At 46.4% G+C, this 288,358-nt stretch overlaps 3 protein-coding genes across 5 annotated transcripts; 2 read left to right on the plus strand and 1 right to left on the minus strand.

Moving 5' to 3' along the window:
- Window positions 1–35,271: 35,271 nt before the first annotated feature.
- On the minus strand, window positions 35,272–51,876 carry CMPK2 (cytidine/uridine monophosphate kinase 2). Its single transcript, XM_065928542.1, has 5 exons — window positions 51,160–51,876; window positions 49,527–49,641; window positions 48,000–48,201; window positions 38,655–38,888; window positions 35,272–37,265 (listed from the first exon to the last, which is right to left on the minus strand). Exons 1-5 carry the CDS (start codon window positions 51,826–51,828, stop codon window positions 37,148–37,150), a joined length of 1,338 nt encoding a protein of 445 aa, XP_065784614.1. The 5' UTR covers window positions 51,829–51,876; the 3' UTR covers window positions 35,272–37,147.
- Window positions 51,877–63,675: 11,799 nt separating this feature from the next.
- On the plus strand, window positions 63,676–81,014 carry RSAD2 (radical S-adenosyl methionine domain containing 2). The gene is made up of 6 exons (XM_065928544.1): window positions 63,676–64,086; window positions 68,714–68,875; window positions 72,550–72,779; window positions 74,345–74,494; window positions 76,669–76,701; window positions 78,621–81,014. The coding sequence occupies exons 1-6, from the start codon at window positions 63,735–63,737 to the stop codon at window positions 78,783–78,785; spliced, it is 1,092 nt and encodes a 363-aa protein (XP_065784616.1). The 5' UTR covers window positions 63,676–63,734; the 3' UTR covers window positions 78,786–81,014.
- An 11,636-nt stretch (window positions 81,015–92,650) lies between these two features.
- On the plus strand, window positions 92,651–214,190 carry RNF144A (ring finger protein 144A). 3 transcript variants are annotated; one of them, XM_065928545.1, is made up of 9 exons: window positions 92,651–92,831; window positions 122,518–122,706; window positions 179,709–179,857; window positions 188,766–188,870; window positions 189,013–189,073; window positions 197,028–197,235; window positions 198,769–198,916; window positions 205,768–205,857; window positions 212,516–214,190. In XM_065928545.1, exons 3-9 carry the CDS (start codon window positions 179,720–179,722, stop codon window positions 212,645–212,647), a joined length of 882 nt encoding a protein of 293 aa, XP_065784617.1. In that variant the 5' UTR covers window positions 92,651–92,831; window positions 122,518–122,706; window positions 179,709–179,719; the 3' UTR covers window positions 212,648–214,190. The 3 variants fall into 3 exon arrangements, with proteins under 3 accessions (XP_065784617.1, XP_065784618.1, XP_065784619.1); XM_065928546.1 differs by lacking the exon at window positions 122,518–122,706; XM_065928547.1 differs by lacking the exons at window positions 92,651–92,831; window positions 122,518–122,706 and having other exon boundaries at window positions 179,709–179,838.
- The last annotated feature ends 74,168 nt before the right edge of the window (window positions 214,191–288,358 follow it).

Here is a 288,358-nt window from a genome sequence, read left to right on the forward strand (position 1 = left end):
TGGTGTGTGGCCCGTGTGTGTGTGTGCTGTACGCATGCTGTGTGGCATGTATGGTGTGTATGGTGCGTGTGTGGTGTGTGTGGTGTACGCATGCTGTGTGGCGTGTGTGGTACGTGGCCCGTGTGGTGTGTGTGGTATACTCATGCTGTGTGGCATGTGTGGTGTGTGGCCCGTGTGGTGTGTGTGGTGTACGCATGCTGTGTGGCGTGTGTGGTACGTGGCCCGTGTGTGTGTGTGCTGTACTCAGGCTGTGTGGTGTGGACAGACCGTGTGTGTGGTGCACGCCCTGTGTGCAGCGCGCGTGTGCTGAGCTCTCCCTTCTGCAGCACAGACATCGCAGGGCCCCAGCGGCGTTGCTCTGCTCCGCTGCAGCTCATGGACTAGGGGAACTTTCCAGAACTGAGGATCACGGGCTGTGACAGAAGGGAAATACAGAGACAAGAAGAAAAGTCAGAAACAGGAAGAAAAATCAGAACCAGGGAGCCGCTTGCCCAAACCAGGCCCTCGCTTTCCGCACCAGGGCAGAGACAAGAGCGGGGTCTGGAATGCTCTCAACCCGATCTGGGCGCCCCTCCGCCGCCTCCCAGCCGGGTGGGAGCAGCCTCAGCGGCCTCGCGGCCCACGACAAGGGACCGGCCGGAGGGCCCGATGGCAGCTCTGCGGGCTCTGGCTGCCCGGCAGCGGGCTGACCTGACCTGGCGCATGGGCGGGAGCGGCCGCCCTGAGCTCAGGGCCCCCCGGGATGGGGCAGGGGAGCAGGTGGGGGGTGGTCTGAGCCCCATCTCAGAGGTCGGGCTGCCCGGATCCCGAGCACCCGTGATGCCAGCCCCTTCCACCATAACCCCTGGACAGCCCATGTGCAGGGACGGCCACTCCCCAGGGCAGGCGCCCGAGGCTGGTCTCTACTTCTTCCTTGCTCCTGCCTCTTGCACGGTTGCAGCAGGTCCCACACCGTCAGCTATGCTTTCTTCTCTTTGCTTGTTCCTTGGTGGATAAACACGTGGACGCACTGATCTGATGGCAGGAACGTGCTGTGCGTCACTGGATGTTTACACGCCGGCACACTCCCCACTGGCCACAGGCCCCTGCAGGCCCCGCTCAGAAGCCACCTGAAATGAGTCTCCTTGGCCAATGGCCCAGCCAGGTCTTCCTTCTCCAGGAAACTGTGGGCAGAGAGGATTAGTGAGAGGGCAGAGAGTCTGCTGCGTTCTTTGGTCAAAATTTTTAATAAAATTGCATCTTCCTGTGTATTTATTTTTCACAACTCATGAGAATATAATTCATGTCTTTCCATTTAAAAAATAAGACAAAAGGATTTATGGTACTTTTTTCTGCATATCCAAAGGAATCCCCATAAGGTTAAGCATTTGACAAACATCACTCAGTAGCAGGCAGCTTTTTAGAATGAAAATCACACTGTAAGTCATCCTAGTGAGAAGTCTCCTTAGGAGGAGCTTAAAGCACTTCGCGTCCCCTCGTTTCCTGACCAAGGCCATCTCTGCCCTCTAACCAGCTTCATTCTGCCTCCTGAGCACCAGGGAGGACCACACAGAGAGCCAGAGACCCCAGTCATGACCCTGAGTAAGACCCTGGGTTCTGGCCTCCCCTCCTGCAGAGGAAATGTCCTCGGGGTGACACTTTAGAAGATGTCGCCAGATCAAATCAGAACAGGAGAGCCAGACATGAAATATCTGTTGGATGAACAGTGAGCTAGTAATAACCAACAGGAAAGTTATTTCCAAATGGTATGATATTTAACAAATGGAAGAAATCAGTAAGAACTGATTTTCTGTCTTTATATTTGGAAGTACAAACTGATTTTCTGTCTTTATGTTTGTATGAAACAGTAGCCCACCCTACCGTAAGAACTGATTTTTCTGTCTTTACGCGTGGATGAAATGGTAGCCCACACTACCATGATTCCTCAGATATGCAGAAGCAAGCTAATACAAACTGCAGGGAGAAAAGAGTGGGAAAGTCTGCTGAACTCATGTGAGAAATAGGAGGTTGGGAGGTTCATGGACGGAGGTGGTGCCTGAATGAGTGGATGTGTCTTCAGCCCTTCACTTGGGGTTTGTTGTTTAGCATCTCAGTTGAGATCGTGACTACAGATTAGGGCCACAGAACTGTCTTATTTTAATTTTATACAGTTCTACTGCCCTCGACTGTAACCACCATCTCGACCGAGATGCTAAACATCAAACCCCAAGAGAAGTTACAGGGGGCTTCCCAGGTGGCCCAGTGGTACAGAGCCCGCCTGCCAGTGCAGGAGACATAAGAGACGTGAGTTCAATCCCTGGGTCAGGAAGATCCCCTGGAGAAGGGCATGGCAACCCACTCCAATAGTCTTGCCTGGAGAATCCCTTAGACAGGGGAGCCTGGAGGGCTACAGTCCATAGGGTTGCAAAGAGTTGGACATGACTGAAACGACTTAGCATGCATGCAATTTGACACAGGAGGAAGGTGAAACCCAATCATGCCTGCAAATTCGCACAGATGGAGATGCAAACAGAGATCCCCGCCACAAGGCTCTCCCCACCCTCTTCACAAAGCCCCCACCCCAATTCTGTGTCCACCTCCATCCACCTCCACATCCCGCTGTCCAGGAAGAATTCTGACACGCACGGATGCTATGGGGTCCTACCTCCCAGGCTGCGGTGCCAGTAGGACCAGAGGAAGCCCGAAAGAGGGGCAAGGAATCACCTCCCCACGGAACCAAACTCTTAAGATGCCGACAAGGACTCACGGAAATGGCCTAAACCACAACAGGAATGGTCACCTTTTGAGAAGAGAATGAAGCCAGTGAGGTTGAGAATGTTTCTTCTGAAGAAATCTCCTGTAGCAGAAAAGCTTGTGAAACCACCTTGTGAGGCACTGAGGTGAAAAATGTGAAAGGCAGTTCAGAAGTCGTGGTCCTTGAACTTTGGCAAATGCAGAGACCCAGACAGACGCCTGGTGGTTACAAGGCCTCAAGATGGCTGAGCCCAGACAGAGCCTCAGAAAGGGTGATCCTGGAGGTGGGGCAAGGTGGAGAGGATAAGGCCGGGGCCCCAGGTCTTGGGATGCAGGGTGAAGGCGTCTGCTCTTCCACGGGCTCTGCCCGGGGTCCCCTCAGCCAGCACCGCCTGGACGGTGCCACCCCTCTGGGGTCTTGCTTCCCCAGGAACCAGCCCTGGGAGCACAGGCCGAGCCCAGAGGGGCTCTGAAGCCAGGATGTCCCCGCGCCCACCCCCTACACACCCTCACACACCCACACACCCCCTGCACATCCTCAAAGACCTTCCCTCAGGGAGGGCTGTGTTTTCAGGAGATGCTGAGGGTGAAGCAAAGCGGAAAAACAGGAGGAAGGAGAGGCCAACTCCACCCGCCACCACCTCTCAGGACCCCGATGCTCCCCCAACTGACCCCCAGGTGTCTGCGGGCCCCCGCCTGCCTCTGAGCTTTACCATGACCGCCCCCAGCAGGGCCCAGACCCCTCTCTGCACTCACCTCCCTGCTCGGCCAGATGCTAAGGGGGCTGCAAGGCCAGATTCAAACACTGCCTCTACCTCAAAGCTGCAGCCTTTCCCAAAAGAAAAGGTGGTGTGGGCGCTTCCCATCTGCTCCCCCAGCTCTCCAAGGTCAGCCCCTCCTCCATAGTGGTGCAGAGTCCAAGCTTGCCCTGTTCTCCACACGACCCGTCAATGAATCCTAAAGACAAGGGGTTGAGGCAACGAAGAGACTTTATTTGGGGAGCTGGCTGACCAAGAAGAAGGCAGGCTAGCACCTCAAAATAACCATCCTGTCGGAGTCTGGATGCCAGATTCTTTTAGAGATCCCAGACAGAGGGAGGTGAGGAAGCCAAAGGCCATTCGTCTTGCAAACATCTCCTAGAATGGCAAGCCTCAGGCAGGGGGCGTGCTCGTTTCTTCCTGCCATCCTCAAGTGGACAGGGTTCTGAACAAGGTACTTCAGTTTAACAGTCAAGCGGGGTTCTCTGAGGCCGGCCATTCTGCATGATTATAGTAACAAGAGCAAGTCAAAGAAACGGTTCCAACGTGGAGTCAGGATTGGCTTCTTCTGTGCAGCAGTAAGATTAAGGGGACGTGTGGAATCCCCCTCCAGTGTTGAGGGGGATGGAGACCTGTGCCCGGCAGGGGAAGCCCTCAAACATGCTGGACCCCCTCTTTGTCTTGAGAAGGACCACCAGTCTGTCTTCCCTCTCCGGGGGCAGATTGCGTGCAGCTCTCCCTTCCCACCCTGCCCCCACTTCCCTGGCACCCCCATATCTCCTGCTGCCTTCTAAGGTGGTAGGGGCAGCTTAGCTAACCATGTATATGTCCATCTCTTTCTCCAGATCAAGTACCATGTGGATTTTTTGAGGGGATAGGCATTTATACTGCCTTAAGAATCTGATGGGGACTTCCCTGGTGGTCCACGGGCTGAGACTCCATGCTCCCAATTCAGATGGCCTGGTCGAGAAACCAGATCCCACATTTGTTGTTCAGTTGCTCAATCATGTCCAACTCTTTGCGACCCCATGGACTGCAGCACACCAGGCTTCCCTGTCCTTTACCATTTCACGGAGATTGCTCAAACTCATATCCGTCTAACCATCTCATCCTCTGTCGTCCCCTTCTCCTGCCTTCAATCCTTCCCAGCATCAGGGTCTTTGCCAATGAGTTTCCTCTTCGCATCAGGTGGCCAAAGTATTGGAGCTTCAGTTTCAGCCTCAGTCCTTTCAGTGAATATTCAGGGTTGATTTCCTTTAGGATTGACTGTTTGGATCTCCTTGCAGTCCAAAGGACTCTCCCACATGCTGCATCTAAAGATCTCACCTGTCGCAATGAAGATGCAAGATCCTGTGTCCTCAACTAAGACCTAGAATGCCAAATAAATAAGTAAAAAGTATTTTTAAAAAAGAAAAAGAATCTGATGAAAGCAACAGACTGTCTCCAGAAAAATGGATCCAATGATAACCAACACATGTAGTAATTACTGGGTGTCATCTTATCAACTCATTCACAATGATCTCAGTAACACAATGAGGAAAGGACTGTTTAGACTCTGGTTTGAAGATGAGGATCCTGAGTCAGGAGGTTAAGTGACTTGTCCAGGATCATGTGGCCATGAAAAGACAGAGTCAGGAAGTACACATCTGTGCCACCTCACAGGTCAGGCTCTTAACACATACATTATGCTCCCCCAAAGTCCACTTGGAGTTCCAAGGGATTTTTGACCCCCTATTAAGAAATGTTGTTCTAGATTATGGGACCTAAGATTCTATTCCTTGAATGCACTGGGTTTCAAGAGCTGTATGAAATAGGTTGAAAATTGTTACTGTTCTCCATCATAGCTTTTTTCCTACTGCCAGGCCCTCATGCAGCACCTTCATACCAAGTGTTCCCCAGAGGCTCATTCACTATCTTCACTCTTGGCCTTGAACCACTTTCCCTGTCGGGTAAGGCATCTTGTGCTGTTTGCTAAGTCACTTCAGTCATGTCCTACTCTTTGCAATCCCCTGGACTAGAGCCTGCCAGGCTCCTCTATCCATGGGATTCTCCAAGTGAGAATACTGGAGTGGCAAGAATATTGGAGTGGATTGCCATGCCCTTCTCCAGGGGATCTTCCCAACCCAGGGCTTGAACCCACGTCTCTTATGTCTTGTGCAATGGCAGGCGGGTTCTTTACCACCAGCGCCATCTGGCAAAAAGGCGTCTCAGTGCCTCCTTTCTCCAACCCCCTCCTCCCCCATCCCCGCTCTGTGTTCTTTCAGCCCCACTCCTGACTTACTGCCAGCCTTCACAGGAGCTCTAGCTTGTACCTTGCCTCCTCCTGACAATGATCTTGGACCTGTTATAAAGCAACGTGGTCCTGGCCTGCTGCAGTCCATGGAGTTGTGACGAGTTGGACACGACTTAGCACCTGAACAACAATTGTGGCAAAATAAAAAAGGCAGGGTGGCTCTTAATAATGAATTAGATTAGATCTTGTGTTCTGCTGAAGTGTGATTGCCTGGCTCATGGTTGCTAATTATTAATATAAATCTCATCACTAATAAAAACCCAGTTTGAAAATAACACCATGGTATGATGACTGGGGGATGTCGACTTTCACTGAACACACTTCATCCCAGGAAGGTCCTTGGAGTGGAGGTCTTCACAGGCAGGATGGGAGTCTAGCAGTAGGCGGTGCTGTCAGGGAGCAGAGCATTCTAATACCATCTGAGAAGCTGGCAGACCCCACCGCCCCCTCTGTTTCTCCACTGGCTTCGATCTTTAGAAGGATCCCGTTGAGAGCACCCTGCAGGGAAGTCAACGCAGACAAACCCCTCAAACCATCCTGCACGTTAACTGGAGCCTGGAATTCCATGTTGCATTTCTCATGACATTAGCAGAGCACTCAGGCATCTCTCCATGGAATTACGACCCTATTATGTACAATTGAGTATACATTACTCCTTATTTTCATGTCATTAGCTCGGATAAAGCTATTTCTAAAGCACTGAAGTATGTAAGAATTACTTAGGGGCAGAAAAGGCTGAGCCAGGGAAGAAAGATGCAAAACACCAGGCCATAGCAGCTATAGTTTTAGCGACACATTCACATGTCAACTGGAGCAATTAAACATAAACCGAAACAGATCATTGTATTTATTACCACTTTCACTATTTTTCCAGTCAACTCTGGATCTGAACTCACTTGTACAAAACATGTGTCACAAGGGTCCCATATCTGAGAAGTGCTCTAAACATGACTTTGCCTCTTCTAATCCGTGTCTACACAGATTTCCTTACAAGAAAGATACAAGTCTTGGGGCCAGATTAGGGGAGGGGTGGAGTTTCTCCGAGTACCCAGAATCCCCCTTTTTAAAAATAATGACAACTACCAGTTATTAATGAACTGTTTCAGTAGAATGTCTAGGAAGATGGACGATCGAGGTGAGCAGCTGGTAGGTTGTCACGAAGGTTCAAATCCTGACTCCATTGCAGGGTAATCTGCTCTTCTCTTTTGGCCTCACTTTTCTCATCTGCAAAATGGGGCTAAAATTGTTCCTATTGCATGGATTTCCTCAAGAATTAACTGAGATGAAATGCATAAGAATTAGCTCAGTGTAGCATATATAGTGGGCTTCCTTGATGGCACTAATGATAGAGAACCTGCTTGCCTGCCAATACAGGAGACATAAGAGACTCGGGTTCTATCCCTGGGTCAGGAAGATCCACTGGAGAAGGGCATGGCAACCCACTCTAGTATTCTTGCCTGGAGAATCCCTTGGACAGAGGAGCCTGGCGGGCTATAGTTCATGGGGTCACAAAGAGTCAGCTGCGACTGAAGCAACTTAGGATACACACAGGATGGATAGTAGACATTTGATGAACGCTTGCTATTTTTTATTATTACCAGGTTATAAATGTAGGCAACTCCTAACCCTTTTGACTTCAATCTTCTTATCCATAGAGTAGAAGTAATAACAATGCCTGTGTCACAGCATTACTCTGAGGACGGAAAATGGTGATGGCTGTTGCTGTTGTTACCACTGTGGGTTAAGAGGTCAAGGCGAGCTTCTGGAGGATGGAAGAGTCCACTCTCATCTTGAAGAATGAGGAGGGTAATGAGGTTCATTCTACAGGAGAGCAAAGCTTCAGGGAGGACCTTGGATGCACCCATGTGATGCTGTCACCTGAGGGCAGAGAAAGTGCAGGGCCTGAGCGGTCAACAGGGTGGGGTGTATGATGACATCGTCAGAGCAGTTTGGCAGGAGCAAGGATATGTGACCAGATAGAAGAGGACTTGACCTACAGGTGGCGGTCTACATAGACCTCTGTGCCAGCCACATGCTCAGGTGTGAGCTGGTCAGAAGAAAGGCAGTTGGAGGAAGAAAAGCGAGGCAGTCAGCTCTCCTTGAGGTTCTGCAAAGAAAATGCAGAGTGAGATGAGAACAACTCTCCCAGTGACTGTCACAGAACTCCTCTTCTGCACCATCACTCTACTTGGTGACTTGGTGACAGGATCATCAATGACTACCTTTGCCCATGAAGTCATTAACTCTTGAATTATCCATAGACCTGTGTCCTCCTGGCAGATCAAAGGCTCCACCTGAAGAACAAAGTCGTGTAGCTGCTGAGGCAACCTCTCAACCAAGGTCAAGACCAAACCTAACATGGTCAAGAGGAACTGGCCTGCGGCCCCTGGTAGAGCCTGTGTGTGGGGTCCAGGGGTGCTGTGTGGGGTCAAGGGAGTGGTGTACATGGAACGAGGGGTTGCTGTGGTTTCCAGGGAGGAATGAAGTCTTATGCTTTTGTGTTTCAATGATCTGAAAGGCCAAAATAAAAGAGAATACAGTTACCTTAAGTTTCCATCATGGATCAAATCTTCTGGATGACCGACTAGCAAACTAAAAACTCGACTGGGGACATCTCGGCAAGCCCAGGACATGTTTCCCCTTTTGGCTTGAAAATCACTCCCCACACAGGGCAGGTCTGCGGGTTTGGGAAGCACAGACTCATCACCAGCCTGCTCAAAATGCTTCGGGCTGCAGAGGAGAAACTGCATCCTCAGGAAACACCTGATCAAAGAACAGTCATCTGTTCCTCTCACCGTCCTGCTAGCAGACCGACCACCTTGAAAGGATAGAAGGGAAAAAAAGAAAGCAAGAAAGATGAGAAAAGAGATCCTGTTACATTGACACAAGCTTCCATGAAAATGACCTGGTAATTTACCCTGGCAGTTAAAGAAAAGTGTCTGTTTTATGATCATCCTATCAAAATCGCCCCTGAGGTTTGTCAGCATGATTTCAGGAGATGAAAACAGGATACCCAGTTGAGGTTCCCATCAACTGTCAGTCAAGTGCTATGCATCGCCCACTTTGCATCCTGTAATTAAATCCGTGAGCCCTTCAGACCGCCTCTGCTCCTAAATTACATGAGATGAGGATTGCTGCTGTCACTATCTACCTTGAGGAATGGTGGGAAAAAAGTAGTCAAGTCCATCTGGGAACTGTCAACCTGGGATACCGTAGGTATGAGCCGTAAGCAGCTATGAGCAAGGTTTATAGAGTCTCCTCTTGTGTCAAGTCCTACAGAGATTACTGCTAGAAAGGCTTTGGCATGGCTCTTTAGAGCTCATATTTGTAATGAATGGGCTCCTAATTTACTTTTCATGTGGCAAATGTGTTAGGAGACCAAGAAGATTCGATACTGTTGATACTATGTATAAAACAGAGAACTAAAGGGAAGCTACTTTAGAGAACAGGAACTGTACTCAGTGCTCTGTGGTGACCTGAATGGGAAGAAATCTGGGAAAGCGGGGCCCTGGGTACAACTGCAGCCGATTCACTTCGCTGCACAGTGGAAACCGGCACAGCGTTGTAAGGCAAACTAGCAAAGTGAAGTCGCTCAGTCATGTCTGACTGTTTGTGGCCCCGTGGACTGTAGCCCACCAGGCTCCTCCATCCATGGAATTCTCCAGGAGAGAATACTGGAGTGGGTAGCCATTTCCTTCTCCAGGGGATCTTCCCAACCCAGGGATCAAACCTGGGTCTCCCGCACTGCAGACAGATGCTTAACCATCTGAGCCACCAGGGAAGCCCTATACTCCAAAGAAATTAATTTAAAAAGAAAAAAAAAATCAAAGAAAAATCAAGGATTCCATAGCAACACAGTTAAAAAGATGAACCCATTCCCTGTGTCAAATGCTGACTCCCCCACAGCTGAGCTGCTGTCTTAAGCAAGTTACTTAACTCAGGGATGGGCATCGTTCCATTATCAGTAAATACACATCGCATTAGCGGTTTAGAAACCCTCCCTGGTGAGATGATCGAGGGACTGAAGTGTACACAGAGAGTGTACAGGGTGAAAACTCAATAAATACTATCTATTATTAGCGCGCGCTTGCTCGTGAGCCAACCAGCAGAGCTTCACATTCTGTGGAAGGGCTTTGCTGGGTGATGAATGAAACACAGCATTTAAACGTCTCTCCACCTCCTGACCTGTGTCTCTGGACCAGTCACATTTCCCAGTCTTAGTTTTCTCCTCGTCAGGTGCTGTGAGTCATGATACCAGCCTCGAAGGAGCAGCCGTGGCAGCTGGCCAGACCGACACGTGTCTCCACAGGTGCCCACGGATGGCGCCACTCTGCTTCCTGCTCCATCGCAGAGGAAAGTGGGGGGAGTGAAAGCCCAGTGAGTGGAGGCTGTGTGGTGTGTCCTTCCTGAGAGGCTCTGAGAAGCTTGGACTTCAGTCTGGGTGCAGTGGCAATTAAGGGGAACACTAATGAAAACCCTCCAAACTCTCCTCCAGGGAAAACAATAGCATGGACACTCTTGCCAAATCTTCTATATAATTTCATGTGGTTTTCAGTCGCTCTGAGGCCCAGTCGTGGACCGCTCATCCATAAAAATATGCAGTAGATAACATAGGACCATAAAAGACTGTGAGCAGGAAGCAGAAACATCTAAAGAGGAACAGCATTTGTTCTTAACTGTGTGAACAGAATTCCATTATTGATATACATTTATTAACACGTTATGATTTTAAGTGGGCTTCCCAGGTGACTCAGGGGTAAAGAATCTGCCTCCCAATGCAGGTGATGCTGGAGACATGGGTTCGATCCCTGGGTTGGGAAGATCCCCTGGAGAAGGAAATGGCAACCTGCTCCAGTATTCTTGCCTGGGAAATCCCATGGACAGAGGAGCCTGGAGGCCTAGAGTTCATGAGGTCTCAGAGAGTCAGACACAATTTAGTGACTGAGCACACACACACACACACACACACACACACACACACACACACACATGATTTTAAATATTATTAGTTCCCACATAAAATTAAACTAAGGAAGGATTCTATTCCTAATCATCTGAAGGGAAAGTCAAAAAATTTTGATTTTTTTAATCTCACCCTCTTCTCTCCTCTCCCCATAAAAACTTGATTTTTACCTAATCTTCTATGTTCCATGATAACGACTGCACAAACATCATGAACCCTGAAAATTATATGATTTCTGTGACTATAAAGCAATGAAAATAGTTATTATAGGAAGATGATGATGTTATAGGAGATTTTAAAATTTTTATTCAGGATATGAATTATTATACCACCAACTCAATGGACACAAATTTGAGCAAACTCTAAGAGATAGTGAAAGACAGGAAGCCTGGAGTGTTGCAGTCTATGGGGTCACAAAGAGTCAGCCACCACTTAGCGACTGAACAACACACAGAATGAATTATTAGTTGTATACATAATATTTTAAATTGTGTTTCTCCCTAACTCAGAGTGGCTCCGTTTTCCTTGATAAATATTAATAAAAAATGAAATAAATCTCCTGACACCTTGCCCTTTGACTGCTTCTCTTCCACTGAATGCTTCTAGAAAATAGTCATGGGATCTCAGAGTTCAAAGTAACATCTGAGGTCATCTTATCCAAAGACAACCACCCACAATGTACTTGGGACGTGATAGTCCAGTGATGGGTAACTCACTTCAAAATAGAGTTCCCCAGTGTTGAATGAAACTTATAATGAGCTGAAGATTGTACTCTCCACTGTGCAAAAATAAGGTTTAGTTCTTCCCTTTAGAGCCACAGAGAACATGAGCATTCCCTGTATTTTTCTTAAAATAACAATCTTTCAGCTCAATACAAACTGCTCTCAAAATACCTCTACCACACCATCTCAGAGCGCCCAACCCAGCACATGCCAAGGTTGATTCAAAGCCCAGCCATAGCGTCCTTCTATCTTATCAGGCCATCCTTCGGTTTCCACCATATTGATTTTACTATACTAGTGACCACAATGGGTGTATGAAGGCAGGTACTCCATAGGTAAAGATGATTGTCTTACTTACCACTTGAAATTTCAAGAGGAGAACCTCCAGGCACATTTAACAAACAGCCCTGTATGAGTAGGAGCCAGACGTCGCCGGGGGAGCCCAGCCACTCGTGGAGGTGGATCAGACAGCACCGGATCAAAAAAGACAAACGTGTCTTCCAGGGAGAGATCTGATGGAGAGGATAAACATACATTCAAAGTTGGGAAAACCTGGAAACTCAAGATGAGATCCCAACTTAAAAAGGTGAGATCAGTCAGCAACCCTGCTGTGAGGAGGGCTGGTATATCTGGAACTGGTTCTCCTTGGATACAGACCACGTGGTCCTTAGAAGGGATGACCTGCACCAGGAATGGAGCCAGGATGACTGGACGTCTCCCAGTTCGGTAGTGGTGTGACAAGGGCCGGCTCCGTAACCCTCTCAACCAGGTCAGAGCGCTGCTTATCAGCTCCATCTGAAGATGATCGCCCTTGGGTGGTTTTATGAAGATCAGGTAACATACATGAGCCCCTCCATGTGCACGTGGCATCTGGTACAGAGTGAGATGCTTGCATCTTCTCCATGTCATTGGTATTGTCTGAGAACTTCCGGTGCCTAAACTTAGACTGTTTTCTGAGTGTGTGTTTTAACCCCTTCCCTCCTGAGGGCAGAGTTCTCAGCTGCATCAACCCAGATTTCAGGATTTTGCAGGAGACCCCTAATTACAAACAGCCTGTCCCTTTGTCCCATGGGTAAATTCATCTGCCCAGGTTTCCTGATAGTTTGTTCATCTTCAAAGAACCCAGAGAACTCTGGACCGCTGGGATCTTTAGAGCCTCCCAGATGCTGTAGTGTAGACAACACAGCGTCCTGGGGACTTGTCTGCGGGCACTGAGGCAGAGGGGAGACCCTGGGCAGTGATGCGGAGGACAGAGAGGAGTCTCAGTTGAGCTGAGGGCTGGTGTGAAGCCAGAGCAGAGAGAGATGGTCACAAGTCTGCTCTCCGTTGTGGTCAGGGGAAGAGCCAAGGAAAGATAGAGATCTGTGCTCGACACTCCGCGAGTCCGGACACAAACAAAAGCCAGCGCAGTACCAGTTAACCAAGGTTAGCGCTCAGCAGGGTCAGGGGTCATTCTTTAGCTTTGGGCTGGTTCCAGGACCTCGCTGGCACACCCTCCATCTGGTGGGCTGTGGGACCACTGCACATGAGCCCAGCCTCTGGACTCCCCTCCACGGGGACTTGATACTTAAGGCAGCAACAGGGCTCCTCCAGACTGCTCCACGGCAGCAGGTATTGCCCATGTGAGGCGAGGAGGCGAGAGGGACCAGGCACATGGTCCTCCAGCAGCCCAAGCGGTTGGCTGAGTGGTCCGGTGGCCAAGTGGGAAGAGGCGGCTGCAGTCACAGGCTGCTGGAGAGGAAGATGACACAGATGAGAAGGAGGCAGAGGGGGAGGACGCAGAGCACAGGGAGGCTGAGTGTCACAGACGGAGCATCCTGTCCACCCAGCAGTCATGGGCTCTGCAAGATTTTACTCTTCATTCCACACTGACTGTGTTTGAGCTCGTCTTCACGGCATCCTATTGCTCCAGGATCCAGGAGCAGGGGTTGTGGAAATGTGAGGCAGGGGCTGACGTGGAGGACTCACCGTTCCCACGAGGAGACAGAGATATGTCCTTCCAACAAGCCAAGCCCCATCCCGGAGGGAGCACTGGGGAACGGGCTGACCCAGGCCTCAGCCCAGCTCTGGACCATGTGGAGACTCAGCTGTGAGGGGCTGGAGCAGGGGAGAGAGGAGACCCCAACCAAGAGGGAGGAGCAGCGTTTTATGGAAGCTGGGGGGACATGGGGCCAGCTCACCCCCAGCATCCCATCACACTGCCCTCCTCGCACCCCCATTATATATTGAATATTTCATTACAGCCTAACCTGCTCGAGGCCCTGTGTTAAGATGACTCTAACCCAAAGAGTAAAGGCTAAAAATCACAGACGTAAAAACTCCTTGTGGATGTCAGCACATGTGCCAGGAGCAGGGAGACCAGAACGCACCCTGAGCCATGCTGCCGGGGCAGCTGGCGCACAGGTCAGAGGCAGCCAGTGTCTGGGAGCCTGGGAGCTGAAAACAGAAGGCAATGCAGAAGGGCCACCACGCACGGTGAAGAAGTCACGCTCCTCGATGATGAACACAAGCCATGTTTGAAGCAAAAAGAAAGATCGCCAAGTGGAAAGATACTATTGAATACTGGCTCTCTCTCTCAATCATTCGGCTGTGTCCAGCTCTTCTGTGACCCCAGAGACTGTAGCCCACCAGGCTCCTCTGTCCATGGAATTTCCCAGGCGAGAATACTGGAGTGGGTTGCCATTTCCTCTTCCAGGGGATCTTCCTGATCCAGAGATCAAACCTGCATCTCCTGCATTAGCAGGCGAATCCGTTATCGCTGAGCCATTGGGAAAGCCCATTGAATCTTTAGGAATTTAAAATAAAACATGGGATGTCTGGTTAGTCACTAGATCACTCAGGATTGACATGGAAAGGAAAAAAGTTATTAAAGAACAGAACTTGAGAGCTGTCAGGGTACAATAGGCAAGAATCTGATAAATTTTGTCCAGATGGCCAAGAATCAAATAATGTATTTCCCAAATCACCTATCATTTGCCCCAAAATATAGGAAATATCACTGCCATTTACCATTTGACTTAATACTGCATCAGGTGACATAATGAATGGGAATTTCTTAGCCAAAAAGATGTCCTGTATTTCTCAGCAATGCTTTTAGACACTGCAAACTAATTAATTCAAAATCTGTTTTGTCTGGTCCCTTGTGTTCTCAATTAATGAGAGTTTCAAGCAGTCCATTCAGGTTACAACTTCACATATCCTCTTCATTTCCTCCAGTGCTCAGAACCAAAGGGCTTCCAAGTAAAAAAAAAAAAAAGAAAATATTCATTTTTTAAAAAGTCTTAGATCTACACATTCAAATATCATCAGAAAGAATCTGAGAATGGGCCACCACAAACCATTTCCACTCCAAATATCTCTTCATTTCCCCTTCAGTTATCAGACCAGGTCTCTGAATTTTAGTATAGAAACCATGGTCTCAGAATGGAAGGAGAGAGTTGTAGAGCTTACCTGGGATGGAATGGATTTCAGAACCAGGAAGTCTAACAGACTGGCTTTGCAGGACAAGAAATGCCAGTCCAGACCAGAACTGGTGTCCAAAACCAGGGGAGACATGAATGATGGTTCTGGAGCTTACATTCTGGGGATGTCAAAGTCTGACTTCTGCCAGATTTGGAAAGGTTTTGTGGGAAGGCTGGAATTTGGGTGGGAAAGATAGTGACAAAAGATAAGAATTTGAAGGTAGATGACTGCCTTTTCAGACAAATACCTCTATTAACTTTTTCTCTGTATTTATTTTCTTTGACCTTTTCTAACCAGCCCAGGAAAATGACAAGCTGACATGACACCACATGTATGTGGTGAGTTCTGTCTGCCTAGAAGGAACAGAACACAATAAAGTCACGATCACAGAGCCACACAGGTGAAGACAACGTCAGAGTCTGTATTAACCTGTGCACCAATACAGCCACCATCTAGAAGCACATTTTGGAAAGGTTAGACTAAGCAGGTTCTTTTCTAACAATTCTCAAAATAAATCTGCAAAGTAGATACTACTATTAGCTTTAGGAATCTAAAATTAATCTAAATCCCTGTTTAACAGATGTGGAACATGACACTGAGACAGGCAAAGTCATTTGCTGATTTCCCACTAGCTCATAAAAGACAGAAATGAGATTCCCATGTATTTTTCTGAGTTCGTCAGTCCTCTCTCTCCCTCTCCCTGCCTCCCTTCCTCTGTCTCTCTTCCTCTCCCTGGTCTGCCTCTCCTGTAAAGACCAGCTCTTTCAACCTTGTGGATTTCAGCCTGGCCCCAAGGCAATGAAATCCACAGTGGTGATATCAAGACTTCTTATGCAATTTTACTATGACTGGTGTAGAAACCTTAAGATCCCTGGGGTGATGAAAATCACATCTCAGTAAAACAGGGATGAGAGAGAGAGAGAAAGCAGGGTGGGGGGAGACTGAGACGCAGAGCAGAGAGATGAATTCATTGACATTTTAAGAAAGCGAAGTCTCACAGTGCCAGTCTCTCTGAAAGTTTCATTTCACCTCCGTTTCTGGACTGTCTTGCCTTCCCTTCCCTCGAGGCTCCTGGCCCGCCCTACCAGGCATCAGATGTCCCCCAGCCCAGGACAGATGCCCCTGACTGCAGTTGGCATGGCCTGAAGCCGGCCAGCTGGGGTGGGCAGGCGGGCACTCCACATGTCCTCAGCCCATGCCAGCACTGGGAGCGCCTCATGGGGACACAGATGCCACCAGCCTCCCTCTGCTGCACCAGCTCTTCTCACAGGGGACTGGCTGGCAGTGACAGGCGTCTGTCCCCCTGCTACCCCGGGGGCTGAGACTGACCCTGGTTACTTCCACCAGCTTCTCTTTGTTGCCAGCCTCCCTGCCCTCTCTTTGGCCCTGCCTGGTGCGGGGATTCCTAGGAAACCATAAAGGCAGCTTTACTGGGCTCTGTGCCTGCCATGCCAGCCTGCATCAGAGCACGAATACGGGAGCAGAGCGGGGCTGCTGGAGGCAGGAGGGAAAAAATAAGATCTCAGATTTTCAGCGCCAGAGCCTTCCCAGGGCAGCCTCACTCCCCATGGTTTGAATGTTGCTCGCCTTGGAAACCTAAGAAGTAAAAAGGGTGAAGTAGAGAGGTGCCGGGTTGAGCAGAGCAGAGAATTCACCCATTCTAGCTCTGAGACCCCAGGCAACCTCTGCAGAGCACATTTTGAAATGGCAGGTGTAACCAGGCTTCTCTGTTTTACTTACAACCTCTGGAGACAGAAGACTAGCCCAGGAGACACACACTGACTTTGGCCCCAACCTTGCCTCTTCTGTTGTCCTCTGATTCCTGATGCCTGTTCTTCCAGCCATTCTTCCTCATCCGAAAAAGACTTCGTGGAAGGCGGGGGTCCACAGGTCACCTGCTGCCCACTCAGTCACATCCTTCATCCCACCTGCCTCTCACCACGCTGTTTCTATCATGAGTAAATGTGCATTTAGGTGGAGACCATGGTCCATTTGCTAAGGTACATTTCTGTAAGTGACAAATTCCAGAATGGTAGTGCATTAGTTACAACCAATTAGCAGGAAATTACCACTGTAAAGTGCATTCCCTGCACTGGGACAGAAGCCAATGCGTAGCATTTACCAAGTCTTACCTCATCTGGCTCAGTCGACAGTGAAGAGGTCTAAATCCAATTCAATAAAATATCTGATGCTGAGACGGAAGCTTTAGAACTATAAATTCCAGTTAGTGGACCAGAAAGAGGTTCCTCCATACTTCCAAGCATCGTTCGCCTCCCCTCTCCACTGTTACCGACAGCACTGGGAGCTGGAAGCTCTGGCATTTTGAAGATATGCTGACTTGTGTTCAGGTCATAGCTTTGCCACTTTTAAGCTGTGTGATCGCAAAGTCATCCATTCTCTTATGTATAAAATAGAGACAAGAGTACACACCTTGTAGGATTGTTGGATTTTAAATGTGGGGGCTTCCCTGGTGGCTCAGTGGTAAAGATCCACTCACCTAGCAGGAGATTTGGATTTGATCCCTGGGTAAGGAGAATCCAATGAAGTAGGAAATGGCAACCCATTCCAGTATTCTTGCCTGGAAAAATCTCAGGAACAGAAGAGCCTGGCAGGCTACTGTCCATGAGGTTGCAAAAGAGTTGGACAGGGCTGAGCAACTAAAAAACAAAAACAACAAAGTTTATAGATTGACCCAGCCCATAAATGGTAGCTATTATCACTGTTAGCACTCCCAACATGTTAGTGGTTGCTGCTGCTGCTAAGTCACTACAGTTGTGCCCGACTCTGCGTGACCCCATAGATGGCAGCCCACCAGGCTCCACCATCCCAGAGATTCTCCAGGCAAGAACACTGGAGTGGGTTGCCATTTCCTTCTCCAATGCATGAAAGTGAAAAGTGAATGTGACATCACTCAGTTGTGTCCAACTCTTAGCAACCCCATGGACCACAGCCTACCAGGCTCCTCCATCCATGGGATTTTCTAAGCAAGGGTACTAGAGTGGGGTGCCATTACCTTCTCCATGTTAGTGGTACTGCTTAATATTTTTTAAAGCAAATAGTATCATGACAGTAAGTACATAGTGTCATGTGCATGCCAAATATTTTTCTACATGTTAGGTAGAGTTCAAAGAAGGGCAAAATGTAACACTTGCCATTAAAAAATCACTCAATAGACAGGTAGAGAAAAACATCACTATATATTCTAACCCTAAAATAATTTCAAGTGGGTTATAAAATAGAAGCGAAAAGTAAAATCCCAAACTAGAAGAAAATTGCAATATTAAATTTTTGAAATTTATCTTGGAAATGAAGAAAACGTTCAAAGCAAAACAAGGAAGGCAGAAGCACACAGATGTTTATAGCAACTTTATTCATAATTGCAAAAACTTGGAAGCAACCAAGATGTCCTTCAGCAAGTAAGTAGATAAATAAACTGTGGTATATCCAGACAATGAAATTTTCTTCAGCACTAAAAAGATATAATCTGTCAAGCCATGAAAATACATGAAGGAAACTTAAGTGCATTTTATCAAGTGAAAGAAGCCAATATGAATAGACTACACACTGTTTGATTCCAACTAGATGATATTCTGGAAAAGGCAAAGCCATGGAGACAGAAAACAAATGAACAGTAGTTGTCAGGAGTTGAAGTAGAAGTTGGGCGGGGGTAATGAATAGGCAGAACACAGAGGATTTTCATAAAACTGAAACTATTCTGATCAATACTATGATGGTTTATACGTGTCATTATACATTCATCCAAACCCACAGAATATATCTCCAAGAATGGAGCTGAATGTGAACTATGGACTTTGGGTGATTAAGATGTGTTGATGTAGGTCCATGGATGACAATCCATGGACCACTCTCGTGAGGGATGTTGGTCAAGGAGAGGCTGTGCATGTCTAGGGACGAGAGGATTATATGAGAAATCTCTACTTATCTCTCAATTTTGCTGGGAACCAAAAACTTCCCTGAAAATATAACATCTTCAAACAAACAAACAAAAAACAGAAGCCAGTAGGGAACAGATTTCAGTACACTAAAATGTTAACACAGTTTCAGGAAAAAATAGCATAAGACAAAACATATGACATAAGACACTTACCTAAATATATAAAGAAATCTTACAAATCAATATTCTAAAAAGACATAGACCCAGTAAAGTACCTAGCATTGTATGTGAACAGGCAGGGAAAGATAGAAAAGACTTAGAAAAGTGAGCCTCAGACTCATTGGTATTTTAAAAATACAAAGTAAAACAATGTGATAGGATTGTTTAGCTATGCAACCTGAAAAAATTAAAATGAGGGAATATTAAACATTGTTGGTATGGCTAAATTGATGCAACATTTTTGGATGCCAAATTAACTGATTTTGAGCAAATTAAAAATGAATTAAATGAATGTATTCTTTGACTCAGTGACTACTTGTTATGCATTTATTCCACAGATATACTCACAGAGATGCACAAATACATGCAGGTATTCATATATATTCACACACACATGTACATGCATATACACACTCACATACACATGTACATATGAAAACACACCCATTTATACACACACTGGTGTTCATTTGAATCATTAGTTAGTATGGCTAATCTGGAAACATCTGTCCATAAATCAATAATTCATTAAATAAACTATGATGTCTGTGTATATATATATATATATGCATTGTGTGTATATACATATATGCATACATATATATAAAATACAACACAATACAGACACGAAAAAGAAGCAAGTATATACCTGTGTTTTTATGTGAGAAAATCACCAGATGTAATTTTAAGTCAAAAGCAAGGTTAAAAAATATGCATTGTAAACCACCTTGTGTTTTAGCAAAAACAAAATCACACAAGCAGAAAACAGAAAACAGAATATATATCTATGTTACTTAAGCACAGAAAAAGAAAAGGGATTCCATGAGCACTCTTAATTAGTGAGGTTTCTTCAGAGAGATTTACTCCGATAACTGAGATGAGGCTGCAGCAGCTTCGAGGACCAGCATCACTGACAGGACCGCAAAGGGGACAGACAGGGAGAGACACCGCCGGGGTCACTTCCAAGGAGGGACGTCGGGCACCAGGGTCACGGACAGAGCACCCCGCGTCCGAGGACGGCGGAGCCATTGACCACGTGGACCCGAGTCGATCTGAGAGGAGGCGGGGATGTGAATGTCTCATGTCAGAGCTGGGAATGAAAGAGGCTGGAAGCACACGGGAAACTCAAACCCACACCAGCTGCTCAGGAATAAGATTTATCTTTGTCAGAAAAAAAAAAAGAATCTTAGAACCCCAAGCACTGCCTCCAGAGGTGGCCCAGAGGAGGGTCAGAGTCTCCTGTGAACCCTTGAGAGTTGAACTAAAACAAGGAGTGAAGAGGAGCCCCAGCTAGCTCCTGCCTCCTGGTGGGGCATACTCAGTCATGTCCAATTCTTTGTAACCCCATGGACTGCAGCCTGCCCAGGCTCCTCTGTCCATGGATTCTCCAGGCAAGAATACTGGAGTAGGTTGCCATACCCTCCTCTAGGGGATCTTCCCAACCCAGGGATCAGATCCTTATCTCCTGCATTGCAGGTGGATTCTTCACCCACTAAGCCACTTAACCTTGGGGGGACTGGCTAGGGACAGTTTAGGGTCATCTCAGCAGAGGTCACTGGAACCCCGAAGGGAGCAAGTGACCTCAGGAGAAGGGAGAGGGCCCCCAGCCAGCCACCCCGCCTACATCAGCATTTAGTTTTCCAATTTAAGAAGAGAGATCATCGGTGATGTCAGTGGACACCGAGGCCCTGAGTTCTCGCCTCTATGGAAGCGGCATCCAGGCTGATTCCCGCGGTGGATGCTCCCCAGGGCAGTGTTCCCTGTGTGAAGGCAGAATAAGAGACCAGAGCGTGCACCACGATTTAACAGATTAGTGCAAGAGCTCCCCACATGGGCTGAAATCTCGCCTCATACAATTACACTCATCATATGTGCAGGTTGGGCGCGAACGTACAAACCCTGCTGAGAGGCAGGGGGCTGGAGAGCTGAAAGCCAGACGACAGAGCCTGCCTGCGTGGGTTTGAATCCCAGCTCTGCCAGCCACTCGCCGGTGGCCCTGAGCAGCCACTTCACCTTCCCGCGGCTTCCTTCCCCACTCAGTAGATCGGGGATGAGAGTAGGGCCGACCTCAGAAGACGGGCCTGCAGAATCAGAGTCAATGTCTCTAAAGTGCTCAGCAACAAGCCTGGCAGGAAATAAGAGCTTATATAGAGATGCTACTTGGATAAATGAAACGTTCACTCCTATCCTTTACTGATGTGAAAAGAACAGGCTGGAGAGATGAGCGATTTCCTCATGGTGTGTTCAGCTAGCCAGTGACCCTCCCAGTCCTGATCCAGGACTCCAGATTCTTCTCCCCCCATCCACACATCCTGGGAGCCAACAGGGCCCCTCAGAGGGTCCTGCAGATTCAGGAAGTCATCCCGCCCCACGCCATCACAGCCTGACCTGGCTCCCTGTCTCTTTCTGGTGGGGTCTGGGCAGACCACACAGAAGAATCTGCTGAGGTCTCTGGAGCTCCAGCACTTTCTATCACATCAAAAACTGTGTGACTTCCCATTTCATCAAGGGAGGGACAGAGAGAGAAAGAGACAGAGAAAGACATGATACTCTTCCACCCAGCTATGTCACAGTTTTGCTGTGACAATAAAAAATTATACTTTATGCAGAAAAGAGGGCTACAGAAATGTCAAGGAGGGAAAAAATGGGCTCGAGTGCTGCCTTTCCAGCAAGCACTTAGGCACCCTGTTAATTAAACAGGCTTGTGTTGTGTGACTTTGCCACATTTGACTGCATGCTAGATCATTCATATATGCGGACCCAGAAGCCTGAGTTCTTCTGGGAAATGTGATAGAAAAATGTGTGGTCTCTGCCAGGAAGGTTTCAGTCCATGGAGAGAGCTGGACGTGTCCTGCTGAGGGCTTTTCCTCCAAAGCTCAGCACAAATGCTCTTCTGACAGGTCTTCACCATCCTCTGGGGATGCTGCTCACGTTTACAAAACAGAATTGGCTCCTTCTGAGGCTGTAAATAAGCTGTGCCTGAATCACTTTTTTTTTTAATTTGCTTCATTTTTATTGACTGATTTAAATATATTCATTGTATCTTCCAGTTGCTAAGTCTTCTTTAAAGTTTTTTATTGGACTATAGTTGATTAACAATGTTGTATTTATTTCAGGTGTACCGCAAAGTGATCTGGGTATGTAAATACATGTATCTATTCTTTTTCAAATTCTTTTCCCATTTAGGTTATTACAGAATATTGAGCAGAGTTCCCTGTGCTATACAATAGGTCCTTGTTAATTATCTATTTTAAATATGCCAATGCCAAAGTCTTAATGTATCCCCTTCCCACCACCTTTTTTCCCTTTGGTAATGATAAGTGTGTTTCCTAAGTCTGTGAGCCCGCTTCTACTCTGTAAGTAAGTTCATTTGTATTATTTATTTTAGATTCCTCATATAAACGATGCCACGTGGTATTTGTCTTTCTCTGTGTGACTTGCTTCACTCAATGTGATAATCTCTAGGTCCAACTGTGTTGCTTCAGGAGGCATTATTTCATTCTTTTCCATGGCTGAGTAATATTCCATTATATACATTTACCACATCTCATCCATTCCTCTATCAATGGACATTTAGGATGTTTCCATCTCTTGGCTGGGGCTTCTTGGATGGCTTGGTGGCTAAAGAATCTGCCTGTAATGCATGAGATGCAGGAAGCCCATGTTCAATCCCTGGGTTGGGAAGATCCCCCTGGAGGAGGGCATAGCAACCCTCTCCAGTATCCTTGCCTGGAGAATACCATGGACAGAGGAGCCTGGCGGGCTCTAGTCCACACGGTCACAAAGAGTCAAACACAGCTGAAGTGACTGAGCATGCATGCATGTTTCAGCTATTGTGAATACTGCTGCAGTGAATCTTGGGGCACATGTATCCTTTTAAACAATGGTTTTCTTCTGATATGTGCCCAGGAGTGGGATTACTGGGTCATTGATGACTCTGTTTTTAGTTTTTGAAGAAACCTCCATACTGATCTCCATAGTTTTGCACCAATTTACATTCCCACCAACAGTGTAGGAGGGTTCCCTTTTCTCCACACTGTCTCCAGCATTTATTGTCTGTAGACTTTTTGATGACGGCCATTTGATTGTGTGAGGTGATATCTCATCATAGTTTTCACAAGCATTTCTGTAATAATTATTGACGTTGATGATCTTCTCATGTGCCTGTTGGCCACCTGTACATCCTCTTTGGAGAGCTGTCTATTTAGGTTTTCTACCCATTTTATGATTTGGTTCCTTCGTTTTTTGATATTGAGCTGCGTGAGCTGTTTGTGCATTTTGGAGGTTAATCCCTTTCTGGTTGCATCGTTTACAAATATTTCTTCCCATTCTGTGGGTTGTCTTTTCGTTTTGTTTATGATTTCCTTTGCTGTGCAGAAGCTTTTGAGCTTAATTAGGTCCCATTTGTTTATTTTTCTTTTTATTTCCATGACTGCAGGAGATGGATAGAAAATGATATTGTTGCGATTTATGTCAAAGAGTGTTCTGCCTCGGTTTTCCTCTGATTTCTCGCTACCTTAAGGCTCTTCTTTACCTGCAGTGGGTGGTTCCCTCCACAGGCCTGTTGGCACCAAACCCTCAGATGCTGAACCTACAGGTCCTTGCCCTCCATGGCAGAAGACACAACCCTCAGAATTGTAGACTCATTTGCTCCCTGGTTGATGCAGCCGCCGTGCCCTCCTCCCTGTTCCTTGTACACATCAAGAGTCCTCCCATCACCTCAGGACTTTGCACGCACAGTGGTGTCTGACTATCCCTCCAGATAACCACATGCTGGCTTTCTCACCTCTTTCAGGCACTCAAATATCTCTTTAGCAGAGTAGCCTCCCCACACAGCCCAAGTTAAAATCTCAACCCTTTCCTCAACCTGGTTCTCCCAAACCCCTTCACATATTTTAATTTTGTCTGTGGCGCAAACACCGCCTTGGACCTAACATCGTCTGCATTTATTTGTGTATTATCTGTCTCTCCCCCAAAGAGGAGGGATTGTGTCTGTGTTTATCTAAGCCCTGTGTGCACGTGACAGCTACTGACACTGGAAGATGCTCTGTCAGGGACTAAGTCTGTAACTGTAGAAGAGGAATCTTCTCCTGGAAAGTCAAGGAGAGCAGGGGAAAGAACCAGGATCTGCAATCAGAAGGTGGAGTCCAGGTTTTACCCCTTATTACCTGGGGGCATCAGCGAAGTTCTATAACTTCTCCTCCTTCATCTATAAAGTGAGATAAAATCTCACCCCATCCTACTTAGGATGGATTGTGATGACTTATAAAGGGTGCGTGCACGTTCAGTTGCTCAGTCCTGTCTGACTCTTTGCAACCCCAGGGACTGTTAGCCTGCCAGGCTCCTTTGACCATGCGATTTCCTGGCAAGAATACTGGAATAGGTTGCCATTTTCTTCTCCAGGGGATCTTCCTGACCCAGAGATCGAACCAGCATCTCCTGCATCTCCTACACTGGCCAGTGGATTCCTGACCACTGAGCCACCCAGGAAGCCCAGCTTGTAAACAGACCATTTGTAAACAACAAATAACAACTAGATGTATTTGTTTCTCAGTTTTCGTTTTTTGGTGCTGATATATTTTTAGTTAGATGAAACTGTCACTGGGACTGCTTTGCTGTCGTCTCCAAGTGTAATGGCCAGGGGCCCTCACTGGCTCCAGGGTCAGACAAACATAAGATGATTCCAGGCTCCATGGTTAACTAGCCCTGTGACCTTGGGCTGGTTAACTCGCTTCAAAACGGATCGAAGATAATAATAGTAGCTGATTCATAGGTTTAACGTGAACAATGTGTGCGATAATGCACGTGAAACTCTTAACAGATGTTTAGGGTTAATATTTTTATTGACTAAAGTGGTTTCTCTTTCTAAGGGAGGTAATTCTCTGTTGGAAACCTATTTCTTTTTTTAAATACAAATGGAAAGAGGCCTTCTTGAAAGTGTTTTTCCCTTTTGAAACACGATCTCTTGTGTTGGGTGATGGCGTAAATGCTTAAGTTCATGTTACAAGATACTAATAGCAAAAGTATAGCTCTTAACTCAATTTTTGTCTTTTAATAAAATTTAGAAATAAGCTACCATGGCTCTTGACTTTATATATGTACGTACATTTACCATCACCAGGCTTGAACTCGTGGGCACATCAGCTCAGTGATTTGTAATCTCTCCTGTGGAAAATAGTGTTATTATGTTTATGTTTATAATCTTCCTGAGCCAGGAGCTCTCATTTTGCCAACTCTAGACATGACTCAACAGTGAATACATGTTTCTCTTTGAGCCCAGAGACTGGTGAACGTCAGGATGTGCTCAACAAGACAGAAGGGGGAAGAAGGGAATTAAACTTAACTTGATGCCTTTTATGGGCCAGGCCTGGCAGCTTCTCTTCATTACAGCATCTACTCTCATTCTCACACCGGATCTTTGAGAGAAACAACACCATCCTTGATCGAGAAATGAGAAAATACAGTCACACTAAAGTCAAGTAAGTGGTCCACAGAACTAGTAAAAGCCAGAATCCAAATTCTGACAAGTGGGAGATTGGCTCATCCATTTGACAAACACTTATTTGGTATCCATCATACACCAGGCACTGTTCTAGACAGTGGGATGAAAGCAACAAGAAAACACAGCATTTGCCTTCATGGAAGGTGTATTCTAGCGCAGAAGTACAGATAAACACACCCACATACTGAGACAGAGGTATAGCTCTAGGTGTCGATGTGGACCTAGATAGATACCTGGTTATGGGTACAGGCATATAGCTGTGGGTATGGACATAAATAAGGCTTCCTTGGTGGCTCAGACAGTAAAAGTCCACCTGCAATGCAGGAGACCAGGGTTCGATCCCTGAGTCGGGAAAATTCCCTAGGAGAAGGGAATGGCTATCCACCCAGTATTCTTGCCTGGAGAATCCCAGGGACAGAAGAGCCTGGTGGGCTACAGTCCATGGGATCACAAAGAATCAGACATGAACAACTGAGTGATTAACACTTTCACTTGGGATATAAATATGACCTGGAGAGAGACAGGGGGTCGTGAGGGAGCGCTCAGGGGAAGAGCATGATGAAACGTGTTTCAGACTGCAGTGGGGAAGGCCTTTCAGGAGAAATGCCAAAAAGAACCCTGAGGGATGAACAAGGTGATTGCTAAGAATCAGGCTGGGTGCTGCACACAGAACGGACTGTAGGGGGCGGTCGCGCCAGCAGCGTGGAGGTTACTGCCTGGTTCTCGGGAGGAGGGCAGGTCCCACGGCGTGGGAGTCACTCCAGCACCAAGGAGCAGCCCCTCGTGAGTCACACTAGAAGTCACACCAGGGTCCCCTAAGGAGCTTAAAGGCAGCGCTTTTACAGAAGATTCATTTACCTAACGGGTGTGTGGACACCAACATGGAATGTAACCCAACACCTGGCTTTCCCAAGTTATCACAACAGTGATAAAATGGAATAAAAACAACAGATCCTGTGTTACAATCCACTCAAAAATTACAAGGGATCTGAGGGTCTCAGGTGAATGGCATTCATCATGCAATTATGAAAGCGCGGCCACTGGAAGTGCAGGCCCTGTGTCCTCCCCAGCCTGGTGGCCATCCTGTTTTGCAAACAGAGAGGATCTCACCCAGGATCTCTGAGCCATCCAGCTGGGAATGACACCTACACCTGCTTATAGCCAGAAGTGCTTCCATTCATTATTTCATATTTATGCACATAAAAGTGGAAGATGATTTATCTCTTCATTGAAAGAATGGCCACAACCAGATTTGTGGTTTCGGGGGTGGGGGGGGTAAGATAAAAGTGGTAAAAAGGTACAAATTCCTAGTTATAAGATAAATACAGAATAAGTATGTGATGTACAACATGATAATTAGAAGTATGTGATGTACAACATGATAAATATAATTAACACTGCTATATGTTATGGGTGAAACTTGTTAAAAGGGTAAATCCTAAGAGTTATCATCACAAGGAAAAAAATCTATTCCTTTAATTTTAGATCTATGTAAGATGATGGTGGCTTAGATGGTAAAAGCATCTGCCTGCAATGCTGGAGACCCAGGTTCGATCCCTGGGTCAGAAAGATCCCCTGGAGAAGGAAATGGCAACCCACTCCAGTACTCTTGCCTGGAAAATTCCATGGATGGAGGAGCCTGGTGGGCTACAGTCCATGGGGCCGCAGAGTCGGACACGACTGAGCAACTTCACTTTGTTTGCTTTCTAAGATAATGGATGGTCGCAAACTTCTTGTGATAATCATTTCCTGTTGTATGTAAGTCCAATTATTATGCTGTTCACCTTAAACATATAGTGCGGGGTGTCCACTGTCGTGTGTGTGCTCGGTTATGCTGACTCTTTGTGACCCCATGGACTGTAACCCGCCAGGCTCCTCTCTCCATGGGGCTCTCTAGGCAGAAATACTAGAGTGGATTGACATTTCCTATTCCAGGGGATCTTCCTGACTCAGGGATTGAATGTACATCTCCCTTGTCTCCTGTATCAGCAAGCTAATTCTTTACCACTGGGCCACCTGGGAAGTGTATACATTATATCTCAACAAAAATGGAAGGGAGAAAAATAGATGACCACAGTTCTTAAACATGTATCTCCACCTTTCCTAACACTAAGCCTAACTTTTTTTTTTCCCCCTACAAAACGTGAGACCTTAGTTTTCTGACCAGGAATCAAATCCCTGCCCCTTAGAGCAGGAGGGAGTCCTAACCACTGGACCATTAGGCAAGTCCCTTATCACTCACTTTTGATGAAGTTCCCCTCAGGTAGACACAGACTATAGCAGCTAGTCAGGGTATTCAGAGGCAGAGGGAAAGCTCTTTATCAGAGGTTCTGACTACAGAAAATGTAGAAAGAAATCTTTAATGACTTCCAAAAGCACACCCTGATAATTTACTTTGGTCTTGCTTTGTTCTTGCTTTTTTGTTGTTATTGTTTTTGTTTGTTTGTTTTTTTAACAACTTCAGACTAGAAGATTTGGGTATTTGGGGGTTTGTTTGCTTTTCAATTAGAACTCAGAAGATCATCTTTCTTACCTCGAAGGGGAGCACAGACTGCATTACAGACCGAGTTCAGCCAGAAGTGAAATTTGAGAACTTCCTCAAATGCTTTGTTATGTTCTGCAGAAATGAGACACCCTCAATTACAGCAAAATAAGCACAACCTCTAATGTCATGCATGTTAATAAAAATTTTGGAGAGATCACAGGCAAGTTTATGGTGTGTTCTTTAAACGAGGGTAACTTGCTGATTGGTCAGTAATTACAAGAGCTTGGACCTTGCTGAATTCATTAGCCATATCCTACATAAGCACTGCCTTTTGCATCTAGAGTAATATGGAGAGGGGAGTTGGGATGGGGGGAGGATTAAGAGCAAATAAACAAGGGTGCATAAAAGCCCCAGAATGTTTCTTAATGCCAGACCCCAAAAGTCAGAAGGCAGAAAATACATGCACTCATATATGTGTACAAAAGCATATACATAGGTGTGTGTCTAAAATAGTTACAGCATTAGATTAGACATGCTGACCCCATCGACTGTATTCTGAAGAACACTAGAAAAAGAACTGGGCAGCATTTCTATTTTTGCATCTGCTTCTAGAAAATTCTCCAATCCCAGGCAGGGCAACTCTCTCTGGGCCCCATTTTCCACAACCATTAAAGAAAGAGATGGCTTTCTCTGATCACTAAGGTCTTCCTTTGAAAACGTTTTTGACCCCAGGGCTGTGTTTAGAACTCATGAAGCAAGAAATCAGCCACTTTTAAAGAATTGCTCCTCTGACCTAGAAATGTTCCACGGTATGTCCTCGGTTCTCCCATTGGAGAAGAAATTTAAATAAAAATGAAAGGAACAGCCACTGTTTTTCCAAGCACGGTGTGTAATGAGGGGAGTGATTATCTGGGCAAAAAGAACAGCTCATTCCTCAATTTTTAAAATTAGCACTTCTCCTCCCTCTAGTGGAAATGTCATGCATTTGCTGTAAACTAAATGGACATCCTTGGAGTTGGTGATGGACAGGGAAGCCTGGCATGCTGCAGTCCATGGGGTCGCAGAGAGTCTGTACATGACTGAGAAACTGAACTGAACTGAAAAGGACTTAAGTGTTCATCAAACAAAATAGAGAAGAAGAGTTAGCATGAATGAGTCGTAATATGGGATCAAACTAAACTCAATTTGTTACAATGCTTTCTTATACAAATATCTTAAATATTCTACTTGTTTAAAAACTTCAAGATTAAAAATGAAAACCTGCAAAGTACATTTGAACACACTATCTGCAAATAACATAAGCAGGTCCAAATTAGAAGTTTTGTACTTAATTTATAATTTGTATTTAATTTTCCGGTAGTCACGTATGGATGTGAGAGTTGGACCATAAAGACTGAGCACCAAAGAATTGATGCTTTTGAATTCTAGTGCTGGAGAAGACTCTTGAGAGTCCTTTGGACAGTAAGGAGATCAAACCAGCCAATCAACCCTGAATATTCATTGGAAGGACTGATGCTAAATACTTTGGCCACCTGAGACAAAGAGCTAACTCATGGAAAAGACCCTGATGTTGGGAAAGATTGAAGGTAAGAGGAGAAGGGGGTGACAGAGAATGAGATGGCTGGATAGCATCACTGACTCAACGGACATGAGTTTGCACAAACTCAGGGAGATGGTGATGGACAGGGAAGCCTGGTGTGCTGCAGTCCGTCCATGGGGTCGCAAAGAGTCAGACACAGCTGAGTAACTGAACAATTTAATTTATACCTCAAAAATGCTAAAATCAGTTCACTTATGAAAATTACTGAGTCAAAGCAGTCACTGAATGGGACAAGCCCTAAGGAAGGAGAGTTACAAGACAGAGTGTTTGGGCAAGAATTGTCCATTTCAACTCAGTTTAATGCATAGGTACTTATTCTATGTATCTTGTATCTTTCTGGAAACTTTCTTGACTCCCCAGGCAAAGTAAACTGTCCCCTGACTTGTAAGCACCTCCTGCAGCCACAGGAAGTATGTCAACAGTGGTTCGTGGGCACGTTCAGATTTCCACCTGGACAAGGCACTCCTTATGTGCCTCCTTCTCATGGCTGGAGAGGAATCAAGTGACATCACTGGAGAGACTTCAACTTCAAACAGGGAAAGTGAAAGTCATTCAGTCATGTCTGACTCTTTGTGACTCCATGAACTATACAGTCCCTGGAATTCTCCAGGCCAGAATACTGCAGCGGGTAGCCTTTCCCTTCCCTTCTCCAGGGGATCTTCCCAACCCAGGGTTTGAACCAACTGAGCTATGAGGGAAGCCATACATACATCAGTTCAGGTCAGTCACTCAGTCATGTCCGACTCTTTGCAACCCCATGAACCGCAGTATACCAGGCCTTCCTGTCCACCACCAACTCCCAGAGTTTACTCAAACTCATGTCCATTGAGTCCGTGATGCCATCCATCCATCTCACAGTCTGTTGTCCCCTTCTCCTCCTGCCCTCAAATCTTTTCCAGCATCAGGGGCTTTTCAAATGAGTCAGCTCTTCGCATAAGATGGCCAAAGGATTGGAGTTTCAGCTTCAACATCAGTCCTTCCAATGAACACCCAGGACTGATCTCCTTTAGGATGGACTGGTTGGATCTCCTTGCAGTCCAAGGGACTCTCAAGAGTCTTATCCAACACCACAGTTCAAAAGCATCAATTCTTTGGTGCTCAACTTTCTTTATAGTCCACACGCACACATATAGTATATATGTATATATATATATATATATATATACACCTGAGAGATGGACAATTTCCTGCCCTATCAGTGTCAAAGGTGTCAGAGCCATCAGTGACTGCAGCCCTCCAGTGTGAGCTGGTGAGCCCTAAGGGCACTCAGGAAAGACCCTCAGACTTCAGCCTCTCCCACCGGGGAGCCCCAAGAGAGACAAGATGTGAAAATCGAGGAAGGAATACTGGCCCCTGACAGCTGAGATGCAAATAAAAGAAATCATTGCAGTGAACCCAGAATCCTGCATCTTCCCAGACATAGGATAGCACTGAATTCTTGGCTGCTCTCAGGCACTCCCATTCAATTGTGAATCTGAAGACACCCTGAGAGGATATGGGCCCTGGGGAGGGAGCTCCAAGGCCTTGAACCCAGAGCTGGAAGAGGACTGCAGGGCTGGATGGGAGACAAACGCTCCATAGACCTGAGCACCAAGGAGACCTACACTGAGGCCAGGTTCCTCAGAAACAGCCACAAAAAACAAATCTCATCACCCACGTGAACGGGGCATTCCTCTTCCAACTAGAGAGAGGATGCTGTGACTCTCACCCACCCTTCCCCTGCCCCAGCTTTGCTGAAATGACACTTCTGGCCCCAGGCACCCAAATGCCATCCTGGGGAGAGGCCAGCGTGGGTCTTTGAAGACAGAAATTGGAGCCGCTGAGCTTCTCTCTAAAAAAGAGCCCATGTTACCTAAGGGGGATGTTAAGAGATCAAATGCTAGGGAGGTTGAAACTTGATAGGACTAAAGACTTTTATGTCTAGTAACCAGTTATGCTGCTGGTGAAAAAGACCAGATTATTTTTAGGCATCATAAAAAAACAGTGTCTCCACCTAGTTGTAGATCTCAGTGGCAGGCTGAATGAATTTCATAAAGTTACTATGCTTTTAAAGTGAGAGGGAGAAAAAAAAAAGCTTTCCCGGGGCAGGGGAGTGGGGTGGTGGTGGTGGAAAGGCCAACCACCATTGCTCTTCTTCCTCTTCATTCTAAGAAAATAAGTATATGAACAAGGCTGCATTTACAGAGGGCTTCCCAGGTGGCTCAGTGGTAGAGAATCCACCTGCCAATGCAGGAAACCCAGGTTCGACCCCTGGGTTGGGAAGATCCCCTGGAGAAGGAAATGGCCATCCTACTCCAGTATTCTTGCCTGGAGAAATCCCAAGGACAGAAGAGCCTGGTGGGCTACAGTCCATAAGGTCACACAGAGTCAGACATGACTGGGTGATTGAGCATGCTTTACAGAGCCCTGAAGAGTAAATGAATTTGCTTGGGGATATATATGTCCATGTGAGGCACAGCTTGCTGTCTGACTCCTGGGTTCAAAATTTAAAGAAAAACAAGTTTGAATGGGAAGCAATCCAAAGACATAAAGACCCTTATCTCCTAGCACCCATGAAGCCATACTGCTGCTCAGCATGGAATTTCCATTCTGAATCAGCTAACCTTGCTTATAATCAAAAGGGTTTTAGCTATACCTTACTTTTTGCTGAAATTTCAATCATGGGCCATCTCGCGGGGGGTGGGGGTGGGGGGGAAGTACTTTTGATATTTACATCTTAAGTGCAAGAAAATTTTTTTAAGATTTTTTTTTTTTTTAATGTGGACCACTTTTAAAGTCTTTATTAAATTTGTTATAATGTTGCCTCCATTTTATATTTTGGGTTTTTTTGGCTGGAGGTACGTGGGATCTTAGCTTACCAAACAGGGATCAAACCCACACTTCCTGCATTGGAGGGCAAAGTCTTAACCACCAGACCACCAGAGAAGTCTCTTGGTGCATCCTGCTTAGCATTTCAGTAAAGGATTTACCCTAGTGTATTCACTCGATACCAGGACTTCCCAGGTGGCTCAGAGGTAAAGAATCTGCCTCCCAATGCAGGAGACCTGGGTTCAATCCCTGGCTTAGGAAGATTACCTGGAGAAGGAAATGGCAACCCCCTCCCAGTGTTCTTGCCTGAGAAATCCCATGGACAGAGAAGCCTGGTGGGCTACAGTCCACGGGGTCACAAAAGACTTGGACATGACTGAGCAACTAAGCAGTAATTTAATCAATGCCCATTATACCTAAGCACACATTATTCGTACAGGCACACAAATGTTTGATAGCATCACACCCACAGGAGAACTTCTCTCAAAATTGTAGTCGAGCCTCTCAAACCCTGCCACTGTTTTATCAGCTAAGTTTATGTAATATTCTAAATCCTTGGTTGTCATTTCAACAATCTTTACAGCATCTTCACCAGGAGTAGAGTCCATCTCAAAAAAGCACTTCCTTTGCTCACCCATTAGAAAAAACTCTTAATCCATTAAAGTTTTATCATAAGATTGCAGTAATTCAGCCACATCATCAAGCTTCACTTCTGATTATAATTCTTTTTCTGTTTCCACCACACTGCAGTTCCTTCCTCCTCATGAATGTTCTTTTCAAAAAACATTTTTTGGTGCACTGGGAAGACCCAGAGGGATCAGGTAGAGAGGGAGGTGGGAGGGGGGATCGGGATGGGAAATAAATGTAACTCCATGGCTGATTCATGTCAATGTATGACAAAACCCACTACAATATTGTAAAGTAATTAGCCTCCAACTAATAAAAATAAATGAAAAAAAAAATAAAATAAATTAAAAACATTTTTTTATTTATTTATATACTTGGGTGCATTTGGTCTTAGCTGTGGCATGCAGGATCTTCGTTGTGCCATGCAGGCTCTTTCATTGTGGCTCTCAGGAATGACAGAGGATGTGATGGTTGGATGGCATCACTGACTCGGTGGTGAGCAAGCTCCGGGAGATCGTGAAGGGCAGGGAAGCCTGGCGTGCTACAGCCCATGAGGTCGCAAAGAGTCAGATACAACTCAGCAACTGAACAGCTAGGACTCTCCAGTTGTGGTGCTAGGGCTCACTGCTAGCGACACTCGGGTCTAGCTATTCTGTGGCAGGTGGGGTCTTAGTTCCCTGACCAGGGATCGAACCTATGTCCCCAAAACTGCAAGGTTGACCCTCAACCACAAGACCACCAGGGAAGCTCCGTGAGTGTTCTTAACAGCATCTAGAATGTGAGCCCCTTCCAGAAGATTCTCAGTTGACTTTGTCCAGATCCATCGGAGGAATCACCGTCTATGGCAGCTAAAGCTTTATGAAATGCATTCCCTAAGTAATGACTTGAAAGTCTTCTTGATCCACGGGCTGCAGTATGGGTGCTGTGTTAGCAGGCGTGACAACAGAATTCCTCTCGTTGTACATCTCCATCAGGCTCTCAGGTAACCAGGTTTATGTGGGTTATCCCTGGAGAGGGAACTAAGATCCCGCGTGTCAGCTCATTTGTCAATGAGCAGCACTGATAGACTTGCTTGACATAGGGTTGCCTCCAACTTTCAACTTGTAAGTAACACAGTATCTGTGAAGCACAATTAAGGAGAGGGCAATACAACAAGTGTGCCCGTTAAGTAAATACATTCCACTTCCTTGAAGTACTTTATGCAGATATGATAAAATATTTTTATGTGCATTACTGATCATTTCCTTGCTATATACTCCAAAAAGATACCAGGGTCTAAACATTTTTAAGATGCTTCACAACTGCTGCTAGAGGAGGGAGACATTTCACAGAGAGAAGTGTCAGCAAAAAAAGAGGATTCTAGTATAGAAAACAGAACAAAACAAGCAAAAAACCCAGACACCTGCCCCTACGAAGGGAAGCAAATGGAGAAGGTGGGCGCTGAGGTTATGCGCAGAAGCCGTGTCCCCAAAAGGACGCACGCTCCAGGTTGGAGCCCCAGACAGACACCCACACCCAGAACTTACCTGTTTTTGTAAGTGACGGCCGCCCCACTCATCTGCTTCCCCAGCTGTGTAGGGTCATTGTCGTCACTGACCCCCAAATGCCTCACCACCATCCTGAACAGCAAGCGGGGCGCAGGGCTAAAAGGGGAGGGGGGCCGCCCTCCCCCTGACATTCCTAAACCCCTTCTGCTCATGGAAAGCACCTGTCATGGAGTGGTCACTTGGCCACTCCAGGGGTAAGAAAGACTTGGAAATTCCTGGCAGCTACGTGTCAGACTCAAAGTTCTATTACTGTGGCAGAGATGAAGAATAAATATATGGGACACTCAAGGTCTATTTCAGGAACAACAACGAAAGTGTTAATGAAACAAACCAAACAGATGATTCCTTGTCATCGTTTTCCAGGCAGGAGGTGCTATCTCATATTCAGTGATCTTACCCCTTTCAGCATATAAAGACAAGTGGATGAAGAATTATTAGATTAGAGGACTAAATCTCTTTAACATGTGCAATGAGGAAGGGATTGCACTTTCTTGAAATGACATTTAAAAAGAAACAAAAATGCCTTCCTCTTCCTCTGAAAGCATTCTGACCACAAATTCACATCTTTTCACTTCTTTAACCCCCAATCCCCTCCCTTACAAGAGGCATACTGGGGGATCCCCTTCAGGAAAACCCACACACTCTGTGACAACAGAATAGCTTAGAAAACCACAGCAAGTTTATTCATTGGCAAGGTACATACAGAAAGCATTAAATGTTTGCGTTTCTAGGTGCCAGCATATGCTTTTGAAAATGTCTGAATAATACCAACAGAATAATTAGATACCACATCTTCACCCAAGCATGATTTATCAGCTTTAAAAAATATTTACCTAAAATTAAATATTTATATATGTACATGTGTGCATGTTCAGTGACTTTAGCCCTGTCCAACTCTTCCTGACCCCATGGACTAGAGCCCGCCAGGCTCCTCTGTCCGCAGGCTTCTCCAGGCAAGCAGACGGGAGTGGGTTGTCATTTTCTCCTCCAGGGGATCTTTCTGACCCAGGGACCAAACTCACATCTGTGGCTCCTGCATGCCAGATGGAATCTTTAACGCCGAGCCACTGAGGAAGCCCATACATGTACATATACTGTGCATAAATTACCTACAGTTCTTTTGAAAAATAATAAAAGATAGCTAATATAAACTTTACTAAAATTTAAGAGTCCATACCTGATAATGCCTTAAATTTTTCTGAGGTGATGTCTTCTTGAGCCATTCCCCTAAAGTAATTCACAGATTCAATCTATCTTAGAACTGGAAGGAATTTTAAGTAATCACCTAGTTCACCCAAGGCCTTAAGAAAAATAAAGAATTACTGTCACATTTTAGATCAAGTTACATGATGTTAAATGACTCACCCAAGGCCACAAGACTATTAAGTTTCTGTTTTCTCAGCTATTTTTTTTTTCTTCTAGCCAAACAAATCTCAATACCAAATGCATGTACACTCATAAGACATTCAAGTGCAAGATAATTCATTGAGAAATCCCATTCCAGGATCCACTGTGCTTACTCAGTAGGATAAATGGCATCTGTCTAATAAAAATATATAGCAGTGTTACATTCAGCTTCTTGGCTTTGATTCTGATTAGTAAAACGCACCCCCTACACTGAGGACAAACAAGATGTAAACTTCAGTATAAATGCGTGACTGGATTGGCTCCGTTTAATGCATCAGTCACTTTAGTCGTGTCCAACTCCTGCAAACCCATGGGCTGTAGCCCGCCAGGCTCCTCTGTCCAAGGGATTCTCCAGGCAAGAATACAGGATTGGGTTGCCTCTCCTCCATGGGATCTTCCAGACCCAGGGAGTGAACCAGCGTCTTTAAAGTTTCCTGCATTGGTAGGTGGGCTCTTTACCACTAGCACCACCAGGGAAGCCCTTAAGGCACCTAGCTCCATGCAGACCACTCCTTCCATCCAAAGAAATGTTTTCGGAGGAAAGGAGAGGAATGTAAATCAGCAGAACAGAATCCAAGGACTCTCGGTGTGTTTGTAGTCAGAGCCTCTTGGGGTGGCCTTCTCTGCGTTTGACTTTGCAGAGCTAACCAAGAGGACCCGTTTAGGGGCCAGAAGCATCAGACACAAGCCAGACGTTTCTTGCTCAGAATCCCCCACTCCGAGATGGGTTCTGACAGCCGGGACATGCAGACACGTTCTTCGGGACACAAGCCTGCAGAGACACGGGGGGCGCCAGGGGGACTTCCGTGGATCTGGACAAACTTGTCAGTCGCTTCTGTCCACCTTGCACTTTCTAGAGGAGACACACTTTGGAAGGACTTGGTGGGGGTTTAGTTTAAGAACCCGTTCCAAGCAAATGCTCATTATACTTGGCAGATGGAAGCCACATGGGTTCTTTGGTCAGGAGAACAACAGTTTAGGTAAAACTGAAATGTCCACTCTTCTGATACACAACACACTTTACGCAACTGAAATCTGGGAAAACCACACAACCAGTTGTGGGCTTAGATGGATCAAACAGCAGCAGGTTTAGTAAAATGTGTCGCCTGGCCCGGAGTAACTACAATTAATTGCAATTATTTTGGATTACACTTAACACCATCTGGAGGACCTTTTCTCGTGACGGGCTGGCATCCAGCACGTGGCAGCCGGGGTTCTCCATCCGCTGGTAGCACACTTCTACCCTGGAGACAGGCAGAATGAGAGTCAGCCCATGTGTTAACACAGCCCTTCGTGCAAATGTTGTTTTCCTACCGTAACACAAACAGCTTGAAGTCAGGTCCCCATCTGGCTGAGCCCACTACCCCCACCCCAGGCAACTTGTTGTGCCCAGGAAACATTTGACACATCTAGTTTAATAAATGAAAAATTAATAATATTTTATAGCTAACCTTTATTGAACGCCTAGTACTGCCAAGCCTTAGCATCCTGCATGTTCTTCTCATTTTATACTCCAGAGTAACTTTAGGAGTAAAACTATTGTCATTTATCCCCATTTGGCAAAGAAAGGTGCAGACGCTCGAAGAGATTAAGTTTCCCAGTGGCAATTTTCTCAGGAGTCCGCACCCTGGAGGATTCTGCACAAGCCAGAGGTCCTTGGCATGTGCACTGTCTTCACTCAGGACTCTTCTGCAATTGCACAGAATTCCACCTCCCCTTCTGGTGTTAACCAGACTTTGTGTGTGCGGAATGCCCAGGGATGATCATGTGACCAAAACTCTAGAGCTCTGTGGTTAAAACGAGTACCCAGACTCATCCATGTGGATGGATGAACCTAGAGACTATCACACTGAGCAAAGCAAATCAGACAGGGAAAGACAAATATCATATATCGCTTAAATGCTGGATCTAAAAAAAAAAAAAGAAAATAACAGTTCAAAGGAACCTATTTACAAAACAGAAAGAATCAGAGATATATGGAAAACAAACTTATGGTTAAGTAAGGAAGTAACTGTTAGTCGCTCAGTTGTGTCCGACTCTTTGCGACCCCACAGACTGCAGCCTGCCAGGCTCCTCCATCCCTGGGGATTCTCCAGGCAAGAATACTAGAGTGGGTTGCCATGCCCTCCTCCAGAGGATCTTCGCAACCCAGGGACTGAACTCGGGTCACTTATGTCTCCTGTGCTAGACATATCACTTAACGTTTTGAGCATCAGTTTTGGAAGCTGTAAAACATGGCTAATACTGTCCTTGCGAGGGTTACAGAGCATCAGAAATAAACGCCTGACTTACAGGGATCCCCTAGCAGGTAAGACTCACGCTGTGATCATCAGACAGTGCTCATGCACATCCTGTTACAACAGCCCAGAAAGGCGTGTTGTCTCACTCAGGTTCACCCTGCCGCCAGCACAGCCAGGACAAGAGGAAGGTATCCCCTGGCTACAGAACAACCTCGCTGAAGCCCCAGGGAACCGTCCCAGGGGAAGGGGTGACTCTAACTAGGAGGATATTGCCTCACTGATTTGGAAAATGGGAGCCATGTCATCTCCTCCATTCTGCTGAAGTCAGTGCTGTTTCTGGGTCATCACCACAGCCAGAGACCCCTGGCCCTCACATCACATCAAGACACCTACTTTTGACGAAATATGCTGTCGGTCTCCAGCTCAGCCTCCTCTCTGGTCTTCTCCATGCCTCGGCCCTCAAGCCTCTGCATTCTCTCCTCGGGGCTCACAGTGAGCAGCAGGACCAGGTCGGGTTTGAGCAGGTCCCTGGGCCACTGGTATATAGGGTGATGGACAGGGGGCAGGTGCTGGAGGCCCCCACTCACCTTGGTGGCTATGGCATAGGTGGCCGTGCTGTGCCAGTACCTGAGAAGGAAAAAGGTAGTGAGTTCCCTGTCTGCAGAGGAAATCAAGGCAGCACCTAAAAATCAGCCACTGAGGATGTCAAAACCAGGGATGGCTCTGCTGAACTTGTCCTAGTACTATATACATTAAAGAGATAAAACAAGATCCTATTTTTTAACATATTTATAACATGTAAAAATTAGTTAGAATCAGTAACCAGAATAAGAATCTGGCGCACACTTCTCAGAGCTCCGTTTTCTCAGCTGAAATTGCATGTGTGGCAAGACTACTCTGTTGCTTTGGCCCTGCAGGATGCTTTCTTTTTTGAAGGCATGATGGCAGAGGATGTAGATCTATTTGGTTCAGTTCAGTTCAGTTCAGTCTTTCAGTCGTGTCTGACTCTTTGCAACCCCATGGACTGTAGCATGCCAGGCTTTCTTATCCATCACCAACTCCCAGAGCTTGCTCAAACTCAAGTCCATTGAGTCGGTGATGCCATCCAACCATCTCATCCTCTGTCATCCCCTTCTCCTCCCGCCTTCAATCTTTCCCAGCATCAGGGTCTTTTAAAGTGAGTCAGTTCTTCACATCAGGTGGCCAAAGTACTGGAGCTTCAGCTTCAGCATCAGTCCTTCCAATGAATATTCAGGATTGATTTTCTTTAGGATTGACTGGTTGGATATCCTTGCAGTCCAAGGGACTCTAAAGAGTCTTCTCCAACACCACAGTTCAAAAGCACCAATTCTTCAGGGCTCAGCTTTCTTTATAGTCCAACTCTTACATCCATATACGACTACTGGAAAAACCATAGCTTTGACTAGATGGACCTTTGTCAATAAGGTAATGTCTCTGCTTTTTAATATGCTGTCTAGGATGGTCATAACTTTTTTTTCAAGGAGCAAGCGTCTTTTAATTTCATGGCTGCAGTTATCATCTGCAGTGATTTTGGAGCCCCAAAAATAAAGTCTGTCACTGTTTCTATTGTTTCAGTAGATTTACTTGGTAGTCTGTTGGTATTTAATATTGTGTGCTGGTCAAATAAAAATCCACAGGCCCATTCGGTTCCTGTGGTGTTTTAAAAAAGAACTTGTTGAGATGACAGGGAAGCAACCTAAGTGTCCACCAACAGAGAAATGTATAAAGAAGGTGGGGTCCATATACATGATGGAATATTACTCAGCCATGAAAAATAATGAAATAATGTCATTTGCAGCAACATGGATAACCTACAGATTATTATACTAAGTGACATAAGTCAGAGATAGACAAATGCGTATGATGTCACTTATTATGCAGCATCTAAAATATAACACAAATGAATCTAAGATACTGAAACAAACACAGAGAACAGACTAGTGATAGCCAAGGGGGAGGGGAGCTGAGGGATGAATCAAGTGGGAGGTTGAGGTTAACAGATGTAACTTATTATATACAGAACGGATAAACAACAAGGCCCTGCTATATAGCACAGAGAACTATATTCAACACCCTGAGATAAACCATAACAGAAAAGGGAATCTCACTCAGAGGAGACCCCAAACAGAATTCACTGTTCCTCCCTCCGGGTTCTCAACCCTTTCCTACTCAACTCTGTTGAAGGATTCATTCTAAGTCAGACCTAGCCGTTTACAAGCTCTTTTTTGTCTCCTCCATTAGATAAATCATTTTTTAGTAATCTCTACATCCTAAAGCCTGAAACAAGTGTCTGGCACACAATAAGTATGTAATGAATAATGTTTTACTGGATATATGAAAGACTGCCATTAGGATTAAACCAATCAATGCTAAAGAAAACCAACCCTGAGTGTTCATTGGAAGGACTGATGCTGAAGCTGAAGCTCCAATACTTTGGCCACCTGATTTGAAGAGCTGACTCATTGGAAAAAGACCCTGATGCTGGGAAAGACTGAAGGCAGGAGGAGAAGGGGTCGGCAGAGGATGAGATTGGTTAGATAGCATCATCGGCTCAATGGACATGAATTTGAGCAAACTCTGGGAGAAGGTGAAAGTGTTAGTCACTCAGTCATGTCCAGCTCTTTGTGAACCCATGAACTGTAGCCCACCAGTCTCCTCTGTCCATGGAATTCTCTGGGCAAGAATACTGGAATAGGTAGCCATGCCCTCCTCCAGGGCATCTTCCCAACCCAGGGATTGAACCCAGGTCTCCTGCATTGCAGGCAGATTCTTTATGGTCTAAGACACCAAGGAAGCCACTGGTAGATAGTGAAGGACAGGGAAGTCTGGCATGCTGCAGTCCATGGGGTGGCAAAGAGTCGAACACAACTTAAAAGGCAGAAAAACTGCCTCTAAAAATAATTAGAATTATTTTATTAATTGGCATCCTTTACTACACTGTTGCCCTGTTTTTGTCATATTCCAATTTTAAGTGACAAATGCAAAACTCCAAATCCAGTATCAAAGGACTACAAAAACATTTAAACCTTCACAAATATTTATGAAACAGTTAATACACATCCCACTGTACAGAGGCCCCACGGCCCCATCCTTGTCTGGCCTTTCCACTCACTGCATGCGATGTTTTAAAATCCCAGACTGTTAGTCACTTTAGATGTGAACTACTTTTCACAGTGCAAAGGACAAGCTTGTCCTTTATCAAAGCTGTGTGTTGTTTTACTCTCTGCCACCTACTCGTTTTGTGGATATAGGTGAGTCTTCAGTTACTTGTCTGGAAAATGAAAGTCATGAAAGCTTTGTTTTTTTCCCTATAGTTTTTACAAAAATATTCAAGTGCTTATAAAAAATGTAACACACTGTCATTATAAGAAAATATTTAATTCTTACTGGGCACCAGTTAAAACAAAAGCTGCATCATTTTGCATTATGACAACAACACCGAGAGTACTAAAAAGAATAAATGTAAAAAAATTATTTGGGAGTTGATCAATTCTAATGTCATTCATCGTTCAGAGTCCCTTTCCACCTCCAAAAAGAATGGCCACTGTAGCTGCTGCATGTTTGAATTCTGCCCGGGCCATTCATGTGTATCATTTTTGTTGTTTAGTTGTCAAGTCGCGTCTGACTCTTTTTGACCCCATTGACTGTAGCTCCAGGTTCCTCTGTTCATGGGATTTCCCAGGCAAGAATACTGCAGTGAGTTGCCATTTCCTCCTCCAGGGGATCTCGACCCAGGGATAGGACCCGTGTATCTTATGTCTCCTCTATTGGCAGGAGGGTTCTTTACCTCTGAGATACCAGTGAAGCCCTGTGTATTGCTTACCAGACTCCTAATCACTTACAAACTTGTATTCTCACTTTTTCTACCAGATATATCTTGTCTCCCCAGCTGAAAAAATCCACGCAGGTCCAGGTTTTCTCCTTCTTGGCAACAGAACTACAATTTGCACTGCATTTTGCACATTCTCCCAGTTCACCAAATTAAATACTCGGCTATGAATATAGAGGCTGATACCATCTAAATGTAAAAAACCTTCTTTATTCTAGCAAAACCATCAGAAAGAATAGATTTTTAAAGGTAAAAAGGGTGATTAAGTTGCCAACCTTAACCACAGTCACCATCAAAAATTACTCCATCTCCCTTATTTTTTCAGCTAGATGATAGTGTTGTCTAAAATGGATTTCGTTAAAATCTTTAAACATGAACAAAACCCACTCAGACGACAAATAACTGCTCTTTTCTTCTCATCTGACAAGGTGATCTAGTATTATCTCTTTAAAGACCAAAATTGCAGACAATTCACAGACACAAAGAAGAAAAATCAGGGAAGAATGGGGGCCCTGTTTTGCAAAGCCAGAGTCCTCTCACTGACAACACTGCAGCTCATTTTAAATAATCACAGCCTCTGGTCATCAATTTCAGTCTCTTTATTATTTAGTTTTCTCCATTCCTGCCATCAGGGAAACCACATTAGTTCAAATCAGATGCAATTTGCTGATTATACATTGCTTACATAATAATGCTTTATATTTTAATAGCAATTTGTTGTTTTCAATGCATGTCTGCCTACATCAACTCATTGGATATTCATCACGAGTCTTCTTTTTTTTTTCTTTTAATATTGGAGTAAAGTTGAGGAGTTCAGTCCTGAGTGTTCATTGGAAGGACTGAAGCCGAAGCTGAAACTCCAGTACTTTGGCCACCTCATGTGAAGAGTTGATTCATTGGAAAAGACCCTGATGCTGGGAGGGATTAGGGGCAGGAGGAGAAGGGGACGACAGAGGATGAGATGGCTGGATGGCATCACCAACTTGATGGGCATGAGTTTGAGCCAACTCCGGGAGTTGGTGACGGACAGGGAGGCCTGGCGTGCTGCGATTCATGGGGTCGCAAAGAGTGAGTGAACTGAACTGAGAGTTAGTAACTATGCTATGTTAGTTTCAGGAGTACAGCAAGGTGATTCAGTTACATGTATCTATTCTTTTTCAAATTCTGGTCAGCAGAGAACGGATAAGGAATCAGGGTGCCAAGAATAAGCGTCTGCCTGCATGCAGGAGCCAGTGCCGCTCGTCTGGGGACATTTCAGGAAATAATACGCTTCGTGGAGTCACACTTCATTAGGAAAAGCCTAGTCTTTCTCCGCAAGATAAAGGGGACTGTATCACAAAAAAGATATCAGTGCAGTAAATCCGGACACTTTATCAACAGGCTGAAAACTTCCCACAGGTGACGAAGTCCCACAGTAGAAAGCAAAGCCTTTCCCTTCCTCTAGGACCCTTTGGGACTTGCCGACTCTGAAATAGCTATCTTGCCATCCCCACAGTCAAAAGTACCCACGGGTACTAGAGCTGAGACGACAGTGAAGGCCTGCTAACTAATTTCTACTGTTTTCATCTCTCCCCCTCAATCACCACCTCACACTTCATTCTCAATATACAGAGTGATCTCTTTATAAAACTTCAGATATGCAGGTATCTGTCTCTTTTGCACGGAGAAAGACATGTGAAGAGGTAGAAATTCTATTTCCGGGTGTGGCAATTGGCTTTTATTTAAAATTGCAGTATAGTTGCCGCAGAATACTATGCTAGCTTCTGCTGTACAAGGATGTGAATCAGCTATATATATACACATATATCCCCTCCCTTTTGGACCTCTCCCCCACCTCACCCCTCTAGGTCATCACAGGGCACCGAGCTGAGCTCCCTGAGCTATAACGCAGCTTCCCACTACGCATCCATTTTACACATGGTCGTGTTTACATGTACCTGTCAATCGCAATTTCCCAATTCCTCCCACCCCTCTTCCCCCACTTTTTGTCCACACGCCCATTCTCTACATCTGCAGGCCCTGCAAATTGGGCCATCTGTACCATTTTTCTAGATGCACTAATATACAATATTTGTTTTTCTCTTTCTGACTTACTTCACTCTTTAGGCCCATCCACGTCTCTACAAATGACCCAATTCCATTCCTTTTCATGGCTAAGTAATACTCTATTGTATATATGTGCTCATCTTCTTTATCTTTATGGCATCACCGACTCAATAGACATTGAGTTTGAGCAAGCTCCAGGAGCTGGTGATGGGACAGGGAAGCCTGGCGTGCTGCAGTCCATGGGGTCACAAAGAGTTGGACATGACTGAGCGACTGAACTGAACTGAACTTCTTTATCCATTCCTCTGTGGATGGACATTTGGGTCGCTTCCATATTCTGGCTATAGCTTTTAAATGACTAACGTTCCCACCAGGAGCAGTGGAAAAGTTGGACTAATTATAGTGGAAGACCAGCCATGCTAAATGTTGACCAAGATGTGGGTTGAAGGGAATTCTCGGACACCACTGTGGGGGGAGGGTGCTGTGAAGCTTCAACCACCTCAGCACTTTTTTGTGGCACCTCCTCCAGGTGAGTACACCTGAGCCCCTGCACCCTTGCAATCCCACTCCTGGGATTCTAGGCAACAGAGGCACACGGGAAACTGAGGGCCGGCATCAGCTAGGTCCATTCAACTGTAACTTGCTTAATAATAACAATCTGTAACCTGCCTTGACTGATCAAGCCTGATTTAACTGTTTTCACAAACCCCTGCATGTTCTATAAGCATCACGTAGCCTAAACAATAAGTAACAAGATCCTTCTCCACCCCTATCAATAGCATCTTGGTCCTAGGAGTCTTGAGATGTTTGCCCAAGCTGGAGTGGAGTCAGTGGTGTGTGATTCAAGCTCCAGGCTTAGGACTGGTTGGGACCACTGACCCTCCCGAGGTAGTGACTGGTCAGCTACCTTTTGATGTCAGAAGGCCAAAATTGTCAACTATGTGGCCATTCTCTGGACATGTTTGGTCATACCTGCACTGTATCATCACCTCACCTTTCCCCTACTTGCTATCACCTTTTCCCAGGCTCCCCACACCTCAAAAACTCAAAGGTTTCCCTTGTGCTGGTAAAGAATCTGCCTGAAATGCGGGAGACCTGGGTTCGATCCACGGGTTGGGAAGATCCCCTGGAGAAGGGAAAGGCTACCCACTCCAGTATTCTGGCCTGGCGGATTCCATGGACTATACAGTCCATGGGGTCGCAAAGAGTGGGACAGAACTGAGTGACCACTTCACTCACCACACCTCTGAGTACCATGCATCTTTATCCCATAAATATCTGAGCCCCTCGCTTTGGAGAAGGTGGACCTGAGATTCTCTCCCATCTCCTAGCTTGGTGACCTGGTGAATACAGTCTTTCTGTGCTGCAAACAGAGGCTCAGGGTTTGGCTTGGGGAGCTCTGGGCAAACCAACCAGGATTAGTAACACACATGGGCAAACAAGACTGTATGAAAGAATGGTTGTGGCAACAGCGACAAAGCTCACAGGTTGCATGAAGTCAGATGCAAATGGCACTCGAAGTCTATCTGCCTGTGTAGACTGTTCAAGAACAAGCAGAACAAATAAGATCCAGGGATGGATAATCAAGGCCATGGTTCCCACCAGGGGAAGGACTGAAAAGGAAGGACTTACAGGGTGGAGTAAGGTTCTAAGTCACGATGTGGGTACAGGTTGTCCTCGGCTGTGTTCACTTTTTAAAAATTCCTTGAGACTTCCATTTATAATTACTTCTCTTCCCTTAACACTTGTCAGACTTTAATGCAATCGCTCATCTTTCCAAAAATAAGAGAAATTGCAGCAGGAACAGTAAGACGTACATGGGAGAAAAGCTTAGGACAAATTCAGATGCTATCAAAGTCTTGTGGCCCTCCCTGTCAACTGTATCTCTCTCCTTCCCAGGGGATGGCACTCTCCTAAATTGAATGGTCAACACCTTTCCAGCCCTTTTGTCTTTAATTTTTAATGGGAGGATAATTGCCTTACCATGTTGTGTTGGTTTCTGCCCTACAACAGTGTGAATTAGCCATAAGTATTCACATTCCAGAACTTCCCAGGTGGCAGAAGTGGTAAAGAACCCTCTTGCCAATGTAGGAGATGTAAGAGATGTGGGTCCTATCCCTGGGTCAGGAAGATCACACTGGAGGAGGGCATGGCAACCCACTCCAGTGCTCTTGCCTGAAGAATCCCATGGACAGAGGAGCCTGGTGGGCTACAGCCCACAAAGTTGCCAAGAGTCAGACACGACTGAAGCAACTTAGCATGCATGCATGCATGCACACGTATGTCCCCTCCCTCTTGAACTTTCCTCCCACCCTCCAGCCCTTTTTATGGTATTTTTTTTCTATTATTTTGCATGTAGTCTACTGAACATCTTTCTGTAACTTGATTTCTTTCATTTGAAATGATGGTTTTGTAACTTAGACACATTGACATATCATACTCATGTACATAGCTATAGGACGCATATTCTATAAATACGCCAGTATTTATTTACTTTCTTCTGCTGATGCCTATTGGTTTTTCAAGGTTTTCAGTATTATGAACAAAGCTGAAATAGACTCTCTTGGTGTTTCTCCAGGAGATACAAGAATCTACTCAAATCTTCCACTTTGCTACATCTCAAATTACTCCCCAAGTCACCAGGCAGGTACCCACTCCCACCAGCACCACACGGGTTTCCACTGATCCATAACATCTCCAGCTCAGACCTTTTCAATCAGGGCTCACTAGCCCGATGAGAGGAAACTGGGACCTCATCATCATTTTAATTCTCATTTCACCGATTCCTGGTGACTTTAACCCTAGTACGACTTGCTTGTTGTACCTGTTGTCTATTTTTATGGCACTTTAAAGACATTTTTTTATTTATGGAAAGTTAAAATATAACTCACCTTATGTCACTCTATTATCTGAAACCTTCCCAAGGCTCCCCTCTGCACTCAGAATAAAATCCACACACTTTATCACAGCCACAGACACTGCTGATCTGTCTGTTTTTTTATCCATCCAGATAGCAGACACTTGTCCAGAAGTTCTCCTGGCCTGTTTCCAGCCCTGGAACATGCTCCCTTCTTCCTGTCTCTACACTTTGCTCTTGCATCCCCCTCCAGCAAAGTTTTCACTCCACAATTTTCCATGTCTGTCTTTCTAGGGTCATTCACAGCTCAGGCCAATGGCACCTCCTCACACAGGCCTTACTAAGCCACATTTAGCGGGGGTCAGCCCTCCTCCACCACACGACCTTGCACTCTCCTCTCGCTTTACTTACCATTCTCTGATTATTATCTTACATATCCGTGTGCTGGACTATCATCTTCTCCTTCAGCACAATGTTTGCTCCATGAAAGTAAGGCATTTTCTAGCTCATTCCCCATCGAATCCCCTAAATCAAGAAGTCTTTGGCAAACAGTAAACACCCAATATAACATTTGGTGAACAAACCAATAAACAAATGAGTCACTGAAAGCTCGACTTGTGAAGTAGGGACCTTTGTTAATATTCCCAACATGGTATTTCCAGCATTCTCACTTTGGCAAGCTACTTAACTTTTCTAAGACCTGTGTTTCTCATTAGTAGTTTCAGTATCCAAGCAGTAGTAATTGTTCCAGAGTTTAGGATAGTCTATGGAATGTTCTTGGCAAAATGCCAGCCAATGGTATAGGCTAATAAATCATAGACATTATTCCTACTATTATCATAATACAGTTTGGCTTAAACACAATTGTATAATTGCATATACATATGTACACTACACGGACACACACACACACACACACACACACACACACACACACACACACATTAGGAAAAAAATGCCAAATTCAAGGCAACATTACAAATACCTGTCAACAATCACAGGCGATTTGGTAGATTCTTTAGCTATTTCAGAAGCCACGATATAATTGCCCAAAGAGTAAAAAGCTCTTCTAATGATAGTTGGTTCATCATCAAAGATTTTCCTCCACTGGCTGATGCAAGAGGGTGGTGACTTCAAGAGAACAGCCTTGAGTGAATCTGAAACTGACTGGGTCACGGTGGTTTTACCTGCAGGTCACATACAAAATACAGCAGATCTTAACCAAGGCCACGGTATCTCTCCCCAAAGTTAACAGTAACTCAGAAAGAGCAAAGACAATTTTCCTACCTATAAAACTTAGGAGTTGATTAAATAATATGATTCTTTTTTTTTTTAAAAAAACTGCTGACCCTTAGGAACTTGGGATTCCTCTACTGGTGTTAACAGAATCCATCTGACCTCTGTCCTAAGTCACTTCAGTTGTGTCTGGCTCTAAAGACCCCACAGACTGTAGCCCGCCAGGCTCCTCTGACTATGGCATTCTCTAGGCAAGAACACTGGGGTGGGTTCGATTCAGGGGATCTTACTGACCCAAGGACTGAACCCATGTATCTCATGTCTCCTTCACTGCCAGGTGGGTCCTTCACCACTAGCGCCACCTGGGAAGCGCTATTAATAGAATGTATGTTGTGTTCAGTTGCTCAGCCGTGTCCAACTCTTTTCGACCCCATGGACTGTAGCCTGCCAGGCTCCTCTGACCACGGGGATTCTCCAGGCCAGAATACTGGATTGGGTAGCCTTTCCCTCCTCCAGGGCATCTTCCCGACCCAGGGATGGAACCCAGGTCTCCTGCATTGCAGGCAAATTCTTTACAGTCTTAGCCAAAACAAAACGGTCACTTCATTGGTTTACAAACTAATGAGAAACTCTGGCATCAGCTCCCAGGCCTTCATTCCCCTCCTTAGTCAGCTGACACAGAGAGAGAGAGCCTCCCACGGAGCCTCACGACACTGGCTGTCCCGGGTCTGCCCTGCCCTTGGGCCACCCTCCTCCCGCTACTGTGTTCTGGGCCAAGTGTGGGTATATCTCTTGCATTCTGATGCCTGTGTGGCAGCTTTGAAGTCTTCTCCCCTCCACTCCCTAGTTTTCCCAAACTTTGCTCCCGTGGTTCCTGGCTGCACTGGGCCACTTCAAATCTCCAACTGCCTGCACGCTGCCATTTCTCTGTCTGGAGGATCTCTCCCAGCTTCCTCACCGACCAGCGCCTGTCCCGCTGAGAACCCAATCCAGGGATCCACCCCTCCAAGCTCTGCCAGACCATGACCCACCCCTCCTCTCCCACACCAAGGGGGCTGCATTCCCCCATGTTCATGGGGGCACCCGAGGCTCAGCTCCCTTGGAAGTTATCCATATTTCATCCCAAGCCAGCTTCACTCCGTGCCTGGCACACAACAGAGGCTCACAGGAGGCTTATGAGTTGAACCCTCAATAAGCTTTGCTTGCCAAGACTGTCTATTTCTGCAACTGATCTGTAAATCTCACAGCCTAGTACCAGCAGGTGACATCCTCTTACCTGTGGCATCCAGGCCCTCAATGACAATAACGGGGAACCTTCCTTTCTGGACCTGCTCTGGGCACTGGTCCACCAGGTCGAGCACTGCTCGGGCTTCAGGAATGAAGGGCGTGCACTGGAAAGTAATATCCACACGTCAGCAGCGGGGCCACGGGGCCGGGGCAGCAGCTACGTCTAACTGCTGAGAAGGCTGCCTGGGGCAGATAAGGCAGAGTTGTGTTTGGCACCATGCCAAAGTGCAAAGCATTTTGAACCTCAGAAAGGGCAGGATTGGTTTATTTTATGATGCAGCGGAGGCTCAAACAGGCAGTAAGTGTCAGGACCACTCGGCCTGCAATTCTCACGGACCAGCCTCCGCCAGAGGAGGAAGGACGGGAGAGATGCCTGACTGCAGAGCAGCGTCTCGCGGCGGCAGTGGACCGTGGACCCTGGGTCACAAACGTGCGGAATCAGCCCCACTGGACTCCAAGGAAAGCAGTCAGCACCCTGTCCTTTCCTGAGCGCTCAAGGGCTCAGCAGAGTGCCAACTGCTGCGGGTCTCTGGGCTTCAAGGTTCTGACCTGTTCCTGACCTCACTGTGTACTCACAGCATCTCTAACAGAGAGGCCCAGGCGTGTTCTTTTCTTATGTGCTTTCTCTGAGCAAGGCAATATTCTAAGTGCGTTGGGAGTATCAACTTGGCCCCTCTTCAAGACAACTCTACGAGAGCGCTATTGTTATTAACCCCATCTACGGATTAGGGAAACCAAGGCAAAGAAACGCTTAAGAAATTTATTGAAAGTGACACAGGTCATAAATACCAGTGCCTGCCAAGTTGCTTCAGTTGTGTCCAACTCTGCGACCCTGTGGACTGTAGCCGGTCAGGCTCCTCTGTCCATGGGACTCTCCAGGCAAGAATACTGGAGTGGGTTGCCAAGCCCTCCTCCAGGGGATCTTCCGGATCCAGGGATCCAATCGGAGTATCTCAAGTCTCCTGCATTGGCAGGTGAGTTCTGTACCAGCAGCACCACCTGGGAAGCTCAATAAATACCAGCGTCTGGATCCAAACCCAGGTTTTGCACTTGTAAGCGCTCAGAAATAATCCCGAGTTCCTAAAATGTATCTAAGATACAAGAGTCCAGCCTCAGTACCTGCCTAGAGGCTGTGGCCAGAATGTCAGCCATCCCGCGCCAAGCACCTCTGATTCTTTGTCCTAACACCACGAGGCAGGTGTGTTACACACGAAATAAGTAGCTGCCAGCAAGCAGGCGGGCACCACTGAAGTCTAAGTTTCTCCAACCCCCAAACTCAAGCCCCCTTTACACTCCGACCTCCCAGAACCGGATAACTGCTTCTGAGATGGCACAGCCAGCCGCCTCTCCCCTCCCCTCCCGGGCACCCCACGGCTCCTGCTTGGATGTCAGCTTCCCATTGACATCCAGTTGGGTTGGGGGTCCTGGCGGGCAAGAATCCGGAAAGACCCCGGGGTCTAAACAGCGGCTGGCACAGCGGCTGCCTTCACCACCCTATCTGCTAACAGGAGTAAAGAGGCAGAAAGGTCGGGACAGGCAGCCTCCGCCCCGGGAGAGCCCACTGCCTCCACGTCCCTGCTGCGGGGGGTCCCTAAGCGCTGGGAAGGGACCTGACTTCTTACCGCCTCCAGGACGGCGCGGGCGGCCTCCCGGTGCGGGAAGACCCCGGCGCTGGGCAGGTCGGGCACCACCGGGTGTAGCTTGGGCTCCGGCGCGGGCCCCACGCGCTCGCCGCCCAGCTGCCGCCAGCCCCGGCCGTCCCGCCGCTCCCAGGGGCGCCGCCACAGCTGGCAGAGCGGGTCCCCGGAGAACTCGGTCAGGCGCGGGCGCGGGGCCTCGGGGCAGGCGTCCAGCAGCGCCAGCAGCGCTTGCCGGGTGTCGGGGCTGTCGCGGGGGTCGCGGAGCAGGAAGCCGTGCTGCAGGGCCCCGGCGCCGCCGTCCGGGCGGTAGCCCAGCAGCCGGCGCAGCTCGCACCGCTGAAAGGGGCCGCGCCGCAGCTGCTGCCGCAGATGCTGATGAAGCCGGGCCGCGCGCACCCGGGCCCCCGCGCCCCCAGCCCACGGCACGCTCAGCGAGTAGCTGCGGCCCGGGGGGCCCAGGAGCGCAGCCACGCGGGGGTCGGGGCGCGCGCCCGGGGCCTGCTCGCCCACCGCGAAGTGCGCCAGGGTGCAGCCCGGCAGCTCCAACGCGAAGCAGCGCGGCGGCTCCATGGCCAGAGCGCAGGCCCCGCGCCGCCGGCTCGAGAGGCGCGCGAGCAATCGCCGCGCGCGCGGGTGGCGGCCGAAGGCCATGGGCGCCTCCCGGTGCCGCCCCGCACGCTGGGGAAACGAAACCGGGAACCGGCGGCCGGCACCGCGGGGGAAGCGAAAGCGAAGCGGCGCCGGGAAGTGGGCGGGGCCCGCGATGGGGCGACTTCCCCGGTCTCGCCTCTGCCTCCGTCCGACCGCGAGGGCGCGCCGCAAGCAGGCCGCCTCCCGGAGGGGCCCGAGGGGCAACCGCAGAGGCCGGGGCGCCGGGCCGCCTCTGATCGGGACCCACGATGGGAGGCGGGCCGGTGGCCCTAGGCCCCCGATTGAATAATTCCTCCTGTGTTGCTTGTGCCCGGGTACGGAACGCGCGCGCGCGTGTGTGTTTCCATCGGGGTCCCCTCCCCCAACCCCGCGCCACCACACTCACCGGCTCTTTCCCGTCCGGCTGCAGCGCCGACGCCTCCCCCGGGCTCGCCCCGCAGACCCGGCGACGGCTCCGGACCCAGCGCGGCGCTCCGACCGCCTTCCCCAGCCGCGCCCGCGCCCAGACTCCGGTGCTGGGAGCCGCTGAGCGCTTTCCGTCCGCTTTACACATGCTTTTCCCTGTTTTAGGATCATCTCCCTCCTTTCGTTGCCTCTCAGACTGAGAAGTGTCCCCAGGTTGGCCCCTCCAAGTTGCCTTACAGACGCCCAAGTCTTGCACGCAGGTCCAATGAGATAGCAGTGAGGTGGCCTGACAGCGCCTTCATCAGCTAGCACTCTTTCCATAGAAAAGCAGCAATTACAAGATTATTTGGATGTTTTCGTTTGTTTGTACTCCTTCGCTGGTATCTTTGAAAATAATTGCTAAGTAGACCCCAGCATTAGAAACAAGGATGGAAAACGGTAGATAAAGGGAAAGCAAATAATTATGATTTAATCCATGTGCATTTAGAGTGGGACTAGGTTTAATTCTGAAAGCAAACCCCTTTTTAATAAGTATGAGCTAGTTCATGTGAAGTATGGGTTAATAGGCAAGGAATAATTCTGAGATTAAGATGTGTTTAGTTCTGTATGAACAATTTGACCTTTCCACATTGAGAGAGCAGGTTGTCAGAGTGTGGAGGTTAAGAACACAGGAAAAGTACAAAGTTCTCTCTGTTCTTCAGGACCCTAGTGCATCCTCCAGAGAACTTCTCTTTACCTCTTTTCCATGACCACCCCCATCATATCTGCTCTTCACCCAGGTTTTCCTGTCCACTTTCCTACCAGGAGAATGCAACCTCAGTGACACTGTAGGATCTGGGCTCAGTCAGTGGTAACCTTGTGTTGAAGACTGGAGACACTATGTCTTCACTGATAAAGGGGAAAAAAATCTGTCTTATGGTTTAGCTCAATTTCAAACGCCTAGGACAGAGAATGATGGATCCTGCTTGGGTGGATGTTTGATTGGATAAACTTTCCTGCAGTGACCTAGCCTGTGACTGTGGGGCAGAGAAGCTGGGAGCTGGGAAGACACTTCAGGGGGCTTTGAATGAACCCATGTGCTCAGTCACTTCAGCCCTGTTGGATTCTGCGGCCCTATGGACTGTAGCCCACCAGGCTCTGTCCATGGGATTCTCTCTCTCAATCTCTCTGTCCATGGGATTCTCTGGGCAGGAATACTGGAGTGGGTTGCCATTTCCTACTCCAGAATAAATAAATAGCGTGGCCTTATTCATTTAAAAAGTCAGATGATTTTATGGCTTCTTCTATGATTTTAATATCTTTAGACCCTGAAGTTTTTGCACCTTGTTTTATGTCCCTGGATAGGCTTTAGTGTCTCCTAGTTTATGGGAACCGGAATAGAATTTGTATCTTACTATTGTGTGGAAATTGTATAAATCTTAATTATGTTGAATTGGTTCATGGTGTTTTTCAGGTCTACTATATCCTACATTTCTGTATATCATTCTGTTGTCAATTTTGGACAGTTGGATATTGAAACTCCAACTAAAAATCTTAATATATCCACTTTATAATAATTGTAATATATAGTGAAACTAACTGCACCTTTGTTCTATATTTTCCAAGCCTCTTGTAAATGTGTTATACCTTCATAATTTAAAAAATAAAAAAAAGAAAGATAAATAAGAAATAAAATTTTATGAGATGTATAAATCAGAAAAAAAATAAAGCCAGAGTCTTCAACACAGCATCAATCAGGGAAACATTAAATATGAAATATTCTAGTCATTCTGTTACTAGGGGGGGAAAGCAGAGAGAATTAACTAACATAAATGCAGTAATTAATAATAATAATTAATAAAATGAAAAAATAGCACTTATTTTGAAAAACAGATTGGGTTTTGAAAACCTGTTTAAACAGATTTGCTTCTAGGTAGACCATTCAAGTGCATAAAAAGAAAATGAAATCAGCATAATAACACAAGAGAGGAACAAACCACAGACTATAAAGGACCCAAAAAAGACACATACAATTCTACATCAATAAATCCAAATGTCACAAAATAAATAATGAACTGGGAAAATAAAACATATCAAAATAAATCCAAGAAAGAGTGGTGATTCTATAATCCCAATCCCAGAAAAGTAGTTGAAAGTTCTGAGAAACACTGGGTCAGGTTTATAGGTAGTTGCTTTGTCAAGAAACAGGTAGTTGCTTTGTCAAGCCTCTACTACATAAGCCATCAGTTTCTGGTTCATAAAAGTTCTTTGGGGCACATTTGTGGGCTTCTGGCCTTGAAGAGCATGCTATTGTATTGTGGAGTTGATTTTCCCACTAAGAAGGACAGTTTATATAGCTCTCTGTGAGAAGAAAGTTAACACGGCAAAGGCAGATTCTTACTCCTGGCATCTTTCCAGGGAAGTCTAGAACCATGATTGATGCTGCCCAAATCCTAGAAATATGCCCTCAGCTCTTCTCAGTATTCTGTAATAATCTAAATGGGAAAAGAATTGGAAAAAGAATAGATATTAATGCACATATGCATATAACTGAATTACTTGGTTGTACACCTGAAACTAACACAACATTGTTAATCAACTATAGTCCAATATAGAATTAAAGATTTTTTGACATAGTGTTTTATGCTTCTTTGATGGATAAAATACAAATTAACTTAGAAACTTAAAAAAAAGAAAAGCCTCTCTTATCAATCATTGACAGTTCTGCACGTGTACCTGAAACAAAGGTCATGCCACATCAGCTTGTCTGAGTTTCTTTGCACAAACATCAAGACTGGTGCCTCATTCACAGGTGGGGTCCTGAAGTTAGGTGGCTAAGGATGGACACAGAACAATGTGTCTACACATCCAGCCCAGCACCATATAACTGTAACAAAATTTGACTGCATGTCAGATCCTTCCTGTTGCTTTTGTTCACTAAAACAACACTGTCCAATGGCCTCCCTCGGGCAACCTGCTCCTCTGCATGAATGTTAAACCAAAGTGCCTTTGTTCAGGGAAACACCCTGACCCTGTCCATCTGTGGATGGCTGTAAGAAAAGAGAAATATACACATTTTCTCTGAGGTTGGCATTCTAGGGATATTTGCAAGATTAATGGCCTTTTTACTTTCCTTCCTCCTCTCCTCCTGCTCTCGGTTCTATTTAAGGAAGTGGCATCCAGTCCCTTTATTTTGAAACATTAGTTTGCCATCTTCTCGATATGCTACCTCATCTCCCAACTTGCTGGCCTGTTGTGCGGTGAGCAGAGCGAGCTTGGACTGGCCTCAGCAACATAACGGCAGACCTGAGACTCCTCAGGCATCCCTCACCTGCTTTCTCACACCTGTCTTGGGGGGTGGAGGAAAAGGACGTCTATCTGTGCAGCCCAGAAGGGAAAGACTCAGAAGCTGCGCCCACCTCTCCAAAGTCCTCTGATGTCCCTCTCTTGCTTTGTTATCCTTGCTTCACACCTCTTCCCTGGAATAAACCTCAGCTGTGACTGTGACCTGCTCCAAAGACCTGCAAGTCCTTGTAGCCAATTAGCAAACATGTGGGTGATCCTAAGACTCCTAAAACACAATCCAACACACACACGGAGAAATTAAAAGTTCAAGAACTCTTATTCTGAAGCACTTTCATATTCCATTTTATTTATTGAAATACTCACGTGCACAAATATGTCTCTGCAAATTAGTGAAATGATACTCATCAGATGAACTAAATTACAACCAGTAAATCAGTGAACAGGAACGACAAAGAGTTAAATAAGTTTGCAATACATATATGTTTGCAATACATATAACCAAGAAAGCAGATGGTACACAATGACTTCCTACAAATCAATAATAAAAATGCAGAAAATCTAACACAAAAAAAGAGTAAGGCATTTGAACAGGCACCTCACAAAAGAGAACAACCAAATAGCTAACAAACATGTTGTTGTTGTTGTTATTTAGTTGCTAAGTCATATCCAACTCTTTGGTGACCCCATGGACTGTAGCCCGCCAGGCTCCTCTGACCATGGGATTTCCCAGGCAAGAATACTGGAGTGGGTTGCCATTTCCTTCTCCAAATAAACATATTAAAAAGGTGCTTAACATCATTAGTCATCAGGAAACTGGAGAGTAAAACCACAATGAGACACCACTCCACACCCACTGAGATGGCTAACATTAAACCGGACAAAACAAAACTTTTACAATGACAATACCAAGTGAGAAGGAAGATGAGGAACAATGGGAACTCTTCTATTATTCTGGTTGGAGTGTAAATAGGTCCAGCACTCTGGAAAACTCTATGGAAGTAGGTACTAAAGGGAAACGTGTGTATTGCATGAACCAATGATCCCACTCCTGGGTGTATACCCAACACACATGCATACTGATGTCAACCGAAAGACGAGTAGAAGAAAATTCATAGCATAATAAGAAAACAGTCCAAACGCTCCTCATAATGATGACGTGGTTTGAGATATATTAAATGGATCGTGGTATATCCAAGCAATGGAATATTCGAGACAGCAATGGAATGTCCGAGATTGTGGTATATCCGAGACAGCTATGAAAATGAACAGAGTACTCTAGACACAACAAAATGGATAAATCTACAAAGATAACCTCAAGTGAGAGAAACTCTACAGAAAAGAGTACATACGGTGTGATTCCATTCATAACAACTTCAAAAGCAGGCAAACCTACAGTGTGGTCTTAGAAAACAGGACACAGTTATCTTTGGGGCAGAGGTTTAGGGCCCTGGGGGGAGGTCCTGGACATCTGAAGGTCTGGGAAAAGTTCTATCTCTTGATCGGGATGGTTGTAACACACATGTGTTCATAGCATCCAAAATTTGTTCAGCTGCACATGTATGAATTGTGTACTTTTCTTTAACCAGAAGATGCTCAATACAAGATTTACCAGAGAAATAATAAGAAGACTGCAAGTAACTAAATGGATTCCGTAGTGTGGCAGCCGCTGTTTGATGTTGCTTCGAGGATGATCCATGTCCAGGAGCAGGGGGTACCTTAGGGATGTGCAGGTCTTCAAAGGAAAAAGTGCCTGGTAAAGAAAAATGGCGGTGACATTTGGCTGTTACTCAGTGGCATTTAGAATCTGCCTGCTGATGCAGGGGACACAGGTTTGATCTCTAGTCCGCGAAAATCACACATGCTGTGAAGCAACTAAGCCCGTGTGCTGAGAATCCATGCTACACAACAGAAGAAGCCACTGCAATGAAAAGCCGACACACCACAATTAGAGAGTAGCCACTGCCCCACTTGCCACAACTAGAAAAAGCCTGCATGCAGCAACAAAGACCCGGTACAGCCAAAAATAAAATAGATAAAACTAAAAAAAAAAAAGGAGGAAATAAAGAATCTCTGAATGATTCTTGAATGAATCATGAATCCCTGAATGAATGATTGAATGAGCAAATGAATGAATAAAAGAAATTGCCTTGAATAGGACAGACTAAAGAAGCAATCATAAAATAATTTGATAGTAATTATCAATTATTGAGCAGTATTATAAGTTTTTAAGTCCTGGTTCAAACCCTGACTCCCTATGTGACATAGGTTTTACCAGCTGTAAGATAAGTTGGCTCAATGGTAAAGAATCTGCCTTCCAATGTAGAAGTGTGTTCAATCCCTGGGCTGGGAAGATCCTTGGAGTGGGAAATATCTCCCCACTACAGTATTCTTGCCTGGAAAATCCCACAGACAATGGAGCCTGGTGGGCTGTAGTCCACGGGGTTGCAAGAGTCAAACATGATTTTACAATGAAACAACAAGGTAAGTTAGTGCCTTCAAAATATAACCCAGTGCCTGGTACACAATATTAAATGTGCTAGATATTTCTAATTGATTTTCTCTAGCTCTTTCTTCTGTGCTTAATAAGCATAATGTTATTTAATCCTTAAAATGCTCTCGGTGAGACAGACATTAACACCCATATTTCCCAGCTGTGTTAACAATATCAGGCAGGTAAAGAAAGTTACCCTGAACTAAACAATACTGACTGAACTATTCAAACCTTTAAACGTTAGGCTTCAAAATCCTGTATGGTTACCTTCTATTACATTACTCAATATTTGATTTGAAATAGAAACAGATTTGGTTTTTGTTTCTTCAGGCACACGTGACAGGCTTGGTAATTTACTTTCCATTTTTTTTTGTTTTGTTTTGTTTTTTAACTTTCCATTTTAGTCGTGCTGAATTTAGTTTCAGTTTCCTTCCCCATGGAATGAAGGTCATCTTTGTTTCCATTCAAAATACACCACAAGTTTAATAACAAAAGCTAACCTTAACTGAATGTTCTAATGTTCACATACATTAGAATTTTCAGTCTCCTCAAACATCCCTTGAGATATCTGGTCTTACAGATGAGGAATTAGAGATCCAGAGAGATAAAGTAACCCAGTCAGCTCAGCTAGTAAGAGATGAACTAGGCTTGTGGTTTCACAAACTTAACCACAAGGACTATCCCAACTTCCTACAAGTCTCTTGAAAGCCAGACCACACATGATCAATCAAACGCTATTCCGATCAAAGAGGGCTCAAGGAGAAAAAAATCCCAATACAAAGTTGAACAACATTTTCTAGGGAAAACATGAAAATGAAAAGCCACAGTAACTCTTGACAACTAAGAAGCATCTTAGTTATTAGAAAAATGCATTTCAAAACTATAGTCAGGTACCACCTCACACCGGTCACACTGGTCACTTTTTAATGGCCATCATTAAAAAGCCTACAAATAATAAATGCTGGAGAGAATGTGGAGACAAGGGAACCTTCCAACACTGCTGGTGGGAATGGAGGTTGGCGCAGCCACTACAGAGAACATGCATGTGGTTCCTTAGAAAACTAAAAATAGAACTACTATATGATCCAGCAATCCTACTCCTGAGCATATAGCCAAAGAAAATTAAAATTTGTAAAGAAATATGCACCCCAATGTTCATAGCAGCATGTTTCATAATAAACGAGACATAGGAGCAGCCTAAATATCCTTGACAGATGAATGGATAAAAAGATGTGGTGTCCAGTTCAGTTCAATCAGTTGTGTCCAACTCTTTGCAACCCCATGGACTGCAGCACACCAGACTTCCCTGTCCATCACCAACTCTCAGAGCTTGCTCAAACTCATGTCCATCAAGTCAGTGATGGCATCCAACCACCTCATCCTCGGTTGCCCTCTTCTCCTTCTGCCTTCAATACACACTACTATGTATAAAACAGATAATCAACAAGGGCCTACTGAATAGCACAAAGAACTATATTCAATATCTTGTAATTACCTATAATGGAAAAGAAATTTGAAAGAGAATAGATATATAGGCATAACTGAATCTATTTGTCACTTCTACTGTATAATCATAAAGGATTTGATTTAGGTCATACCTGAATGGTCTAGTGGTTTCCCCTACTTTCTTCAATTTAAGTCTGAATTTGGAATAAGGAGTTCATGATCTGAGCCACGGTCAGCTCCTGGTCTTGTTTTTGCTGACTGTATAGAGCTTCTTCATCTTTGACGGCAAAGAATACAATCAATCTGATTTCGGTATTGACCGTCTGGTGATGTCCATGTGTAGAGTCCTCTTGTGCTGTTCGAAGAGGGTGTTTGCCATGACCAGTGCGTTCTTTTGGCAAAACTCTGTTAGCTTTTGCCCTGCTTCATTCTGTACTCCAAGGCAAAACTTGCCCGTTACTCCAGGTATTTCTTGACTTCCTACTTTTTGCATTCCAGTCCCCTATAATGAAAACAACATCTTTTTGAGCTGTTAGTTCTAGAAGGTCTTGTAGGCCTTCATAGAACCGTTCAACTTCAGCTTCTTCAGCATTACTCTACGGGGTATAGACCTGGATTACTGTGATATTGAATGGTTTGCCTTGGAAACGAACAAAGATCATTTTATTGTTTTTGAGATTGCATCCAAGTAATGCATTTCAGACTCTTGTTGACTATGATGGCTACTCTATTTTTTCTAAGGGATTCTTGCCCACAGTAGTAGATATAATAGTCATCTGAGTTAAATTCACCCATTCCAGTCCATTTTAGTTCACTGATTCCTAAAATTTTTCATGTTCACTCTTGCCATCTCCTGTTTGACCACTTCCAGTTTGGGAGAAGGAAGTGGCAACCCACTCCAGTACACTTGCCTGGAAGATCTCATGGCTGGAGGAGCCTGGTAGGACATGACTGGTAGGACAGAGTCTGACATGAATGAGTGACTTCACTTTCACTTTTCACTTTCATGCAGTAGAGAAGGAAATGGCAACCCACTTCAGTGTCTTACCTGGAGAATCCCAGGGACAGAGGAGCCTGGTGGGCTGCCGTCCATAGGGTCACACAGAGTCGGACAAGACTGAAGCGACTTAGCAGCAGCAGCAGCAGTTTGCCTTGATTCATGGATCTAACATTCCAGGTTCCTATGCAATATTGCTCTTTACTGCATCAGAATTTACTTTCATCACCAGTCACATCCACAACTCAGTGTTGTTTTTCCTTTGGCTCCGTCTCTTCATTCTTTCTGGAGTTATTTCTCCACTGATTTCCAGTAGCATATAGGGCACCTACTGACCTAGGGTGTTCATCTTTCAGTGTCCTATCTTTTTGCCTTTTACTGTTCATGGGGTTCTCAAGGAAAGAATACTGAAGTGGTTTGCCATTCCCTTTTCCAGTGGACCACGTTTTGTCAGAACTCTCCACCATGACCCATCCTTCTTGAGTGCCTGAAGAACAATGGGTGGAAGTTCGTGACATTGTACAGGAGGTGGTGATCAAGGCCATCCCCAAGAAAAAGAAATGCAAAAAGGCAAAATGGTTGTCTGAGGAGGCCTTACAAATAGCTGTGAAAAGAAGAGAAGTGAAAGGCAAAGGAGAAAAGGAAGGGGATATTCATTTGAATGCAGAGTTCCAAAGAATAGCAAGGAGAGATAAGAAAGCCTTCATCAGTGATCAATGCAAAGAAATAGAGGAAAACAATAGAATGGGAAAGACTAGAGATCTCTTCAAGAAAATTAGAGATACCAAGGGAATATTTCATGTAAAGATAGATGCAATAAAGGCCAGAAATGGTATGGACCTAACAGAAGCAGAAGATATTAAGAAGAGGTGGCAAAACTACACAGAAAAAGTATACAAAAAAGATCTTCACAACCCAGATAATCACAATGGTATGATCACTCACCTAGAGCCAGACATCCTGGAATGTGAAATCACGTGGACCTTAGGAAACATCACTACAAACAAAACTAGCAGAGGTGATGGAATTTCAGTTGAGCTATTTCAAGTCCTAAAAGAAGATGCTGTGATAGTGCTGCACTCAATATGTCAGCAAATTCAGAAAACTCAGCAGTGGCCACAGGACTGGAAAAGGTCAGTTTTCATTCTAATCCCAGAGAAAGGCAATGCCAAAGAATGCTCAAACTACCGCACAATTGCACTCATCTCACATGCTAGTAAAGTAATGCTCAAAATTCTCCAAGCCAGGCTTCAGCAATACGTGAACCGAGAACTTCCAGATGTTCAAGCTGGTTTTAGAAAAGGCAGAGGAACCAGAGATCAAATTGCCCACAACCACTGTATCATCAAAAAAGCAAGAGAGTTCCAGAAAAAACATCTATTTCTGCTTTATTGACTATGTTAAAGCCTTTGACTGTGTGGATCACAAAAAACTGTGGAAAATTCTTCAAGAGATGGGAATACCAGACCACCTGACCTGCTTCTTAAGAAATCTGTATACAGGTCAGGAAGCAACAGTTGGAACGGAACATGGAACAACAGACTGGTTCCAAAGAGGAAAAGGAGTACATCAAGGCTGTATATTGTCACTCTGCTTATTTAACTTATATGCAGAGAACATCATGAGAAACGCTGGGCTGGAGGAAGCAAAAGCTGGAATTAAGATTGCCAGGAGAAATATCAACAACCTCAGATATGCAGATGACATGACCCTTATGGCAGAAAGTGAAGAAGAACTAAAGAGCCTCTTGATGAAAGTCAAAGAGGAGAGTGAAAAAGTTGGTTTAAAACTCAACATCCAGAAAGTTAAGATTATGGCATCTGGTCCCATCACTTCATGGTAAATAGATGGGGAAACAGTGAGAGACTTTATTTTTGGGGACTCCAAAACCACTCCAGATGGTGACTGCAGCCATGAAATTAAAAGACACTTGCTCCTTGGAAGAAAAGTTATGACCAAACTTGATAGTATATTAAAAAGTAGAGACATTACTTTGCCAACAAATATCCATGTAATCAAAGCTATGGTTTTTCTAGTAGTCATGTATAGATGTGAGAGTTGTACTATAAAGAAAGCTGAGCACCAAAGAATTGATGCTTTTGAACTGTGGTGTTGGAGAAGGCTCTTGAGAGTCCCTGGGACTGCAAGAAGATTGAACCAGTCAGCCTAAAGGAAACAAGGAAACTGGTCCTGAGTATTCATTGGAAGACTGATGCTGAAGCTGAAACTCCAAAACTTTGGCCATCTTATGCAAAGAACTGACTCATCAGAAAAGACCCTAATGCTGGGAAAGATTGAAGGCGGGAAGAGAAGGGGACGACAGAGGATGAGATGGTTGGATGGCATCACCAACTCAAAGGACATGAGTTTGAGTAAATTCCAGGAGTTGGTGATGGACGTGGAAACCTGGCATGCTGCAGTCCATGCAGTCACAAAGAGTCAGACATGACTGAGTGACTAAACTGAACTGATAAGTGAATCACTTTTGTACACCTGAAACTAACACAACTTTATAAATTAACCAGACTTCAATTTTTTTTTAAAAAAAGAAGGATCTTAGAAAAGCATCTGATTTTTCTCATCTTTTAAAAATGGTGTAGACAAGCATAAACCTGCAGGAAAAGATAAATGGCTGAATTTCAACATTTGAAACATTTTACCACGTGAAAATGCATGCTTTAAGATGAGTCACTAAAGGAAGATTCAGGCATTAATGTCTCTATGTGCCTATGCATTTCAACTGAGATCTGAAAGGGGTCCTGAGCTGATAGAATCTGCTCTCATCGTCCACCAGGCCATCACTCTCCACTGTTTGGCTGTCCTCTCCAGACAAACTCTTGCTGAGCCACTGCAAGCAAAGGGCACTGGGGCAGATGCTTCTATGTTTATGTCCTCCACTAGTAATGCAGCAGCTGCAGAGGTGGCTATGTCTCTGCCTAGTTCTATCACTACCTGCTGGACCGAAACAGAGACTCAAGAGCAGCATGTCCATCTACATCCAGTCTGAATTATTACTGATTCCAGGAGATGGAGCTGAGCCATGGGAAAGAGAAAAACAGATGTTGGTCCTACTCCTGAGACTTCAGTCTTGGCCCTGTTCCAACTTTCATTTTCACGAAGAAGGAAATCGAAACTTAGCCCTCAGCTGAGCGTTAGTCAAGAAAGGTGTGTCCCTCCTTCCATGTGACAGGTTGCCAGGCATGTATAAAAGCCAGCCTGCCACTGCGCAACGCAGCCTCAGGGTACCTGCCGACAGAGCTCAGCCTCAGGACGCCTGCCACCATGTGGATGCTGGTACCCATTGCGTTCGCTCTCAAGCTGCTGAGCGCCTTCCTGCAGCCCCTGGGCTCCGTGTGGAGCAGCCTGGGGCCCCTGTTCCTCCAGCTCCGGGCAGCATCTTGGCTGGCAGGGGCCGAGAGGAGCCGGCAGCTCCAGGGCAGGAGGGAAGCTGGGGAGCCTGACAGGACAGAGGGAGAGGGAGGCGGCGACCTGCCCACCACCCCCACCAGCGTCAATTACCACTTCACCCGCCAGTGCAACTACAAGTGCGGCTTCTGCTTCCACACAGCCAAAACGTCCTTCGTGCTGCCGCTGGAGGAGGCCAAGAGAGGTCTGCTGATGCTGAAAGAAGCAGGTGAGTTCCCAGACCTAGGAAAGCCCCCAGGTGCTCTGCCACTTTGAGAAGGGCGAAGAGGTGGGGGCGGGGGGCAGCCCCAGCCAGAGAGGTCCCCCAGGACCTCAGTCCTTCCCAGGACACAGCGGGGATGCACTCCGGCCAGAGGAGGTCGGGGCGAGCTGTGGATGGGTGCCGAGATCTTCCCAACCTGCAGAGTGGGCTGGCATGGGGGAGCAAAGTATTACAGCTTCTTCTAAGCGAGCAGCGTGGGGAAGGAGGCAGGTTGGGAAGTTGTGCTGCTCTCTGAGTTCATGACTGAGTTCCCCAGAGACAGCTGATGAGAGCTGTCGACAAAATGTTTGGGTTTGTTGTTTGGGACTATTCACGTGCTCTTATCATAAATATTGAGAGATGCTGTGTACGATTCAAGTAAGGCAATGCTTTTGCTCTGGAGACTTGCTCACTGAGTGTCACTGCATCAGTAACAGGCAGGCATCTCAGAGAGAGCCCAGCCAGTCCAGGTCTAAGGTGATCTGTCCTCCTCCTCCTCCTCTACCGTCCTCCTGTCTTCCCTAGAGCACCTCCTAAGCCAGCAACCTCAGCCACATCAGCAGCTTCTTTCTCAACTTGCTTAACTCTGCTGCAGACATATAACACGCATTTACCCCAGCTTGCACACATCCTGAACGTCACAGTGACCACATCCCGATAAACAGCAGGCAAATCTGCACAGAGATCAGCAGGGTGCCTATAGCTCCTGCAGCCTTCAGCCCCCACCCTTCCTGCCCGGGGTAACCACTAGCTCCTATTCTGACACCAGCCTTGCCTGATTTGGCACTTTATATGCTGAGAACGTGCACCTGACCTTTACTGGATCTGACGTATTTCACTCCCCATATGTCTGCCCGGTCATCCGAAGCTCATCCAGCGCCTGACCCACCTCGCTGCCATTCCCGGTGGCGTCTAGTTCAGCATCTTGGTATTTCTCAGCAGGACTGTTGCAGTTCATCTCATTGTCCCCGTGTCCCCACGGAAAGCACGTGATCGTACAGAAATATATGTCAGATGCATAACTCCCCCTACTGAACTTTCTTGCCTGGCTTCCAAGCCCAAACTTGCGAGCACAGGCTTCAAGCACCATGTTGCCATCCTCACCCCATTTTCTGAAGGACCGCATGCTATGAGCACATCACGTGACACAATTCCCCCCCAGCACCTTCCTTGTGGACCCTGATCACACTGTTTTCTCTTTCTGGAATGCCAGTCACCCCAGGCTCTGTTAGTGAACTTTCCAAGCTCCTTAGAATTATTCCTGGTCCTCTTCATGCAAGATACCTTCCCAGGTAGCACTAGTGGTAAAGAACCCACCTGCCAACTCAGGAAACCCAAGAGGCTGGGGTTCAATCCTGGGTCAGGAAGATCCCCTGGAGAAGGGAATGGCAACCCACTCCAGTATTCATGCCTGGAGAATCCCATGGACAGAGGAGCCTGGCGGGCCAAAATCCATGAGGTCGCAGAGTCATACATGACTGAGCAACTAAGCACATAGCACAATGCCCTCCAGATCCACCCATGAGGCTGCAAATGGCAGAGTTTTCATTCTTCTTTATTGCTGAGTAGTATTCCATTTGGTTTATATATACCACATCTTTATCCATTCAACCTCTGATAGACACTTTTAAAAAATGGAAAAGCTTTTGGCACAGCTAACAAAACCACTGACAGAATGAAAAGACAACATGGATGAGAAAAGATACTTGCAAGTGAGATGACAGATAAGGAATTAATAGCCAACATATATAAACAGCTCAGACAACTGAACATCAGAAAACAAACAACACAGTTAAGAAATGGGCAAGAGAACTAAATGGACATTTTCCAAAGAGGAATGCAGATAGCAAGTGTCTGTGTCCATGAAAGGATGCTCAGCACCACGGATTAACACGGAAATGCCAATCAGACCACAGTGAGGGACCATATCACATCACGCCAGTCAGAATGGCTACCATCGAAGAGACCACAGATAACAAATGCTGGAGAGGACGTGGAGACAAGGGAACCCTGTACACTGTGGGTAGGAATGTGAATTTGGGCAGACCCTGTTCAGAGCAGTATGGCGGTTCCTTAAAAAACTAAAACCAGAATTACTGTGAGAAAAAAAGTGAACATGTTAGTCGCTCAGTCATGTCCAACTTTTCTTGACCCTATGGACTGTAGCCTGCCAGGCTCCTCTTTCCAGGGGATTCTCCAGGCATGAATACTGGAGTGGATTGTCATCCCCTTCTCCAGGGGATCTTCCCAACCCAGGGACAGAACTCAGGTCTCCTGCATTGCAGGCGGATTCTTTACCATCTGAATCACCAGGGAAGCCCGGTGACACAACAATTTCACTTCCGTGCATATATTAGAAAGAAGTAAAAACGCTAATTGAAAAGAAACATGCCCCCAATGTTCACAGCACACTGCTTACATTGCCAAGGGATGGAAGCAACCTCACTGGCTGTTACAGCGTGTTTACAATCGAGCTCTTTTGTTTTATTGTTTTGTTTTTAATACTTGGGTCCCCAAAGAGTCTGGGATCTAAGACTAAAACTTGATATTCTGTTTATCTTTTTGTCTAGCAAAATATCTAGCAGGTAATAGGAATCTAATGAATTTTTTGAATAGATGAATTAATGCATGAATGAAAAAATGAGCAGAGGACTGAGGTTGTGGAAAGAACTTAGACTCTTGATTCATAGGGCCAGTATTTGAGTTCCTGCTCCAGCACTCATTAGATGTGCCAAGAAATTTGACTTTCTGTTGATAGCTCAAATATCAATCTTACAAAGTTTCTACAAGGCACAAATAAATGAATGTTCTTGTATTTTTAATAGAGCATAAACTATTATAGTTATAATTAGTACATATTGTGACCTCTCAGTTTCAATTAGTTAAAATGGTTAGGGTATTGCATGAATGGCATGTCCTGTAAGTTAAATTTCTGGTAAATGAAGGAAAATCTATTTTGGTGACTATTTAAATTTAAATTTACTTTTAAATTTAAATTCATAAAATAAATGTAAATATACATTGCATTTAAAATTAAAATTGCTACTCTGGATGAAGAAGCTTCCCTCGTAGCTCAGTTGGTAAAGAATTTACCTGCAACAAAGGAAACCCAGGTTTGATTCCTGGGTCAGGAAGATCCCCTGGAGAAGGAAACGGCAACCCACTCCAGTGTTCTTGCTTAGAGAATCCCATGGATGGAGGAGCCTGGCAGGCTACAGTCCATGAGGTTGCAAGAGTCAGACATGACTGAAGCAACTAAACCACCACCACTCTGGATGAAGATGCTTCCAAAATATACTATTCACTCCTCTGACTTTTACACAGCAGATTGAATAGAACGCAGCCATATGAGCATCATCACAGCCCTTGACCTGAGCTGTGACAGGATGGATGGTGTGTTGCCACCACTATGAAGAAATGGCTCCTTTTCTAAGCTCTTACCTGCATCTCTACATCCTGTTCCTTCAGTCTTCTTGTTCACTCATCCCTCTGACCTGCTCCTCAAACTCATCATGGTCTACACCTCTGGCCAACACACTGCTTCTCTTTTCCCAGTTATCTGTCCCTGTTTAATCACACTTTTAGGGAGCAATATTTTATTGGAATAATAATGCTTGTCACACAAGCTGCCTCCTAGCATGTTAGCTTAAAAAGAGTGAGATGATATAATTTATCACTCTCCCACTGCAGAAACATTTGAGAGCAAAACAGGGTGCTGGGAAGAACAACGGATGAGATGTGGTCTCCGTAAACCAGGACAGTCCTGGGAAAGCCAGGATGGAGGGCAACCTCACTTTAGAAAGATCAAAGGCTTTGGAGCTTGGACCTGTGTCCTAGCTTTATTTCTGTCTGTTGAGTTCAATTCATTCATTCAGTCATGTCCAACTCTTTGTGACCCCATGAATTGCAGCATGCCAGGCCTCCCTGTCCATCACCAACTCCAGGAGTTTACCCAAACTCATGCCCACTGAGTTGGTGATGACATCCAACCATCTCATTCTCTGTCATTCCCTTCTCCTCCCTCATTCTATCTTTCCCAGCATCAGGGTCTTTTCCAATGAGTCAGTTCTTCGCATAAGGTGTCCAAAGTTTTACAGTTTCAGCTTTAGCATCAGTCCTTCCAATGAATATACAGGACTGATTCCCTTTAGGATGAACTGGTTGGACCTCTTGCCATGCAACGGACTCTCAAGAGTCTTCTCCAACACCACAGTTCAAAAGCATCAATTCTTTGGCACTCAGCTTTCTTTATAGTCCAAATCTCACATCCATACATGACTATTGGAAAAACCATAGCCTTGACTAGACTGACCTTTGCTGGCAAAATAATGTCTCTGCTTTTTAATATGCTGTCTAGTTTGGTCATAACTTTTCTTCCAAGGAGCAAGTGTCTTTTAATTTCATGGCTGCAATCACAATCTGCAGTGATTTTGGAGCCCCCCAAAAATAAAGTGTCTTATTGTTTCCCTATCTATTTGTCATTTCTCTCCAGTCTCATTCTATTACCGTGAGAAAAACTAATTTTGCCATTAAAATGATAACATGTTGATGAAGTACTAAAAAAGAAGGAAAATCCATGTGCTGTCTATCCCAGGTATGGAGAAGATCAACTTCTCAGGTGGGGAGCCGTTCCTCCCGGACCGAGGCGAGTACCTGGGCAGCCTGGTGAAGTTCTGTAAGCAGGAGCTGCAGCTGCCCAGCGTCAGCATCGTCAGCAACGGGAGCCTGATCCGCGAGAGGTGGTTCCAGAAGTACGGTGAGCAGCCCCCACTGCATGTGACTCTAGCCTCTATCACTGTCTGTCACTGTATTTCCTTCCGTCCTGGGCCTCCGGCCTGGCCTGCTGCAGATCCAAAGGGAGAAAAAAGCAAGTATGCTTGTTCTAATCTCTCTTGAGGCTGCATTCTGAGTTTCGGTAGGGCTCTCATAAACAAGTATGGCAAAGCAGATAGCAGGACCCACCAGCAGATGCTCCTGTCCGTTATCAAAGTCCCTTTAGTTGAGTCATTAGTGGGGAAGATGAACACTGTGGACAGTTTTGCAAACTCCGACCTCATTGTTTCCTGTTTATGTTTAATTTTTAGAGTATTTATGGAAATGACTCTATTTTGGTAGTCTCCTGTATAAATTGAGGAATTGGACTAAAACAGTCATTCTCCCCTCTGACTATGTATTTGGTTACTGAGGAACTTTAAGACATCTCTGCTGGGGGGTTACAAACCCCTGGTCCTAAGACTGTTGATATTTTGTCACTAAGTTATGTCCTACTCTTTTGTGACCTCATGGATAGTAACCTGCCATGCTCCTCTGTCCATGGGATTCTGTAGGCAAAAATACTGGAGTGGGTTGCCATTTCCTTCTCCAGGGGCTCTTCCTGACTCAGGGATCAAACCTGTGTCTCCTGCATTGGCAGGGGGATTCTTTACCACTCAGCCACCAGAGAAGCCTAAGACTATGGAGGTCCCTTAATGCTAATTTTTACATAGATATTAATATTCTTGGAGAAGGAAATGGCAACTGACTCCAGTATCCTTGCCTGGAAAATCTTGTGGACACAGGAGCCTGGTGGGCTGCAGTCCATGGGGTTGCAAAGAGTCGGGCATGACTGAGTGACTAACACTTACACTTATTAATATTCTTAAAGCAGTACCTGGAATTTAGGAAGCATTTGAAAAATGTTAGCTATCATTACATTTTATTTATTTTGTTTCTTTATTTAGTGTGTTCTATTTATTGTGTTTTTTAACAATTTTTTAAAATTAATTCTTATTGGAGTATAGCTTCTTTACCATATTGCATTAGTTTCTGCTGCACAGCAGAGTGAATTAGCTGTTTGTCTACATACATCCCCTTTTCTTTTGGATTTCCGTCCCTTTAGGTCAGCACAGCCCTACTATCATTTTGGTAAACAGTTCTGATTGGGCTCTTCTGGTAAAATGCTCTGTGCTTGCTTTCTGTGAGATGTTTGAGTCTTGAAATCACTCAAAGGGTAGTTGCATGTATGATGTGTTGAGGATGTTCACGGGGATCTCTGATGAAACCCTCTTTCCTAGACGATGAAGAAATATGGACATGGGGGAGGGGAGGGCGGGGTGTGGGGGAGGGTTGTACTTCCCATCTGGGAAAGGTTAACCCCAGGAGCATAGGGCCAGGAGTCAGCAACAAAACACCATGATGGGAGTCACTCAGTCAAAGGTGAGCATCAGAAATTCAAAAGGAAGCTTTGGGGACTGGATTTAGAGAGATAGACAGGGTTAGGGAGCCATGTAAGCACAGGAGGCTGAGTGGGGTTTGCTGGCTGTGTCCTGGGCAGTGTGTTCCCTTCAAGACGTGTGGTGTGCGGAGTAAGGACCACCAGTAGTGTTGCACCTTAGGGCAAAAGCTCAGAGCCTGGTCTGGAGAGGCAGTGCAAGGCAGCAAATTTGGAAGTGCATAAGAAAAAGGGTGACGCTGAAGCTCCAATACTTTGACCACCTGATGCAAAGAGTCGACTCATTGGAAAAGACCCTGATGCTAGGAAAGACTGAAGGCAGGAGGAGAAGTGGGAGGCAGAAGATGAGATGGTTGGATAGCATCACCAACTCAATGGACATGAATTTGGCCAAACTCCTGGAGTTAGTGGAGAACAGGAGAACCTGGTATGCTGCATCCATGGGGTCACAAAGAGTCAGACATGACTTAGTGACTGAAAAACAGCAAAGAGAAAAGATCACTGGGCTAGGGAGACAACAAGAAAGTGCAAGGACTATTCATAGCAGACACTTTGACAGCCAATTGTGAACAGTCATTGATTTTTATCCTGTATCAGAGATCAGGGTCAGTGTTGCCATATGCTCAAATTATTAAAGATACGTCCTAGATCTACACTCTATTTTTTATACCTTTAATTTTGTATTAGAGTATATGCCACGTGCTCAGTCGCTCAGGCGTGTCAGACTCTTTGCAACCCCATGGACTATATAGCCGGTCAAGCTCCTCTGTCCATGGAATTTCCCAGGCAAGAATACTGGAGTGGGTTGCCATTTCCTCCTCCAATTTAGTTATACATAAATCTATTCTTTCTCAAATTCTTTTTCCCATCTAGGTTATTAAAGAGTATTGAGCAGAGGTCCCTGTGCTACCTAGTAGGTCCTTGTTGGTTGTCTGTTTTTTAAACATAGCAGGGTGCCTAGGTCAGTCCCAAGTGCTTTCACTTTGTCAGTCACAGACCTGAGGCTGTTACTGCCCTGCTCCCTCCTGGTGATCATGCATTCATTCTCTAAGTCTGTGAATCTGTTTCCATTTTGTAAAAAGTTCATGTGTATCATTTTTAAGATTCTGCGGCCTTATCATTCCATATTTCTCTTTTTCTGCCTGATTTCACTCACTATGACAATTTCTTGGTCCATCCATGTTGCTGTGGTGGCATTATTTCATTCTTTTTAATGACCATGTTAAATTTCCCAAACAGAAGTATTTAAAAACAGTGTGAAATATTTTTGTTACCAAGTCCAAGCTCGCTCGGCTCGCCACACGACGGGCCTTAAAATTGGGAGAGGAGGTGTTGAGACAAGGAATAAGGACTTGACTTCAAAAGCTGGCAGAAGGATCAGATGGTAGACTGTCTCAAAATAACCATCTCATTGGGGTCTGGAGGAGATGAGAAATAAAGTAAAAAGACCCCAGGTTTTGCAATTGTTCCTGTGAGGATCCTCAGGGAGGGGATGTGTATATTTCTTTTCTCTTGCAGGCGGACAGGGTCAGGGTGTTTCCCTGAACAAAGGCATTTTGGTTTAATATTCAGGCAGAGGTGCAGTGTTCTCTGGGGCAGGCCATTGTGTATGGACAGTATTCTTTCAGTGAACAATAGCAAAGGGAAGCAAAGGTTAAGGTAAAAGACACAGAGCTGACATGTAGTCAGATTTAGCTCTTGTAACATTTTTAAATGTCTGGAGGAACAAACAAAGTGTTTTTGCCAACTTTTGTGGTCCATAAGGCTCCAGTTCTCCACCTCAGGCTTGAAAGCCTATGCTGTTTTTTATATATGATTTTGTTTCTTTATTTTTGACTGTGCTGACTTCCCTGCTGTGTGGCCTTTTCTCTAGCTTTGGGCACCAGAGGCTACTCTCTCTTGTAATGCACAGGCTTCTCATCACAGTGGCTTTTCGTGTTGCAAAGCACAAGCTCAGGGGTGCGTGGGCTTCTGTTGCTGTGGCTCCCGGGCTTGGAGCCCAAGCTCAGTAGTGGTACTCGGGCTTGGTTGCTCTGAGGCGTGTGGGCATCTTCCTAGATCAGGGAGTGAGCTCGTGTCTCCTGCGTTGGCAGGCAGATTCTTTCCCAGTGAGTCACCAGGGAAGCCCCAAGTCCTATGCTTTCATCCTTGGATGGAAAAACTTAACATAAATTCTCATCCTTGGATGGAAAAGCCTAACAGTGATCGTTTTCCTTCAGGTGAATATTTGGACATTCTCGCCATCTCCTGTGACAGCTTTGATGAGCAGGTCAATGTCCTTATCGGCCGTGGTCAAGGAAAGAAGAACCACGTGGAAAATCTCCAGAAACTGAGGACATGGTGTAAGGAATACAGAGTGGCCTTCAAGATAAACTCAGTCATCAATCGATTCAATGTGGACGAGGATATGAAGGAACAGATAAACGCACTGAACCCCGTCCGCTGGAAGGTACAAACCGCATTGCTTTTGTGATTGTAAATGAAGTGAACGTTCAGAAGAGATTTGCTTCAGGGACACCAAAAATGATAAGGATACAGAGAACTCTGGACTCAGAGAGCCAGCTGGGTTTGGTCCTTCTTTCTGCTAGACTTAGAATCAGCTTCTGGGGACTCATCCCATACGCACTGTCCTGAAACAGATTAGCAGGAGGACTTGTGTGAATATGTCTTTTTTTTGGGGGGGAGGGTAAAGATTTATTTATTTTTGACTGTGCTGGGTCTTCACTGTCATATGCACGTTTTTGTAATTGCAGCGATGAGGGGCTACTCTCTAGGTGCAGTGCGTTAGCTTCTCATTATGGTGGCTTCTCTCGCTTCAGAGCACAGGCTTTAGACTTCAGCAGTCAGCAGCATGTGGACTCGCTCTGTAGTTGAGGTGAATGGACTTAGCAGCCCTGAGGCATGTGGGATCTTCCTGGTTCAGGGATCGAACTCATGTCCCTTGCATTGCAAGGCGGTTTCTTAACCACTGGACCACCAAGGGAGCCCTTGAATATGTGTTCTTAACAGTCTGCCCTGGTCATTGTCATGTGGGAATCCATGAAAGTCTGTGGCTGGACCCTAGACTAATGCAACTGAAGATAGGATGTAGAATTCAATTCTAGCAAGGAAAAGAGAGGAAGAAAACTCATGTAATATGAAGCTGTGCCTGCTGGGATAAAGTGGGAAGGTGAAATGGGAAAGGTTTAATTCTGCCAAAAAGCTAGGAAGACTTCATGTAGGAGGCAGTATTTGACTCCTTCTCTAGCAGATGAGTCTTCCTTGATCTGATGGTGAAAAACCACCTGCAGTGCAGGCGACCTGGGTTTAATCCCTAGGTCTGGAAGATCCTCTGGAGAAGGAATGACAACCCACTCCAGTATTCTTACCTGGAGAAACCCATGGACAGAGGAGCCTGGTGGGCTACAGTCCATAGGGTTGCAAAGCATTGGACACAACTGAGTGACTGAGCACACATATTATAAACCTGATTATTTTGTATCAAAGAACTACGACATAGATATATACATAAAAATCACTTCTATTCCTCAACCAAAACTGTTCATCTCAATAGGTGTAACTAGCTAATGTTCCAAACCCTAAGGCTAGAGATGCCCCCAAAATTAATAGTAAAGGAGTTCCTCTCCTCCACTTTTGAATTCCAATTCTGTTCATCTCATGAAGATTATTTTTCAGAACACTAGAGATTTCTAGATATATAAAATATTCCTATAAATTTACATTGATTTCAGCTGAAGTTTCTAATTTTGTAAAAGATGCCCAATTACCCAATGCTGATCCCCTGGAGAAGGAAGTGGCAACCCACTCCAGTATCCTTGCCTGGAAAATTCCACGGACGAAGGAGCCTGGCAGGCTACGGTCCACAGGGTCGCAAAGAGTTGGACACGACTGAGTGACTAATGCTTTCACTTTCTGTGCTCAGGAGGGATGAAGCTTGGTTCAGAGGGAAATGCAATTTGGGACAGAAAGAGGTGGAAAGCTCTTTAGGAGGCCAACACTGCCCTTGTGTTTCAGGTCTTCCAGTGTCTCATAATTGAGGGTGAGAATTCTGGAGAAGATGCTCTGAGAGAAGCGGAACGGTTCGTGATCAGCGATGAGGAGTTTGAAGCATTCTTAGATCGCCACAAGGACGTGTCCTGCCTGGTGCCTGAGTCTAACCAGAAGGTTAGAAAGTGAATTTTCTAAGTGTATTAAAGTGTATTAATAGAAAGTGAACGTCATTTTGTTTCCCATCACACAGGTAGCTCCAAAGAGAAAAGTATCTCCACCAAGGGCTGCCCATGTTGGGATGTGGGAGGGTTTTGTGGAGAGAAGGGAGGAGTCTAAGGGTAGATATAGAAGCTGTACTAAATCTTTAGGTTTCCAGTGAGAACAGTGGGTATGTCTTGTTAGCACAAATGCATATGTCCTGTAGATTAAACCGTGTCAACCAAAGCCTGTCTACACTGCAGAGCTTCCACAGAGTAAATAATCAGAGTGTTCTCTGAAGCCAAAGGAAAAAAGAACTTCTTGTTCAAAGCTATGTTCCTGCCGTGTTAAGAAGAGGAGTAAAATAAAAAAAAAAAATTGAAGGTAGTCTGATACTCAACATACAGAGAACAGGTAAACTCATGTCAGTATGGAATGTTATACTGACTAAATAGCATAGCTCAAAGAACATTAGGAAACCAGGATAAATTTGCATGATATGATATTGGGTGCAAATAAAGAACAACAGGCAAAATCCATTCGACCTTTAATCCTAGTGTGCACGGATGTGTATGTACGCATCCCACGGTCGTCTTGGGGTAATGGATTATCAGTCATTTTTGTTTACCTTGATAACTCTTTGGACTTTAAATTTTTCTAAAATAGGTAGTTTTGTTATTTTTCAACTATTTAAAAATCAAGTGCTTTCCCCATCTTCCCCCAAAGAATAAACATGCAGCACAATCTCTCGTCACATGCTTATATCATATTGGAAATTCCAGAACAAGGACTCATTCCTTATGCTTTAGACTCCTAAGTCATGTTGACCAGAGCATGAATAAGAAAATCCCCAGATGGGGTCAGAGCAGCTTTCAAAAAGAGGACAGAGAACAGAGGAGAATACTCGTATGTCCACACTGCTGTATTTAGCTTTTGAAATGCTGTCTTAATTATGCAGTTAATGTGTGATCAAAGAAAATATAAGTTATAATAAGCATTACTATTAATAGTTGGTGAGTACTTCACAGAGAGGCCATAAGCCAGAAATCACTCCCCCATTTCAGAAACACAGGGGCCTGAGTCATAGGATTAACTAACCTCACCATGTCAGAGGCAGGATTAACTGACCTCACCAACATCAGAGAAAGGTTAACTGACTTCACCCACATCAGAGGTAAAGTTAGCTGACCTCAGCTGTGTAAGAGGCAAGGTTAAGCTGACTTCACCTATGTCAGAGGTAAAGTGAGGTGAACTAAAGTTGCCATGGAGACCAAATGGCCTACAAGACTGAAAAATATTTACAATCTGGCCTTTATACAAACACATGTGCAGACCCCAACCTCTGTAGGTACATATGGAGGGTACAACTTCCTACAGAAGTACAGATACACCCTCCACCTACGTCTGAAAGGTGTCATTAGTTATGAGGAATATAAACCATGTTCAAGTCCTCAGTAAGCTCCCAGGTAATAGCATTAAAGGGCTTCCCAGGTGGCGCTAGTGGTAAAGAACCCGCCTGCCAATCCAGGAGACGTAAGAGACACAGGTTCGATCCCTGGGTTGGGAAGATCCCCTGGAGAAAGAACTGGCAACCCATTCCAGTATTCACGCCTTGAGAATCCCATAGACAGAGGAGCCTGGAGGACCACAGTCCATGGGGTGGCAAAGAGTTGGGCACGACTGAAGCAACTTAGTAGACAGACAGTAGCATTAAAGAGATTCTGCTTTATTCACTGAAAAGGGGGTCGATTCGGGGCAGGTCACACACACAAGGAACGTTGAATAGTGCAGGACGGGGCACCCCAAGATGTGGAGGGCACCGAGAGTTAGCCTGGGGGCTTCCTTGTCAGAGGCGCTTTCAGAGAGCCCTGTGACCCTTCCAGCAGGACGCAGAGGCCAGCTGGCTGGAATCTGTTGGAATCTGAATGGACACAGACAGATTGCTGGGTGGGGGGCATTCTGGGTGGGGCAGGGCCCTCGCAGGTGGCTTACCTTGTGGAGATGAATCCAAAGACGCTCAGGAGATTTGAGGAATGGTGACTCCAGAGATAAGGCGAAACAAACACACGGACGTTATAAGGCAGACAGCTGAGCGTACGTACTGAAAAATATGCCTGAAACTAAATTTGTCTATAATTTCTCCTTTGCAGATGAGAGATTCCTACCTTATTCTGGATGAATATGTGAGTATTTCTAGGGCATCATAAAATGATCCCTTAAAATTAGCTAAGCAGCAAGGCCAGTATTGAGTTACAGTCGGCATAACCGTTTAATCCATATTCGTTCTTTTTAGCCAGCATTTCCTAGTTTTACTGTCACTGATTGGCATCCATATTATGGAGCCCTGGCTTCATTCACTGTGTCCGTCTTGGAGCTAAGGCGTTGGGCAGGTATTGGCTTGAACCCAGTCCCGGTGTTTGCACGACCACCCTCACCCCGCCCCTGCCCCTTACACGGCGTCTTCCTGTGACTATGAATCCACGGAGGTTGTGTGGAGCTGACTTCACACAAGGCAGATCCCTCTGTTATGCCATCTTTGGCTGGCTTCTCTGGTCACGGGGCAGGGGTTCTTTGCAGGAGGGATGTGTCACAAGTCACATTATTGCCTTTAATTCCTCAGATGCCTGCCAGCTTATCTCTAACAGATAGCTGTCAGCTTTGGGGTGAAGAGGTTGCAGAATCCCCTAAAGCCACTGATACATTCCTATGTATGCCACTGCCTTCTGAAGAAAAAAGATAAACCGGCATTCTCAAAACTGAAAAATCACTTCTCCCTTTCCCTCTCTGTCTCTTCTGTGTTTGTCCCAATTCAGAAATGTTTGCAAGTATTTCTGACACAGGACAAATACTTCCATTCAAAGACCTGTTTTTAAGAAATGAGTTCCAAGAACAGTGGCTTTTCCATATTTAAGTTGGATTTGGTGTTTCAAGAAATGCTTACTGTGACTTTTGACACTTTATTATTTTCAAGTTAATCAGTGACGCTTCATAGTCATTCACTTTTTTGTCAATATGAGCTTTCTTTGCAGAGCAGAGGGGTAAGGTAACACAAGTGCCCAGTTTATGGGTTCAAGTTAGAGAGGAAAAGTCAAACGGAATTTATTTTTGGAATATCCTTATTACCTGGGGATTTTGACCAGTATTCCTTGAAAATTCTCTGGTATCTGCATAGTTGTAATAAACAGAGTGGGAACAAAATTTACTTTTGGCAATTTAAGAGCATTTTGATTTGGTAAGAATTACTACAAAATGCTCTGTGCCATGGTAGGTCATAGGGTATGAAGATCTGGTTCCTTGCTCCAAGATGCTTAATTTAGGATAAAAACCAAGACCCTCGGACTTCCCTGGTGGCTCAGTGGTAAAGAACCCGACTGCCAATGCAGGAGATGTGTGTTCAATCCCTGATCCAGGAAGACCTCCTGGAGGAGGAAATGGCAAGCCACTCCAGTGTTCCTGCCTGGGAAATCCCACGGACAGAGGAGCTTGGCGGGCTACAGCCCATGGGGGTAGCAGAGAGTCGGGTAGGCTGAGTGAGTGACCACCAGCACCAAGGCCCTTAACAGGGCACGTGACACTTCTTGATGTGGGACCTGCCTGGCTCTGTAATGCCTCTTCCTACAACTTTCTCTCCCTTTCTTAAAAGCACATTTTATTACTCTTTACACTTATTTGTGCACACACAGTTTTCACACCAGCAATATCATCTACTTGAAATTTCCCAAACTCACTGTATTGTTTCTGGGCTTTAACAATGCTACTCTCTCCGGCTTACAATTTCAAAACACAACTCAGATGTCAGCATCTTTTGGAAGCCTTTCCGGATTACCCCACTCTCCAATGGAGGGATACGTACATGTATACAATTCTGGTTATCCTGCACTTACCTGGCCTAACGTGTTCAGGTGGGTGATGGGAACTGGTTGAGAGCAGAGATGCTGTCCGATGGGCTTAATGTCCCCAGGGGAGCATCTCACTTATAGGTCTCCACAAACATTTGTTGCAATGATTGGAATAACCACAATCATTTTGAGTTGATCCTCCTAGTTGAGTTTTATAGGCAAATTATATGGAAATATTCTAACTTTGGTCCTAAATTTCCTAGATGCGCTTCCTGAACTGTAGAAATGGGCGGAAGGATCCTTCTAAGTCCATCTTGGATGTGGGTGTAGAAGAAGCTATAAAATTCAGTGGCTTTGATGAGAAAATGTTTCTAAAACGAGGAGGGAAATACGTATGGAGCAAGGCAGACCTGAAGTTAGACTGGTGAAGTTGGACTGGCGAAGCTGGAAGCTGGACCTCCCTCTGCCCACCTGTGGGGACCACCTTGGGACTCAGTACGTGGCTGCCCCCTTCTGATGGGCACTTCTCAGGGGCCCCAAATCCTATTTTCAGTTGCACGTGGAATCTGGTTGTCTGTGATAACTGAACACACACAAATAACTTAGATAATTGAAATCCATAGCTCATGCAAGACAACTAACCTTAGTTAATTAGCTTACTTTGCATTTAAAGTTTGAGTAGTGTTTACTGTGACTCCTGTGTTTCCGTTTTGGAGTTGTTTCCCTAGTCCTTTCAGTTGATAGTTATTTTCCCATCTGGAAAAATTAGGAAGTCTCTCCACCTGTGGGGAGGCTTTTTATTTCTCAGTCTCTATATCATTGCAACCTTGGACATTTAACTAGAAGTTGAGAAATAGTCCATACATATTTCAAAAAATAAGAAATGCTCATCTTATCAGGCTTTGGTGAGACCCAGAAAGAGACAATCTGTAGCCCACACTGACTATTCCAGGAATGTGAGCCATCTCCCCTTTGTTCTCCAAGATTCTTAACAAAACGGAGGTATGCTTTACGTTTCGTGATGGAGTTGACACGGGGTCAGAGCTTGGGTTGCCGTGTGGATCTTCTGAGCCTGCAGGCAACGACACTGCTGATTTGCTTGGTTGTCTGCACATCACTGGAATGTGACCGTTCCCTGGATTGGCATGATCCCGTTGGCAAAGGCACCAGGTGACCGTGGAGCAGGGGATTGAGACTGGACCTGGCTTTCCTGTGAATAAAGCTGCAGCACAAAGCTACTATTTCCCATTTAACTCTGAACCACTTGAAATAAGAATATAATCTAGGGCAACGTGAGAAAGTTCCAGAGCCTCCTCTTGGTGCTAAGAAAGAGCTCGAGGAAAAATGTCACTTGAATTGGGTCAAGGAACAAAACCTTCTTCTCGTGGAAATATCACGTGAACTTTATTCATGTAACCTAGACACTATCCCGTTGCCTGGGAAGTAATAATTTCCTATCATTGCTCTAAAAAAGCAAAATCACGGACAATTTTTTGCTCCAAGAACTCTTTAATTAATAATCCAGCTGCTGTTTTGGCCACTAGATGGCATCTAAATGTTGCCTGATTCTGTTAAGCCCCCATGTAGAAATTCTACTTCAGAATCTTTTTTTCAAGACTTGCTGATTTTGAAAGTTTGGTTTAAGTGATTGTTTTTTTCCTCAAAAAAGATATGACTACTTCGAATGTTAAGTCACTGTGATTCCAATGAAATATGAAGTGAATTTTTCTCAACCTGAGGGAAGCTACATTTCTCTTTCCCCGAAGAGAAAGAATATAAAGTAAAACATTGCACTTGAGAAAAATGAAAAAATATGTATATAAAGAGAAAAACAATAAAATTAAAAATACGAAAAAATAAAACAAAAAATAAAAAAACAGAAAAATGAAAAATAAGCTATTTTAAATACATTTTCCAGCTGTTTTTACACCACCACCCACTTCTTTATGCACTGACAGAATTTTCAAAGTCCTAATGTTTAAAATATTCAAGTGTTCATTTTTCTTTAGCTGGAGAAGTAGCATTAGAGTAAATTTCAAGCTTGGATTATATATAACATTTTGCTTTATATTTTCAGCTTTTAAGTATTTATGTCCATTTTGTGAGACATATTTCTTTTTATTAGGAAAATAAAATGTAATTTCAGTGAGGTATCTCCATTTAAGTCTTAAAGGCAAGTATTTTTGTGGTGCTTTCAATTACTGCTTCGTTAGGTTGTGACAATAGGGATGGAATTTTGTCTTAGGAAACCTGGAAAAGACTGGACATTAATAACAGCATGCTGGTGTACAAAGTATGAACCTGAAACATCTGATATGTCGGCTCCTCTTCTATGACAATCTGGAGTTTGGAGTCTAGTTCTTCGATCAAGAAAGAGAATCATGATATAAAACAGGTGGACAATTCTCCATGAGGTTCTATCAGAAAGTAATTCATTGCACAGGCAGCTCTCTTGTTGAAAGGACTATTTCATTCCTCATGATTAGATGAAGGCTACCCGCACTATAAGCTTTTAAGACTTTGTCCTGAGAGTGTTTCAGACATCTTAGTTTTAGGGAAATATATGTATATATGTTTATTTTTTCTCTGTGTGGGATGCTCTTGTCTGCTGGTCTCTTGTTTTGTAAGATGTTGTAAATAAAGTAATTTTCGTACACTACCTTCATTGTCAGTGGGTCAACGTAATGAAGTCTCTCCTTGCTGTGTGTTTAAAATAATTGCAGGCTTTTACAAACCACCATTGCTAAAGGCAAGTACACTGTAAAAATCAACAAAGTTACCAATAATTAATGAGCACATTTCAGACAGCCCCACTGGCAACAAGATGGAGCAGAGAAGAGCCACTGGGGAAAGTACTCCTCCTGTTTTAAATGAAAGCCAGCATCTCGGGGGCCTGGTGTCCTGAACTTGATCCCTTTGGAAGGAATGAATTCCTCAGACAGGCAGCAGGAATAGCAGCAGCCCAGGCTACACGTGGTCGCAGAGCCGCTGCTCTGAATATGACAGGGTGCACAGTCTGCAGAGCGGGCGCCTGGCACCCAGAGTCCCAGGTGGCGTGGAGCCGCTCGGAGGACCTGGTTCTGAGTTGCCCACTCGGTCCCCGCCCCTCAGATGCCTCAGGCCAGGCCTGCCTCTCTTCCTCCCCCAGCCTGACTTCCCCCTCCCATGTCTTCCCAACTCTTGAAGTCGAGAGTTCTACACCCCCAGCTCCAACGCCCACCTCACACCCTCCAGACTTGGACTGGCCCTTCTTGGACATGGGGCATTTTCTCAGACATGTCCTTGCATTTAATCTTCAGTTGTAAGTACTTACTTCTTGAGCTTCCCTGGTGGCTCAGATGGTAAAGGCGTCTTCTTGCAATGTGGGAGACCTGGGTTTGATCCCTGGGTGGGAAAGATCCCCTGGAGAAGGAAATGGCAACCCACTCCAGTACTTTTGCCTGGAAAATTCCTTGGACAGAGGAGCCTCGTAGGCTACAGTCCATGGGGTTGCAAAGAGTCCGACATGACTGAGCGACTTCACTTTCACTTTACTCACTTCTATAGGAAGGATATGGCCTCATTATCTTTGCCCACCCTGGACTTGTCAGACCAACCCTGGGCTCCAGCCCCCAGGACAGGGATCAGATCCAGGGGCTTGAGGACAGTGAAGGAGACTCAAGAGGCAGCCCAAGTCGTCCAGCCTTGTGGCCGGGACGTAGACAGCCATGTCTGGGGGTACAACCCAGCGTCAAGTCTGTGCTGGCGTCTGCTGTTCCAGTCAGTGGCAAAGATGGGAAATTCCACAGAAAGCCCACATAGCAAGTTCAACTCAGATGCCATTGAGTTGGGTTTGAAAGATGAGAAAGGCTTTTTAACCACATGTTCCCCCCATGATTCTAAGACGAATAAGCATTTGGAGAATATTTGAGAATACAGCAAAATGAAGAAAATAAAAATTACCCATAATTACAGTGGCCCAGAGGCAACTGCTAGTTCATTTCATGCATATTTCCAGTAATGCATATTTTTTAATAGAATTGAGTTCTTGCTCAATTTTATTTTCCACATAGCTTCTGAAGGATTTTAAAACCAACGAGCATTCTTACTTTAATGAGAACAGCCAGTTCTTAACAATTCACACGAAAAGATGAGAAGAGATTCAATGGTATCCTAAAAACCACAATTAATTTGAAGAAGAAAAAAAAAACAAAACACCAGATTTGGGTTTTGAATTGTTTACAAATTTGATTAGGAATGTGAGTGCAACTCTTGTTCTGGGAATTCACTTTATCTAGAAAATATACATATAATAATACAAACAAAACTTTTCTAGGCAAACTCATTCCTGGAGGATCTGGGGAAATGCCCGAAAGTGATTTATTATTTTAACTCGGGCCATCTCGGCTTGCCCTTGTCTGATTCTACCCTCAATTCCCATGTGTGAGTTTTTTCCACCCCAGCAAGCAATTTTCCCATATCAGCGTGATGTCCGACAATGCAGCTCAATTCTGACACTCTTTCCCTGGAGGTAGCATCAGACTCAAGTGGCACTAGTGGTAAAGAACTCGCCTGCCAGTACAAGAGACATAAGAGGCTCAGGTTCAGTCCCTGGGGCGGGAAGATCCCCTGGAGGAAGGCATGGCAACCCACTCCAGTATTTCTGCCTGGAGAATCCAACGGACAGAGGAGCCTGGCGGCTACAGTCCATGGGGTAGTGAAGAGTCAGATACAATTGCATAGCACACACGCAGCATCAGATCCTATGGGCTAGGGGCTCAGTCCCACCAGAGGGCACCTTACTCTCCCACCCCCAATACAGATGCCCATCACAACTGCAGATTATCACCTGTGCTTCTCACTGACTGACCAGCTATATTGAAAGATCCAGACCTCCCTCCTAGGGTTGGATTAATCTGCTAGACCAGCTCACAGAACTCAAGAGAAACACTGTACTTACTAGGTTACCAGTTTATTAGGAAAGGATGCAGTTTACGAATAGCCGCTGGAAGAAAGAATTGCACAGGATGGGGTGTTGGGGAAGAGCAAAGAGCATGCATGTCCTCTGGAGGGGCATCGGTCACTCTGAATCTGCACCTGGTCACCAACCTGGAGGCTCTTTGAACCCGGTCCCTTTGGGTTTTATGGAGGGCTCTCTCTGTAGCATGACATCACTGGTCACTGGTGATTGCACTCCCCCTTCTGGAGGTCTGAGGTTGGGACTGAAAGTTCTAACGCTCCAATCACATGACTGGGTGCCGTGGCAATCATCCTCCACCATCGGTGGCCTAGGGCCTGCCCAAAGTCTGCTTTGTATCACAGCAAAAGACCTCTGTATTCATCTCATTGAGACAGACTGGGACCTGAGACCAGGAACCCTTTGCCCCCCTCCCCGAGAGCTTGCACTTGGACCAAGGTCTCCTAGGGCAACAGGATGTGAAGCAACTATAAGGGGCTAAAAGCAACTGTGCACTTGCACAACTGGGGCAAACGATACACACAATACACAAAGGCCAAAATCCAGATGCTACTTCCGGAGCTGGGAGAAAACAAGGAGGGTCCTGTGCGTGACCCCTGCAGGCAGCAGCCCCAAGGGGTACACTGACCATCCAAGCCACCCCCTCCTTCCTGACCCACCCGTCTGCCCCCAACCTCACCCTATGTAAGGGACCAGCTCGCCCCCTTTGGGGAGTGAATGAGGGAACTTGTTACTTGTCTTCACTCCCCCTGCTGCAGCACGAGTCCCAGTAAAGCGCCACCTGAATTCCTCATCTGGCCTGTCAGCAATTTCTATTGACTAGAGTCTAGGAACCTAGGTCAGTACCATCATCACTTAGGAAATTCCATGGGTTTTAGGAGCTCTGCACTAGGAATGGGGGTGAAGACCAAACATTCATTTCTTATAAGAGTGCCAAAGAATTGATGCTTTTGAACTGTGGTGTTGGAGAAGACTCTTGAGAATCCTTTGGACTGCAAGGAGATCAAACCTGTCCATCCGAAAAGAAATCAGTCATGAATATTCATTGGAAGGACTGATGCTGAAGCTGAAGCTCCAATATTTTGGCCACCTGATGTGAAGAGCTGACTCATTAGAAAAGATCCTGATTCTGGGAAAGATTGAAGGCAGGAGGAGACAGAGATGGCAGATGATGAGATGGTTGGATGGCATCACTGACTCAATGGATATGAGTTTGAGCAACCTCTAGGAGTTGGTGATGGACAGCAAGGCCTGGTGTGCTATAGTCCATGGGGTCGCAGAGTCAGACACGACTGAAAGACTGAACTGAACTGATAAAGCATAATGTCTCACCTTGAATCTCCCTGAGCTCTGTGTCTGAGGAGACTGGCCTCTACTGGTCAGTTCTCTCTTGGGGTTTGCTTTGCAGTGAGCTTTGCTAGAACTCCTCCCCATAAGCTGTTACAAGATGTGTGTGTGTGTGCGTGAAGGGGGAGCTGTGTATTTTCACAAGGGACACGTTGTCACTCCTTCCAGCATAACTCAGATGTCACTTGACTGCAGTCTTGTCTGCATCGCCCTGACCTGCGGCATGTCAGCTCTGGTGGCCTTATTAATTCACCACTGACTGGGGGCCCCGTGAACAACAGACATTCATTTCTGAAGGCTGGAAGCCCAAGATCAAGGTGACAGCTGATCCGGCTGCAGATAACGAGTTCCTGCTGGCCTGCCCTCACGTGGCAGAGAGGCCACCGGTCAGTAAGGCTGGGGAGGGCGCCCAGGGCTCCAGGCTCTGACAGGGGCTGCTCCCCACGCCTCTCCACTCCCAGGAGGCCCCGACTCTGCATCTTTGGGTTTTGCTCGGTTGATGTGTGCTTGTTTGCTCGAGTCTGTGGTACCTTCTCTTGATGATAAGATGTTGTGACTGTGTGTCCTCTTTCGGGGAAATGAGATGAGGCCTTACCCCGAGATCCTGTGATCAGACGAGATTCTCAGAAATATAGCCTGATATTTAACATTCATACACAGATATGACATGGGAGAGGAAGGAAAAGGGGAGATAGAGAATTGATACAGATCTTCATACACATGCAGAAGGTAGAGGAGGGAAGAGGAAGCTGAGTTCTCCCATCCTAACTCGGCGATCAGTCCTGCCTTTTGCCAGGACCACAGACACAGAGAGAGTGCGGGGAGTCTGAGAGGTCAGGCACCCACCCTGATCCAGACAAAGTCACGGAGGAGACATCTAAGCAACAGCCGGGAACCGAGTTCCAAAATATTAGAAGAGGACCCCAGACTGTCCAGGGATAGAGTGCTTCAGGGGATTGAATAATCTCCTTAAAATAAAGTAGCTTTAAAATCATAGCAGAGTAAGAGTAAAATACAGGGAAGTCAGGGCTTTTCAGGATGCACAGTGGTAAAGAACCCACCTGCCAATGCAGGAAACGTGGGTTTGATCCTCGGTAGGGAAGATCCCCGGCAGAGGAGGGCAAGGCAACCCACTCGAGTATCCTTGCCTGGAGAATCCCATGGGCGGAGGAGCCTGGCGAGCTACAGTCCACAGGGTCACAAAGAGTCAGGCATGACTGAGTGATGAGCACGCACGCACAAAGAAATCAAATGGTTCTTAGAGGCAGACAGAAACAAAAGTCTCCAAAGGTCTCTCCCGCTCTGTTTAGGGGCCTTCACACCACCCCCCTCCAGTTTTATTCTTACTCCCAGGTTCCCTAGAACTATCCATCCACAGGTGGTACCCAAGGCCCCGTGGATCCGGGCTCCCGGGACCCACCCCCACCCTCATTTCCAGTCCTCACCAAACCAGATGAACCTCCTGATGACCCCTGGCTCCGTCTGTGTGGCTGTGCTGGGCTCCTCCAGCGCGGCCCTGTGCCTGGGGGTCAGCCCCCCAGGGAAGCTGGCAGGATGCTCTCTGAAGGGGTCCCAGGGAGAGTGGGGAGCAGAGAGCCTGGGATGAGGCTGAAGAGAGCTGCAGCCACTGGGACTCTTCGGGACTGTCTGGAGTTAAGGCAGCTGGGCAGGCCTTTAACTCCCAGTGGACCAGTTATTAGAAGCGCTGCCTTCAGAAATCTGGGTGAGGCAGCCTTCTCTGGCAAAAGATGATTCCCAGGAAGTGAGCTGTTGATACTTGGCATGCCAGCAGCCCAGGGTGAGCGCTCTGGTTCCGTAGGCAGGTCTGGTCAAGGCACCATAGCACCGACCTGCCGAACCTCACCCAAGCCCTGTGCAGTGGAAGGAGCAGCCATCCCGCGCACCCTCAGCTGATATTTTAATGACCTGTAAGACTTTACAGGCGGCTTCTCTGGTGGCTCAGCTGGCAAAGAATCTGCCTGCCATGCGGGAGACCTGGGTTCGATCCCTGGGTTGGGAAGATCCTCTGGAGAAGGGAAAGGCTATCCACTCCAGTATGCTGGCCTGGAGAACTCCATGGACTGTATAGTCCATGAGGTCGAAAATAGTCGGACACGACTGAGCGACTTTCACAACCAAAAAACGACGTTACAGCACATGGTCACGCCCCTGATAAAGGAGCTCCTCGTGCTGTTGCCTTCTGCCTCCCTGATCCTCAGTTCCTTTCAGGTTTTCATGTTCTCTGACAGCTGGCCGCCTGCTTCAAATGGGGGTTCCTCTAAGACTTGATGACCTACTCTCCTTCCCTGGCAACTGTGCTTTAACTTTCCCTAAGATCCAGGAGGGTGACTGGTGACTCGACAGCTCAGTGGGTCGAGAAGCTGCCTGCCAATGCAGGAGACGCAGGTTCGATCCCTAGGTCGGGAAGATCCCCTGGAGGAGGAAGCGGCAACCCACTCCAGTGTTCTTGCCTGGGAAATCCCATGGACAGAGGAGCCTGGTGGGCTACAGTCCATGGGGTCATAAAGAGTTGGATATGACTTAGGGCTTCCCTCATAGCTGAGTTGGTAAAGAACCTGCCTGCAATGCAGGAGACTTGGGTTTGATTCCTGGGTCGGGAAGATTCCCCTGGAGAAGGAAATGGCAACCCACTCAAGTATTCTTGCTTGGAGAATCCCCATGGACAGAGGAGCCTGGTGGGCTACAGTCCATGGGGTTGCAAGAGTCAGATACGACTGAGTGACTTTCACTACATGTCACTAGCGACTAAACAACCACAAAAGCAGTGTGGAACAAATGCACGAGTAAGTATAGATTAGACGCCCATAGCTTAACACAGGCGTGTGTGTCTCCCGGGAATTGTCCTGACAGGGGCCAATCCAGGGACTCAGGCTGACCTCGCTGTACAGTCCAACCATGGCGGTGGGCGGCTGTGTGGTTACTGTAATGGGGACCGGCCAGGCCAGTTAGAGGTCTTGAAATTCCTCTCTCCGTCTCAGCCCAGAAGTGACAGCCTTGCTGATTGTCTAGTGAACAAAACGAGTCACATGCCCCTTCCTAACTGCAAGGGGCCGGGACCTATGCAGTAGCACATGGGTGTTGAGTCAGCATCAACTTTCTGCCCATAGTTAAGTCCATCTAATGTTGAATATGACTTAATCACTCCTTGAGAGTTGGGAAAACCTTTTAAAATTCTGTCAGGCCACAAGGGTCATATCCTATTGATTATTCCAGAAAAGCAATATAGTAAAACATGAAAATAACTGAATTGGCCAAGAACCTTGAGTAACAGCAAGTAACAGCACCGTGTGTGTCACTAGTTGGCAGTAATCTTGGGAACTTCAAGGACCACTTTCAATCTCAGTGTCTCTATGTGTGACATGAAAAGATGAGATGAAACTTTCTCTCTGGTCTAAATGTTTATGTAGCATCTGTGGCTTTTGCATCTGAGCCACATAGAAGGACAAGTTAGCAGAGAAGCCTGGAAGACAAGATGCATCTATTTTATTCAACAAATATGTATTAAATGCCCAGAACCTGTTCTTACTGTGCTGGGCTGAGTGGCGAACAAGATGGAAAATGTCTCTATTTCCTGAGAGGTGCCAGAAAAATATTTTTTTTATTAGCATGGAAATCTTCTTATTAGCACATACTCTACAGCTTTTGTATGATATTTTTATTTTTGCTATGAAATATTCTCTAAATTGTGGTCACACATGGGCACTGTCTAGCTGTTTTGTTTAGTGAGCTGGGGAGTGCCGAAACAAAAAACTACTGGCCGAGTGACTTAAACGATGGAAATTTACTGTCTCACACTTACAGAGGCTAGAAGTCTGAGATTAAGGGACTAGCAAGGTTTGTTCCTCCTGAGAGCTGAGAGGAACCTGAAAGCTGTTCCAGGTCTTCTCCTAGCTTCCGGGGGTCAGGTGGAGTGTTCGTTGATACTTAATTTATCTCCATAAATTAATTTATCTCCATCCCTTCATGTTCCTAGAGTGCCCCCTTTATGTACCTGTTTTGAAATTTACCCTTTGTTTTTTAATATTTGTTTCTACTTATTTACTCAGCTATGCCAGGTCTTAGTTGCAGAACTCAAGATCTTTAGTTGTGGCATGAAAACTCTTAGTTGTGGCTTGTGGTACCTAGTTCCCTGACCAAAGGTGGAACCTAGGCTCCCTGCATTGGGAGCATGGAGTCTTAGCCACTAGACCCCCAGGGAAGTTCCTTGAAATTTACCCCTTGTATGAAGACACCAGTCATAGTGGATTAGGGCCCACTCTTCTCCAGTATGTCCTCAGTTCAGTTCAGTTCAGTCGCTCAGTCATGCCTGACTCTTTGCGACCCCATGGACTGCAGCACGCCAGGCCTCCCTGTCCATCGCCAACTCCCGGAGTTTACTCAGACTCATGTCCATTGAGTCTATGTCCTCATTGCGTCAGAATGTCCTCATCTGAACTAATTCCATCTGCAATGACCCTATTTCCATACGAGTTCATGTCAGGAAGTGGGGAAGGCTAACACTCCAACCTGTGAATCTGGAGAAATATTCACCCCTGAAAGTGAAAGTGAAAGTCGCTCAGTCATGTCCGACTCTTTGCGACCCGATGGATCTACATTCCATGGAATTCTCCAGGCCAGAATACTGGAGTGGGCATCCTTTCCCTTCTCCAGGGGATCTTCTCAACCCAGGGATCTAATCCAGGTCTCCTGCATTGCAGGCAGATTCTTTACCAGCTGAGCCACCAGGGAAGCCCAAGGATACTGGAGTGGGTAGCCTATCCCTTCTCCAGCCAATCTTCCCGACCTAGGAATCGAACCAGGGTCTCATGCATTGCAGGTGGATTCTTTACCGAATGAATTATGAGGGAAGCCCAATTCACCTCTAGCAGCGCTCTTTCTACGTGATTGCAAGGATGAATTTCCCCATTTCCATGTGTTTATCTTTCCTAAATTTTAGTTTTTCTTCCTTAAGAATTGTGGGCAGATTCTCTACCATCTGAGCCCACCAGGGAAGTCCTATGGAAGACTGAGGGCAGGAGGAGAAGGGGGCAGTAGAGGATAAGATTGTTGGATGGCATAATCAACTAAATGGATATATGTTAGAGCAGACTTCAGGAGATAGTGAAGGACAGGGAAACCTGGCATGCTACAGTCCATAGAATCGCAGAGTCAGACATGACTTAGTGACTGAAAAACAACAAGGCTGGGACAGAAAGAGGGGAAGTGTTTGTGGGAATGGAGGCAGGGGTTGGAAAAGAAAAGCTTTCCTAAGAATCCTTGAGAGCAGCAGAGACTTTGCATCGCCCTGGGAGGTGAGAAAACTTGCAGTGTTCTGGCCCACCTGGGAAGCTGGGTCCCTGGAAGAGAAACATGTAGCCTGCTTGGAAGGGATTGCAGGGCTCAGGAAAGAGCCTGCTAGATAGACAGGGAGATGGGCTGAGCATGAAGGGTTACACTCTGGATCCAAGCACCGTAAAATCCCCCAGGGACCCGTGGGCCTCCAGGAAGAGACAATCAGAGCAACAGCTGACACTTAATTGCTGCTACCCTCCAGAAATAAGGAACTGAATTTAAGGCAATTTTAAAAATTAAAAAAAAATGTGAATGTCCTGGACTTCAAAATGTGTGATTATGAACCCATGCAAACTCCACTGCCTGAAAAGGTTTAAATTTAAGCCACCGAATGAATCTTGATCTTCACTCAGTTTTGTAGCTAGAGAAGGAACTTCCTGATGGACTTCATTTCTCCAGCGTCTGGACCATTTGCTGGGGCACTGACTCCCTGGCAACAATCTAGCACAAAATCTTGCCCTCAGTAGGTAGTCAACAAGGGGCTTCTTTAGAACGATGAGTCATGTTGCCCACAGGCACAAGCGCTTAGCAACAGTGGGTATTTTTAAAAACGAGCTTGACACAACAAATGTCTGGGTGAGATGGTTGAAAGCCATGAGAGGAATGGACTGAAAATCAATCAGTGATGGGTGGATGTGACCTCGAGAGATACAGACAGTTCATTGGAGAGAACTCAGCTCAGGGCAGAGGACTCATCTACATTTACTGAGCACTTACTATGCCCAAGGCCCTCTGGGAAATTCAATAGAAACGTTACTTCATTTCTTGTCTGCAGACTCTTATGACCTAATAATCAGACAGTAAATATCCAAAACATGAAGTCTAACAGATGCCATGGAGACAAATGAACTATTACACAACTCCAGACATCTGGAGATAGGGAAAGCAGGGATGGGTTAGGAGGACATCATAGAGAAAAGTCTTGAGATTTTTAAGATTCAGGGCATGGCCTGCTGCAAACTGTGTTATCAGTGATGATGTTGTCTTTCCCTGTCTCCCCAACAACAAGCAGGTTAACAAAGACAAACATGGGAATGACCTCACACACACATGCAGACACATACACATCACTACTTAAGCACTTGCAAGAGACACAAGGGCTCAGTGACACAACTGGATAAGAGGTTGGTTTTGCACATCAACCCTCTCCCTGCCAACCACCCCCCTCCCCCCTCCCCCAGGCTTGATTCCCACGCCATTGCTAACTACAGAAGCACCTCCATCCGTGTGGACACATTCATCGCTTCCCCGGATACTTGCTCTCATCCATCCATCCCTTCATTCTTAAGCAGTATCGCACCACTGCTTTCCTGGCTCCACAGCTCGTGTACAGAAGGGCTGAATATATTTTCTGTGAAGCTCAGGCCTTTATGCAGAACCATTTTCAACTTCTGGTGAGAGGCTGGAGTAACCAAGTGTTGTTAGAATTCTTCCCATTGTGCCTTTTTCTTGAATGATGACATTTATACAAAGAATTTGACAGAGACATCAAAAGCACTCATTCATATTTGGGGAGGGATTCATATTTGAGAAGTTACCAGAATAACTTCTCAGTGTAGATGAGACAGATTTATTATTATTATTATTTTTAAAGATGTGTATATAGTAGAGGAAGATAAATCATGCAGTGTCAAGATAGCTAAGAATGTTGTAGTTTGGGGGGAAATGAGACCAAGTACAGCTAAGGATTATGGAATCCTTATAACTTTCCAGTTATGTTGAGATTGCTCTTTGCTTATTTGCCATATTTAATCCCTGCCAAGATCTCTATGACCATTGGTAGTTTTCAGATAAGAAAATCAAAACCCAAAGAAGTTAACCAACTTGCTCAGTTAAGGTCACTGGGTCCATCAGATGATGGTATGAGGCTGCAGAGTCAACACTGGAGGGTGTGGTATTAAGGACGAAAGCGGTGAGGGTGGGTTTTCCCATACTTTGGGAGAATAATCGATGTATGGAAGGAGGCATTCTTTCATACACATCAGTAGGTTTTGTTCAGGTACGCAGGCTGGAGACAGAATTTAATACCTGTGTAACTTCTAGTTACCAGAGGGAGTAGCAAGGAGAAATCTTACAGAAAAATTCTGCCTTCAAATACCTTTACCTCTAACAAGCTCGCAACCCTAAAGCAGAGTAAGTCAACAGCCCAGTCTGGAACTCGGGGATCCATAGAACCGAAGGACCGGACAAGCCCGGTGCTCCATCAGTCCAGCAGGTCAGGTACGCGGAGGCAAAGACCTTTGGCGCGATGAGATGCTGGCTTAGAAAGGCCCTCAGCCTTTACGCACGGTCCCCACGCTCTGGGGCATGGAGCCCAGATTCCGGGAGCCCGGATCTGGTCCGAGGCGGCCCGGCCCGGTTCTCTTTCTATCGCAGCGCTAAGAGTGTTTTGGCTCCCCCATTCCTCTCCCAGCTTGCGGATCTTTGTGCCCCCGAATGTCGGCATCGGGGTCCCCGTCTTCTGGCCGCCACCGAACCGAGGCCGCGGCGTTCCTCCTGGCGGCATGGGGTCCCGGCGGTCCTGGGGCAGCCAGGGGTCCCCGCGGGCCTCGCGCGGGCGGCAGGGGGCGCTGCGCGCCAGGCGGGGCGGGGGCCGAGCCCGTGCGCCCCGCGTCTTTGTGCCGCGCGGCGCCGCCGCCCAGTCTCCCCCCGCGGGCCGCGCGCCCCGGCTGGAGGGCGGGCGGGAATAAAGGGCGGCTCCGCGCGAGGCGGCGCGGACAGCCGGCCTCAGACCGCGGACCTCGGCGCTCGGAGCCTCGTTCGCGGCCGAACAGGAGCGGCGGCCCCCACCCCCGGGGCCCCGGACGCGCGGGACCAGGTGGGTGACGCGCGGCCCCTTTGTGTCGGCCTCGCCGGGGCGGGCGCGGCCGAGGGCCCCGGGGGAGGTGGCCGTGCTGAGCGGATCCGGCGGCAGCGACGGCCAATCCATCCCCGCCAGGGGCCCCTCCCCGGCCCTGCCCCTGGGTGGCCCGGGTGCCGCCGCGTCCCGGCGCTCCGGCGGGTCCCGGGGGCGGCGGGGGTGGCCGATGGGGTCTGGCCGGGCGATCCGGCGGGGCGCGGGCAGGCGGAGGGCAGGTCAGCCCGGCCGCGGTGGGCCGGCGCTGCGTCCTCCGCGGTGCACATCCCGGCGCCCATGACCGCGGCCGCCGGCGCCCCTCCAAGCCTTCCCCTCCCCAGGGGCGCGCAGAAAGTTCTCCGCCACCCCCACCCCCATCCTACCCTCCGTCAGGCTCCCCAGTTCCCCTGCACTGTCCTGGGCACCCAGCTCTGGGCCTCCTGCGAATCTGGACTATCAGGTCCCGAGGAGGAAGGGGTTACTCACTGCGCCCTCATGATCTCGTGGATGTCCAGCTCCAAAAGTTCTCTCTCCCTGCCCTCTTCCCAGCGAACAGGCACAATCATCATAAAAAGCCCAGTCAACAAATAGCCTCTGCTGCCCTCCTGCCAGGCCTCAAGGCTGGGTGAGGGAACCCCAGGGGACTATCCCCAGGGGGTCCTGCCACCCCCCCCCTCCCCGTGAGGTGAGGGGGATCTGGTCTCCGAACTGGAAACAGACTCACTTCTTGCTTTGATGGTGGGAAGGAAGCCCTTTCCCAGGAGTGGGGCCTGGGCATCTGATAAGGACGCATTCCAGGCAATCTGGCTGGGGGGCTGGGCAGATAAGTCCTGTGGATAAAGAAAGTGTGAGATCCAGAGAGCGAGGTGAGGACCGCCTGCCTGAGAGCCCTGGGAGTTCCCACGGCAGAGAGGCCGGGGAAGGAGGGTCTGGACTGCTGGTGAAGAGGAAATTGAGTCAGAGCTTGGAGGTGGGACAGGTTCTGGGTGGCCAGAGGGAACTGGCCAGCGGAGGAAAGAAGGGACCCAGGTGTGCGTCTTGACCTTTCCCTCGGACCTGCAGCTCCCGTGCTCCTTGGACGTGGTCCCCCTGGGATGGTGCCCAGAGCAGGTTCTCAGGAAAGGGAACCGAGATCCCCCTTTCCTGGTTTTCTAAAGGATCCTAGTGCCTTTTCAAATCTTACTTTTATTATTTTCTAGAGTACAAAGGAATTATGACTAGTGTGGTTAGATGAGGGTAGATTGTGAAATGTTGAATTCCAGGCCAACTTATGGCCTTGATCCTGTAGCAGTGGGAGTCATCGATGGTTCTGGATGGTTCAGAGAGTGGGCTAGGCCCCCACTGAGGGTGGGGAAGGCAGCTGTGAGGGGTGGGAAGTGTGGCTTTTAGTCCCCCTGGTACTTCTCATCAAAGGTCAGGCAGGGCTTGAGAACCTCAGGAAAAAGCAAGATGCAAATGGCCTAATTTTAATGGGAGGGGAGTTTTCAAGTTTTAGCACCATTGGAGTTTGGAAGTTTGTGTATAAAGAAGCTCTGGTTCAAATGTCAGGATCCTTGGAAGCGAAATGGATGAACCAGTCAGATGCTGAGGGTAGAGCTGTGGCCAGTGGGTAATGGTGTGGGCTCCCATGGGTCTGGAAAATGGGGGTGTTGAGACCTGCATGAACACTTTCAAATGCCTGTGTTTTATAAGCCTGTCCAGTGCCCAGGTTTTAATCAAGTGCGCCTATCGCACCCAGATCCTGCCCGAGTACAGGGCTTGGCCTGTGGACTCCATGTGGTTTGGGACTCGGAAGGGACCTCCCACACTTCAGTGGAAGCTGCTGGCGTCCAGCGGGGTGAACGTGCCACTCAGCCAGACGCCGGGAGCCACGTCGCCTGTGTTTTCCACTGTGGTTCATGGTTTGGCCCCACCGCCTTCTTTTGTGCAAATTTCACTTTCCTCTTAGGAGCCTCTGTCTCTCTGGTGTGGAGACAGGGAAAGTCTGTCCACACGGAGAGTGAGCATCACAGAGCTCACTGGTCATCCCAGCTCCCCAGCCCAGCCGCCCATTGTGACTGAGGACTCTGTGGACTGGAGGGAGACAGTCAGGGGCCCGGCCACAAAGAGGGCCGTGGCCAGCTTGGGCCCAGCACCAGCTCTCCCGATGGTCTGCTGTTCTTTCTCTGGCTCCATGATTAAACTGGGAGGATGGAGATGTGTCCACTGCCCTTAGGGTCTGCTGGTCTGGAGCCACTCTTCCAGAGGATCTGGCCCAGCGAGGACTTGCCCTGGGTCCCTGGGGTGTGGACAGTCAGGGGCAGCCAGGAGTGAGCAGAATGGAATGCTTCGACGGAAGATGGACCCTGTCCACACCTACCTGGGGGAGTTTCCTACCTTCGAGGACCAAGGACTGAGTTGAAGGTTCTTTCCTTTGAGATGAAAAAGTCATCCGAGGTCGTCATTTCTGGAAGCGGTCTCCTCTCTCCTTTGTTTCTGCATCACTGACACACATGGATACCTTTTCTTAATTAGATGAAGAAATTAAATGGAAGCAACTGTTCGTATACCTGCTGGGGAGTTCGGCTGAAGGACAGAGCTTGTCCAACTTTCTGACCCAGCTCTGTGACCTTGAGCAAGTGTCTTAACTACCTTGTGTGGCCCCAGTTTCCTCCCACTGTGAAACTAAGATGTTGGTTTAAATGATCGTCAAGATCTGGATATAAGAATGTGCTGCTTTAAAGGTCTCTTCCAGGAGCATCAGTCTTGACAATGCAACCATTTTTAAGAAATTTTGCAAGATAAAAAATTACATATATATAAATATTTATATACATGTATCAGTTTCAGAACAATGGTTTTCCTCAGAGATGATAAGTTGAGAGATGGGGCTTTGAAGAGGGTCATTCCTTGATGATGAGAGTCTGTATCTTCCTTCTTTCCTGGAGGCTAAAGCCTGGATCTGATGGAGTTTCCTGATTAGCAGGTGCAGAGAGAGCAGGGCTTTCTCTGAGGAGCAAACTGATGAGCTGGATGCAGTGTTAGGAGAAAAATAAGTTCCTGGGTGGCGTGATGAACCGTGCCAACTAGGTGATTTGCAGTCTCTTGGGCTCTGACTTTGGAAAGCCAGGAAGCAGTGGATGTTCATTTAGCCTTTCCATCACCAGGTGCTGATGGGAAGTGCTCTGAGTGCTGTGGACCTAGTTCTTAGGCGGCCCGTAGGAACGACAGGCATCACTACCTTCCCCGATCTACAGGGGAGGGAAGAGGCTTAAGGAGCCCTTATGGCATCGAAGGCCAGGTGCTCGGTACATGGCTAAAGCCGGTGTGGAACTCAGAGCCCCTTGGAAAAAAAGTATATTTCCTGTCCTTGAGGAGGCTACGGTCTGGGGGTTGGGAAGCAGCCAGTCACAGATTGTTCTAGCACTGGGCTTGGTACACACAGTTCCGGGGGTTATGGTGAGGAGTTTGCCTGCTGGAGCTGGTAAGGCAGGCTGGGTCTTGAGGACGAGTCCCTGTTGGCAGGCAGATGAGGTCAGGGTCACAGGCTGGGCCCGGGAGCAGCAAGAAGCTGACTGGGGGTGCAGGGAACCTTGGGCTGGTGTAGTGCGGCTGTGCTGGATTTGTCCTGCTGGAGGGTGACCCTGTCTCTGAATCCTGTTCAAAGCAAGACCCCCAGCTGCAGCAGCATTGCTGTCACTTCTGGAACCTTCTGGATGGTCCCACCAGGGCGAGTTCTGTGGTTTTAATGCCTCTGTCCTCTTTTGTCTCTCTCCCGCCCCAACCCCCCACCCCTGCCAGTTTGCTTGTAGAGGAGAGGGTGTCCCGGGAAGATGAGAGGAAGCCCAGCCGCAGCCCAGGGTCTGCTTGCTCTGTCTGCAGGGTCACCTGAGCGAGGCTGCCGTGATTCCCCAGGGGGTGGCAGCCTGACCTGGTGGGCAAGCACCGAGCTGGAAGTGCGGCCCCCTGAAGGATGCCAGCGTGGCTGGGGTCATCCCCTGTTCCTGCCAGCTCCGCCCTGCAGGCCAGGACACGGCAGAGCTGCTGGGCCAGAGGGTTCCAAACCAAAATACTGACTGTCTCTCAGGCTAGGTTATTGGTTAAACAGGGCTTCAAGTCTGTCCTTGGAACGCCTCCCGCACAGTGGTTGACCTGGGACATATTTTAGTTTCCAAAGGGTCAGTTTTCAAGCAGTCCTTTGAAACAGGGCATGTTTGATGTTGGGGTGCCAGCATCTAAAGTGATCTGGAGGGAGGTGGGGCTGTGCCAGCCGCACCCAAGGAGCAGCAGAGACTGCCTCTCGGATTCCCACTGACCTGTTAGCCTCACAGGCAGGCAGGGGGCCATTCCGTGATGCTCTGTCTCTGCGTCCGGGAAGTGGTACCAGATGGTGGCAGGTGATGTGTGTGTCCTGCTACCCACCCTCCATGGTTGGCTCCTCTGCAGTTGCTCCGTCATTCCAGAGTGGCCCCGCCAGCCAGCCCCTGTGGCCTCCCACCCTGGTGAGGCTTGTCCACACTGCCTGCAGGAGAGGTAGCCTGCAGGACAGAGAGGCTCTTTGCTCCCCCAGCTCATGGGTGGTAAGTGTGCAGACCTCTGTGTTAGGGGCCTCTTCCACCTGAAAGTAAATCATCTCTTCAGTGGGTGTCTTGAAGCCAGAATTATTCAGGCGTGTGTCATATCCCGGGACAATCATTGTTCCTTTCTGTGGTGTCTCTCCCCCACTCCCTGCCCCCCTTCAGGCTCACCACTGACCCAGAAAGTTGACAGCTTTCTGGCTGAGACTCCGCTGCTCATGAAGTCACAGCTGTGCCTCTGGATCGAGGCTCCGTTAGTTTCTTCTGGGTTCCAGCCCGTCTTTCCAGGCTGATCTCTTCACAGCCTCCACACTTAGACCCTGAAACATTCTCCCTCTGCCTCCAGGTGTCAAATTCCTAATGATCCTTCCAGGCTCCACAGGCATGTTGCCTTTTTCTTAAGGCTGCGGGATCACTGGTGTGGGGGCTGTGGAGGCTGAGTCCTCCAGCAGTGGCCTCTTTCAGAGGAGGAAATGCAGGCGTGGGGCAGAGAGCGAAGAATGCAGGCCTGGGAGCCCCATCAGGCCCCTTCCCTTTCCAGCCCGAGCATCTTTCTCCTCCCATGAGCCGGGAGCCTCTTCTCTGCCAGGTGTTTCTACGGCGATTTTTTTCCAGAACCTGCAATTGCACTTAAGCCTCTCTAATTTTTCTGTAACTTTATCCTTCCTTTTACTAAATTGCAAGCCCTACAAATGTAGGGACCTATTCATTTTAACATTCCCTCAGTACCCGCCACGGTCTCTCTAAATGCATTTTTGCTCCGTGATTGAATCCAAGGGAGAGAAACCTGGTCCGGAAGGGAACGTGGGGTAGGTTCTCGACAAGGAGATGGGATCCAGGCTCGTGTTCTGTTCTCCAGCAGGATCTGAACAGAGACATGCTCTGTCTTTGGGGAGGTCCAGCCACAGAGCAGGACACCGCAGAACTATGTGGGGCCGTGGTGGGTGGGGGTGTTGGCTTGTGGTGCAGGGGAAGACCCCGCCTGCAGGTGGGCTGTCTGGGATGTCGGGGGGCGGGCTGGACAGTCCCAGGTCACCTGGACGTGGGGGCAGCAGGCACCCCAGTTCCAGAGTCAGGTGGCAAGCCTTGTGTGGATCGGCTGGAGGGGGCCAGGTGGCCTGAGCTCCGTGGGGGCAGGGAGGTCGAGACGGAGGGAGTTGTTCAGGGCCCAGCCAGGGAGACGTGATGGGGGGACGGTGACCCCCCCAGGGCCCACCCAGGTGGGTGTTATGGGAGCCCAGTGAGGAAACGACTGCTGGGAAGTGGGGTGAAGGTGGGTAGACCTTGAAGAGGGGTTACTGGAGAAGGGGGCGCCCTGTGCTGGTGTGGGAGGGGGCAAAAAGGATGTGTTCTTAAGGATGTTGGGGAGCCCAGGCTGGGGGTGAGTTTCCATTGGCCTCACGAGTCTGGATCTTTCTAACGGGAGGGAGAGGTGCTCTAGGTAAAGAGATGGTTAGAGTTTCTGGATAGAGTGTTTTTCAGGTGAACGTGGTGGGGACCCTCGCTTCACGTGGACGAGCGGAACGGTCAGAGGGTCGGTGCATCCAGGGTGCGTGAGATGACTTGCGGTGGTGAGCCTGTTCTCTGTCCCCCGGGAGTCTGTTTCTTGGGTGTCTTCCCCTCTCCTTCTGTGCAGGGGGCCAGTTTGGATCCGAAAGCTGGTGGTAGGCTGTGTGTTCCAGGAGCAGCTTTGCTCTGGCAAATTTTGAAGGTCTGCAGAGACCCTGGGCGGGCGGCGGGCGGTTGTTGTTTGTTAGGCTATCGAGAACATAAAGAAACAAACAGTCCCATAAATTAATTTTTCCTGATGCCCTGATTGCCACACAGTGCTTCTCGGTAGCACATGCACTGCTCAGAATAGTCCTAGGAAATGGAACAAAAGAGCTCCCTGCAGACTTTCAGAGCTGGCGCCTCGGGATTCGAATTTGTTGGCGGGAACTGTGTATTTCTTCCTAATCGCTTGGCAGGATGAGGCAGTCCCAGGGCTGCTGTGGTCCAGACAGAGCTGGCTGGCCCTGCTGGGAGCTCAGTGTCTTCTTTCTTCTTTATGTCTCCATGGAGCCTTAGCTGGGGGCCCTGAGATCTGAGACGGGCTGGTTGTGGGAGGCAGAGTGTTGGGTGGGCCAGATGTATTAGAAGGAAGAAAAACGGGATCTTTATTCCATCAGCTCCTGGGACCCTAAGAAATTACCTCTGTTTCCATGTTTATTTTCCCTCTAACACTCCCAGTCTCACTCACTGCTTCCTTCCTACCTTCTCTCTTGTTCCCAGGCAGGGAGTGATGCTATATACCCAGGGTTTGTGTGCCCCCAAATTCGTGTGTTGAAATGTAATCCCCAGTGGGATGTCGCTAGGAAGTGGGGACTTTGGGAGATAATGAGGGCGGAGACTTCATGAATAGGGTTGTTGCTCAGTCGCAAAGTCATATCTGACTCTTTGCGACCCCATGGACTGTAGCATGTCAGGCTCCTTCGGCCCTCCACTATCTCCTGGAGTTTGCTCAAACTCATGTCCATCGAGTTGGTGATGCTGTTTAACCATATCATCCTCTGCTACCCCCTTCTCCTCCTGCCCTCAATCCTTCCCAGCATCAGAATCTTTTCCAGTGAGTCGACTCTTCCTATCAGATGGCATAGGCCTGGAACTTATTAGCACCCATCACTTCGTAGTAAATAGAAGGGGACAAACTGGAAGCAGGAAGCAGTGACACATTTTATTTTCTTGGGCTCCAAAATCACTGTGGACAGAGACTGCAGCCACAACATTAAAAGACGTTTGCTCCTTGGAAGGAAAGCTATGACCCTAAACAGCTTATTAAAAAGCAGAAACATTGCTTTGCTGACAAGGGTGGGTATAGTCAAAGCTATGGGTTTTCCAGTAGTCAAGAACAGGGTTAGTGGCCTTATAAAATAGACACCAGTGAGCTCTCTAGCCCCTTCTCCGTGGTAGGACATGGCGACAGAACAGCTGTCTTGGGCTGGAAAGTGGCTATCACCAGACATTGAATCCACTGGCACCTTGATCTTGGATGCCCAGGCTCCTGATCTGTGAAAGATGGGTGTCTGTGTTTACACGCTGCCCCTGTGGGATTTTTTATTAGGGAAGTTCAGATGGACTAAGATAGGCAAAAGTGTCTCATCACCAGTCACGTTGGGGGTGAGACCCCCACCGCCCTCCCACTGATCATCTTCTGAGACCCAGGTAAGGTCACATTCCCAGATGCCAGGGCCTCGGAGCTCAGCATGTATTTTGGAGACACGGTTCAGCCCATAGCATACACCTCCCAGTACCACGGAGCACATGTGCATATGTCCTTGTACGTTACTGTGTGATTGGCCAGCGACAGGACACTCCCCATGTCCTTGGTGACAAGCCCCAGAAAGGGGCCGGTTGCTGGCCTTGGGTCAGCTGTCCCGAGGACTAAGGTCTCCTTGAGGTGGCCCCCGTTCTGTGCCGGGCCCTGGGGCCAGGTAGCTCCCCAGGCTGCACTCTCATCTGTGTTCAGGTCGCCAGAGAGGGGCACTTGGTGTCGGATCCATTTGTCTGCTTTTTAGTCGTGGAAGCCACCTTTTCCGAAAGCGCGTGGCTGCCTCTGTTCCTGTCTCATTGCTCTGGGCTCGGTGGCCCCTGGTGGGAGTGAGAGAAGCCGAGGAAGTGAGAGGTTGCAGGAGCAGGGAGGGTGGTCTCGGACAGGCGGGACAGGACAGGACTGGGCTCCTGGCACGCTTTGTGGCTGGACTGCCATCTAATAATCGTCTTTGCTGCTCTTACCTGATCTTCTCTTAAGACAGAAATCCAAACGGGGTGACATCTAGGCCATTGTGCACATGGCTTACATGTTCTTGGTGTCTTCCCAGTGTGATGCCGAACACACCCGAACCTCCGTGGGTATTTGTGGTTTTGGGTGTGGTGAGGGCCAGATGGCATCATCGACTCGATGGACTTGAGTTTAAGCAAGCTCTGACAATTGGTGATGGACAGGGAAGCCTGGCGTGCTGTAGCCCATGGGGTCGCAAAGAGTCGGATATGACTGAGTGACTGAACTGAACTGAACTGAGGGCCAGAGAAGCACAGCCCTGTCTTGTTCATTTCTGATTCCCTCTAACACCTGGCACGTGGTGCCTGGTACACACTAGGTGCTCAGTGAATGTTTGTTGAACTTAGTAGGCATCTGTTCCCTTCAGAGACATTCAAGTTCAGAAACAATCTCATCCATTCATTCATTCTTTTTGTTCATTTCATTCATTCATTTGGCAAAACCTTTTTGTTCCTGGGGGTTCAAAGGCAGATTAAGGAATAGACTGAAGGTAAGGGCATGGGGAGAGGGCGGGTAGGGGGATGGTGAGGCTTTTCTAGAACATGAGAAATGGAATATTTCTTGCCTTATCAGTAAACAAGGATGCCACAGTCATCAGCGATTGCAGCCCTCCCGTGTGAGCTGGTGAGCCCTAAGGGCACTCAAGAAGGAGAAGAATACGTGAAATCTAACAGCCATCAGACTGCAGCCACTCCACACGGGGAGCCCCCCAAGGGAACCAGGATGTGAAAACACAGGATACTGGCCGCAATAGCTGAGATGCAAATGAAAGAAATGATTGCGGTGAGCCAAGACTCTTGCATCTTCCCAGACATGCACGAGTGCCCTGTGTGTCTGCGTGCTCAGCCGTGTCCGACTGTTTGTGACCCCATGAACTGCAGGCTGCCAGGCATCTCTGTCCATGGTAAGAATACTGGAGTGGGTTGCCATTTCTTCCTTCAGGGCATCTTCCCAAACCAGGGATTGAAACTGTGTGTCCTGCATTAGAAAAACACTAAAATCCTTAACTTGGGATGTGTGGTTTTCTTTAATGAGCAATAATCTTTTGATGCTTGGACTACCTGCCCTTTGTTACAAAATTTCTGTGTAACGTGGCTCCTCCCCTTGTCTCCTCAGAGCAGTTCTCTCAGGGTCACTTGAGATACTATCTCTCTGGCTTAGAGTCCTAATAATTCCCACTGAATAAAGCATAACTCTCAACTCTTAGGTTGTGAGAGCTTCCCTGGTGGCTCAGATGGTAAAGAATCTGCCTATAATGCAGGAGATCCAGGTTCGATCCCTGGGTTGGGAAGATCCCTTGGAGAAGGGAATGGCTACCCACTCCAGTATTCTTGCCTGGAGGATCCCATGGACAAAGGAGTCTGGTGGGCTACAGCCTGTGGGGTCACAAAAACAGACACAACTGAGCAACTAGCACTTAAGTTGACAAGCAAGATCAGTGATCAGCAAGACAGGTATCAATCTCTTAAACTTTTGCAGTTTTGTAAATTTCAGTGACTTATATGTAGAGTACGTCATGTGAAATAACAGGCTGGATGACCTCACAGGCTGGAATGAAGATTGTCAGAAGAAATATCAACAACCTCAGATAAGCAGATGATACTACTCTAATGGCAGAAAGTGAAGAGGAACTAAAGAGCTTCTTGATGAGGGTGAAAGAGGAGAGTGAAAAAGCTGGTTTTAAACTGAAACATTAAAAAAACTAAGGTCTTGGTATCTGGTTCCATCGCTTCATGGCAAATATATGGGGGAAAGGTGGAAACAGTGACAGATTTTTATCTTCTTGGGCTCCAAAATCACTGCGGACAGAGACTGCAGCCATGAAATTAGAAGATGCTTGTTCCTTGGAAGGAAAGCTATGAGAAACCTAGACAGTGTATTAAAAAGCAGAGACATCACTTTACCGACAAAGGTCCATATAGTCAAAGCTATGGTTTTTCCAGTAGTCATGTACAGATGTGAGAGTTGGACCATAAAGATGGCTGAGTGCTAAGGAATTGATGCTTTTGAACTGTGGTGTTGGAGAACAGCAAGGAGATCCAACCAGTCCATCCTAAAGGAAATCAGTCCTGAATATTCACTGGAAGGACTGATGCTAAAGCTGAAGCTCCAATACTTTGGCCACTTGATGCCAAGAGCCAACTTACTGGAAAAGACCCTGATGCTGGGAAAGATTGAGGGCAAGAGGAGAAGGGGGTGACAAAGGATGAGATGGTTAGATGGCATCTCTGAATCAATGGACATGAGTTTGAACAAACTCCGGGAGATGGTGAAGGACAGGGAAGCCTGGCGTGCTGCGGTCCATGAGGTCACAAAGAGTGGGAAATGACTTAGCGACTGAACAACAACAACAAATGTCAGTTTCACTCTATTGAAAACAACCAGTTGGGACAGCTAGGAATTTCCATCCAGCGACATCGCTCACTCTCCATTTCTCCTCTCTGTGAAATAACTCCAGCTTAAGGGGCATGCTTTTTAATATGCTCAATAAATATTTATCCAGCCCCCTCCCTCCCCTGGGTCCTGTGCTATGGAATGTGTAAGCGGGAGTGTTTGCCCTGAAATGAACGTGTCCTTCCTTCAGCAGAGTGGCTGGGAACGGTCTTATCTGTTAATACTTTAATCGCTCCTAGGATTCCTTTCCTTGGGCCTGCAGCCATGCTTCCTTGCTGGTGACCTTGTTTTCTTTCCCTCTTAGCCACCTGCAGCTGGCCCAGACTTTCTCCACTGTGGAGTGCTGGTGGGAGCCCTTGGGCTGTGTCCCAGGGCCTTGCAGATAAGCTTTCTCCCTTGGGGGGGCAGGCGCTCTTGCTGGTGCAATAGGAGCAAACCAAAGACGGGGTGGGTAGGGGGGAGTGGGCGGAGGGCAGGGCTGCTGAGCCTTTGCCCTGTGACCAGTCCCACGTGAACTTTGCCCCGCGTGTAGGAAGTGTCTGGTTTCCAAAATCTAGTGTGAAAAACAGAATGCAGGGTATCTCATTAATAACGTTGAAGTTGATCACACGTTGAAATGATTTTAGTTTGGCTACATTGAGTTAAATACATTACTAAAATGAATTTCCTTTGCTTCCTTTTCCTTTTCTTTTTTTTTTTTTAATGTGGATACCAGGACTTTTAAAATTACAGAAGCGACTCTCTTTAAGTTTCCCAGACTGACAAACTGGAGGGACTTGGGGAGGTGCTTTTCTTTCGTGGTTCACAGACCCTGTGGCCAGCCCTGCTCTTTCTCGAGGCTGGCCGCCCGGGGCCTTGATGCAGCCAGCCCTGGTGGGCCAGCCAGGAGCGGGTCCGGGCCTGACTTGTGCAGAGCTCACTGTCACCGGGACTGTTCTCTCTTGAGTTTAGTCCCAGATGCTTGACATTCCTGCCCAGCGGGGCCCATCCTCTTCTCAGCAGCCTGTGTTACTCAGATTCAACCGTTCTGCTGGCTCCGTTCAGTCCCAACACAAATGCAAGAGTCTGTGGACTTTTATGTCTGATGTGTAAAATGAGGGGCTTGCCTTAGAGGAACTTAACATTTTTCTTTACCGAACTCCTCAGTCCTTGAAATCTGCCTTGACCCTGACCTTTCTGTGGTCCAGTCTCTAGGTTGTGTCCTACCCTTTGTGACCTCACAGACTGCAGCACGCCAGGCTTCCCTGTCCTTCACTATCTCCCGGAGTTTGCTCAAACTCCTGTCCATTGACTTTGACCTTTGGCCTCGGGTTATTTGTTGAAAGCCCTCCTGATTATCCCTCCCAAGTCCCACGTGTCTCACAGCATCCACACTGCTGGCCTTTGAACCTCAGCTCTGGCCACCCGCTGTCCAGGGTCCAGTCCAGCCACACCCACCCCTGGATGCCCAAGGGAGGCCGATTGAGAGAATCCTCTCCCACACCCATGCCATCATGGTGAATCCTGCTACCTGCTCCCGGCCCAGGCCACACATCTCACCCAGGGATGCAGGAGTGTGTTGCCTACAGCCGATCAGTCGCCCGCCCAGGTGTCCAGCTCCAGCTGACCTCTTAAAGTTGCTGCCCTCATTCCTGGCAGCAGTGCCGGCCCTGTTTGCATCCCTGCTTCAGAGCCATCTGCTCTTTGCTCCTGTGTCTTTGTGACGTGTCTTTTCACCCACCTGTCCCTTCTCTGGCCTGCTTGGCTTCTTGGCTGGCTGCAGTCACTGGATGGCAGTGGTGGTCCAGGGCATCGCAGGGTCCCTCGCCCCCGCATCACCTGCTTTCCTCTGCATCCTAGGCTCATCTCAGCTCCCGCGCCTTGGCACTGTGCCTGCTCCTGAGGTCCTCCTGGCTCATCCCCCTGCTCCTCTTCCTGCCGGTTCCTGGGAGCACCGCGTGGCTCCTTCAGACCCCATCGCATTCCTGATCTGCCCTGGCATTCATGGTGACATGGAGTTGAGTCAGCTTATACTGGCAGGCACAGCAGGCATGGTGCCTAGGGCCCGCGAGCTTTGCAATATTGAATATTTTAAAAATCCTGGAAACAAGAATTAGCTCCAAAGTAGTAAAAAAAAAAAAAAAGACAAAAACCAAAAGCCTTCGCCAAAGAGAATTGATGGTAACACCTGTGTTGTGTTATGTCAACAAGATATAACCGTCATTTAGTCAACTGAAAGTTAAGACACAGTTAATGTAGAAAATCGTGTTTATCCTGAAATGAGTGAGCTTTTTAGTGTTTGGCCTGATTCGCTGAGGCCTCTGGGAATGAAACCTCCCCCAAGTTAAGCACTGCCCTCCACACTTCTTGCTTTCCCACCTCTGCCTGGCACCAGAAATGAGATGCAGACTTCCACATTTATTTGTCACTCTCTTGGCTTAGTGACAGCCCTGGCCTGTCACTCTGTTTTGAATTCCCAGCCCAGGGCCTGATACATCCCTGCTTCACTGTACTAAACTTTTAACTCATCTCAGTGCATTAAAAACATAATACAGGACATTAACATCCTGCTGAAGATTTACATTTTCTTTTTTTTTTTTTGAAGCACTGCCATATGGTAGTTTTTAAAACCACTGACATTTATAAACTGACTCCACATGACAAAAACACTTAGATGAGCTGCTAATAAAAATAATCATTCAGAAGCTGAAAATGCAGATTGTATGTTTTTAGCTTAAATTGTACGTGGAGTTTTCCTTCCGTGGACCCTATATGCTTAATCTGCACCACGCTGCTTGCTTAGACATTGATCTTGCTGTTGTTTAGCTATTAAATCGTGTCCACCTCTTTTGTAACCCCATGGACTGTAGCCTGCCAGGATCCTCTGTCCATGGCATTTCCCAGGCAAGACTACTGGAGTGGGTTGCCATTTCCTTCTCCAGGGGTCCTTCCCAACTAAGGGATTGAACTGGCATCTCTTGTGTCTCCTGCATCTGCAGGCAGATTCTTTGCCACTGAGCCACCGGGGAAGTCTAGACAATATAACTACCATTTTGTTTTTGTTCGGTTACTAAGTCGTGCCCGACTCTTTGCAACCCCATAGACTATAACACCCCAGACTCCTCTGTCCTCCAGTATCTCCTGGAGTTTGCTCAAGTTCATGTCCTTGAGTCAGTGATGCTATCTAACCCTCTCCTCCTCTGTTGTCTCCTTCTCCTTTTGCCTTCAATCTTTCCCAGCATCAGGCTCTTTTCCAATGAGTCAGTTCTTCGCATCAGGTGGCCAAAGTACTGGAGCTTCAGCTTAGCATCAGTCCTTCCAGTGAATATTCAGGGTTGATTTCCTTTAGGGTTGACAGGTTTGATCTCCTTGCAGTCCAAGTGTCTCTCAAGAGTCTTCTCTAGCACCTAACATTATATGATAGCAAATATGTATCTTGGTGGTTAAGATAAAGGATATTTCTGGGTTAAAATTTTTTTAAATTGAAAAACAATTCAAAGATAAACTAGCTACAGGGAACGTTTGCTAATATGATGAAGTGGGCCCTTCTGCAGAGCAGGAAGCTTTGAAATATAAATTGTGTTGCCTCAGCAGAGGGAAGGAATTTCTAGGTCTAGGCTGGGGGAAGGGATGACTGAAGGATAAAGGCCTGACTTTTGTTTGCAGCTGCATAATTACTTCAAACAGTCGTACTTTGGAGAATTTTGCTTGGGAAAATGATACTAACTGTGGAGAAAAAGAAATGCTTTAGGCCCAAATGCTCTTCATTTGTTTGTTTGTTCATTTTAAATTATAGCCCCAAATGGAGAACTTCTAAATTTGGACAGGCAAATATCCTGCTCTAATTTGATAAGATTTTTGGAAATGGTGGGCATGGGAAAATGTTTGTAATATATCACTAAGTGAAAACAGTTATGAGACTGAATTGTATGTCCAAAATGTGTACAGATAGGGAAAATATACTGAAGACGGGAGTCCAGACTCCTCTTAAGGACTGTGACTTATTTTTTCTATTTTTGATTTTTTTAATTGTGGTTCTAATTTAATTTTATAGTGAAATTATTTCAGTTTAAAAGTGGTCTTGCTTGTAAATTCTGCCCAATTTACAATGTGCAGACTCTTTGTGACCCCATGGACTATAGCCTGCCAGGCTCCTCTGTCCATGGAATTCTCCAGGCCAGAATACTGGAGTGGGTAACCGTTCCCTTCTCCAGGAGATCTTCCTGACCCAGAAAGCGAAATCGGGAGTCTCCTGCATTGCAGGTGGATTCTTTACCAGCTGAGCTACCAGGGAAGCCTTAAATTCTGCACTACCTCCCCCAGCACTTTATTGTTTCATATATAGCAAATGTATTTCAGCAAATAACCTTGTATGTCAAGTGAATATTTTGCTGTCAGGGCTTAAAGAGAAATGCGGGCAAATTAGTAGACACCTGTCCAGTCAGTTGAAGAGATAAACCAATGTAAACACTAACATTTTCCCTGAAAGGGGACTCTTTAAGGCTTGCTTTTAGCTCACATGCTCGCATCTGAGCAGTGACGGTCAAAGTCAGGACCATGACACTGGCCGCGTGAAGTCCAGGCATCTGTGGCTGTGGTCACTGCTGAGCAAAGCAGAGCAGGACCACGAGGACAGTGGCTTGGAATCCTTCTCCAGACTTCACATCCCATTGGAAACTTCCAGAAAAACCCTTAGCCTCTCTGTAAATGGTCCCAGTTTATTCCCGAAAGCTGAGAGTAGTACTAGGGCTGCTGCTTTTACCGGCTCCTCTGAGGATTGCATACATTGCCGGTGAGAAACTCTGAAGGAAAACATTCAACATCCGTCAGAAGGCAGATTCATAAATAACCCTTCCGAGTTCCGCGAGCAAGGAGGCAGTCAGATGTAAGATGCAAGGCAGTGGTGAGACATCTGGGAACTCGGACAGACACTGCCTAATGCACTCATATCCCATCTTGAAAGCTCCTCCTGGTTGAATAAAATATTGCCATTCTGGTTCACAAGAATGGAAAGTATTAGACCCATCAAGCCTGTTTATTTTCTCTAGCTTTTCGGCTTTTTCTGTTTGGCACAGCCTAAATGAAATAGTGCCATATTTCTTCGTTTATAAAAGGTTTCTCTTTTGATTGTTATTTTGCTTTAAATTTTTGGTGAAAATGCCCCAAAGACTGCATTGCTAATAGATACAGTAGAGACATAGCTATGGACTGAGGTTAGTCATTCATGCATTTTTTGTCCAAAGTTCACAACCCATGTGTTTTATCCATCTTAACCAATACAATTTTAGCCTAACTAAATGTTTATCAATTTCATTGATCTTTCAGAGAATCAGCTCTTGATTCTGTTGCTTTTCTGTTTATGATTTCATTGATTTTTGCTCTAGCTTTTATAGTGTCTTTTCCTCTGCTTGTTTTAAGCCTAAGTTACCCTCTTTAGTTTTCTAAAAAGCAAGTTTTGATTTTTGATTTCAGATCTTTCTTCTTTTGGAATGTATGCATTCGATGCTATAAATTTCCCTATAAGCGGTGTATTTGCTCCAGTTTGCTCATCTTGATAAGTTATGTTTTTATTTTCATTCGGTTCAAAATACTTTTAAGTTTCTTTTGAGACTTCTTTGACCAGTGTGTTATTTAGAAGTGTGCTGCTTTATCTCCAGATAGTTGGGAATTTTCCAGCTACCGTCCTGTGACCGACTCCCAGTTTCATTGCATTGTGATGTAAAGCATACTTGGTATGATTTTTGCTGCTTTTGTTAATGTGATAAAATGTTTTATAGCCTCGAATGTTCCATATGAACTGGAAGAATGTGTATTCTGCTGCTGTTGGATGGACTATTCTGTGTGTCAAATAGATCAAGTGGATTGTTTAGAGCTGTTCAGGTCAGCCATGTACTTAACTGCATTTCTGCTTGTTGAGTCTTGTCCATCACTGGAAGGAGTGGAAATTCTCTTAACTATGATGGTGTTGTGTGCTTCATCACTCAGTCGTGTCCTACTCTTTGCGACCCCATGGGCTGTAGCCCACCAGGGTCTCCTGTCCATGGAATTCTCCAGGCAAGAATACTAGAGTGGTTGCCATGCTGTTCTCAAAGGGGATCTTTCCAACCCAGGATTGAACCTAGGTCTCCCATATTGCAGACAGATTCTTTACCATCTCAGCCATCACGGTTTGTCTATTTCTCCTTGCAGGTCTGTCAATTTTTGCTTCTATATGTTGACACTGTGCTGCTCATGCATATGTATTTAGTACTTTTATGTCTTCTTGGAGAATCGACTCCTGTATCTTACACAGTGTCCCTCACCCATGATGGTTTTCCCTGGGCTGAAGTCGGCTTTGTTTGAAATTAACGTAGTTGCTCCAGCTTTCTTTTCTTTAGCGTTGACATACGGGTCTTTCTCCATTTCTTTATTTTTAATCTGAGTCTTTTTACTTAAAATTGGTTTCTTTAAACAACATATCATTGAATCTTACTTTTTTACCCACTCTGAAAATCTCTGACTTTTAACTGGTGCAGTTAGACTTTTCACATTTAAAGTGATTACTGATATAGTTGGATTAATATCCACCATATTCGAAATTGTTTTCTATTCATGACATCTGTTCTTCAATTTTTTTTTCCCCCTCCATTTTTCTGACTTCTCTGATTTTGAGTATTTTGTATCATTCTATTTTACCTCCTCTATTAGCATATCAGTTAAATTTCATTTTAACATCTTTCTGTGGTTGCCATAGAGTTTGTGCTATATATATATATTTTAATACTAAACTAAGTCCACTTTCAGAAAACACTGTTATACTTGATGTGTATGTAGTAAAGATACTTAGAGTATTTCTGATTCTTCTCTACCTGCCTTTATGCTTTTATTGACATTTTTTTCATTTATCCATATTCTGAAGTTGCTATTTCTGCTTTAAATAATTTCTTTTAGATCAATTAAGAAAAGGGAAAATGAACATTTTTATTTATTCCTTCTCTAACTCTTTTCCTGTGTTTATGTTGATCTGAGTTTCTGACATATCATTTTCTTCCTCTCTGAAGAACTTTATATTTTTTGTGAGGCAGGACACCTGGTGATAGATTCCTTCAATTTTTGCTTGTCTAAAGAAATATTGGGTTGGCCAAAAACCTGAACAAACCTTTTGGCCAACCCAATGTTTATTTTTCCTTCACTTTTGAGGGATATTTTTCTTGGAAGTAGAATTTTAGTGTGGTGATGTTTTTCTTTCAACATTTTAAATATTTCACTCCACTTTTTGCATGTGGAGAGACTTCTCTTTTAAAAGAGAAGTCAGATCTAATTTCTTATTCCTGCTTCTCTACAGGTAGAGTGTTTTTCTCTCCTTCATTTCTGCTTTCTTTCATGATTTTAATTTAGTCTTTGATTTCTGCAATTGAATATGATGTGCTAAGGAGTGCATATTTTGATATTTATCCTGTTTGATGTTCTTTGAGCTTACTGAACCTGTGGTTTGGTGTCTGTAACTGATTATGGAAAATTCTCAGCTATTCTTGCTTCAAATATTTTTCCTCTGTTTTCTTTTTTCTTTTTCTGATATTCTAATTATGCATATGCCATACTTTCTGAAATTTTCCTACCATTCTTGGATGTTCTGTTTTTTATTATTATTATTATTATTATTATTTTCTGTTTGCATTTTAGTTTGGCAACTTTCTGTTGACCTCTTTTGAAACTCACTGACTTTTGTCTTGGCTGTACTTACTCTGTTGATGAGCCTGACTTAGACATTTTTCATTCTTTACAACGTTTTTGTTTTCTAGCATTTCCTTTGATTCTTTAAAAGAAAAAAATCCTTCTTTCTGCTTATGTAACTGTGGATGGAAAATATCGCCTGCCAGTAAATGAAGGCTGTTATGTCCATCAAGCCAGCATCTACTGAAGCTGCCCCCAGCTGCACACCATGAGAGGATTCAGGATGGAGAAAGCAGGACCCTAGCCCCAGATAGCCAAGATGCTCATCAAAGGAGTGATTTCAGTGAGCCCAGGCTCTTGCATCTCATCTTCCCATACATAGAAAAGTGCTAAATTCATTAACGTGAGATGTTTGTTTGTTTTTATTAACTGTAATCTGGCTTAAAGCTCAACATTCAGAAAACTAAGATCATGGCATCCGGTCCCATCACTTCATGGCAAATAGATGGAGGAACAGTGGAAACAGTGGCTGACTTTATTTTTGGGGGGCTCGCAAATCACTGCAGATGGTAATTGCAGCCATGAAATTAAAAGACACTTACTCCTTGGAAGGAAAGTTATGACCAACCTAAACAGCATATTAAAAAGCAGAGACATTACTTTGTCAATAAAGGTCCATCCAGTCAAGGCTATGGTTTTTCCAGTAGTCATGTATGAATGTGAGAGTTGGACTATAAAGAAAGCTGAGCGCCGAGGAATTGATGCTTTTGAACTGTGATGTTGGAGAAGACTCTTGAGAGTCCCTTGGACTGCAAGGAGATCCAGCCAGTCCATCCTAAAGGAAATCAGTCCTGAATGCTCATTGGAAGGACTGGTGTTGAAGCTGAAGCTTCAGTATTTTGGCCACCTGATGCGAAGAGCTGACTCATTTGAAAAGACCCTGATGTTGGGAAAGATTGAAGGCAGGAGGAAAAGGGGATGACGGAGGATGAGATGGTTAGATGGCATCACTGACAAAATGGACATGAGTTTGGGTGAACTCTGGGAGTTGGTGATGAACAGGGAGTCCTCGCGTGCTGCGGTTCTTGGCGTTGCAAAGAGTGGGACATGACTAAGCGACTGAACTGAACTGAATCTGTTACTGAATTGAACTGGCCTGTTTTTTGTGTCTTATTTTTGTTAAACTTTTATATATCCTGGCTCCTCCCTTACCTCTTTGGAGCAGTCCCTCACAGCTATCTGAGAAGCTGTCTTCTGGGCTTAAGTCCTCAGAAAATCTGCCAAATCCAGTGTAATTCTCAACTTCTGGGTTGTGCATTTTTTTCACTTGACATACCCCATTGGCTCTTATATTTTGTCTGCGTTCCCGCAAAGAGCCCTTAATGTATTAACCATAGCCATTTTAATCCCCGGTGTGATAATTCCAGTATCTGTGTCATGTCTGAGTTTGGGCTTGCTCTGTCTCTTCAGATTGCAGTTTCTCTCGCCGGCGGTATGCTTTGTGGGTTTTTTGTTGATAGCGGAGAATGATGTGTTTGTTAGTAGGAAGTGAGGTAAAAGGCCAGTAGGGTGAGGTTTTATGTTATTGTCGTAGGAGCTGAGCTGTGTTTAATGTGTGTGGTAGCTGTGGGTGCCAGAGGCCTCAGAGGCCTCTCCTGACCTTCTTTGTCTTCCCTGATGCCTTTGGGGTTTCCGGAGAACTCTTTCTTAGAGAGTGTCTGATTCCCGCAGCTATCTGAGCTGTGATTCACTGTCACCAGACACATACACACGGGCACCTTATTAGCAGGCCTGTTAGCTGAGGGGCAGGGGAACACTGTGTGTGCTGAACATTAAACCTCAGTCTTTTAAAAAACTGTTCCCTTATTTATTTGGCTGCATCAGGACTTAGTTGAGGCTCGTGGGATCTTCGCTGGTCATATAGGATATTGCAGATCTATATGCAGATCTAGGGTGCAGACTCTAGTTGTGACGTGAGCCCAATAGTTGAGGTGGGCAGGCTTAGCTGGGGTTTCCCAGGTGGCTCAGTGGTAAAGAATCCACCCACCAGTGCAGGAGACACAGGAGACATGGGTTTGATCCCTGGGTCAGGAGAATCCCCTGGAGGAGGAAATGGCAACCCATTCCAGTATTCTTGCCTGGAAAATTCCATGCACAGCGGAGCCTGGTGGGCTGCAGTCCATGGGGGTTGCAGAGAGTCGGACATGACTGAGTGTACACGCACTCTTCACACTACGTGGGCTTAGTTGGTCCCTAGCATGTGGGATTTTAGTTCCCCAACCAGGGTTTGAACCCGTGTCTCCTGCATTGCAAGGGGGATTCTTAACTAGCTCACCAGAGAGTACCAGGTAAAGTCCCATACCTGACTTCGCAGGCAGGGTACCTGGGCTGAGTTCTTCACAAGAGTCCCTTGGGTATCCTGCTCCTCCTTGGGTGAGCAGGACTGGAGTGGGGTCATTACGGCTCCTCAGGTTCACTGAGGCCTGAAGATTGGGCCTTTGTTATGTAGACAGTCCTGGGTGTATCTCAGTTTTTCTTCTCCTCTCCTAGCCAGAGCCAGGAATGAATTTTTTTGGCTCCTCTCTGTGACAGCCTGGTGGGCTTCCTGGAGGTCAGACCCACCAAAGTGTGGGGCCCCTAAGATGGTGGCCCCTGGGAGTTTCCTTTCTCACTCAGGCTAGCGCATCCTCAATCCAGCAGTTCATGAAGATGAACACGTGCGCGATCCTGTCTGTGCTGGCCCTGGCGGAGTCTCCTTCCCGTGAGCAAATCTTGGCTCTGATTTGCTGACCTCTCCAGATTTCATGGGGGTCCTTTGCCCTGTACTCTCAGTTTTCTGATGAGTCCACAAAATAGCAGATTGGGGGTTTGTTCAGGTCTTTATGCGAGAATGGGAGTGGCAGCTCGTTTTGTGTCAGCACTGAAACCTCAGGTCTCCACCCTCACAGTTTTCTGCCCATGTGTGCTATTCTGCCTCACTCTCATTCATTCAATAACAAACCTGAGAGTGTCAGCCATGGTAGTGTAGAGGACACCAGTGGAGACCAGGGCACTCAGAACTGCGACATGAGCCTGGGAAATTTTGTGGGTCTGGGCCTTGACTTTCTAACCTGCGTGCTTAGTCACTCAGTCGTGTCCAACTCTGCAACCCCTTGGACTGTACCCTGCCAGGCTCCTCTGTCCCTGGAATTCTCCAGGCAAAAATACTGGAGTGGGTTGCCATGCCTGCCTCCAGGGGATCTTCCCCACCCAGGGATCGAACCCAGGTCTCCCGCATTGCATGCAGATTCTTTACTCTCTGAGCTACCAGGGAAGCCCATAAGTAAATGAAATTTCTGTTCCCTTCCAGCTGTAAATCTAACCACCTCTTTCTTCTGAATTACTCATGGTATTTTACAGGATATTTTGCATAGGGTGGGTGTTCAAACTTTTCTTCATTAGCCTCATAACTTTTTGCCCTTTGAAACAGAATATAATTAACTGGATAATCTTTTCTTGTCTAATTTCATCATTCTGTCATTTATGGAGCATGCTATCATGGATTTACAGACATTAGGCATTTATATATTTTGAAAAATATAATGAATGTCTTGAATAGAATTTTTCCAGGAAATATTTTATTTAAATTTTGGCTTTTAAATTGAAGTGCCCAAGAACCCAGACACAAGAGGTCACATATTGTATATTCCATTTGTGTAAAGTGTCTGGAATAGTAAAACCATAAAGACAGCTAATTTCTGGCTACCGGGGACCGGGTGGAGTGAGAGAGGAGATTTAACTGCTTTAATAGGTTCTGTTTTGAGGTGATGAGGATGTCTTGCAACTTGACCGAGGTTCAGCATTGTGCGCCTGCGTGTTCATTCCTGTTTGACTCTTTGCGACCTCATGGACTGTAGCCCAGGCTCTGTCTGTGGAATTCTCCAGGGTGGAATACTGGAGTGGGAAGCCATGCCCTCCTCCAGGGGTTCTTCCTGACCCAGGGACTGAACCCAAGTCTCCTGCATTGCAGGCAGATTCTTTACCATCTGAACCACCCCACTGTGATGCATGGAACACACTGAATTGTTAAATTTAAAATGGCTGAATTTATGTTATGTGAATTTCATCTCAGTAAAAGTTACATATAGTACATTAGCCATTCAACAGTCAAACAGTGCAAAACCTTTTACCGTGCAAAGCGATTCTTCCTTCTGCCCCAGACCCTTAGCCTTCTGAGCTTACAGGCACTTTGACACCAGCCCCCGACCTCCCTTTTTACATGGCAGATGCTGCATGCAGCTTTTCTTCTACTTAAATCAGAGCTTTTCCCTATCGGCACGTAAAAATCTACCTTTCTCCTTTTCAGAGCTACATAGTCAAAGGAATTATTTTCTAAGTTCTTAAAAGGCACACGTTTCATGTCACCATTCTGAATAAACTGTTCTTTCCTATTGTAATGCCTCTACTATAACAAGCCGCTTAATTTGTGCCTAATTCCGTATCCAATTGGGGAAAGCAATCTGTTCTTTGTGAGCAGGTTTAAGCCTAAGGATTAGCTTCATTTTTATGAGTCATTTCTTAGAATCAGAAAGGATGATGGTATCAGTCCAGTGCCTTTTATCACAATAAGAGAATTGAAAAGAAAGTTCATTTAATTAATTGATAGTTAATGAGGCCACGAATCAGTTCCATAGCTATAATTTGACAAATATCTCCATTGCTGGAGCATGTGTTTTATTTTCCCCCTGAGAAGATCAATGTGAGGTAAGAAATAAGTGCAGGACGGCTCTAGAGGGCAGACTGTGGGGCCCTCTGTCTCTCCGTGTTCAGGACTATTAGTATACAATGTCCAGAGACAGAGCTCGCTTTATAGACGCGGGACAAGACCTCTATTCATATCACAGTCAAACACATCACACACAGGAAAGCCTCCGCTTGCTGGGACTGCAGAAGCTGAGCTTCGTGGAGCCTCACTGACTTTTGAATTAGGAACTTGCAAGCCCAGCAGCAGCCCAAAGACCATTCTTGATTTGGAAATTGAAAGACTGGGAAGAGGAAGAGGGATTGTCTTTGAATCTCTTTTGTGTGTTTGGGTGTGTGGAGCTGTAGGTAAGTGGGAGGCTTTCTCTCTGTGAGCTGGCTTCTGCACTGATGTCTAGTTGAGTCTTAAAGCCCATTCATTAGGGAGACAGAGAGACAGGAAGAAGGAAGACCTCCCACTAACTAATCCCTGTGCCCATGTCGGGAGCCTGTTGCTCTCTAAGGATTTGCTTTAGGGAGCCTGGAATGCAAAGCAGTGGGCTTTTTTGTGGGATTTTAATTCAGAGTTTGCAGAATAAGATCCTTGGAAAGGCCAAAGAATGTATAGCATTCATGTGTAGCATTTCATGGTTAATATACTACATAAAAAAAAAATTCTATGGTTCTAAAAAACTTGAGTTACACATACAGAAAGCAAAAAAAGAAAAAGAAAAGTTAGGAATAAAATGAGCAAAATTCTCTATAGTATAAAGTGATTATTAACAGGTTTTTTCCTACATTCTTCTAGAAAAATTTTGTGTGTGTGTAACTTAAATTATGTATGTGAATGAGATTATTATATACGTTGTTTTGTATTACGCGTTTGTCCTTGTTCTTATTGTTGTAGCCACGCGTTCCGGGAAACAAACTCACTCAGAAGGACAATGCAGATAGTGGAGTGCAGTTTATTACACCAGCGGGCCCAAGGCAGAGTCTCCTCTTAGCCAAGGACCCCGACCAGTTTTTGTGAAAACCTAATATACCCTAAGTGTAAGTGCCCAAACCCACCTCCCCAAATTCCCTGAAACTAGTCTGAACAAAAGGAAAGCAAGATACAATCAAAGTTAACCTGTGATTCATACACATTAAGCCTAGGCAGGTAATAGTGGACAATTATCAATAGGCCTGTGATCATACCCCAATAAGTGTAAAAGAATGTATGATTCTGTTCAGTTACACAGATAATTAGGGTATTCAGAGAGTCTAGCTGTGAGCCCTGGGGCTCTTTCTTCCAGGGACCTGGTTTTCCAATTGGTCTGTCGTTTCCATAGGTACTGGGCATATAGCTCAAAGTCCACAGTCCGGCCCAGGATGGAGTCCTGCTTTCAAGAGGGAGCCTGTTCTGTCTGCTTCCTCCTTCGTTATGTCTCTGACATCTCTTCAGACCAGTGCTCGCAGGTTCAACTCCCCCTCCTCTTGAGTGAAGGACACCATGTTAATCATTCAGCTTGTTCCTGTTGATGGACACTTAAGTCGTTTTGCAGCCTTTATCTGGCAAGGAATGCTGCGAGGCCTCCTGTCGCCTGCGCATTCCCAGAGCGGTGCCTGATCATTCTGACCCCGACATCCAGCACCCTCTCTGATCACTGTCGTCCTTCGTTGCAGCTAGTTCTGGTCCTTCTGCTCCTGGGCTTCAGAAATGCCCCATCCTCCCGGGATCCTCAGCCCCACTTCCTTTCCAGTGTTCCCCGCCACCCTTATGTTGTCAGTCCTCTTCTTTCTAATACGTGGCCCTTTCTCCCACTTTCGTAGTCACCGGTAAAACCCAGCTTCGGCTGAGTCCACTTTCCTGCTACGGTGGGCTTGCACTCGAGCTGCGGTGTGGGGCTGGGCAGGTGCTCGGTCTGGCCCCCTGCTGCTCTGGTTCTGACCATGGCGCTCCTTTAGCAGGGCGCCCAGTTCTGCAGTGTGTGTCTGAGTATATACTTGTGTATGTATGTGTGTGTGTGTGCGTATGTATGTACCTGCACACGTACATAGATATATATGCATTGCTGTTCAGTCACTAGGTACTGTCGGACTCTTTGTGACCCCGTTACTGTAGCCCACCAGGCTCCTCTGTCCATGGGATTTCCCAGGCAAGAATACTGGAGTGCGTTGCCATTTCCTTCTCCAGGGCATCTTCCTGACCGAGGGATCAGACCCACCCACATCTCCTGCATTGGCAGGTGGGTTCTTTGCCACTGAGCCACCTGGGAAGCCCATATATAAATGTTGCACACATATATGTGTGATGTATTTGTGTGTGTATGTGTTACAAAGTTCTGAAGATTTTGAGTGGTTATCCCTACCACCAGTTTTTTCCTTATATTTTAGTGATTCCAGCTGTCCTTTCTTTGGTGAGTTAATTTAACAGGGAATAATCTTATAATAACTCACTGAGTGAGGGAAAGTCACTCACTTGTGTCCGACTCTTTGCAATCCCGTGGTCTGTCCATGGAATTCTCTAGGCAGGAATACGTTCCCTTCTCCAGGAGATCTTCCTGACCCAGCAGTTGAACTGGAGTCTCCTGCATTGCAGGCAGATTCTTTACAGTCTGAGTCACCAGGGAAGTCTATATAACTCACTACTAGGACTCATTTATATATTGATGTGCATACAGTTGGGGCTTCCCACGTGGCTCAGTGGGTAGAGAATCTGCCTGCGATGCAGGAGACGTGGGTTCGATTCCCTGAGTCAGGAAGATTCCCTGGAGGAGGGCATGGCAACCCACTCTAGTATTCTTGCCTGGAGAATCCCATGGACAGAGAAGCCTGGAGGGCTACAATCCATGGGTTCGCAGAGTCAGACACGACTGAGCAACTGAGCACACACTCATGCACATATGATGCAGTTGGTGAAATAATTTCTTCAACGCATATCTTTGTACTAGGTTGACTTCCTCAGGTTGAGACCTTCATTGTTTGATGTAGCATCTTCGTTCCTATAAAGGAGAAAGGAGTGAATTGATTATATTTATACTGGAATGGCATTGAGATTCCAGAGGAGTGCAGACTAAGAAAACAAGAAGTCTCGTCTTAGGCTGTAGTTTGTCGTCTTTGCCCGTGGTTCATACCTGGGCGACTGAGCTGAGGCTGGAGGCGGCCCCACTTCCGGGACCCGTGTGGAAGAGGAGCTACCATGCGAAACGGGAAACCCCATGGCACTCTAATACTTTAATTCACGCCTGTTTGTGGGGGCCAGGCGATGCCAGCACAAAGCCGCCCCCTGAGCGTGTCTCTGGAAAGTTGGCAGGGTGGCCCTCCAACCTGCTGGCGGCCTGAAAACACCCGGGCTCCCAGCACAGCCTCTGGGCAGAGAGCCCTGCGTGCAGCCTCTCTTCATAAACCCCTCCTAGTGTGGCTCAGTTTCCTGTTGTCCCTGCACCAGCTCAGCCCGAGCTGTTCTTTCTTGCTGAAGATTATAATTTTATTTACTGGCTCTTTGTACGTGGGAAAAATGGCAGAAGCTGGTGGTAGTGCAGACTGTTTTGTAGTACCTTTTGTTTGAAGGGTTCAGATTGATTGCCAAGTAAAGGCAGAGAAAGGAGGTGCAAAACACAGGGGCATGTTTTTTGGAGTTGGTACCTCGACGCTTCGGGGAGTAGGAGGAGCTTCTTGCAGGAGAAGGGGCTTGCTCTGAGCAGGGACCAGGCCAGGGGCAAGGGTCGCTCAGAACTCAGCCTCCACATCGAAGGCTGTAGGCTTCGGCAGCTGGTCCGGAGCTTTGCAGGAGAACTCACTTGCTCCGACCTCATGGGGGCCAAGCTTGTCATCTCAGTAAAAGCAGGGAGGGAGGGCTGGCTCCCGAGGAGATGTGCGTCTGTCCACTGGGATGTATCTCAGGTCTGGTGGGGGTTTAGTCACTAAGTCATGTCCGACTCTTGGCGACCTTGTGGACTCTACCCACCACTATTCTTTTTAAACAGAAGTTTCCTGGAGATGTAATTCATGTAGTATAAAATTCACCATTTGAAGTATTCAATTCAGGGATTTTCAGGATACTCCCAGAGTTGCACAAGTGTCACGCCCGTTCCGGTGCTAGAAGATTTTCAGTTCCCTCGTAAACCCCAGTGCAGGAACCGTCTCTCCTTACTCTTGCCTGCCCTAAACTCCTGGAGACCATCAGTCTGCTTTCTGTCTCTCTGGATTTGCCTGTTCTGGACATTTTATATGTACATTTTCTTGCGTTTTGTAGCCTTTTTGCTTGACTTTCTATTTTTTTTACTTAGCATGATGCATTCATGTGTGTGTTCAGTTGCTAAGTCGTGTCCGACTCTTTGCAACGCTGTGGACTGTAGTCAGCCAGGCTCCTCCATCTGTAGGATTTCCCGGGCAAGAGCACTGGAGTGGGTTGCCATTTCCTTCTCTAGGAGACCTTCCTGACCCAGAGGTCGAACCCAGGTCTCCTGCATTGTAGGCAGATTCTTCACCGCTGAGCCACCTGGGATGCGTTCATGGTTCCTCCTTATTGTAGCATTCCAACTCCATGTGTGGACAAACCACATTCCCCCGTTGCTGGACATTTGGGTTGTTCCCACTTATTGACTATTTTGAATGATGCTGCAGCGAATATTCACAAGTAGGTTTTTGTGCGGACGTTTGTTTTCCATCCTCTTGGGTGCATACCTGGGTGTGAAATTGCTGGGTTATACGTGACTCTGTGTTCCTCACTTTGAGGAACTGCCAGTTTCTCAGAGCAGCTGCACCACTCAGTTCCACGTAGCAATGTGTAATGTAAGGGTTCAGAATGCTTTGCATCTGTACCTACACTTGTTGTCTTCTGTCTTTGGTTCTAGTCATCTTAGTGGGTGTGATGTGATATCTCATTTGATTTGCCTTTCCTAAGCTGGATAATCATGTTGAGCATTTTTTAGATACACTTGTTGGCCATTTGGATATCTTTTTTTGGAGAAATGTCTATTTACATCTTTTGCCCATTATTTATTTGGGTTATTTCTCTTTTTATTGTTGATTTGAATGTGTTCATTATATAATCTGGATACAACATCTTTACCAGATATGTATAATGTCTGTATCAGATAGAAGGATTTGTGTGTATTTTCTCCCCTTCTGTGGGGTTGGTTTTACTTTATTGATGGTTGTCAGTAGTACACACAATTTAAAATTTTTGACTGAGTTCCAACTTACCTCTTTTTCTTCCGTTGTATATGCTTTTGGAGACATATCTAAGAAATTAGTATGTAAAGATGACAAAGATTTACTGCTATGATTTCTTCCAGGAGTTTCATAACTTTCTGTTCCTACATTTAAGTCTGTAATCCATTTTGAGTTAATTTTTTTGGAAAGTATAAGGTCTGTGTAGAGATTCATTTTTGAGTGTCAGTACTATTTTTTGAAAAGCTATCATTTACTCCCTTGATTGTCATGGCACTCTTGTCAAAAATCAATTAAACATAAATATGTGGGTTTATTTCTAGATATCAATTCTAAGCCATTTTCCTTTTCTGTGTGTCCTTATACCAGTATTACACTATTTTGATTATGGTAGCTTTTTTTTTTTTTTTGACATCAGTAAATGTGAATTCTCCAACTTTGCTTTTCTTTTTTAAGGTTGTTTTGTCTCTATGTGTCTTGGATTTCTATATGAATTTTAGGAACAACTTGTCAATTTTTGTAAAAAAGAAAGCTGAGATTTTAACAGAGATTGTATTGAACCTGAAGATCAATTTGGGAAGTATTGCCTTTCAGTCCTTGAGCACAGGATGCCTATTTATTTAGTTTTTAATTTCTTGTAATGATGTTTTGGTAATTTTCAACTTATAAATATTGTATAGCTTGTGGAATTTATAAGTGTTTTACCCTTTGATGCTGTTCTGAAGTGGATCTCTTTTGACAGCATATGTTCTTTATCCATGTGCCCATTTCTGCCATTTGATTGGAGTGTTTATTTAGTATAGTTACCGATGAGATAGAATTTATGTTTTCTTTTTGCTGTTTTTCCCTGTGGATCTGTGTCATTTGTGTTCCTTTATTCCTCTATTTTGCCTTCTTTAGTGTTAGCTTCTAATCTGCCTTTTTAATTCTATAGTTCATTCTTTATTCATTTTTCAGTTATCTCCTTAGTAGTTACCCTGGGGATTGCAGTTCATGCAGTCTTGCTTTATGTTGCTTTTCTATGGACCTAAATCTCTCCCTGTAGGAGTCCAGTTGGGGCAAACCTGGACGGCTGTGATTGGGAAAGGAGGGGGCGGAAAGGAAGACCAGGGACACTTTGTCATCTGAAAATTGTCTGTGTTGATAAATGTATCTGTTAACCTCATGGTGGAGTTTGGTTACTTACACCATAAGCCTCAGTTCCTCTTCCAGTGAACTGTAATACTTTCACCGATTAATCTGCCTAGGCTCTAGTGGTTATATCACAGGCTTTCCCTCCTGGGTGGGAGATTGGAAAGGCTGATGCCGGGATGGCGCTGAGCGGGTATGTTGATGTTCGCCGCCCCCCGCCCAGACCTCCTCACTAAGCTCCGCACCCTTCTCCTGTCCCCAGGTGGTCAGCACTCGGCGGAGTCCGGTGTTCTCCGCATCCCCCAGGTCTGCAGGGACCCCAGTGCCAGAGACCTCCTCCCTCTTCTCCAAGAGGGCGTCCTGCCATGAGGGGGCGGGCCAGCTGAGCCCCTGGGAACCCTGGAATTTGGCTGGAAGACCGTTGCTCTCCTCCCATCAGGACATATCAGAGGTAACTTTGAATTTGGAAAATGAAAGCTTGAAAACCTTCATTTATGTCTTCAGGGTGGAATCTCAGGCAGTTGGGAAAGACCCTGAATGAGTTTTTCTGAACTTCTTAAACCACACCATGCAAGCTGTGGCCTCGTTTGCTTCCTCTTAGTGATTTTTGAGGATGGTCCTTAGCATATTATTTTAAGTGATTACAGTAATTAATATTTTACGAAGATTTCCACCGAGGTCCTCGTTTACTGCTTTTAACAACCTCATGAGGTTGATATTGCCAGTCTGGTTTTGTAGACTGGGAAACAGGTTTAGAAGATCAAAGTGGTGTGGCCAGGGTTTCCATGATTCATGGACTCACCCAGAAGAGATGGATTGAGCCCTTTGCATTGTGCCAGGTGCTGTGCTTCTCCCGCCCTCTGCTTTCATGGAAATTCCAGGGTGGCGGGATGTGAGGGGAGGGTGAGGGTGGGGACGGACACCAGCAGACAGACCGTGTGAGGGAGCAAATTTTATGTCTCATTCCCAAGCCTAAGTGTTGTGGAGAAAATAAAAAGCTACCAGGTCTAGAGGGGTGGAGTTTTAAATGGAGTGCTCTGGGAGGTCTCGTTAAAAAGTTGACATTTGAACAGAGATTTAAGGAACTGTGGGACTTTGCCAGCAAAGGTCCGTTTAGTCAAGGCTGTGGTTTTTCCAGTAGTCATGTATGGATGTGAGAGTTGGACCATAAAGAAAGCTGAGTGCCGAAGAATTGATGCTTTTGAACTGTGGTGTTGGAGAAGACTCTTGAGAGTCCCTTGGACAGCAAGGAGATCCAACCAGTCCATACTAAAGGAAATCAGTCCTGAATGTTCATTGGAAGGACTGATGTTGAAGCTGAAGCTCCAATACTTTGGCCACCTGATGCATAGAGCTGGCTCATTTGAAAAGACCCTGATGCTGGGAAAGATTGAAGGTGAGAGAAGGGGATGACAGAGGATGAGATGGTTGGATGGCATCACCGGCTCAATCGGCATAAGTTTGAGTAAATTCCAGGAGTTGGTAATGGACAGGGAGGCCTGGTGTGGTGCAGTCCATGGGGCCGCAAAGAGTGGGACATGACTGAGCGACTGAACTGAACTGGAAATTAGCCAGTTAACGTCTGGGACAAGAGAATCGGAGTTAGAAGAAGACGTGTGTGTGAAGGCCCAGAGTCTAGGAACACCGAGAGACAGGGGGGCTGGAGGGGAACCAGCCCAGAGCTGTGAGTCAGGTGGTGTGGGGTGGTTAGGAGACAGTGGAGAACTGACCATGTTTTAGCATCACAGACTGTTGGAGGAATTCTGGGTTTGAAAAACCAGTGCAGGGTTTTAAGCAGAGGAGGGGCAGGGTCCATTTTAATTGGCTCATTCTGGCACTGATGTTAGAGGATAGGGGAAGACGAGGTGACCACTTAGAGGTTGTTAGAGAAATCCACTGTAGTAATTCCAGCAAGAGATAATTCAGTGGCCTGCTCCATTGGTAGCCATGAAAGCAGGAAGTGGTCACGTTCTGGATACATTTTGAAGAAAGAACCCTTAAGGTGTCCTGGCAGAATGAATGTAGGGCTTGAGAAGAAGGGAAAGTCCATCACGATGGCAAAGATTTAACTGGAGAGTTGTCACCAACTGAGACGGGGAAGTCCGCCAGGGTGGTGGCAAGGCTGTGTTACCACAAGGGGTTCGATTTTGAACAGATTACGTTTGAGATTATAAGACCCTGAAATGGAGATGCTGAGTGACAGGTATATCCAGATCTGGTAGTTGAAGATGGCTGTCTGAGATGGAGATACAATGGAGGTCTTTGGTCTGTGGTTATTAAAGGAATAAGGTCAGATGAAATCCTGGGGAGAGAGGAGTTTTCAAGATTGGGTCCTGGGACTTTCCAGCTTTCGGAGCACCAAGAAACAACTGCTAGGCAGAAAGGGGGAAATCCAGGGGTGAGTCTTCTTGAAAGCCACATGCAGTCACTTCAGAAGGAGGGAATGATGAGCTGTGCCCAGTATGTGGACGGGCCAAATGAGGTGGAGACAGAACTGACTCTTGAACCAGTGCCATGCGGGTCATTGGTGGCTTCAGTAAAAACAGTAAAATGTCATGTGGGTCTGGTGGTTATGGCAACCAAGGCCAAGGAGAGTGGGTTTGGAGGGAAAGATGGAGGCAAGAATATGAGACAGAGATTGTTGACAACAGTTTGGAGGAGGTTTGCTGCAAGGGGAGCAGAATATGGGGTGGTATCTAGTGGGCTAAGTCAGGCTGAGAGAATTTGTTTTTAGTTAGATGCATTAGCTATAAAGACATCCGTGGGGATGGTCTAGTAGAGAGGAAAAAATGTTAATATACAACAGAGGGCTGCTGGGACTGTCTTGAGTAGGTGAAGGAGGTGTGTTTGTGTACAGATGGGGTTGTTTAGGGAGGGACACAGATAGTCACTGGTGGGGATGGTCTATATGACAGACACATGTGGCGCTCAGATAGGCATTTTCTTGTGATTGCTTCTGTTTTCTTTGTGAAATTGGAAGCGAAGTCATCAGCTGAGACTTCCATGGTGCAGGAGGTCTTGTTAGTTTGGGGAAAAAGAGAAAGAGTGAGGAGACCTCCAGGGAGAGGCAGATACAGAGTGATCCCCTGGTGTGGATCCTCCTGGAGCTTGTGGCTACAGATGGAAAGACCCCCATCCGTATGGCTGTGTTTATCTAGACAGTTGAAAGCATTCACAGTAGCATCCCAGGTAGCTCAGTTGGTAAAGAATCCGCCTGCAGTGCAGAAGACCCTGGTTTGATTCCTGGGTCAGGAAGATCCTCTGGAGAAGGGATGGGCTACCTGCTCCAGTATTCTTGGGCTTCCCTGGTGGCTCAAACGGTAAAGAATCCGCCTACAATGTGGAAGACCTGGGTTCGATCCCTGGTTTGGGACGATCCCCTGGAGGAGCTTATGGCAGCTGACTCCAGTATTCTTGCCTGGAGAATCCCATGGACAGAGAAGCCTGGCGGGCTACGGTCCATGGGGTTGCAGAGTCGGACACGACTGAGCAAACGAAGTGCATAGTAGCTCAAGACTTGAAATGTCAAGATCTGTGAGTCTGTTTCTGTTTTGTAAAAAGGTTCATTTGTATCATTTTAAAATTAGATCCCACATATAAGTGATATCGTGTGTTATTTGTCTTTGTGTGACTCACTCCACTTAGTAGGATAATTTCTAGGTTCATATGCCCTACTATGTATAAAATAGATAATGAACAAGGGCCTACTCTGTAGCAAAGGGAACTCTACTTAATATTTTCTAATAATCTATATGGGAAAAGAATCTGAAAAAGAATGGAGATATACATATATATATCTGATTCATTTTGCTGTGCACTTGAAACTAATACAACACTCTAAGTCAACGATACTCCAATAAAAATTAGAAGAAAAAAAGAATGTTGTTTGGCTGAGCAGGGGGGCAAAATGAAAGGACTGCCTGAACAACAGTGCCTGTAGGAGAGAGATGACCCAGGTCACCAGGAGGTTACCATGGTGACTTGAGGAGAGAGCAGGTGGGTCATGAGGAGGAGGTCAGGGTGGGCAAGGGGTGGCCGGCAGGGGCTGGGGAAGGGCCAGTGCTGTCTGTACCGGGACACTGGAGGGCTTGGCGAGGAAGACAGGAGCAGTGGGCTGTCAGTGTGCCTGGACCTGGGGAAATGGGGCACTTTTAGTTCCGTTCAGCCGCTCAGTCTTGTCTGACTCTGCGACCCCATGGATGGCAGTACGCCAGGCTTCCCTGCCCAACACCAACTCCCTGAGTTGCTCAAACTCTTGTCCATTGAGTCAGTGATGCCATCCAACCATCTCATCCTCTGTCGTCCCCTTCTCCTCCCGCCCCCAATCTTTCCCAGCATCAGGCTCTTTTCCAATGAGTCAGTTCTTCACATAAGGTGGCCAAAGTACTGGAGCTTCAGCTTCAGCATCAGTCATTCCAATGAATACTCAGAACTGATTTCCTTTAGGATGAACTGGTTTGATCTCCTTGCAGTCCAAGGGACTCTCTAGAGTCATCTTCAACACCACAGTTCAAAAGCATCAATTCTTTGGCACTTAGCTTTCTTTATGGTCCAGCCTTCACATCCATATATGACTACTAGAAAAACCATAACTTTGACTAGACAGACCTTTGTCAGCAAAGTAATGTCTCTGCTTTTTAATATGCTGTCTAGGTTGGTCATAACTTTTCTTTCAGGGAGCAAGTGTCTTTTAATTTCTTGGCTGCAGTCACCATCTGCAGTGATTTTGGAGACCAAGAAAATAAAGTCTCTCACTGTTTCCATTCTTTCTCCAACTATTTGCCATGAAGTGATGGGGCCACATGCCATGATCTTTGTTTTTTGAATGTTGAGTTTTAAGCCAGCTTTTTCACTCTCCTCTTTCACTTTCATCAAGAGGCTCTTTAGTTCTGCTGTAAGGATGGTGTCATTTGCGTATCTGAGGTTATTGATATTTCTCCCGGCAATCTTGATTCCAGCTTGTACTTCATCCAGCCCAGCATTTCCCATGATGTACTCTACGTATAAGTTAAATGAGCAGGGTGACAATATCCAGCCTTGATGCATTTCTTTCCCAATTTGGAACCAGTCTGTTGTTCCATGTCCAGTTCTAACTGTTGCTTCTTGACCTGCATACAGATTTCTCAGGAATACCTGGTATTCCCATCTCTTTAAGAGTTTTCCAATTTGTTGTGATCCACACAGTCAAAGGCTTTAACACAATCAATAAAGCAGATGACTTTCTGGAACTCTCTTGGTTTTTCTATAACTCAACAGATGTTGACAATTTGATCTCCGGTTCCTCTGCCTTTTCTAAATCCAGCTTGAACATTTGGAAGTTCTTGGTTCACATACTATTGAAGGCTGGCTTCAAAAATTTTGAGCATTACTTTGCTAGCATATGAGATGAGGGCAATTGTACGGTAGTTTGAGCATTCTTTGGCATTGCCTTTCTTTTGGATTGGAATGAAAACTGACCTTTTCCAGTCCTTTGGCCACTGCTGAGTTTTCCAGATTTGCTGGCATATTGAGTGCAGTGCTTTCACAGCATTTTCTTTCAGGATTTGAAATAGCTCAACTTGAATTTCATCACCTCCACTAGCTTTGTTCATAGTGTTGCTTCTTAAGGCCCACTTGATTTTGCATTCCAGGATGTCTGGCTCTAGGTGAATGATCATACCATCATGAGTATCTGGGTTGTGAAAATCTTTTTTGTATAGTTCTTCTGTGAATTCTTGCCACCTGTTCTTAATATCTTCTGCTTCTGTTAGATCCATACCATTTCTGTCTTTTGTTGTGCTCATCTTTGCATGAAATGTTCCTTTGATATCTGATTTTCTTGAAGAGATCTCAAGAGTTTCCGTTTTTATTGTTTTCCTCTGTTTCTTTGCATTGATCACTTAGAAAAGCTTTCTTATCTTTCCTTGTATTCTTTGGAACTCTCAATCCAGATGGATATATCTTTCTTTTTCTCTTTTGCCTTTTGCTTCTCTTCTTTTCTCAGCTATTTTTGAGATCTCCTCAGACAACCATTTTGCCTTTTTGCATTTCTTTTTCATGGAGGATGGTTTTGATCACTGCATCCTGTTTAATGTTATAAACCTCTGTCCCTAGTTCTTTAGGCACTCTGTCTATCAGATCTAATTCCTTGAACCTATTTGTTACTTCCACTGTATAATCATAAGGGATTTGATTTAGGTCATACCATGCGCTTCCCTTGTGACTCAGCTGGTGAAAAATCCACTTGAAATGCAGGAGACCTGGGTTCCATCCCTGGATTGGGAAGATCCCCTGAAGAAGAAAAAGGCTACCCACTCTACTCTTATTCTGACCTGGAGAATTCCTTGGACTGTCCATGAGTTTGCCAAGAATCAGATACGACTGAGGAACTTTTCACTCACACTCATGATTGGTCTGTTGCTTTTCCCTACTTTCTTCATTTTAAGTCTAAATTTTGCAATAAGGAGTTCATGACCTGAGCCACAGTCAACTCCCGGTCTTGTTTTTGCTGACTGTATAGAACTTCTCCATCTTTGGCTGCAAAGAATATAATCAATTTGAATTTGGCCGTCTGGTGATGTCCATGGGTAGAGTCATCTCTTGTGTTGTTGGAGCACTTTAGGGGAGCTAAATTCCAGCATTCCTTCCCTACAGCCTCAAGTCTTCATCAGCTTGCCTTGCCTTTTCACCACCTGCACTTTATTTTTTAATTTTTTTGATTAGCAGCATGTTTGTTCCGCGACCAGGGATTGAACCCTCAGTGAGAGCGTGGAGTCCTAATCACTAGGCCAGCCTTGTCGCCTACACTCTGCTTGAGAATCCCCACTGAATCCCTTGACTGTGTACCATGTACTGATGTTACCAGCATTTCTCCGGTAACCCTGGGAATCTGTTGCTGATTTCTCACTGACAATTTTTTTTGCTGAGGCCAAGGGAGGTCTCCAGCTGGCTCATCAGTGCTGCTAGGAAACAGGAAGTGTGATAAGTGACCTTTCAAGCCCCGCCCCCACCCCCACCCCCTTCTTCACAGGCCTGGGTACTGAGTGAGTGTGGGAGTGTGTGTGTGCGTTTTGACCTCAGCTACAATGTTTTAGGGTTATTGCAGCTTTCTCTGCAGTACCCTGGCTGGTCCAGAAACAGTCTCCCCAGGTATGACGGGAACTTGAAAGCACCCTGGAAAAGAAGGGGTTGCCAAGCAGAGTGGACTTGTGCTTTCTCCCCGCATCGGCCCACTCCCACCTCCCAGGACGCTGTGTTTGGGAATCTGTCTCCAGCAAATTCCAAGAACTGAAATGGCTTCACAGTCACAAAAAGATTCGTGTGGAAGAAGCCCAAATACCCGAAAATGACATTCCAGCACAGGCAAAGCTATTTTTAAATGTTTAGGATTTATAAAGAGAAACAGCCTTTGGAGGATATAAAACACCCCCAGGTCTCGCTTCTGTGATTGAAGTACCTAAATCTGAAACAAGAGCTTTTTTTTTTTCCTTCCCCTCTCCCCCCGCAGTTGGAGAATGTCATCGATAAGAAATCTTCTGTAAAGAAAGTTTAGCTGAGCCTTGGCTTTGACGTGGCCTTGGGAACGGCCGGCATTCCGAGAGCTGCAGCTGGGACACGGGGCTCAGTCTTGGCTGGTGAAGCTTTAAGGCAAAGGTCGCTTAGAACACTAACTAGAATCGAAAATATCAATACCCGGCTTTAGTTCTCATGGTTTCAGAGTGGCTGAGGCGGTTAGGCCAGCGGTATTTTTAGAAACAGAAACACATAAAGATAAAGATGCTCTTCTGAGATCCTGGTGGCTGAGGGTCTCGGTAAAAGAAATTGTAACGGTGTCACATTTTCCACCTTTGTCTCAGTTGCAGTTTCTTGGGCTTTTGCTGTTGCTGTTCTTGTTCTGTTTGTTTTGAGAGCTGCACTTGCTGTTGTCTAGGCTGTGCTGTCAAGTCAGCATTTGCTGGGTAAGTCTGCTAAGCATTCTCACCGTCTCAGTGTCCCAGGGCCCAGTGGCAGCGAGGACCTCTGGTCAGAGACAAGCAAGTGCCTGTTTCCCAGGATAGTGTGAGTTTCTCTGGACATCCAGGCAGCAGACCCTTGATGAGTACCTGTTGTGTGCAAGATCCAAGAGGGATGGAGGAGGAGCCGTGGGTGGGTTTCTGCTCTGATCTTTTCCTCTGATGAATGTTAGCCAGCAGGTGTGGGATGCCAGTTCCCAAAACTTGAGTGCAGGTTGGAGCAGAACTGAGACTGCGAGAAACGGGTGCTGAGTACTAGGCCCCTTCACGGCTGAAGGGACGTGTCTTGAGCGGAGAGAAGGGAGGGACAGAGGGTGGAAGGCAGTGCTCAGGGCCCCTTGGGCTGGACTCTGCCGGTCTGGATTAGACCTCCTCCTGTGGCTGGTCGGGAACCATCAGAATTTGTTAGCATAGTGATAGAATGTTTTTAAAGTAATTTGGACCAATTCATTGGACACTGTTACAAAGAAAAGATGGCACACTGGGAAAATAATCAAGGAAAAGTTTAATCATGTGGCTTAACAAAATTAATGGAATTTTTTTCCCCTCCTCAATTAAAAAAATGCACAGTGAATGTGTGCTCAGTCATTTAGTCGTGTCCAGCTCTTTGTGACCCTGTGTATAGCAGCCTGCCAGGCTCCCTGGTCCATGGGATTTTCCAGGCAAGGATAGTGGAGTGGGTTGCCATTTCCTTCTTCATACAGTACCTTTTTTTTTTCTTTTTTTAATTCCCTAAAGCTTAACAACAGAGCTTCACAAACACATGCAAGTCCTTTTACCAAAGAAATGCCATCCTTTATGATACTTAATTGTTTCTGCTACAGTTAACATGCTTGATTAATGTCAGTGAGGAAATCTTTAGTATCTGGTCATTATCATTTATTGAAAACTGCATAACATAATTGACTTACCTCAATCTCATTTTAGTCCTGAATTTACTTATTTTAATGGCTGATTTTATGAGTGTATTCCACAATTTATTCTATGTATCAACTATGTATAAACACACTTATCTGAATTTAAAATAAGGTAAAATCTTCCTGATAGAAAGGAATTCTTATTGGTTCATTGACTTAACAGTGAAAACTGTTTTCATCTGTTAAACTATTGGAAGGAGATAAATATGCAAATAACATGGACAAACATATAATTGAAAGATGGTTATGATAAAATCATGTGTTAAGATATTTTCTGTGGAGAGGTGCATTGAAGTGAATATATTTTTTCTGAAATTTTTTCTGAATGTATTGGTTTAAAACAGAGGCCTGCATAGTCACCATTTATACGTTAGATCCTTAGATCTTAGTCATCTTATAACTGAAAGTTTTCACCCTTTTACCAACTGCTCCCTATCTCCCCCACCCCCTGAACTTGATAGCCACCTTTCTTCCCTCTGTTTTTATGAGTTTCCTTTTTTTTTTTTTAAGATTTCAGTATAAGTGATACCATGTGGTTTGGTTTGTTTCACCTGCATAATGCCACCAGTTCATACATGTTTCAAATGGCAGGACTCCCTCTCTTTTAAGGCTGAATAATGATCCATTATATTTATACCTTATATATGCCATATATATGTATATTTATCCATTCATCTGTCAACAGACACTTAGGTTGTTTCTAACATCTTGCCTACAGAGGGTAGAGCCACACTGAACATGGGACTTCAGTTATCTCTTTGAATTAATGATTTTGTTTCCTTCAGATGTATACCCAGAAGTGGGACTGCTGGATCACTTTGTTATATTTTTAATAATCTGAGGAACCGCCATACTATTTTCCTCAGGGGCTGTTCCAGTTTACACTTTCCATCATCAGTGTCCAGCGATACCTTTTCTCTACCGCCTTGTCAGCATTTATCTCTTGCCTCTTTGATAACAGACATTCTAACAGGTGTGAGGTGGCATCTTGTGGTTTGATTTGCATTTCCATGATACGTAGTGATGTTGAGCATTTATTTTCATCCACCTGTTGGCCATTTGTACCTCTCCTTTGGAAAAATATCTGTTTAAGTTCTTTGCCCATTTCAAAATTGGATTATTTGTATTTTTACTATGGAGTGATATGAGTTCTTTCTATATTTTGGATGTTAACCCCTTATCAGATAGGGGATTTACGAATATTTTTTCCCATGCTACAAGTTGCCTTTTCACTTTGTTGATGATTTCTTTTGCCATGCAGAAACTTTTAGGATTTTTATTATGTTCCATTGATTTGTGTGTCTGTTTTATGCCTATACTGCACTGTTTTGATTATTGTAGCTTCGTCATATAGTTTGAAGTCAGGACGTGTTTAGCTTCGTTCTTCTTTCTCAGGATTGCTTTAGCTATTCATGGATATTTAAAAGAATAAATGATATACTAGAAATTACACTTCTTTCAACTGTTGCTACTTTATTTTATAAAGACAATATTTCCAGTGTGCCAGAAGTTGTATCTTCTGCAACTATTTAAAATTCTTCTATAATTTTATGACAACTGAGGAATGTGCTAAAGTCCTGTGTACTTGTAAAAAGTTATTGTTGGCTGTAGCTCAGTTCCTCCCTAGGAAAACCAGAAAATCTCTCCTTTGGGGCACGTAGAGCAGATTCAAAGCTCTGTGTTGTGGTGGAAGAGGTGGACACGGGGAGTCAGAAGGCAGGTCCAGGCCCAGCTTTACCCCTTCCTTCCCAGGAGCTGAGGGAAGTGAAAGTGAAGGCGCTCAGTCCTATCCGACTCTTTCTGACCCCATTGACTGTAGCCCACCAGTCTTCTCCATCCATGGAATTTTCTAGGCAAGAGTACTGGAGTGGGTTGCCAGGGGATCTTCCCAACTCAGGGATTGAACCCGGATCTCCTGCATTGCAGGCAGATGCTTTACCATCTGAACCACCAGGAAATCAGAGCTGGGGAAAGTCACTGGCATCTCAGAGCCTGGATTTCTTCTTTGTTAAAATGGGAATGACAGCAGTGCCGCCCTACCTACCCGGAAGTCCCTGGTGACGATCTGCTGTGCCTGAAGGGTGGGCTTGATTCTCATGATGTGTAAACAACATTCAGCTATTCGTTACTGATCAGGAACCAAATGCAAATGGAATGACCACCTGCAGCCTCCTCTGGGGCCTGAGGGAGGGGTGGAGAGGGCGAACCTTGGGAGCACAGAAGATGCAAACAAGATGACAGGAAGCACCCTGCGCACAGCTGTGAGGAGGGCCCAGCGTTCCCGTGGTCATGATGTGCGTTTTGTGCTTAGGGGAGGGGTGGTCCAGTTCCTAGGGAGGGCTGTAGGAGTTTGGAGGATGGGACTGAGGATGCCTTCCAGCACAGCAGAAAGAAGCCACAACCTTGATTCATTCTCGGGCTCCTGAAGCTACCATCCTCGTGTCTAGGGAGAGATGAAATAGCAAAGGATGTCTGCTCACAGCTGTCGTTGGTATCCGGCCTGGCAGTTTATACTTGAACTTCCATGTGCGCTGTTGGCTTCTGCAGCTCTCCCGTGATGATAGCTACTGTTGTTCCCACGGTCCAGCTGAGAAAACTAAGACCCAAAGCGACTTGTTCAGGATGATGCAGCTGGGAAATGGTGGAGCCCAGCTAACCCAGCACACCCAGCTTCCACATCTCACTTGACCTTTCTGCCTGTAAAGAAGGTTTTGGATGCTCTTGCAGCACCTGGAAAGCAGGGAGGAATAGGAAGTCTTGGAAAAGAGCTTGGTTAAAAATGGACGTTATTTAGGTTTGCGAGACATCTTCAAGCAAGAAGTTGGTGGCAGTGGGATGGGGTCCTATCTGGGCGTTGGAGTTGTGAAAGAGCCTCTTTAATAAAGAGGAGCTGGCCTGTGCTTTGCGGAAATCTAAAGATATCCTGAGTAGTCACTACCCAGTTGAGGGAAGGGCCATATATATTGAACTTGATGAATTTGCGGAGTTCAGGAACATCACTTTCAATCCATTAGTGGGCAGGATTAGTGTGGGGAGAGATGAGGCTGTCATGAGGCCAACGGGTTCTGGGGCTGCCACCCCTAGATGCGTCGGCTCTACCAGATACTTTGCAGGTAGTGTCGGCCCTACAAGATACTTTGCAAGGTACTTTGTAATTTTGTTCTAAATCCTCTCTGCCCAGCTCAAGTTCAACATTGTAGTGCAAGCTGAAGTGAACATCAGAGAGTGTAATCTTATCACCAGCACCCCCTAGAAAGAAAATCAGATGCACTATGGGGTTTTGAAACATCAGAATGAAGAGCAGACTGTGTGAGTGAGTCTCACTGAATGTGAGCACCATGTATAAATTGTTCCAAGCTGGGGGAAAAAATCACATTTCACAATCTCTGAAGAGGGGCCTAGCCAAGGGAAAGCGTTTCATAGCTCTTTTTTTAAATTTTTTTATTTTAAGAGAATTGAAAAGTTTCCATTAGAATAGAGAAGAAATTAGAAGTACATGATCCTGTTCTTTTATAGGATAGCACCTAAAGGACGTCTTCTTAATTAAAAAGGATCATGAAATCCATAGACCTTAAGACCTGGTATTGGAGTTGAATCTGACTTCTTGATTCCTTGAACTTCTTGACTTCTTGAACCCAGAGCTATCTTCCTGGCCAGGGAGATGGATGGAGGCTTTGGGTGGGGGTGGCATGTGGACATGGTCTAGAACATCCATTTAGAGATCTGGCCACCAGCTCAGCCCAGACATCCCTGTTTTCTTTAAATTCATTGACAATAAATCAACAGTGGCCCATTGGAATCCACTGAGGAGCTCTTGTTGCTCTCAGCCTCTGAGTTTCTGAAGTTCACCAATTTAAACTGGTTACTTAATATTTTTAGTACATATATGCATGTAGTGGGCTTCCCTTGTGGCTCGGCTGGTAAAGAATCCACCTAAAATGCGGGAGACCTGGGTTCAATTCCTGGGTTGGGAAGATCCCCTGGAGAAGGAAAAGGCTACCCACTCCAGTATTCTGGCCTGGGGAATTCCATGGGCCACAGTCCATGGGGTCGCAGAGTCAGACACGACTGAGTGACTTTTAACTTTCACTTCACATGCATGTAGTAAAATTATTAGAATACAGACAAATTATTAAACACAAGTGTAAATGCCTCATCTCTTTGTCCTCCCCAGGAAAATAACACTAGTAATTTTTAATTTGTTTTTTAGTTTCACCATCTAGAAAATTTAGTATACCTGGAAAGATACCCGTTTTAAATCTGAACCAGATTATATCTAATCATATCTTTTAAAAAACATCTGATAGGTTGGATTTGATACATATAACACTTTATATATGTGAGTTACGAAGTGTAATTAATGAACCTGTCTCAAACAAAATCATCACCAACACCATGACCCTGATGTGGACATTTTCTTTTATCTGACTACCCTTCCCTGCACTATCCTTTCATCTTTCCTTGCTGCTTTTGGTAGTCCATATCCCTAAAAATATATGTAATACTACTCGTTAAAAGTTGTCTCATGATGTTGTTCAGTGTTTTGATTCTAGGTTTAACAGCCTTGTTCTGTGCATCTATATTTATTCATCTCACTTATATAATATCTGATAAGGTTAACATCCATGCTTCCTCCTGTCAGTGGGTGTTTGAGTTATTTTCAGTCTTTTGCTGTCACAAAATACCCTGCTATTTATATTCTTGCACATATCTCTGCTGCACATATGCCATTTCTTTTTCTTTTGATTATATACCAGGGAGGAGAGTTTGGGACTAAAGAAAGGCTAATTTATGACCAACTTTACAAGAAAATGCCCTGTTAATTTACACAGTGGTTATATCAATGCACATTGTTACCAGCAGTGAATAAAAGTGTCCTTTTAGATTTACGCTTGTCTTATCCTGGCACTTGGTGTCATTGGCCTTCTTAATTTTTGACAAATTAATAGTAGAGTGAACTTAATGTACCAGCAGTTTTGAGCTTCTTTCACATATTTAATTATCATCTGTTTCATTTACTGTAAAAGGACTGTTCATTTCCTTGATGTCAGTTCTCACTTGGTTATGTTTTTTCATCCACTTCAAAGCATTCTTTACATATTCAGAAGACTCACAATGGTGGTTTCACGTGTTAAAAAAGATCACCTTCTAGTTCGTGCTGTATGTTTTCACAAGGTGCTTTTCTTGATTTTAGCGTGTTTTATATAGACAACCTTGCCCGTTTATGGTTAGAGCCTTTTCTTTAAGATTTTCTTCTGGGTCCCAAGGTTATAAGTTACTCCCTTATCTTCTTTTACCTATTTTAAAATTACTTGGAGTTAATTTTTGTGTGTGATATAGGAATCCAGTGTTGGTTTTATCCATGATGGATAAATTCTCCTAGTACCACTTATTGAATAATCCGTTTTTCCATGTATCTGGGATACACAGCCTGTGATGTCCTGTCTCCCCAGGTGCATGGGTTTGTTTCCGTGTCTTTTCTCTCTGTGTCTTGGTTAATTTGCCCACTTCTGTATCAGTGTTGCCTGCTCTTAATTACTGCAATTCTCTGTGACACCTTCATATTTGGTTCTTTCACCTTTTTCCTCTTACGGGGCAATATTTGGACTTTTTTTTTTTATTTTTTGCCCTTGGACTTTTGGATATTTGTCCTTGGACTTCTGCCATTCTATAGAAATTTAGAGTTAATTTATGAAACAGAAATAACAATGACAAAAACAACAGCAAAACTAGCGGGGGATTTGTTTGGTTTGCTTTCAATCTATAGGTCAGTTGAGAAAGTATTGAGTTTATTTTTTATATTGAGCTCTCCTATCCATGAACATTGTATCACTATCCATAGATTTGTGTTCTATCCATATATTTGGGGCAAGTTGTCCACTTTTGTGAATAGGTCTTCCTCATTTTCTGTATGCTCCTAGGTCCATGTGACACGTTTGTTTCCAGCCAACTTAGTTTTGGGATGCCTTAGGAGATGTCAGTTTTGCAAAGGATAAAAGTCTAATTGATGTTTATATATATCTTACATCCAGACACTTAATTAAACTTTTAGTAATTCTAATATTTTTGTCTATAGATCCTCCTAGAAGTAAAGTCATTTGTAAATAATTGAAATATGGTTTATTTCTTTTCATTTCTGGTGTTTTCTTTTTCCTGTCTTCTTTGTTTGAGTTAGAACTCTAATATAATAGTGAACTGAAGCAATATAAGCTAGCCCTTCATTGTTCCTCATCTTTATAACAAATGTTCTTATTTAATTAAGACCGATGTTTGCTGTCACTTTTTTCCAAATACCCTTTATTAGGTTAGGAGGTTCCCTTATGGTTCTGTTTTGCAGAGTTTTGTTTTCTGCTTTAATCACAAGTGTATGTTGAGTTTTATCAAAGACTGTTCTGTATCTATTAGGATGAAGGTATGGTTTCCACTGTTTTCTTCTTACTGTGTTATCTGACATATCTGACTTATTTCAAAGGTGAACTCTCTTCTATGCCTACAATAAATCTAGCTTGTTTGACTTTACTTTCCCCCCTAAGTACGTGCCTGATGCACATCTGGATTCTATTTGCTTTTATTTTGCTTTAAATTTTTGTTTCTTTACTCATGAGTAACTTTGGCTTATATTTTTCCTTTCCTTAACTGCTTTTGTCTGATTTAGAGAGAGGTTTTTATTTCCTATTTTTCCTTTTTTTCCCTTATTTCTTGCAAGAATTTGTGTATGATTTGAATTAATCTGCTCGTGAAATTTTGGTAGTACTCAGCTAAAAACAAGAACTCGTGGTTTCCTTTTTGCTAGATATTTATCTAATTTTTTCAAGGTGTTTAAAATGATCTGAACTCCTATTTCTTTTTAAACTGGACTTCTTTCAGTTTTCTTAAATTATATTTTTCTAGGAGTATATTCATAGTTACCTGTTTTTCAGGTTAAAATTAGCATAAAATAATTCATTTTGCTTTAAATCCCTGCTAGCTTTTTTTCATTATGAATATGTTAACCGGGCTATATCTCTTTCATTTTTTCTTGACCAACCTGCCAGACAGTGTATGTTTTATTATTGTTTTCAAAGAAAAATACTTTTGACTCTATGGCTGTCTTTAATTTTGTATTTTCTTTTTATCTGTTAATAGATCTTTCCTTCAACTTACTGTGTGTTTATTCTGCAGTTGGTTTTTAACTTCTTAGACTAGAGACAGATCAGTGATTTTCAGATTTCTTTTTAAGTAAATGCCTTTACGATTACAAATTTCTCTGTAGCTACCAAGCTCCTCTGTCCATGGGATTTCCCAGGCAAGAACACTGGGATGGGTTGCCATTTCCTTCTCCAGGTGATCTTCCCCACCCAAGAATTGAACTGGGGTCTCCTGCATTGTAGGCGGATTCTTTACCAACTGACTCCTACATAGTTGGGCAGTGAAATGGGAGCAACACGTGTTAGTATAAAGAAATATTTGTTGGTCAGTTTGGATTAGATGACTGGTCCAGATTTAATCTGTATGTAACATGGGGGCTTCCTTCATCCATTATAGAGAAAGGAAATAACAGCGTTAACATTAGTTATCAACATGATGTTCTAGATTTTCTTATCCTATAATTTCATTTTGCCCTTACTTTCTAATGTATTTATAAAGAAACTGACATCATCTTCTCTCAAAAAAAAAAAAAAAAAAAAAAAAAAAGGCCATGCAGGAGTGTATTTGTTTGAAAAGAAACCTGCCTGTCCCACGTTTTTCTCAATGACTTGAAATTCTGGGACATACGAGGGTCTCATTGTCAAAAGTGTGTATTAGGAGGCCAGTGCCATGCCAGACCCTATGGGGCAAGATCTCCATGCCCTCTTCTCCTGCACACATCTCTGCCAGGCAGCAGCCATGAGTCTGGATGTGGAATTGCAGAGTGTTCTGCTTAATGGAAGTCGTGTTGTTAACATGGCCACAGGGATTTCCAGACTTATTTTGGGGATGTAGTTGAGTGATCCATTCTTCGAAACAGTCTTCTGGAAACCTGATGTCTTAAAAATAAATAGGCTTAGATTGGAATAAACTTGGGGTACTGGTGGCCCATACCAGGTAAGATCTCCCCACTCTTGACCCCTGGGAGAGAACAGGGGATATGCAGGAACCCCAAGGTTAAAGGCTGTTCCTTTGAACCCCTAATTCAGTAGAGGAGAATCTGGTGACCTCAGAGGGTCCCCAGGATGCTGGTGGCTGGACCAGAGTTTAGGTTTTGCAGTCTTTTCTAGGCTCTTCTGCCACCAGTAGTTCATCTCCACAAACAGGAGAGCTTCTCCTTCAGGCAAAGCCAGTTAGAAAATGATTTCCACAGTTCTACTTTCATCATTTTTCATATCCAGATCATGTCTAGATGTGTTGCTTGGGTGACCCCAGTGCACCAGCTAGAGTTGCTGTGTCCTGAGTCTTCTTAAACCCCAGCCCTGAGGCTGCTGCCTGCTTCTTTGGGGGTCTCTCCCAGACTATAGTAACAGGCTGTGCTGTGTACTAAGTCACTTCAGTTGTGTCTGACTCTTTGAGACCCCACTGACTAGCCCACCAGGCTCCTCTGTCCATGGCATTCTCCAGGCAAGAATACTGGAGTGGGTTGCCAGTTCCTCCTCCAGGGGATCTTCCCGAACCAGGGAGTGAACCCACGTCTCTTAGGTCTCCTGCTTTGACAGATGGCTTCTTTACTGCTAGCGCCGCCTGAGAAGCCCCTGGTAACAGGGATGTGGTGACAAAAAGCCTCGTCTCATTGTCCTGTCTTTGCTTCAGGGCCTTTGCTGGCCTTCTTGCTGCTCGTGGAAGGATCGGTTCCTTCAAACAGACAGACCACATGCTATTTCTGTGCTGTAAATTTCCAAGGCTTCTTCCCCAGCCACCTCTCCAACCACAAGCTGGAATAAAAAGTGTATTTGCAGCTATAATCAGCACACTTAAATACTAGTTAAATTCAGAATGAGCACAAAATCTGCACTGCTCTTGACTCCGAGAGAGGCTATAAAAATATCCCATGGCCATGAGCCCTCTAAGACATTGACAATGAGGTGATCCCTCTGAACCTTCTTAAGGCTGTTCCAAAATAGCCCAGATTACATGGTAAGGGGGTCTGATTCATAGAGAATTGTGTATTGGCTGTGGACTAGCAAACTCCTCTCTTGTTTCTATTTTCCTAGGACAAGATGCCCAGTCACGGTCATTTATTTTCTTATAAACTCTTTGAGGATGGTGCTTTCCTTAACTGCCTTGGTAGCTTTGGTGTCTGGCGTGTGGGTATACCTGAAATAGTTGGTGAAGTGGCCGAACTAGAGAGTCAGAGGTGCCGAGAGCAGAAAGGGCCGTCGGTTCCCTGTCTTCAGGCTCCTGTATGGACACCTCTGTTGCTTTCCTGTTTCATTTATGCCATCCCCATGACCACCCCGTGAGAATCGGGGCATTTGTTATTAACCTCAGATTATAGATGATAATGCTGAGGCTTCCAAGGGGTTGTGGAATTGCCTAAGAGTTTGTGAATTTAAGGTGCAATCAAGTCTTAAGTCTGGGTCTCCTGAACCTTAGAGAAGTTTTCTTTCTGTTTCACTACTGCTAGGTATTCAGAGATGCTCTGTTTTAATCTGCTGGCACGTGGGCTCAGTGAGTAGCCTCAGCACCATGTTCTGGAAGGCCTGCTGGTTTGAGGTCCATGCCCTCACACCTGATAGTCTTTCGCTGCTGACATGCACTACGGAAAACAGGGAGGCCACGTCCAAATTGTTAGTGGTCTTCAGCAACGTTCTCACTGGTTTGTCTGCCCCTAGCTATCTTAGCAGAGCTCTCACTAGTTTCTTTAACCTAACTGGATCTCTGCAGTGGAGTGATTGTTCTAAAGTGATAAACACGCTCTGATCAAAGCTCCATCACTGGAGCTTCAAGGACCAAGTTCTGAGTCTTTATCTGAACCTGCGAAGCCAGCTTCCGCCCTCCCTGCAGTCCAGTGAACTCTGAGGTCCCTGCACACGCCTGACTCGTGTCCGAGGAGTGAGTTCTCCATGGTTGCTCCCTCCCCTCGGTCAGGTGTCTGCAGGAAGCTAGTTCTAAGATCCAGGTCCGTGGAGACGCCCCCTCCCCATCCCCGCACTGGCCCCTTCGGAGACCACATCCCTTCTCCCCACGGTTACCAGGGTTTACCCAGCTGAGTGGATGGTGAGCTCGGCAGAGAGGTCCGTGGGTCTCCTGGGCTCTGACATCCCCTGGAAGGTCGTGCTCTTAGTGGATGAAGGAGCTGCATTTACAAAAATTACCTTTTAAATTCCCTGACGTGTGCGCATGCTCTGTGGGTGTTTGGAGGATGTGGTGGTCGGGAAGGAGCTGGCCTTCAGTGGGGTCCTTCAGAGGGACCAGGCTCAGCCTGATGTCCAGCTTGGCCTTGGTCCTGAGCTCCCGGTGTCTGATGTACGGAGAGCACTGTGACCTCTGCCGGGGAGGGTCCCCCTGCCCCCCGGGGGAGGGGCGTCTCTGTGCGCTCCCAGGTAGCTCTGCACGGCTCTGGCTCTCAGCGTGTTTATGGGATCGAGCAGCAGTGTAACTCCTCTTAATGCTTAGACGTTTTTAACCTTTTTCAGTTCTGGGCCTCCATAGATCCCAGAGAACACTTAGAGGGGTGCTCAGAGAGCTGACTCTGCAAATGTTTTCCTTGAAAGCAGAGTCCCTTCCCCCACCCTTCCCACTCTTTGAGCTGTGGTGCCCCTTGTCACCCTGTGTATCACCCTGTAGGCACCCCGTGTGTCATCCTGTAGGCCCCAGGTGTCACCCCATGTGTCACCCTGTAGGTACCCCCTGTGTCACCCTGTAGGTACCCTGGGTGTCACCCCAGGTGTCACCCGGTATGTACCCCCTGTGTCACCCTGTTGGTACCCCCTGTGTCACCCTGTTGGTACCCTGAGTGTCACCCTGTAGGCCCCAGGTGTCACCCCGTGTGTCACCCTGTAGACACCCCGTGTGTCACCCTGTAGGCACCATGTGTCACCCTGTAGACACCCCGTGTGTCACCCCGTAGGCACCCCATGTGTCACCCTGTAGGCACCCCGTGTGTCACCCTGTAGGTACCCCAGGTGTCACCCTGTAGGCACCCTGGGTGTCACCCCTGTGTCACCCCCTGTGTCACCCCATAGACACCCCCTGTGTCACCCCATAGACACCCCATGTGTCACCCTATAGTCACCCCGTGTGTCACCCCATAGGCACCCCGTGTGTCACCCCATAGGCACCCCGTGTGTCACCCTGTAGTCACCCCGTGTGTCACCCCATAGGCACCCCGTATGTCACCCTGTAGTCACCCCGTGTGTCACCCCATAGGCACCCCGTGTGTCACCCTGTAGTCACCCCATGTGTCACCCTGTAGGCACCCCATGCATCACCCTGTAGGCACCCCGGGTGTCACCCCATAGGCACCCCGTGTGTCACCCTGTAGTCACCCCGTGTGTCACCCTGTAGTCACCCCATGTGTCACCCTATAGTCACCCCGTGTGTCACCCCATAGGCACCCCGTGTGTCACCCCATAGGCACCCCGTGTGTCACCCCATAGGCACCCCGTATGTCACCCTGTAGTCACCCCGTGTGTCACCCCATAGGCACCCCGTGTGTCACCCTGTAGTCACCCCATGTGTCACCCTGTAGGCACCCCATGCATCACCCTGTAGGCACCCCGTGTGTCACCCCATAGGCACCCCGTGTGTCACCCTGTAGTCACCCCGTGTGTCACCCTGTAGTCACCCCATGTGTCACCCTATAGTCACCCCAGGTGTCACCCCATAGACACCCCATGTGTCACCCTATAGTCACCCCGTGTGTCACCCCATAGGCACCCCGTGTGTCACCCTGTATTCACCCCGTGTGTCACCCTGTAGTCACCCCGTGTGTCACCCTGTAGGCACCCCATGTGTCACCCTGTAGGCACCCCGTGTGTCACCCCATAGGCACCCCGTGTGTCACCCTGTAGTCACCCCGTGTGTCACCCTGTAGTCACCCCGTGTGTCACCCTGTAGTCACCCCAGGTGTCACCCCATAGACACCCCATGTGTCACCCTATAGTCACCCCGTGTGTCACCCCATAGGCACCCCGTGTGTCACCCTGTAGTCACCCCGTGTGTCACCCTGTAGGCACCCCATGTGTCACCCTGTAGGCACCCCGTGTGTCACCCCATAGGCACCCCGTGTGTCACCCTGTAGTCACCCCGTGTGTCACCCTGTAGTCACCCCATGTGTCACCCTATAGTCACCCCAGGTGTCACCCCATAGACACCCCATGTGTCACCCTATAGTCACCCCGTGTGTCACCCCATAGGCACCCCGTGTGTCACCCTGTAGTCACCCCGTGTGTCACCCCATAGGCACCCCGTGTGTCACCCTGTAGTCACCCTGTGTGTCACCCCATAGGCACCCCGTGTGTCACCCTGTAGTCACCCCGTGTGTCACCCTGTAGTCACCCCATGTGTCACCCTATAGTCACCCCAGGTGTCACCCCATAGACACCCCATGTGTCACCCTATAGTCACCCCGTGTGTCACCCCATAGGCACCCCGTGTGTCACCCTGTAGTCACCCCGTGTGTCACCCCATAGGCACCCCGTGTGTCACCCTGTAGTCACCCTGTGTGTCACCCCATAGGCACCCCGTGTGTCACCCTGTAGTCACCCCGTGTGTCACCCTGTAGTCACCCCATGTGTCACCCTATAGTCACCCCAGGTGTCACCCCATAGGCACCCCGTGTGTCACCCTGTAGGCACCCCATGTGTCACCCTGTAGTCACCCCATGTGTCACCCTGTAGGCACCCCATGTGTCACCCCATAGGCACCCCGTGTGTCACCCTGTAGGCACCCCTGTATCACCCTGTAGGCACCATGTGTCACCCCGTGTGTCACACTGTAGTCACCCTGTGTGTCACCCTGTGTATCCCATTGTAGGCACTGTGTGTCTCCCCATGTGTCACCCTAGGTGTCACCCTGTAGGACCCTGGGGATCTGGCACCCCTGCCCTCTCAGCACCCAGCCCTGACCTGCCTGTTTTGAGTTGCCCCCTCTGGCTTCTCAGCTTCTCTCCCGGACTGAGGCCACACAATCTTGGATGTGCCCACCAGGCCCCGACACGTGGGTGGGACCGCAGGGGCCGCTGCGCCCGTGGTGGCCGCTGTGCCCATGGTGGACGCTGCGCCCGTGGTGGACGCCTGCGGAGGGCTGGCCTGCGGCCCACGGCCTGGCTGCAGCGCAGCTCTTGGTTCCTTGATCCCAGGACGCATGGCCGCTCCTGTGGAGCCAGGAAAGGTCCAGAAAGCATAGAAGGCAGGCTGGAAAGCTGAAGCCGAGCCAGCTCACTTGTTGCTGTGACGGACAGTGCGCACAGACAGACGGACACAAGACGGACAAGCCCTGCTTGCTCTCCTTCCATCGCTCAGTGGGAGGAAATAGGGAGAAAGAAAAAGAAATAGAAAGTCCTGTTTCAGGTAGGGCAGCCCGCCAAGAAGGAAGGTCCTGAGTCCCCTGCTGACTGCTCAGCACGGACCTTGACAAAGTGGCCGGGGGACCCGCGGGGGTGCTGAGGGAGCCCCCAGCCCCTTTGGGTGTCGCACGGGCGGGCCGAGACCCACACCTGCAGCTGGTGACGCGGCGGCCTCTCCTCAGTCACAGTGGCGAGTTCCCGGGCCTGCGATGTGGCTTTTGGGGCCAGGCCAAGGCCTCTGTGTCCACTCTTCTGGGATCATCCGTGTGACCACAGTGGACTTCCCAGAAGGTCCCGGGCTGGCCAATCGATGTTCTGAGTCTCGGCAGAGGGTGGCAGGGGCTTGGCCTGCACGCAGGCACAGGTGTCCTTGACCCTGGGTTCCCTCTGTGAGTGCCTGACAACGTGGGAGTCAAAGGAAAACGAGGCCTTTCGGTCTTTGCTTTTGTCCTCGGGTAGGTGATGTCCCCAGGCCTAAAGTCTGTCCACGGCTGGGGGTTAAGTCCGAGGGTCTCAGACCTGCGGGGCCTTGGCAGGAAGTACAGGCCACAGGCTGAGAAAGCGCCTTTGTTCTGGCAGTGAGACTTTCCCCTGAATCAGCTGTCGTGTGTGATCTGTGCTGGGGTGGAGGCGCACAACACCCTCCCTACTGCTTGCCCCCATGCAGACCCTTTCCTCCTTCCTGGGGAGGCCCTTCCTGGATCTAGGCCAGTCCACCTGCCTCACAGATGCAGAGACACACAGGCAGCCAGACACACAGATGCATAAACACACAGATACAGACGCACACACACACAGTGGACACAGATGCACAGACCCACAGATGCATGGACACACAGGTGGACAGACACACAAACGCACAGATACACAGATGCACAGACACACAGATGCATGGACACACAGGTGGACAGACACACAAATGCACAGATATACAGATGGACAGGCGCACAGATGCACAGACACACAGATATGTAGACACATGGATGCATACACCCATGGATATACAGACACACAGGTTTACAGGTGCATAGATGCACAGACAGACAGACAGTTGGGTTTGAGGGGCCTGGCTGGCTGTCCAGGCACAGATGGCTGTCCGGTAGAGTGAGGAGGAAGGCCAGGGTGCTGTCTCCCTGCCCAGCTTCACCATGATCACTCAGCACCCCCATGTCTCTTACCGAGCTCGGCTCAGGCGGCGGAGGCAGTGGGGGCGGGCTGTCCAGGAGCTGCAACTTCACCTTTGTCCTTCTGGACCGCCGCCTCCATGGGTGCCGAGGAGGACTCACTTTCAGCACCGGGGACAGTGCAGCAGGTGGCCACCCCCTCCCCCCGACTGCTTCCTAAAAACATTTGCAGTTAGGATGTGGTGCATTTAGATTAAACATCGGGGAGCTTAGGGTTTTATTTTCTCTAAGAATCACTTCAAAGCCGGGTTGCCCTCAGTTTGGTGTTGACTGTGTCATGAAGCACCCGATCCAGGCAGCGGTCATTGCAAGTTTCCTCTGTCCAGGCCCCGATGGGCTTGTGCACAAAGAGCCTGCCTTCACCCCTCGCGGAAACCTCGTGAGATAGGCTTTATCACCCTGATCATGATGAAACAGAGACCCAGGGAGGTCAGGCTGTGCTCCAGGCCGTCCAGCGCTGACCCCACCTCGGTGGCTGGCTTTGCCCACCTCCACGGCTGCCCTCTTTGCTTTCACTCATTCCGCTGTCTGGGCACATTGTCTTTTATTTCTGTATACTTTTGTACATCTGTGCCCATTCTCTTGAGGCCAGTTCAGCTCAGCATACACGTCTCAAGCTTGTACTTGGGGGAAGGCAAATGTTATAAGACCTAAAGGATGAAAACACCATGTAGAAACTGCCACGTGTCCCAAAACCGTTACAAGAGAAGTAGAAGGGAGGACAGGGGTCATGACGTGGGTTGAGTTCCAGGGTTCAGGGTGACACTGGGGTGAATTGTGCAGAGATCAAGGCCTGGGGCGGGGCTGGGGGGCATCTCAGCTTGGACACTAAACTAAGAATTCTACTTTACCCAGTGGTCAGCCTCCCTAAATACTACTAAAATTTATTTTTTAATCTGTGTATATTTTTTGATGTGGGCTATTTAAAAACTCTTTACTGAATTTGTTAAGATACTGCTTCTGTTGTTTATGTAGTGTTTTTTTTTTTTTTGGCTATGAGGCATGTGTGATCTTAGCTCCCCGAGTGGGGATCGAACCTGCAACCCCTGCAATGGAAGGCGAAGGCTTAACCACTGGACCACCAGGGAAGTCCTCCTAAATTCTACTTTAGATGAGTCAGAGCAGGGTTCCCAGTCCCCGTGGGGCAGGGCTGACTTCTCCTCTGATCTCTCTCTCTCCTCCCCTTAGAGCAGGAACGTAGGAGTCCTCAGAGACTTATCACCTCTTCCTACACATAGACTGCACAGACTTCCCAGACTACACACCTTTTCCTCCCCACCCTATCTCTAAAAAGGTGCTATCGCATTCGAGTCATAGCCTGGGGCCAGGTTGGCCATTTTATACAGCACAGGTACCCCAGGCTGGAACCCAGGGGATGCTCAAAGTCCACACCCCTGGAATACGTCCACATCTTAGGACACCCTGAGATATTCCCAACATGCTCTCCTCGTGAGAGGGCTGGGGTTGCCAGGAGTCAGAAAAGGTGAGAGGAAGAGTTGAGAGCTGGTGAGCACAGAATCTCTGCACAGTCTGATGGTTAATTATGAGGCCTGGGTCCCTTTGAATGCTCACACACCGGCAGCCACAACAGTCCATGGAGCCCCAAGCCCGTGGGTCCCCCAAGACTTATGTGGCACTAAATAGGACTTTGATCTCACCTTCCTGCAGGTGCCGAGACACAGTTTTCTGCTCTCCGCTCGGCTTCCCATGGCACCCCTGTCCCCGGACCTCACGTTCAGTGATTCTAAGGATTAGTTTCTCTTTGGAAATGTACAGACTGCCTCTCCTATTTGAGAGGATGCTTTATAACAGTGAAGGCCTTTGGAAAACTATGTGGAAACATGGGAGGAGGGAAAGTTAACTGTGTTGTTTTGGTTTCTTGCTCATTGAAACCTTTTAATTTAATTTAATTTTTTTTTTTTTCTGTTTCTCCCTTGGGATGGGCTTGGGAAGATGTTCAGCGTAGATGGTGACGTTTGTGCCTTTGGAATGGAGTCTTTATAGCAGAGCCAAAGCCTCTGAGGTCTCCAGATAAATGCTGGCCTGTGTTCTTATTTTTTTGAAGCTTAGTCTAGCGAGAGTCTGTTCCGATGCTCGGAAGACGGAGTGGGAAGAGGGAGCCTTTGCTTCTGTGTTGTTAGCAGGTCGGGTGGGGGCGAGTCCACCCGGATCCTGCATTCTGTGGTGAGCGGCCACATTTAACCCAGTCTTGAATATGAAGACAAAGTGTTCATAGCTCAGACTTGACGCGTGCAGGGAGAGAACTCCTGAAGTCAGAGGAGCCACAGGCTTGCTCTCTGCTTGGTGTTCTTCATCTCACCTGCCCTCCGCCTCCTCGCCTGTAGGAGGCAGAGGGGTTGGCAGTCGTGCCTGCCGATCACCACTGTGTGTCTCTGTGTACTCGCCCCCCCGGCCTGGACGGACGAGGACCTGCAGGCAGGGTGTCGCATCTCTGCTGTGTTCCCGTTCACAAGTGGTGTGTTTACTTCCTTCAGCGTGAAGAGAAGAACAGAGGAAAGTACTGCCTGCCTTTGCTTTTGAACTTAGCAGTAATGGGATTGTGTGAAGCCATTGGTTGGTGTAATGCCACTTTGGGGTGTGTGTGTGTGTGCGTGTGTGTGGTGGGGAGGAGGGCTTTTGGAGAGAGCTTTAAAACAGCCTGCCTAGATGTTTGGAATAAACTTGGCCCCCTTCATTTTTTCCTTTGTTTGCAGATGTATCACTTGTCTTCTTTATGCCTTTTCTTGTATTTTCTCTTTAAAATGTCCAGCCATTCTTTCGTAATTGGAAAAAGCAGTAATAAATGCATTTCTCTCTTTTTGTCTGATGTTAAAACAGTCCGTGTGTTTCTTACTGCCTCTTATTGCATTACAGAGAGGTTGGTTGCTTCATAGGTATTTGATATATATTTAGATTACGTTTTATTTCTCTCATTGTACTCAGATGTTCAAATGATAATGGGCAGCACAGATCAGACCAGGAAAAAAAAAATCAAAGTATTTCTAAGTGGTGGGGGTATTTTATTTTTGCGGTTGAATTCCTGTGAAAGTACAGTGTGTGTCTCGGATGCTATCTGTTCATTTAAGCGCTGACTTGCGCGCTGTTGAGCGCTTGCCACACTGCGGTAAGCGTCGACTCCATGGGCGGCTCTGTGCGTAGAGCTTCTGGGGATCCGAAGATGTTTGGCAGAGATCCCGCCTTCACGGAGACGTCAGCATGTTTGAAGAGATGAGAGGTGCGTGATAAGAAGCTGGTTAATACTTCGTTTCAAAAGACACACGTCACTAAGAAATGGGAGTTCCCACGAGGGTGGTCTTCCAGGTGAGGTGGCTCCTTCTCACGACCTAGTGAGCTCGGGCTTTCCTTTCCAGCCCCTAGTTTGTGACCTCCCATCACTCCCTGGTTCCTCTGCCGCACACCTCTTTCCTGTCACTTAGCAGCATCCCACCAGTCTCTCAGAGCCACACAAACAGCTCCTCTGCTGTGAAGCATGATTGATGAGTTCACCAGGAAATCTGGGTCTCTTCCGGGAACTGCGAGCAGTTGGATGGCATTAGCTCTGGCGTCTGGTTGGCATTTGGAAATCTGCCATCGGTCACCAAAGACACATAAGATTTTGTGAGAACTCTTTAACCCACTAACGATCGGTTTCCTCATCTGTAAAGTTAGGATAAAAATATCCCATTGGACTGCAGTCATGGCTAAATCCATGTAAACAGATAAAACTCTGAACACTTACTGGGCAGCCCATAAAACCTCACGTCTTTCCTTTCTGTGCTGTGTAGTTATTTGTGCCTATGTCTGCCTCAATCACCTGCAATGCAGACCTCTGGAGGTTGAACCCTCCAGTGCCTGGCACAGACCCTCTCACATAGCCTGGACGGCCCTCTGCTCTCATCGTGGTCTGTGCCATCATGAGGCCAGTGCTGGATCTTTGGGGTCTTTGGTTGGTCTTGGCCTTGGGAGACCCCATGATCATAATGGTGATTTTGATAGATGGGTGAATAAGGAGGCCATCTCCAACCCAGAGTCGCAGAGGATGGGGGAACATGTACATGTGGTCTGGAATCAGGCAGCACGTCTGAGAGCAGCAGGGTGATTGGGGAGATCCAGGACCACAAAGAAGGCTGAACTGATGAATTGATGCTTTTGTGTTGTGGTGCTGGAGAAGAGTCTTAGGAGTCCCTTAGACTGCAAAGTGATCAAACCAGTCAATCCTAAAGGAAATCAGTCCTGAATATTCATTGGAAGGACTGATGCTGAAGCTGAAGCTCCAGTCCTTTGGCCACTTGATGCAATGAGCTGACTCATTGGAAAAGACCCTGATGCTGGGAAAGATTTGAGGCAGGAGGAGAAGGGGACAACAGAGGATGAAGTGGTTGGATGGCATCACCGACTCAATGGACATGAGTTTCAGCAAATTCCAGGAGATAGTGAAGGACAGATGAGCCTGGTATGCTGCAGCCCATGGGGTCCGTGGGGGTACGACTGAGTGACTGAACAGTAATGAACAACAGCGACTAAACTGTCTGTGTCTGAGGTCTGCAAGGACGTTTCTCCTGAGCTGTCCCTCCCACACAGCATCCCTGGGGCCCGGAGAGGCCAGGTCAAAGGGCACTGCGATTCTCCCATGACACAGACTCTAAATATCTGACAAGGCGAGCCTGACTAATTGCATGAGTGTATTTTTCACCCTCACTGGCCAAGCAAGGGGTCTTTGGGTCGAAATATGTCCGTGCATTTTACAGAAGAAAGAATTTCTCCAGAGTTAACATGCAGCACATTCTGATCAGATGCATTGCCCCGTTGGTTTTGTCCTGTTCTTGGAGGCGTTGACTGAGCTCAGCCTGCTCCACACCCCACCTCCCTCCTCCCATGTTACACGGCTCCTCAACACGTTGTTCTCCTAAGTTAAGCCTTCTGTTTTGCGTCCTTTCCTTCTCAGAATCTGTAGAGTTGGACATGTGATGCCCACTTAGCTGCAAACTGCCTGAACCCCATGTCCGAAGAGAAAATGACAGAATGAAAGACCATTAGAAGAGGACCAGATAAACCACGTGGTTTCAACAACTCCCTCTCCTCTTCCTTCCTTTTCTTCCTCCCCTTCTCTTCTTTCTTCCATTTTCCCTTCTTTTTCCCCTCCTTCCCTCCCTCCCTTCCTTCCTTCCCTTCTTTTGATGGGTTAAAGTCTTCCAGCTGGTTCTTGACACATCTAGGGTGAGACTCAGGGTTTTTGGCTCGTGCCCTCATACCACAATGAGTTCTAGTCCCTGGGTGAGGAAGTGGGGTCACTGAGGTGCATTTGATCCAGGCCCTGGTCCTCACTTGGAGGAGAGCATGGGGTACACAGTTCGCATCCAGTAAGGGGGCTTGTCCCTGGAGCAGGATCTCTCGGGTAACTGTGCTAACACGTGACTGGTCTAGTCTAGAACTTTCCTTGTTCACCGACTGGCCCACCAGCTCAAGTAGTACAGTAGAAGAATCAGTGAAGTGGCCCAGAACAGAGGAATAATGTTAAAGAAGAACCTTTGAGAGAGGAGCGGAGGTGGAAAGGAAGAACACCACCACCAACAACAAAAACCAGGACAACGAACACATTAATTCTGGTCTGAATTCTCCTTCGTTGGAGCCAGGCTCACAGTTTGAGATCAAGAAGGCAGTGAGGAGAGATTAGGCAGAAAAGCTGGGTTTCTGTGTAGGAAGGAGTCCTGCGTGCGTGTTTCTGCAGGGCACTCGTTTAGAGTTGCATGTAGACACGTGGGCTCGGGTGGGAGATGGTTCCTTCACCTTGGCTGGCGAGGCTGCCGTGAGGGTGTTATTAATACAAGAAGCGTACCTACTCTGCAGGCAGATGGGTTGTGATGGGGCCATTGGGGGATTGGGATGTGTCCGTGATTGTTGGAGACGGTTGCCTGAGGCAGTGACTTGAGACAGGTTTCTGACCCTCTTGGAGAGGCTGAGGCTCTCAGAGGGGTCTGCAGGTTCCCTGCTGGCCCTCCCCGCCCCCCACCGCGTCTGCCAACGCTGACAGGAGCCCTGGGGTGTGCGGGTGGGCAGCACCAGGCCCCCTTCTATGGGGAAGGTAGGTTTCTCTAGATTATAGAAAGGTCTGTACATCATAGCTCAGTAGGTAAGGAATCTGCCTCCAATGCAGGAGACCCGGGTTCAATCCCTGGGTCGGGAAGATCCCCTGAAGAAGGAAATGGCAACCCACTCCAGTATTCTTGCCTGGAGAATTCCACGGACGGAAGAGCCTGGTGGGCTACAGTCCATGGGGTCACAAAGAGTCAGACATGACTGAGTGACTTCACTTTCACTTTCTGTACATTAAGGGCCTTGATAAAGTTTTGGGGACCAGCATCTTGTAAGAGGGGAGAATCTCCCAAGCCTTGGACAAGGATGTGAGATGTAAGCGCAGGTGGCTGATCCATATGCCTGACTTCCCTGGATGCACAGGGCTGACAGGCCAGTGGCCCTGCTTCTTGGAAAATACGATAGAATTCTATCATTAGGGTTTCCTATATGAAGCCTTTTCCCTGTACTTTCCAGATCAACAGTGACATAGATACATTTTTTCTTTTTGTGCAACTGATTCTGTAATTGTAGAAGAGATTCTTTGAACTACCAGGTATATGTTTATTAGAGTTTTCATTTGTTACATTTCTGGTTTTTAAACAGGATTTGCATTTTAGCTTTAAGAGACTTGAAACTTTAATGTTAACTTTCAAAAGGAAAAAAAAAGAAAAGGGAAGAAAACAGAAAATTCCCCCCAAACCCAAACTCCAAAATCAGAATTAAGAGAGCCTCCATTACCAAGCACTTGCTGTGCCCATTCTCATGCGGCCACGAGTTTGCCTTGTTTTTATTTCATGTAGAGTAAGAAAAGAGGAGATTTATCATCACTGACGATGTGAGTCTCATGGTGACAAGTTGGCCAGAAGCGTTCTGGAATGTTTTAAACTTAGGGGCATCTTCTCAACAGTGTGTGTTTTCTGTCCTTGCCAGGGTACAGGATCCAGACAGCAAGCACAGTGGTCAGATTGCAAGTTCTCCAGGCAACATCCCTCCTCCCCGCCCCGTCTTCCCAGAGCCTGGGAGGGCTGTGCTTTGAGATTTGTTTTGGGAGAAGGGTAAATTGCCACTGGAGAAATCCCCAATCCCCAAAATATCCCAAAGAGTCTATTATGAAAAGATTATTTTCAGATAGAGGCTAATAGTAGCTAAATTCCTTTCCCATAACAGGCCTCTTCCCTTGCATTTGGGAGGTACAGTCAATATTGGTCTGAAAGGGTGAGTGATCGGAGGCTATTTTGGGGTGGTCTGAAGAACCTCAAGGCTGTCTTGTAGAATAACAACTGAGGAGCTTGTTCTGAGAACAGGACAGTTGGGAGCTGAGTGGTGGGGTCGCTCGGCAGCTTTCAGCATGGCAGGGGGTCCTTGGACCGTGGCTGCCCAGATGTGTATACGAGCTACCCAGTTTCCTATTGAAAGACCTCAGTTGCCTCTCCTGGGGTTTGTGTCCAGTTGGAAGTTCTTCTGTCCTTGAAATGTCCATGCTTCTGCCCTGCACAGACTCATGTTCTCAAATCAACCCTGATTTCTTAACTTCTGTTACTGCGTCGTGAGTTTCTTCAGGACCTTCTAGGGGGCTTTAGGGGGACACTTTCTGCCTCCTCCCCTGCCCCCCACCTTTCCGCCATCCCTGTAGCATCTTCTCTCACTGACTGTCCCGTCCACCCTCTACTCCTTCATTTTGCCATCATCACCCACCCACCCACCCTGCAAGCTTTCATCAGTTCATACACATGTTCTAATAAATTCCAGCCCATATCTGTGCATTTAGGTTGTTCCGCCTCCAATTAGAGTTTAATTTACCTGACAGATCATCCCAAATCAAGCTTTGGAAATGTTATATGAAACATGGAATTCCTCATGTTCAGAAAGACATAGCCGTTTGTCATCTGCCCCAGGAAATCTTCCTGAAGTGCAGAGCCGGGCTGTCACAACGAGGGGGTGAGACGGAGACCCCCTGGAATAGTGCCTCCTGTGGTCTGTGCCTGCCCCCACCCTGCGGTGTCCACCCATGGGTGCCTGCTTCTCCCCACCGGAGACCTTCCTCGGAGGAGCCTGCAGGTGCAGAGAGGAGCCCTCTCCTTCTGGCCGGGAGCCTCCCTGGCCAGCGAGTGACCTAAGGGGGCAGCTGTCCCAGAGCCTGCCTCCAGGATGGGGGGACACTGCGCCGGTGTGACAGCGTCCTCCCACTTTCCCCGAGGGATCGGGCTCCCGTGAACCCCAGTGGCAGCCGCTCGGTGATGAATCCCTCGCTTCCCGCCTCCCTCTGCTCATTTACAGCTGTGTCCCCGGGATCGTTTCCCCAATAGACTGCTTCTCGGGGAGGCCAAGCTAAAATGCTGCCATAGGCGGTTTCCCTCTGAGCTGGGAGAATCAGACAAATTAAAAGCCAGGAATGTACCTTTAAACTCAAAGCTCTAACCTATTTGATTTTGGCCTCTTGTGTGTTGGTGGATCTCCCATGAGCATTTCAGGGGAACCCTAATGCTTTGCAGAGTCGGGTCATGCCTGCAGTGAGTCGTGTGGGGTCCGAGAAACGATTCTTCTTGAAAAGAGTCTGAGTTTTTTTTTTTTTTTCCAATTTGTTTATTTATTTTTGATTGTGCTGGAACTTTGTTGCTGCCCGTGGTCTTTTCTGTAGTTGTGGTGAGCAGGGGGTGGGTGGGCTACTCTCTCGTTGTGGTGCGGGCTTCTCATTGCGGTGACTTCTCTTGTTGCAAAGCCCAGACTCTAGGCACGTGGGTGGGGACTCAGAGGTGTGTATCCCAGGCTCTAGAGCACGGGCTGTTAGCACAGCAGTTGTGACTTAGCTGCTCCGAGGCATGTGGGATCTTCCCGGACCAGCAATGGAACCCGTGTCTCGGGCACCGGCAGGTGGATTCTTTACCACTCAGCCACCAGGGCAAGCCCATGCTGGTTGCTGTTAAACTGTGTCCCCTTCTGCACCCCCCTGCTGTTGCCCGGGTATTGCAGCTGTGACAGGGCTTGAAGGGAGCTTCTGTGTGAAGACAGGATGTTACAGCCTGGGACGGGGTGGAGCGCAGACAGACAGCAGGCGGGGCAGATGCACTGGCCTTGCAATCGGCGGGCAGCGTGGCCCTGCCAACCCAGGGCATGCTTTATGTGGTCCCTGCCGCTCTCTGGGCCACTGTCCTGAAGGCTGGCAGAGAGACGCTCCGGGGCCCTCCCGCTTTCCTTATTTGCAGGAGAAAATACAGGATCCTCCAGAATGATTCACAAGTTGAAATATGTTGGCAGAGTGCATTTTCATTTTATTTTGGTCGACGGAAGAGTGTGGAGGAACTTTTCGGGGCACTGAAGGAAGCCAGGTTGGAATTAAGGCTCCCTCCTGGCTGGCAGGACCTGCCACGCCAGTTGCTATTCCCTCCTCGGTCGGGCACACAGTGGTTTATTCTGGGAACACACCAGCCCTGCCAGTAATTCAAACGTGTCGTAGGGCAGTGGCTGGAATGGGGGCCTACTAGTCTTGAAGACACGTCTCAAGTTCTCCAGTTTAGCTGCTCTCATCACCAGAAACAAACACGTTTGACAAAAAAGTCATTTTCTCCCACGATGCAAAATAGCATCCAGAATTCCTTGCACGTTTGTTCATTACAAGTCAGCTGAGCCGTAATGTCTAGAAAAATTAATTCACACTTCTTCAAGACTAAGGAGGCACTTTGAACTTGGGGGGCAGTGGGCAATACCTCCACAAGTCTTCCTCCTTCCAGCATCAGAAGGGGTGATGGTGACCACGCTGTGTCTCTGAGCCCGGCCCTTCCAGGCCAGCCTGTCCCCTGCAGAGAAAGTGTGAGGCTGGCTGAGCACGACTGGCCCTGTTGGACAGATAGGGTCGTCTACCTCCTGCCTCTGGTCCAGGAGGTGGACATGGCCGTGGTGACAGCCTGTCACCAGGGATGGAGCTCTGAGTATGATGATGACAATGACAATCATTCTATGTAGAACCCTGGCTGAGTTCAGGTCCCTCAGCAGAATCAAGCTATGACAAACCTTGACAGTGTATGAAAAAGCAAAGACATCGCTTTGCTGATAAAGGTCCGTGTAGTCAAAGCTGTAGTTTTTCCAGTAGTCAAGTACAGATGTGACACTTGGACCATAAAGAAGGCTGAGCCCCAAAGAATTGATGCTTTTGAACTGTGATGTTGGAGAAGACTCTTTTGAGAGTCCCTTAGACTGCAAGGAAATCAAACCAGTCAATCCTAAAGGAAACCAATCCTTAATATTCATTGAAAGGACTGATGCTGAAGCTGAAGCTCCAGTACTTTGGCCACTTTCCCTGATACTGGGAAAGATTGAGGACAGGAAGAGAAGGGAATGACAGAGGATGAGATGGTTGGATGGCATCACTGACTCGGTGGACATGAGTTTGAGCAAGCTCCAGGAGATAGTGAAAGACAGGGGAGCCTGGTGTGCTGCAGTCCATGGGTTTGCAAAGGGCTGGACACAACTCTTAGTGACTGAACAGCAGCAACTGTCATACTGATAAATGGACGTGATTCTTTAGACTTGTTACAAGCTCTTGTTTTCTAAACGTGAGGGCCCTTTAAGAGTCCCCAGAACTTTAACAACAATAGCAAAGCTCTGACATAAGTATTGTGGGGGCTGAAGTGTGTCCAGAGAGTCATGCGTCGGAGCCCTAAACTCCAGTAACTCAAAATTGCACCTGTTTGGATTTGAGTCTCTACAGGTGGAATTAGGTTGAAATGAGGTCCTTCTGGTGGACCGTAACCCAGTATCATGAATGTCCTCATCCAAAGGGGAAATGGAGACAGAGAAACACCTCAAAGGGGAAGAGACACAGGGAGAGGACAGCTATCTCAGCAAGCTGAGGAGGGAGGCTGCAGAAGAACCAACCTGCCACCGCCTCGTCCTTGACTTCCAGCCCCCAGACTGTGACCCAAAGAATTGCTTTTGTGGGGCTTCCCAGGTGGCTTAGTGGTAAAGAACCCGCCTGCAAGGCAAGAGATGCAGCTTCGATCCCTGGGTTGGGAAAGTCCCCTGGAGAAGGGAATGGCAGCTTCTTCCAGTATTCTTGCCTGGGAAATTCCATGGACAGAGGTGCCTGGTGGGCTACAGTCCATGGGGTTGCACAGAACACGGCTGAGCCACTAACACTTTTCAAGTTGCAGTCTGTGGTGTGGTGTTAAGGCAGCCTTGGCTAACTAATGGAGGTCTCATGATCCTCCTTCTGAAGATGGGGAAACTGAGGCTGGGTGGATTGAGTAACTTGGTCAAGGTCCCCGGAGAGCAGGGGCTGCCGGTGGGTGTGACCCAAGGTCACCTGGTTCCAGCCTGTGTTCTCAGCCTGCAGGTCCCGGGGACAGGTAATGTGACCTTCTCCATGTAACCTCAGGGGCTGAATCAGGCTGCAGTGACTTCTCAAGTGGCCCTAGGCTCCTTGCCTTCCTCCCAAGATCTTGTCCCTGTTTGAACTTTTGAGCCAAATGTATTGCCCCTGAAACATGGCCCGAAGAAAACCTATTGCATAGCAACATTTGTGAAAAACAAACAAACAAACAAACAAAAAACCGGAATGACAAGCAGAAGCCTTGAGGCCATGAATTCTGTGCGCACTCATGAACTTTTTTGTCTTTGCCGCTTTTCTTGCTTTTCCTCCCACATGACATGACATACATTTTGTGAAGTATCTGGCAGGCCTAGAGAAAGGATCACTGACTTGCACCTCTTTCAGCTTTGTTGCTGGTGCCACTGGATTTCCCACCATCCTTGTCTGTCGTCCTGCCCACAGACGCTGCAGCTGGTATGAGGTTCACCTATGCTGGTGGCTCAGACGGTAAAGCTTCTGCCTACAATGCGGGAGACCCAGGTTCGCTCCCTGGGTCGGAAAGATCCTCTGGGAAGGAAGTTGCAGCCCACTCCGGTACTCTTGCCTGGAAAATCCCATAGACAGAGGAGCGTGGTAGGCTACAGTCCATGGGGTCGCAAAGAGTCAGCCACGACTGAGCGACTTCACTTCACTTATGCTGACCTGGGGGTTAGGAGTGAGTCTGGTCTTCTGATTAGATTCTGCCACTCTGTGGCCTTGGAGGTCACTTGTCCCTGAAAAGGGCTTGCACATTGGGATTCCCAAAGCCCTCCCTGCTCTTTTACTGTGATTACAGTATGGACTCAGCTCTGCTTAACTGCAGCTTTGCTTTTGAATGAGGCCTAGGATGTTCTCTGTAGGTTAAGAAAGTGCAGAATGGCTTGCATCCCCCCAGCCCCAAACTCCCAGTCCCTCTCCTTCTCCCCTCCCCTCTGGCGGCCACAAGTCTGTTGTCTGTGTCTGTGAGTGTATTTCTGTTTTGTAGATAGTTTTGTTTGTGTCGTGTTTTAGATTCCACATATCAGTGATGCAAACTATGACATTTAGAATGGATAAACAAGGTCTTACTGTATAGCACAGGGAACTATACACAGTAGCCTGTGATAAACTGTAATGGAAAAGAATTTAAGCAAAGAATATATATATATATTATGTATATACATATACTATATATATATAACTGAGTCACGTTGCTGTATGCAGCAGAGATTGGCACAGCACTCTAAATCAACTATGCATATGTGCCTGCTTAGTCCCTTCCGTCGTGTCTGACTCTTTTTCACCCCAAGGACTGTAGCCTGCCAGGCTCCTCTTTCCATGGAACTTTTCAGGCAAGAATACTGGAGTGGGTTGTCGTTTCCTCCTCCAGGGGAGCTTCCTGACCCAGGGATCAAACCTGTGTCTCTTGCATCTCCTGCATTGCAGGCAGATTCTTTACCCACTACTTTAATAAAAAAAAAAAAAAATACATAGGAAAAGAAAAAGTGCAGAATGTATATTTCTAGATTCCTCATTTGCTTCTTTTGAACTTAATGCCATTTTCTTTCTGGTCTGTTCTTACTTGTGTGTGCCCAAGAGAGACTGCAGCCTGGTTCATGAGCCCTGAGTCCTGGAGGAGGAGTCTCATTTCTTTGTGTCCGGGCCCCTGGGGAGGGGTGGCTCCCACCCCCAGCCCACAATCTTATGCAATAACCGCAAATCAGGCTGGAGCCGCTGAACCCACCCACTCTCCTGGAAGGCCCAGCACGGCACCCGCTGACAGGATGCTAAATTTACATGGTCTGCCTCCCCCGCCCCACCTCCTCCTCCTCTTCATCCCAAGGCCGGGTTTGGGCTGAGCTTGCTCGTGGGCACGTCAGCTCTGCAGCCAGACTGGGTGGCAGTCTTAAATGCTGCCATGTTTCTTTGTTCACTTGTCAAACTGGGAGACAGCTTTCCCCCAGCCTGCAGAAGTGATGTTATGTCACTTCTGGCATTCACCCCACCCCTCACCTTCTTCAGCTGCACGTCTTCCTATGTGTGTAACTGGTTTTTCCCTTTTAGACAAGTTCCTGTGCGTGTAACTGATTTTGGCCTTTTGGACAAGCTCCGAGTGGGTCGGGCTGAGCGGAAACAGCCCCAGGTGGTTTCTTCTGTGGGCTGATTGCTCTTTCTTGGGACGGGAACGTGGCATCAGGCTCCTTGGCAACACTTTCCTGCTCTGTGCCCCCTCCTGCCACTTGCTGGCCTTTCGAGCTTACCCACCATCTTACCGTGTTGCTGGGCCCTTGACTGAAAAGGCAGCCAGCTGTGTGTCTGGGCGTGTCCGACCCTCTGTGGGGGTGCTGTCCACATCTCCCCGGGGCTGAAGGGGTCCCATCCCTGGGCTGTGTCCAGGCCCAGACTCCCAGAGGAAGACCTCTTGTAGATGCTTGTGGCTGGCAGAGCAGATGATAGGGCAGAAAAGAGCTGGAGGGAGAGTCAGTTCTCAAACCGCCCTTGGCTAGAGTGATGTGCCTCCTAAACCAATCCAGAGAGAACAATCATAATAACAGCATCTGTTTTTTTTTTTTTTTTTGAGGCCTATACTTATTATTAAATCTACTTATTTTTAATTGAAGGATAGCTGCTTTACAGTGTTGTGTTGGTTTCCGCCATACCTCAGCATGTATGTACATGTAATAATCCGTTGGTTATTCACTGAATGACCAATGACCGCAGACACCATCGCTGGCAGTGCTCACAGGACCCTAGGGTTTATGGGCGGAGGAGTGGGGTTCTGGAGCCAGGGTACCTCGGTTTGGAACTAGGCTCTGACACGTAATATTGAACCGGTTGTGGAGCTTCAGTGCCTCCGTTTCCTTTTCTGTAAAATGGGAAGAAGAGTGCATGTACTTCACGGTTGGTGGAAGTACTGATTGAAGCAATATGCATATTATGTAGCCTAAGATCATGCCCTGGAAACTGTGAACTGATGTTCAGCTTCACTGATTTGCCACCATCCCGTGGTTGGGTGGCTGAACTGGGATTCAAACCCAATGGCCTCGGGTCCTGGACACTGTCTGCTTTCCAGGAAAGGCCACTGTCCGGCATACAAGGTCCCCATGGTGCCTTGGGCCACTTGGATAACGAGACTTGGGATCTTTTCTCAGAAGTGTGGCCAGCTGTTCAACCACAGCCTGACGGGTCCTTGGGCTGCACTTGCTTAGTTCATCCCACGTGTACGGGACCGAGCACAGCCAAAAATAAGTAAATAAATAAAATGATAAAAAATGGTATGTTAATAAAAGAGGGAGGGGTTACAGGCATAATTATGGCTGATTAGACCTCATGGGAAATAGATGGGAGATAGTGGAAATAGTGTCAGACTTTATTTTTTTGGGCTCCAAAATCACTGCAGATGGTGACTGCAGCCATGAAATTAAAAGACACTTACTCCTTGGAAGGAAAGTTATGACCAACCTAGATAGCATATTAAAAAGCAGAGACATTACTTTGCCAACAAAGGTCCATCTGGTCAAGGCTATGGTTTTTCCAGTGGTCATGTATGGATGTGAGAGTTGGACTGTGAAGAAAGCTGAGTGCTGAAAAATTGATGCTTTTGAACTGTGGTGTTGGAGAAGACTCTTGAGAGTCCCTTGGACTGCAAGGAGATCCAACCAGTCCATCCTAAAGGAGATAAGTCCTGGGTGTTCATTGGAAGGACTGACACTGAAGCTCAAACTCCAATACTTTGACCACCTCATGTGAAGAGTTGACTCATTGGAAAAGACCCTGATGCTGGGAGGGATTGGGAGCAGGAGGAAAAGGGGACCACAGAGGATGAGATGGCTGGATGGCATCACCGACTCGATGGGCATGAGTTTGAGTAAACTCTGGAAGTTGGTGATGGACAGGGAGGCCTGGCGCACTGCGATTCTTGGGGTTGCAAAGAGTCGGACACGACTGAGCGACTGAACTGAACTGAACTGAGAGTTGTATGACATAGATCAACACAACATCGGAAAAATGAAAAAAGCAAAGTAAAACAATGACAGCTTTGTTACAGTCTTTAACCATGTTTAGAGAAGGCCAGGGGTCAGAAACGGGGAGGAGGGGACAGGATGCTCCCATAGGTGCCTGCACCGGGGTCAGGGTATGGTCCTTGGTCTCCCTGATGCCCGGCCCGCCCGTGGGTGAGGAGCTGCCTCTGTCTGATTTGGGGGTGTAGCGGTGGAGTCTAGCCTTTGCTGTGGAGACACTTGAAACAAAACTCAGAGCAGGAACAGTCTGGTCCCCTGTGGGGAACATCTTCCGGCATCTGGTCTGTGCCTTTTCTGGGCTTTTGTAGCATGTCATTCATTAGTGGAAGGGAGGATGCAGGATTTAGCTGCGTGAGTACCCTGGATCCCACAGCTTCCAGGCCACTGTCCGTGCTCGTGTGTTGATGGCAGCCTGGAGTCTCCTCATCTCTCAGCTCCATCACGTTGACCCTCTGTGGGATGGCCTGGAACAGTTCACTCACCGCTGTTCACCAGGAGTGTCTTAACTGAACACAGAGGGTTTGTGAGAAGCAAGAACGGCGGTTGGAGTGTGGGCCTTCATGCCGCTGAGGTTCTAGCTGCCTCAGGACAACCTAAGCTACACGCAGTCCAGTTTCAATCAGGAAATAAGGACGTGGAGCCTTATGGTTAGAGAGCAGGACTGAGTCTACCCCTGCCTCCATCACTCAGCCTCCTGGACCCCAGCCCTCCTGCAAAGGAGGGGCAGTGTTTCTTGGAGCTGTTGTATGATTAAGTGGCCCATGAATGTGTATACTTTTAAGTTCTCAGTCGATGTTAGCTGTTATTGGTGTTTCTTAATCTTTGTTTGGGACTTCCCGGGTGATATAATGGTAAAGAATCTACCTGCCAATGCAGGAAACACACATTTGATCCCTAGGTCTGGGAGATCCCCCGGAGGAGGAAATGGCAACCCGCTCCAGGATTCTTGCCTGGGAAATCCCACGGACAGAGGAGCCTGGTGGGCTACAGCTCCAGGGAGTCCGACACGACTGAACAGGCACACGCACAATCTTTGTTTGAATTGATGTTGCTTTGCTTTCTTTGTGGGAAAAATAAGACCCTTCCCTGGAGGCTGACAAGTCTCTGTCTAAAACCTTAGCTCTGACAGGCAGAGGATCAGAGAATGCTGACAATAAGTGGCAGATTTTAAATTTGGAGTAGAGCAGATAAGCACTGACATTTTGAGAACTCTGAGCTAGCTCAGAGAAGAAAAACACTCTTAAAACCATTTGAAACTTTTCTCTTATATAATTTTGAAATGCATCCCCTGACTTTGCGTAGGCCAGTCAATGTATAGAATGAACGGGCTTTATTCCTTGATTGAATTAACACCGAGCAAGAGATCCTCTGTCTATGCTAAATGGCTATGATAGTTCAGTCTGTTTTATTAAAGTCTTTGTAAGCTTGTCCATGTAGTTCACAGTCAGTTTTATTTAAAAGTAATAATTGAGGAGTCCTGTTTGCCAGCTGTGCCTTGTCAGTCTCTCTACCCTCCGCCCAGTCCACCCTGTTAGGTAACTTTTAATAAGGATTTGGGTATTCCTAAGGTGTTCCTTTTTTTTAATTGAAGTATAGTTGATTTACAATGTTATGTTAGTTTCAGGTATATAGTAAAGTGATTCAGTTACACACACACACACACACACACACACACACACACACACATTCTTTATCAGATTCTTTTCCCATTATAGTTTATTACAAGAAATTGAGTATAGTTCCGAGTGCTATACAGTAATTCCTTGTTGATTATCTATTAATATTTTATATATAGTAGTGTATCAGAGAAGGCAATGGCATCCCACTCCAGTACTCTTACCTGGAAAATCCCGTGGACGGAGGAGCCTGGTGGGCTGCAGTCCATGGGTTCTCAAAGAGTCGGACATGACTGAGCAACTTCACTTTCACTTTTCACTTTTATGCATTGGAGAAAGAAATGGCAACCCACTCCAGTGTTCTTGCCTGGAGAATCCCAGGGATGGGGTCGCACAGAGTCGGACACGACTGAAGTGACTTAGCAGCAGCAGTGTGTATGTGTTAATCCCAAACTCCTGGTTTTCCCCTTTGACACCCATAAGTTTGCTTTCTATGTCTGTGAGTCTATAGGTTTTGTAAGTAAGTTCATTCGTATAATTTTTTTTTTTACATTGTACAAGTAAGTATGTACAAGTATGTACAAGTATCTTACAAGTATCTTGTAAGAGTTGTCCTTCTCAATCTGGCTTAACTTCACTTATGACAGAATTTAGGTCTATCCATGCTGCTGCAAATGGCATTACTTCATTTTTTCTGGCTGAGTCATATTCCGTTGTATACATTTAAGGCGTCTTCTTTATCCAGTCATCTGCTGATGGACATTTAAGTTGCTTCCATGTCTTGGCTAATTTTGAAGAGCGCTGTGGAGAACACTGGGGCTCTTGTACCTTTTCAAATTATAGATTTTTCCCTGTTTATACCCAGGAGTGGGATATGGTAGCTCTATTTTTACTTTTTTTAAGGGATCTTCATACTGATCTCCATGGTGGCTACACGTGTACATCTAGTGTTTCTTTATGCAAATATAAATAAGTACAAATATACACAAAATTCAGAATGTAATATACATGTTCTATACTTCACATTTTTAATCTACTACATTGTGCAGATCTTCCCTTTTTAACTTGTAGAATGTTTCTCCTTTCTGCCATCACCTAGTACTGAATTCTGGGGTGGTTTTTCTCAGTTTATTTAACCTGTCTCCTACTTGGATTGTTTTTCATCTTTTGGTATTTCAAACAAGACCACAGTAACAAACTTCATTCACTGGTCACGTGCCCTAGAAGTAGGCTCTCTGGATCAATGGGCAAATATAGATAAAGTGTTGGTGAATTTTAAAAACAAGGCAAAACAAAAAACCTTTTGATGTATTGTATCATTTTGAACTCCAGTGGGTCAGGAGAGCAGTTATTGACCAACAGCCTCGTGGATGAGTGTTTTGCAAAATGTTTGAATGTTTGCTGGGTGGAAAATTGAGAAATGGCATCTTATGTTATGAATTTGCATGTCTTCTTAGGACTGTGTCCCTCTGGGGGATACTTGTCTTTCTTCCCTGTGAACTGTTTCTTGTTCTTTGATCATTTTCTATTACTGTTGTTCTTTCATCTCTCAGTTTCTAAAACTCTGTATAAAGGAGATTAACTGTTTGGGATAAGTTTTGCAACTGTTCACTGAAACAGTTTCTTTATTTTGACTTGCCTTGGGTTTGTAGAAGCTTTTGAGATCATATAATTATAATTATATGTATGACTTTCCGGGTGGCTCACGCTTAAGAATCTACCTGCCAGTGCCGCAGAAGCGAGTTTGATCCCTGGGCCGGGAAGATCCCCTGGAGGAGGAAATGGTGGCCACTCCAGTGTTCTTGCCTGGAGAATCCCATGGACACAGGAGCCTGGAGGGCTACAGACCATGTGGTCATAAGGGTTTCCTCAGTGGCTCATTGGTAAAAAGTCCACCTGCAATGCAGAAACCGCAGGAGATGTGGGATCAATTCCCGGGTCTGGAAGATCCCCTGGAGGAGGGCATGCATGGCAACCCACTCCAGTATTCTTGCCTGGAGAATCCCATGGACAGAGAAACCTGGCAGGCTATGGTCCATGGGGTCACAAAGTGTCAGACACAATTGAGTGACTACTTCACACTTCACTTCATCTTCCCTTTGGTGGCTCAGTGGTAAGGAATTAGCCGGCCAGTGAACGAGAAGAAAGACAATGCAGGAGATACGGGGTTTGACCCTTGTGTCAGGAAGATCCCCTGGAGAAGGAAATGGCAGCCCACTCCAGTATCCTTGCCTGAAAAATCACATGGACAGAGGAGCCTGGTGGGACTGTTTCAGGAAGAGCAGAATGTCTCCTCACTGTAATGAAGCAATGACTCCACCTGTGTGAGTGTGTATCCTTTCTTTGTCTCTAGAGGCTAACATAACACGTGATTTTTATACTCCTTTTCCACTCACCAAAATTGCATTAAGCCATTGGTTAAGACTGCAGAATATCATCATGTGGCTCATAGTCTTCCACTCTTCTGCTTTTACTGGTTTGATATTTCTTTTTAAAAATTGCATTTATGGTCTTTCATATATTATGGGAAATGCTATGACAAATATTTTCATGTCCATAGTTTTTTTCATGCTTTATGGATGGATTCCCAGAAATGGGATTACTTGATCAAAGGAGTTGAACGTTTTTAAGGTTCTTGATAAATATTGCCTGCTGCCTCTCAATAGCATACTATTAACGTGTGTTACCATTAGTCTTGTGTATTTTACTGTTGGCTCCATGGCTGTAGAGTTTGGGCTTCCAAGGTGGCTCAGTGGCAGGAAATTCGCCTCCAAATGTAGGAGACATGGGTTCGACCCCCGGGTTGGGAAGATCCTCTGGAGAAGGAAATGGCAACCCACTCCAGTAGTCCAACTTGGGAAATCCCATGGACAGAGGAGCCTGATGGGCTCCAGTCCATGAGGTCTCAAAAGAATTGGACACGAATGAGCAACTCAACAACAACCATGACTGTAATCGAATTATTACAGTTAAAAACAATGCAGTTGATTTCATAGGTGGAAAACCCACCATTATCATCTTCCATGTGATTAACTCAAGCTACAGAGAGCTTAGATGTGCCAAGGTCGCAGAGCTGGCTACAGCCAGTGTCCTGGTCCCCAGGAAGAAAGAGGAAGCTGGCACATTTCTACATGAATTCACACCAAAGCACAGGTGACCGGAATTGGTTCTTTGGACAGTTTTCACATACACTGAGTTGGGCCAAAGTGAGAAATTTTATTTCCCAGAAGAGAAAATCACACCTAATTGCTAATTGAGTAGTTACTGAGACATCCACTCAGTAAATATTTCCTTTCCACATACAGCCTGTAATACCAGGTAGTGGTACGGCGTGGACAGAGCATCCTTCCTGTCCTGGTGACACCTCTGGTAGAGCAGTGATCCTTCCCACATGCCCCGCCTCCCCACCCCCCTTCCCCGTGGCTCTCTCCCAGGTGTGAATTCATCAGATAGATTGTGCCTACCCATTTTTATGGAGCACCACCTCTGTGCCAGGGCCGTGGGACCCGACAGAGAGCAAAGCCAGTTAAAATAAGTTTCCTCGAGGAATGTGTCTTCCCAACAGGGCGACAGAAAATAAATGAGATAAGCAAATTACGCCACAGACACTGATGGCAGGAAGAGAAGACGGAAGCGTGTGTGTGCAGGTGGGCTTGAGGGGCTCGTGTGTCTCCTGAGCCGCTGGGGGGTTGTCAGAAGTTTTTAAGCAGGAGAGCGAGACCTGATGGAGCAGCGTCTTGCAGACAAAGTTGGTGCAGAACGCAGAGAAACAGCCCCCCAGCCCCTCATCCCTCAGGGTCTCTGGATAAGTGGTGAGCAGACCCGGAAAGGACACCTGGGCGCCGGCAGGTGAGGGTGTCAGTGGTCTTCCACGGCCCGGGGGCACCTGGACCTGCTCATTCCTGGATTCTCAGGAAGCTGGTAGATGGCCGTGGATGCCAGTCCCTGGAGTCCTGTGATAACCTAAGAAAGAAGAAAACATTGGCTGGACCTGGTGGGTTTTGTTATTGTTGGTGCTGTAGTTCTATACTAACGATTCTCAAGTGGCCAGAGTTTTACATCCTTGCGAGAACGTAGTCCCTTTAGACCCATTATCATGTCAACAACTTGGTCCTTCCCTGAAACAGACTCCTCCGCGTCTGTTCTCATTGAAGGAAGGCTCCACGCACAGGGACACCGGGTGCCAGTCCTGGGAGTCCAAGTCCGGCTTCCATCCCAGGGCTGGAAATAAATACACTTTCTAGACTTGCTTTATTATGGGTATTCCCAGCAGGAATGCTCCCCACCTTGGAAGCTGCTGTTTTCTTGGGAATAATTGGAAGTTTGCATCTCTGTTTCCCTGCAGGGGAGGTTGCGTCAGTTTATTTGATTACCTCCTATTCCCTCACGGGTGGGCTTCCAACAAAGCTGCGTGTTCGGGAGACTCTGAGCTAGGTCTGCAGGCGGCCCTGGCCCTGTTGGTCTGGGGCTTTCTCTCTGCGTGAATCTTCTCTAAATGAAAACTCTTGTGTCTGCACCTGCGAGGGATCTTTGTTGCCATGTCAGAACTCATTTTGAGTAAGTTTTGTGGTTTTTCTGTCTAACAGAGCCCCCAGTGGTGTCTAGCAATGGGCTGGAGAGAGGGGATGGGCAAACTGTTGGAACAAGAAGGGGATGAGACAGGGTTCGTGGCATTGCCTTGATCCCATCTCTTGGTCATGACTTGGGTTTCTCTCTCTTTATGAAGTAAGCCCATTGGCGCTTGGGGTCTCCATATAGCCAGAGTCAGAAAAGTGAGGCTGGAGTGGCCGTGGTGTGCTCTGAGTCCCTGCTGGAATGTGAGCTCTAGACTGGTGGGCGAGGGCTGGGAAGGCGGCTTGATTTGGGGGAGTGAGGGGGACTCAGAGTTGGGTGGGATGGAGCGCAACCCTTCCTGACCTCCTAATCTGGGCCACACCCCTGGAGCCCCGAATCCCTGGTTTTCAGTTTTGTCCAAGTCCAAGGACATACTGACGTCCCAGCCTTCCTCAGAGACGGTGGGAGATTGGGAGGATGATAGTTGGTTTTTTTCCCCCAATTATTAGAAAGTACAGTGTCCCAGCCCTGAGCCCAGGGATGACAGAGGAGCTTGTGAGATTGTGATTCATTATCTCATCAAGGAAGTCGAGCTCTGGATTGATTTCGGCATCTTGGCCAACTTGATAGACTGTCCTTCCCTTCGTGGGGCCCAGACGCCTCATTTCGTAATCGGAGGACTCTCGGTGATAAAAAAAGATGTTTTTAGGTGAAAAATATGACATTTTCAACATTCTTAGGTTAAAACATCACTGGCTTCCCCATCCATCCACCCCCCCTTACCCCCTCCCAGAGGGTGGCTGACCTCTTTTGTCGTAAGACGGTAGAACAGCCAGGTTAGCAACTGGCTTTTTAAGAACCATTTTATTTTTGTTTTGTTTATTCATTTTTGGCTACACTGGTCTTTGCTGCTGCATGCACAGACTGTCTCCAGTTGTGGCGAGTGGAGACACACTTTATTGCGGTGCGCGGGCTTCTTTCTCATTGTGGAGGCTTCTCTTGTTGCGGACCGCAGGGCTCTAGACTGTGGGCTTCAGTAGTTGTGATGCACGGGCTTAGTTGCCCACGGCACATGGAATCTTCCTGGACCAGGGAGCGAACCTGCGTCCCCTGCATTGGCGGGTGGACTCTTAACCACTGGACCACCAGGGAAGCCCCTGGCAGTTGGCGTTTCTGTGCAGCAGACAGAGGCAGAGAGGCTTCTACAGGCTCTTGGGAGCCCCCAGCAGCCCATCGACTGTCCGAGCTATGGGTGTGTGAGAGCCTTCGGTGGACCTGAGGGCAGTGTGGATGTTGGTGCAGTAAGAGAACATGGCTTGGGAAGTCAGGATACTGGGTGTGAAGCCTGGATTTACCATTTGAGACTTTGGGCAAATGGTTTTACCCTTCTTGAGCCTCTTCTCTTCATCTGTTACATGAAGATAATTGAGCTGACTTCTTGTCTCTGATGCATTGGTTGCCAGTTACAGCATAGAAAGCAGTTTTGAACAGGTATTCAGAAGCATCGCAGCTAATCACAAGGGTATCCGGAGATGTGCATCAGCCTTATTTGATCAGATAGGTCTGTCCTCTTCACCCCAGTGAAATACTTAATGCCCCACTGAAGCTAGTATTTTTGTTTGCTTTTTCCTACCTAGTTAAATTGGCAGTAAAGGAAAGAACAAAATGCAGTCATATATTTCTTTGGGTAGGTATTTTGAACTCTTGCTTGATAGTACCCACTGTTCTCATGCAGCTTGTGTTCTAGGGGGAAGGAAATGATAAATAAATGAAGAAGTGCTTGTAGACAATTCCTGGGGTAACATCAAGAGGGGCAGGAGACCAGAGGGGATGGGATGCAGGCAGTTTTATATAGGTGATCAGATGACTGAAAGATGGTGAATGATGTGTTGATCTATAGGTCATGGGTTTTGGAAAACAAAGATTTGTGATATTAGTGTCATAATTGTCATACAGATCAATTGACATGGGATTCTTTAGGCTTGTTACAAGTTCTTGTTTTCTAAACACAGGGGTCCTTTAAGAGTTCCCAGACCTTTAGTAGCTCCCAGTGATGAAAAAAGATGCTTTTAGGTGCAAAAAATGACACTTTCAGTATTCTTAGGTTGAAACATCAGTTTTACATTACTCAATTATTACACTGAGAACATACCTGAGCCCACATGGAATAGAATGACGTGGATTCTGCCTGTCTCGGGGCACAGCAGATTATAATTTACTGGTGATTAAGAGTGAACCCTGAGTATACCCAAAGGTATAAATGAGAGTGTGGAAACAGCCTAGGGAGGATACTTGTCATCGACATGTTACAGTGTCCCCTGCAGTGAAGACCACTTCTGCTCTTCCCGTGGAAGGTATGTGTCTCTCCCCTGTCTGTGCTGCTAGATGTCAGAGGTCACTTCTTCCAGATCTGAGGACACAGAGGCTCAGACCACAGGCTGATTGCACTTGTGTATGTCTGGTCCTTGTGTGAGCTACTTCCTTGGCATGCTTCTAACAGGAGAAGCGGAATTTAAAGCTTCCTGTTTACTTTCCCACAAGAAGTCTCCTGGACTCTGAGGGTGTGTGCTGGTCCCCCTCACTTGCACCTGCTACCGTCTTTCTAGAAGAAATCCTTAGGAGCCCGTGGGTGTCCGTGAGCTGGAGCACCAAGGACAGGGCACTCTTGTGCTGACTTGTCCAGGCAGCTCCCAGCCTCTGGCCATCATGTGTCGCTATCACGTGTGAAGGCAGAGACAGGGCCTAAAGCTCTAGTTCTGTCTCTTCCTGTCTTCGAATCTCAGGAGGTTTTGGAGGGCTGCTCGTGGTTACACAAGTTTGAAGCGACCTTTTCAGGATGTGGTTGTCAGGCCCTGGCCTTGGTCCTGACCTTGAACCTGCTCTCCTGGATGATACTGGCAGGGATTTCCTGTTTCTGAACCTCACCCAGGAGTCCTCGCTGACATGTCACTGGTCATCCTGGTTTTGTCCTTAGAGGACCTGGCAGATATTTTGTCCTCACTGTCATCAACTCTTACCACTTATGTGGAGTTTATTGTATCCACTTACTTCTGTGTTTTTAGAAATACCCCCTTTGCTTTTTAGCAAAGACAAAATCCAAATAAACCTGATAGAAGAAACTTAGATCTTGGGGTGGTGCAGTAAGAAATCTGCTCTATGTATTTGGAAGTCCCAGATTTTGCTTAATTTTCTGACTAAAGTATGTCAGGGAAGCTAAAAACATCTGCAGCTCAATATTGATAAAAGGGCGATTCCACTTGCCTTTAAACAGATTCCCTGTCATTTTATACCTTTTGCGTGCGTGCTGTGCCAAATCGCTTCAGTTGTGTCCAACTCTTTGCAACCCCATGGACTGTAGTCTGCCAGATTCCTCTGTCCATGGGATTCCTCAGGCAAGAATACTAGAGTGGGTAGCCATGCCCTCTTTCAGGGGATCTTCCCGACCCAGGGATCGAACCCATGTCTCTTACGTCTCCTGCATTGGTAGGTGGGTTCTTCACCACTAGCCCCACCTTTATTGGATCCCTTTTCCCTTCATGATGAGATCCTCAAAGGCAGGTGCTTGCCCAGAGAAAAGGCTCTGGTTGTTTTCTGAAGCGCTGTGTGCCTCTGACTCTTGTAGTCTGGAGTCTAGAGCAGTGTTCAGATCCTTAGGGAAACCTAATGCCAACTGGCTCACTGCTGTTCCTGAGTAGGTGGAGGGATTCGAGTGTAAACATAGGCGTGGCCATGGGGAAGGACTGGAGGTGGAATTGTGGGGAGTTCTTAGAAAGGGAGGACAGAGAGTGTTTAGATGGTTTCATGGACAGACAAGGCTCCCAGCCGCAGGCATGCCTGAGCTCCCAGATGGATCTGTGGCTTCTAGGCTGATCCTTCAAGAGATTGTTTTACCCTCTAGCTCTCTCTCTGAGATGTATCCTCACTGCCCTGAAGCCCCTCTCTGCTTCTGTAGACACGGAAGCCAGGCTTCTCGCTGAGAGCTGGGCGACCCCTTCCCAGGTGGGTGGAGTAGGGAGGGTTCAAGGCTTGGGGAATCCTGGGGCCAGGTCCCAGCCGGAGCTCAGATGAGGACTGCTGGCCCAGGAAGGCCCAGGACAGGTCCCAGGGGGTCGGGTGGTCAGTGAGCAGCGGTGCTGACACCAGCAGCCTGGCTTCTGGAGTCTTCAGAGAGGCCTGTGTCCATGCCCCTGCACGGTCCCTGCTCCATGATGTCCTGCTCTGTTAACCCAAGAGATTGACAAGCCCCACACCCAGGACTTTCCCAGGCTCGTTGTCATAGCAACAAGACCTCCGCTTGGTCGCCTGCAGGGAAACAGCCCTGTGTCTATCCTACTCCCATCTGAACTGGCCAGAGTTACCCCGTGACCACCTGCCATCACCCGGGACTGACTAAAGGGCCCGGAGGACGCAGATGACATGTCTGTGCCCCAAAGACTGCCCTTTGATTGGCAAAGGGTGATGGGGACGATGAGAGCCCCTGCTGGCCACGCACTATCATACATGTATTGACATGTGCTGTTGCTCTTGTCTGTGTATCCGTGTCTGAAAAACAGGAGTGGAGACAAGGGGTCACTGTGTCCCTGGCAGAATGTGGTGATGGTACACTCGGGGTGGTATATGACCAGGTAGAAGGTTCTGGGTGGGGTGGGGCAGGGTGGGGTGGCCACTCGACCTTTGAGCAGACCCCTAAACAGCGTGGAGTAAGGAAATCATCCCTAAAAGGATACATGATGCTGACCTCCATCAGCCTTGAAACACGCTGACTTTGTGTCTGGCTTTTAAAGTGTTGCTCGCTGCTGGCCGGAGTGTGCGGTCCATGGTGGGAGTGATAGTCTCTTTGCAGCGGGGTGTCCCGCTGCACCCCGTTCTGGGACGGAGGTCAGAGGGCTGGGCGCGGCATCTGCGGGAAGCAGACTGTGAGCAGAAAGCCACGGGGACCCTTTGAGCTCTCCTGCAGAGTGTTTGTCCGACTTAGAAGAGAAAGAGTGTGCTCCTGGCCACTTGCTTGCAAAGACGAGCCTCCGGTGAGAGAGATACAGCTCCTGGGGGCGAGTCTGCAGGTCTGCCCAGGCCTGGAGGGAGGGTGTCCAGGCCCGAGCCCGGCCGGGTTGGAAATGTCCCTGAGGCCTTCTTTAACCGGGTTTCTGTCGTGTCCGTGAGGGGCTCCCTCTCTGTCACAGCCCCGGCAGCGGCAGGAAGGTGCGCTCTGTTGGCCTCGGACCAGCCCAGACTTTTTCTGGCAGGAGAGGTGCAGACTCAGGGCCCTGAGTTGGAGCTGGAGGAGGGGCAGGCTGCTCTGTGGAAGGAAGCAGCTCCTTCAAGTCCCCCTTCTGCTCACCCCGAGCCTCTACCCCTCCCCTGCCCGCCTCCACCCCACTCCGTGAACTTCGGTGCCCAGTAATAGATGCTCCAGGAAGGGACTCCTCTCCCCATCACCTGTGCAGGGACCTTTGAAAGGGACAGAGCTCCCATTCCTGGGTCGGCTTTTTAAACCCACTTTGGTCACTTTTATTAACTAATTGTAAGTAATACAGATATTTTAAAAACATAGTTCAGTTTAGTTGCTCAGTCGTGTCTGACTCTCTGCGACCCCACAGACTGCTGCATGCCAGGCTTCCCTGTCCATCATCAACTCCCGGAGTTTACTCAAACTTACCTCCATCAAGTCAGTGATGCCATCCAACCACCTCATCCTCTGTCATCCCCTTCTCCTCCTGCCTTCAATCTTTCCCAGCATCAGGGTCTTTTCCAATGAATCAGCTCTTCGCATCAGGTGGCCAAAGTATTAGAGCTTCAGCATCAGCATCAGTCCTTCCAATGAATATTCAGGACTGATCTTCTTTAGGATGGACTGGTTGGATCTCCTTGCAGTCCCAGGGACTCTCAAGAGTCTTCTCCAACACCTTACCTTCCTCAAACACAGGGTCTCGCAGGGACGTGGGTAGTGGGGCAGCCTGGCAAGGGAGTCGCCCCGCCGGGTGAGGCTTCAGGACAGGGTCGGGGCAGCGAATGAAGTGGGAGGGGCTCTGCTTCCCGGGGAATAACTGGCTCCCTTCAGCCATCCACGCTTTAGCACAAAGAAGCTTCTGAGCCACTGTTAACAGAGGTGAATTCATAGCGCTTGTAAAATGGTCAGAATCTCTGAGAGGCAGGAGGGAGCTAGACAGAAGATCCCAGGGTACATGAAGGCAAGTGTCCTCACCCTGAGTGCAGTGAGGGACCCGTGGACCACGCAGTGTCCCCTCAGCACCACCCAGCCTGAACACCCTTCCCTGCTCAGGACAGTCTGCGGCTGTTTCTTCAACGAATCGAAGACCTCGTTCTGTGCCAAGTGCACTCGGACAGGCCAGCACGCTCCCTGCTCCGTGGGCCCCTTGTCCTTTGTCTGAATACTGGGGAGCCTGTGACAGTGAAATGATTTTAAAGTGTTTCTGTGTGTGGTTTTTTTTTCTTTTTAACCTTGATGCTGTGTGCTTGTGCTTGAGAACTGGGGAGCCTGTGACAGTGAAATGATTAAAAAGTTTTTTTTTTTCTTTTTAACCTTGATGCTGTGTGGCTGTGCTTGTGAGAACATGGTTTCTGTTTTGTCCAGTGGAGACAGCCTATAGTACAGCTTCTTGGAGCGTTACTGTGTTCATTAGCATCTCAAGACCCACATGGGGTTGGATGGTTAAAAGTATACACACTAATCTTCCCAGTTATAGTTAATCCCATATGCCTCTGATTTTTAGTATCACAATTAATAGTACTGTTTGAGGTGGAATCTTAAAGAAAAAGATACAAATGAATTTATTTACAAAACAGAAATAGGCTCACAGACATAGAAAATAAATATGGTTACCAAAGAGGAAAGGGGGTGGAGAAGGATAATTTAGGAGCTTGGGATTAACATACACAGACATGTCATAATAGATAACCAGCAAGGAGCTACTGCATAGCACAGGTTACTATACTCAATGTCTTATAATAACCCGTAATGGAAAAGAATTTGAAAAAAGAATACATACACATATATATGAATCACTTCGCTGCAGACCTGAAACCTACACAACATCATAGATCAACTGTATTCCAATAGAAAAAAAAAGTTAAAATCAAAAATATTACTGCTTGGGGAAACACAATTTTAAAACAGATTAAAAATTTAGACTCTTAAAATATTCCCAGTTGACTCTGCATTTTATTAATAATAGGGTTGTCGTGTCTGACTCTTGCAACCCCATGTACTGTAGCCCTCCAGTCTCCTCTGTGCATGGATTTCCCAGGCAAGAATTTTATTGGACTGGGTTGCCATTTTCTCCCGTAGGGGATCTTCCCTACCCAGGGATCGAACCTACATCTCTCATCTCTGGCATTGACAGACAGATTCTTTACCAACTGCATCACCAGGGAAGCCCTTTAATAGGCTTATTTGGGTTTAAATAAAAACAAATTTTTAAAACAAATGTTTTATTTTAGGGCAAGTCAGATGAACAGATTCGGTTTCTAAATTTAGATTTAGATGAACAGATTTGACTTTTTAGATTTATAAAACTGATGCAAATCTCTAGGGAGTTACCATACAGAAGAGTCTTAGGTTCACAGCAAAATCAAGATAAAAATACAGAGTTCCTGCATAGCCCTCACCAGCCTCTCCTCCCCCAATGCACAGCCTCCACCAGTGCTGACTTCCGGCCCCCACCAGAGACACGTGTGTTACACCTACGAACTGACACATCATCTTTGTGGTTTGCAGAGGGGGCTGCCTCCTCCCCGATCCTCGCTTGCTTCCCCAGAGAGAGTGATGGCAAAGAATAAAGGAAGGTCCGTACGCAGAGTCTAGCCTAGTGCCTGGCAGACACAGATTGCTCAGTGCCACAGATTTCAGAGTTGATCGTGTATTGAGCTTCTACCTCCACAGGCTTCGGGCTGGGAGGTGCCTTGGGCGATGCGGTCCTGTGGAATCACAGACCAGTGGTTCTCAGACTCACTGCAATGGGAACTCCCTGGAAGACTCAGGTTGCTATGTCTTCTTCTGCTCCCTATGCCGGGGAAGAACATGGACACACCTCAGTTGGCTTTAGGGCAGCAGGACTTTTTGGAGCGGGTCCTGAGAGTGAAGGGTGGGTGTGACTGGCTGACACCTGGCTAGGTCTCCCTTTCACTGCTGTGCTTTGAAGGGGTGACAGAGGGTAAAGAGGGACGTGCAGGATCCATAGCCCCAAAGCCCGAGGTTGGGATGTGTGTTAGTTGCTCAGTTGTGTCAGACTTTTTGGGACCCCTTGGACTTTAGCCTGCCAGGCTCCTCTGTCCTTGGGATTCTCCAGGCAAGAATACTGCAGTGGGTTGCCATTTCCTCCTCCAGGGGATCTTCCCAACCCAGGGATCGAACCGGAGTCTCTTTCATCTCTTACAATGGCAGGCAGATTCTTAACCACTGAGTCACCTGGAATGCCCCAGAACTAGGATAGTTCTGGCCAAATAACCACACCATACCTTTAAGACTGTCTCCCTCAATGGATTCTTTTCCCTTCTGGCTGTTTCTCATCCTTGTAGACCTCTCTTCACCATGCACCCTCTTTGCATAACCCCGTTGTGCTTAATGAGGGACTTGCCTTATAAACATTTTGAGTTGCTTAGATTGAATAATACTTATAATTGACCAGATGTTCTTAAAATAGTTTGTTGTTTCATTCGACTTGACATTCACATTAGGAAAACAAAGACTGTTTTTTCTCACATTGTGCATTGTGAGTTGCTTTGCCAACTCCTATTTCAAGTTTGCAGCTGCTCAATGTTTGCAAGGTCATATTCAGCCCATCCTGTGTGTCGGGAAGGTCGTGATGGGCTTAGACAATGTAACACTTTTTTTTTTTTTTTTTTTGGTAAAATATGCCCAATTGTTGTTCCCTCTTAATCGTAATGACGAGCTCACCTCAGAGCGTGTCTACTCTGGAGGAATGAAAACTGACCAGGTGCCAGGAAATCATGTCTGACCTGCTCCAAGGCTAAATTGGGAGGTATGGAGGTGAGGGGCCAAGGCGGACCTGTGCGCAGGGCAGTGGGAGGCCGCGCTGTCTCAGGTCAAGTGGAAATCGTGGTCCAGGAAGAAAGGAAGCAAGAGGTCAAATCGTGTCTTTGACCAGGCCGTAAACAGGAAAGGCAGCAAGCTGCAGGGGAGTGAGTCGTCTGGGAACGGACCAGCCAGGGGCGACCTGCGGTCCAGCGCGAGAGGCAGTGTGTGGGGACAGGGCTGTGGGCTTCAAGACGGTGTGCAAGGGGTGAGCTCCCGATTTCTGCCAGTTGGGGTGATGTCCAGCCTCACCGCAGCCTGCACAGCAGATGATAAAGCCGGAGGTTTCTGAGATTTGGGTTGTTTTCCTTCTTCCAAAGTAATCTGGGCCCATCAGCGTGAACTTGCTGACCCTGAGTCCATCTTATCATCTTTCGGTTCAGCTTCTCTCCTCACTTTCATTCGCATCAGTTAATGTTCAGGCTCTTCAATCTGACATAGCACGATGACCTCTGCTTACCAAGCAGGCACTGTGTCCCAGGAATTTTAAATATATTATTTCTCACTCACTCTTCACAACTGTACATGGGAGGTGATGGTGTATAGGTTTTACAGAGAGAAAAGAAAAAACAAAACAAAACTTAGCTAAAGTTCAGAGGTTGAGTGATTTCTCCAAAGTCACATGACCAAGTGGCAGGAAAGGAATTTGAACCCGGGTCTCTGGGTGACATACTGTGTCATCCGCTGCTTGGCGGGTGACATCCCTGCAGAATCTGGGCCCCAGACCTAGCAGACAGTGTCCACTGCTGCCTGTCCGCAGCTCTCCAGGACAGAAAAGCCAATTAAGTAACCTCTGCCTCCTTGGGGACACTTCCAGTCTTAAGTGATTTCTCAATGCTTCCAATAAAGTTTTGTGATCTCTGTTAGGGCTTAACTAACATTCTTACACCAAATAATTGATGCCTTTGAACTGTGGTGTTGGAGAAGACTCTTGAGAGTCCCTTGGACAGCAAGGTGATCAAACCCATCAATCCTAAAGGAAATCAGTCCTGAATGCTCATTGGAAGGACTGATGCTGAAGCTGAAGCTCCAATACTTTGGCCACCTGATTCGAATAGTTGACTCATTAGAAAAGACCCTGATGCTGAGAAAGATTGAAGACAGGAGGAGAAGGGGACGACAGAGGACGAGATGGTTGGATGGCATCACTGACTCAGTGGACATTGAGCAAGCCTCGGGAGATGGTGAAGGACAGGGAGGCCTGGCATGCTGCAGTCCATGGGGTCACAAAGAGTCGGACACAACTGAGCGACTGAGCTACTGAACAACAACAGCAACAACATTCTTAATCAAAATATAGTCGGCGCTCCGTCCTGTGAGCTTTAAGAGACATTAAGGATTGAAACAGAAGAAGGTGCTGGGAAATATAAACAAAAAAATCTTGGCCCATGATCCCAGGATCCAAACAACAGTGGGCATTTAAAATAATAATAATAAGCGTAGATTCAAGGTGCAGGGAAATGTTGCAAAAGAAAATAGACTCAGAGAGTGGGGGAGTCTTGACTGGTACCCTCTGCACCCTCCAGATTGCTGAATGACCCCTCAAATCAACCAAGTGTTCTGGCCCCTTTGACTTAAGTTCAAATTATCATGTTTGTTTTAATTATCTGGAAGATTCCAACACTTCCGAAAGCTACTTGAATTTGTATCAGAGTTCTCTTCTTCTTTTTTTAATGTTATCTTTTACAGTTTTATTTGTTTATGTTTGCTGCACTGGGTCTTCAGAGTTGCATTCGGATTTTCTCTGTTACCCGGAACGGGCACTGCTCTGTAGTTGCGGAGTGCGGGCTTCTCACTGCAGTGGCTTCTCTTGTTGCAGAGCGGAGGCTGTACGGCGTGTGGACTCAGTAGCTGCAGCTCCGGGCTCGGAGCACCGGCTCAGTAGTTGGGTGCACGGGCTTACTTGCTCTGTGGCCTGTGGGATCTTCCCTGATCGGGATCAAACCCTTGTTCCCTGGATTGGCAGGCAGATTCTTAGCCACAGACCATCTCAGAGTTCTCTTCTAACAATGGAAGTTACACTTACTTCAGACTAAGTTGCTCTCAGATATTAACTGACCTGGGAAGAGGCCACTGCTCTGGATTCTGATTTCTGTCCTCACCCCCAAAGCCCATTCCAGCTGGAATTCGGTAACCCCCCTTGTTTGTCTGAGCTCTCACAGGTCAGGGTCCCCTCTGCTGCTCTGTCGGCCTGAGGTCACTCACACCCTGGGTCTTATGTCCTTGTGTCTTATCTCCTCTGAGTTTTCAAGATCATCGTGTGGTCTCTTCCCTTGAGTCACAGGGCCTTCCCTCCACCAGTGCCCTGCCTGGAACCCACAGTCCTTCATCCTAACTAAATATTTGCTTAGTGATACCCAGTGAACTATGACTGTTAAAACACAAAAAGAGAATGTAATTTTTTTTTTTTTTAAAGAAAAGAAGCTCACAGTTTAGACAATCTTCCAGGACTGTCTTAGGAGGCAGTGGTGCATGGGCTGTCTCTGGAAGGTCAGTTGACACCTTAGCAGTGAGGACAGAAACGGTGTGGGAAGACCATTCCACCTGGAGGACATGGAGCATGGAGGCCAGAGCTTCACACGCTGGCTTCCCTGTGATGTTCCTACAGCAGAGAACAGCTTGACCTGATCAACAACTATTTTAACAAAAGCTTCTCTCGCTGGCTTACCGAGGTCCTGCCCTCCTGGGCTGGGTGCTTGATTGGTGGGGTGGTGTCTTCCTCAAGACCCATCGGAGGGATGTAAGGAAGGATGGGGGTGAGTGGATCCCTCGATACCCATCAATACAGGCAAGGAATATTACTATCAATATGGGAAAGGAATATTACCATCAATACGGGGGAGGAATATTACCATCAATACGGGAAAGTTATATTACCATCAATACGGGAAAGGTATATTACCATCAATACGGGGAAGGAATATTACCATCAATACGGGAAAGGAATATTACCATCAATACGGGGAAGGTATATTATCAATACGGGAAAGGAATATTACCATCAATAGGGGGAAGGAATATTACCATCAATACGGGAAAGGAGTATTACAGTCAATACAGGAGAGGAAGTATCACCCACAGACCATGTCAGGGGCCTTTGGCTAAAACTTCTCAGAGAACCCAATGAGGCCTATGAAACCCGGGCCCCTCAGCAGTCACTCGGCCAACCCCGGGGCCCCGGGTTCAGCCAGGAGTGGCCCTGCCTGGGTTCCGTGGAGGCCATGTGGATCTGACGGCCTGTGCTTCTCTCGTTTCAGACTGCTCTGCCATGAGCGCCGCGCGCGCGTGCCGGCCGTCCTGGGACTTGGCCCTGGACCCACTGGTGTCCTGCAAGCTGTGTCTGGGGGAGTACCCCGTGGAGCAGATGACGACCATCTCCCAGTGCCAGTGCGTCTTCTGCACCCTGGTTGGTCTCGCCGGGAACGCCGGCTTAAAAGGATTTCGGGATGTGTCTTTTGCTTTTGTTTTAGAGACAGCATGCAGGGTCACCCTCACTTTTACGCAGTTTTATTCCAAGGATTCTCTTCTGAGTCTGTCCGGCTCCCCAGGCAGGCTCCTTTGCAGGTGCTCGTGGTGCAGAAGTGATCAGAGGCTTAGAAGCAGGGAACACAGCTGAGAAACCCTGCCTTGGTGCGCCCGTGCCTTTCTGGAAAAGAAATCTGCACTGTCGCTTGTGTCCAATGTAATGAAACGACGGCGTGCCTGAGATGGTCAGGGTGCCGTCCCAGTGAGTGTGCACGCCAGGAGAGTCGGCTGTGTGTGTCAGCTGGCACTGCCTTAGTGCTAAACTGGAGAGGGTGTATTTTTTTTTAATTGACTTTACATTGATGTATAGTCGATTAACAATGTGGTGATAGTATGCATGTCAGTATGCTTAGTCACTCCGTTGTGTCTGACTGCTTGCGACTCTTTGGAATGGAGCCCCTCTGTCCATGGGATTTTTCAGACAGGGGCACTGGGGTGGGTTGCTGTTTTCTTCTCCAGGGGATCTTCCTGACCCAGAGATTGAATCCACATCTCCTGCATTGTCGGTGGATTCTTTACCTGCTGAGCTATCAGGGACGCCCCTGTGAGTTACAGGTGCACATCAAAGCAACCCATCCGTGCATGCAGGTGTATCCATTCTCTCCCGAACTCCCCTCCCATGAGAGTGTTGAAGTCACTCTTGAATCTCCTGAAGATGCAACCAGCTTCATTTTGAGCCAAAGGCTGTACGGGACTTCAGAGCTGCAGGTCTTCTGTCCCCAGCAGGCCTTGCTCAGACCCAACATTTTACTCACCAGAAAAGAAAAATGAGGGTGTAGGCTTTCTTTTCAGTTTGTCTCATTGAATTTTTTTTTCCCATTCAAGGAATTCCAAAATAAAAAAAAAGTCCAGAAAAAATATTTTTCTTTAAACTGTGAAAAACTAAAAAAGTTACCGTGTTAAGTAAACTCTCCAGCCGGCCTGCCTCTGTGTCGCTCAGACGTCCTGGTTGGTCTCCGTCCGCTCACAGCCGCCTCCCCAGAGGCTTCTTCCCTCCTGCCCCTTTCTCTGTTTGTCTCTTGATCTCCTTGAGATGTAGGCTCGTTTGGTAGCATCATCTACCTTTTACGGATAAGGAGACGGAGGTTGCAGTCATTTAAGTCTGAGTATCCGACTTCCTTTTATGCTAGACCCTGGCTTCCTGAGGGCACAGTTCTGCCCGCAAATACCTGGCTTACAGCAGGACCCGTGACTGCCGTTGTTCAGTGGCCCAGCCATGTCCCGCTCTCTGCAACCTCACGGACTGCAGCACGCCAGGCTCTCCTGTCCTCCCAGCATCTCCCAGAGTTTGCTCAGACTCAGGTCCATTGAGTCTGTGATGCTATCTAATCACCCTGATAGATAATCAGGAAACGCGGCTGAATTGAATCGCAGAGAGTCAACCTCAGCTGCGTGCTTGGTGGCCAAGCAGTGTTGCCTCACAAGCCCCAGGAAAGGAAATTCAACCTGGAGCGTGGGAAGCTGTTTGGGGGCATTTTCTGAGCTGGGGAAGGATGGGAGGCCAGAGGGCCCTGGGGGAGGTAGATGGACAGACAGACCTCCAGGCCAAGAACACAGAGCGTTTTCATTTCTGAAGGGTGAACTGGAATGGTCCAGCTGTGTCTGGCTGGATTAAAGAATCCCCTTTATGCAAAATTGCCTCTTTTCTTGCCTGAAGGGAAGTTTTCCAGTCTCAGCTAACTGGCTGGCTTCCCTGTGCAGCTGTGCCCGGGAGCGAGCTCCCAGCCCCTCCCTGTTGCCTCCAATACAGCCTCGTGGGGAGGGCCTCCCGAGACCACGGCTCTCCTCCTCTGTGAGGTCGCTCATTCACCCCGCTGTGGTTTCACCCCGCCTTTCATTTGTTGTCCTTGTTTTAGTTTCCTATTTCTACCGGATAGTGGCTTAATTCAGATCAGACACTTAATTTAAGTCAGAGCTTGTGAATAGAGGAAAAGAGCACTGTTTTCTCACAGGGGGCTTGCTGGGAGCACTAAGAAACGGGATGGTTGTGATTTTTTTTCACAACCGTTTATTAAAAATTAAGATGCTGAGACCAGGCCTGCTTGTGCCTGCAGCTCCGTGTGGCTTGAAGCACAGGAAACACCTGCGTGTCCACAGACTGAGTGGGCGGGGGAAGGCCCCGTCCCCTCGTGGAGGCCCCCGGGCTCCCCGCCAGCAGAAGTGCCTGTGTCTTGGGGACATACCTGAGAAGAGAAGAGTGAAGAGAGGAAGCTGTGCAAGGCTGCAGGAAGGCTCTCTTAAGATAAAAAATGACCAGAGAATTACAGGGTTTAGGTCAGAAGAAGAAGTTTGACCTCGAGGAGGAAGGGGGTCCAGAGAAAGCCTGGAGCTGGAGTCGGGCGTCAGCGCCCTGAAATGCAGGCTGTTTCCGACCCCGCCACTCTCGTGGGCCTCACTCGTGTAATGGAGATGAACGGAGTTCACTCGGGGTACGCATGTGGAGGAGCTGCTCTGCGTGTGGAGGAGCTGCTCCGTGGCAGGCTGTCTGCAGGCTCTTAACCCTTTCAGCCTTGAGTTCGGGGTCAGAACTGCAGGAATCCAAAAGAGCAGCTTTCCCCAGCCATGCATCCCAAGGAACATTTGTCGTAAAAGATGCACTCAGATGCCATCCCGGTTCAGTGGATTTGCTCAGCACCACGTGCCATGTCCGTCTCTCTACCCACCCTGGGACACCCTGGGTGCCCGAGAACACGGAGGAAGCCCGAGAAATCCGCACGAGGGACCACTGTTGATTTAACTTGCAGCTCCCTGAATTATTGTATGTTAACCCCTCCTATTGGTGGCTCAGATGGTAAAGCATCTGCCTGCCCTGTGGGAGAGCTGGGTTCGATCCCTGGGTCAGGAAGACCCCCTGGAGAAGGAAATGGCAACCCACTCCAGTACTCTTGCCTGGGAAATCCCATGGACAGAGGAGCCAGGTGGGCTAAAGAAGAGTTGGACTTGACCGAGCAGCTTCACTTCCTCACAACCCCTCCTGTCTTCCCTTCCCCCGGGAGGTCTTCGTGATGAAGATGAGTCGGGTTACATGCTCATTCTTGATCCTGCATGACTCTGGAGCAGACTGACCGTGTCCTGCATGCAGGGCTTCTCCTGCAGCTTGGTTAGAAGCCCAAGGAGAGCACCCTCCCTGCGGAGGGGGGCGGATGGTGCCTGCCCACTAGGAGCGCCGCCTCTCAGCCAGCACGCTGGGGACGGGCAGCGTCGGATGTGTGTTGGTCTCTGCGGGTGAGCAGAAGGCGAAGCTTCAGCTTCATGTTCTTCTGTGAGGCTGGGGGAGCAAGGGGAAGGCCCAGCTCGGTCCCAGAGTGCTCCCAGGTCATCAGAGCTGGCCCAAGTCATCCATATAACATCCGCGCTTTCGCCTCCTGGTCATCTCCCAACGTCACCCTGAGTCCAGCCCCCGGGGTCAGGCGTCATCCGTCCGCTGGGTCCCTGTGGCCATGGCCCAGTTCTCAGAACAAAGGGCATCCTCGTGCATTTTATCAGTAGGCGTGTGGCCGCACCAGTAGGGCTTCCCAAGGCAAGTTCACGTTCGACAGCTGGTTTTTCAGATCCTGGTGTAGCTGCAGGCTGGGCGGAGGCTGGGCCCAGATCCCTACCCACAGCCAGGGCCGTCCTGGTGCCCCAATTGGGACTGGTCATCCTGCCCCGTCAGGTTCATCTTCACACATGGAGACCAGGTTCTTATACAACATCTTTTGGTGATGGGCATCCACTCCGGGCACCCTGGAACCCACGGCCTCCATAGGTGACACCTGCCCCTCGGCTCAGCTCTGGGCGGCTTCCGCGTCTCCCCCGCCCACCCCCGGGGGTTCGTAGTCCCCCAGGACCACCTGCTCTGTTTCTCGAATCCACCTGCTGTCATACCCGTCCACCGTCTCCTGGAGGTTCTCTGCCGTGGGCGCACCCAGCCCTGGGCTGGACAACTTCCTCTCTGAGTGGCAGTATTGAATGAGCAGCATCTGCACCTCAGGCCAGCCGGTCTGCCTCTTCGTGCTGATTGTGGTGAGGCGGGGACGGCCACCCAGGTCCTCCTGCCACCATCACAGCTCCCCGCGCCGCCCTCCGGAGAAGCGGGTGCCCAGTGCCTGCTGGTTTAGTTGACCTGGAAAATCCCAGCAAGTGACAGGCTCGCAGCTGAGAACTGTCGACTCCGTCCTCTTGAGGCAGAGTGTTGCCCATCAGACGGACTCAGCCCGAGTCTTTCTATGCACCTGTGGTCACACGCCCTCCCACAGGGGGCGACGGGGCCTCAGAAGGGGTCGCGTCTGCCCCAGTCGCCTGTGGGGTCAGCTGTGCGTGGACAACAGGCTGCAGGTCGGGGGGCCCGTGAAAAGGATGGGCACCCCAGTCTGGACTGGTGGGCTGGCAGGGTTTTGGTGGGAAGACGTCCACGTGGACAGAGAGAGGCTGGGGGCTGCAGGCTAATAGGGTCAGAGTGGCAGGAACTGGTGTTCTGAGGCCTTCTTTGGTGTCCTTCCACCAGGGACAGTGCCTGCAGGGAAAGTCATTTTCCTGGTCCAGTCGTTGACTGGGTTTTGACTCTTAGAAACCCTGAGGGACCCTGAGGGAAAGGCCCGGGGTACACACGGGGGGCTGAGCATCGACATTTCTCAGTGCCCCCCAACTGTGGGGCCCACCTGGACTTCAGCGCCCGAGGGGTCAGAGATCTCAGGGGAGGTGAGTCCAGGAGACAGCTTGCTGGTGGTTTGGCAAGACCACCGGACCCAGAGTACATGTAGATGAGAGGTTTTTTTTTTCCTTCCAGTAGAAAGTAAATCTGATTTTTTTTTCTTTTCCCTCTAAAAATTTTATTAATACAAAAGCAGCCTTCATCTCTTGGAGTCCCTGGTTCGGGTGAAGTCAACCCCGGCAGCCTGGAGTGGTATTGCTGCCAGAATATACACTGCGGGGCTTGCTGGGTGGTCTGCTCGGGTTTCCAGCCCCTGGCGGCCGTTGGGGGTCGGGGGGGTTTGCATGAAGCATCCTCGTCTTGCCCGCTGTGCCAGGCAGTGGCTCCGGCCGCCTGAGGACAGCCCTGTAGGACGTGTCTGCCCTCCTCGCCCGCCGAGGGGCCCGGGATGCCCGCCCAGCTGGCTCTCTGGCAGTGACCTGAGGTCCCCACGCCAGGCCTCCCCTCCTCTGCATGGATGCGTGTCCGTGTTCACGTGTGCATGTCGGCTTGTTCTGCATACAGACCACTCACCCCCCCAGCTGTTGGCCTCTGTCTCTCCTGCCAAGCTGTTAAGGCCTTGCTTTTCACCAGCACTCCATCAGGCCCAGGGCCTGGAAGGATAAACAGCCTGGGTTTCAAAGAGCCTGCCTCCTAGCAGAGGAGAGGGGTACGCAGACCCTCCCTGAGTGAGGCCGTGGGGGCCGGGCAGAACTCATGGTACGTGTGCGGGCGCCTATCCGCCGAAGCATCCATTTCTGTCCTTGGGGTTTGTTTCCTTCCACACTGTGGGGGGCCGGGGGCCTCAGACGGGTGCATGCCCACATCTGGCATGAGGGTTCGCTGGCATTCCCACCAGAGTGCTGGTCCCAGGGTCTTATCTGCCTGAACCCGGTCCACGGGAGTCCCACGGCTGTTCAGATCTGCCTGCGTGGGCTGTTTATAAACACGGATCCCTGATAAGTGGAAGCCATTCGGGCACCTTTGAGCATGATTTCTGGGGGTTTCTCCCAGCTGTTAGCATCATCAGTAACCCACGGGCCTCCCAAGGAGAAAGCAGACCAAGTTCAGGCTTCTTGCAGACTCCATACCGGGCAGCTGTCTCTCTGCGGCCCCTTCTCCTTGGCGAAGGATTCCGACGCGACAGGGGTCCCAGTGGATCGGTAGGACCCCTCTGCATCTTTGGATCTGGGTTTCAACAGGTTGGGCTAAGAATGAACAGTCTGGAACTTTCTGCAGCTCTCCATACACCACCTCCCCGCTCCCAGACCTTCCTATTCTTTGTGCAGCGGACGCCCGTTTCCTGAGAGGCCTTGTTCCTCTGGCCAATTTTCTATCTCTGTTACCTTCCTGACCCCCCTTTCCAAGGTGGGACCCCCCCGAAACCTCAGCACCGTGCATCTTTGGGGGGGCCTTGGGGGTCTTGATGGACAGGAAGACCTGGTGTGCTGCAATCCGTGGGGTTGCAAAGAGTCGGAAACGACTGAGCGACTAAACTGAACTGGGGGTCTTGATGTCCTGGAGGGTCCCGGCACCCAAGCATCAGGGACACATAGAGACACACTCTGGGGTGACTCAGACTTTGCTGGTCTAAAATGCATATGATTCTTTGTCCTCATTAGAAAACTTACGAGGTAACAGAAAGTAAGTAAGAAATGATTGCTTATGAAAGAATCCTTGATTGGGGAGGAAGGAGGCAAGAGTTTAAAAAACAAAATCGCCACCTCTTCGGAGTCAGGCACACGTGGGTTTGAGCCAAGCTCCTCCACTTACAGACCCTGACTTTGTCCTGTTTCTGACTTCCCTGAGCTTTGTTCTCTTCTCTGTCTAAGGGGAGCGATTAACACCTCCTAAGAGTCTTGTTTGTTTAGTTGGCTAACACAGGTAGTGATTAACGCGGAGTCTTGAGGCCTTTGGTTACAGAGAGCTGTAATTAATACAATAGTCGGGAATACATCAGTGTCTGTCTCTGTCCTGTATATTTATTTTCACCGAGGTTTCTCTGGCATTTTTGGGTGTTCATTTCAAGACATCTTTTTGCCATTAGACTGAAAAACACAGCTTGTGAGTCATGGCCCAGTTTCTATCTGGAAGAAGACCGGACTTGTTTTCCATGGATGCTTGGTCAGATCCAGATCCTCATCGCTCCCTCCTTTAAAGGGGCTTTCATTCTCTGCTAGTCTTTGTGGTTTTTTTTTTTTTTTTTTTTTTTTTCAGTTTAACTAATTAATTGATATTTAGCTGTGCTGAGTCTTCATTGTTGTACAAGCTTTTCTCTGTGGTGTCCTGACTTCTTCTTGTGGTCACTTCTGTTGTCGTGGAGCACAGCCGTAGGGCGCATGGACTTCAGGAGTTACGGCCCCCTGGGCTTTAGAGCACAGGCTTAGGAGCGTGACTCACGGGCTTAGCTGCTCCGTGGCATGTGGGGTCTTCCTGGATCAGGAATCGGACTGGTATCTCCTACATTGGTCGTCGGGTTCTTCTCCAATGAGCCGCCAGAGAATTCCCCATCCCTTTTATGTAGTATGCAGACAGATGCTTCCAGAAACAGTCATTTTGCAGACTGTGCAGAGCCTGCTGGTGGCATAGAATGTTCACCCCCCAGGTAGCCCTCCCCAGGATTGACGCACTGCTTGTTGATACATGCAAGTCCTTGCACAGTGATGTTTAGAGTTGGAAATGCCCCCTGAGTGTACCTATCACACTGGCTTTAACTGTTGTATTTTGTCAGCTTTCTCTCATTGTGTACCTCTCTGCAGAATATTGTGAGAGTTTCCGGCGTTTTATCGCTTTATGGCATTCTAGTGTCCCCCAGAGGCTCGATTTAGACAGACTTAATTATAAAAAAGTAAAAGAATGATCTTGCGGCTAAGGTTGTGATGTTTTTTACACCTGTGACTGTAAGGCACCAATCATCAAGATACACACGCAGCGGATAACGGCCACCCCTCTCACTTAGCTGGTCTGGGTAGCAGGAATCGCGCCAGGTGATTTTCCGTACTTTCTTTCTTATCGTCGCAGATGTCCAGCAGGATGGACACCTCTGGTCTCTTGTCCAAAGAGCTGTGGCCCGAGCCCATCACATGACCGATCCTTAGCTCTGCCTGGACAGACCGGGGTCCCAGGTGTCTCTGTAGCTCTGTGGCCTGGGCTGTGACGGGAAGTGGACTTGGAGATGCTGCTGAGACATTTCACTTTGTGCTTCCGTCACTGAGAGGTCCGGTTTCTTATCCCCTTTGAGTTTTGATGTCATCTGATGTAAGTGCTTCAGGGTCTGTCTCAGGCGCATCAGGTAGTGACCTTGCCTAGAGAAGACCGTCACTTTTCTTCTACTTGTTGTTTAAAAACTGCTTTTCAGGGAGCATTGGATTTCCGAGACCAGCAGACAGTAATGCAGGAGTGGACCGGCCCTGGGAAAGGCCGCTTCACTTTGGCATGAGCTCAGGGTTGTGTCTCCTACTGACTTTTCTGACTTACTTCGGATGTTCAGCCAGACAGCCAAGTCAAGGGGCAGGGGGTGGTAGCCAGTCATTGCCCGTTGCGTGAGAGGTCACTGCAGGAGGGTGGGCAGATTGACCTGGGTTCTCGGTGGGGGCGCAGGGGCGGCCTAGAGGCAGGTGAGGCTGCGCTGGAGTCTGGGCTCTGCCCTCACTGTCTGGGGAAGCTGGTGGTTCCTTGGTTGGGTCCTAGTTTTCACCCAATTGATGGCATCGTCATGACTTTCCTGCAAAAACATTCTAAGTGCCACGTGAAACAGTGGCATACAGGGGACTGAGCAGAACCCTGACGTCTGGTGTGTGTTTGAGGAGTATGGGTCCCCAGCCTCCCTTGCCTCCCCGCTCCTCCCACCGAGCACACTGGTGTGGTGTTTGCCGACGTCGGGCACAGGGACCCAACCGCATCCTCAGCCCTGGTGCAGCAGAGGTACCCCGCAAATATTTGTCGAGTGAATATAACCTCTAATTTGGTTGTTGCCATGGACTACAGGGCAAAAATACAAAAAAACGGTACTGGAACAATGTGCTTGATTTGTCTTTTTTTTTTTTTTTAATGCATCACTGCTTCTTTAGCCTTAAGGAAGATGTTTACAGATACTTCTCTGTTTTGTTTTTTTCAGTGCCTGAAACAGTATGTGGAGCTCTTGATCAAAGAAGGATTAGAAACTGCGATTAGCTGTCCAGATGCTGCCTGCCCCAAACAGGGCCACCTGCAGGAGAATGAGGCACGTATGGCTGGGGGAATCAGGGTGCACATGCGGGGGCTCCCCAGTGAGTCAGGGGTCCCAGGCTCTGTCCAGGATGACCTGGCATTGTGTTCTAGCCCTCAGATGGTTAGACTCCTTTTTCTTGTGTTTCTTCCCTTAGATTGAGTGCATGGTGGCGGCTGAAATTATGCAAAGATACAAAAAGCTACAGTTTGAAAGAGGTAGGTGCCCCGGTGTCGCAGCCTCTTACGACTCCTGTTATTGAATCTGGTGTATAAACTGGGTGGAGTGCTTCGGTGGATGCCGCTGTGCATCATTTGGATGCACTGGACATGAAAACATTGCTGTAAATTAGCCTTCTGAAGTCTGGCTGTTGTTTGAGTTTTCTGCAGAGCTCACAGTTGAATGGCCTCTGTTGGGGGGCGGGTCTAGCTGGTAGCAGGGAAGATCCGTGGAACAGCTTGCTTCTAGGGATCTGGGATTATGGGGGTGGTTTAAAGAGTCCCTCACAGGGCGTTATTCTCCAGCCAGGTTAAGACCTAACAGTCTGAGGACTAATTCTTAGGCTGTCACAGAATTTAAAAGATAGCAAGCCTTGGAAGGGAGCTTGGAAGGAAGTCCCAAGGTCGAGCAGGGTGGATTGGTGGTGGTCATCACCCTGACCACAGGTCTGTTGCCCTCACTGTCTGCTGCACACCGACGGGGTCAGTGGGTGCTGGGGTCTTGTCTCACCAAGCCTCACAGCAGCCCAACAGGGTTGCCTGTTAGCCTGACAGCCGCAGAGGCTAACTAATGTGCCCTGGTTTCCACCTCTGGTGGGTGGAAGGGCATGGACCAGGTCCCCCCCTCACCCCTGCAGTGTCCCACCCACTGCTCCTGGCTGAAGCCAGGCTGCTGCAATGTTAAGACACATTGATTGTCTGGGACGGATCTTTGTCTTTGCTGTCTGAAACAGGCCATGTTCATGTGTGTGTGTTAGTCACTCAGCTATGTCCGACTCTGTGACCCCATGGACTGTAGCCCTCTAGGCTCCTCTGTCCATGGGATTCTCCAGGCAAGATTACTGGAGTGGGTTGCCATTTCCTTCTCCAGGGGATCTTCCCGACCCAGGGGTTGAACCCAGGTCTTCCACATTGCAGGCAGATTCTTTACTTGTCTGAGCCACCAGGGAAGCCCCACGCCAGATTCATAAGATGGCATTATTCTGTAGATTTTGTTTGATCTTGTTTTCATATCTCTTCTGGACCTCGGGCTCATCTGAAAAGAAGCAGAATAACAGACGTGTGTAGACAAAGCTCTGTATGTAAGTCTTTATTGTGAAGATGCTGTATCTGGATTCTAAAATTTCCGGGTGGGTTATTGAGCAACTGCTGTCTGTGCCCCACTCTTCCTGGATGGCCTCTTAGTGGTCTCCTGACTCTGGCGTTCATGAGAGATGAGCACAACCCTGGGCTTCGTGTTTACAGGAAAACACTGTCAGGATGGGAATGGAATGCGGAATAGACCCGAGCAGTGTGTCCATAGACTCCTTGTTTAGCTGAATGTGGAAAGTTTTTTTCTCCTTTTTTTTTTTTTTAAAGAAATGCTAAAGATAGCTGCATTTCCCCTTGAGACTCACTTTTCAAGGCAAAAAAAAAAAAAAGGTAATGTGTGGCCAACCTAAAAAAATTCATACAGGAGTTCTGATGACATTGAAATTTGTTTTCAAGTGCTTATTTATTGAAATGCCATATATTCTTTGGTTTGGGGCAGTTTATTGCTTAAATATATGGCCATGTGACACAAAAGTCGGTATGTAGAGCTATAAATTTGATTAATTTGGATTCCTGAGGCTGTGAGCCTCTTCTGAAAACATTTTCCAGAGGGAATTTTGACAGAAACTGGCAGTTATTTGGGTTAGAAGAAAATGAACTTTCTATGACATTGAATTTAAAAATGCAGCTGGATAAATGTTCCTACCTAATAATTTTAACTGTTGTTATTTCTTCTGTACTTTGACTTAGTCAAAGAAGTTTTTTTTTTTTCTTTTGCATAGTAATGAACCCAATTTGACTTAGATTAAAAAAATATCTCTCAAAGCTATCACTTTAGAATATTTTGTTAGCGTTGTGTTCAAAGCAGCAAAAAAATACAAAAAGGACACAGACTTAATAGGAGCAGAGACCTGTCTGTTTGGAATATGAAAATGTTAGACCGAAACAGAGCTATTAATTATAGCCAGTCACTGAGTAAAGGCACTGGTCATAGCAAACACCCTCTTTCAACAACACAAGAGAAGACTCTACACCAGAGAGTAGAGTAGATGGACATCACCAGACGGTCAACACTGAAATCAGATTGATTATATTATTTGCAGCCAAAGATGGAGAAGTTCTATACAGTAAGCAAAAACAAGGTCAGGAGCTGGCTGTGGCTCAGATCATGAACTCCTTATTGTCAAATTCAACTTAAATTGAAGAAAGTAGGGAAAGCCACTAGACCATTCAGGTATGCCCTGAGTCAGATCCCTTACAATTATACAGGGTAAGTGAGAAAAAGATTCAAGGGATTAGATCTGATAGACAGAATGCCTGAAGATCTATGGATGAAGGCTTATGACATTGTATAGGAGGCAGTGATCAAGACCATCCCCAAGAAAAAGAAATGAAAAAAAGGCAAAATGGTTGTCTGAGGAGGCCTTACAAATAGCTGTGAAAAGAAGAGAAGCGAAAGACACAGGAGGAAAGGAAAGATATACCCATCTGAGTGCAGAGTTCCAAAGAATAGCAAGGAGAGATAAGAAAGCCTTCATCAGTGATCAATGCAAAGAAGTAGAGGAAAGCAATAGAATGGGAAAGACTCTATCTCTTCAAGAAAATTAGAAATAGCAAGGGAAAATTTCATGCAAAGATGGGCACAATAAAGGACAGAAATTGTATGAACCTAACAGAAGCAGAAGATATTAAGAAGAGGTGGCAAGAATACACAGAAGAACTATACAAAAAAGATCTTCATGACCCAGATAATCACGATGGTGTGATCACTCACCTAGAGCCAGACATCCTGGAATGTGAAGTCAGGTGGGCCTTAGGAAGCATCACTGTGAACAAAGCTAGTGAGCTATTGAGTTATTTCAGATCCTAAAAGATGATGCTGTGAAAGTGCTGCACTCAATATGCCAGCAAATTTGGGAAACTCAGAAGTTGCCACAGGACTGGAAAAGGTCAGTTTCTATTACAATCCCAAAGAAAGACAATGACAAAGAATGCTCAAACTACCGCACAATTGCACTCATCTCACACACTAGCAACGTAATGCTCATAAGTATCCAAGCTAGACTTCAACACTATGTGAACCGTGAACTTCCAGATGTTCAAGCTGGATTTAGAAAAGGCAGCAGATGCAGAGATCAAATTGCTAACATCTGTTGGGTCATCGAAAAAGCAAGAGAGTTCCAGAAAAATATCTATTTTTGCTTTATTGACTATGTTAAAGCCTTTGACTGTGTGAATCACAACAAACTGTGGAAAATTCTTAAAGAGATGGAAATACCAGACCACCTGATCTGCCTCATGAGAAATCTGTATGCAGGTCAGGAAGCAACAGTTAGAACTGGACATGGAACAACAGAATAGTTCCAAATCGGGAAACGAGTACATCAAGGCTGTATATTGTTACCATGCTTATTTAACTTATATGCAGAGTCCATCATATGAAATGCTGGACTGAATGAAGCACAAGCTGGAATCAAGATTGCTGGGAGAAATATCAATAACTACAGACATGCAGATGACACCACACCTACGGTAGAAAGCAAAGAAAAACTAAAGAGCCTCTTGATGAAAGTGAAAGAGGAGAGTGAAAAAGTTGGCTTAAAACTCAGCATTCAGAAAACTACAATCATGGCATCTGGTCCTATCATTTCATGGCAAATAGGTGGGGAAACAGTGAGAAACTTTATTTTTTTGGGCTGCAAAATTACTGCAGATGGTGATTGTAGCCATGAAATTAAAAGACATTTGCTCCTTGGGATAAAAGTTATGACCAACCTAGACAGCATATTAAAAAGCAGAGACATTATTTTGCCAACAAAGGTCCTTTTAGTCAAAGCTATGGTTTTTCCAGTGGTCATGTATGGATGTGAGAGTTGGACTATAAGGAAAGCTGAGGGCCAAAGAATTGATGCTTCTGAACTGTGGTGTTAGAGAAGACTCTTTAGAGTCCCTTGGATGGCAAGGAGATCTAACCAGTCCATCCTAAAGGAGATCAGTCCTGAGTGTTCATTGGAAGGACTGATGTTGAAGCTGAGAAACTCCAATACTTTGGCCACCTGATGCAAAGAGCTGAACTCATTTGAAAAGAGCCTGAAACTAGGAAAGATTGAAGGCGGGAGGAGAAAGGGACAACAGAGGATGAGATGGTTGGATGGCATCACCAACTCAATGGACATGAGTTTGAGTAAACTCTGGGAGTTGGTGATGGACAGGGAGGCCTGGTGTGCTACAGTCCATGGGGTCACAAATAGTTGGACTCGAGTGAGTGACTGAATTGAACTGAACTGAGCAAATTCTAGATGGGATCAGTGAAGCAGGTTTCAATTTGCTCTCTCCCTTTGAAGTCACCTTCAAATGAGGATGGTGACTGGTGGAAAAGTGACAGTTTACTTCATCTCCTGACAACATTTATTTACTTAAAAAGTGCTTTGGTCACAGTTCCAATACTCTTTCCACTTGTACGTCTCATATCAGAGCCTTATTTTAACCTGAGCGTCCGCACTCTTCCAGCCAGGGTCCTTGGGGAGCAGGACGCTGGGAGGGAGGTTCTGGGAGGAGGTCTTTTCTGAGCGCTTCGTCTGCCAGCTGTAAGACCCCCAAAGCTGGGAGCCACAGGCTCCCTGGGAAGGTCCATCACTTGCTCACATGCCCCATGGCATTCACAGGAGTTCCTCTTCGGACACTGACCATGCCATGCTTCAGGGTTTACTTACATTTCGGGGCAGTGGGAGTGGAGCAGCATCAGAAGGGATGGAGGACGCACTGCCCTGCATAGCGTGCTTCTCAAAGGACAATTGTGTTTAAGAAAGAAGAATACCTTCTACAAGAGTCTTGGGCTTTTCGATGAGTAGGGCTGTTAGGGACTTACTTTATTTCTATTTATGTATCTATCTCTGAGAAAGGGGAGCTAAGATTTGTCTCTTCATCTTGTGCTCTGGTACACTTCTTCTTGCTTTGTTTGAAAATATATTATGTACAGATATGTGCATGTATACATATTAGATACAATGTGTATAACGTAACATATTGGCTATAATGTATCTAGTGTGTAGTATATAGATGTGATCGTATACATATAGTATATATAAATATATAGATGTGATGGAGAGGTAAATAGGTAGATAGGCAGGCAGACATCGATATGTATGATACACATCCTGGAAAGAAAAGCTGTGCTGGTGCCCAGTGTGGATCTTCCTGTTGGTTGGGTCCCATCTTGCACACCCAGCGGGCAGACTCCAGCAGCAGAGGGATCTTGTAGAATTTTAATGGACATCCGAGAGCAGAGTCGGGCTGTGCTCTCGGGGTGCGGGGTGCCGGCAGCACTAGGGGAGGGGCTCTGAGCTGGCAGCTCAGTGGGGTGGGGTGTCTGCACACCGTCTGCCGTGGGGATGGGCAGTGCCCTGTCACAGCTCCTAGAGAACACAAGTCACACCTTGCCAGTAGTTACCATGGAAACCCTAACTAGGTCTCCTCTGCTGCTCACCGCATCCTATAATCAGGGCTACACGTGCAGAGCTGAGAGGAGTGACCGGGAGATGCTGCCCAGCGGTGGGAGGCAGCAAGAGACCTTGGGAAAGCAGTCCCCTCCTCATGGCACAGGCTGCTGAGAGCAGGAAGGGGCGCCGTGGGGACGGGAAGGACCTGAAATGGGCAGTGGTGTCCTCTTAGGGGCTCAGGCGGACCCGCACTGAAGACTGTCAAGTCAGCCAGGAAGCTGACCCAGCAGAGGATGTAGCTTATCTGCACGCGTCCTGCCGTCTTTGCAGGCTGAGCGCCCACGTCCTGCAGTGCCGTCCTTGGGGGGCCATGCCTGTGGGGGGCCCCGTGATGTAGGTGAGGCAGGTCCAGGCTCATCCAGCCCTGAGCCCAAACTGCTGGTAGAGAAATCCAGATGGGGGCAGGGGAGGATCGCCAGGTAAAAGGCACAGCACTCTGGGGGAGCATCCTTTGGATTTCCTTCCCCTCCGCACTGTGCCCCAGGCCACCCTTCATCCCTCCGTCCTTTCTCCTGCCCCCTCAGCCCGGGAACCCGCAGACCGCTGTCCCCACACACGTGCATTTTCCCCATAAAACCACCTCCTCAGATCTCACAGCCAGAAACAGTCTTATAAAAGCAAACACTCTCAGCTTATGACAAGACCTCGTTTTACACATTCACTCACCACTGAGACTTCAGGAAGATTTTACCTTATTATCATGAATATCGATGAGAAAGTATCACATTTTCCTGGATGCCAGAGTTCCTTTGTATTAGCAAGTCTTCTAAACCTTCTGCTGGACCTATCGGTTTGATAGTTTTTGTGCTATTGATTGTGCTCAATCGCTTTAGTCGTATCCGACTCTTTGCGACCCTAGGGACCATAGCCCACGAGGCTCCCCTGTCCATGGAATTCTCTAGGCAAGAATACTGGAGTGGGTTGTCATGCCCTCCTCTGGGTGCTCTTCCTGACTTAGGGATCAAACTTGCATTTGCCTGTATCTCTTGCATTGCAGGAAGATTCTGTACCCACTGAGCCACCTGGGAAGCCCCTAGGTGCTATTGATTAATTCATCTTTTTAAAATAGGGTAGGAGTCAGCCAACAATGGCTGGTGGGCCATCTGCCCGGCCCCTGGCTTGGCGTTGTAAATAAAGTTTTATTGAAACACTCCTTTACAGATCAACACAGCTGCCTTTGTGCTACCGAAGTAGAGCTTAGTAGTTGGATGGAGACCTCGTGGCCCTTAGAGACTGAAATACTCACTGTCAGAATTAGATGATAGGGTGGTTTTCAGTCTGTTGGTACCTGACAGGAACTTGAGGGCTGAATCTGGCTTCCAGTTCAGGGAATGTGGCAAACACATGCCTGTTGAGGGGCAGCCCAGCCCGCCTGCAGCCCATGACAGCCGCACCCTGCTGGGGGTCCCAGTGTCTACACATTCCGTCTCTGATGTGGGTGAACCGGCCTACTCCAGCATTGGCCAGTCACGTGGCCGAGAAGAGCCTTTCATTGCTTCTAGGTTCACAGCGAAATACAGTCCGTTCCTTCTCAAGAGTGACCCTGGTAATAGCTTGCAAATCAGTGGCCGACTTGGAGGCCTTTGCAAACACCCTGTAATCCTTTGGCCTCCTCACCTTTTGGCCTGGCATCAGCATCCGTGTGGGTTCCAGTTGGATGCTCCCTCCCGCCGCCCAGCACTCAGAGTCCAGTCACACCGGAGAGAGGGCCCATGGGACCCATCATCAGGCTCACTGTGGTGGGCGAGACAGCTCAGGACCCTCTATTTAAAGTAACGTGAGATGTGGACGCAGATGTGAAGGCATGCGAGTGTCACGGGGTCCTGTTTTTCAAAATCAGCTTTCTCACCAGTTTCATTAAATCAGGCTCCACTTCAGAGGGAAAACCGGCTGTCCAAGAATGAATTTCACACAGTCCTTACCTCAGGGCTCTGATGTGAATTTGGGATGGAAACCGTTGTAGGTGGATGCGCCCTTTGATGAGAAGAGCCAGCCATCTCCTTTTCGTCTTATCCTTCCGTCCTTACCCAGCATTTAGGGGTGTCCACAGCACACCCCGCCCGAGGCTGTGAGCCTTCAGACGGGCTGCTGTGGCAACGCTGTGTCTCAGGACAGGCAGGTGGGGGCAGGAGACACTGGTTGGACCATGGGGTTTCCAGAATGGGGCTCCAGAACCTTGAGGACCCTGGGGGTACTTGGGGGTTTGCTCTCCCCCCACGCGAGTGGGCTGGGGAATGGGGAGTGGCTGGAGGGAGGAGGGGCATCCAGGTGGGTCCCAGATCCTAAAGGGCATGTTATGTCTGACCTTGATTTTCTTTTCTCCCTTAAATACGAGAAGCTGTGTGCTGACTTGTCCGTTGTAAGCCCCACCAGTTCCCTGGTCCTGCAGACTCTGACTCGCCCGTTTTTTCTCTTTGTGTCAGAGGTGCTCCTGGACCCCTGTCGGACTTGGTGCCCGGCGTCTACCTGCCAGGCGGTGTGCCAGCTCCAGGAGATGGGGCTGCACACCCCCCAGCTGGTCCAGTGCAAAGCCTGTGATACGGAGTTCTGCTCTGCCTGCAAAGCCAGCTGGCACCCCGGCCAGGGTTGCCCGGAGACCATGCCCATCACCTTCCTTCCCGGGGAGACCAGGTACTTTCCAGCGTGTCTTTCCTGGTCACCTTGTACTAATGAATGAAACAGAACCTGTTGAACTGGTGCACACCTCACAGTGCAAGGGTCTCAAGCTTAGGAAGACCCCAAGGGTATAATCGTTTGGTGGTGGTGGTGGTTTAGTCACTGCGTCCGACTCTTTTGCGACCCCATGGACTGTATTCTGCCAGGCTCCTCTGTCCATGGAATTTCCCAGGCAAGAATCCTGGAGTGGGTTGCCATTTCCTTTTTCAGGGGATCTTCCTGACCCAGGGATCAAACCTGCGTCTCCTGCATTGCAGGTGGTCTCCTGTGTTGCAGGCAGATGCTTTACTGCTACGCCACCAGGGAAACTTGTGTAATTGTTTGGAAGCTCATCGGTCCTCAGATAACCTTGTAAAGTGATGACGTATTTAACCCTTACAGTCACTATGATGCTTGTGGAAGGTCCTACAGTAAGAATGCATTCAAAATGCCAGAATTGGCTCTCAATTTCAGTGAATCTCTACTCATGAATGCTTTAGGTTCTGCACAGTCTGCTCAGTTCTGTGGGGAATCACGTTCCCCTTGGTAAATGCCGTGGGTTCATACGATGTAGCGAATTCACCCCATTATTGGTAAATTTGATCCACTTCTTTAGATGACTCTGTGCATTTTCAGCTGACATGAAATTTAACAGCATGGGCTGGGCGTCCTTCTACAGTTAAACCTAGGAAGATACCTAGCTTGTCATTTTGTGAGCAGCATAGAACCCTCACTGCCACTCACTGGGCACTTCACACAGGCTTGCCCTGCCCAGGGCCCTTTATGCATAATCCCGTCCGCCACATTCACACCAATCAGAAGCTGGGGCTCAGAGAGTTTGCCAGCCAGCCCGTGTGCAGAAGAGCCACACTCGAACTCAGGCTTCAGCCCGTCCACGCTCACCCCCGTGGCCTGCCCAGCCCTCTAAGGAAAACGATTTTGTACAGACGCCAAGTAGATCTAAGTAATGATTAGCATGTGTGTGTTTTTGACATTTTTCCCTCTTGATAATAACAAAAAGTATATCATGTATTATCAACCTTGTGGAAAGTATACGAATATATGAATAAGGACATAAAATTTGACCATAATCCCATCACTCAGAGACCTCCCTTCTAAGCCTCTGCCCTGTTTTCTTTGGTTTGTCTGTACACATATAAATTTAGATCTGTGCTGACCTTGCTCGTTTCTCCCCCCACTGTTGCTGATTCAGTTTTTTAAAATTTTTTTGGTGATTATTTTCCAGAGTTTGAGATTCTTTGGTTTTGACTTATTTCACTTAATAGCAAGTGACCTCATAACAACCCACTCCAGTGTTCTTGTTTGGGAAGTCCCATGGACAGAGGGGCCTGGCGGGCAGCAGTCCCTGGGGTCTTAGAGGGTCGGACACGATTGAGCACACACACAACCTCAGCCCCTCTAGTTGGGCTCGTGATTGCGGGGCAGCCCCTGCCGGCAGGTCACCCCAGAGCCTCCGCACACAGCCTGACGGGGTCTCTCCTGCTTTAGCTCCGCTTTCAAGCTGGACGAGGACGATGCGCCCATCAAGCGCTGCCCCAAGTGCAAAGTCTACATCGAGCGGGATGAAGGCTGTGCCCAGATGATGTGTAAGAACTGCAAACACGCCTTCTGCTGGTACTGCCTCGAGTCCCTGGATGTGAGTACCAGTTGGGTTGGGGGGGCGCTTCGTGGGCCAGGCTGAGCAGGAGGCGTGGCCCAGCCGCTGCACGGTGACTCAGGGGATGCTCCTGGGCCACGGAAGTCATGCCGACAGGTGTTCATTCTGTGCCTGTGAAAATACGAGCTCATGGGATGCAGTGGTATCAAAAGACGGGAGTTGGTGCAGAAGCTCCAAGAGCGCAGGGTGGGCTTCAGCCTGGGTTTTCAGGGAGTGGGTAGATCTCAGCATCTTAGGTTTCCGACTGTGGGGCTGTCTTAGCTCAGGCTGCTGAAACAGAATCATCCCAGCCATCAGGGAGCTGACACTGGTTGCTGATCTCTCGGTTGTGGGGGCTGTACGTCTGAGTGCCAGCGAGCGTGGGTTCGGGACCCTCTTCCTGGTGTACAGGCACCCGCCTTCCTGCCGTGGCCTCACCTGGCAGAGAGAGGACCCTCTAGACCCTTTCCTGTTCTTGCAAGGACACAAATTCCATCATGGACGCTGCAGCCTCGTGACTTCATCTGAACCTGATCACCTCCCAGAGGCTGCACTTTCAAATCCCATCACACTGGGCATTAGGGCTTCCCCATAGGAGTTGTGGGTGGTGGGGGGGAACACAAGCAATCCATCACAAAGGACCATTCCTGGAAGAGCAAGGATGAGGGCCGCGGATGCCCGGGACAGAGCAGTTGCTTCAGTAACAGTCGTGTCGCTTGCAGGGCCGAGGAGCATACAGACCCTCTGCCGTCTGGCCTCACACAGCCACCTTCTCACAGGTGTACCTCGTGCTGTCTGTCTCACAGGGAGATCCTGCCAGGCACCATGCCCGCCCCACCTCAAATCCCAGCCTTTGCTGGAGCTCCCAGGCCTAAGGCAGACCATACTTTTTTACAGCTTCCTGTTCACGTTCTCATCTGTATCAGGAGTGGGCATCTTGCTGATATGATGACATTACGACTCCAATTTTATAAGAGTTCATTTGTACATCTGTTTCTGAAGTGTGTTAGTGGCTTAGTCATGTCCGACTCTTTGTGACCGCATGGACTATGGCTTCTGGAGAATGGGATTCTCCTTGCCACAATCCTGGAGTGGGTTTCCATTCCCTTCTCCAAGGGATCTTCCCGACCTCGGGATCAAACCCGGGTCTCTCGCATTGCAGGCAGATCCTTTACAGTCTGAGCCACTTATGATCAAATAGAGCTAATTATCTATTAAAATTATTGTAGTTGGTGACAGTCAAAGCCTATTGAATCATATGTCATAATGGGATGGCTTTATATTTATTTGTCCTTACAGCGAAGGTGTGTCTGGGATGGATCCAGCCCATCCCATAATAGTATTAAGGTTTAATTAGAATAAAAGGAGGTCAGAACGGCCCTGTGTTTACCTTAATGGGAGCTCACCTGTCTGACAGCTGCTCCTTCTCATCCTGACCGTCTGCAGTCAGAGCATCATGTCTGGGTGAGTCTCCTATTGAGAGGTTATCACAGGTGATGCAGCTTTATACATCCTTGCAGAGAAGGGTCAACTTGGGCCACACAGGTGAAGGAGAAAGAATTCTTAACAGTGTGCAAAGCGGGAGAACTTTGAAAGTTTGCCTGTCCCAAGATGGGCAGGTCTAGAGACTGTCACGAAGAAAATGAATGTCTGTTTGAGATGGACGCTTTGAATAAGCTAACAGGTCTGTAATTCAAAGGCCACCTATGAAAATATTATACAGATTGCTTCTTTCTGGTTTTTCCTTCCGAAAAGCCTGTTGCCCCTTTGTTAACTTTAAGTCACTAAATCTATAGGAGATCTTTGTGTAACTGAACAAATCTGGGGAGTATATTGCCATCTTTCTGTCCTGGAGGTTTCCTTTCCCTTTCCTAAGCAAGGTTAATTTTCTTTAACTTAAAACCAATAATAGGTTTGTTCACTGACTTTATGCAATGGGAAGGGGATATTTAGAATGATATCTGAAGCATTACCAAGTCCTTATGGTCTTCAAAGTCTATATGTGTATGGTTTCTCTATATATCATATATATATATATATATATATAGGGCTTCCCTAATAGCTCAGTTGTGGAGAATCTGCCTGCAATGCACAAGAACTGGGGTCGATCCCTGGGTCAGGAAGATCCCCTGGAGAAGGGAATGGATACCCACTCCAGTATTCTTCCTTGGAGAATTCCATGGACAGAGGAGCCTGAAAGGCTTACAGTCCATGGGGTTGCAAACAGCCAGACACGACTTAGCGACAAACACTTTTCACTCTATACATAGTCTTTCTATATATCAGAAAGATCCCCTGGAGGAAGACGTGGCAACCAATTCCAGTATTCTGGCCTGGAGAATCCTAGGGACAAAGAAACCTGGCGGGCTACAGTCCACGGGGTCACAAGGACTCAAACATGATTGAAGCAACTTAGCACATAGTCTTAGCACTTAGCACATAGTCTTCTATATTATATAATTCTGTATATACTCTCTATATATCATACACAGCCTCTCTATATTATATAAATATATGGTATATAATTTTACACTTCACTGTATTTTTTTTTTTTTTGAAAACTGATCATTATTATATTATCTACTCTCTGTCCTGCAATTTCCCATTCCTTATCAACTTTTCCTAAAAGGGAAAAGGAGTGAAACACTGGTTTTAACTACACATTATCAAACCTCCCAGTGGATTCTGGGGGGAAGTATTAGACGTGGACAGACACAGAGCCTGACTTCCAGAGAGACCATAGCTTTGCTGTGACCTCTCCTGCGACCTTGACATCCCCTCGACCTGTCTCCCTTGAGCCCAAAGCTGTTCTCTCTCTGCTCTGGTCTCTGGAGAGACACCTTGTCTGTCTGTCCATGTGTCCATCGGACTCAGTTCTAAAGCACAGTTCCTGCCAGCTAGAGGTCCCATTGTTTTCAGGCTCCCAGGGACCAAGACAGCAATTTCCTCCTCGAAAGCCGGCATCCTCTAGGCTAGGAGTGTCCTGTTTTTCTCTGTAGATGAGCAGCTGCTGCCTAGTGACCCTGTGGCCACAGAAAGCAGACCCTGAAGGACAGGGAGTCTGCTCTGGGGCAGTCAATCAAGGACAGTAGCCGTGACTCAAAGTAAGTGTGTGAACCAGGTCTGGAAGCAACAGCACGTCCGGAGTGGAGACTGGGCTGGCAGGTCTCCCGTCTCTCCCGGGGAATTTTCCTTCCCTGCACCAGGTCCTGAGCACCCATGTGCCTCACGGAGTTACCCCTCATCTTCCGCCACTGCCTTCCATCCTGGTCCTCACCCGTCCACCCAACCAGGCCGGACCCCCAGCCGGGCCGGGCGCCCAGTCCTCCAGGGGAGGCCCTGGACCACACCCGCTCATCTGCTGCACTGCTGGCCCCACAGTCACTACTTCCAGCCAGGGGGGACCCACTCACTTTCTTTCTTTTGGGGGCAAGTGAATCGTTACTATGTATGAAGTGCAGCCTCTGTGCTTTGCTCTGCATACCTCTGTTACTTCATCCAGCCGTCCCCAACCTTTTTGGCTCCAGGGACCAGTTTCGTGGAAGATGGTTTTTCCATGCACGGTAGTGGGAGGGTGGATGGTTTGGGGATGATTCAAGGGCATTACATTTATCGTGCACTTTATGATTATTGCATCAGCTCCTCTGTAGATCATTAGGCATCAGACTCTGGCATGAGAGGTGGAACGATTATTTCCTGTTTTTAAGAAGCCCATGAAGGTTAGTGATCTTTTCCCAAAGCCCCGAAGGAGTGAGGAACAGACCCAGCATCCATTCTCGGGTCTTTCAGACTCCAAACCCCAGCGTGTGGGTTAGACTGGCCTCTGTCAGGCAGGCCCGACTCAGTGGGACAGGAAGTCTCAGGCCTTCCATGGTGGGGCTGCTCTGAGTTCACTCATTCGTCTCTGAGCATCTGGCTGCTGAGCTCTATTGCCAGCTCCATTGTTTCTGCGTTCACCCAGGAGCTTGATGCGGCTCCTCTGGACAATGTGAAGGAAATGTTCACGCTCACCACCCACCTGGGTTCCTGGCAGGCCCTGCGGTGGTTATTCCCCAGGCCTTCATTCAGGAACTTACGGTCACAATGAAATCACTGTTACATTGTGAAAGCATCTTCCAGCGCTTTTGTCAGGGGGAAAGCTTTCGTTTCGTTCAGGAAACGTGCCATGAGTGTCAACAGCCCTGCTCTTCAGGAAGGGGGGGCACTGCCAAGTTGAGGCTGGCAGAGTCTGTGACCCCAAGGAGTTGGTGACCCCCGGATCGAGAAGCCCCCGGTAGCACTAGGTCCCTGTGGGTGGCGCCGCAAGACGGTGTGTGTGGGGTCTCTGGCAGCCCCTCCAGGGGTGGGGGTCGGTCCCTGGGTCCAGGGGCATCGAGGGTGTGTTCACAGCTGATGGAGAGTTCACTGACCAGGCAGAGGGCAGAGTGTGGGAGGCGGGCCACCTCCAGAGAAGAGGATATGGTGAGGAAGGACATGAGCTATACGTGGCCTGGGCCTGGCTGAGGTGGGGGCTGTGACCGGGGTCTCCGGGCCAAGATGGAGGTTGACCTCCATCACAGGGGCTCATGGCCCCCAAGCGCTGGTCCACGGCAGGTTGATGAAGGTCACGCAGGGCGTCTGTAACCTGGGCCCACCCTGGACCCCGAGTCAGGAGGTGCGGCCCGCAAGGGCTCCCGGTGACTGTAACAAGCAACAGGGTTTGAGCAGCTTTACCGGAGGAGATCCCTGAAGACATCGCAGCTGGGTGAGACATCACAGTTCGCCTTGTGTTTCAGAAGACAAATCCAAACAGTATCCAAGAGCCTCCGGAGCAAGACTTTGTGAAGAGCAGCCTGGCAAAATGAGACCCCAGGTGAAAAGTTAACCTCCGTGGTATGTGAGTGAAAGAAAATAGAATGAGGAGTTCAAGGAAAAGACAGTGCTCAGTGGACACAAATCATCAGAAACGGCTTTGAGAAGACATTCCCGGCCAGCCAAGCTGTGTGTTCATCTCCGCCCGTGTTCTCCTGGACGGCTGGGGGGCTGGGACTGGGGGGTAAGGTGAGAGGGGGCAGGCTGGGACCGCCCACCTCCCTGGAAGGCATCTCGCTACCACCCCCTGAAACCAGAATTTCCTGCTGCTCCAGGGCCCATTCAGGCTCCAGGAGGCTGACCTATGAGGTCATCAGACTGGATGCCGGCGGTTCCCAGGACCAGAGGAGGGCTCCCGGGCAGTGCCACCCGTGGGGATGCTAAGGGACACCACCGTGACCAGCTCTGCCCAGCTCCAAGAGCAATGGCTTCCTGTCTCAGACACGCTGGCCCAGGCTTATTTGCTCTTCTCTCAGAGAGGGGTTCTGTTCACGCTCTCGGTTGCATGAAGAAACAGCATGGGCCTCCCTTCTGTGCTGCTTGCTGAGCTGGTTCTCCTTGTGGGTGATAGGAGAGAAAACAGCCCCTCCTGTGAACGGAGGAGCAGAGGGGTTTGTGCAGAAAACAGCCTCCTGCATCTCGGTTCCTGCTTGCTGAAGTCTGGGTGCCAAGCTCTGAGCCGGTGATGTAGTTACCGAGGCTGACGTTGCTTCAGGGGCCTGACTCCAGGAGCCCCTGCAGGTCTGGTGAAGATTCCCAGGTGATTGGAGGTGGCGGTGGGGGTGGGTGGGTAGGACGTTTCCGCCAAATCAGAAGGGAGTCTCCTCTCGGTTCTAGACAGTCAGGGGGCACTGTGGATGGAAGACTGGTCTCCAGCCAGCTCTTGAGCCGTGAGAATGTTTTCTGGTCTGAGAGGAGAAGAAGCACTTTCTGAGTGAGAAGGCTGGCGCTAGAGGCCGAGGATGGACCGTACACACACCGGAAGTCATCTCATCTGGGAGTAATTCTGCCAGGGCGGCAGGAAGCCGGGAAGGCAGGGACTCCAGGAAAGAAAGCTCAGCCCTGGGTCTGCTGGCAGCTCCCGGAGCGGCCCAGCCTCTGACCTACTTCTTCAGAAGCCCTGCATCAGCGCGGATTCCTGGAGCCGGAGCCAGGCTTGGACCGGGGCCGAGGTGGGAGCAGGGCTCCCTCTCGTGGCCTGTGAGCCTTTGGTCATGGACGATGGAGGGGGGCCAGGAGGCCAGGTTGACCGCAGCCCCTTCCGTGAACTTGCTTCCTCTGCTGTTGTCCGTGTTCCCTCATTTTGAGTGTTTTTTTTTTTTTTCCATCTAACAATAAGGTTTATTTGGAATGCTGCTGCTGCTGCTGCTGCTAAGTTGCTTCAGTCGTGTCCAACTCTGTGCGACCCCATAGACGGCAGCCCACCAGGCTGCTCTGTCCCTGGGATTCTCCAGGCAAGAATACCGGAGTGGGTTGCCATTTCCTCCTGCATTATTTGGAATAACTTTCTTTAATAATTCTACATTTTTATTCTGGGGAATGCACAGGTATAGACAAGACGGTGTTTACCATTTATTGAAAAGGTGTAGTCTTTATAGTAATTTTTGTAGTACTTTTTTTTTGTATTTTTGTATTAATTAGTTTTCTGCATTCATTTTTATATTAATTAATGTTTTGTATTCATTTTTATATTAATTAGTCTTTGTATTAATTCAAAAAGATAAGCCTCTTCTTTCCTGTAAAGAATTCTCACCGCATTTGAACTAAGACTCTGGAGCATTCAGCAGAGAGGAGTCTGGGATGGCCAGCCAGAATGAGTCAGTCAGTTTTCTTTCTTCTCAATCCGATACCTGAGATAGGAACTCTAGTTCTAAATATTAGGAAAGGAAAGAGAGGGAATATGGGAATATGACAAACTGCTGCAAACCTCGGGAGCAGGCAGGATGCGCTGAGCGGAGCGTGCTGTCCCATGCCCCTCTGTTCTTTCTCTCCCTCCGCAGGACGATTTTCTCCTGATCCATTATGATAAAGGGCCCTGCAGGAACAAGCTGGGCCACTCCAGGGCGTCTGTCATCTGGCATCGGACACAGGTAGGAGGCGGCGTGCCTGGGGTTTTGATCTTAGGGACAAAGCCACAGAGAGAGAGAGAGAAACAGGACCTGTGTGTGTCATTTCCAGGAGACTTGCCAGCTGGTCAAAGATCTCTCATATAGAAAAACAGCTAGTAAATGCGGTAGCTGCCAGAGGTTTTCCTGGACCGAGATGATGCTTTCCGGAGGCCTGCCTAACATGAGTGGTGCTGGTGGTGGTTTAGTCGCTAAGTTGTGTCCAACTCTTGCGACCCCGTGGACTGTATCCTTCCAGGCTCCTCTGTTCATAGGAGTCTCCAGGCAGGAACACTGGAGTGGGTTGCCATTTCCTTCTCCAGGGGATCTTCCCGACCAAGGAATCGAACCCAGGTCTCCTGCATTGCAGGCAGATTCTTTACCTAACATGAATACGCCCCACGTTTTAGCACGCGATGGTTCTTCAACATCAGCCGTCCGGGTGCTTATGCCTGCTCCCGGCCTTGGTCATGGTCCTCTGTGCGTGGTCCATCCTTGTTGGCTCTTATTGAAGAGCTTCCCACAGAGGCCCCCGGGTGAGCTCGTTAGTCACAGGGAAGGATAAGAGGGAAGGGGTGGAAAGGGCCCCACACGGTGATGTCTATGCAGCCGGTCGGTGGGGTTATTCATATTTTCAGCAGATGTTTACTTCCTCCTGTGTGCCTGGTGCTGTTCAAGAGTTGGAAACACCTTGGTGAAGGAGATCGATGGATCTTTCCCTTACAGCCCCGCATCTCCTGTAGGGACAGTGAGCCAGGAGCAGCATATGGTGTGAATTCAGCTGTAGGGGAGGGGTGATCGGGAGGGGTCTGTGGATGGTGCGGCCCAGAAAGCTTCTTAGAGGTGATGCCTATGGCCAAGGACTGAGTGATGGGGAGCTTGTGGTGGGAGTAGGTGGGACAGGGCAGAGGGGACTGTCCAGCCAGAGGAGGGACAGTTCATACAGGGGGACAGTGTTGGCCAAAGGGCAGAAGTGTGGCGTGGAGGTCCATGCGGACAGAGCAGGAGCGGGTAGCAGTGGTCAGAGATGATCAGGGTGGACACCATGGGCATTGCAGGCCATGGTGTGATCTTCAGGTGTGCTGCGGGCATGGAGGGAAGCCCCTGAGGGGACCGGCAGGCGGGCCTCAGTGCACGCCAGCTCCTGGGGTAGGGAAGAGCCTCAGTGAGCTCCAGCCCTGTTCTCTGGCACATCTCCGCACAGCCCCGAGGCAGGCCGTCTGGGAGACGCAGGAACCGAGTCTCAGGCGGTTTCCTAGGAACAGAGACAGACTGCCTGTAACCGTGCTTCTCCTGTGATCCCCGCTGCAGACCCCGTGGCAGGGCCGACGGGTCCCCGGCCGGTCGACGGTAGACAGTCTGGCTTTGCAACTGTCCTCTCCGCCTGGTGGGGAGGCTGGCGCTGCAGACAGTATGTCAGCAAAGGCCTGTGGCTGCATTCCAGGAAATCAGTTTTAAAAATCTAGGGGTGGCATTGCCTGGGGTGCAGGTTGAGCAATGAGTGCTCCAAAACCCATCAAACGGGCATTAAGTGGCTGAGTTGCAAGGTGTGTAAGTTACAGCTCCATAAAGTCGTAAAAAGAAAGCAAAGCACAGTGGACTGTGAGCTCCGTCCGCCCCGAGGGCCAGTCTGCTGGCCTCGGTGTGAGAGCGGATTTGAGCTGCATTTTACTTTGCCTTCCGGGCCAGCACGGCCAGCTCCAGGGCTACCCCGCCCCCTTTATGCTGGAACAAGACACTGAACAGCAGAAACGGACTCTCGCGCAGTTCTTTCTAGAGGCCAGGAGGCTGAAGTCGAGGTGTGGGCAGGGCCTCTCTCCCTTGCAACCTGTAAGAGGCTCCCCCTGCCTCCTCCAGCTCCAGGTGGGACCCTGAGACCCTGGCTCCTCGGTTCACAGGTGTGTCCCTCCAGCACTTCACGTTGTCTCTGCATCCAGATGTCCCTCTTGGTGAAGACACCGGGTGTAATGGATTAGGGTCCATCCTGGGAATGTCATCTCAACCCGATTCCCTCTGTAAAGAACTGAAGAGCCTCTTGATGAAAGTGAAAGAGGGGAGTGAAAAGGCTGGCTTAAAACTCAACAGTCAAAAAACTTAAGATCATGGCTTCCGGTCCCCTCCCTTCATGGCAATTGGATGGGGAGAAAGTGGAAACAGTGACACATATTATTTTCTTGGGCTCCAAAATCCCTTTAGAGACTCTTGGACAGCAAGGAGATCCAACCAGTCCATCCTAAAGGAAATCAACCCTGAGTATTCATTGGAAGGATTGATGCTGAAACCCCAATACTTTGGCCACCTGATGTGAAGAGCTGACTCATTTAAAAGACCCTGATGCTGGGAAAGATTGAAGGCAGGAGGAGAAGGGGACAACAGAGGATGAGATGGTTGGATGGCATCACTGAATCTACGGACACGAGTTTGAGCAAGCTCTAGGAGCTGGTGATGGACAGGAAAGCCTGGCGTGCTGCATTCCATGGGGTTGCAAAGAGTCAGACTGAACAACAACAACAGCAATCTCCATAAAGACCCTGTTTCCAAACAAGGAGCTGTTTTCTCTCCTTCCCATGTCTCCACGTGGCTGGAGCCACAGCGAGCTTCCCAGGAGCGCCTGAGCACCGGTGGAGACTGTCACCCTGTCTGATAGCAAGGTTGGGCTGTGTGGTCACACCTCAGCCCTCATGCCTCTTCATTCTCAGGAGTGAGTCTCGTGTTTCCGGGGTCGTAAGCGGCGCTGGTAACAGGCACTTGGAGAACAGGCCCCGAAGAAATACAGAAACTTGGACAGGGCTTCCCGGCCTCCACCATCGTCGAGGAAGAAGGCTGTGGACGCCTCCCACCAGCTCCTCTTGGCCTCATCGGTCAACACCATCTAGGGGCAAATGCTCAGCGCCATCTCTGACCCACCCCTGGAGCCACGTGAACGAGGGATGCACCCTTGACCTCAGGCCCCTCTCAGTGCTGGTGAAATTGAGCAGAGGCACCTTCAGTCTAAAGCAGGCAGGCTGCCAGCCCTCTGAACTCATCTATCCCCTGCCTTGAAGCACACACACGCGCGGCCAGTGTTCTGAGAACTGTTATCAGCTGGCCATGGGGCGGGGGCAGGCCACACTGCAGTTTTGGTCTCTTCTGCGGTGTCAACTCTCCTGGGATAGCCGTTTCAAGCTGCCAAGGTGATCCCATTGCATGGAGAGCTGGGAAGAGACGTCGGAGCAGCCCCCTGTATCCCCAGACACAGCCTCTCTGACCTGACCTCCGAGCACTCAGGCCGCATTCAGTGCCGGGTTTCAATGAGCGTAATGTTCTGATTGTTTCACCACCGCTTTGACTTGGCTTACCGCTACCAAGCCCTGGAGTTGTGTTGAAGAACTCTCTCTAGGGGAGAGGAGTCAGAACCTCCCAGGCTCCACTGGACTGGTTCATCCTATACGTACATATTGGACATTTGTGAAGGCAGAGACTCTGGGCCGTGCTTGAGGGCTGGTGATGGTCACACAGACGAGGCTCTGCCCTGATGAGTGGGTGCTTTCCGAAACAGTCTGAGTGGGTAACCGCTCCTTTAAATCAGGGTTTGCCCGGGGTGAAGGGTCCTTGTTTCACGTGATTCCCTCTTTATCCTCTGTCCCCATAGTGTATCATTTCTGCCTGACTTGTTTTTAAGATGGTCACTAAGGGATGATTTTTGTTGTGAGATATTTTGCTCCCTGTCTCATTCTTTTCTGTCGGCTGACTTCCCTTCTGACTATACCTATTTTCTCCTTTTATATGGAAGTGGGTCCTGGCTGCTCACCGCTCAAAAGCCGATAAAGAGGCCAGGTTGGTTGGAAAGAAAGTCTGCTTTATTTTGGAAGCCGGCAATAGGGTGGGCTGGGAGGGCGAAGGGTGGACCCCTGTCCAAAAGCTGACTTTCCCAGCACTCTCGGCAGTCAGGGGACAAGAGCTTTTATAGACAGAAGGAGGGGGCAGAAACAGCACGGTCAGCTGTCTGTCACCTTCACATTGGTCATCGGTGGTCTGACCAGCGTCATCTTGATTGTTCTAAGTACAGTTAATCTTTAGTTCCAGGGTTGGTTTTCCCCATCTCCTTGAGGACAGTTGTCAGAACTGTGGCAGCTTGTGTCATGACTGCAGTCTGGTCATCATGTAATTAACGTCTCCACCAGGTGGGGGGTTCACTATCTACAAGACAGTTCACAGGACACGGCTCCGAATATTATCTCTAGCCCTTGAGGAGGAACTGAAAGTCCTTGACTTCGCTTAATGACTTAAACTGTTGTTATTTGGTCTCCTTTTATTGTTTGCCTTTGTTTCTGCGTATTCTCACTTATCTGATCAAACTCGTTCTTTGGCTCAAGTATTTTCGCAGACGAAAGGCAGACAGAGGACATAGGGCGGGGACAAGGACCTTAGGGTCCTTCTTTGTTTCACTGTCACCAACTGGCAACAATTGGGTATGGCTGGTTCCACAGCATGCCCAGAACGAGACAAGGTAGACAGTGAAAGCGAAGGTGTCTTATTGACCAAGGATGTGAGCATCTGCTCAAGGGTTTTGGTCTGTTTTTGATGCAAGAGTCCCTGGCTTCCTGGAGAATGAGAGTGTGTTCCCAGTGGCTGAGGTTGTTCAAGGTGCCCTGCAGATCAGCGATGCCTTCCTGTGGGTTTTTATGTATTCTAAAATAGCCGTGTGCGTGATTTTATCAGAGTGTGATCTGAATTCAGACCTCACAATTGCACCACTGACGTTAAGTTCAGACAAATGGACTTAGCCAGCACGTCAGAAAGCCTGGACTCACACAGTCTAATTTGTAAACACCATATGATGTGTGTGTGTGTGTGTGTGTGTGCAGGTGTATGCATGTGCCTGTGATAGTCTTCAGGTAAAATCAAAAGTCAAGGGACACTTTCGTTCACCCCTCTGTGATGCTGTAGCATATTATCATATTTCAGAGCTGATACTAACCCTCAGAGATGTTTTACTTCATTTGTTTATTTTATCATTGAGAAAACTGCTTCCTAGGTGGTGCTAGTGGTAAAGAACCTGCCTGCCAAGGCAGGAGACATAAGAGACACGGGTTCAATTCCTGGGTCGAGAAGATTCCCCTGGAGGAAGAAATGGCAGCCCACTCCAGTATTCTTGCCTGGAGAATCTCCACGGATAGGGGAGCCTGGTGGGCTTGAGTCCATGGGGTCGCAAAGAGTCGGACACGACTGAAGTGACTTAGCAGGAAGCCCAGAGAGGTGAACAGAGTCAGAATTAGAACCGCGAGCCCCGGGATTTGCATATTTATCGCTCTGAACACTAGGTGGCAGATAAACTCCACCTTCAGTTCAGATTCCGGCTGTAGCAGCTGATGGAGGGAGCCAGGTAAGGGGCAACCTCCCAGCTTCTTTGTCCAGCTTCCTTCCCTGATTTGAATGACAGCAGGTGTACACTTGAGGCTTATTTCCTTTGGTAGGTACTCATCCCTAGGGGTAAACGTATGTTCTAAACCAAATCAAAATTTGTAACAGTACATGTTGAACTTTAAACTCCAGGAATAACACAGGTCTTGTTGTTCAGTCACTCAGTCGTGTCTGACTCCTGGTGACCCCATGGACTGCGGCATGCCAGGCTCCCCTGTCCTTCACCATCTCCTGGAGTTTGCTCAAGCTCATGTCCACTGAGTCGGTGATGCCACACGGTTTCTGGTTACTCCCTAATGCACCTGTGTGTGCCTTTCTGCTCTCCCACATGGAGTGCCTTATCCCAGGCATTCCTGTTTACCACCCATCTCCTCGTAAGCCTTTTATAATCTCAGCCGTTTCCCGTTGCACACTCTCCTGCCCATGGCTCATGTACGTGTCCGGCCCCGGGTTTCCTTTACACCTGGAACCTGATCGCAGTTTTTGTAAACTGTATTATTATCAGCTGTAATCATGCTGTCTTTCCACCAGCCTGGGTGGTGGCTGAGAGCCAAGGTCTTCTGTGCCTCTGTGTTTGCAGCACCTAATACAGTGTTGGGCTCAGAGGATGCTTGATGGCTAATTGAATCTATTATTGAATGGATGTCTGGTTACTTTGATGAAAGAAGGGAAAGGGAAAGGAAGAAGAAAAGGGGGAAAGAGAGGGAGAATGAAGGAAGGAAGTGAAGGGAAAGAACTATGGGCAGATGGATAGATGGGTGAGTGGATGATGGAGAGATGGATGGTGGGTGGATGATGAGTGGGTGAATAAATGGTTGATGCATGCATGGATGAATGATACAGGTTGTAGATAGATGGATAGATGGATGGACAAGTGGAAGGAAAAATGAGGGACGTATGGAAAGATGGATGGATGTTGTGTGTATAATGGATGGATGGATGGATGGATGAGTGGATGCGTGGACGGATGGCTGGATAGATGGTGGATATACATGGGTGGATGATGGATAGATGGGTGGCTATAGGTGAATGTATACATGTATGTATAGATGGATGGATGGATAGATGAATGGATATAGGTGGATATAGGTGGGTGGATGGATGGATAGATGGATATAGGTAGGTGGATGGATGGCTGGGTAGGTGGGTGATGTCTGAATGGGTGGTTGTGCAGCTCATACTTAAGCTGTGGAACCTATAGACCAGCCCCCTGACCCTCTGCTCCTGTTCCTTCTTGCAGGTCGTGGGCATCTTTGCTGGATTTGGGCTCCTGCTCCTGGTGGCCTCCCCTTTCCTGCTCCTGGCCACTCCGTTTGTACTTTGCTGCAAGTGCAAGTGCAGTAAAGGTGACGATGACCCTCTGCCCACCTAGAGAATGGCGCGATGCTGGAGCAGGACCCCCGCCTGCGGGAAGCGTGGTTCCCCCACCCCACCCCGCTGTCCCCCTCTCACTAAACATCTCTCTTGCCTTATGTGCCCCATTGAGCTTCACAGTGTCACGCCAGGACGCCGTGATTCCAGGGACTGATGTCAGGTCGTCGGCCTAGGCCCCAGGTGCGGTCACCCCCGGCATGGGGAGGCAAGGCTGGCGTGGGTGGGGCGCGTCACACGGGGTGGGTCTCTGCAGACTCGCCGAGGGAGGTGCCGTGCGGAGCGCCCCCCACCCCGTGACGTTCTCCCCGTCCCGCTGGACCGGGACCCTCTGATGTTGCCGAGGGGATCATCTCACGCAGAGTGCAGTCTATCTCCTCTCTGGCTTCAAGCTGGCGCCTCCTCGTGGCTGAGAGAAGTCCTTTAAGGATCGCGTTTCACTTCAGACAGAATCCGAGTGTTCTGACTTGAGAAAAGCATTCTGTTTGGGACAACTCTTTTTATTACTAATGGCATTTAGTAAAATCCTTTTTAGAAGGCTTCCCCCCCACCCCCCAACCAAGTAGTGAAAAATCAACACGGTGCATCGAAACCATCGTATGCCTTCTCTTGAGATGTGCGGTTTTAAGAAGTTATGGTTAAATGGCCTTTCTGGCTCGGTCACTTTGCAAGAGATTTAGGAAGCCTTGTGTACTCTTTGTGTCTTTTCTTGACGCTCATGGAGACTTTTTGGATTGCTGTGATCTGTATACTGTTATCAGCGTGTTTCCTTTATCACTGAGTTTCTTTTGAACATACTGATGCATTTAAAGGAACATCTCCACCCTAGGTTCGCCTTTTGTTATTCTCTCTCTAGTGATTCAGCTCGGCTCACAGGGCTCCTCTCATGTCTTCAGAAACCGAATGTTTTACTTGGTAATAGTTTTGTTGAGAATCCCTGTGGTTTGGCCACAGCGTCAGTCCCCTCAAGCAGACAAAACCAATGGAATAGTGACCCTGAAGTCCAGGGGAAGGTCTTCCTGGCAGGGGGCTGGGGGACAAGCTTCTGGATGTTCACAGTTTTTGACGTGACTGAGTTATTCCGGAGAAATCATCTCTCTTACACAGTTCCAAGTCCCGCTGCTTACCCCTTTGCCCCTGCTGAGAAAAATCTTCCACTTCACTTAGTTGTTCTGATTGAGGGGGTATTACCACTCGGTCTTTTTACAGCTGTGTGTGACCGTGACCAGGGCAGGCGGATGCCCAGATCAGTAACACATCCCGGGCTCCGTAAGTTAACTTTGGGCAATGTCTGCTTTACAGACAGGTGACTTTACTGTGGCTTTTAAAGAGCACATTGACTTCATCCAGCTTGGGACTTCTAAACATAGTAGGTGATTGTTGAAGATTTATCATGGTGGAACTTTTTTAAAACTTATTGAGCATTCCGCGAAAGAGTAAAATGAAAACGAAGTCTTTTATCTCTGTTGTTTGCTTGTGTCAGGCACGTTGGTACAGCGTGGTGGTTTGTATCCTTGCCGTCTGCGTTTGTGTATCCTTGCCGTCTGCGTTTGTGTATCCTTCTCAGGTCCTCGATTACTTCTCGTAGAGAAATGACTTTTATTTGTTAACATTTAATCAGCTTAGGAGAAACAGGATCACTCTTTCCCTCTAGGATTCATTTTCTTTTTGAAACTGAAGCCATTTTAGGGAGCCAGTCTGTGTCAAAATTATGTGCAGAACAGCCTCCATGTAATTGCAGTTTGAAAACTCACTAAGGATGAGAACATGCCCGGGGCCATCTGCCTGGATGAAGCCTGGGCCCTGAGTGTCTGTAGCTGGAGGCGCTGCTATCAGGGTCAGGCCTGGGGGTGGAGAATGGCTTTTCTGGAGAGAGCGACAGCGCCCTGAGGCCTGAAGGTGAGCTTGGTGGCCCAGGCTTGAGAGCTCACTGCGATTTGTGAATGCCCTATAAGTCCTCATGGAAGACAGCAGGCTCGCGGCCACTGGACACGGGCCGCTTCCCATCCCAGATCATCCTGTCTGTACTTGCTGCTGCCTGTCAGGTCCGGGGGTCCAGGCGGTAGTGCCCCTGCCTTCGGGGTGGGGACCAGAGCTGTTGGAAACGCTGCCTTCCCTGGGCCAGCACTCAGGTCCTTTCATTCCTAGCAGGCTGGGCCGCCTGTTCTCCTGGGGGAGTCCACGGGTAGATTGTGCACACGCAGAGCCCCTGCCAGCCCTGTGCCTTTAGCCCTGACAGTTCACCGCACATGGTGCGAGCCGGATAGGACACACCAGGATTCTGGGGTCCCCTGGGGCCTGAGTCACATCTGCTTGCTCTGAGTTTTTACATCGAGCCTGCCTGAGAGTGCTCGGTGTAATTTAGGAAAAGCAAAAATAAAGCTGCCTGTTCCCTAGAAAGACACCGGCAGGGCCACCTTGAGAGCCTTTTGGAGACTTACAGCATCACCATCTGACGCCTCTCCTTTCAGCGAGGAGCACCGTCCCTGTTGTTCATGGGGACGCAGGATGGACCGGGCCTGATGTCAGGTGTACACAGGATGTGGGGAGATGGCCCGCGTTGTGGTTTCTGACCTTGCCATCACTCCCAGGAAAGCCTGGGTGTTTGACACTGCGGATGTGGCTTTAATCGAAGATGACCTTTGACAGGTGGTGTTCACACTGACCCTCTGGAAGCACACATCTGTTGATTCATTTAGAGGCCTTTAATTCTCGGGGGTAGGGAGGGGAAGAAGAGCATGGAGATGGACTGTGGCTGAGTGCCCCTGGCTGGGTGGGGGTGACGGAGGGTGTGGTGATCGGAGTCCTTTGGGAATGGACGGTGCAGTGAGGTTTCACGGGCCATGCCTGGGCTCTGAGCCAGGCTCCGCCTTGCGTCCTGTATCCTGGCCAGCCCAACTTCACCATCGTCACTGGGGACCAGTGCCTTCAGGGGCGTCATTGTAGATGGTGACTCAGCAGAGACCGACCCAGGACCTGAGCGTAAAGAGAACCTTTGAAGGCCCGAATGCTGGCCCATCAGTGTTTCCTTCACCCCCAGGAGGAGCTAAGGAACGATGTCTGCCCCTTCTGGAATCTTTTTAAAGGGGAACAGATTCTCTTTACACCATACTGTTCCTTAAAACCGGTTTAGGAACCAGACAAATTCCTGATGAGCACATAGGACCCGGGGAAAGGGGCTTATCAGATATGCAGAAATTACTCCAAGATGATTTCATCTTTCTCACCTGTGTTCCAAAAGTTAAAAGTTATTTTGCAAATTAGAAGAGAGTGTTTTCCCTTGGTTGTATTTAAAAATGAGAGTACTGGAAAGAACCAGGGTGGGCTTTTTTTTTTCGTCTATTTCTCAGATTCTCGTTGATTAATAAATACCTGTCTATGTATATATAAATCACAGTGAAATCATCAAGGGAAAACATTTTGCATGTATAAAGCTTCCTGAAGGTCTCTTTCAAAAATACCAAAGCTTGTTTATTCCTTATCATTAACCCAAGCCCTTATGAAAGCAAACAAAATGAAGAGTTGTGACTGGTATTGTCAAAATCGCCAGCTGGAAAGAAGGGAGTGCATGAAAGCAGAATGAGTGATGCGTCCCGACCCGGAGAGCCTGCTGTTTGGGGGCGCCAAGCCCGTGCTCGCTCCTCCTTAGTTTGCACAATCCTGTCTTCCGAGATTCCAGCAGCCTTCAGGGAGGGGTAGGTACCCGACCTTTCCCTCATCTCATTTTACCGTGGGTGTATTCTACTCTTGTGTAAAAACATGCATGAATGAGTCATGCACATGTATACATTATGTATTTGACAAGTGGTGGTAAAAACAAACAAACAAACAAAAAAAACCAAAACAAGTTTGGTTTGTGTTTTTGAAATGTCAGTACATTTTGTGCCACTCACACTGTGATGTATAAAAGAGCTGTTTGAACGCCTTTTAATGTCGTGTTTTGTACTTTGGAATCATAGAGACAAGTTTGATTTGTAATTTCAATACATATTTTAAGTGTATTGTGTCTTATGTAGTTTGTCCCCCACCCCTTTAGAAAGGATTTCTTTTTAAAGATATTTTGGCTGGAATACAGGTTACTTTTGTAAATCCTGTCTGGCTCCATCTTTCTTACACTCTTAGTTGACTGCTGACTTGAAGATTGAAAATATTGTGAGGATTGGAGGTGGACGGGAGAGGGTCCTTATGCCACTGGGAACACAGCTTTTTAAAAAATTGAGTTATAATTAACATGCAGTAGAATAATGTTATGGGTGTACAGCATTGTGGTTCAGTATTTTTATACATTATGAGATGATCACCAACAGTAAGACCAGCAACCATTTGTCACATGGTAGCTCTGACTGTATAAAGGTGCTTCAGTCTTACTGACTCTATTCTCTATGTTACATCCCAGAACTAGTCTCACAGCTGGAAGTGTGTACCTCTTCATCTCTATGTACCTCTATATTCTCTATGTTACATCCCAGAACTTGTCTCACAGCTGGAAGTGTGTACCTCTTCATCTCCTTCATGTTTTATCTGTCCCCCAGCTCCCTCCCTCTGGCAACCACAATTGTTGTCTGTAACTATAAGTCTACTTCTGCTTTCTTTCCTTTGCTCATTGCTTTTGTTTTGTAGATTCATTAAGTAAGTGAAATCACAGTCTTTGGGTCTCAATGTCTATGACGCATTTCACTTGGCGTGACACCCTTCAGACACATCTGTATATGCTGAGGTTTTCTCTCTTGGGAATGTTCTCAACTCTCTCGAAACCAAAGTCATGTGGGGTGCTGGGTAAGTGAACCCCACTTGTGCCTTCTCTAGGAAAATGACATCACAAAGCATCAACCGCAGTTCTCTGCCTCCATCCATGGAGACAAGTACTTAAAAAACTAACGAAGTTTAGAGGAGCGTCGTAAGAATCAGTGATCATCCTGTCATTGCTAGAAAAAAAGAGTAGGAGTTTAATAGGAGAAAAAATTAGTAATTCTTGAGTATTCCACCTTGATTTTCATTTGCTTCATCTACATTTCCTGGAAGAATATATCAGTTCAGTTCAATTCAGTCACTCAATTGTGTCCGACTCTTTGCGACCCCATGAATCGCAGCACACCAGGCCTCCCTGTCCATCACCAACTCCCAGAGTTTACTCAGACTCATGTCCATCGAGTCGGTGATACCATCCAGCCATCTCATCCTCTGTCGTCCCCTTCTCCTCCTGCCCCCAATCCCTCCCAGTACCAGGGTCTTTTCCAATGAGTCAACTCTTCGCATGAGGTGGCCATGAAGTATTGGAGTTTCAGCTTCAGCATCAGTCCTTCCAATGAACACCCAGGACTGATCTCCTTTAGGAGGGACTGGCTGGATCTCCTTGCAGTCCAAGGGACTCTCAAGAGTCTTTTCCAACACCACAGTTCAAAAGCATCAATTCTTCTGTGCTCAGCTTTCTTTATAGTCCAACTCTCACATCCATACATGACCACTGGAAAAACCATAGACTCGACTAGACGGACCTTTGTTGGCAAAGTCACTTCTCTGCTTTTTAATATGCTCTCTAGGTTGGTCATAACTTTCCTTCCAAGGAGTAAGCGTCTTTTAATTTACTGCTCTTATTAACATAAAATGAAAGACTAGGAAAAGGCAGTTAGTTACCTGTCCTGTGGCTACAGTTTAAAACCCATCCTTGGCTTCCCCAGTGGCTCAGTGGTAAAGAATCCACTGCCAATGCAGGAGATGCAGGTTCGATCCCTGGTCTGGGAGGATCCCACATGCCGAGGAGCATCTAAGACACAACTGTTGAGCCCGAACTCTGAGCCGAGAAGACAGAACTGATGAACCCAGACGCCCTGGAGCCCATGTTCCACAACCAGAGAAGCCACCATGATGAGCAGCCCCTCCACCGTGGCAAGACAGTGTCCCCTGCTCGCTGCTACCAGAAAAAAAGCCCACACAGCAATGAAGACCCAGCACAACCGAAAATTAAGTAATTAATTAAAAAATAAATATTAGCCATCCTTAGACTCTGGAGATGCGGGTACAGGAAGGAGTATTCGGTGAGCGGATGACCCGTTGCTGGCATTGAAGACATGGTGTCCCTGCTCACGGGGGCTCCTCCTCTGGAGGGAGGCCGATCTGTGGGTCGGAGATCAGGGCAAGGTGTGGCCAGGGCCCTGGTGGCCGCCCCGTGGCACTGCAGCCAGGACGGGTGGTCAGGGAGGGCTGGGGGGAGGGTGAGGTGTGTGGACTGGGTCTAGCAGATGAAGCGTCGGCCGAGCAGAAATGAGGGAGTGGCCCAGTCCAACAAGCGCAAGCACTTTGATGGGCATGCTGGGGCTGGACGGCCACTCAGGGGTCCCCCCCTCGGGAGGCATAGCCCACAGAGCCCCGGGGCTTCATTCTAAAGCTGTGTGTGTGGGGGGGCAGGTGCATCAGCTTTCTAGGGCCACCACGACAGGGCACCACACACGGGGCTGAAACAACGGGAGTGTCTTCTCTCTTCTGGAGGCCAGGGGCCCACGGTCTGCAGGAAGCAAGGTGGCTCCTGAGAAGTCCGAGCGTAGGCCCGTGCCAGCTTCCCTCCCAGCGGGGGCTCTGCCAGCATCTCAGGCAGCCCTGGGCTTGTGCGTGCCACCCCTAGTCTGTCTGCATCTCCTCATGCTCTTTCCCCCGTGTGCCTCTGTCTCTGCATCCACGTTTGCTTCTGTGAAGACCCCAGCCACTGGATTAGCTCCCATCCAAGTCCAGGGTGACCTCAAGCTGACCATCTTCAAAGGCCCTGTTTCCAGATGAGATCACAGTCACGGGTGCTAGAGGTGGGGATTCGAGCATGTTTTGGGGGGAACAGCTCAGGGAAGCATGGTCTGTGGGTGGGATGACCCTGCCCAAGTGGAGGCCAATCCGAGGAGGCAGATAAGAGTCAAAGGCAGGGGGTTGCTGAGCTTTCCCGACCCTGAAACAGCCACACTCTGGTTGGATCTCAGGTCTTCAAGCTGACCAGGAAGGTGGGAATCACCCCAGAGGACACTCTGCTGAGGAGCAACTGCTTTTAAGCAAAATAAATCTGTGTGTGTGTACACATGGTTTGTGTGTGTGTGTACACATGACTTTTGTGTGTGTTTACACATGGTTTGTGTGTGTGTACACATGATTTTTGTGTGTGTGTATACATGGTTTGTGTGTGTGTGTACATGATGTGTGTGTGTATACACATGGTGTGTGTGCGTGTACACATGGTTTGTGTGTGTGTACATGGTGTGTGTGTGTATACAATGGTGTGTGTGGGTACACATGGTTTGTGTGTGTGTATACATGGTTTGTGTGTGTACATGGTGTGTGTGTACATGGTTTGTGTGTACATGGTTTGTGTGTGTACACATGGTTTGTATGTACATGGTGTGTGTGTATGTTCATTGTGTGTGTGTGTTCATGGTTTGTGTGTGTACACATGGTTTGTATGTACACGGTGTGTGTGTATGTACATTGTGTGTGTGTGTTCATGGTTTGTGTGTGTGTACATGGTGTGTGTGTGTACACATGGTTTGTGTGTGTGTACATGGTGTGTGTGTGTATACAATGGTGTGTGTGTGTACACATGGTTTGTGTGTGTGTATACATGGTTTGTGTGCGTACATGGTGTGTGTGTTCATGGTTTGTGTGTGTACACATGGTTTGTATGTACACGGTGTGTGTGTGTGTACATTGTGTGTATGTTCATGGTTGTGTGTGTGTGTACACATAGGTGCGTGGACTTGTTCTCCCCACAAAGAATGTTGTTCTCTGTGCCTGCACTCGCCCACATCACAGACTCTTAGTGGACTCAGATTATGGAGCGTGGGGGGGTGTGGCTACTGACCGCAGGCTTGTGTGTGTGTGTGTTTGTGTGGGAGGTTGCTGTGCCCGGGTCCTGGGGAAGAGCGTAGCTGTTGATGTGGCCAGACCCCAGACAGCATCAAATGCTCCTGTTTCCTGGGCTCTCAGTCATTTAAAAATGGCCATTCCTGCTCACTACTGGAGCTTTCACAACCCACTCCTCCCTTTCTGGCATCACGCAGCCGCGTGTTTAGGGGTGAGGCCGACGCCCAGGGTGAGCTGGAGCGTCATGGTCAGGAGTGTGGCCGCGGCCCGCAGGGCGCCCTGGGCTCCAGTCCCCGGTGGGTGAGTTCTTAGGCCTGTGTCTTACCAGGGCATCCTTTTCTTCATTTGAAAAGGAGGGTTAAAAGCCTTCATGGGACTTTTTTATCTTGCTTTTTTCAATATGTATTTATTTAAAATTTTTATATGATAGGAATCAATTTTGGAAGTTTCAGAAAAGTAGACTCAATTATTTTATCCAGGAATTTTTATCTTGCTTTTTTCAGTATTTATTTATTTAAAATTTTTACACACACAAAAAAAAAACTCAATGAAGTTTCAGAAAGGTAGACTCAATTGTTAGTTTTACCCAGGAATTTAGGACATTAATATTATAAATACAGGTTTTTTTCTTGTTTGCATCATCAACTCTGACATAGTAGAGACTGTAGGGAGCCTGTTAAATGGAGGAATAAATTGCCCTGTGTGTGTGTGTGTGTGTGTGTGTGTTTATTGGAGGGGTGTCAGTTACTTGGGTCATTCAGTTAAGAAATCAGCCATTAAATTTGAACTGAAGACAGACAGACCATCTAGGGGCAGAAGTCTCACTCTAGATGTGTTGTGAATTGGGCCCCTTGGGTTACGAATAGGCCAGGCAGTTTGCTGTCTCCATGCAGGTGCTGATTCGAGTGCTCCCAAGTCTGCCAGGACTGTGATCCCCACAGCGCAGTGAGAAAGGGGCTCTGGGAGAACTGGCCACCCCCTAGGACGTGGCGGCCGGTGGGGGACGGGTCTGCCCTGCTGGACTCATGTGTTGCCCATCACGCCGTTTTTGTATCCTTCCTCTCTTGATCCACTCTAAACAAAATTATTGTGTATATATTGTGTATTGTAACATACTGCAAAAATATTACCATAAATTACACTGCATAGTTTATTATAATATACGTGGTAAAAGTGTTGTAAACAAACAGTGCACATTAGATCCACAAAGTCAGTTACTGTCTGGGAAAGTGGGGGGTAGGGCGGCGGAAGGAAGGGGACACCCTTCGGAGATGCCTCAGCCCCGCCTGTGATGTTTATTTCACTCACTAGGTATATAACTGAGCTCTATAGCATTCAGGTTTTATTTTTATTTTTAATTTAGCTGAAAAGTGCATGGGTGTTCATTACACTATCCTTTCTACTTTGTTTTTGATTTTTAATTTCTTAAGTTAGATTTTGACCCCAGGCCTCCCGCACTGCTCCTTATTTATGCTTTTAAAATTCTAAGACATTATCATCTCCCAGGATTCTCTGGCATAGCTTTAGGCAGAAACAGAAGAACTTGCCTTTGAAAGACTAACAGATTCTTGACTCCTCTGACCTCCTGGGGGGAATCCCTAGAGACCCCGAATACCAACAATTGAGAGGAGCACTCATCCCTCAGGAAGCTCCCCAGAATTCTGGAAGATCGCCAGAATCCCAGGCCTGGAAGGACCCCTCAGACATCACCTGTTCTTATGAAAGAGGAGCCTGGTGCTCCGGGGGGAGACACCCCCAGCCTGCAGCATCTTCCCAGCAGATCACTCTCTCTCCTCAGCACCTGAATTCTGCACACGGACCAAAGCACATGAGCAGGTTCCTGTCCTCAGGCATTGCAGCCACGGGGTGCAGAGATGTGAAGGTTACACCTGCCCCGAAGCTCAGTAAGAGCTCAGAGGGGCAGCTTCCTGCTAGAGCAAACTCCTGGAAGCGATGGGATTGTGGGGGGCGGGGTCAGCACAGACAGGGAGAGAAGGGCGCCTCCTCCCACCCCCACAGTGATCAGAGCCATAGAAGCAGGCTTCTACTGAAACAGGCTACGTACTGCATAAGGACCCATGCACACCATTGTGTATGGAATATCTAGTTAGAGCTAGCACTTTTCTGTAATCTTCTCTTTCCAACATTTATTTCATCATTAGTCTTTTCATTTCTCCTGTAGAGCCTTAAGAATTTCTTGAAAATGACTTCTGTGAAATAATTCCATATGCCTTTAAACTTGTTCAACATACTTTTTCAATGTTTAGTGAAATTGCAAAAGTCAGTTTAGATATTTGCAAATGGTGATAACTTCTTTTCTTTGATGCCCATGTGATTCCCTCCAGCTGGTATATTCCTGGAGCTGGAAGGAATCTCAGTAGGCATCGATCTCCTTTATACTAAAAAGGTGATTTTTTAGACCAGAAGCACGACAGGTGCTTGAGAACCACTAGAAACAAAACCTCAGGCCTCACCTAAGATCTATTGAGTTAGGATCTAGATTTTAGGGTGATTTCTAGGTGACTCTTTAGGCAGAAAAATAATCCACCTATATCGCATGAAACACAGGAGATGCAGATTCCATCTCTGGGTCAGGAAGATCCCCTGGAGAAGGGAATGGCAATCCATCCAGCATCCTTGCCTGGGAAATCCCATGAGCAGAGGAGCCTGATGGACTATAGTCCATGGGGTCGCAAAGAGTTGGACCTGACTTAGTGACTAAACAACAGCATATATGTATAAATACATGTATGTCTGTGTGTGAGCGTGTAGACTAATCATGGGAGTGACGTCTTTGCCTTGGTTAGAAGCAAGTTCCAGGTGTTGAATTATACAGGGTGTGAGCGTGGGCACTACCCTAGGTTCTTCCTTCCATGTAAACAGAAACTTGAGAAGCAATGATCAGATCTCATCTGTGACCACATTCTCACAGATGTGAGGACCTAAAGCTTGGCACCTGAACCTCTTCATAAGTGACATAGCCGGGTTTCCAATCCTCTCATCTGCTTTCACACCACACTCACCAGCTTCTGCACCTACTTGTTCAGTCACTTAGTCCTGTCCAACTCTTTGCAACCCCATGGACCGCAGCACGCCAGGCTTCCCTGTCCATCACCATCTCCCAGAGTTTACTCAAACTCATGTCCATTGAGTCAGTGATGCCATCCAACCATCTCATCCTCTGTCGTCCCCTTCTCCTCCTGCCTTCAATTTTTCCCAGGATCACGGTCTTTTCCAAGGAGTTAGCTCTTCGCATTAGATGGCCAAAGTATTGGAGCTTCAGTTTCAGCTTCAGCATCAGTCCTTCCAATGAATATTCAGGGTTGATTTCCTTTAGGATTGACTGGTTGGATCTCCTTGATGTCCAAGGGATTCTCAAGAATCTTCTCCAACACCATAGCTCAAAAGCATCAATTCTTTGGTGCTCAGCTTTCTTTATGGTCCAACTCTCACATCCATACATGACTACTGGAAAAACCATAGCTTTGACTAGATGGACCTTTGTCAGCAAAGTAAGGTCTCTGATTTTTTTCTGCTTTTTTTCAATACCCACTGCTCCATCCAAACATCTCTTGCTGAAGTCACCAGTGACCACTCAGTCCACGCAGTCTTCACTTGGCTTTATGCTGGCATTCTGCTTTCCCAGAGACAGGTCTGCCCCTGAAAAAGCTCCACAAAGGAAGCTTGGTGGTATCCCCAGTGGATGCAGGGTCTGTAGGACCTTCAGTTTAATTCAGTTCAGTTGCTCAGTCATGTGCGACTCTTTGTGACCCCATGGACTGCAGCATGCCAGGCTTCTCCGTCCATCACCAACTCCTGGAGTTTACTCAAACTCATGTCCACTGAGTCGGTGATGCCATCCAGCCATCTCATCCTCTGTCATCCCCTTCTCCTCCTGCCTTCAATTTCTTTTCCAGCATCAAGGTCTTTTCCAATGAGTCAGTTCTTCGCATCAGGTGCCCAAAGTATTGGACTTTCAGCTTCAGCATCAATTCTTCCAAAGAATATTTAGGACTGATTTCCTTTAGGATGGATTGGTTGGATCTCCTTGCAGTCCAAGGGACTCACAAGAGTCTTCTCCAACACCACAGTTCAAACGCACCAGTTCTTCAGCACTCAGCTTTCTTTATAGGACCTTCAGTCATTCTCGAAGCACATGGTAACCAAGGGTGCTGGATGATTCTTTTGTTCCCCGCAAATTACAAAGGATTTGGTCAGACAAATACTTTAAGACCCTCTAGAGCCTTTCTCTTGTGCAGAAATTTCAGCCAGAATAAACCAACAGTGAGGCGGAGGGAGGAAGGTCACAGCGTTTTTCTGGGACTCCAAATGACTGCTACAGATTTAGCTCTGATTTTTCCAGCTCTTGCTCTCTAACCACAACCTCACTATCCTTCACTGTTTCGCAAGCCACACCAGCGATGCCAGGAATCTCCTGCTTCTGTCTTCCCACCTGGAAGAACTGTTGACCTCCTCTAGGCGACCCTGCTCAGACATCCCATGCTATATAAAGGCTTTTCATTAATCCAGCTACCAGCCCATTCCCACACCCCTGATGAGCTCCTGGAGCCCCTGCGTGTCCCCGCCCCTTATATTTGATCAAGATGGCATTTAAGATGCATTGCAGTGGCCTATTTGTGTCTTCACTCCTTTTTGGGATGTCATTTCCTGGGGAGAATGCAGGGCCTTAGTCTACACTTGGTTTTTCCTAATGTCTAGTATGTGGGCACCAAGTGATTTCTAAAAGAGTGGCTGCAAAAGAAAGAACCCCAAGACAAATAAAACAATATTTTGTTGACCTGGGCTCTACTAACATAGTGGCCTGAGTAGCCCTGTTCTATTCACCCCTGACATCCATGCGAGCTGGTCACAGAAATAAAGAGGCTGCCAGCATTTCAGACCTCAGTTTCATCATCAGGTCCAAATTAATTCCCAATGTCCTGGCAAAAGCAGAACGTGGCACTCTGACGAGTCATACCAGGCTCACTTATGTCAATATTTTTCTGCACAGTTTAATGTCTCTGAGTTGGGGGTCTGACTTCCAATGTCAGCACAGAGCCCTGGTGGGAGTATAACGTTCCCACCAGGCTTCAGTTGAATATTTATGAGTATTCTGTAGTAGCTGCCTTCTATTGTTCCTGGAAGGCTTTTATTGTTTAGAGAGTAATTAATCATATTCTGAGGGAAAATGCAGGAGCCAAGTTCCATGGTGAGGTTTACAATGACTTTTCCTCCCCAGGTGAGCAAAATAACAACCTCGGCCAAAGTTTTCTCCCCAAGTTGCTTGTCTCCTGTATGAATCTGCACCCATTTCCGTGGGCCAAGGTGGGAATCCATGACCACTCAGCCAGCTGAAGGAGAGAGTTCTGGTGTGAGTGTTCTGCCGTGGATTTTGTGAGTCTGCTCTTTGGAGTTCATGTGTGTGCTAAGTCACTTCAGTCGTGTCTGACATTTTCTGACCCATGGACTGTAGCCCACCAGGCGCCTCTGTCTATGGGGTTCTCCAGGCAAGAATACTGGAGTGGGTTGCCATATCCTCTTCCAGGGGATCTTCTCAACTCAGGGATTGTACCTGAGTCTCATGTTCCTGCATTGGTAGGAGGATTCTTTACCACTAGCGCCACCTATAATTTCCCTGGTGGCTCAGATGGTAAAGAATCTGCCTGTGACGCAGGAGACCTGGGTTTGATCCCTAGGTCAGGAAGATCCCCTGGAGGAGGAAATGGCAACCCACTCCAGTATTCTTGGCTGGAGAATTCCATGGATGGAGGAGTCTGGTGAGCTACAGTCCAGGGTCCCAAAGAGTCAGATAAAACTGAGCACTTTGGAGTTCATGATTTAGGCCAAATGCTGAATCTAGATTTGTATCTCACATTTATTTCTGGTAAGGCTGTTATAGCTCTTCACACATTACCCAACCCCAGAATGAGAACTGTTTATAGAGTTTCAAAGGTTGATATGGGGGAGTCCCCACTCTGTGCATTAGAGCTAGTATTTGACAGGCATTATCCTGATGCTGGGGAAGATTGAAGGCAAAAGGAGAAGGGGATGGCAGAGAATGAGATGGTTGGATGCCATCACAGACTCAATGGACATGAGTCTGAGCAAGCTCCAGGAGATGGTGTAGGACAGGGAAGCCTGGCGTGCTGCCGTCCACGGGGTCACAAAGAGTCAGACACGACTGAGTGACTCAACAACAAGAACAACCTATCAAATACACATTCAACAATAGGCTTTCTCTCCATTTGACTGTGTAACATAAAAAAGAGATACCGTATCTGTTTGCTATTGATAATCATTCCTGAACTCAGTGGTTTAAAACAAGGAGCATTCATCTGTGTCCTGAGTCCAGTGGTCATGCAGGAGGCTCTTCCTGTCTCCCCAGAGTTCAGTCATGCACCGTGATTGGCTCGGGTCACTCTGGTAAGAGGTTCTGCTGATCGATGACCAGCTTGGCTGTGCCTCATGCCATCTTCCTATTTCTGGCAAGTTCAGCAAGTCTTGTCCTCAGGCTGACCTGAACAGAGGTTGAACAAAGAGAAGGAACAGGCGGGGTCCCTGGAGGTCTAGGCTTGAACAAGTTTCACCTTAATTCTGCTGCATATTTTTTTTTCCTTTTTGTTTTTTGCCAGGGCAAATCTCAAAAATGTTCCAGAGTTAAGAAGTAGGGAAATACCTTCTGCCTCCTGGTGTCAGTGGCTGTAAAATCACATTCCAAAGGTGGAGCAGGGGGCGGCCCCTGTGTAATCAGTCACAGATGTGTTCTTAGTTGATGATGTGGGAAACTCAACAAAAAAAAGAGATTAGCAAGGGGTTTTCACTTTCAAGGAAGAAAGGCCACGAAAGGCATTGCCTCTGTGGTAGGAAGGACATTATGGTCCCAAGTTCAAACAAGTTGATTACAGACAACTCGGGCAGAGAGTGAGATAAACAAAGAAAGACGAACTCATACTCACCATGATGTCAGCCTGCATGGTGTGGAGTGAGATGGTCCGGAGGAGGAGGTAGCAGAGGTACACATCCACTTTCTTTGTCTGGATCTCTGCTAACTTGGAGGTGAGCTTTGTCCTCTGGCCCAAAGACTGATCGTGGTGAAGCCCTGTCAACAGCCTCCTCAATCCCAAACCAGCTCAGATACGGCGTTTCTGATCCCGCCATCTATTGAAGAGGTCACGATAGGGATGGGATAGTTTCTGGTAAGTTCCTGTGTGTGTATGAATCCTCTCCTTTGTCTAGAAATTCTTCTCTTGGGGCTGGCAAAAATATACTAATATACTAATAAAAGTGAAAGTCGCTCAGTTGTGTCCAACTGTTTGCAATCCCATAGACTATACACTCCATGGAATTCTCCAGGCCAGAATACTGGTGTGGGTAGCCGTTCCCTTCTCCAAGGGAATCTCCCCAACCCAGGGATCAAACCCCGGTCTCCCACATTGCAGGCAGATTCTTTATCAGCTGAACCACCAGGGAAGCCCAATATACTAATAACATTAAAAAAATAACAATGAAAAAAATTCAGTTGGAATTATTTGTAGTTCAAGTGCTGAGCAGATAGAAAAGCTGAAAATGTTTGACATTTATTCTATGGTTAAGTTGTAAGCAGGAGAGAGGCCTGATCATCTTTGTAGTTTAGGAAGAGCATTTCTATCTGGAGTGAATGCTCACAGGGGACTTGAGAACACAAACCTGGGTTTTTATTGTATTTCATTAAGCTCACAGAAAACACTTGAGAAATTAATTTAGAAATCCATTTTAACAGCAGCAAAAATACAAAATACTTAGAAATATATTTCACAAACTCTATATAAGACACTTGACTCTGAAAACCTTACCCCATTGCTAAGAGAAGTGGAAGCAGACGTGAATGAGAGGGAGATGTGCAGAGTTTGTGAATTAGGGGACTCAGCAGTGCTATGATGTCAATTCTCCCCAAATTGCTCCATAGATTCAGTGTGTTCTCAAAGCCCCATCAGATGTTTTATATAGAAATTGAAAGTTGGTTCAAAAATTTATACGGGAATGCAAAGAACCTAGAATAGCCAAAACAATCTTGAAAAAGAAAAAGCAAAGTTGGACTACTCACATCATGATTTCAAAATTTCTTATAAAACTACGGTAATCAAGACCCTGTGGTTTGGGAATAAGGCCGGACCAAAACGGGCTGACAAACCACAGCTGTGAGCCAAAAACAGCCTGCTGCCTGCTGTTGTACAGTTACAAGAGAGACTTTCACATTTTTAAAAGTTTGACAAAATCAAAAGAAGAATGGTATATTGTGACACGCAGAAACAACCTGAAATTCACCTTTCTGTGTCCATTACGGAAGTTTCGGAACACAGCCATACTCCACACCACATGGAGAGAGGTGAGTCTTTGCAACCGACATCACATGGCCAGCAAAAGCTGAAATACTCCCTGGCTGGCCCTTTACAGAGTAAGTTTATTCATCTTTGGACAAAGAGAGCAGAAGAACGCAATAGAGACCCCTCAGATTGTTGTTGTTGTTTAGTTGCCGAGTCACGTCTGACTCTTTGCTACCTCTATGGACTGTAACCCGCCAGGCAACTCTGTCCATGGGCTTTTCCAGACAAGAATACTGGAGTCGGTTGCCATTTCCTCCTCCAAGGGATCTTCCTGACCCAGGGATCGAACCTGCATCTACTACATTGCAGGTGGATTCTTCACCACTGAGCCACCAGGGAAGCCCTAAATATGTTAATACACTGGCTTTTACTAAGAGTGCCCAGGCAATTTGATGGTGAGTTTTCCTAACAACCCCACGTGGAAGCCCTGAGCTTCAGTACCTACCCCACAACTTGCACAAAAATGACTTGAGGTTGATCACAGATTGAGCATTACAGTTATTGGAAGAAAACAGAGACACATATCTTAGTGGCTTTGGGGTAAGCAAAGCAAATACATTTTCTTTTTTGAGAGGACACAAAAACTTTAATTGTAAGAGAACAAGATGGATAGATTGATTTTATCACAACTAAAGCTCAACTGAAGAAGCTATGAAGAAAATGAAAAGACAAGCCACATATTGGGAGAAAATAATCACGATATAGTATCTAACAAAGAACTTAAATCCAAAATATAGAAAGAACTCCTTTAAATCAATAAAGAAAGGGGAAAATAAAGAAAGATGATCAACTCAGTTTTCAAAGATGGACACAAGACTTCTATAGCCATGTCACCAAAGAAAATACGTAATTAGTTAACAATCTCATGAAAAGGTGTTCAGCATCACTAGGCATCAGGAAATTGCAAACCAAACCCACAATGGAATATGATCACACGCCCATTAGAAAAACTAAAATTAAACACACTGACCACATCTTTCTCTTAATAGAAAGACTTCTCCTCATGATTAAAAGTCAGCTGAGGCAAAGATGCAATCCTTTTGAAGAAAGCAACATGTATATTAATGACTATTGCCAAGAGTTTTGCTCCTGCACAGCTTTTGAAAGATTTAGAAACAGCTATGGGTGGAGACTTTTCAAGATAAAGCTTTATGTCTCTAATTCCCAGATCTATTCTCAAACCTGACTCGATGGACATGAGTCTGAGTAAACTCAGGGAGTTGGTGATGGACAGGGAGGCCTGGTGTGCTGCAGTCCATGGGGTTGCAGAGAGTCAGACATGACTGAGTGACCGCACTGAACAACTGATTCTCAAATCATAGCCCCAGCCTCAAGTATGAACATTTTGTTTGCTTACATGACCATGCCTTAGAATGAGTGTATTTTACTCTCGTTTGCAGCGCTGCCTTAGAATGAGTGTATTTATTCTGGTTTGCAGAGTTTGGGAAGAGCAAGTAGGGCCAGTTGGATTTGAAGGTGTGTGGTCCAGGCACTGAGACTGGATTCCAAACAGTGTGAGCATTTGGGGGAGTGAAAGGAACTTGTTTTTACTTGTTGGTCACTTATTCCCTGGCTCTGAGCACACGGGTGGGTGGAAGGGAGGCAGAGGGACTGAGACCACAGGCGCCCCTGCGAGGACATCCCGCAGTGGACTTTCCAAGCATCTACTCGAGGCCAAGGGCCTCTCCAGGTCTGCAGAGTGAGGCCAGCATCTTGTATCAATAAGACATTCCATATCCTCCTGTCCACCTAAAAATGCATGCAGTGGGCAGGAACCCATGGCAGGCCATTAAGAATCTCAAGGAAGTCCCATGCCATACTAATGCTCCACGTGAGGAGCAGAGAGAGGGCTGGGGAGATGGGATAGAAGGACCAACCCACGGAAAATAGAGGAGAGGATGGAAGGGATGAGACCCAAGTTTGCAGGGGCGTCTGGTCCTAGCGAGCTTCTTGCACTTGGACATTGAAGCCCTTTCTGGTTATGAAGTCGAATAACAAGGATCAAACGCTTTCAGGAGACTCCTCCTCCATGGAGCATTGCTACATTTTTTTAAGAAAAATTGTCTTTGATGAACTTATTTAAGGTAGAAGCTGAAGATCAGACCTGGCAGCGCCCAACCCCAGAGGCCTGGAGAAGAGTGGCTGGTTCTCGCCAGACACATGGAAGCAGAAAGTGGAGAGTGAAGCAAGAACGTGGTCCTGGGGTGTCTCCTTGATGTGCTCATTTCTCGGCCATTAATTAACTTCACAAAGTGTTTGCAGAAAGTGAAAGGTGTGCATGCGTGTGCACACTCACGGGACTTACCTGGTTTAGGGTCTGGACTGGATAGAGGGAAACACAAGGTAAATCTGAAGAGGAAGAACCACCGAGGACGACAGAAATTTGTAAGGGGAAAGAAAACGTGGCAGAGAGCGTGGAGCTCACAGCCGCTGGAATTGGGGTTTGAGTCACTGATTTCCAAGCCGACCGGCATGCAGTGCCAAGGCATAGCCAGGAGGTGGCGCTGCAGCGCTTCATTTATCCAGGTTCCGCCGCGGTCTGTTTTGAGGTCTTTTGTTACGTTTTATTTCGGTGTTTGGTTTGCCATGTGTGTGTGAATTTTGTGTCTGCACTCCACTATTCTGGCCAGGAGAATCCCATGGACTGTCTAGTCCAAGGGGTCGCAAAGAGTCGCGGACACGACCGAGCGACTTTCATTTTCACTTTCCTGTCCTTAAACAACCTGTACCTGCCTACCTTCTTTGCAGCTACTCTCAGGATGCTTTCCTTTTTCTTCTTTGAAATTAATCAAAACAAAAAGGGCTGCAAGGAAAGAGTAAGCAAGTGCTAGGTTCAGGAAGGACAGGGTGGTACTGGGAGCAGCTGATCAGACCCGAGCTTGATGGAGACCTGGCGTCTGTGGCCATTGCCCTGCCTGGTCCCTGGGGGTCATCCTGCTGGCAGGAGAGACCCCAGGTAAGTGGAATCCCGGGGTCCAGAGACTGGTGATGGACAGATACCCCTTCCCCATGCTCACGGCCCTCCTTATCCCGCATCCCAGGTGGACACACCTGTTTGAAGAGGTCTCCTTTCAAGACAATATAAAAATCAACCTTCTCCCCTTCTCTCTGAGATCTTCAGGCAAGAGCTTTGTTCTTAACCCCGACAGTGACTTCTCCCCATAGACCCTCTTCCTCCTTAAGAGACTGAGAGGGACCCCGAAGACACAGCCACTCAGCGGGGTCTTGTCCCTGCTCTGCCAGGCGTCTTGGGCACGTCGCTCAAACCATCTCATCCTCCGTGTGCCCTCGCCCCCAAGACATGAGGATAAGAGCAAAATGCAACAGGCTTCGCTGTCTCCCTTTGAAAAGGTTTTCAACCGCAATTAACCCTTCAGAGTAGGCTTTGCCAGCCCATCTTCGCTGCCCTTTTACGCCTCGGACACCCTATGCTGTGTCTCTGAACCTCAGGTGCCCCCTCTGTTCCCCACTGGTCAAGTGTGAACAGGAGTACAAGCCCCGCAGGGGCTTGACACATTGACATAAACGTGTAAACGTTAACCAGGTTTAATTGTTGCAGTGATCAGCCTTATGTCTTGGGATCTAGCCTGGTTACTCACCTGCCTGGATGACAAGGAGATCTACTTAAAACTTTAATGAAGGAACCTAAGATTTTTCTTTCTACTGCTTGAATCTACTCCTAGTATGGCATCAGAAACGTTGGCTCACCAGTCTTAAAGATGAGATGTTGGAGTCGCGAAGCAAGCTCTTTGTTTCACAAGTAAAAAGACGTCCTTGCGTAGCCAGAAGAGTGATGCCAGGTCTCCCTCGTTCACTCTGAACCCCTCTGTCTAGTTTCTGGGTTCGGATGCAGGGTGTTGGCTTATTGCCAGCTGGACATTAGCAGGAGAAGGTCAGAAGACCCCAGGTTCTGCTGCTGCGTCGAAACCATTGACCTGCTGTGTCTGGGGCCTCACTTCATGACTTTGGCTACCACTTCTTCACTTGGAATCAAGACTACCCCTTCGTAAAACACCTCCGAAGGCTGTTGAGAAGACCAAACAGAGATGGGGGATTCTGAGAATACTTCTAAAACCACAGTGAGCTCTGTAGACAGAGCTGCTAATGGTGGGTCATTTAATGCTCAGCCTGTTGAGAACCTTTGTATCCTGGTCGTATGCCGGGGCACCTGGCTGGAAACAGCCTGAGATGGAGCCTTAGGAGTGAACAAGGCATGCTTTCCTCCCTCAAGTCACTTCTGTGGAGCCCCTTGAACTTGAAAAATTTGAAGACCATTTATTTATTTATTTTTTAAATGACTGGGCAGGGATTAAAGTTCTGTTTCCCAGAGGTTAATTCCACCAAACAGGAGTGTGATTTCATTTTAAAGCTTTAAAAAAAAAAAAAAAGTGTTTTGATGAATCTCTCTGGGCTTCATTTTTCTAAATAAGTACGTTTATTTGCCTTGAGAATCTCAATGAGTATTGCCATGAACTTCTTTCTAGCTAACAAAATGAGTGTTTTCCTTATTTTTATCTCAGTGTTGTAATGATTTGAAAGAGTGCTGAGCCCATGAAATTATTTGTGGATTTTCAACTTTGGGAACATTCCTGGCCTTCTTCTGACAATAGCAGGCTAGAACATATACAAAGTCGGTGCTGTTAATATTTCCTAGTTGTTGTCCACTGACTAGGCATCTTTCATGTTTGTTTTTTTAACTCTTTTGCCATACCATGAAACATGTGGGATCTAAGTTCCCCCACCAGGGATTGAACCTATGCCTCCTGCATTGAAAGCCCAGAGTCTTAACCAAGGGAAGTCTCAAGGCATCTTTAATATAAGCATTGTCCGACCTTCTTCATTTTTAAGAATCATTCCGAATTTAATTTTTCCTCCTATCTGCATGCAAAATTTTGCCAATTTTTCTCACAATTCCATTTTGAGTTACCTTTTCTTTCCCCCGCATCATGACTGTTTTTGTATCACTATCTCGGAAATTCACTGCTCTTGGATTTATGAGACCCAGTGAGGTTTGTTATACATTTGTAAAATGCTTCAAATCTGCATACCTCCCCACACCTGCAACGTCCAGCAGAGTGGGGGGAATTTTGTCCTAGAAGATAGCTCTCATCCAGTCTCAGAAAGGTCTTAGGTTTGTAAGTGGAAAAGTTTTACACTCTTGCTCAGTCTTATTTCGTTAAGAATTTTAAGTCAAGAGTGAAATTTTAATTTTATCAAAAGCTCTTCCAAACTTACAGAGAAGATCATAAGCATTTCTTTCCCCTTTTGGTCTATTTAAATGAAGACTGTGTGGCTATTATTGTTCAGTCACTCAGTTGTGTCCGACTCTTTGTGACCCCATGGACTGCAGCACGCCAGGCTCCCCTGTCCTTCACTATCTCCCGGAGTTCGCTCAAACTCATGTCCATTGAGTTGGTGATGCCGTCCAACCATCTCATCCTCTGTCGTCCCTTTCCCCCCTACCCTCAAACTTTCCCAGCATCAGGGTCTTTTCCAATGAGTCGGCTCTTGGTATCAGGTGGCCAAAGTACTGGAATTTCAGCACCAATCCTTCCAATGAATATTCAAGGTTGATTTCCTTAAAGGATTGACTGGCTTGATTTTGAAGTCCAGGGGAATCTTAAGAGTCTTTTCCAGCACCACAGATCAAAAGCATCAATTCTTTTGTGCTCAGCGTTCTTTGTAGTCCAATTCTCACATCTGTACATGACTACTGGGAAAACCATAGCTTTGACTTGGCGTTCCTTTGTCGGCATAGTGATGTCTTTGCTTTTTAATACACTGTCTAGATTGTCATAACTTCCCTTCCAAGGAACAAGAGTCTTTTAATTTCCTGGCTGCAGTCACTGTCCAAAGTGACTTTGGAGCCCAGGAAAATAAAATCTGTCACTGTTTCTGCTTTTTCCCCGTCTATTTGCCATAAAGTGATGGGACCAGATACCACAATCCTAGTTCTTTGAATGTTGAGTTTTAAGCCAGCTTTTTCACTTTCCTCTTTCACCCTCATCAAGAGTCTCTTTAGTTCCTCTTTGCTTTCTGCCATTACAGTGGTATCATCTGCTTATCTGAGGTTGTTGTTATTTCTCTCAGCAATCTTAATTCCAGTTTGTGAGTCGTCCAGCCAGGCATTTCACATGATGTACTCTGCATATAAGTTAAATAAGCAAGGTGACAATACACAGTCTTGACGTACTCCTTTCCCAATTTGAAACTATTCCATTGTTGCATGTCCAGTTCTAACTGTTGGTTCTTAACTCACATACAGGTTTCTCAGGAGACAGATAAGGTGGTCTGATATTCCCATCTCTTTAAGAATTTTCCAGTTTGTTGTGATCCACACAGTAAAAGGCTTTAGCGTAGTCAATGAAGCAGAAATAGATGTTTTCTGGAATTGCCTTGCTTTCTCTATGACCCAACAAATATGGGCCATTTGATCTCTGGTTCCTCTGCGTTTTCTAAATCCAGCTTGTATAGCTGGCAGTTCTCAGTTCACATACTGCTGGAGCCTAGCTTGAAGGATTTTGAGCATTACTTTGCTAGCATGTGAAATGAGCGCAATTATATGGTAGTTTAAGTGTTCTTTGTCATTTCCTTTCTATGGGATTGGAATGAAAATTGACCTTTCCCAGTCCTGTGGCCACTGCTAAGTTTCCAAATTTGCTGACATATTGAGTGCAGCACTTTAACAGCATCTTCTTTTAGGATTTGAAATAGCTCAGCTGGAATTCCATCAGCTCCACTAGCTTTGTTCATAGTGATGTTTCCTAAGGCCCACTTGACTTCACACTCCAGGATGTCTGACTCTAGGTGAGTGACCACAGCATTGCAGTTATCCAGGTCTTTAGGACTTTTTTGTGTGTAGTTCTTTCGTGTATTCTTACCACCTCTTCTTAATCTCTTCTGCTTCTGTTAGGTCCTTGCCGTTTTTGTCCTTTATCATGCCCATCTTTCCATGAAACACCCCCTTGATAGCTCTGACTTTCTTGAAGAGATCTCTAGTCTTTCCCATGGTATTATTTTCCTCTGTTTCTTTGTGTTGTTCACTTAGGAAGGCTTTCTTTTCTCTCCTTGCCCTTCTCTGGAGCTCTGCGTTCAGTTGTGTATCTCTCTCCCTTTCTCCCTTGTCTTCCACTTCTCTTCTTTCTCAGCTGTCTGTAAAGCCTGCTCAGAGGCTTAGCAAGCGTAATGAGCAGCTTTACTCACGACGGTGTGATGGGTGACACACTCTTCTCGTGGCTCCCCTGTTCTCTGGAAGCTGTTTGTGTAAACACCTCCATACAGAGGCGACTGTTAGCGCGGCTCGCACTGCGCTCACTGCGCTGCTCTCGTAGCGCTGCTAGTTCTTAAGCTCCTGTCACTGCTGTTCACACCTAGGCTGCAGTTATTCCAGTATCTCAGTACTCCGACCTCTGCCGCTGCTTCTGCTATGCATATGTCTTCCAGTGCAACTGCTTCTCCGGGTGTTGTTACTGTACTGTTGCTATCACCTCGGCCGCTGTTTGGGCATTTCAATGATTTAGGAGCATTTTAGTGTAAAAGAACCTCCAGGACTAGAAGCCAGAGGTCAAGGCGTGATTCTAGTTTGGCCACAAATCCAGAGCAGCTCGCTCACCGTATGAGTAGGTTTCTCCACCTGACAAATGCAGTGCCACCTTTTTCCAAGTCCCCCCAGAGAGTCGCCATGAGATTCAAATGAGATAACGTTCTGCAAAGATGCTGAGCCCCGAGAGGTTACCTGGGAGGTTCTGATGCCCTGGCTTCTTTCTTCATTTGTCCCAGAAAGACTCAGCCCTGTGTGTGTATGTGTTGTGTGTTGTGTGGTGTTGTGTGTGTGTGTGTGTATGTGGTGTGTGTGTATGTGTTGTGTGTGTGTATGTGGTGTGTGTGTGTATGTGGTGTGTGTGTGTCTGCGGTGTGTGTGTCTGTGGTGTGTGTATGGTGTGTGTGTGTCTGTGGTGTGTGTGTATGTGGTGTGTGTGTCTGTGGTGTGTGTGTATGTGGTGTGTGTGTACGTGTTGTGTGTGTATGTGGTGTGTGTGTGTATGTGGTGTGTGTGTATGTGTGAGTGTATTTGTTGTGTGTGTTCGTGTGGTGTGTGTGTATGTGGTGTGTGTGTTTGTGTTGTGTGTGTGTATGTGGTGTGTGTGTGTGTGTGTGTGGTGTGTGTGTGTATGTGGTGTGTGTGTGTGTGTGTGTGGTGTGTGTGTGTATGTGGTGTGTGTATATGTGTTGTGTGTGTGTGTGTGTGTGTGTGTGTGTGTGTGTGTGTGTGTGTGAGAGAGCTCAGGACCCAGTGCCTCAGTTTCCACACTTCGTCTCAGGCCGACTCTGGAACCACTTCGATTCTACGCTGTTCCCAGACAGAAAGAAGATGCTCAGAGGACATGATGTGTCTCTTTGCCCTTTAGATGCGAAAACTCATATTTCTAGCATTTCTCCTTCCAAGCTAAATGTATGTGCCCATAGATGTAATAATCAAATTTAGGTCTCAAGGTTTCTTATCTCATAAGTGAGGCCAGGAAGAGTGCTGCTGTCGAGGTTCCCCGGAGAGCAGCCCACACGGCAGGATGAGACTTTTCTGGAAGAAAGAACCCCATGGGGATTTCACTGGGGCTGGAAGTTCCAAGGTCACAGGCATGCCTCTTGCAGATCAGAGAAAGATGCACTTACAAAGCCTCCCGAATGCAAGCTATGACATATAGAAAGGACAAGTAACAAGATCCTACTCTATAGTACAGGGAACTGTACTCAATATCTTGTGATAAGCCTGACGGAAAAGAAGATAAAAAGAACGTATATATATATATATATATATATATATATATATATATATATATATATATACACATATATAACTGAGTCACTTTGCAATACAGCAGAAATTGGCACAACATTATAAATCAACTCAACTTCAATTAAAAAAAATAATGAAAAAATTAAAACTCCCCCAAGCTTTCCAAGCAGCAGGATAGAAGCGGTCTCAAGTCTGTGCCCTTGCGTGACTGGATCTGATGTCATACACAAGTAAGGCCCTCCAGGCCCTGCGGGACCCCTGCTACCCCGGCTGCTCCGGCGCCCTCAGCCCTCTCTGACCGTCCATCGCTGGTGTTTGTTCAAAGAGACCAAGCAGACTGGCAAAGGTGTTTGAAACAGCGCGTGCTCACAGTAAACTCTCAAGGAATGTTCTGATTACAATGAGGATCACCGTCTGTACCCTGCAAGGTCCAGAGCTATAAAAGGGAGTGACCGATGTGCCTGCGTGTTCTGGGTGTTTTGGAAATGTTCCCATTTCCTCTTAGGTGTTCTGTTAGGAGAGATAAGGATTGAGCACCAGAAGAGAAGATGATGAACCTGGAGCTGATAAGAACCAGACAGAGCCCTGGGATTTTGGAGGACTGATCAAGAGAGAGTTGACCAGCTTTCATTTCACACAGACGCTGACACAGGTGTGTGTACACAATCACATACATGTGCACGCGCACACACACACAATGCAATGGCTATCATACTGAAGATGAAAGGTGAGCAGTTTGTGTACCTGGAGTTGGCTTGGATGAGAAGCCTGCTGGTATCTGGAACGGCTATGCTCTCTCACAGAGTCAGGCTTCCCTGACTGCCGGCTGGCCCAGCGGAGCCTCGACTGGAGCTGGGGCCTGTGTGGGTGATGCTGGGTCACCTGCTTCGATGCTCTAGTCAAGGGAAGGGATCTAAGATGAGAGTTCAGAGAAGCCACACTGGGTGGGCAGAGGGACTGCCCAGGCTGTCTGTGGTTGTAAGGATCAGAGTCCGCTGGGGTGGGAGGCGAGGTGAGCTAAAGAGAGTTGAAAGCACGAAGGGCAGGTGGGAGAACCCACCTGGGGAAACGGTGAGCTCTGGTAAATGTTGCGAAGCCAGGTTTTTACCAGGAGCCAGACTTTGTGCAGGGTTTTGGGGGGTTCGTGACCTCATGAGCAGTCTGGAGACAGGCTAGGAGGCCACACGGACCTAAGTGAGAGGGAGGAGGCGAGGCTGGCTGGGGGAGGTGCCTTCCCCCTGAGTCAGAGGCCACCCGCTTCCCCTGCACACCCTGGAGCACAGGTCAGAGCGGCCCCACCCAGGCAGGAGCACCCCGGATCCACAGGGTGACTCTGGAAAACTGATGAAGAACTAGGGACGGGTGCCTGAGGGCTCCCTCGTGAAAGGAGAAAACAAGCAACACGATGGATGAGAGAGAACTTTATCATGACTCATAAGCTCCTGGGTCATTTGCAAACCTTTCTTAGGCTTCACCTGCTTTAAATGATAGGGCTTCCCTGGTGGCTCAGATGGTAAAGTGTCTGCCTGCAATGCAAGCAGACCCAGGTTTGATCCCTCGGTCAGGAAGATCCCCTCAACGATGATGGTGTTTCACATCTCAGCAATCCACAGGTTGAACTTTTTAGGAATTGTAATATTTGCCCATCAAATCCCACACGAAAGGTTAGAGCCTCCAGATGAATGATGCCTGGCCTCCTGCAACTCACAACGTGGGATGCCTGGGTGTGACTGGCTGAAGCCCTGGTTCCTTTCCTCGGGAACCCTCAGCTGACTGCACACCATGTATCCAGGCTTCCAGTCTCAGCAGTGGGTTGGTTCCTTTTTTGAAGTCCTTCGTGGTGCTGTGTTTGTTTAACTGTCGCCTGCAGCAGCCTGGGCCCTAGGTGGGTGCGCATGCACACATACAAGACAGGTGTGTATTTGTGAGTGTGTGAGGTTTAGCTGAGCAAGCTCCGGATGCAACCTAAGTGAGCCAGGGACCATTTGCACCCAGCTCATCCAAACAGCCAGCAACGCTGTTTGAGCGCTTTATGATGCATGTGGCTGAGGCGGGGCTGGGTTCTGTCCTACGATGATGGTGCGTGATTCCCCTTCACTAAACCCTGGAAACACCTGTCTCTCTGCAGCCTGTGTACAGGTCTCACCTTATGAGATATTGGTTAATGATCACAAAGTCATTGGCTGTAACACTGGTGCTCCTCTTCGTGACCAAACCTGGTGTGTGGGTGCATGAGCAGGTAACTGTGTGTGTACACTAGAGTGAAGTGTGGGAGTCCTCGAGAGAAACCCTGAAGCACACAAGCAGTCGAATGCTCCACTGACACGCCTGGCTTGCACTATCTTATTACTCCTCCAGGGGACTCAGCATCATTATTGTCGTCTCCTTGGGTGGGCACTGGGTCTGGTCTCGTGGGGCGTCCTGTCCAGACACACAGAAGCACATGCACGTGGGGTCGGTCTGAAGCACCTGTGCCCTTGCTCTGGTTTCTCCGATTGCTGTGCTGGGTCCCATGTGCTCAGTCGCTTCCGTTGTGTCCAACTCTGCGACGCTACATACCTTAGCCTGTCAGGATCCTCTGTCCATGTGATTCTTCGAGCAAGAATACTGCAGTGGGTTGCCATTTCCTTCTCCAGGGGATCTTCCCGACCCAGGGATTGAACCTGTGTCTGTTACATCTCCTGTATTGGCAGGCAGGTTCTTTACCACTAGCACCACCTGGGAAGCCCATGATCTCCTTTATACCAACGCTGTTGATTGCCTGCCCTGGGATGTGGAGAAAATAGTGAATCTTGATAACTGCACGTTTGATTCTCCAGGAGCCCTAAACCCTTCCCTTGCTGGAGACAAACAATGGGAAGAGTGTCATAGCTAAACTATAACTACCAAGCTCTCGAGCTGACCAATGTGGTTTTTTTGAATTTTTTTTTAATGGAAGTATTAAGGATATAGTCCAACAAAGGTCCATATAGTCAAAGCTATGGTTTTCTCAGTCATAGTGTACAGACATGAGAATTGGACCATAAAGAAGGCTGGGCATTCAAGAACTGATACTTTCGAACTGTGGTGTTGGGGAAGACTCTTGAGAGTCCCTTGGACAGCAAGGAAATCAAACTAGTCAATCCTAAAGGAAATCAACTCTGAATATTCATTGGAAGGACTGATGCTAAAGCTGAAGCTCCAGTACTTTGGCCACCTGATGTGAAGAACTGACTCATTGGAAAAGATCCTGATGCTGGGAAAGATTGAGGGTAAGTGGAGAAGGGGGCAATAGAGAAAGAGATGGTTAGATAACATCACTGATTCAATGGACTTGAGTTTGAGCAAACTCTGTGAAACAGAAAAGGACAGAAAATCCTGTGTGCTGTAGCCCATGGGGTCAAAAATATTCAGACACAACTTAGAGACTGAGCAACACGTGTATAGTTGTTTAACAATGTTGTATTAATTTCAGATGTAGAACACAGTGATTCAGTTATACATACATATACATATATATATATATATATATATATATATATATATACACACACACACACACACATCTCTATTCTTTTTCAACTTCTTTTCTCTTATAGATCATTACAGAATATTATCATACTAAGTGAAGTAAGTCAGACAGAGAAAGACAAATACCAGATATCAGTTGTGTGTGGATAGGGTTCCTAGGTGGTGCTAGTGGTAAAGAACCTGCCTGCCAATGCAGGAGACTTAAGAGGCATGGGTTCACTCCTTGGATTGGGAGGATCCCCTGGAGGAGGGCATGGCAACTCACTCTAGTATTCTTGCCTAGAGAATTCCACGGACAGAGGAGCCTGGTGGGCTACAGTCCATAGGGTCACAGTTGGACACGATTGAAGAGACTTAGCATGCACATCAGGTTACATGTGGAATCTAAGAAAATGATACAAGTGAGCTTATTTACAAAACAGACCCAGGTACATAGAAAATAACTTGTGGTTACTGAAAGGGAAGGGTTGGGGGGAGGGATACATTAAGAAGTTGGGATTAACGCATACACACAACTGTATACAGGTTAATTACCAACAAGGACCTACTGTATAGCACAGGGAACTCTACTCACCTAAGTAGGTTTTTATATCATGACTCTGGTCCATGGGTTCATATTAGGGAATTTGGGCACTTATGCTGAATATATGACATATCATTATTTTTGAGGGTTTTTGTTGTTGTTTAGTCACTCAGTCATGTCTAGGTATTTTTGATGGTGATTATCTTTAAAAACTAGATAAAGAGTAACGGCATTTATTGGGAGGTTGAGCTCTACTCCCTGCTCTCCCCCGAAGTCACTGGGTGAGGTTGGGCAATTGTGTGGAACCTCATGGCTGGCCTTGGTTTTCTCACCTGTGAAATGGAAAGGTGAAGTTCCACACCAGACCTAGTTTGAGCTTTTGAGCTCTATACCAGGTATGATGTGAGACCATAGAAAAAATCCATCTAAGTCTCAGGGAAAGATAACTGAAGCATCAACAATTCAATGACTTATTCTGAAGTCTTGTAAAGACGTTCTAGGGCTCTAGAAAGCTCTAGAACTTTCTTTTCAAAACAAATTCATGGTTACCAAATAGCAAAGGGGGGAAGGATGAATTAGGAGTTTGGGATTAACCCATACACACTACTATATGTAAAAATTACCAACACGGACTTCCTGTATAGCACAGAGAACCGTACTCAATATCTTGTAAAAATCTGTAAGGGAAAATAATCTGAAAAAGAATATATATATATATATATATATAAAAGCATATATAAAAAGCAGCTCTGAGCTCACAATGAGGAATATCTTTGAGCTATATAAACCTGAGCCCAACCTCAGCATTTCTTAATCTTTTATCTCCAAATATCACTTGGTGATTCAGTGTACTGTAGAAATCCATCAGCTCAGAGTGAGTGCATGGTAAACGTGACTACTGTCTCCCAACCTTTCCTGGACCCCGGCAGCGGGAAACTGTGAAGACTTGGACATTGCTAACAGCATCTGCACACGATGCTGTCCTCTGGGTCCAAGGAGTTGGCTTCCTGACACCTGCGGGTGATGGACATTTGCATCCGTTAGTGGCTAAGAACAGTGCTAGGTGTGCTGGCTTTAAGAAAAAAAAGAAGAGCAGTTGGGTTTTTTGTCTTTAGCTTTTTTGGCTGACTGCTTCCTGCTTCATAAATCTGGGAAGGGAGGCGGGGGAGCCTGGGGGGGTGGTGAGCCCAGCACCTCTCCGGCCAGCTGCCGGGTCCATCTGCAGCTGGGGCTGGCGCCGTGATCTATGGCCAGAGAGCTGCATCAGGGGGCCTTTACTGCTGCTTCATGGCAGCTGGTGTGAATGGCAGTGGAAAAATAAGCCCTTCTTTTCCCTAACATCAGGAAAAATGCTCTCCCAACCCCATACACCCCTCAGGTCTTCCGTGCTGGTTGCAGTTCTCAGACTTGCGGCACCAGCCCCAAGATTTGAGATTTTTATTTGCAAGGATATGTCTTTTCACTTGGGAGTCTTTGAACCCCCATAATATATCAAAGTTGCTTGGTATTCAAGTTTCCAGCTTCCAAGGGACTTAGAAGTCCCAAGAGAAAGGGCTGGGGTTTGAATTAAAAGGCAAAACACCTTCGTTTCCACTTACATTAGATTTTAGTTTCAAAAACATTCTTTAAAATGACAGATTAGAAGCAGCACTTGCCAGTTTTTGGAAACTCTGTGTTCCTCTGGCCCAGTGTGGTGACTGGAGGCTGGAAACGGACCTCAGCCCTTCACCTCGGCAGAGTTTCTGATAGAAGCCGAGCTAATGGCCCAAACACACCTGCATTTTCATTCAGCAAAAATATTTTTAATAGAGGTTCATAAATGCCAAGCAGCCTTTAGTCTTTGGTTAAGACCAATCCTAACCCCCAGGGACTCAGAGCCCGACAGTGCCACGATGTTTAGGTTACCGGCAGAGGGCACAGGGCTCAGGGCAGGGAGCCCGCAGACCTGCGTTGGGGATGGGTGTCGGGACGAGACAGGATGGAGGCATTTCACAGTGTGGGAATTCAGGGGCATGACTGAAACTGCCCATTCAATAGAGCCCAGATTAAATGCTTCTCTTGCCGTGGAGCCTTTTCTGAGGTTTCAGCCAAAAGGGATTTTTCCTTCCATGCTCGGTTGTTCAGTCATGTCCGACTCTTTGCGACTCCATGGTCTGTAGCCCACCAGGCTCCTCTGTCCATGAGATTCTCCAGGCAACAATACTGGAGTGGGTTGCCATTTCCTTCAAGGAATTTTCCCAAATCAGCAATCAAACCCACATTTCCTGTGTCTTTTGAATTACAGATAGCTTCTTTACCCACTGAGCCATCGGGAAAGCCCCTTTCCTTCTTCTGAGCCCCACGGTTCTAGCTTCTAAGATGCGGTCTCACTAGCTCTCACTGGATATCCAGTTTCTCCCTGTGGACATCTTGAGGGTATGGGTGGGATGTGACTGACCAGATGCTCTCACTTTGTCTACTCAGCAGGGCAGAGGAAGAGGGCCTGTGTCTTCTTTGCCTGAATAGACACCTGCTGGGAATCAGGCTCACTCAAGGTCAGGCTCAGGTCCGTGTGCCATTGGCCTCCCTTCAGTTCCAGAACCTGGCCGGTCCAGGACCCATCTGGACAGATGGAAGGGAGAGGCTGGGTTCATTGCCTGCAAAGCATCTTTGAGAACGCTGGCTGTCCTGTTGAAGTTAGTATCTGCACACAACCCTTATCCTCATGCCAAGAAGCGGGGAAGGTGTGTGTAATGGGAGGAGAGCAAGCTCATAGGAATCAAGAGAAAGAGGTCTGTCTTGCTGTATGGAGCTCAGATCAAGGAGACCTGGATTGACAGGATACCTTACATCGTGCTAGAAGGTCATGGGTCATTGGCTTCCTTATTCTACTACCTTGGATATCAGACCTCATTTCTCCAAACTTTGGTTTCTTCATCTTTAATTGGCATTGGCCAGCTACATTTTGTCAGTGTAGAGAGAAACATATATATATATATAAATACCTAGCAAAATTACTGGATTAGGCCTCTCTTTGTAGAGAGAAAGCCCATGAATTTTTTTCCTTTTTTTAAAAAAAAAACTCATAGTAAAAATTGTGTAAGGCTTACAAAAATCAAAGTAATAAAAACTTAGGAAAAACTTGGACCTGGGCCCCAGGACTAACTGCTTCAAATTCTCCTAGTTGTTTCTTCTGGTTTCAAGTTTCAGAATTCTAAATCATATTTATTCTATTTTTTAAATTTAAAATCTTTTCTGTTGATTTCAATCATGAAGATGAGGGTTTAGGTGTCATAGTCTAGGTTTACCACATACACCTTTGATTTAAAATATTCTTTTTCTATTAAGTCATCAATAATTCTTTTTGAAAGGAGGGTTAGCATCCCACCCAGTATCATCCAGTGTGTAGAAAATATATGGATTCCATTGTGGGATTGTTGTTGAGAGATCCTGTGAGAACTTTCATCTTCCTGCTCTAACACAGACAATTCTGCTTTCAGTCTGTGGCCCAGCTGTTGTTTTGGAACCTGCCTTCACCAATTTCCTGGGATCTCATTTTGTTACACCTAATTTGGCTTGCCTTCCTTCACTTCATGATTTCCTCTTTTTTTGTTGTTTTTATTTGTTTTTTGAGTGTCCATCTTCATTTCCGTATATCTTCCAGGATCTTCCCAAGAAAATGTGCAAGAAGAGATTCATTCGGTGAGATACTACATGTCAAAATATAATTAATTGGGACAATATTTTGTTTTGGTTGGATGTAGAATTCTAGATCAGAAATTATTTTAATCTCAAAATGCTATATTCTGCAGATATTGCTGCATTGGTTTGTAGTAATTATTAGGGTTCTTATCTGAGTCCTTTTCCTTTGAAGATATTTGTTCCTTCTCTCTGGAAGCTTTGAATCTTTAGTCCTTAAGTTTGCAATTGCATTCCTCCAGTCTGTGCCTCTGTAGTCATAACACCTTTTCTTCTGTGTGTGTCAGGTGTTCTGCCTCTCTGATGGATGCACAGGTGACAGCACCTAGGGCCACCTAGAAAATCCAGGATAATCTCCCCCAACTCATGGTCCTTAACTCAATCACATTTCAAACACTTAAAAGCAAAACAAACCAAAACATGTTTCAAGTATTAGGATACAGATCCTGTTTGGGGAGTTCAGTTCAGTTCAGTCACTCAGTCGTGTCCGACTCTTTGTGACCCCATGGACTGCAGCACACCAGGCCTCCCTGTCCATCACCAACTCCCAGAGTTTATGCAAACTCACGTCCATTGAGTTGGTGATGCCTTCCAACCATCTCATCCTCTGTCTCCCCCTTCTTCTCCTGCCTTCAATCTTTCCCAGTATCAGGGTCTTTTCCAATGAGTCAACTCTTCACATGAGGTGGCCAAAGTATTGAAGTTTCAGCTTCAGCATCAGTTCTTCCAACGAATATCCAGGACTGATCTCCTTTAGGAAGGACTGGTTGGAACTCCTTGCAGTTCAAGGGACTCTCAAGAGTCTTCTCCAATACCACAGTTGAAAAGCATCAATTCTTCTGAGCTCAGCTTTCTTTGTAGTCCAACTCTCACATCCATACAGGACTATTGGACAAACCATAGCTTTGACTAGATGTACCTTTGTTGGCAAAGCAATGTCTCTGCTTTTTAATATGCTGTCTAGGTTGGTCATAACTTTTCTTCCAAGGAGCAAGCATCTTTTAATTTCATGACTGCAGTCACCATCTGCAGTGATTTTGGAGCCCCCCAAAATAGAGTCTGTCACTGTTTCCACTGTTTCCCCATCTATTTTGGGGGAGGGGGGGTTGCTATTATCCATATCACCATAGTCCACTCAAAAGGAACTGAAATTCTTTGGTTCTGAGACATTTTCTTTTATTATTTCTTTAACATTTTTTTCTCTTCAATTTAGTCTATTTGAATTTTCTGGAACTCCTGTTATTGAGAAATTTGGTTTCTCAGACAAATCCTCTTAATTTCTTATCTTCTATTTCCCATTTCACATAAGTTTTATTATGTTTTTCTGGGGAATTTTCTCAAATTTTGCTCTCAATCATTTGTGAACTTTAACTTTATGAACTATCATTTTATTTTCTAAGAGCTCTGTTCTCTGATCTTATTTAACAGCATTCTGTTCTTATTTCATTGTTGTAATATCTTATCTCTTTTGAGAATGTTAATTAAGCACATTTTCTGCTCATTGCAGAAGAAACTTTAAAAATTTATTTAATATTTTTTCCCTTGTTCTTAAGCTTTGATTTGTCTCCATTTCCCAAGATATCTAGTGCTTCTTGGTTTTCTGCTTAGGTTTAAGAGTCATGTACTAAACAATTGATCTGAAATTCTGAGTGTATGGCTTAGTATTTAGCAAGCTTCACTTAGAGTAATCAGTGCTAGGATTGTGTCCTAGGAGCAGACACATCCATTTTCAAGAGGTTGTTTTCCCCATCTCTTCCCATGGTATGCTGGAAGTCAGGGAGAGAAGGGTCTTGGGAGGACTTTCTCTTCATTATGCAGACTTTACTCTCTCCTTCTGTCTTCTATCCCCTACGTTACCTTCGTATCGTCTTTACTCCTAGGTCTGGAGACTCTGGTTTGATTTCACCATCAGATGAACAGCCTGTATCCCACGTGGATGGAGGCCTGTAGATGCTTCAGGGCTTACGGGGGAATGGATGGAGGCCTAGCTCTCTGTGTGGGTACCTAATCATTCTATTCTGAGCCTCCCTTCTTACTGCTATTTCTGGAAGTAAGTGGAACTTCTGAGAGTTTATGTGGTCTGTATCCTATTGACTTGGACACAGTGATGTTTAAGCTTTTTGTTTGGATAAACCACACACAGACACACATGTGCAAGGTGCAGTTACTATGCTGGGCGTCATCCGGGGAGTGGGAATGGTTTGGAGACTTATAGATGATCACTGAAGGAACATGTGGGGAATTATTAAAAGTTGAGTTGAGGGACTTCCCTGGTAGTCCAGTGGTTAAGAATGTGTCTTGCAACGCAGGGGATTTGCTCCATGGTGGGGAGACTAAGATCCTACATGCCGTGGAGCAACAGAGCCTGGACATGGCAACTAGAGAGTTCATTCATGCACTGCAGCCAGAGATGCCACATGCCACAACTGAGACCCAACGCAGCCAACTAAAATTCTCTTATAATTTATCCGAGAGCTAGTGAGAACAAACACATTTTAGCAAAAATTTGAGCTGAACAAGGTTAGGGCAGACTAATTAGAAAAGTCGCTGTGTGCTGTACCTTGGGAATTGGATGCATTTTATGACCAGCGAGGCACCTATGGAGGACTTGAAAGAGAGAATTAAGATGTCCAGCAGCCAGTTCAAAGGACATGTTCACCAGGTTTTTCTCTCTTCTTCTCATTGCGTTTTCTCTTTGTACCCTTTTTCTTCTCTCACCGTCTTTCTAATAAACACTTTGATTTATAAATCTCCCAAATAGATTTTGTTTCTTTGTAGTATTTTATCACCAAGTAACCCTTTGACTAATTTAGCTATGCTTGGCGTACGCCATTTTTTTTTTTTTTTTTAGTAACAGCACAAAGAGTATGATTTGTTTGAAGCAAATTTTTTTTATTATTAAAATGAACAGTTCACACCAATCAAAAGAAGTCAGTGCTCAGAATAGCTGAAAATGGATAGACATCGAGATTTGGAACATATTTTGATAACTGAACAGGAGGACAGCTTCAAGATTTGTTACTAAAGGTTGTCCAAGTTTCCCATATTTTAAAGATTTGCAGGCAAGCTCAAAACCTGTTTAAAATAAGTAACTCCTGTCTCAAATGCCGATCACACTTGTCCTATGTATAGATCGTGCTTATTTCATAAATGTCATCCAAGGGAAGGTCAGAACTACCCACCTGGTCCTTATCTTTACCAGCTGTGAAAGAGAAAGTTGTGAAAAGAGAGATTCCAAAAATTCACGTCTCTGACCATGTGAAAAAAAGGGAAAAGAAGCCCAGTGTATTATATTACGTGCCGGGCACTTTGAGCTGCACTCACCTCACTTCATGTAATACTGATGAGAGGCAGGTGTTTTTATTACCATCTTCACAAGGCAAAACCGAGGCTTGGAGGTCAGTGGGTCCAGACTGCCAAGGTGGAACTGGGGGTAGTGCCATGTCTGCACCCAGGGCTGTCTTGGTCCCACCGCTGCACTTGCAGGTTCCCAGAGAGTGAGGATAAATCATATGGTTCCTTCTTGTCCTTCACCAGCAAGAGAAAAAAGCTCTGAAATGCTGCTATGTTCGATTGGAAAGCAGGTCTCTGCGTGCTTCCTTGTCAGCAGTGACAGTCTGTCTTCCCTTGCGTGGTGCAGAGGGTCAATTTAAATCCTCTGAAGTGCCAAGAGCCCCATCTGCTTCTCCATCTGAAACGGGAATATTTTGCTCTTTTTTTTTTTAAATCTTGATTTGGTCTTTCAGTGTTTGTGTTACAGCCATCAGCCCAGATGCCAATAACGAGGAAAATGTATTAAGTGATAAGGGGGCAATCAGTGAAATTAACATGAACGAGAGAGGAAAATGGAACTGAAGTTGTGCTGTAATATCCAGTCCAGGTGTGATGAGGATTGAGAGCTTGTTCCCGAGGGATTTCAACAGAACGGAGGAAGCCGCCCCGTGTCTGGAGTAGAGGGATCAAGGGGGCCCTGGAAGACGTGACAGAAACACCTTGAGGAGCCTGCCTGAAGATGCAGTCTGCTCTGGGGTCCAGCTGCTGTGTGTTAGGGATGCTCATATTTCACGTGTGCTCGTCCGAGAAGGGAGTGCTGTGGTCACTCACAATATGTTGGAATCTGCAAATTATTGGTTTCACATCCACGTGAAAAGCTGCAATTCTCCATGATAAGAACGTGAAGACAATATTTCAGAGAATCATAGAGTTACAGAGCTTGAAGCTACCGTGCATGGTGGAGGGAGGGAGTATTTGGGGGTGATGGATGAGCACTGGGTCAGGAATTACAGGAATGGGGGGTTAGAACTACCTGAGAGGTGTCGCCGGTCAACCTCCACAATCCCCCAAGCCTGTCTCTTCAGCCAGAAAATGAAGCTAGAAACGGTACCATAGAGATGGAAAAAGCAAATTAAATTGTCATGTTTAATATGTTGTTCTAGAGTAACAAGGTATTATTAATGATCCCCTAATCTGATCTCTCATTTTAGAGTTGGGCAGAGGGAAGCCTAAGGGAATTCTTTCTAGCTTTATTTAAGAGCAGGAATAATTTAGTCTTTCCCATTACTGCAAGTTTTCTTGGATGACCTGTCACCCTCAACTCTCATAATTACCGGGAGCACTTCCTCAGACTGGTCACCCTCCTCTCTTAGAGGAGGATGCACACGCAGTGATCTGCAGCTTGTAGGAATGTCGCCCCTGAACATGGATCACAGACTCCCCGGGACCGACAATAGGTCAAGGCAGCTACCGTGTGCTTGGCAAACTGCTATGTGGGGTCTTTTGGCTGTCAAGGAGTCTTTTCAAGGCTGCTCTGGGAGAAAAAGTGAAGCCCCCACAGTTCCTAATTTTAAAACTAGGCTTCTCGGCAGATATTTTGGTATATGCAAAGAGGGTTAAAGATGTCTATGAAAGTTTGAAAACTCTTGAGTTATGCTCTGATTCCCTGATTTAACACATAGAGAACAGTGACTCAGAGAGGTAAAGACATTTATCTGAGGAGGCCCAGCTCACTCATCCTCCCCAGACCACTTCTGCTAACTTCCAGACCAGCACGCCCCCTCACCCCCCTGCCAAGCCAAAACTCTTCCCTTTCAGGCATTAGTGATTCCCATTTGATGGATATTCTCTGACTGTCAAAAGCTGAATTTTGTATCTGTATAGGTGAGAAAAAAGAATTTTGGGACCCCAGCAAAGTAATTATTTTGAAAGTATTTATGTAACTACTTGGAGAGCGGGTCATTTAAAACAAGTGTCTACTTAAAAAAAAAATACAAGGTAAGAATTTGATGTCATCAATACTTCCAATCCTGCCTTAATTAAAAGTTAAAATGAAAAGGGAAAGTGTTAGTTGCTAAGTGGTGTCTGACTCTATGACTTCATGGACTATAGCCCACCAGGCGCCAAGTCCATGGAATTCTCCAGGCAAGAATACGGGAGTGGGCCAAGGCAAATGAAAAATCAGCAATAGCAGAATTATTTGCTAAGATTACCAGTACATATGAAATGGGCATTTATCATGTGTTTCCTGTTCTAACTTCTAGGGTTTTAAAGAAATCAGGGGCCTGCTATTTGAATATGAGGATACTGTAAAGTAAACTTGACGGGCCTGCGACAGCAAGCATTCATTTTCCCAGTGCTGGGAAGACAGAGAAAGAGGACACCCTCCTGAGGAGGGTGGCAGGGTGACCTTGGGGCGCTTCGTTGCTTGGGGAACTTCATCAGCAGAAACCAGTTCCCTGGTGGACCCGGGTCATCTGCGAGCATGCTGGCCTTGGCCCCCACGAGAGTCTGTTCTGTTTCCACGAGGAGATGCTCTCTTCATTCTAACTTCTCCGGATTCCTCAGGCAAGGGCCAGTTCTTATTCTGCTTTTCCTTGTCAGGAGGCTTTGTGCCAGGCCAGAGGAGTCTTTGATTTCTTTGCTTTTCAACACAGAAAACCCTTCTTCCCTCTTTGTTTCTGTCTTCTGGTCCCTGGCCTCTCGTTTGACCTTGCTTGTTCAGTGCAGCAGTACCCGTTGACACAGTGAGCCCGCTTCTCCTTCCAGATGCTGGGAATCTGAAAGCCCTCTCGGCCCCCGAGGTCTCCTTCAGGAGAAATCCCTACCTTGTCTTCAACAACAGGGACAGCAAAAGCCCTGCCAGAGCCTGGGTCAGCCCGAGGATACTTACGCCCCAGGGAGGAGAGGCTCTATTGGAGACGCAGACTTGGCAAAAGGAACTCTGAGATGGGTATGAAAGTGGCTTAGTCGTGTCTTACTCTTGTCCATGGAATCCTCCAGGCCAGAAAACTGGAGCGGGTAGCCTTTCCCTTCTCCAGGGGATCTTCCCAATCCAGGGATTGAGCCCAGGTCTCCCACACTGCAGGCGAATTCTTTACCAACTGAGCCGCAAGGGAAGACCAAGAATACTGGAGTGGGTAGCCTATCCCTTCTCCAGCAGATCTTCCAGACCGAGAAATTGAACTGGGGTCTCCTGCATTGCAGGCAGATTCTTTACCAACTGATCTATGAGGGAAGCCTGAAATGAGTATGAAACCTTGTAAGTGCTGTAAATCATCTGCATGTCTTGAAAGGCTGAGTGCCCATCCTTCTGGAAGCCAGACAGAGGGGCTGGGCCTCATGGGGAACCACTGAGGAGCATCCTTCAGCAATGTGCCGGCATGTCTTGGAGCCAGGGCTGCTTCCTCACCCTGGAGGGATAGAGAGGACCAGAGACAGAGCCGTCGTCTCCTGGACCACAGCCTGCGGGGAGTTTTCTGGGCCGCGCTGCGCCTAGTGCTCACGTCCTCAGTGTTCCTGTGATGACCTTGTAGAAGCTGTGTTCTGGAACGCACGTGGTTCACTGGGCGTGCCCAGGGTCGCTCGTGGAGAAGCGGAGCTGTGTGAGACCCTCCAATGTGGCATTCGTTTCTGGTGACAGCAAAGTGATTTAGCTCTATGTATACATGGGGCTTCCCTGATGGTCAGCGGGTAAAGAATTCTCCTACATTACAGGAGACGCAGGAGACCTGGGTTCGATCTCTGGGTCGGGAAGATTCCCTGGAGAAGGGAATGGCAACCCACTCCAGTATTCTTGTCTGGGAAATCCCGTGGACAGAGGAGTCTGGTGGGCTTCAAGTTCAAAGGATAGCAAGGAATCGGACATGACTGAGCAACTAAGCACGCATGCACATTACATACATATATATTCTTCTTTATATTCTGTTCCATTATGGCTTATTACAGGGTACTTAATATAGTTACCTGAGCTATAAGGTAGGACTTTGTTGTTTGTCTAGTTTATGTACAGTGGTATGTATCTGCTAGACCCAGGCTCCAAATTTATCCTCCCCTACTGCCTTGTCCCTTCAGCAAACACAAGTCTGTTCTCTGTCTTCGAGTCTGTTTCTGTTTCATAGATAAGTTCATTTGTATCATGTTTTAGATTCAACATATAATGATTCCATAATGGTATCTGTCTTTCTCTTTCTGGCTACTTCATTTAGTGTAATAGTCTCTAGGTCCATCCACGTTGCTGCAAATGGCAACATTTCATTCTTTTTTTATGACTGATAGACTGATAATATTCCAATGTGTATTCTTTACTACTGGGCCACCCCTGCTAATATAAATACCACATCTTCTTTATCCATTCATCTCTCGATGGACACTTAGGTTGCTTCCATGTCTTGGTTATTATAAATATGAACAACACATTTTATTAATCTTATTCAGGTACAACTTCCGGCACAACCATTTATACAGTGGTTCTAAAGTTAATTTCCTCTCTTAAGTGTGATTAAGACAAACATCCCTGTGGAGGACTTTTCTCCAATGGCCCCTACTTGCCCTCTTGTAAACCTTCTGTTTCCTATATTGTAAATACTGGAAGAGCTCTTTAAAATCTGTGGGATTTAACCTGTTTCTATATGTTAGTGTTTGAAGAAAAAGTTCAGTTCTGACATGATAAGGGAGCCCTGTTTGAACATTAACTATCTTCCTTGGTGGAAGCAGCTCAGGGCTTCAATATTTAACCAGTTCATGTCTGTTGATAGATTCCCCAGGTGTCAACTGACTGGCTATATCCTTGACTCCAGGATGGAGCAGTATTTACCTCACTCCAAGTCCTGTATCTCCTCACCTCCTCACGTACTGATCTGTGCGAGGCTGAAGCTGAAGCTGAAGTTAGAGATGTTCCCCTATCTGTGAGCCTCACTGGCGGGGCTTGTTTGCACATTGGTTGCCAAACCATCCATGTGTTTTCTCAGTCATCCCTGGGGCAGGAATCCCTGAAAAGAGGGGCAACCTGCTCAGGAGAAACACTTCATCGAAAGTGAGGGGAAATGCACCCACTACATCATCCCTTGGAAAATGGGTCAGTATTATCAAAACCACCAAACATAGATTTTGAATGGATAATCACTAACAGAAAATAAAAATAGACTATTATTTCAAATAAAAGGACTGCCGTAGAGATGCTGGGCTCAGACATTGCCTGGCCCGTGCCTTGTTCAGTATGGAGAAGTTTAGGTGCCAAGAAACCGGGGTATCCATTCTTCTTTCCATTTTTAAAACATATTTTTTTTATAGTTTCAAAGCTTTTATTGATGTATAGTTGATTAGCAATATCATGTAAGTTTTAGGTGCACAGCAGAGTGATATATATATATATATATATATAACATATATATTTGATGTTGTTGTTCAGTCACCCAGTCGTGTCCGTCTCTTTGTGACCCCACAGACTGCATCACACCAAGCCTCCTTTTCCCTCACCATCTTCCAGAGTTTGCTTAAGTTCATGTCCATTGCACCAGAGGTGCCGTACAGACATCTCATCCTCTGATGCCCTTTTCTCCTTCAGCCCTCAATCTTTCCCAGCATCAGGGACTTTTCCAGTGAGCTGTCTGTTCACATCAGATGACCAAAATACTGAAGCTTCAGTTTCAGCATCAGTCTTTCCAGTGAATATTAAGGGTTGATCTCCCTTAAGATTGACCAGTTGGATCTCCTTACTGTCCAAGGGACTTTCAGGAGTCTTCTTCAGCACCACAGTTCGAATGCATCAATTCTTTGGCTATCTGCCTTCTTTATGGCATATATATATATATATATATATATATATATATATATATATATATATATATATAAATGGCAATATATATATATTCTTTTTCACATTCTTTTCCCTTATAGATCATTGCATAATATTGAGTCTAGGTTCTTGTGCTACAGATCATTTATGGCTCCCTATCTTATACGTAGCAGCATGTATATATTAATCCCAACCTTCTCATGTACCCCTCCTCCCATCTCTGTGTTCCTTTTGGTAACCAACAAAAGGTTTTCTCTCTGTGTCTGTGAGTCTCCTTCTGTTTTGGAAATAAGGTCATTTGTATCTTTTTTTTTTTTTTTTTTTTTTTTTTTTGCTTTTAGATTCCACATGTGTGATGATATATGATTTGTCTTGCTCTGTCTGGCTCGCTTCACTTAGTGTGAGAATCTCTAGGTCCGTCTATGTTGCTAGAAATGGTATTACTTCATTCTCCTTTAAGGTTGAGTGGTATTCCACTATATGGATGGGCCACACCTTCTCTGTCCATTCATCTGTCACTGGACATTTAGCTTGCTTCCATGTCCTGGCTGTTGTCAACAGTCCAATCGATGCTGGGGTGCATGCATCTTTTCGAATTATGGTTTCCTCTGAACTTGGGTGTCTGTTTCTAGGATCTGTATGAGGTGGGGATCTGGGACACAGTCTGTTCCCCTTCTGCTGTTCTCTGCTACTGAGCAGAGAGACAAGCAGGAAACTGCAGTTCTCAAGCTCCATTCTTTAGGGTTTTTCCTTTGAAGCAAGTGCTTAAGTGCTGGGCATTCAGAAGAGAGTGAGGCAGAAAATGGAAAGTAGCTTGGAAAGACAACATTTAAAGATACAGGATGAAAAAATGTCTAGCATAAAGTCCAAATATCCTAAAGTCTTGTGCTGGATTTGTATGGTGTTGAGTACAGCTTGAAAGGGGTAGGCTGAATTAAGACAAGAATGAGCTACTGTTTTCTTGTATTTACTGCTGAGACTGACAGTGGTGAAACAGAATAAAAATATACAGTGTCGAAGAGGGTGAGGAGGTATGGCATGCTTGCACACAGATTGTATGAAAATAATTTGCTGTAACCTCTCTACAGATTGCATTAAAAGCTTTAAAAATGTTTGTTGCTTTGACCTGACTCAAGGAATTTATACTAAGAAAATTATTAGAAGTGCCAAAATGTGTATACACAAAGATGTTCACTGAAGTGTTTCTTAAAATAAAAACAACAACAAAAATTAATCAACTGCAATCTTATTTAAGGCTTTATCAAGAAAAATATTATACCCATTTGATGGAATGGCCCAGCCACTGAAATAACAATGAACGTTATCTAAATACTATAACATACATATAGTGAACATGATAATGAACTTGTTAGTACAAAAGCCTGATAATACTTTACAGATAGTATGTACAGTATGATGTCATTGTGTAATACAAACATGCTTATTATAAGTCTATAGGGTGTAAAAAAGACAAGTTCCAAGAAGGTTATGAAGAAATTAAAAAAGATATCTCCTCCCCACAGTTGGGTTAACATAAGTCAAATCAAGTTGATAGCAATGCTCCCTTATTTCTAAAGAGATTATATGTACTTTTTTCTTTCTTTTCCTTTTTTTATTTCTCTGTACTTCTCATTTGCCCAAATAAGCATTCATTATTTGTACACTGGGGTTTCCCTGGTGGCTTAGTGGTAAAGAACCTATTTGCCAATGCAGGAGACCCAAGTTCGATCCCTGGATTGAGAACATCCCCTGGAGAAGGGAATGGCAACCTGCTCTAGTATTCTGCCTGGAGAATTCCATGGACAGAGGAGGAGCCTGATAGGCAGTCCATGGGGTCACAAAGAGTCAGACACGACTGAGCGACTAACACTTTCACACATTAAAAGTAAAAGTAAAAATGAATGAAACATCTATCTGAATTTGAACATCCTTTCCTTTAAAGAAGAAGTCAACACTTATTTGACCTTTGTTTTAAAGGTGATTTCTTTAAAAATTTTAGGTTTTTCAGTTTAGGACTCTTCGAGTCTTTCTCCCAAATCTTTTCAAAAAGCGACAGTTTGGACATGTCAGCTGCCATCTGTTCAAGTCCTGACCTCGGTCATTGGCAAAGTAAAATTGTGCTTAGAAAAGAAACACTGAGGAGAATCCTGAGACTTCAACTACAGTCAAGGCCCCAAACAAATCGCCCTTCCTGGGAGTAAACTCAGGTGGCTTGGCTTGACTATTGGTTCCCATTGCCCTCCAGCATGATTTTACTTTTGTTAGCTCTTCCCACAAAGATGTAGTCAATAAAACAGGGTAATATGTTCATTTATCATCAACTATATTCTCTTATTATTAAGAAAACTGTTCTGTCTTCATGAAGAAACACGTGAAGATACAGTTTCTATTCGTTTGGAATGTGATTCAATATATTTATAATAGCTGGTTTAGCTCTGAGTATAAATTCATCAAAATGAATGCTTTTTTTTTTTAATGGTACTTGGGATCATATTTGCATGCTGGAGGAATACCTGGGGAGTTCAGGTGTATTCACATAACTCCCAATTAGATCATTTGGTTTGGAAGAGTGTTTTCTCTTTGTTGCAGCTGGAAGATCTATAGTAACACAGGACACCTGCTAAGATGAGGCTTCAACTTGCAGTTTTGATTGATTTCTGTTTCTCTTTTGAGTGGACCTTCTTTAGTTTGATGATGATGGTCTGGTCCAGACCAGTTCTTTGGATTCTGACAGAAGGGCATTTGAATCTCCTTGCAGGCCTCATCAACTGCATGTGCTTGGACAAATTAGTCCAACTTTTGATGCTTAGTTTCCTAAGCTATGAAATGGAGCTAATGTTATTTATGTTGCCCACTTTAGTGCACTAGAAGTCATATAAGTAATCAAGATGTCTGCAAGGCCAGCAAAAACACATCTCATCCACAGTAATTGTTTTTATCGTTGTTCAGTTGCTAAGTTGTTTGCAACTCTTTGCAACTCCATGGACTGTAGCATGCCAGACTCCTCTGTCCTCCACTATCTACTAGAGTTTGCCCAAATTCATGTCCATTGAGTCAGTGATGCCATCTAACTATCTCATCCTCTGTCATCCCCTTCTCCTTTTGCCTTCAATCTTTCCCAACATTAGGGTCTTTTCCAATGAGTTGGCTCTTTGCATCAGGTGGCCAAAGTGTTGGAGTTTCAGCATCAGGTCTTCTAATGAATATTCAGGGTTGATTTCCTTTAGGATGGACTGGATTGTTCTTGTAAATATCACTAATAAAGCAAAATGAAAACAAAGTTGGCTTCCAGATGAAAACCTGCTTCATATGACAGCAGATTTCAAGTATAAAATAATCTAAAAAACAAGCTAATTCTGTAGCCAGTGCAAATATTAATAATCTGTCTGGCAAGAAGCAGGTCACAATGCTGAATGTCAATGTGATAAAATGTCTTCCAGTTACAAAACAGTAGCACCTTTCTAATTTGTCATTAAGGGGCCCCTGGAGCCAAGTGAGATAACAAAAATCTGTGTGAAGAAGAAATTCTCACTGATTAAATCAAGCTTCTGCAGTTTTGTGAAAATGTGCTACCTTTGTTAGCTCTGTTTGGGTTCTAATGATATCCATATATTTGACAGGGTCTCCTACAGCTGAAAATTTACCACCTCAAACCAAATTTGGCAAATATTCTTTTCATCTAAATGGCAAAGTCTTCTCATTTTGGACTAGAGACTAGAGACTTGGTTAAAGAAAAAAATTTTTTCCTGAATTTTAGTTCAACTACCTAGAAATTTTGCAACTGGTCCTGTCTTCAAAATTAACCCTTTACATTTGCATTACCATGGGGAAAATGCCAAGATTATTTAGTATTTCCATATGAATATGTGACAGTTTAACAGGCTAAACCCCATGAGGAGTAAGGATTATATATTGAAAAAGTCAACATTTTTTAAATTCAATTAAGTCTGTATTTGATTTCTAGTTTCAAACTGCATATGTGACCTTGAGCCCTATAGCTAAAATGGGAACTGTTTTTCCTGAATGACAGAGTCTACAGAGACAAAGCATGTGATGAGCTTGAATAAACCGGATTCTCAGTACACCATAGTGGCAACACTTCTTTTATTTAAGTAAATATCATTGAAAGAAAAAAAGCTCAGTGACAAATTCTATTTTCAATATCACCTTTTTACTCATAACAAATATTTTGAGAGGATTAGAGCTATCAAATGTTTCTGCTCGGGAAAAGACAGAGAGGCAATCATTTTCAAAACGGTGCCTGAGTGAGCACCAGTTCACCAACCATTCGGGCAGCAGCCCTTCCACGTGGCCTCATGTGCAAGTCTTATCATCATATTCTCTTCCACGGTGGAGTTTCTGAACTGTAATTTCTTCAGTGTCTGGTCCCTTCACGTGTACTTCACAATCCAGAATGGATGCCCCACAGCACTGAACAGGGTCTTACCCCTTTGCTTAAATATCGCTCTATTTGAGACCATCCTCAGGCACTCTAAAAATAGGGACCCCTCCCTCACCTCCCCTGGAAATTTCTTTTCTCTCACTTTGCTTTACTCTTCTTCATCACATTCAACACCATCTAATGCCCCATGGGACTTCCCTGGTGGTTCAGTGGTAAAGAATCCACCTGCAATGCAGGAGATGTGGGTTCAATCCCTGAGTGGGGAAGATCCCCTAGAGAAGGGAATGGAAACCTACTCCAGTGTACTTGCCTGGGAAATCCCATGGACAGAGGAGCCTGGTAGGCTACAGTCCATGGGGTCACAGATGAGTGGGACATGTCTCCTAAGGACAGGGATTTTATTTTTGTTGGTGCTGCAGAATCTCCAGGCTTCCCTGCTGGCTCAGACAGTAAGGAATCCATAGGGCCCGTAGTAGCCAGGTAATACATATTTGTGAAATAAAATAATGAATGGCTTTACTAGAAACTTCCAGGTTTCATGGAGCAGAATCACCTGGGTTCAGAAACAGGGATGAAAAACTAATGGTGACCTGAGCTAAGACATTAGGGAAGAAAGCTGGAACCAGGTCAGACCTGGTGCTGAGCTGCCTTTGGACCCTGAGACCCAGAGCCTGAGTAACAGTGTTCCAACACTACAGTAACATTGGAGCAAGGGGGGATTGGGGTGGAACAAACTTTTGCTTAATCCAGACCAATGTCAGCATCCAGGGCAACCTACTCTGCAAGTCGGATGCAGGAGGTGACGTCTGCAGTGAAGATATCAAAGAGTTGAGTTGAGTTGGAGCAGCATGAGGTGTGAGACTGGATCTAGGAGTGAGAAGTACAGGATGGGGTCAGGATGGGGTGGCCAGGCGGGAAGACCAGTGAGGCAGCAGGGATGCAGAGAGTCCCACACTGCCAGGACTCTGAAAATGGGGAACGATTGCAGAGGGCAGACAGGACTCTATCCACACGGACTGCACTCTGGTCTGGGCAAACTCCTCTGGCTAAATGCAGACTTCTGTGCTCCTAGGAGCCAGGTCCTATAGCTTCTCCCCTCTGGGATTGGGATTCTTTCTCTCTCTCTCTCTCTCTTTTTTTTTTTTTTTCTGATGTGGACCATTTTTAAAGTCTTTATTGAGTTTGTTATAATACTGTTGTTTTATGTTTTGGTTTTTGGGGTACAAGGCATGTAGGATCTCATCTCCCCAACCAGGGATAGAACCAGCACCCCCAGCATTAGAAGTCAAAGTCTTAACCACTGGACCATAGGCAAGTGCAGGGGACTGGGACTCTGCAGGTTGTGAAAGGCAGCGCCCGTAGCCAGAGAAGCTGCGGGAGGCCGGGCTGACGCTCATCACTACAGCCTAACAGATTACCTTTCCGGAGGTTCCTCCAGCTTATGTTTATGGTATTCCCCTTCTGTTCTTTTTGGGTTGTTTGTTTGTTTAGAGGAAGATTAAATAACCTCACACAACATCATGCCACTTGAAAATAACATGACTCTGAGATTGTTTACCTCATTATCTCCTTGTGAAAACAAACACCGCTGTCTCCTGCCCACCCCTCCCAGGTGGGCCTGCTGTCAGAATTCTACTCTTAGAGCAACCTTACCACTCAGCACACATCATTCTTTCTCACTTGCAAATATTTCTCGTAAGTCTCCGTGGCTCCCACAGCCCTTCTCTTCCAGGAAGGCTTCCTTGTGAATTTTGGCTAGCATTTGTTCTAAGACCAGCCAGCTTCCCTGTCTACTGAAAATGTGAAATACTGTTTCTTCCTAATGTTGCCCCAAATCGCTCCACATTTTATGTTTCCAGCCCAGATTTCTGCTCTGAGCCCAGACCAGTAGCATAGCTGACATTGCCACTGGCAAACCTCAAGAGAAAACATCTCAAACGTCACCCTTGAAGTTTTCCCTCTTCAATCCAGTTGTATTTCAGTGTGGACATGGGTATCCATCCCAAGGGATCTCATTTGGGTTAGCAACTCTTTCACCTTGAAAACTTCAGATAAACCAGGTATGACTTTATTCCCTTTTGCCTAACATATGCAAGTACATGGCATAGACTCAACCTGACAAGTTCAATAATAAGATACAAAATTCCATATTATCCGGGGATAAGGACCATGGAAGCCCCACCCCTCTGCTGGGCCACCTTCCTGCCTTGTATGTAACGTGTCGCCTAGCCTGGTGACTTGAGAGTTGTGTTTACAGCTGCACAGTGAAACAAGCTCTTCAAATGGCCTTATTGATGAAAACATTCAAAATGCCATCACCTTACAATTCTTAGAGATATTTTTCTATGCTCAGTGGCTTAGTCGTGTCTAATTCTTTGTGACCCCATGGATTGTAGCCTGCCAGGCTCCTATGTCTATGAGATTGTCCATGGAGTGGGTTATTATTTCCTACTCCAGGGGTCTTCCCAACCTAGGGATTGAACCCATGTCTCTTGTGTCTTCTGCAATGGCAGGTGGACTCTTTACAACTGTGTCACCTGGGGAGACCATTTTTTTTTTCTGTAAATATATAGAAATCATCTTTTTTAATGATCCCTTAAGAAATTCTTTCTGACCTTTTCAGAGGCCAAGTAGAGTGTGAAAGATAAAGCTCAGAAAAATGAGTAGATCGGGACAGTAAAGCAAAGGTGCCCTTTGTTACTGGGGTAATTAGAAGACTCCGTGTTTAAGGTCACACTGACCATAGGGTCCTACAGAGTCAAAGCCCTCCCCAGGGTGGGAGGGCCCATAGGTCTCCCCACCTAATCTGTGATTCTGAGTAGCCTCGACTTTAGCTTATGAATGAACTAGAATAAACTCCCTGCCCAATCCCCTACATGGAGGATTACCTTTTGTTTTAGGCTGAAGGTCAAAGACATCTCCCCTGAAAATCAAAACCAAAAGCTGACACTGACAGAGGTGTAGAGATCAAACTCACCTCCTTGTGAAGGGTGAAAGATGTGAGCCAGAGCTGAGGTCCCCAGGCAGCAGATGAGAACAGATACAATTTCTTTCTGAAAGAACTTCCTTGGTTAGCAATGTAGATACTCCTGATCCATCCCAGATCCACTCAGTTAAAATCGGTCAACATATGCATACATGGAAATCCCATAGATACAATTTCAATCAATGGGATGCACAGTAAGTTATAAAGTGCAAAGGATCCAGGCACCATGAGCAGAAAACAACAACAACAGGAAAAAAACAAGACTCACACCACAAAGTCCTTGATGTTGCCATAACCAGAAGCTGGATGGTTTAGAAGACTGCTGCTGGGCATTTGTGAGCCATCTGCATGCTGAGTCGCTTCAGTCGTGTCTGACTCTTTGTGACCCTATGGAATGTAGCCCGCCAAGCTCCTCTGTCCGTGGGATTCTCCAGGCAAGAATACTAGAGTGGGTTGTCATGCCCTCCTCCAGGGGATCTTCCCAACCCAGTGATTGAACTGGCATCTCTTATGTCTCCTGCATTGGCAGTCAGGTTCTTTATCACTAGCGACCACCTGGGGAGTCACCTGGTTATATTTTGATTAGGATTCTAACTCAGTAAGTCTGAGAGCCTGGTATTCTGCATTTCTAATAAACTCTCAGGGGGTTGCCATTGTTGCCAGCCTCTGGATCACACGTTAAGTGGTAAAGTTTTGATATGTCGTTTAATGTGTTGTATCAGTTTTCTGTTGTTGCTATAAAAATTGCCACAATTTAAGGTCTTGAAACAACAGAGTTTATTATCTCGCTCTGGGAGTTAGCTCAGCCAAGTTCTCTGCTCCAGGTTTAGGAATGGAAAATGTAGGTGTTTCTGGCAGGGTCTCAAGAGAAGGTTTTTGGGAGAATTCACTTCCAAGCTCACAAGATTATCGGGAGAATCTGGGTTTTGGCAGTTGTAAGATTAAGGTCCATCTTCTTCCCGACTGTTGTCTGGGGGCCTCTGTTTGGTCATTTTTTGGGAGCACCCACATCTCAGAGCCAGCAAAGTTATACTGAACCCTTCTCCCACTTGGGGTCTCCCTGCTTTCCCCTCCACTATGTTCTTCTTCTACTTCTTATAGGAAGAAATTCTCCCCTCTTAAGGCTGCAGGTGATTAGATCAGATCAGCCTGGGTAATCGAGGCTAATCAGGCTTATGGGCTTCTCTGGTGGCTCAGATGGTAAAGCGTCTGCCCACCGTGTGGGAGACCCAGGTTCAATCCCTGGGTCGGGAAGATCCCCTGGAGAAGGAAACGGCAACCCATCCAAGAATTCTTGCCTGGAAAATCCCATGGATGGAGGAACCTGGTAGCCTATGGTCCATGGGGTCACAAAGAGTCAGACATGAGTGAGCGACTTCATTTTCACTTTCTTTTTCAATCTCAATCACATCTGCAAAGTCACTTTTGCCATTTGAAATGATATATTTGTAAGTGTCACAGATTAGGGCGTGGGCATCTTTGGGAGGGGCTTTCTCTACATTATGTGTAGTAAGATGTTAGGAAAACTTGATAATATCTTTAAAAACAAGAGAGTGAAAAATAATAAGTAAGGTTAATGAGAGAGCTAAAGTAATTAAAAATTAAAACACTATGACAATTAAGATTAAAATTTGTTGGAGAGAGTAAATGGAAGGTCAGACAACTGCAGGATCACAACATCATGTGGAATATGATCGAGAAAATAAACAGATGTCACACAGGAGAGTGAATTTGAAACACATGCAGGGGAGATTGAAGTTGTTATCTTGCATCAAATTGGAGTTCCTGAAGGAGATAATAGAGAGAATGAGAGAAGAATCAATATTAAAGCACATAATAACTTACAATTTCCCAGAATTTTTTAGAGAAATCAATCCTTAGATCCAGAAATCCCAATAAATCCCAAGCAGGGTGAGTAAAAAGAAATCCTTACATAGACTCATTACAATAAAACTGGATAAAAACAAAGGTAAAAAGAGTGTCTTTAAAACAGAAAAAGAAATATTGCATTTATAAGTATGACAGTTTGATTAATATTTGACTTCTCAAAAGCCACAATGAAAGCCAAAAAATATTAAAATTTTCAATTTTCTAAGAGGAAATAAATGACAAAGCAAAATTATATGTATGTATGATTATAATCATTATGTAATTATGTGTATTATATAATTATTTTATATGTAGTAATTATAATTGTAAATATTATAAAATATATTTTAAAATGAGGACAAAATAAATATTTCCTATTAGTAGAAACTCTCAAATTTCCTCCAGGCAATATTAGAGAAATTTCTAAAGGATATATTTTGGTCAGAAGGAAAACTATCACCCATGGAATTTCTGAGAATCGTGAAGTGTTGGGCAAAGAGTGTAGTAAATATGCAAAAGAATCTAAACTATCATCAATTGTATCCTGTAATAATGAAGTCTGTGATGTAAAACGAACAGGAAAAAAACTAAAATCAATGAGAACGATATGGCTTAGAAGTCAGAAGACAGGCAGTGGAAAATAAATGTTATAAGATCTCTGTATTGTTCATGGGGAAGGTAACATTATTTAAGTGCAGAGAGATCAAGTGTGAATGTTAAACAAGACTCTGTAATTCTTGTAAATAATCAATATCGTATTGTGGCTATTAGATTTTAAAGGATTGCTATGATCCTCACATATTAATAAAAATGCAGTGTGTTAGCCAAACAGTGTATGAAACAACCTGGGGCCATCATAGATTTGGAAGGCTCTTTCGGAGAGGACTTTGATAAGATCAGGGGTCCCCAGGTAGCACAGTGAGAAAGAACCTGCCAGCCAGTGCAGGAGATACAGGAGACGTGGGTTCAATCCCTGGAAGGGGAAGATACCCTGGAGGAGGAAACGACAATCCACTCTGGTATTCTTGCCTGGGAAATTCCATGGATGGAGGAGCCTGGTGATTTCAAAGAGTCGCAAAAAGTTGGACATGGCTGAGCATGCACACACACTCACAAGCTTAAATACCCTTTTTGAGTGTAATTCTGGAGAAGAAATGAGCATGTGAATGGAATCCTTTGTTGTTGTTTTTTTTTAAACACAACCTGATCTAATTCCCTGCAATGTTTCTGTCCACTGTCTTTGTTTCTGTTGCGGGCTCATCACCTTTAATTGAGACACTAACTCAGGCAGTCGCTCAAGACTCAACCCCAAACTCCCTCTTCTTTCCCACCTAACTTTTCCTCAGCCATTTTTATCCATATCTCTGCCTTTGTTACCACAGTCATAGATGGTGCTGAAGGACGTGTTTGCCCAGATTTCTCCTCTGAGCTTCAATTCTATACCCAAGTATACTCGAGTGATGACTTGATACCTCCATCTGGTACCTCATAAGCAGTTCAAGATCAACATTTTAAAATGTAATCCCCTGATGGATTTACTCTGAATCACATCACCTGCTCCACAGAAGGCAGTGGTACCTACTGTCACATGAAAGCCAGAATCTCCTACATCACGAGGCAGATCCAACCTGTGGCTAGTTCTGTGTTGTTCATGAGCTAAGGATGAGCCAAACATTTAAAAAATCTTTGCTAAAAAGTAAGAAGCAGAATAAAATCAACCAAGGACAAGAATATGCAAGAGTCCACGTGTGGCCTTCAAAGCTTGAAATGTTAAAATGTTTAGGGACTCCAGATTTAGACTGATATTTGACACTTTGCCGCCATGTGCCATAACCAAACCGATGAAAAATTTCATCCATCAGTTGAATGGATGTTCCAGAATCTTTTCAGTTCTGTTTATCACCATTGCAACAATTCAGGTGGGGATCTGATGGTCTCTTGTCTCAAATAGCACCATAGGCTCCTAATTATGGTTTGTACCTCCAAATCCATTCTGAGACAGAGGAACTTTGTTCTATGTGTGCTGAGCATTTTTCAATGGCTTTGCAGTGGTCCTCAAATAAAGACCAAATTCTTCATGTCGTTTGTAAGAGACACGGAGGTCACTATCATTTTCCTTACTGAGAAAGGGCCACAATGTGGCCTTTTCACACTGAAGGGCCTGCCATTGCTCATAAAATTCCATTATTCTCCTTCTAAAGTCTTGAGGGTCTCTAGTTATATTTCCTCTTTGATTCTTGATTTAGGCAGTTTGCATCTTTTTTCATGGGCATTTTGGGGAATGCTTTATCCATTTCATCAAATTTTGGAATAATGAGCTTTTGATTCTATTGATATTTTTCTCTATTGTTTTTGCAGTTTGTGACTGCTGCATACTCACAATAGTCTGCATAGTTTTGCAATTTGGGAGCAGTTCCACCCTTGAGAATACAAAAGAGACGAAAAAAAAAATCTATGAAAGTCATTCTGGTTGTAAGTTGTTATACTTCACTTCCCAGTTCATCTGATACACCTTACTTTTCAGCAATCTCAAGTACCTTTTTTGTTGTATTCTGTCCAGTTTCAGCTGTCATCAGCGGGAGGGGGGCTGAAGTCAGTCCCTCGGGGCTGGCAGTGGAAATCTCTGCGGCGCCTTATTGCTGTTAGTGTCTCTTTCATCCATACTGTGGGTTCATCGAAGCCAGAAAGCTTGTGTCCTTTTTCTATTAGTCCATCCTCTGTGTTTAGCAAAGCATCTGGGACGTCAATATATGGTATTAGAGGTAGTTAAATTCCTCTTTTTCAATATATATTTAATGCAATCATCCTAGTTTCCTAGTGGTAGATATTATTACTACATTGATTTTAAATCTCATAGGATGAAATCGCAGAAACAAGGATGTATTAGTTTTCTCTTGCTCCACAACAAATTATCACCAACATCCAGTTTCTGGCCAGTTTCCGTGGGTCAGGAGTCCAGGCACAGCTTAAAAATGAGTCTTCAGCTCAGGGTATTACTAGCTGTGACTGACGTGTTAGTTGGTCTGTGTTGTGACCCAGAGGCTCATTTGGGGGGGAATCCGTTTTCATGCTCTTTCAGGTTATTGGTCAAATTTTTCTCCTCATGGTTTTATGACTGAGAACCTTGGCTTCTCGCTGGCTGCCCTCAAGTCCTGGACCACTGTATCTCCCTGACACTTGGCCTTCACTGCAGGATTGTTTGCTTCTTCAAAGCCATCAGAAAAAGCTCTCTCTTCGCTAAGTCATAATCTTAAATAATGTAGTGTCATCCTGGACTGATAGCATCCACCTTTGTCGTGTAACATAACCCAACCAACAGAGCACCATCTTTACCCTATTCTGTCTATTAGACACAAGTCACAGGACCTGTCCACATTCCAGGGAAGGACAGTCATCACATTAGGCATCACCTTGCAGTGTATCTACCACAAAGGAGGTATGATATTTATTTATTTCATGTGAGAATTTAGAAAACACTACTCAAGTGGACTTGGGTCAAGAATGAGTAGGGAAATGTCTTCATTTCACTTGCTGTCATGCATTTCATTCCATGTTCACGTAAAACAGAATTGCTCTATAGGAGATGTCCTTTGAATTAATAGAAGGATTAATGAGAAAGTTAAGTTGGGACTTCACTTTCGATAGAATGTAGTTCTGCTGCTAGCCTCCGGCCGAAGAAGAGTGCTCGCTTTTGTTGAATGTACAAAGTAAAACATCCCTGGGAGCATAGGAAAAATCCTGGGGTAAAAGTGAGAAGCTCTTTTATAAAAAGAGGAAAGAATGAACACATGGCATTTGGGGCATAAAGTTTCTGACTAGGGTTAATTTCAGAAAGCTTTAAGTGCTTGCTAAAGTTTTAAGTGATCTGGTAACAAGAAGAACATTAATGGCTTCAGAACAGAAAAACAAAATGATGAAGGAGGTTCACCAAAGGTCCCAATTTGGAGGTGATAAATGGGATATTCATCCCATTGTTGACGGTTCCTAAGATAAGATAACCAGACAGAGGATCTGAATACATTCAGCTGTGATTACCTCTAACAAAATGGAGTGCATTGGTAGTAAAATTATGTTTAGAAAAATGTTCGTCACATTATACTCAGAGAAATCTTAACTCACCTTTGTTTTTTGGCAAGAGATAATAATATTTATGCAATAGAAAATGCAATTTGGTGTTCTTGATTAATTAGCACAGGTACTGTCTGAACACCTCTTATGTACTTGGCACTGTCCCAGTTGCTCCAGATGCCACAATGAACAACACAAGGATGCTTTAATGGAGCTTCTATTCTGGCATTAAAGATGTCCCCAATACAGATATCAGGCGCTTAATGAGAAATAGTCATTCTTTTTTTGTGGGAGTGGAGAGGGGTGGATGGTGTGAAGGGCAAAAGCAGAAGCTGACTGTGGAAAGAAAATGCCTTATTTTAGCAGTTTATTACTGAGTGAACTGGGATGAAGCTAGGAAAGGCTTTATTTGAAGCCGCTTGAAGAAGTTCACTTGAATGAAAAACAAAATCTGTTCCTGTGGGCAGCTGGCTGAGGTTTGAGGCTTTGTTGTTGTCGAGAACACTGGTCATTCTCATCAAGCTATTCAGAATATTCTGGTCTCCCAAGGCAATGCCTAAGCAGGAAGCAGGTACTGGAACAATTTTTTTTTTCTAAATTTAAAATAAATCCAGAGAGTTTTGTGCCAAATAATCACCAGCTGCTGTGAGATCAATGTGCGTGGAATTATTAACAGGAAGCAAATTACTAACTACAACCTATGGAGAAAATTTGTCTCAGGCAAGAACTTTCTTTGAAGGATTGTGCCCAGCTTGAAAACATTTAATTTCCCCACAGTCACTCCACAGGGACCCACCAAGGGTGCCATTGGTAATAAACAAGAAGATGCTGGTTGTAAAGCTTTGGAATCACGAACCTGAAATACAGAGAGAGAAGTGTAGCAGGGGAAGATTCTATTCTGTCAACGACACCTTCAGAGCTTCGTATAAAAACTCTAGGTTAGTGAACAGGTCCCTGCTTCTGACCCGAGACCTTTTGCCTGTAATGTCCTCAGTAAATGTTGTCTGTTACTGGTCGGATGAACCATAGCTTCACACTCATGGGATGTTACCCTACAAGAAACCTCGTGGTTTTACTAGCTCAGTCGTGTCCGACTCCACGCAACCCATGGACTGTAGCCCACCGGGCTCCTCTATCCATGGAATTCTCCAGACAAGAAATACTGGAGTGGGTAGCCATTTCCTTTTCCACGGGATCTTCCTGACCCAGGGGCTGAACTTGGGTTTCCTGCAATGCAGGGAGATTCCTTACAGTCTAGGCCACCAGTGAATCCCTTAAGAGAACTTGGGGATCATCTAAATAAGGTTCATTTTTTTTTTTTTTTTAATCCTGAGACATGTGGCCTTGATCCCAAGCCAAAACATATAATCTCCATAGAAGATTCTGTAGCTCAATCTACCCCATCAAAGAGTTTAAGAGCCCTGCTCACACTCCAAATCAAACTTTAATAAACTACAGATTTAGAACAGAATATCACAAAAGTCTTACTGAAGAGCTGTGGGAAGGACAGGCTAGAATTGCATAGTCCTTTTCTGATATCTCCCTGGTTCTGCAGATTATGTGGAACCTGTTAGAGAGTCATCAGGTAATAAATGAAGAGCCATTGAGAAAGAGGAAGAATACTTAGTCCTAACATGTCTCAAATACCTCATACGTTGCTGAGAATGTCCACCTTGGCACATAGTTCACAGAGCAAGGACTAGAACACAGGTCTTCTGACTTCAGTAGGGGGAAGGGAGTACTTACAGGAAAGGGCATGGATCACAGTCTCAGGTCTGCCCTGCAATTCTGTGTGTGTGCCCGTGCACTCAGCCATGTCCGATTCTTAGCGATCGCATGGGCTGTAGCCCACCAGGCTCCTCTGTCCGTATGTCCCAGCAAGAATACTGGATTGGGTTGCCATTTCCTCCTCCAGTGGATCTTCCCGAGCCAGGGATTGAACCTGCATCTTCTGTGCCCCATGTATTGGTTGGTGGATTCTTTACCACTGGCGCTGTCTGGAAAGCCCTACTTTGCCACCATCAATGCTGTCACACTCTCCTAAATACAGCTCTAACCTTTAATGTAATATTTGGCTTCGTAATTATTTGTGTACTTACCTATTTAAATGTGAGTTCCTCAAAGGCATTTATAACTACTTCATCTTAAGTAAGTTCCTTAATATTTGAGCTTTAGGAAAAAATGGCTTTGAGGGACTCAAATTAGATAGAGAGATAAGTACACAATTACAAAGCCAGATATACCAAATCCGGTGTTAGAGTTATATTTAGGAGACTATGACAGTGTTGGTGGTGGTTGTAGGGTTAATACCAGGGAGACCTTCATAAGATTGGAGTTTTCTGAGCTGAATTTTGAAGAATAGGTGAGCTTTCATCAGAGGGCTGGCAAAATTCTGTCCTCTATGTAGTGGACATTTTATGAGCAAATTTAGAAATAGAAATGAGTACCAGCAATCCAAGCACTGCAGGAAGCCTCATGTGAGAGCTGATGGTGTAGGAAGAAGAGTGGAAGGGAATCTGATAGGAGGTGGCGGGTCATGGGTGACTTCGGTTATACACTTTGGGTTTTACCTGTAGACTGTATTTCACAAAAGAATTGTAATAAGGCAGGAATACACTTGGATTTCATAAGGTTTGCACCAGCAGAAATGTAGATGATGGCTCTGACAAAGGAATGGGAGAAGCAGGACAAATAGCTAAATGATTGTAGCAGTCTTCTTTGGTTCAGTTGCTCAGTCGTGTCCAACTCTTTGTGACCCCAAGGACCACACCATGCCAGGCCTCCCTGTCCATCACCAACTCCCGGAGTTTATGCAAACTCATGTCCATTGAGTCGGTGATGCCATCCCACCGTCTCATCCTCTGTCGTCCCCTTCTACCACCTTCAATCTTCCCAAGCATCAGAGTCTTTTCCAATGAGTCAGATCTTCGCATCAGGTGGCCAAAGGATTGGAGTTTCAGCTTCAGCATTAGTCCTTCCAATGAATATTCAGGAATGATTTCCTTTAAGATAAACTGGTTTTATCTTCTTGCAGTCCAACGGACTCTCAAGAGTCTTCTCCAACCCCACAGTTCAAGAGCATCAATTCTTCAATGCTCAGCTTTCTTTATAGTGCAACTCTCACATCCATACATGACTACTGGAAAAACTGTAGCCTTGACTAGATGGACTTTTGTTGGCAAAGTGGTATCTCTGCTTTTTAATAAGCAGTCTAGGTTGGTCATAACTTTTCTTCCAAGGAGCAAGTGTCTTTTAATTTCATGGCTGCAGTCACCATCTACTGTGATTTTGGATCACCCCAAAATAAAGTTTGTCACTGTTTCCATTGTTTCCCCATCTATTTGCCAGGAAGTGATGGGACCAGATGCCATGATCTTAGTTTTCTGAATGCTGAGTTTTAAGCCAAGTTTTTTACTCTCCTCTTTCACTTTCATCAAGAGGCTCTTTAGTTCTTCTTTGCTTTCTGCCATAAGGGTGGTGTCATCTGCATATCTGAAGTTATTGATATTTCTCTGGACAATCTTGGTTCCAACTTGTGCTTCATCCAGCCCAGTGTTTCTCATGATGTGCTCTGAATATAAGTTAAATAAGCAGAGTGACCATATACAGCCTTGACATACTCCTTTTCCTATTTAGAACCGGTTGTTGTTCCATGTCCAGTTCTAACTGTTGCTTTCTGGCCTGCATACAGGTTTCTCAAGAGGCAGGTCAGGTGGTCTGGTATTCCCTTCTCTTGAAGAATTTTCCACAGTTTGTCATGATCCACACAGTCAAAGGCTTTGGCATAGTCAATAAAGCAGAAATAGATGTTTTTCTGGAACTCTCTTGCTTTTTCGATGAGCCAGTGGATGTTGGCAATTTGATCTCTGGTCCCTCTGCCTTTTCTAAATCCAGCTTGAGCATCTGGAAGTTCACAGTTCATGTACTGTTGAAGCCTGGATGGAGAATTTTAAGCATTACTTTGCTAGAATGTGAGATGAGTGCAATTGTGTGGTAGTTTCAGCATTCTTTGGTATTACCTTTCTTTGGGATTCGAATAAAAAGTGACGTTTTCCAATTCTGTGGCCACTGCTAAGTTTTCCAAGTTTGTTGGCATATTGAGTGTAGCACTTTCACAGCATCTTCTTTTAGGAATTTAAATAGCTCAACTGGAATTCCATCACCTCCATTAGCTTTGTTTGTAGTGATGCTTCCTAAGGCCTACTTGACTTTGCGTTCCAGGATGTCTGTCTCTAGGTGAGTGATAACACCATCATGATTATCTGGGTGGTGAATATCTTTTTTGTATATTTCTTCTGTGTATTCTTGCCACCTCTTCTTAATATCTTCTTCTGCTGCTAGGTCCATACCATTTCTGTCCTTTATTGTGCCCATCTTTGCATGAAATGTTCCATTGGTATCTCTAATTTTCTTGCAGAGATATCTAGTCTTTCTCATCCTATTGTTTTCCTCTATTTCTCTGCATTAATCACTGAAGAAAGTTTTCTTATTTCTCCTTGCTATTCCTTGGAACTCTGCAATCAAATGAGTATATCTTTCCTTTTCTCCTTTGCCTATCCCTTCTCTTCTATTCACAGCTATTTGGAAGGCCTCCTGAGACAACCATTTTGCCTTTTTGCATTTCTTCTTCTTGTGGATGGTCTTGATCCCTGCCTCCTGTACAATGTCACAAACCTCCGTCCATAGTTCTTCAGGCACTCTGTCTATCAGATCAAATCCCTTGAATCTATTTGTCACTTCTACTGTATAATCATAAGGGATTTGATTTAGGTCAAACCTGAATGAATGGTCTAGTGGTTTTCCCTACTTTCTTCAATTTAAGTCTGAATTGGGCTGTCTTCTTGGGTAGATATAAAGTTCAGAAGTCAAGGATGTCAGGCAAACTGTCTGGCCTCTGCCATGGTAACAGAGGAAGCATCCATTCCAGGGGTGTAAAGGACCAAAGGTTTATGTCTTGCTCATCCTAGCTATTCATTTCAGGTCAACTGGCATCTCTGGTCTATCTACAGGCTGTCATATCTACCTCTATCTGTAATATTCTTAAAAGCCACAATAAAAATAAAAGAAGACTGACAAAGTGAGCTCAACCCTTAAAGCTTATACCATTGATGCATGCCATTTTGCACCCTTCATTGGCTGAAAGAAGATATAGGACCACACCTGGATGGTAGAGAGACACCATTCTCTGATTAGAATGGATGCTGGATACTGATGGGGAAGGATACATCTACCAATAATATGATGACCCTGAGGATACTGACTTTTTGGGGGGAATCTCACATACCTTGTGTGTTGCTTTAGCTTTTCATTTTTTTGGATAAGCTTTACAATAAAATCACAGGGTGGTGTTTGCATGTCCTAACATGTTATGGATGTTAAAAACAAATGACCAAAAGTTGATTTTCTTATTTTTATTCATCAACATTTCAGTCGTATTCCAGTTAAGAAGAAAGCTGGCAATATATACTGATTGTCTTTATTAAATAGGGACTTCATACCCATTCTGCTGGTGGTGGATTTTTCTTTTTAATTCATTACTTCATTACATTACTGCCTGATAAGTTTGACCTCCATCATTGGATTGGGCTTTGTAGTTTTCTGGCTATTTAACAAAAACTATAGTTGAAAAACAGGTTTCCCATGTGGCTCAGTGGGTAAAGTATTGGCCTGCAATGCAGGAGATGTGCATTTGATCCCTAGGTTGGGAAGATCCTCTGAAGGAGGGCATGGCAACCCACTCCAGTATTCTTGCCTGGAGAGTCCCATGGACAGAGGAGCCTGGCGGGCTACAGTCCATGGGGTCACAAAGAGTCAGACATGACTGAAGTGACTGAGCATGTGCACATACTTGAAAAAGATCCGGACAGCAAGGTCACAGGGTGCCTCTTCTGTGTCTTTGGAAGCTTCTGTGGACAAGTTTTACCTGTACAGATCAAGAAGGAAAATGGTTTTCAGAAGGTTAACGTCTGTGTTGCCTGGTCTATGGACCAGATGAGATGGAAGCAGTATTTTCCCATCTTTCCTCAGCTGAGAATTATGTACTGAAATATGAGTTAAGACAGAGCTGTACCCCCCACCCCGGCCACTTCCCCTGGGACACATACTGTTTTGATCAGCAGTTGACCCGCTGGGTACCACATGCTTCTTTTATACTTGCATATGGAAAAGTCACCAATTTGAGCAGTGGTTATAATAGTCTACAGGATCATTATTAGGCTACTTTTTTTCTACAATGATTGTGAGCCTATTCAATCTTATTTTATTTATGTATTTGTTAAAGGCTGTGCTGGGTCTTCCTTGCCGTGTGGGGGCTTTCTCTAGTTCCGGTGAGCGGGGACTACTCTCTAGTTGTCATGCACTGGCTTCTTGTTGTGGTGGCTTCTCTTGTTGCAGAGCATGGGCTTAGCTGCTCTGCGGCATGTGAAATCTTCCCCGAGCAGGGATCGAACCCATGTTCTCTGCCTTGGCAGGTGGATTCTTAATCCCTGGACCACCAGGTGAGAAGAGGAGAGGACTGTTCTACACCAGGAATTTAGGACAGAGATGGTTGGAGATTTCAATCAACTCCTCCCCATCTCCCCCCCAAAAAATACTGATGAAAGAAGTAGACATAAAGTCAGCAAGAATATGTCCATCTTCCTACACACCTGCTTTTGTTGGAAGAATTGTATGGAGATTCAGATTTTCTAGATCAAATGACCTTCACTTTCACTTTGGAGTAATTTGTTTCCTTGTCTGATTCCAACGAGTTGTGGAAGAAGAGTACGCAGAGAATGGATTTGGAACCAAGCCTCCGCAGGAGTATGTGAGGCTCACTGACCTGTGAACTAGCCCAGGGGTTGCATTCTGTCCTCACACAAAGAACCTGTTGCTAATTAAAGATTTAAGAAATACAGCTGGATAAGTAACTTCAACCCAGATGGCGTTGCAAGAAGCCTCTGGTGAGGTTTGAGGCAGACAGTAATTCTGCATGATTTATCAGTCGGGTGGGGGTCTGGAATGATTGGCCCCATATACTCCAGGTGGAAATTATATTCAAGGAATGGGGGCTCGGGGCCAGGTAGATGGCTCACTTCTCTTGTCTTATAGAAGAATTTTGTTCTGTTCAGTGACCTTGGAATAGAGAGATTATTATTCATTAAGCTTCATGGAGATGACTGTCTACCTTCCTGTCTCTTTACAGGACTCAATCATCACATTAGTGCCGTTTAAGTCCTGCTGTGTAAACAGCATTCATGTTAGATCTGTAGGCAATGCAGTAGTGGAGTATTGTCCAGAATGTGTTCCTCAGACCCTAAGTCCTTTAGTGAAATGGGGTGTAATGTATTAACAAGGGAAAAAGCTGTGGAAGTACTGCTATAGCAATTAAGACTTTTTAAAAAATGTTTTACTTATTTATTTTTAATTTTTGGCTGTGCTGGGTCTTTGTTGCTGCACAATCTTTCTCTAGCTGTGGCAAGCGGAGGCTCCTCTCTAGTTGTGATGTGCGGGCTTCTCATTGCAGTGGTGTCTTTCGTTGCCGCCACGGGCTCTAGAAGCGTGGGCTCAGTGGTCATGGCTCCTGGGCTCGAGAGAACAGGCTCAGTAGTCATGGCTCACGGGCTTAGTTGATTCACCACATGTGGGATCTTCGTCGGACACAACTGAGCGACTGAATACCAACAATAAGTGCCCCTTGGCCTCTTCCTCTGATATGTGTTTCTTTCCACAAGGCTGAGGACAGGACCCTAATTCCCATGTTACCAATGTAAGCAGTATCATAATTTAGTAAATTTTTTCCTTTTAAGTTTTCTAATATCAAAAGATGAATTTTAAAACTTACTGAAATATATCTTGGTAACAGTTGTTAGCATATACTTTCTTTGAAATAGATCATAGCTAATTTTATTATAATTTTACAAATCTCCTAGAAAAATATGGAAGCATATGCATCATTAAAAACTTGGTTCACCTCTACTCAGGCCATATTTGAATTTGGGGTTTAAATCCATGGGAAGTAATGGGCCAGTCTCCTTTGCACACTGTTTAGTGCACTGTGGCACTAAAGTGTTAAAAAAAAGGCTACAGAAGAGCTTGCTGTTGATCCAAGAATATATCAAACACATGTTATAGAGTTCTGGAATAAACAGAGTACTAATACTTGAGTTATATTCTGCTTAAACCAATCTGGTGTGAGCTGACAACCAATCGGATGTCTCTAAAGAAAGTCAATGAGAACAGTTTAAGGAGACCTAGCATTGGGCTTCTGAGTGGAGATTAAAAGGACTAAATTCATGCCTTAGATGACTAGCAGATGGGAGCTCTTTTAACACTGGGGACGGGAAGAGAATATTCAGAGAAGTATAACTGGGAAAGACAGAATAAAATTAGGGAAAGGAAAATTGAGTGAAGGAAAATTAAAGCAATCTTAACAGTGAGGGCTATTAAGCCATTGAAAAGCCTCCCAAGGGAAGAGATGGAAACCTCCTCGCTTGAGTCATTTCAAAATCGACAAAGCAACGGAAAACGTACTGCAGGGAGCAATCCAGTGCCGGCAGGGAGCGGACACCATGATTTAATAGCTCTTTTCTGTCTCTCATTTCCACGTTCTGTGAAATTGTATCACAGTTAAGGAACAAGATATCTTTCACTCCGACACTGTGTTTACAGAGGCTTCAATCTGAGGCATGGAGTTGAAAAGAGAAAAAAATTGTACTTAAAAATTCTGTGTTTTCATTCTTTTTATGAACTTGGGTTTCAGACAGGGTGTAACATTGGGATTTAAGTTGAACTTTGTGTTCCTTTGACTTAACATGTAAGAATTTCTATAACTTTAATAAATGAATAATTGTAAAGTTCAGCTTGTATTTGTCCCCATGTGAAATGTAACATTAGACAAAGATTAATATTTTTTGGAATTGCCCAAGTCAATGGGTATAACCAGGAAATAAGCATTAGTCAAAAACCAAGTTTAGCACAAAAGGAAAAGAAGAACACAATGAAGATATCAGTTTCTTCTTTGCAGCTGAAAATCTAAAGATAGATATATTATTTTAAAAGGTGCTCTTGAATTTTATTGCTGGGTAATTCTTGCTGGGCAGAAAGCAAAGAAGAACTAAAGAGCATGTGTATGTGTATGTGAAGTCGCTTAGTCATGTCTGACTCTTTGTGACCCCAGTAACCTATCAGGCTTTTCCATTCGTTAAATTTTCCAGGCAAGAGTACTGGAATGGGTTGCTATTTCCTTCTCCAGGGGATCTTCCTGACCCAGTGATGGAACCCAGGTCTCCCATATTGCAGGCAGATGCTTTATTGTCTGAGCCACCAAGAAAGCCCCTTAAAGTTGAAGGGGAAAGAGGAGATTGAAAAAGTTGGTTTAAAACTCAGCATTCAAAAAACTAACATCATGGCATCCAGTCCTATTATTTCATGGCAGATAGATGGGAAAACAGTGGAAACAGTGACTATCTTCTTGGGCTCCAAAATCACTGCAGATGGTGACTGAAGCCATGAAAAAAGATGCTTGCTCCTTGGAAAAAATTATGACCAACCTACACAATATATTAAAAAGCAGAGATATTACTTTGCCAACAAAGGTCCATCTAGTCAAAGTAATGGTTTTTCCAGCAGTCAGGTATGGATCTGAGAATTGGACTATAAAGAAAGCTGAGCATCAAAGAATTGATGCTTTTGAGCTGTGGTGTTAGAGAAGACTCTTGAGAATCCCTTGGACTGCAAGGAGATCAAACCAGTCAATCCTAAAGGAAATCAGTCCTGAATATTCATGGAAGTGTTCATTCACCAGTGAGTATTCATTTACTGATGGGGAAGCTCCAATACTTTGGCCACCTCATGTGAAGAACTGGCTCATTGGAAAATACCTTGATGCTGGGAAAGATTGAAGGCAGGAGAAGAAGTGGGTGACAGAGAATGAGATGGTTGGATGGAATCACTGACTCGATGGACATGAGTTTGAGCAAGGTCTGGGATTTGGTGATGGACCAGGAAGCCTGGTGCGCTGCAATCCATGGGGTCACAAAGAGTCAGACACGACTGACTGACTGATGTGAACTGAATTCTTGCTTAAGATCATGGCATCCAGTCCCATTATTTCATGGCAGATAGATGGGAAAACAGTGGAAACAGTGACTGACTATCTTCTTGGGCTCCAAAATCACTGCAGATAGTGACTGAAGCCATGAAAAAAGATGCTTGCTCCTTGGAAAAAAGTTATGGCCAATCTAGACAATATATTAAAAAGCAGAGATATTACTTTGCCAACAAAGGCCCATCTAGTCAAAGCAATGTTTTTTCCAGTAGTCAGGTATGGATCTGATCTTACATTAGAGCTGATCTTATAGGCCAAGAGAATATTGTAGAAGGAAACCAACATATGACCCATACATTGAAAACATATAGGGTTATTTTTACCATCTTTTTAAATTCCAGATATATGCGTTAGTGTACTGTATTGGTTTCATCTTTCTGGCTTACTTCACTCTGTATAACGGGCTCCAGTTTCATCCATCTCATTAGAATTGATTCAAATGAATTCTTTTTAATGACTGAGTAATATTCCATAGTGTATATGTACCACAGCTTTCTTATATGCAGAACAGAAAAAGAGACACAGATGTACAGAACAGACTTTTGGACTCTGTGGGAGAAGGCGAGGGTGGGATGTTCAGAGAGAACAGCACTGAACCAAGTATACTATCAAGTGTGAAACAGATCACCAGCTCAGGTTGGATGCATGAGACAAGTGCTCAGGGCTGGTGCACTGGGAAGACCCAGAGGGATGGGATGGGGAGGGAGGCGTGAGGGGGAATCGGGATGGGGAACACATGTAAGTCCATGGCTGGTTCATGTCAGTGTATGGCAAAAATGACTACAATATTGTAAACTATTTAGCCTCCAGTGAATAAAAATAAATGAAAAAAAAAAGAAAACATAAACAAACCTCATTAAAAATCAGTATTTGGTTTTATCTTTAAAGCATTTACTTGGTGTGATTCCTAATCAAGGGTAAACTATTATGTCTTTTTAATTTTTACCTTGAACTATCATATTACTGATTACTTACTGTGTTCCAGACATGCCAAGCCATTTACAGATATAATTCTTTCATTCAACAGTATTGAATTCCTATGCTGCCCTAAACATGGCACCATGAGAATTTTTTAAGCGAACTTTCTATTTGAGTGATTTCTGATTTGCAGGTTCACAGAAGCAGGACAGAGCATGCCCCTGCATTCTTCATCCAGTTTCTCTCTCCCTTAATATCATCCTCTTACATTACTGTGTTCTGCTTGTCTGGTCTGCGAGTCTCTCAGATCCTCTTGGTTTTGATGACCTTGATGGTTTCAAGGCATCCTCACCAGGTGTTTTACAGAATGTGGGTGCGTTTTTTCCTTAATAGACTTTTTTTTTTTTTTTTTAAAGAATAGGACATGGGCAACCAGCCCTTCTTGTCACATATTATTTAGGTAACTGACCTCCTCATAGCATCAGTGCCATATCTAGGGGATACTCTGGTGAAGGAGTGATGGCCAGTTCTTCCAGGGAAAGTTGTTATTTTTCCTCTCCATTCTCCACACTGTGGAGTGAGTCTCAAAACTCAGAGCACTCTCAGGAGTGGGACCTTCTAAGGGGGAAAGTGTCTATATATGTTTAAGGTTTTGTGTAAGGGAGATTTTGCCTCCTTGCCTTCATTTACTTGTATATTCAACCACTTATTTATACAACTATGGATGTATTCTACCCTGTGGATGATAATCTGATGTTACCTTATTTATATTGTTGCTCAAGTAGTTTTGGCCATTGGTAACTCTTTCAGGTTGGCTCCTGTGTTCCCCCCCCTTTTTTTTTTAAAGCTATATTCCATTTATAGCTCCTATAATATATTGACTACATTCCTTGATTTGTTTAATACATTTGTGTAACTTATTTATTTTATACACAGTACTTCGTACATCTTAATCTCCTACCCCTGTTCTTGTGTACATTTGGTGTGTCCCTATCACTTCATTTTTTTTTTTTTAACATTTCCTTACTTTCTGGAATGATAAGATGCTCCAGGTTCATCTTATATATTCCCTGTCACTGTTCTAGAACCAGACATTTCTCCAAGGAGCTCTGGTGTATTTTCTAGGAGACTGTTGTTGTTCAATCACTAAGTCGTGTCTGACTCTTTGCAACCCCATGGACTGCACCTTACCAGGCTTCCCTATCCTTCACTATCTCCCAGAGTTTGCTCAAGCTCATGTGCATTGAGTTGGCGATGCCATCTAACCATCTCATCCTCTGCCACCCCTTCTCCTCCTGCCCTCAATCCTTCCCAACATCAGGGTCTTTTCCAATGAGTCAGTTCTTTGCATCAGGAGGCCAAAGTATTGGAGTTTCAGCTTCAGCATCAGTCCTTCCAATGAATGTTCAGGGTTCTAGGAGAATAATATTTATTTGGTTTTGGTTGTGCTGGGTCTTCGTTGCTTTGTACGGACTTTCTCAAGTTGCAGCGAGCAGGGGCCACTCTTGCATGGGCTTCTCATTGCAGTGGCCTCGGGGTTTAGAGCATGCAGGTTCAATAGTTGTGTCACACAGGTTTAGTTGCCCTGCAGCATTGGCAGGCAGATTCTTATCCACTGTACCACAAGGGAAGTCCTTAGTCGTGTCCAACTCTGCGACCTCATGGACTGTAGCCCTCCAGGCTTCTCTGTTCATGGGATTCTCCAGGCAAGAATACTAGAGTGGATTGCCATTCCCTTCTCCAGAAGAACTTCCCAACCCAGGGACTGAACACTGGTCTCCTGAATCACAGGCAGATTCTTTACCTTTTGAGCTACAGGGAAATCTAGGGAAGTCCTAGGAGAATAATATTTAGAAATAAATAATATTTAGAAAGAAAATAACCTGGATGTTAGCATTCAGGTGTCAAGGCCATCTCAGTGGACAAGCTAGATAACACATGTATGTGTACAAACTGATGTATGTGGGATGAAATATTGCCTCTATATAAATATGTTAGTATACGTGTATGCACACACCCAAGCAAAGATGGGTTCATACTGAACTATCTGACTCATACACTTACTATGAAGGCTGGGTTCATCCCAGCCTTCCCTTCTTGCTTACCTGGAATTTTCCTTTCCAACAACGAAAAGCTTCATTGTAGACATCTACCATCTGCTTCTTATTTGTCCAACACCAGTGTACACATGAAGAAGTTTAACAATCGTTAACCTACTTTGCCATGAGAAGCAAATTGACAACTAGAGTACAGTTCCTTTATCTCTAGTTTCACAGTCACCTGTTTAAGCAATAGTTTCCAGGCTATCTTAGGTCCTCTGCCCCTGTCCCCTTCAGTGAAGTTAAGCCACATATCCCTGATACTTTGATTCCCTTGACGTCCCATCGTTAGATTCCGAGGCCTCCTGGGTTAATCTGTACTTTTTATCTTGCATGCATTAAAGTTCTCTGTTTCGCATGTACAGCAATATGGGTTTTGACAAGTGCATAGACTCATGTATGCCTCACCCCAGAACCACACGGAATGGTTCCTTCACTCCACTGTTAGATACCTACCGAGGCTTTGTTCTCCCAGCCCCTGGTTTGTCTTCTCTTTTTATTTATTTATTTATTTCATTTTCTTAGTTGTAGCTTCTGAAGAGTAGGGAATCTAAATTATCATCAGTTCCAATTTGCCTTTCTTCTTTTATGATTATGATTTATGTGTGTCTTTTTAAAATCTACCTGGAAAGTTATTCTCCTCTGACTTCTTACAGAACTTTAATGAATTTAGCTCTTAGGTTTAGGGCTATGATCCATCTCAAGTTAAATTTTGTGCAAAATGTGAGGGGTCTGTAGTTAGTTTTTTACTTCCCAGGTGTTTAGTAAATTATTGAAGTGCTATTTTCTTTCAAAAGACTTTCTCCACTGAGAGGCCTCAGATCCTTAGTTAAAAAATCAACTGAATGTACATATGTGGGTCTATTTCTGGTCTCTATTCTGTTCCAATAATCTGGATCCACAAACCAGTAACTGTGTTTCATAGTAAGTCTCAGCATCAGGTAGTGCACATCCTTCAACTTTATTCTTTTTTATCTCTTCTAATTTCTTTGTATTTCCATATACATTTTAGAATTCACTTCAAGCTGAACTCTGTTGGGGTTTTGAATCCATAGGTCAGCTTGGGGGAAATACATGCCCTGAAATAATTTACAAATGTGATATATCTCTACATTTAAATTTCCTTTAAATTATCCCAATAGTGCTTTTTATTTCTTAGAAAGAGGTTTTGCATGCCATTCGTTATTTTTATATATAAGATTTTTGATGCAATTATAAAATTGAATTAATAAATAGAAATATATTCAGATTTTTATTTCTGCTTCTGTCATTTGGGAAGGACTTTTTCCAGCAAGAATTTCTTTATTTTATTTTCATTCTTGAATTTCTGACATAAAGTCATTTTACTACTTTTTATAATTTTAATTTCTGTAATGTCTATAGTAATATGCCTCTCTTTCTGCCTGGTAACTGGTGTCTCTTTTGTTTCTTGATATGTAGTTCTCAATCTTTATGTTTTCATGAAGCAAAAGCATTTGTTAACCTCTGCATTGATTATTGCTCTCTGCTTACACTTTTTTCTCTTTTCTTGTGCTCTTTCGAATTAATGGAGGTTTATTATATTATTCATCTCTCTTAGGTTGTGTGTTATTACAGTTACATATTACAAGACTTACCTCTTTCCTTGACTTTTATGTAAATAGATATTTCATTATTACATTTTCATTTCTATTGATGTGTGTTGAGTTTATATTATATTGTTAAGCTATAATTTATTATTATATTTTAAATTGATCCTTACATTGTTTATTTTGACTTATTACTGCCTAGTATATTTTAGTAATTTTAGCACTTACCACTTAGTACTAAGACCTTTATTTCCGTTTACACCCACTGGATGTTTTTGGTCCTTTTTCTATATATCTTAATTCTGTATGTATTTTAGTCTCCATGAGGCTTTAATATTCATGCTTGCATAGCTCATATATACTTGTATTTAATTACATATTTACTATTTTTTACTCCTCATTCCTTCTGGCATTTCCATGTTTCCATCTGGGATATTTTCTCCTTCTTCTTAGAAATTGTTGATTCCTTTAATGATGCCAACTTGCAAAAAATTCTGAGTTTTTGTTTGGCTAGAAATATATCTCTTTAATTTTCTCATTTCACGGGTATTTTTGCTGGGTATTAAATTCTACAAGATTCTAGGTTAGCTCTTCCTTTCTTTTACCACTTTAAAGATGGTGTTTTGTCTTCTGGGTTTTGTCATTTCTGCTGTGAGATCAGATGTCAGTATAATTATTTCTCTTGACTGTGATTTTTTTCTGTTTTCAAAATTTTTCTTTGGCCTTTTCCTTTCAACAGTTTCATTATGATAAGCCTATGTTTTTTTTTAAGTAGTCATGTATGGATGTGAGAGTTGGACCATAAAGAAGGATGAACACTGAAGAATTTATGCTTTTGAACTATGGTGATGGAGATTCTTGAGTCCCTTAGGCAGCAAGGAAATCAACCCTGAATATTCATTGGAAGGATTGATGCTAAAGCTGAAACTCCAATACTTTGACCACCTGATGCAAAGGCTGACTCATTGGAAAGACCCTGATGCTGGGAAAGACTGAGGGTGGAGACGAGGGCAGCAGAAGATGAGATTGTTGGATGGCACCACTGACCCAGTGAACAAGTGTTTGAGCAAACTCCAGGAGATAGTGGGGGACAGAGAAGCCTGCAGTGCTGCAGTCCATGGGGTCGCAAAGAGTCGGAAACCACTTAGTGACTGAATAAAAACAAAATTTCATTTGCCATAACTTTGGTTTGAGAAACATTATTTAAAGGATTTTCAACTCTGTCTTCTGCCCTGTTTTCTCTCAACAACCTTCCTGGGGCTTTTCTCAGCCAGTTAGTGAGCCTGTGACCTGGATCACGACCTTCACAAGATCTCAGCTTTCCCACCTTAAGGGAGATGACAAGGCCAGAGGCACCTGCGGTGTGGTTTCCCAGGTTATTAGGCTCTGGGAAAATTGCTTCTTTTGAGACAATTCCTTTAGGAGAGAAGGATGTTCTGGCTGTATTTCAAAATAGTTATCTTTCCTCTCTCCCTATTGTGTCACAAGCAGAGTCTTCTCAGATCGTAGGCACATTGATAAGCTGGTGGAATCTTGGGGATAAAACTGATAAATGGGAGTCTTTTCTCCAAGAGTTGACCCTAGACATTTGAAACCTTCAATTTCTCCACCTTAAACCTACAGCAATTTGTCAATTGCAGCTTAACTTTTTATAAATTGATAAAAAATACAGACACACAACATTATTTACTATATGTGTATGTGCATGAAATACAATGAAATTTGAAAGAAGGATTTCTATTCTACATGCATTATATAATTGCATATACATTGTGTGTACATATGTGTATGTACAGACATACTCTTATATGTAAACATTTAAATATACTTACCTACTTGCAACTAATATATGTAATATTCACACACATGTATATACAAATATTAGTTTTAAAATGTATTTCCAGATAAAGGAGAATTACTGCTGCAACAAAGAACATGCACTTCCTTAAGTCTTCTGATATATGTTCCCTTTTTCCTTATTTCTCCTCCTATTGTCTATATACCTATCATTCCCCCATATAATATCCCCCATATATTATTTATTTTTCTGCTGCTAAGTCACTTCAGTCATGTCCGACTCTTAGCGACCCCATGGACTGCAGCCTACCAGGCTCCTCCGTCCATGGGATTCTCCAGGCAAGAGAACTGGAGTGGGGTGCCATTGCGTTCTCCAATTTATTTTTCTGACAGCACTCTAAAACATTATATAAATGTATGTCCCCAGTGGTTAGCACTGAGAAAATTTGCCTTATTGCACCCTTTTGAATATAATTTATTCTTTCAGAGTGAAGGATGTTCTTGAATTCACCTTCCATGTACCTTCATTCAAAGAAGGTGTATTATTCTTTCTGCTTTGTTCTCCTGCTAGCTGCAGTGTTTGAAATGCCGGTAACTGCGTGTTGAAAAGCTGACCCCTGATTTTCGGATTTCTTTCTTTCTTTTCTCCTTCTTACATGAGAGCAGATAATAGGGGAGCCCTGTTGGTAGACCATTCAAGTCCAATAATAAGTCCATCTCATAGTGTTCTTGGGCTATTGTGCTTGAATAGATTCTTTTTTAAACTCACGGGTGTAGAAATATTAATCAAATGAATATTCATAGTTTAAAAAGCATAGCCATGTGAAATTTAACAGAAGAGTGCTTGACCTGAGGGAAAGTTCCCCACAATATGAAATACGTTCAAAAGAGACTTGAACACACCCACCTCTCCTCATTTCACTCACTTAAAATTGGTGACAAGAATTGAGGGAGCTGTCATTTACTCTCTGGGCTGTGACTAATGCCTGATTTCAGAGACGTGACTCCGTGTCTATCTTTGTTCAACTTCAAAGGAATCTGAAGGCAAGTTAAAGGCTCTCTTAGACAAGAATCCTAACAATCCCTGTTTTTCTCTTTACAAGGAAATACCAGTCCTTTCAAACAGAGTTCTAAGAAGGTCATGGACAGTCTGGAGGACCAGTGAAGTCAGGAATGAACCAACATCACTCACACTGCTGAATTGTCCATCAGGAGAAACACTAGGAAGCAAACTAGAGATGCTGTGGTCCGACTCCTTCATTTCACACATGAGGAAACAGTCTCTGTGGTATCCACCGCTCTGTCCACGTTGCACAACTGGGTGGCAGTGGAGATAGAACTTGAAAGAAATGATCACAACTCAGGCCAATTCCATTTCAATTATCCATTCAGATCAATGGCTTATTCTTGACTCCAGATCTCAGACAACTTGGATCTAATGATATGAAACACCATAGAAAGAATATAGCCTTGTAAGGTATGAAAATGCAAACACGCATACTTGCTAAGTTGATTTAGTTGTGCCTGACTATGTGCAACCATATGGACTTAGCTCTCCAGGCCCCTCTCTCCATGGGATTCTCCAGAAAGAATACTGGAGTGGGTGGCCATGCCCTCCTCCAGGGGATCAACTTGATTCAGGGACAAAACCTGCATCTCTTATGTCTACCTGCATTGGCAGGTGGGTTCGTTACCACTAGTGCCACCATAGGCCTATGTCTGATGAAGTAGCTGCCCTGAGACATTATTATGTTCTGTAATCTGCCCTCCTGTCTAATAAAGAGTTCTCTGCAAAATATTTAGGGAAAATCAAGTATTCAGGTTCCATTTTCCTCCAGCAGGGCCATCACTCTGTAACTCACTGTATAAGTCTGTGCCATGTGCATCAGGGTCTGTTTCTTTTTTTTTTTTAATTAAAAATTTTTTTAATATGTGGACAAGTTTTTAAACTCTTTATTGAATTTGTTACAATATTGTTTCTGTTTTATGTTTGGTGTTTTGGCCCTGAGGCTTGTGAAGTCTTAGCTCCCTGACCAGGGATGGAACCCTCACCTCCTGCTTTGCAAGGCAAATTCTTAACCATTGGGCTGCCAGGGAAGTCCCAAGGTCTTTTTATATTTAATGAAAGTTGCTGCAGGGTGAGTGCCCCCAAAATCACAATACAGTCATTTCAACAACAAAAAATCTTATTATTTTTCTTTGTTCTCGATCTAGACTGCTTCCATTTTTCTACCATCCACTTTGGTATTCAGTCTTGTTTCACGAATTTTTTCCTTTTCTCTTCTGAAGGAAAACCCATTTACACACTTTCTCCTCTTTATTGCTCAAGCAGTGTTCTTTGAATGAGCTGGCATCTGCCCTTGGCTGTGCAGAGAGCAGAACTGAAGGGAAAGCATCTCCTCTGCGTGAGATTTCCTGAAGGAGGTGGAGAAGGATTGGTGCCTCTTCACACTGTGCCCAGAGCCCCAAGTCTTGGGCACACCTAATCCATGCATGTATTTCCAGTTTAAATTCAAATTTGTTACTTTCCAACCAAGTATATGTAAAAATACTTCATAAGGTGTAGAATGTTTTGCTTTATTGGGAAGCTATAATGAAATGACTGGGTGTGTATGCATGCTAAGTCGCTTCAGTCATGTCCAACTCTTTGCAACCCTATGGACTGTAGCCTGCCTGACTCCTCTGTCCCTGGAATTCTCCAGGTAAGAATACTGGAGCGGGTGGCCACGCCCTTCTCTAGGGGATCTTCCCAACCCAAGGATCGAATCTGCGTCTCTTACATCTCCTGCCTTGGGAGGTAGGTTCGTTACCACTAGTGCCACCTCGGAAGCTGGTAATGACTGCAGGTAACATTTAAGAGCTTACATTATTAGGACAGATCGTGCTTGGGCCCAGTCCCTAAGTCATGTCAGTCATGGTCATCAGCAATTGCAGTCACCTCCAGCTGGTGAGCCCTGGAGGAACTCAGGAAGGAAACAAAGAATACCTACCCTGTAGCAGCCATCAACTCCACTCCTAAAGCTGAGCCCTGAGGAAACTCAGACTGTACAAACTTAGGAAGCAATAAGCTCATTTATGTATATACAAGTGGCTTCCCAAGTGGCTCAGTGGTAAAGAATCTGCCTGCCAATGCAGGACATGCAAGAGATGCAAGTTTGATTCCTGGGTCAAGAAGGTCCCCTGGAGAAGGTAATGGCAACCCACTCCAGCACTCTTGCCTGGGAAATCCCATGGATGGAGGAGCCCGGCGGGCTACAGTCTATGGGATGCAAAGAATCAGACATGACTGAGTGACTGAGAATAGATGGGTGCAAGAAATTACTCATTACAGATATGCTTTAAATCCCTAACACATGTCAGACACGAGAAACTCACAGCTAATGTAAATGTGCAGTGAAACATAGGTAATTATCCATCGATGGCTATGTATGCATTCTTGTCATTGACATTTAAAGTAATAAATGTTCTCATTACCTCCATTTGATGCCCAAAGCTATCATATAACCATTAAAACTAAGGAGAGACAACACTGGAGGTGTTTTAGGATGGAATCCTGACCTACCTCTTGGGTGTCAAGGACCACAAGGGGTGACAGCAAATGGAGAGCAGAGAAGGAAGGCAGCAGGTCTCATGGGAGGCTGTAGAGGAGGGGTCCCTTGCAGGATCTAATGCTTCCAAGGGACCTAATCTCCAGGAGCTAATGCCTGATGCTGTGGGGTGGCCCTGATATAATAATGATAGGAATAAAGTGCACAATGAATGTAGTGTTCTTGAGTCATCCCCAAACCAACCCCTCCACCCCGGTCCATGGAAAAATTATCTTCCATGAAACTGGTCCTTGGTTCCAAAAATGCTGGGGACCGCTGTTACAGAGTTTCCAGCAAATGATGTGTTCTTTAAAGATGCCAGCATTTATAAATGCTACTAGTATTTCATCTGATGCTGTAAACAAATTAAATATTGATTTTCAGGACACAGTCCCCGTAATCCTTGGGGGAAGAGTGCTGTGGGGTCAGGATACAGACATCAAAGGCCATGGGCCTCCAAACACAGCCTGGCATTGATTCCCTCCGAACCGACCTCACGCGGGTTGGGGAGGAGGTGGGGTGGGCATCACTGTGTCTGACCATCCTTTTGGCCAACA

This window comes from Muntiacus reevesi, chromosome 3 (genome assembly GCF_963930625.1).
Source record: "Muntiacus reevesi chromosome 3, mMunRee1.1, whole genome shotgun sequence".
NCBI classification, from domain to species: Eukaryota; Metazoa; Chordata; class Mammalia; order Artiodactyla; family Cervidae; genus Muntiacus; species Muntiacus reevesi.

What these genes read in the sequence shown, in the direction of transcription:
- RNF144A (XM_065928545.1), top strand. Translation starts at nt 179,720, where the DNA reads ATGAGCGCCGCGCGCGCGTGCCGGCCGTCCTGGGACTTGGCCCTGGAC. An exon ending in GCCACCTGCAGGAGAATGAG is followed by an intron (nt 188,871 to 189,012) that starts GCACGTATGGCT and finishes TTCTTCCCTTAG; the next exon opens with ATTGAGTGCATGGTGGCGGC. An exon ending in AAAGCTACAGTTTGAAAGAG is followed by an intron (nt 189,074 to 197,027) that starts GTAGGTGCCCCG and finishes TCTTTGTGTCAG; the next exon opens with AGGTGCTCCTGGACCCCTGT.
- CMPK2 (XM_065928542.1), bottom strand. Translation starts at nt 51,828, where the DNA reads ATGGCCTTCGGCCGCCACCCGCGCGCGCGGCGATTGCTCGCGCGCCTC. An exon ending in CCCGCGCCGTCCTGGAGGCG is followed by an intron (nt 49,642 to 51,159) that starts GTAAGAAGTCAG and finishes ATTACTTTCCAG; the next exon opens with TGCACGCCCTTCATTCCTGA. An exon ending in TCGCCTGTGATTGTTGACAG is followed by an intron (nt 38,889 to 47,999) that starts GTATTTGTAATG and finishes TTTCCTTCTCAG; the next exon opens with GTACTGGCACAGCACGGCCA.
- RSAD2 (XM_065928544.1), top strand. Translation starts at nt 63,735, where the DNA reads ATGTGGATGCTGGTACCCATTGCGTTCGCTCTCAAGCTGCTGAGCGCC. An exon ending in GCTGATGCTGAAAGAAGCAG is followed by an intron (nt 64,087 to 68,713) that starts GTGAGTTCCCAG and finishes TGTCTATCCCAG; the next exon opens with GTATGGAGAAGATCAACTTC. An exon ending in TGCCTGAGTCTAACCAGAAG is followed by an intron (nt 74,495 to 76,668) that starts GTTAGAAAGTGA and finishes TCTCCTTTGCAG; the next exon opens with ATGAGAGATTCCTACCTTAT.